Here is a 288,358-nt window from a genome sequence, read left to right as displayed (position 1 = left end):
GAAACCATAGAAAGTAATAATCACACTGACTCCACTAGTGATGATGGAATAGTGTGCATAGAAGATGAATGCGACACGGAGAATGTGGTTTTAAATGTAAATGTTAAATCAAAAAAGAAACCTGTGTGTGACAAAACGATTAGGGGTGTACTTTTACAAATCGTACCCTATTCGGGTTCTCCCTATACCATCATTCAACGTACTGTGTGGGATGATATGTTTGCTAACACATTACGAAAAAAGTTAGAACCACCTGATATACAACCTGTGACATTCACAGGAGAAAAAATTCCCATGGTTGGATTTATTGAAGAGACCTTCCAATTTAAGGATAGAAAAGCACCAGGCAAGTTATATGTAGTTGAAAAAGGACCATCAGTTTTGGGTTGGATCGACCAGGGAGCCCTAGGCATTATACTAATCCCAAAACTGAAGAGCAAGTAAGGCTTTTAGATTAAAATAACAAGCAATTGTTGACAACATTGTCAAGCAATTTCCCACAGTTTTTTCAGAAGTTGGGAAACGTAAAGGGTTCACACACGAAACAATATTAAAGGACAATGCAGTTCCTGTAAGTCACAAACCTAGAAACATTCCTATTAGCGTCAGAGAAGGTGTTATGGAAAATCTTGATGCATTAGAAAAGAAGGGGATAATCGAACCAGCCCAGTAGAGAGTGCGGAGTGGTTAGCTCCATTGGTCGTAGCATGCAAACCGGATGGCCGTTTGCGTCTATGTATTGATTTGAGGGACTTGAATAAGAACATTCTGGTAGATAAATTTCCCTTACCTAGAATTGATTAACTTTTAGCACAATCTAAAGGCGTCAAATGGTTTTCTACAATAGATCTAACCTCTGCATACCATCAAATACAACTACATGATTCTAGTAAAAATCTTACTGCATTCATACGCCCTTTGGATGCTACTGCTTTATTAGAATGCCGTTTGGATTAGCCTCGGCAGCTGCAGTTTTTCAAAGGCTAATGCATAAACTTTTCAAAAATCAAAAGGGGGTTACAGATTTTCAAGACGATATTTCAATTATGGGACGTGACAAGAAAGAACATGATGATCGACTTACCATGGTGTTAAGTATTTTAGCTGAGAAGGGACTTACTGATGAGTTAAAAAAAATTAAGTTTGGATTGAATTCAGTTACTTGTTTAGGGCACGAAGTAGGTGGTGATGGAAGTTCTCCAAAGAAAAAATTGATCTCTGCTTTCAGTAATGCCCCTGTTCCAAAAACAAAAGACGATATAAGATCTTTTCTTGGGTTAGCGGAATTTTACTCAGAATATGTACAAAAGTTTGCAACCAAGACATATAACCTTAGACAATTACTCAAAGTAAGACAAGAATTTAATTGGAATGCTGAACTTCAAAAAGATTTTGATATGATTAGAAAAGAATTAGTCTCCGCTTTCCCGTTACAAGCGTTTAATAATCTTGCCCACAGTATCATTACTACAGATGCTAGTGGAAAAGGACTCAGAGCAGTCTTGTCTCAAGTTAATGAAGTAGGGGCGGAAGAAGCAATTGCTTTTGCATCTTGTTCGCTATCTAGTGCAGAGGAGAAATTCTCAGTTATTGAGAAGGAGATGTTGGCCACAGTCTGGGCTATGGAGAAATTTAGATATTTTGTTTGGGGGACAAAATTCACACTGCGCACTGATCACAAACCTTTACTAAAAATATTAACACCTGACTGCATACTCAAAGCTACCCCCAGACTAGCAAGGATGAGCTTAAAGTTGTTAGAATTTAATTATGAGGTCGAATATGCACCAGGAAAAAGAAACCAAGTGTCTTATTATCTCAGCAGATCCCCGTTACCTGAACAAAATTCTGTGCGTTCTGATTGGCACGACTTTAATGTGGCCATTGTGTATGATTCTGCCAACCCTATTTAAAAAAAAGAATGGGACGCGGAATATGAACATGACAATATTTTAAAAGATGCTGCTTGTTATGTAATCAGTGGTTGGCCTAACAGAAGTGGTTTACAAGGTGAGCTTAAAGCAATGTGGGAAATTAAAAAAAAATTGTCTATTGATAATAATAACTACCAATGTAGAGGTGAAAGAATTGCTGCACCTTTGAATTTACGCTCAAAGATTTTGGAAATCAATCACGAAGGCCATCTATGGATTACTGGTGGCCTGGGATTGATAAAGACTCTGAGAATTATGTGAAACAATGTTCCATTTGCAAAACCTCTGACAAGAGCCAGCATGTATTCAAACCTAGTATGGGCAGCAGACACATTCCTGATCATCCTTGGGAAGATTTAAGTATTGGTTGGTTGGTTCCTATCGTGGATGATCAGGGTATTAACAAACATATCCTTGTTGTTATAGACAACTACTCAAAATGGCTTGAAATTGAAATTACTGAGAAATATGATTCAAATGAAGTTAAACATTTTTGGGAAAAATTGTTTATACGTAAAGGCATACCAAAAACCATATAATGGTCCACAATTTATGTCAGAATTTTTTTTACATTTTTGAAAAGGAATGGCATCAGTGAGAGAAAGACCCCTGTCTACCATCCAGCTAGTAATGGTATAGTTGAGCGCTTCAACAGAGTGATTATGGGTAGTATACAAGCTTCCCTAAGCGCTGGAAATTGTTTAGTACGATTTGGGCATATAGGATTACTCCTACTTGTACAAGTTACAGTACATTTACGATTTTAAGAGGCAGAGAACCATTTACGAAAGACAATGTGGCTTGGAATTGTAAGAGTGTGTGTGGAAAACGGTCATCTGCTGTTGTCCGCTCAAACTTATGCAAAATACATTAATCCTATTGAAGTAATTTTGAGAAGAAACATTGCACAAAGGAGGCTGATCTGAAAGTTGGGAGATTTGGTTAAAATAAAGCTTGGTACTAAAGTGAAAAAGGGTGAAAGTAGATATTCTGCACCCCTGAAAGTCTTAAACACTTATTTGAAATCAGTCAAATTAAGTGATAATAAAATATGGCATCACAGCAAATTGGCGAAATACGACAATGATCACATCTTTCCAGTTTCTAGTAATGTAAACAAATCATCATCCATGAATTGAATGTGGGATGATGTTACTGAAATGAGGAAGGTTGATTGCATTCCTATACATTCTGTTTCTCAAGGAAGAAATACCAATGTAGATGTTTCACAACACTCTTGTAGTGGTATTTCAAGAACAGATGTGGGAAGAGCAGTGAGTTTACCTGTTAAGTATAGAAGTTATATTATGTAACACTGAACAGTGTATAAGAGGGGGGTAGGGTGATGTTAATAATGTGATATTATTTATACTAACACACATAATTTATCTGTCCAAGTTTGCATAGTGTTTACTTTCCTTACTGTATTGATTTTATTATATAATTTAATTCAAATCCTTTAGTTCTTCAATTCATTGTAAAGAGAGAAGATGTTATGTCCTTGCTATGATGTTTCCAGTGGCATGGTAACTGGAAGCATACTACATAGCTGGTTTCTAGATTAGGAGCAGGGAGACAGTCAGTTGGTGTTGGACTGTCGTTGTGGTGACATGTACCTGCTTGTTCCTGAATAAAGATTTTACTAATGAACATCTTGATTGGTACCATCTTTACACATGGCTCACTGCTACCACAGTAGCTGAGCCTAGTTTGACCCTTCCTCAGAGTTATAATATTGAGACACTCAATAGAGGGGCCCGGGGCGGCGGCGTTGGAATTATTTTTAAAACTGGCTATACCTACGGTCTGATTAGAGAGGTTCCTGAGGGGTGCAAATGTGCACGTTTCAAAATCTCTCTCAAAGCCAACTTCACACTGTCAGGGCCCCTGATCTACCCCCCCCCCCCCTCACCAGGGCCCTCCAAAGATTTTAGGGGAACCCTTATTGCGGTGTCGGGCATATTAGCCACTAGTCGGCTAATTTCAACATCATAGGAGATCTCAACCTGCATTTAGAAGCAAGCCAAGACAGTGAGATCGGCAATTTTTAGCAGCCCTCGCTGCCCTCCAACTCACGCAGCGTGTCCCTAGCAGTACACCCTCAGCTGGGCATCTGTTGGACCCTATTTCTTCTAATCTTTCCCCTCTTACAGTCAATTCACCTCTCCCTATGAGCTGGTTCAACCACTAACTGGTATCCATATCATTACATGGGGTAGGGCCCTTTCATGACGTTCCTCGGAAATCGGTTCTAAAGCACCCCTGGCATAAACTGTATGCTGGCCACTGCCGCAACCTCCTCCTTTGCCATACCCCCAATCACCCAGAGAACCTTGACAGGGCAGACAGCATCCTGTCGAACTGGCTTACGCTCTGCCTTGATACCCTTATCCCCGCCAGGTGGTCCCAGAGTCGTAGAACCCAGTCGAGCATGTGGTACAATGACAATCTGGCCCTGGCCCGGAATGCCTGTAAAGCTCTAGTATGAGTGTAGAGACAACATTATGATCCTGCTATGAAAGTACAATATCGAGAAGCCATTAAGAACTATCTTAAGTCCTTCCAGAAGGAAACAGCGGCCTATTTTGCATATAAAATTAGAAACAGCAGTAACCCTGCAAATTGTATTTTTGCCTTGCTTAACGATTTTAAATCCTCCTGGCAACTGAACCCCTTGCATGCTCATGACGAGCTCAGCTCGTCATGAGCTACAGTGCTCCGGTGCTCATGACGAGCTGAGCACCGGGGCGCTGTGCGCGCCCCCCCCTCCCCCGCCCCCCCCACGAGCAGCCAAGGGGTTAAACCATCTCCTATCTCCTCCAATCAGCAATGCGAGGAACTCGCTGTATTTTTTTCATCAAGAAGGTGGAGCATATTTACAGAACCTTTCCCCATACTGCGAGCAAAACAGGCTCCTCTCTTTTGCCTAGCGGTGCCCCCACATTCTCTGCTTTTCTGGCACTCTCCCAAGAAGTGATGCGCACCATCTGCAGTAACCTCAAATCAGAATCCCCAGCAGACCCCCTTAAATCTGTGCAAATTCAAATATTTCTACCTATGCTTCTCTCTCCGTTCTGTGATCTCATTAATCGGTCTATGGCCTCTGCTATAGTCCCCTTGGCCTGGAAACATGCCAAGGTGGTTCCTTTACTTAAAAAACCTACCCTGGATGATTCTGACATGAGTCTGAAAGCGCCCTCCGAAAGTCCCGTGAGCTGCCACTGTCTCCTGAAATCTTACAGCCATCAGTGATAGGATGCCCTGAAGAACGAGGGGGTGACACTCTCCTTGAGGTCCTGTCACCAATTCTTTGAAAGTAGGAATGAGAATTGGAAAATCCACACTCATTTCTAGCAGGATGGGGAACCACACCTGAGATCTCCAGAGGGGAGTTATTACCACTACGGATTCCCTGTTCAGCCGAACTTGAACAAGGAGGCGTGGAAGCATGGCAAAAGGTGGGAATGCATAAGGTCTCAGACTAAGCCAGTTCTGAAAGAAAGCGTCTGTCCCCAAAGCCAGAGGGTCCAGCCTCCAGCTGAAAAACGTGGGCAGCTGTGTGTTGAAACAGTCCGCAAAGATGTCTATTCCAAGGGACCCCATAGAGATTGGATTGCAAGAAAATTTTTCTTGTCTAGCCTCCAGTTGCTTGAATCTACAAAATTCCTGGAGAACCAGTCTGCCACCCCATTGTTCAAACCGGGAATGTGTTCGGCAACAACCGAGATGCCCTTGTTGAGGCAGTATGCCCAGAAGTTCTTGGCTAGGTCTGAAAGGCCCTTTGAATGAGGACCTCCCATTTTGTTCACGTATCTCACAGCGGATACGTTGTCCATGCGAAGCATGACCAAACATTTCATCAAATCCTTGGTAAAGCTCTGGATTGCAAACGATCCTGCCAGTAGTTCTAGGCAGTTAATATGTAGATCCTTCTCCTGCGGGGTCCAAAGTCCCCCCATTGAAGAATTGCCGCACATGGCGCCCCAACCCTCTATGCTCGCATCCGAGTGTATGACTAAGTCCGGTTCCTCCCCGAAGATCGCTCTCCCGTTCCAGGCTTCTGCATTCCTCAACCACCATAGTTTTTCCTTCCTGGAGTCTGTGTCCAGGGACACCATTCGACAATAGGATGGATTTATCCTAAGGGCTTTGGCTTTGAGCCTCTGAAGCGCCCGATAGTACAGGGGACCCGGATATATCGATTGGAAAATTGAGGACAGCAGACCCAGAATCCTCGCCAAAGTCTTTAGAGGAAAATAAAAAATCTTTAGCATTTTCCTTAACTCCTTCCTGAGTTTCCTGACTTTGTCCCCTGGTAGTTTCAATTCCGCTTGGATTGTATCTACTGAAAAACCTAAGAATTGAGTGACCTGGTCTGGAGTCATAGAGGACTTATTTCTATTTATAACAAAACCTAGGTATTCCAAGATATTTATTGCAAGGGTAGTGTGTTGGGAAGCGACTTTCCTGGACTGGGCCATTATTAAGATATCGTCGAGATAGAGAATTAATCTCACCCCCTTGTTCCTCAGCCACCCTGCTATTGGGCGAAGAACTTTGGTGAAACACCAAGGGGGCGTTGAAAGACCAAAGGGAAGGCTGCAAAACTGCCACAGCTTGCTGTCCCAAAAGAACAAAAGAATTGGAGAAATGTTTGATGAGGGGGCCAAATGGGAATGGTCAAATAAGCATCTTTGAGATCTAGACGTCTCTGAACAGGTGTATTACCTCCATTTTTTATATGGCGGTAAACCACCCACTGGTTCAGGTCTTTTAGATTTATGACGGGCCTCATCTTTTTGTCTTTCTTCTCTACCAGAAAGACATTGCTGACAAAGCCAATTTCTTCTCCCTCCCGGATTGCACCTTTGGCAAATAGGTCTCTTACCTCCTGGGACACTAAAGCAGAATCCTTTTCTGAGAAGAGGATTTCCCGTGGGAATCTCTCCTGAACAGGGAAGTCTCCGAATTCTATTTTGTAACCCTTGACGGTATCTAGTATCCAGGGGTCCCGACTCACCATGGTCCTGTTCCCAGAGAAAAGGGTTAATCTCCCGCCCACCTTTATAGGGGTATCTGAAAGGTCTTTGGGTGCTCTTACCTGTTATAAAGTCTCTCGCCTTCCTTTCGTCTCTGAATCCCCTTCCTCAGAACCTTTGTCTTTGGGGAAAGAAGGATGACTGAAAACCATATCCGGATTGAGGGGATCTTCCCCCTCATCCTGCAAAGGGTCTTGTTGAAAAATTACCGTGGCCGGGGAATCAACCCCACATCCTCCCGGCCCGGGAAAAAACTCTATTGTTAAACACCTTCTTAATATCCTTCTGTGATTTCTGAATGGAGTTAAAAACTCCCACGTATTTGGCCATTTCTCTGATGAATTCCTCTCCGAAGAGAAGACCTTGTGAGGATGCACCCTCTTCTTTGGTAGCCAGTTTAGCCAGTTTGTGGTTGATCTTTAAGAGCACGCTCTTACGCCTTTCGTTGGAAAGTGCAGTGTTTGTGTTGCCTAAAAGGCAGATTGCCCTTTGTGCCCACTGGCGTAGTTCTTTTGGGTCAAGGGGAGTATCAGTAATGTATGCCCCTTCCGCCAATTCGAACATTTTGGTCAGTGGACCCGTGATGTCCAACAGCCTGTCCTCGCAGGACTTGAGACCCTTATTGAGTCCCCTCCTAGGGTCCTTCCCGGTCTTGGCAATAAATGCCACTACCTTGCATCCAACTCAGGGGTCATAGCTATTTTGTCGGGAAGGGAGGGGCGGGGGCATTCAGATCTGAGACGAGCTCTGATCTCCTTTGGCATTTCCTTGCGGAGCCAAAAGGAGAGGTATTCTCCAATGTGTTGGGACAAGTCCCATTCTGGTGAAAGGGGGTGTTTGATGAGAAGTGGGTCAAACATGTGTTCCCCAAAGGGGTCAAGGATTCCCATTCTAGACCCTGAGGCCCCTGATGCCTCACCTGAAATATCTCTGATTTTGCTTTCCTCTTCATCAGAATTGAAATCCGAAGATCTACTATCCGAGTGAATTTTCACCCTATTTCTCTTCTTCCTCTGGTTTTTCGTCTGCAGTAATACCTCTGGTATTTACTTGCTAGCCACATTCGATGCCCATATTTAATCAAGGCTGCATTTCTCCGCATCCCTTTCCGGGTCTGTAACCAGCCTCTATCTACAGTCACACGGATTAGGCTGATGTCAATGCACAGTAGTAGAATAATAAGCCTCCAATTTCTCTTGCGTCTCTTCCCCTTCCAGTGACGTCATCACACCAACCTTTGGCCTCATATCATATTTTAAGCACTAGAACTTCTTTCCCACAAAGAGCAGTGATCAGGAGGCCACAATGTGTGCGTGACAGCAGCCATTTCCTTCATGGTAAGGCCGCGCCTCCGGCACATGATATTTTAGTGCAGGCTATTCCTGGATAAAACAAGATGAAGTGTGTTTGTCTTGAGCACAGCGGTCGCACATAATCCTTCTTTGTTATCCCTCCGCCTTGATAATTCTCATCCTCCACTGACAATTGTACTATTGTGGCGATGAGGCTTCCTAACATTATCGAGTTACTAGCTCCTTGAATGACGCCTTCGAGGCACGGTGAAGAATGTCATGGTCCACTGTGAGGCTCTCAAGATAAGGCGATTGAATTGCGGTTGGCGTAGCTCAGGCGGTGGCAAGACTCTGCTTCCTTCATTGTGTTGGAAGTGAATAATGTGCCATGAGAGTTTTACAAACTTTTCCCTTGCCCTCTTACTGCCCCTGCTCACCAAACCTGGCATTGAATGAGTGCCCTGAAGCTCTTCTGTTGTGCTTTGTCAGGATTCTAAGAAAACTTAAGTGCCCTATAACAAGAAACCCTTTATTTTGAAGACTAAGCTCTACCCTTCTGTTTCTTACTAATCACTTCTTCCGAACGCCAAACCAGCGAGTGCCAGTCATTAGTACCAAAGTGCTAAAGTGTGGCCAGGCATGAATACATATCATGGCCTGCCTGATGGAAAGGATTCTACCCTTCACTTAGTATTGTTTTAATGTGACGCCCAAACAAAGACGTTTTGAGGCACGGGTCCCACCTTCCAAGGCCTCCCCCCCTGGAAAAGTAAACTTATGTCTCTGGTTTTTTCTGTATGTCAAACACAAGGAGATGGTGAAAGGAGCACTGAAACTTTTCAGACACTCACCCCCAGTCACAGATCTGGGTTGAATCCATCATCGTTCTTTAGCTCACTTTTCCACCCCAGTTCAGACCCAGCTAAATGGAAATCAGTCTTGACCCTGTGCCTCATGGAAACAGTCCAGCCCGAACTGGCAAGCCAGGTCTTCCTTGGACCGGAAACAAGCTTCCTGGGACCCGTTTCGGGGTAACACCCCTCATAAGCCAGGCTAGCTTGAATCCAGTGGCAAAGTGAGCAAGGGACCCACGTCTGGGCATAACCTGCCAACTTAGGGCAAACAAAGCAAACATAAGGAGATGATGGACGGAGCTCACCCCCAGTCATGGATCTGGGTTTAATCCATCATCATTCTTTAGCTCCCTTCACCACCCCAGTTCAGACCCATCTTTATGCCAATCAGTCTTGACCATGTGCCTCATGGGAACAGTCCAGCACGAACTGGCAAGCCAGGTCTTCCCTCGACTGGTAACAAGCATCCTAGGACCGGTTTCGGGGTTACACCCCTCATCAGCCAGGCTCCTTGAATCTAGTGGTGGCCCACGTCTGGGCATGCCCTGACAACTTAGGGCAAACAAAGCAAACACAAGGAGATGATGGACGGAGCACTGAAACTTTTCAGACACTCACCCCAAATCACAGATCTTGGTTTAATCCATCATTGTGCTTTAGCTCACTTCGTCACCCCAGTTCAGACTCAGCTATATGCAAATCAGTCTTGACCCTGTGCCTCATGAGAACAGTCCAGCCCGAACTGCCAAGCCAGGTCGTCTTTCTGTATGTCTTCATTTCTCTCCTCAGTCTGCTTCTACCTCTGTTTCTCTTTTCCCAATGTCATCTTAATGATTTTTGGACCCTGGAAAGGCATGTTTCAAATATTTTGATTGACCCCCCTCCCCCATTTCAGAAAGTTTTTTTGGCATCATGGAGGTTTGAACTAACAGAAACTAGGTAATCAAATTAGAGTTGCTCCGTACAGGTGCACCCAAAATGTGTTAAGAAAGCACAGCGCTCTAAATGGAAAAGGTTGCCCAGATGTGGGTCCTGTGCTCTGTTCTGTACCTCATTAATGAGCCACATCAACATGGTTAGTTTGGGATCACAATTGGGCCTGGGCACACCCATAAAAAGTGGCCCACATTCCTAAATAGGTAATTTTCTTTTCTAGTTTAATTTAGCGTAAACTTGGTCCAAAGTCATTGGAGCTAATACCACGAGCACTAGCTACATTGCACAGGATCAAAATTATTTTAATTTTAGGTAGGGAGATTGTGATTTACTCAGAATCACAGGATGTTGAGCTGATGCCATAACTTGAACATTCCAAGGTGTTCCAACATCAGCAGCTCTGAGACCATAACACTACAGCCTATGTTGCTTTACCCCTGGAGAAGGTGACTTCACAGCGAACCCTAAGCAAACACTCCCCCACCCCTCCCCTAGGGCCTAAAATACACTGGGGCCAAGGTGACAACACCTGGCCCCTAACAAGGCCATTTCTCTTACTAAATTATGAATGAGGATTCTTAGTTTCTTGGAATCACAGCAGGACCGTCAACTCCTGCATAATAACTATGTATAAAGTTCATTCCCAACGTCATCCTAAGTCCGACACTGGCACAGCGAGGTAGAACTCATGGGGATACCTTAGGGTATATAAACATGACATCTTACTGAGATAGCAAGAGGAGATCAGGACTTCCCAGCTGACACACTGACGCAAGACGTTGAGGTTCCTGCATGCAGATACTCCAGCTCACAGTGGTCTGACATCCCTTGCGGGGTGTTCAGCTCGAGACCAGAATGGGGTCCCGCAGTCTCACATCAGGTACTGGGGTTGGTTTTATCCTAGAGGGATTCTTTGCTTTACACCTACCCACATGCTAGGTACACTTAGGTACATCTAGTTAGGGTTGCATTGTAGGAGTACGCATTTTACTGCCATGTATTTTATGTTCTTGCCTGTGGTTATGATTTTAACAAAATAGTGGAGACCTACCATATGTTTAGTTTCTTAGTGCTGCTACTCATTTATCTATGCTACTGTCTACTGGTGATTTCAGTACACTTATTTTACACTAGAATAGTGATTGTTCAATAAATGGTTATTGAAAATGTCCCAACCGTTTATTCTGTGTATCTCTCAGAGAAAGTGAGCACGAGTGACTGAGCTAAACGTGAGTTACTGTTTCCACTGCCCTGAGGGATCAGGGTTGTCATGTTCGATGGTTGCCAAGAGCTATTCTCTCCTCGGTAAGAGGAGGCAATAGTGGCATTGAGAGCTAGCTGGTCCAAAGTCCAACATACCCGGTGGGGGTGTCTGGAATCAGTCTGGACACCAGTCCCACAGTGTATGTTGTTTGAACGTCCAGATCCTATATAGGTCTTATAGGAACTACACGACATGGCGCCGCCAATGTTGGTATTGGCACTCATTTAACAGTCCGAACTGAGTAGTTCAGTCGTGCTATTCTCAGAGACCCCTACTCACATTGCCCTAGAGACGTCTGGAGTGGGAGGGAACAGAAATCCGCTGCAGCTGAGTAGGAAAATTCCTGTGTATTGGCTGTTGGTATAATCAAGCTTGAAGGATACAGCGCTCCTATTGTGCATAACGGCTAATCTCAGTACCCTTGAAACGCTCCCGGTCTAAAAATAATGACTGAGCAGGGAGATATAGATGAAGGAAATCAACTAAACTTTACACCAGAAGAAGAAGATGATGCAGATTGAGGCACACAAACTGTATAGAACAGAAGTATTCTATTCATGGATTAGATTCCTGCAGGCAAATGCACGAACTAAAACTTTTCACTACTATGTAGAAGAAGTAATACCAAATGAATATAGTCCATATGAAGACATTGAAATTCCACTCACTTATGACAAACATTTTTACTGGTTCAAACGCGCTCTCCCCCATACAAGAAATAGAGTAAGACTAGGTCCGCTCGGAAGAGCCAGAGCAACATGTGCTAACAGTATACGCACTACATCCTGACATTGACACAATGCCGGGAGGAGACCTACTCAGAAAGCATAAAGAATTAATAAGACTTTACAGAAACATGACACAATTTCTGATGAGAACACTCACACTTCAGCCAACACCGGCTACACAACCAGGACCAGTCTAAACTCCTACAACAAAAATTACACCATAAACACGGCATGCAGTGATGGGTAAAATGCCCACTAAACGTGAACAAATGCCCTTCTGGATAGCACAAAAAATAACACAGCTGGAGACAGTGTTTACACACTGTGGGCCCGCTTCACAGAATGAACTTAAGACTCAATCCTAAACTTACCACTGTTTTGGTATTCACAGATTGCACTTACTACTTTTGGTATTCACAGAATGAACTTACTACTTTTGGCATTTACAGAATGCACTTGCTACTTTTGGTATTCACAGAATGAACTTACTCATTTCGGTATTCACAGAAGTTAGGACTCCTAACTTTAGGACTCTTAAATGCCTTCTGTGAATACGGAAAGTCTTAAAATTAGGATTTTTCTCAATTTAGTAGTAGTAAAGTTAGGACTCCTAACTTTAGGAATCCTAAATGCCTTCTGTGAATACCAAAAGTCCTAAAATTACGATTTTTCTCAATTTAGTAGTAGTAAAGTTAGGACTACTAACTTTAGGACTCCTAAATGCCTTCTGTGAATACCGAAAGTCTTAAAAATAGGATTTTTCTCAATTTAGTAGTAGTAAAGTTAGGACTCCTAACTTTAGGAGTCCTAAATGCCTTCTGTGAATACCGAAAGTCCTAAAATTACGATTTTTCTCAATTTAGTAGTAGTAAAGTTAGGACTACTAACTTTAGGACTCCTAAATGCCTTCTGTGAATACCGAAAGTCTTAAAAATAGGATTTTTCTCAATTTAGTAGTAGTAAAGGTAGGACTCCTAACTTTAGGAGTCCTAAATGCCTTCTGTGAATACCGAAAGTCCTAAAATTACGATTTTTCTCAATTTAGTAGTAGTAAAGTTAGGACTACTAACTTTAGGACACCTAAATGCCTTCTGTGAATACCGAAAGTCTTAAAATTAGGATTTTTCTCAATTTAGTAGTAGTAAAGTTAAGACTCCTAACTTTACTACTACTAAATTGAGAAAAATCCTAATTTTAAGACGTTTGGTATTCACAGAAGGCATTTAGGCGTCCTAAAGTTAGTAGTCCTAACTTTACTACTACTAAATTGAGAAAATCCTAATTTTAAGAATTTCGGTATTCACAGAAGGCATTTAGGAGTCCTCAAGTTAGGAGTCCTAACTTCTGTGAATACCGAAATGAGTAAGTTCATTCTGTGAATACCAAAAGTAGTAAGTGCATTCTGTCAATGCCAAAAGTAGTAAGTTCATTCTATGAATACCAAAAGTAGTAAGTGCAATCTGTGAATACCAAAATAGTAGTAAGTTTAGGATTGAGTCTTAAGTTCATTCTGTGAATCGGGCCCACTGGTCCTAAGGAAAAGCATAGAATATTGATAATTTGCTTGCCAATGAGGATAGCTCCCTCTATAGAGGATTGTACTTCTTGGGGTACAGTTTTCGCTGCAATATATACCAGGACTCATGGTATCCCATTTAACACCTTGGCTGCTAGGGGGTTTTCCCACTGTGTGCTGACATTTAATGAATCCCTTTATTCATGACAAGGTCAACTCGTCATAAGCACAGGGCAGGTAAAACCCATGACGAGTTGACCTTGTCATGAGCATGGAAGGGGTTAAGCGGTAATTCCTGATGTATTAAGACAAATACAGAATGAGTATGGAGCAGAGCCGGCTCTAAACTTAGGGATGAAGTTGTTAAACAACTTTGCCCAGGTATCTGCGATAAAATTAGCAAATATTAAAGGGGAAGCAGCACCAGTGGCAATATGCCAAAATCTGAGAGAATACACTGCATGACAACAGGAGATGAACTACCTAAAATAATTGAAACTGCATATGCAGAATTAACTAGAGACAGTCTGGGAGCTAGACCTGTTAAACCTCAACTAGTGGAGGGTACAGAAAAAGAACAGGAAAAGCAAACACACTGGTTTCTTCGAAGAAGAAATGGGACAATAACAATAACAAACAGCAAAAGAACAGATCTCACTCAAGGGGAAGGTCTCCTCAACAGAAGATCCCCGAAAAGGAGATATATTCTTAGAAGTAGAGATAACACTAAAAAACCTGACAGGTATCAGGACACTGATACACTTTCCTCTTGTTCCTTTCAGGGTTCATCAAAAAACTCCGAGAGGGAACCACAGTCAGAACAGAGACAGGAAGAGCATACAAGCCCCAGAGACAGGCATTGCACTTCGGACTATGCTTCAAGGAAAGAAAAAAGAAACAAAGCAAAACCTCAATTGAAAAAGAAGAAGGTAGCAGGTCTCAAAGTTAGACATACCCAGAATTCTGAGGACTCAACTACTGAACGGGAAATGGGCTCTGACGATGCTAGACGGTGCAGAGGAAGTAACAATAGCTCGCCGGAACCTGATGGAATTTTTGGTGACAGCGGAGTTGAGTGAGCATATCACGGTGTAAACACCTGATACTAGGGTGAGTGGCACACACAAGTTACATTAAATTACAATCCGAATGGAGGGGGACAAGCCCAGACAAGTGAAAGGTCTCTTTTGGGAGAACCTGACTTCTGGCTACGATATCCTATTAGCAGAAAGAGATTGGCCGCCTACTGTTGTTATGGAATGCCGAAAGGGAGAAACTGTGATTTGACCAGCTTTTTCTGACCTAGTCCCCACACACCTAAGACATACATATGCACAGGAGTGGGTGGTAGCCCTTGCTCCAGCATTATACCCCAACCACGTTAGATGGGATGAAGAGTCACCTCACCACGTAATTCCAATGAAAATAAACCCAACTCCACAAAGACAGTATCCTAGAAAGCAGGAAGGTAAAAAAACAGGTTAGGGAGATCTTTGATCAACTTGAATGCCAAGGTGTAATTGAACCATGCACCTCATCGGTGAATCCCCTGTTTCCCTGTAATGAAACCCGACAATTCATATTGTCTAATTTAGATTACAGACACTAAAACTCATGCACGAAAACATTTGCAGTACAGAATGCACACAGTGGCGCACTAATGTATAGCATTGTGCAGAAAAAATACAAAACAACACTGGATATCTCAAATAGATATTTCTGCCAAAACATAGCGCCCGAAAGGAGATATTTGATAGCCTTCTCAGCGCTAGGGTCCCAGCATCAATTTTGTCGACTCACCCAAGGGTAAAAGATCAGCCCGGGGTTATTCTCAAGAAGGGTAACAGAGTTACTACAGAATTTGCATGAAGAAGCATTATCCTATGTAGATGATATTTATCCAAAGTATGATGTTTTAGAGGAACACTTGACCAGGGTGAGCACCATAATTTTGGGTTTCGCCTCTTAGGGCTACAAATGTAACTTTAAAAAATCACAAATAGCCCACCTCAATGTCCTATTTCTGGGATATGAACTTTCAAGTGAAGGCAAGAGCCTGGCAGTGGCAGCCCACTTTTTAGAAAATTGCGCATTGCTCCAACCTCCAAAATCATTAAAAAATGTACAGTCCATACTGGGATTTTTTAATTTTGGCAGAACATATATTTTGGATTACGCAGAGAGAGTAAAACCTTTTTACGACCAGACATTTCAGTTAGGCAAGGAACATACAAATATACTCCGTTCCCTGCAAGCTGTTATGATATCATCAAAACACTTACAGACATGGGTAAACGTGTGCAACCTAGTGATCCGCGTAGTTGCAGGTCTGTCAAGGTAAACTTACTTAACCTTCAATGAAGGCGAAACAGTACCAATTGCATATAAATCGCATTTGTACACTAACGCTGAAATGCGTTTTGCACCTACAGGAAAAATTCTGACAGCAGTACAGACTGCTCTAGTGAGAGAAATAACACTTGCTCAAGGGAAACAAATAATTGTTGTATCCCCAGTACCCGCCTTGGAGGCTGCCACAAAGGCAAGCATCCTAAATGCATAAGCGTTACATCCAAGATGGATAAATGGGCTAATTCTCTCACTGTAACACAGGCATTCCTGCAATACGAACAAGAATATCCTCTATCAAATGAAATAATGCCTCTAGATCGGTATGAATACATTATTTACACAGACGGATCTGCTCAACCGGCCATAGGGAGTAAGCAACAATACTGTGCAGCATGAGCTATTGTAAAAGGTAGGAAGCAGGACGACAAGTTCTGTCCAAACTCTACAAAAACGCAGTCTCTCGGAGGCTGCACAGCTCCGTTGGCAGAATTTAAAGCACTGTTACTGGCCCTTATAAATGCGGATCCAAAATTCCCCACACTAATAGTGTGTGATTCCTTTTACTGTGTCCAGTCATATAACGTGTCCCTTCACTATTGGGGACAAAATGGGTTCAGAGATGGAAAAGCTGGCACAATTAAACACAGAAAACTATGGGAACAGGTAGCAGAGTTGAAGAACGAACTACCAAGAGCTCATGTGATACACACGCTGAGTCATCAACGTGATGGCGTTCAAGTTGAAGGAAATCCATTGGCTGTTGAAGCCACAAAGGGGGCAGTATGCACTGCGTCCGTAGCTGCAATCACCCATTCAAAAATGAGGGTAGATGGTATCACAATGGTAGCTGTAATAGCTTCACGCAATAACAGCAAATCACTACATAATCGTTTTCCACTCAAATACTACTACAAGTTAAATGCACAGTAACATTCCTTTTGCTCAGAGTCCTGGAGTGGGGGATAGAGTAATACTAAACATGGATCACAGATTAGGTTTAATCTTCACTGCACATGAGGGTCTGGGTTCTGCGCACACAGGAGTTAAGGCAATGGTTCTTGAACTGAAACAACGATATTGGTGGCCAGGATTAACAAAGCAGACCAATGACTGCGTCTTAAAGTGCGATATCTGTCAACAGATAAAATGGTCCACCATAGCACGTCCAGCGCAGACACCATTATTGATATCAGACAGACCGCTCATATGCATTTACATGGACCATTGCGCCCTTTACAATCTGATGGAGCTTACAAGTATATAATGGTTGCAGTGGTTTCCTGTTCAAGATTATTATGGGTATAGCCTCAGCGGCTGAGGCTCGGACTGATATAAAAGATTTGCAAGTCTTCATGGGGACATTCGCAGTTGGCACATTACATTCTGACCATGGCCCGCGTTCAGCTCAAGGGCATACAACGAAGCCATGGGATATTTGGGTATAGCATTGCGGTACTACTCACTGTACCATCCCAAGGGAAATTTGTTTGTGGAGGGAAAACCCGGGACTTAAAGCAATCTTTAACAGCTAGGGTATTAGGCTCAGGTGGCAGTTGGATCAGTCACCTGTAAGGAGTCCAGCACGCCCTCAATACCCAGCCAAGGAGCTCTCTAGGAGGTGCCACTTCATACAAGGTCCTCTTTGGGACAAGAATGTGGGTAACTGATCTCAATTGTGAAGGCAAAGTGGCAGATGAAAACTTTTGAAATTAAAAAAAAAATGTTTTACCACCCTCCCCACGCCTGCCATGACCTGAAAGTGATGGCCCAGCTGGGGAATGATATTGCTTCTGGGCCAGGCCGGCAACACAAGGCAGAGGGCCAAGATGAAAATGCCCTAAGGGCCAAAACAACACCTGGCCCCCAAGCTCAGTTTGACAGCATAGCAGGGGAGTGCCAGTGATACTGGTGACACTTTACAGTGGTCTGGTGGGGGCAGTAGAAGAGAGTCAGGCCCTGATTATGACTCAGGAGGTCTGAGGACTTACAGACTTGCAGAGGCAAGGGGGTGGTGGTCCAGCCACCGCCACACCAACGAGCCTACCATCCCATTACGAGTAGGGTGGTCGGACCATCATAGCAGAACTTGAGCAAGTGGGGAATAGTCGTTTGTGGTCATTAATTTATTCTTGCATTACACACATAAGGTAGACTGCTACAAACCATGCAAATAGTTTTAGGATATAATGGAGCTTCCAAAATGTAGATCTTAGTAAAACTAGAACATATTTAATGCATTTTTTTTGCATAACTGTCCCTTTAACACGTCCTCAGAGATTCTAAGTGATTAAAAGCATGCACTTCACAGCCCAGTTGTTAACTCTTCTTACTACCTTAAAAATAAAAATACAAATCTTTGCCATCACAAAGCAATTAAAGCCAGCACTGCTCCCTAGCACCATTTACATTTGCAGGTTAACTCAAAGAGCACATTTGCATTTCATTCAGGCAAGCAGGCAGCCTGGCACAAAGGATTGCTTCACCTGTCTGCCCAGCCTCTTTCTTTCACAGCACAGGACACTCAATTACCTTCAGCTGAAGCATTTTAAGGACCGGAATGAAGCGTCCAGGTTTTCAAAAGAAAGAGCACATGTTTTGTATTCCAGGCAGAAGTGAGGCCTGAAATTGCGCCACCCCCTTCTCAGGACTCCATGTCCCCCCTGGGGGTCGCGCCCCACATATTGAAGACCTCTGGACTAGAGGAAAGCGGTGCGAAGGGGAGAACGGGAGAGATGATGCACTCGGGAGACCTCTACCCTTTCCACAGACCTGAGTCATGTTTAATTTAGCTATCATTTCCAGATTTGAAAACTTTTCTTTTCTAACTATTCTAAAGAAACACTTTTGCTTCAAATTTTCTGATACTGCTAACAAGCAAGGGCAAAGTCCATAGGTCTGTCTTGTTTTAGGTGTATGCTCATTGTGTGTGAAATGTCTGGATGCAATAACAGAAAACTCACAGAGAGGTACTAACTACAGGTCAGGTGGCATGCTGTGTAAAGGAGAGGCAGGGATTTTGTTCACATGTTTTAAGCCAAGCTCTTAAGGACATGAGCAGTGCCTCTTGGAAAGTAGTCCTAGTTACATTTCTTTGGCCACACCTCTTTTAGAGACTTTGTTCATCCCACTAAAAGCACTGAGGACAGGTCACCACACATCTCAATAATGTAGAAGAGAGGCCAGTGCCTTAAAATATGGAGTCTCTCTCTCAAGCAGGACCGGACTGGGAACCAAAACCGGCCCTGGTAAAGTGCTCAGCCAGCCCCCCTGGGGGTTGAGGGTGCGGCCAAGCCGATTTTGTTACAGTGATTGCAGCTATGCTGCTAAAGGGCCCTGTAATAAAATCGGCCCCCAGGTGCCCAAAACCAGCCCCCAACCCTGGCGGCCCACCAGGGAAATGCCCGGTGCCCGCTACGGCCAGTCCGGCCCTGCTCTCAAGCAGCCAGTCCAATGCCCTGTAAAGGAACACAGGCCATCTCCAAAGCAGTCAGAATGCAGTCCTGCGCCTTGAAACGGAGGACACGCCCCCTCACAAGCACCCACCTGACAGGCCAGCGCCTTACAGGTCCTCTCAGAGGTTTCCTACAGTTTCCCAGCCAGGCTGCTTTGTATTCCCTGAATTGGCTCCTTCCTCACTCTCATTGTCAGCCTGCCTGCAGCAGGAGAATGATATGCTGAGTCCAAACAGGGGATGAAATGCGAGACTGTCGCACACGCTAGGATCTGGGCCATCTTTGATCTTGTGTATTTTCATGTTTCTCGAAGGAAACTGTAGGTTCCCAGCTTTCAGCGGTGCGATTTTGCCCGCTCATATATCTCGCGCCATGACCTTCCATTGTGCACACCGCCCTGCCATGTTTTTAAACCAGCATCCCTCGGGCTGGTTCCAGATGTACTTGTCGCAAGTGCACGTGACTCATGTGCATGCAAAGGCTTTGCTGCAGATGCAGCAAGGGCGTCTAAGTAGCAGCACTGCACAGTGCACTGGAACCAATGAGAAGTCTGCACTCACCGACTTCATGCCTCACATTTCCCCCAGACACCCTAAAGCCTAACATGCTCTATGAAGGGATTACATTTAGAGTATGAATAGTAAGTGTGATGCCCTCAAAGTCCAATAGATTCCACGCTGTGTTTAGGTTTGGAGTGGGAATAGTAAATCTGAGTGCTCCCACTCAATGACCAGCACTTTTCTTGGTATGCCCTTACTTTGGAGTAGAAATCTTAAATCTGAACCCCAAAAAGTGTTATCATTTGGTAATATGTTTAATTTTGTAGTTTACGTATTTATGATAATGTGAAATACATTGAATTGCATTTTATTGTATGTTTAATTTATTTATGAATAATATAATTATTATTTACCTGGTTTAATTTGGTCTGGTTGTAGATAATGTGCCCCCTCCTCACTCAAACCAACATTTCCCCCAATGTAGTTAGATTTGTAGGAATAGTAACTCAAACCCCTTCCCCCAAAAGTCCTACACATATCCCAATGTAGTTAGGTTTGGTGTGGATATAGTAACAGGAATGCTGTGATTGGCTGGCCGCTAGCTGGGAGAGGAAAGTCGCGGCACTTAATTTGTTCATGCAATTTTAAAGTCATAGAAGTGGTCATAGTGATTTTAGTACTTGATAAGCTTGATACCTTTACAGTGAGCTCTCTGCTGTATGTCTCTCATCTGTTCTCCTTTACTTACTTGGAAAAAATGTTAATTGTATTTTATGAAGTATATTGAAGTTTACTTTGATGGATGATATCATCAATGATGTCACTGACCATTTCACGAGTTCTGTAATATGTAAGGTCAGAAGCAGTGCATTGCGGGGTGCCTAAGTTATAGGGGGCTCAGGTAAATATAACTGCTGAATTTCTATGGTTTTGTGTGTGCAAAATCTGAACCTAACTATAACGTCCCTGTAACCTTTGTTTTTTTCAGTGAAAATATATTTTTTTCCACATACATACACTGTAACATTTTTGGCATGTTTTGTGTTTTTGTGCTTTGATGGCTACTTTAAGCTGAATAAAGATGACAGACATGTTTTTATTAATTTACATACATGAATATAAAAATATACATTTTTAACTTCAATAGTTTCCTATGTAAGACTTTTTTTACGTCTACTTTTCTGCCATATTTGTTTTTACAATTTCTTTGATTTTATAGATGTCTTTGTCATTTTAGGCTGTTTGTGCACTTTGCAGTTACGGTTTCCGTTTCCTGTTCCCTATCTCCTGTTCAGGTCAATATAATTTATAGTTACTTTTTAAGTGTTTAATATTTATGGGTTGGTACTAATTGTTAGATGGGCTGGCATTATTTTAGTATGTTGTTTCTTAGTGTAATATGTATTAGAGATTTTAGTTAGTGCATTAGGCATTATTGTAATTTGTCATTTTGTACGTATTTGGTATAATGTTTTTATAAATGTATGATTGTTTCTAATGGTTTTCTTGTTAATATTGCTAAAATCGATGCCAATGTTTATACTGATACACTCGCATACATGAGCAAAATCGCATCACTATTAACAAACTTGCCCGTCATGAACTCTGTCAACCTCGATTCAGAAATGCGTGGTCAGTCAGGCTCTACAACATAGGCCTGAGGTTACTGATTGACACATCACAGGTGGAGTGGCACGTAGCCGGCAGACAAAGGCATTAACAGCAAACCCCGGTCCATCCCTAGATAAGCACAGCTACACCACAAAGATCCAGGGAAATTGGCCCCAATAACACACATGGCCGAAGCGGTGCGCACATCATAAAGTCAGATGCCACACAAAGTTAGGAACACATAGCTAATCAGGACACAGCACACACAGTGATCAAGCACCCCTCATGCCGGACATCGCACATGTTACCCACTGGTCCATATTGTGTCCACGCATGTTTGAGGCCCACATGTATTTGTTATCAGGGGCTTTCTTTACAACTCCACAGACAAGGCCCAAATTCTTTTACCTAACAAGGATTGCCTGAAGTATTTTTATGATAACCAAAACCTCTATTAAGACTTGTTCATATTGATTGTACTTTGAAACAGTCCTCAGATTTGCTTCTGTCACTGTGCTCCCGCCCAAAGTGTTTAATTAAACCAACCTTTCCTGTTTCGCCAAACGCCTCTTGTCTTTTGTTGTTTCAAGATAAATTCATATTTGAGCAACATTATACTGTGTGATGTTTTCTATGTGGATTGTAAATGTTGATCTGTGGGTTTAATTTTTTGTGCTTCACATGTTCATATTTTGGAAATCAGAGATTATTTTTCATACGGATGTTTTTTTTCAAGGAAAAATGGGCATGTATTTTTAAAAAAATGTATTTCTTCTTTTTCCTTGATTTTTTAGTTTTCTTTGAGCGTTTATTAATTTTTTTACATATTTTTTCAGGTTTTGGGTGGATTTACTGGAATAATGAAGTCCTAATGGGTATTTTTGTGTGGTCTATTTTTGCAACTTTTGGTATCTTTTCTATGGACACTTTTTTGGAATTGTTTTTTGAGTGGTGATTTCATTTGCAAAGACATCAGCAATGAACATGTAATTTTAATGCATATATTTATTTTATTAGGTGTGCAATGTTAATTTGTTGATGTTATGTATGTTGAGTTTTGTATTTACATGCTAGTATGTTATGATATGTATAGGCAATACAAACAGTTTGGTTACTTGAATTAACATGTCATTGGTTTTTATATATATTTATTTAGAAATATTTATAATTGCAATTTTCAATTATCAATCTGATGCATTATGTACTCCACATTTATTTTATTTTCCAGATTGATATATACAATTAGCTTTAATATTAATTATAAACAATATTAAAAAAACATTTATTTTCAGTTATTTGGAAGGTTTAAATTGAGGCACTGTTTAGTGTAGGGGTTTTAAAGTAGTGTTCTTTAGTTTGTATAGACATTTGTGGTTTGAGTTGGGTCAAATATTGCTTCATTCTTAGTTCCTGGTAGTTTTCTTTCTTTTTACAGTATTTCTAAAAATTGGTATAGTGTAGGTTGCTTCTTCCGAGTGTTTTCTTGCAAGGAAGTATGCCTCTTTTCCACTAAGGGGCTGATTGTGATGTCAGTCAGATGAGCGTCCAACGGCATTGTGTCGGAAACGGCAAGGACTCGGTGGTCCAGCCTAACAAATTATGATGCAACTGCCTTCACGATGGTTGAAAGGTGTATGTTTCCTATTGCATCTTGTGCTGTGGGCCTCATACAACAATTATATATACAGTAGTTTTAAAAGCTCTTAAATTAATTTACCTTTAAAATTCCTTACAATTAGCTATAAAATTCAGTATTGAAGATGGGCTGGATTTACACTATGGTACAAAAGAGGGTGGTGATGGGAGCATCTGAACCAGGGGTCTCCAACCAGTAGATCGGGAGCTACTGGTAGCTCACCTGCACCCTCAAAGTAGCTCTCAGAGGTGAAGCCAAACCAAGCCAATCTCAGAGATTCTGTGTATATTAAAGAAGGCAGCACTGCTCATTTCACTACCCTTAAGATTTAGAGACAGCCAAACCAATGGCAGGGACTGTTGATAGCACTCAAAGACACACTGTGGAGGCCTATCAATCAATCAGGGATTTATAGAGTGCACTCACCTAGGAGGGTCTCAAGGCACTGGGGGAGTGTGGAGGGGGAATTTGGGCAGCTCAGGTAATTCGAAAAGCCAGGTCTTGAGGCTCTTCCTGAATGCTTTCAGTGTGGGGCTTCATCTTACGCTGAGGTGGAGTTTGTTCCAGGTCTTGGCCATGTTGTAGGAGAAGGGTGTGCCTCCTGTCCTGGTTCTGTGGATGCAGGGGATTTCGGCCAAGGCCTGGTCAGCGGGGCGGAGGTTTCTTTTAGGGGTGTAGAAGGAGATTCTTTCATTGAGGTATTGGGGTCCGGGGTTGTGGAGGGCTTTATAAGTGTGTGTGAGCAGCTTGAAGGTCACTCTTTTTTTTGATGGGGAGCCAGTGGAGTGCTCATATATGCTGGGTAATGTGGTTGTGTCGTGGGATGCTGAGGATGAGTCTGGCTGCGGCATTCTGGACAGTCTGAAGTTTGCGGAGTAGAGATTTGTTGATTCTGGCATAGAGAGCGTTCCAGTAGTCCAGCCTGCTGGTGATGAGTGCATGGGTGATGGTCTTCCTGTATTTGTGGGGTGGGTCCATTTGAAGGTCTTGCCGAGTATGCGGAGGGTGTTGCAGCATGTGGAAGCTACAGCGTTGGTCTATGGGTCTGCCACATGAACCATCTTTATCAACTTTAAATCTACCTAAGAAGGAGATTGGCCATATTATCTGCCCTGCTCGATCAGTCGCACTGTGTGTGACATCAAAGAATAGTAGCAGCAGTAACCAGGGCTGACCCACCAAAGCGTGTGACTGCAAGAACTAGAGTGAAAATGTGTTCGTTGGGAGCATGATCAACCAAAGAGCTGAGGAGAAGAGAGTATGCATCCAGGACAGAGAAAATTGAAAGCATTACATTCATTTTTGTATGGGTGTGTGACATTGTTTCCTTCCCAAATAAACAGTATTGATTCCTTAAAGCTACTCCTAGTGTCATATTCATAATATTTTTGTCCTTGACTATTTTGGGCATACAAGTCTAGTAATTACATACTTGCTGCCATCACTGACATATTAAGAGCAAGACTTGCCTGCTTTTAGCCATTCCTGACAGAGTGGCAACTGCTTTTCCCATAACAATGGCCATAACTGATATTTGTTGGGCATCCAGCTGTGGCACAGTGGTAGCCCTGGTTTAATGGTGGGCATTATTGGCATACCAGAGGCATTCTTAGTGTTATTGTGAGGAAGCATGGCCTATGATTCCAATACCTGGAAGCATAATTGGTCAATGAGAGGCATTTTTACATGGTGGTACTCAATGAAAACAAAAAGCTGATGTTTAGGGACTGTGGGCCCGATTCACAGAACTAACTTAAGACCAAATCCTAAACTTACTACCATTTTCATGAGAAAAATCCTAATTTAAGGCTTTCGGTATTCACAGAAGGCATTTAGGAGTCCAAAAGTTAAGACTCCTAACTTCTGTGAATACCGAAATGAGTAAGTGCCTTCTGTGAATACCAAAATGAGTAAGTGCCTTCTGTGAATACCAAAATGGTAGTAAGTTTAGGATTTTGTCTTAAGTTAGTTCTGTGAATCGGACCCTGTGTATTTTCTAACGATGAAAACTGATTTGATATTTAAAGGAAAAAAGTATGCTTTTTCAGAAAAGGTTTCTCTTCTGGAAAATTAAGTTTGATTGCTCAAAGTGGAAAGGGATTTTGATAGAAAAATATTTGTATTTTCAAAAACGAGTATGCTAATGATGACAAAATATTGCAATTCTAAAACACATTTAAAGTTGTTAGTTGAAAGATAATTCAATTTGAGTTGGAGAGATTTACTGCTGTGGTAAAACCTTTTATGGCACACAGTATGTGATGATTTGAGTCTTACTTTATTACAAGCATTTAATATTGATAAACCTTTTCCTAGCATTCTGCTGATAACTTCACCTGGAATATTTGGGTGGTTACTACTGATAATTGTGCTTAGGGTGGTCATAGTGTAATGTTAATACATATCATCAGCATTTTAAAGTGATAAAATATGCTAGTAGCTCAGCAGGACTTTCCTTGAGCAGAATTAGCTCTCACTACAGAAAAGGTTGGAGACCCCTGTTCTAAAGACATACGTGGTAAAGGTATGCGTGGTAAAGATGTGCCATGGTTATGACCGCATTATTAAAGCATGCGAAGTAATCACATGCGTTGTTCCATCATACAACCTTTCTTGAAATGTTGTACCCTGTTAGACAGGATGGAGTTTCGCTTAAAGGAGGCGCTAAACAGGATCCCCAGACAGTTAAACTCTTACGCGTTCTCTAGTGTTGAATTCCCCATTAAAAAAATCTTGAATTTTGTCTTTCGAGGCCCACATATCATGATGGAAGATTTCGAGTCACGGTCCAAAATATTCCATAAAGGAGAAAACATTTACCAAGTAGTGTTTAGACCATTTGCCATGCATGCTATTACCACTGAGTGGCCCGCATCAAACTGCAACACGTGCAACCTTGAATCCTCAACAACGTTGAAGTGTGTGATGGTTTTTAATTGTGTACCGACCAGTCATCAATTCATACGGTGAAATAGAAGTTGTCACTGAGCACATACCCAGCCTATTGAAAGTAATCACTGCCACTGGTTACTAAAAGGGTTTAGACAGAAGTGTTTATTCAGTGCCTAAAACGGAGAAAAGTTTCGATTTCCGTGGGGAAGATGGTGGGTGTGGCAAGAAGAAAGTAACACCATGTTTTTGCTAATGGTGCCTTAATTTTAGTGCGCTATCGCCATCACGTGGACAAAATGAGTGCAGCAGATGCTGAGGATTTGTTAAAATTAATAGACGAAGGCAATCCGTGCAAGCGGGGTGGAAGAACTAAGTGGAGCAGCAAAAACTTCTACCAGCATGAGATTTGGGTCTAAATCTAGACAAGTAAAGTAACCACGTCCGTGGTTATTAACCAATATGTCAGTGTGAAACTGAAGATGAGTCGTCCTTTTTGTTTTTAGTCCATTGTCTTTTTTGTTTTAGGCGGAGATTGCGCTCCTTCGATTTTAAATGAAAAAAGCCATAAAACTTTGAAATGTAGAGGGCTTGTGCAGTTTACAAGGTATTTATAATGTTGCTATCTTTGCTGGATATATAATTTGGGGATGTGGTTAGTACTGTGGAACATGGAGGCCCAGGTTCAAATCCTGACTATGGCACAACATCGTGTGATTCTGTGCATATTACCTAATCTCCCTGCGCTGTAAAATGTATTTGTGCATTCCTCACCTACTGTTAATAGTTCTCTGCTGCTTTCTGGATAGGTGTGTGCATTATAGTATGTACCATCAAATGTTATCAACCACTGGTTTTCACATTAGACAAGCAAAGATTTCCCTTTCTTCTACTGTTGGTTCACACCTCGATCAAATTATTTGACTTTCACATTGAGGATGCGTCGAGATACAAATAAAGCGACTCGATTTTCCATGTGCCATGCACTTTAGAAATAATAATACAAATAGCAACAAAACAATACTAATAATAAAAATAATATAACATTCCAAGAGTTAGGTTTCCACAGGAGAAACTGTGGCGCTGCCTTTTTCATGTGCAGCAGTCTGCTACAGGCGTTTGACAATGTTACTGTGCATAACAGGTCTTGTGGATTAACATAGTAAAGGCCTGTGCATTGAATAATGTATTATGTACACTCACCTAGGGCTGAAAAGCAGGCCTTGAGGTAAACATGGATTTTCTTGCTTTATTTTGTGCAAGTTGATTGACTATTTTGTGTCTGCAAGATTGCCACATGTTCTGTTCTACATAGCTTAAGCCAACGAGGAATGTTTAATTTCCATGTTGAAAGTTAGCTGTGGTTATGAGACAAAGCTTTCTCTGCATGGTGACGTGTAACTGGCTTTGATTCCTGTCAGGGATGTATGACGGTACAACGCGTGCTTTTACAACGCGTACCGTTACGACGCAGGTTTTACAACGCAAGTCGTTACAACGACTTGCGTTGGGGGGCGCTGGATAGTGAATAGTTTAATTTACTATTCCAACTCCAGTCCCCGTGGATAGTAGGGAAGGTGTTGGATAGTAAATTAAACTATTCCCTACCCTAGAGCGCCCTCCAGCGAAAGTCGTTGTAACGACTTTCGTTGTAAAACCTGCGTGGTAATGGTATTGTGGTAAAGGATGTTCCCCCCTGTCAGTATGCACTAACCTTATAATCCATTCCAAAGGAACACATCACCTGTTGTGCACTCAACAATATGTTTGTTAGAAGACCCTTAGAAAGAGGGCTGGCATATTATTGAGCATCAGAGACTCTGTATTTTGTCACTCTACCTGCCCACACAGCTGGAGGTGATCTTCTTTGAAGAAGTGATCATATCTAAAGACAAGAGAACACTCTCAGTGATTTTATCATTCTGGAACTAACCGCTATTTCATAATATTTTGTGAGATATACCTTTTAGAAATCTCAGAATTTCCAATACTCTCAGATCTGTGATATTGTGTGTCTTTCTAGAGCTCTAACAAAATTATAATAAATGTAACATATACAAAGAGTATTCAGAACTATTATACGGTTCTTACTGTATACAGTTACCTTCAATGTTTTATGCATACGCTCTGTGATTTGAATCACATTTAGAGTGAGCAGAATCAGACAAAATGAAGCAATAATTGATCTAGTACAGGTGGTGTCCGTGAGAACCTTAAAGTTGTAGAATTATGAGACTTTCCAAATGTATTTTTTTGCAAATCAATCAGCATTTGTAAAGTGCGGCAAATCACCTGTGAGGGTCTTGAGGCACTGGGGATGCCAGACGCTTCGTGTTGTTTCACACTAGTTCATTCTGATTGGGTTATTCTGTGGGAACCATATACAACTATATTGAATGCATGAAAGGCTTTGTTCAGAACCCTATAAAACTATGCCCTTTCAGGATGTATGAAGGCCCTCTTTCTTACGGACTATAGGAGGCACAATCATGCCAGATTGCTCTCCCGCTATATACTCCTTACTTTGATGGCCTGAACTCTACCAAGTTCTTTGATTGATTCTGTATTCTCATTGTGCTTTGCACTCTAACATATTGATTAATTAGTTCTGGCCATTTTATTTCATGTCTATATGACTTACAATCTGAAAATAAACATTTTAAGTTTAAAACTTCACTGTCGATCATTCTTGTAAGATCAAATGGGTTCTACATGGCTGAATTGAATCTGTCATTGATAGTGCTTTTAAGAGAAGCAGTTCCAGCAAGGAGCACCCAATCTGTTAAGGGGTTTAATACCATTCTCGGTACAGCAGTTGTGGAAGAGAACGAGGTGGAGCCCGAAGTCACTACTCATTTTATGCAAAGTTAACCTCCTATGGATTCATCTTAGTCGGCCTACTGCTTTTGTGGAGAATGTGGATTTAATACGTTAACAGGTGAATTCTAGCCTTTGGGGGGGGGGGGGGGGGGGGAATCACAAGTAGGGCTCAAAAGGCTCGTTTTATAAAACAATATTTACACTCTGTTAAGGCTGGCCATAATGAGCTCTCGTGTGAATTATTGATCACATCGGGGTCAGAAGCTATGTGATCATGTTCTCTTATCTGGGCACCATTTCCACATAATGTGATTTTGTTAGCAGATATGTACACCATAGCTGACCGGTCCATATGTGACTGATTAGGCCAGATCGGCTTTTTTCTTAGAATTCTGGCACCTACAGACTTATGTAAAACCAGGACTACAAGTACCAGAATTCCAAGGGAGAAAAATGGGAATGGTGTAACTAAGCCGACGGCTACGGTAAAATTCTGTTGGCTATAAGTCAGAACAGTCTAAATGTACTGATATAGAATCGTGTGCATTCGTCATCTATATTCCCTGCTGAAACGCACAACGCTCCTTCGAGCCTCTTTTTGCGCCAAATCGAAAACATGGCAATTGAGTAGTTTCAAATGCAGACAGCGGTGAGGCTCAAACGTAAATGCAAACAAAGCTCAGAAAGTGCTTGTATATTTTGAGCAGGGAGGGACTTGTTTCAACCTTTGCCGCTTTCCCTTGGGCATAAGCAGACTAAGAAACTGACGACAGACGGAAGCAAAGCTTCCTTCTCGACTTTTGCAAAAATGTCCGCCATTTTATACTGTCAGCGCAGTCACTCGAGCACCTACAGGTCCAGCCAAGATAGACATACAAATAATATTTTTTAACGGTATTCTAGTATTATGCTCGGGTTTAAACTTAAAACTTATACATATTGATGAGGTCATTTATTTAGTACGCGTGTATGCAAGCGAGTTTTTTTCTGCAAAAAATCACTGATATGTCCCCGAAACTATTTCAGTTATTTTGTACAAGGCAGAATTTTAAATATTTTGTGACAAAACTTGGATGACCAGTAGTTTTATGTAAAGCGCTAGCTTCTACACGTTAGGACTGCAGTAACGTTTTGGAATTTCCCGGGCGAGCGCCTGCATTCAGACAGAAAGGTTGCGTAGACGTTGATTTTAAAACGTGCGCTTTTATTGCCAGCGTACGTCGTTAGTATGGGCGGCAACTTTTGGGTTTCTTCTCTCAGGCGGTTGAGCTTGTTCCCTCGGTGCAGTGTGCTGCTGTTACACAAGGTGCTTGAACGGCCCATTACATAAGGAGCAGAGGCTGGTGGTGCATGCTGCGGGGAGCAGGGTGAGTTTATCATGAATAATGCAGAGCGAGAACGTCTTTGTCCAATGCATGCCAAGCGATGGTGCGCCCCTCTGCAAAGCTTCCATTGCATCTGTTCGTGCACGAGCAGCTTTCCTTTCCCCCAGTTCAACAAAACAGAGGTGTGTTCATCCTGTTGTAGGGTTCTGCTGCATTCCTGGTCCCAGCATAAATTTAGTCATGGCATGAAGCGGGTGTGTTCGGTGAAAGGGGTGTGACATAAGAAGTGTAACTTGGAATCTTCCAAGAGACGAGGCTTACACATGTAAACTTATTACCCATCGCATGCTATTTTGATGCCTCTGTGAACGCCTCCAGGTACTTGATGCACAAACTAACACACCCCTACAACAAGCCAGGACTAGTCGGTTTGCAAGCAGTTGGAATCTGTTTAAGATAAATGTGTTCCAATTATTTTTAGGTGTAAATAATATTGAAGTTGCAATTCTGAACACATGAGACTGTTACATTTCACTGAGGTCTGTGCAAGGGGTATTGTTGTTCAGTGTGTCTCAACCACTTACGTTCTTCTCTTCACATCACTTTCCTTTGCAGTCTGTGTTAGATACTTATGCCCTTTTTCTAGCAAGATCTTTCTGAAATCCTCCATCTGTATATCTCACACCTCATCTCTTTCCTCTTCCGCAACCACTTTTCATCCTCTCACGCACTTACTTCCTGGCATGTCCTGTAGTTTACCACTCATCTGTAAGCGCTGCATTTTGTTATACTTTTGCCTTGCCAATATTTTACCAACTCTGTGACTCCTTCATAGACCTTTCATAGAATCAAAATTGCAACTGGCACTTGTACCAATGCTGTACAGGGAGGTAGAGGACTGGATAAGCATGCGTTCCGAACACATTTAATGCAGGGCTTCCTTTTAGCACAGGCAAGATTGGTTCAAAAAGTTCACAGTTGCAATATTTAGAAGCTGAAATGTTATCCTATGGGAGGAAAAGTCAATGCAGCATTCAGGTAAAGTACAGCAGCTAACGGGACCAATCTCCAGGAGGTAAGCTTCCTCTCCTGTGAGGGGAGCCAAACTCTCATTTCAGAGGCTGTAGCTTCTTTGAAGCTCCCATGCCTTGGAATGCTACTCACTAGTACAACCCGTGGGAAGGGGTGTAAACACCCTTTTCCCGAACTAGCTTTGTTTCTCACCTCCTGAGAGCAAAGGCTCTCACCCTTGGGAGCCAGACACTTGTCTCGGGTGGCAGGCTGCAGAAACCAGTCCGTGAGCACACCAGTGGCTGGTAGGTTTTCAGACGGGGACACCTCTAAGGTGCCCTCTGGGTGAATGCATTAATAAATGCATAACTGAAATCAGTGTGGATTTATCAATATGAGATGTTTTATACCAAACATCCTTGTCTTCAGTAAAGCCATCATGTAGCTGGGGATCTCGTTTTCACCAGTGTGCAGCACATGTTTTAAAATGGCTTCCCTGGTCACTTGAACTGGCAGTAATGGAACTTACCGGCACAGGGCATATCTGCTCACACAGGTATGCCCGCACATGTAATATTAAGCACCCTGCCTTAGGGCTGTCAGGCCTGATGTAGGGATGACTTACAATTATTTAATGCAGTGTTAGGAGACATGGCAAACAGATGTGTGTGTGCCATTTCATGTTTTCACTTTTTTGTGCACCAAAACACACAGCCTGCAATGGCAGTCTTGCTTGTATTTGGTTAGGGTTCCCTTAGGGGGGGGGGCACAATTCGTGCTGCGACCCTCTTTAGTACCTCAGGCCCTATGTACCTGGGGTACAACTTACTAGGGGCTTACAGAGAGTGCTGAAAAGTTTACCAATTGAGGGAAACAATTGTACAGTTATGGGAAAGAGATCTGAACTAGGGTCTTGGTTAGTAGGGACCCAGTGACCTTCCACTCAAAATTGCATCAAATACCAGACAAAAAGTGGGATTAACCATTTCAAAATGAGTCTTTTTCCTACACTTGCGAATTAAATGTCTTCTTCTGGCAGCCAAGTAACCTGTTTAAAAGCATAAACCAGTTTAATTTTGAACTATCGAACTTGGCAATTCTGACTATTTTATCAATTGTGTCTGCTTCATATTTTTATTAATAATCATAATAATAAAATGGTGCTTATTTGTATATATAATAGTGACTCCCAAGGATCTGCTCATAAATCAAAGTGGGGGGGGGGGGGCGGGAGCTCCGAAACATAAAGGGACTGATTTCATAGGTGGCCCTAAAGAATGACTGCTGAGTAAATCTCCATGTACTGAGAACTGTCAAGTGGCAGATTTCACCCAAACCACAGAAGCAGAGGATTCAAGTAACGCAATTAGTTCGCCACCATTAACTTCTTAAAGAAAACCTTAGAAGAACTCTACTCCACCGCTTCCAAGGTGAGGTGTGAAATCACACCTAAGACTTGCAATGGACAGTGTTCCTCTCAAGGCTTTTATTCTCAGTTTGCTGCTCGCCTTTTACAATAGGTTCCTACATGCTTTCTGTATGGTGTGGGGAAGTCTGTAGACCTCCTATTTCCTAAATTTACCTCTTAAACCATTTGCTCAGATTTCCAACAACTTCAGATTACAACACCTTCATTTATTATGCAAGTGTTGACGGTGAAACGAGCATATTTGGGGTCTAATCCTGGGATATACTCCCCTTCTCCTCCATTCTTTCATTCACTAATCTGTGTAATCTGGAAACTCAATATCTCCATATGCTTCCATTCCTTTAGCTTCTAAAAACAGGCCAACGTCCAATGCCGTATGTTGTTCACACTTAGAACATTTGCCTCCATAGTTATCCAGCATCAATTAGAGGATAAACAATGGAAAGTGACCACTAATCCCATGGTTTTAGAGTACATGGGAAGCTAATCATGACTTTCCTATAGTGATAAAATGTTGTTGCATGTGTTTGTTCACCTAAGTTACTACCTTTTTTGTGTATTTCATTTAATTTGTTTATATGTATGTTTAACTATTTCTCATTCTGTGTGGTTTTCTAGCAGCACGTTAAGTCCCTGGATTCCAATCTTGAACCGTTCCAGGATACTTCATTGCCACAGAAGTAGCAGTGGATTATTTTCAGAAAGCATCCTAACTCTTATACGCTGCCTACACACCAAGCAAGGCTCAAACATGTCTCAAAAGGAAAAGAAACCTAAGTCTGACGGGAATGAGGCGCCGAGCGAAAAGTCCTCAAAGCCTCAGAAAAGTATATCAAAACCAAAGTCCACAAGCGCATCCTCTCAGATCAAGGCGGGCAAGCATAAAGTGGGGGGGAAAGACACTGGGAAGACATCTAAGACGGACAGTGGGGAGCCGTCTGATATTGACGCCAAAAAGCAGAAACTAGAAGAGAAAAGTGTGGCTGAAAATGGAGACCTGTTGGAGTCTGTAAAGAACTCTAGGTTGAAAGCTGCATCTTCAGTGGCGGAGTTCAAATTCAACAAGAAGAGAGTTCGCCTGATCTCCAGTGAAAATAACTCTCTCAAAGAGGACTCTTGCGGGATTGTCTACTGGATGTCCCGCGACCAGCGGGTGGAAGGTGGGAGCACTGCATGCTTGACCATTTCTCGTATAGAATGCATAACACTATTTCACGAGGACTTGTGTGGGGTTTGTCTGCTTTATTAGCTTCAGGCACCCTGAGATCACAGCTGCTCCTGTGCCTCTAGCAGACTAGGCCTGGTAGTAAATCTTTACCTCAAATTCCACCATTCATGGTTAATTTTTACAGTGAATGATGCTTAATTCTGCAAAGAGGTGTAATAACTTTGTGAAGTTTGCATAACACAAATATTATGCCAGCAACATGTAAGTTTCGCAATGGCCTACTTTTTTTATAGATCAATGTTTTGTACCTATCTTTTCGCCCCCAGCACACCCATTTTTCCATTATTGTACCCACTAATTATTTCACACACCAGCTCATGAAGGTTTCACACTCCTTTCTCCATCCTACTGTATGAGATGAGGTGGTGACCTTGGAGCCTTTACTGCTTGTGGAGCAACAAATGAATGCCCCTTAGCCCTTTCGATAACTTTAATTCAGTGAAGTACATAACTAGGTGACCCGTGGCCTTGTGCCGGCTACATTACTGGTCATTAACATAACATGCCTCAACCACTAGTGTGGTCTTGCAGTACTTTGTCATTTCACTGATGGTTGCAGGTTGCAGCGTTCATGGCTTTCACTAACCGGTGCAAGTCAGAGCTTCTCTTCTTTGTTGAGTCACTTGTGACCCATGACCCTGCATATGTTTGGCAGAGCGAATGGTCAAATGTAGCCTAGAAGGGATTGAGTATGATGCTGATGGACCTCCGAAGGATGCTCGGATGAGAGTGGATGGACTCTGCACTTGGTTATCCTCGTGTGAGAACAGGGTATAGGATGATTTACATTCAGATGTACCCTAAGTAAATATGTACCATCATACACAGCCTGTGCAGTATTTTTCAGTACTGTCCACTGTGTTTAACATATCAAGTGTTGTTATAGCCCTTCTTATTTTAGAGACCTAGTAGTTTGTAGCAAGTACGAAAGCCCGGCGCCTTCAATCAGCTTGTTTCCTAGCCTGCTCTTTTCAAGCTAGTTCAAGTTACCAGCTTGAAGAATCCAAAATTGTACAAATGCTCTAATGTCTAATTTCTACCTAGTTAGAATCTATTCATTATCTTTGTCTTGGCTCTGCTGATTTCTCGCTTTCTTTCTACCCATTTAAAAAAATATATATATATTTCAGATAATTGGGCTTTTCTGTATGCCCAGCGCCTGGCTCTCAAAGAGAAGCTCCCTCTCCACGTCTGCTTCTGTCTTGTCCCCAAGTTCCTGGAAGCCACCATTCGACACTTTGGTTTTATGCTGAAGGGACTACAGGAAGTTGCTGAGGTGAGTGCTGCCAGTCTGAGCCCAGGAGGGAATGAGAGTTTAAGGGGAGTAATACTGTTTCCTGGAAACGCAGATGTTTAAATCTTAACTATGTGAGATGCACACAACACTAGAAAGCTCATTTTCAATTCGACGTTGGAAGCCAATGTGGCTCCAGAGTCACCCACTGGAAGTTGACATTCTCGCTGTTTGTGTGGCGAAGCTGGACTTCAATGCCATAGGCACCAGAGGCTTGGCTACTTTCTTTGTACATAGATTACAGTGGAATGCTCTCTATTTTGTGACATTCACCAGTGTATACTCTAGACGCAGACAGCGGATGAAGGTTGCTCTATGTGACGGTGGGGATCAGTGTTGTGCCTTCTATATCCCTGATTATTATCCAGGACTACCTCACATATCTATCCATACATGATTTATTAATTACACTATTCGGTAGATTTAGTTGCAATAGTTGGGATCATCTAATGTACTCTTTCTTGTTGGTTAAAACATTTTATTTCTTTAATGTTTTTATTGGGCTTTTGGAACAGCAGCACCAACCAGGCGAGAGCCTCGGGAATAAAACTTTATTTAACCACATGGCTGCTGCGGGGATTTTTGCCCTGTGCTGCAAATAGCCATTTTGCTGTTTCCATGACGAGCTCAGCTCGTCATCAGCACACGACACCCGTGGGTGATGACGAGCTGAGCTCGTCATCAGCAGCGAAAGGGTTAAAGGAATACATATTGAATATTCTCATGTTGGTTACTCTCATACACGTTTTATCTATACTTTCTTAACTATGTGTAATTTGAATAATTACATGAGTGTAAACATGCAATTGAATTTATTCAGTACAGTTATAAAATTAGGAGTAATATTTTACTTTATTTCTAAAATCGACTGCTGTACATTTCAAAATATCATTCTTTACTGCTCAGCATAGGATTCTTATTCAGAGAGCCCTTCCAAAGCCCTCAGCTGTGTAGGCGAGAGTTATTGATTACATTTTAGTGGGCTTACAACCCGCCCTAAGCATACCATTAGTTGTTTTCTGTGTCACTCTAATTTGCAATCTTTCGATTGCTTAACTTCCTTTCTCGTCTTGGCTCTTCCCTGGAGCATTGGTCAAGTACATGTGTTCTTCCTTGTCTTAGTTCTTCCTCGTCTTTTTGCACTGCACTATTTTTTATAAGTCTCTTGGTATTATTGCTGAACGCACAATGCACTTTCCAAGTTTTAACACAGGCATACAGCTTCCTATTTATGTTGCATTTTTACCTTTTCTGCCATCTCTATTGACGCATGAGTTACAACCGCAACTGTATTATTGTATGCCGCTCCACTCTACGTCACTCCACTCCCCCCACTCCACATCACTCCACTCCCCCCACTCCACAGCACTCAACACCACTTAATTCGATTCTATGTCACTCATCTCTATTTTATGCCACTCTAGTCCCTCTATGCCACCCCCTATATGCCACTCCACTCTACTGTAACACCATGCCATTCTCCTTTGTGCCACTCTCCTCTACAACAATAACATTTAGCCATGCTGAACAGCAGCCACGCTGGTGTAGAAATGGCTAAAAGACATTGGCAAAGGCATTAGCTCTTATATAGGTCAGACCTATTGCGTTTGATGATGCTTGTTTAGAAATGTTGGTGTTCCTACTATAAAAGCAAGCCATCAATAGCTAAAAAAAATGGGTGCAGACTCCTGCTGTGCTTAAAACTGGACTGAATGCAATGTCTCATAACTAATCTACTGATTTAAATGAACAGGAGTCCTATAGTTATGTGCACAAAGCTTGTGATTTAGGTTCGCAAAGGCGCTTCTTGTCAGTACAGCTTTGTATGATTATTGAGGCCTGCCTGATAGAAGAGCAGATAGGACAGGGCTACTCAACTGAAGAGGAACACAAGACAGTGATGAGCACATCGACAATAGTACAGCTTTGGCAGTGTCCACCTGTATGAATCCGAATCCGATCCTGAACCACTCTGTGTTGACTTAGGCATGTTTGGTTCTGCATGTACAATTTGAGGCAAGTTCCCATGACACAAATACTGAAGAAGAGGTGTGTGACAGATTAAAGAATCAGGGTGGCCTACAACTAGGCAGCGTCTGCCGAAGGGCCTTGATTGGGGCCGCACGTCGCTGGCCTTTTGTACTGAAAGAGTGGGAAAGAAGTTTGGGGGAACTGCAACTGGTCACATCTAATTTTTCTGTAAAATTTGTATTTTTAGGTAATTAAAGGAGGGAACCTTGGAGGTATCAGTCTCTTTTGTGATCATTCTTTCTCTGGGGTATATGGTCCTCTGGAGGTCTCATTGTGTCACACCGACCCCAGTATGGGGCTCATAATCCGGGACCACTACCCTAGGAGTGGCATATACTTGTTTGAGAGGAAAAGGTCTGCTTTTTGTTGCCATGTACTAAGTGTGAAAGTACAGAATATGTGACTGCTCTGGGTAGAAGACAACATTTCAAAAGGCCAGGTAATCAGGGCAGTGACATCTCAGGGATGGTAAGAGAGTAAATATTTAGTCTGAGTAACAATGGAGGTCTGGACACTAGGACATGGGAGCACCCCTAGAGAGGACATGTGGGTGGGAATGTATGTGAAGAAGATGTAGTGCCTAGGATTGAAGGAATTCTTTAGGGTGTACAATTGTGCAAACATGAGTGTGCAGGGGTCTGTACGAGAAAACAAGGTTAGCAGTGTGAGGAATTCTTTAGGGTGTACAATTGTGAAAACATGAGTGTGCATGGGTCTGTACGAGAAAACAAGGTTAGCAGTGTGACAACAAGCAGTTAAAGTTACATTGTTTTATTTTTTGGGAATGAGCTAATTGGTGAATGTTTACATAACAGCAGTTTTTCATGGTCATTGTTTGAGAAACAACTTATTTCTGCATCATGTTGAGGTTAAATTGCTCTATTTGCTATGGGCTTCCGTTAACTGAATACTTCCTCCTGACTTTGTCTTTTTGCGCCATCGTCACTCTTTTGACTGATACTATACTTGCTTCTCTTGTTAGGAATGCAATAAATTGAAGATCTCTTTCCACCTTCTGATCGGCTTTGCCAAGGATGTGCTCCCAGAATTTGTAAAGAAGCACAGCATTGGGGGGGTGGTGACCGACTTCGCCCCGCTGCGCGTGCCGATGCAATGGGTGGAGGATGTGAAAGAACGCTTGCCAGAGGATGTACCTTTCGTGCAGGTAAAATCTTGCGATATGGACTTTATGTAGTAACATAAAGTGTTCTTTTCCAATACTTTCGCAAACCTGAAAGAAACTCTTTGCAAAATGTGTGTTCTGTACAAGTACAATTTCCAGTCTACTGTGTCATCAGCAAGCACCATGCCAGGCATTGGAGTCTTTAAAAGGGCGCTGGTCCACTGTTGTTCACGCTTCTGTTATGTGGTCCTTGCTAAGTGAGTAAGCCCTCCTTTGTGCTAGTAATCTGTTTAGAAATCCCTTTATTGTAGATTGTCATAAAAGGGCTACAAATAGACCATTGAGCAGGATTATAAATAAGCACAGTTAAAGGAGCACTGGCAATATTAATGGGTTTCACCCACTGTAGTTTATTGTTTAGTTCCTAGTATTAATGACCATAACATTAATGGTTTCTCCAGTGCCCACTGGTTCAGTCATTTTCACGTGTATCTGTTACTGGGCTGCACTTATTTGTACCAGCTTAGCATAAATATAATTTACTCAACACTATTTCCCCTTGGTATTATGGTTTGGATGCTAGCAATTCTTGGCTTGCTTTCTGTATGTCCAACTAATAACACCTGCTGTTTCAGAGGTAGATGCAGTTGGCATCAGCATGGTGGAGTTAAAACTACATGTGACTTTCTCGTTGCTGCCATCTCACCCAGTCCCATGCTACATTTATTTTGTTTGTTTCCAGGTTGATGCCCACAACGTTGTTCCATGCTGGTTTGCGTCAATCAAGCAAGAGTATGGTGCTCGAACGATCAGGAATAAGATCCATGATAAAGTCCCAGATTTTCTGACCGAGTTTCCCCCGGTGATGGTTCATCCCTACGAAAGCAAGTTTCAAGCAGAGGTAATGAGTGAGCGGGTCATCTGAGCTTGTGGCTCATGTGGCATATGATATTCACCTAGCTTCAGAGTAGACATAAGGTTTCCTCTAGTCTCCTGTCGACAATTGAAGCAGCCAGATCAAGATTAATCTGAAACATTTTAGTTTATAGGTAAACATCCTGGAGCCTGGATTCATTTCAAGGCTATTGAGTCCTTTTTATGGGTTTTTAATGTGCTGATGTGATTCAATGGCGCATTTGTTAGAATAATAAGGCCATTTACCTGGGGTAAATGTCCTTACAAATGGGGTTAAATGGTGTGCTGCTAAGTTCCTGAGGCAAAGAAAACCAGCCTGGACCTGTTAATGTCATCCCTTGTGACTAGTATTTGTCTGCCTCCAGTGGCAAATATTTTTTCTCCTCCATGTACACGTGCCAAGCTTTGCTGGCAGCTAGTACGGCTTTACCCTGATGTACCTTCTTCGTGTGACCCTCTTGTATCAACAGTACTCCAGCGCTGCCTTACTATTCAACTTTTGCCCCATCCCTTGTGCCGGCTTCAAAGAAGTAAATAAACTTCTAGTGCACGTTGAGCTGCTTACACTGTATCTTTTTTTGATAAACAGATTTTATTGATTTTATGCCAAACTAATATAAAACTGTATGACACATTTGGCTTATCCATGTAAATTGCATTTTGCAATTGCAAGGCATTGGCGTACAGTTGATACAACGCACCATTACAGTGCTGCAGCGACATTGATACAATGCATCTTAACACTTCAGTTTGGTCTTTTGATACCAGTAGAAAAGGGGCTTAGGACTGTTCTTCTGTGAATTAGTAATGCCAATGACAGTCTTTTTTTTTATTTTTGTTTTACGTCGATGGATCCAATCAGCCAATCGACTGGGACGCCTGCAGAGCCAGCCTTCAAGTGGACAGGACTGTGGGGGAAGTAGAGTGGGCCAAGCCAGGCACAAAGGCGGGTATGGCCGTGCTCCAGTCCTTCATAGCCGAGCGTCTGAAATTCTTCGGCACTGACCGGAATAATCCAAACAAAAACGCGCTGAGCAACCTGTCCCCATGGTTTCACTTTGGTGAGTGTGCAGATATTTACTGTTTCATTTGTTATAAGGTAGCACGATATTCTAATTGTTGATGTAAGTGTCATGGCATTTAGTGTGCAGAGCTTCCAGAACCTGTATTCCTTGGAAGGGGGATGGCCAACGCTTGCAGCTTCGGAGTTCTTTCTGTACCACCATAATCTTCCCATAGATTCCCTCACCCTATGACTCTCGCTCGGGTCAGGCCCAGTGCCCTTCCAGCTGTGATGAGGGCATTACTAACCATAGTAGCCGCCTCTCTGCCCTGGGATATATTCGCTATAGGTCTATGAGGAACACTAAATTGATGCAAATATCTGGTACAAAATTAATGCATATCGGGGGCACTAACAACTAATTGTGTTCTTGCTCTGGACATCTCTAAGTGAAGACTTACATTGTGCTAACAACATGTTTGTCCACCAGTATGATGGATGTGTCTCCACCTCACTGGATCAGACATCTTGAATTATCTGCTATGATGTCAGATGGTTCTCCATCAAGTGGCTGTCTGCTACAGGAGATGCATTTTTGGTAGAAGGCCTCTGGCAGAAATTCAGCCAATGCTATGTTGATGGAATTTCCTTAACCACCATGGGTATTGGAGATGTACCCACGCAGTTGTGAGTCACTTCCTAAATAACTTGTCACGCTACATGCAGTAGTACTTGTAGTAGTTCTATCAACTTAACTATGCTTGAAATTCACTGAATGCTCAAGCATCACTGTGAAAATCTTAAACCCTTTCCTCACTTTACATAAATGTGGCTGATACTTTCCTTTTACCACCAGCTCCCCTTGCAGAGAAAACAATTGATACTTCTCTACACTGCACAGATCCCGCCACGTGTGACAAATTATTTCCATCCCTGTTAAGCACCTATAGGAAAAATGGGAAGAAAATTGGAGGCGGAAGGATATCATTTGGTGTGCCTTAAACCAGTGGTTCTTAACCTTTTGACTTCGGTGGACTCTCCCTTCGACATTATTGGAACCCGGAGACACTAACTTAATGATTATTGGAATCCAGGGACCCACACGGAGTCATTACTAGAAGCCAGGGATCCCGCCTAAGCATTTAAAAAAAAAAATCAAAATTTTAATTCCCAGACCCCAAAGGGTCCCTAGAAAACAGGTTAAGAACCTCTGCCTCAAGCCACCAGTACAGTGAGGCTCAAGAATTGAATGCATTGAGACGAATGGAAGTGGCTCAGTGGATTTTAAAGACTCAGTCCCATTTCTAAAAGGAAAGCATACTGTACAAGAAGTTCCTTTTTTACAGGCAGACAAATAGTCCTGGAAATAGAAACTGCCTTACTTAATCAGCCGAAATATTAGGAAATCTTTGTTCACAAAAATCATAGGTAATATATGAAGCCTCCTCCCAGCATGTTGTTGTGGCACACAAATAGTAAATTAATTGGGTATGTCCTGGGGTTGAAAAAGGAAACCATATTAAATGAGGTTGAAGCTGGAGCTTGTGTAGTGACTGGGTAAAGAACAATAATCTATTGCGCTAATTTTGGTGTCTGTCAGCTTTCTGTCCAGAGAACCTTTTTCAGTGCATTTGTTGGGATAAGGTCTGTTTTCTAAAGAAATAGTTTTCCAAATTTTTATTTCCTTTCTTTTAACAAATATTTCTTTCCCAGGCCAGGTTTCGGTGCAGCGCGCCATCTTAGAAGTCCGTAAGTACCGCAGCAAATACAAGGAGTCCGTGGAAGGTTTTATTGAGGAGTCCATGGTGAGAAGGGAACTGGCAGACAACTTCTGTTTCTACCAGAAGAACTACGACAAGTTGGAAGGTAATCGGGCACTTAGAAAATGGCAGGTCTGACAGTGAGTCAGACACTCCAATGAGTTTATTACTGTTTTTTTGGTAATGTTAGCATTAGGTCTCGGTGCAGTCAGTAAAGCTATATCCTCTCACTAAAGTGGTGTAGTCTCAGTGCCTTCATGTGTGCACCTAGAGACAGAATTCCAAGCACCAGTCCTTACTGGGTACTGTAGTCTTAATGCCTTCATGTGTGCACCTAGAGACAGAATTCCTAACACCAGTCCCTGCTGGACTCACTTGTCTGTGTTCGGGAAATGTTGGTACAAGTGGAAAAGGTTTGAGTAACATATTTATTTCTTTGCGCTGTATGCTATACCAGTTATTTTTAGTCTCCTGCTCTGCCCAGATTCACGCATTTTTTAAATTATTTTATTGTATTTTTCATATACTATAATTGCTAAACCTATATCGTTTTATTAGCTTTTATGTTCATGACAACAGAAGCTTCAAAAATAACAAAAAAATAGAGAGGGTTTAAGTAATTTTCATTGTTGCATAATATATTTTAACTGATGGTAAAATAAAATCCAGGTAGAAAATAGATAGAATAAAATTAATACATGTCTTAAAGTGCCTAGTTTGACAGCTGTGTTTCTAGTCGACGGAATGTCACAGGATCTCCCATACACTTTAAAAGCAGTGGCGAACACGCTTTCCTAAGATAGTTCATCAACCCAGTCATTGAAGTCTAATGGGTAAATATTTTTTGCATTTCAATGTTCATTGCTTGTATAAAATGTGCTGCACAGAGTTAGGTGTATGCCCTTAGAGGTAGTTTTTTCATTTTTTTTTTTTTGAATCCATTTATTTATTTTTAACCCCTTCGAGGCTGATGACGAGCTGGGCTCGTCATGGTGTAGCCTCCTCAAACACTGATGACGAGCCCAGCTCGTCATGAACAATGGGTTTTTTAAAAAGTCAGCATATGGGCAGAATCAGAGGAGCGTGCATGTGGTTAAGGACCAGAAAGTAGGTATACGCCTTTTTAAAATCAAAAATCTCCATCAATTTGAAGACCAATTTATTAACATTCTGCATGGCCTCTAGCCAGATTCTTGCAGAGGATTAATTTACTCTGTTGACTTCAAGGTGCTTATGACTGGGCCAGAAACACCCTAAAGGACCATGCAAAGGACAAGAGGACCCACATCTACACACTGGAACAGTTTGAGGCGGGGAAGACACACGACCCTCTCTGGAACGCCGCTCAGGTACTGCACTATGTTGTCACACCGCACCCCATCTCTTCAACCTAACGTCTGTCATGTGTACCTATATTACATTAGGACATTATTGTCTTGTTGGTTTCATGGTTTTTGTTGTTGTTTCTTTTAACCTTGACCATATTGCACGGTCTCTCAGATTCACAAGAGTTCTTGTGTAGGGTGCACTTCCAGAACCATTTTCTCCACCATCCTAGTTCTAGATTCCGTGTTGCGATTGTGCAAATTTGAGCTGCACTTGGATTTTATGTACTTTTGGAGGCGCACTGGAAAGCCCACACTCTGTTCCTCTGTACAGCTTTGCTCATCTTTCGCCTTCACCTCTGTCTTGACATTATGGTAAGTCGTACTATATATATCAGTACGCACCTCCTACTCAAGATGGCGAACTCTTTAAATTGGAAGACACTTGGTTTATAAACCAAGCAAATATCATTTCCTGAAAAAAAAAATTGTATTGGATAAAAGTGCCCTCTACAGCAGATATTAACAGGGAAAGAGTATATAGATTTTTTCAAGCATTATATTCTCTGTGCACTCTGTCTATGTGCAGCGCATAAGAAGATGATTGAACATACACAAGTCCAACATAGGATAGAAAAATGTAATGGCGGTGCAGTCCTAACCCAGGTGTTTGTGTGTCAAGGGATGTTTCAGGCTCAACTAGCGTAGTTCCTCGAGACCATCTGCACACAATACTCGAAGCCAGTTTTTCTTAACATGTCCACAACACCCACTCACGGGGTCCCCAGTTGTTAAAAAAATGTAATGATATTAGAAAACTAATCAATGACATGTATATAAAAAAGTGAAATTGACATTTTAAAACATTCTGTAAATGTGAACGAATTTGAAATTGGAACCTAAATATTAAGTTGGTATTCACAGCTTGATTTGTGCGTGCAGCTCAAGTACAGCGAATAGTGGAGTGGACAATCGAGGACCTCAATGACCTCACTTATAACGACTGACAAAAAGCATACATTAGGAGCAAGGAAGACCAAGCATCATGCTAGAGTCTCTTATTGCTTTTTCTTTTTAGAAATACATCAAAATTTTGAAACATCCCCAACCTTAACATTAAAATTTCAATTTTTGTACATCTTTTCTTTGTGTATTAAACAAAATATTGTGTGGATTTGTTAAATGTGTACTCGTTTCTATAGTTGTTGTTTTTTGTACTTTTTTTGTTAGAGGCTCAGATCATAAAACTAGCTTAAGTGGAGGTTCCTGGTGTCCAGTAAGCATTCATGGGGAGTTCAGAGAAATCACAAGGTTAAGAACCACTGCTGTAAACAAACATTTGAAACATACATGTGCAGTGTTCTAATCCCAGTACAAGATGGCGTGGCAGATTACACACAACATGTAATGCTGAAACAGAAACCAGCCATCAGCCACGGCTGTTGCAGAAGTATTGCATGTAACCTCTGCATTTGTTCATTTATTTAGGATTTTTTGCGGCACAGGGGAACATATATTGTTCCTCTTCTGGTATAAAACTGTCCTTTCAAAATAGGATATAAATATAATCCGATTAAATAAATGATTTAACCATGACTTCATTTTATTTCACGTATTAACCCTTTGTGTAGAAATTCGAACTTATATAAACAACCCACGTATAATAATGAGTCTGTCGAAAAACCTCACTTGGTAGATCGCTTTTGCCCCTAAACCTGAAGGTCCTCTCTAAACTAATAACAAAAGTTTTGCTAAAACTTTGAACTCAAGATGAAGAAGCATCTTGTTCACAGCCCATTGCACTTGAAACCTGCCCAGATGCTGCATTCCTTGATAGAAGAGAGCACCTGCTTCAATACTTGGATGTAGTAGAGGGACAATCTGTTGTTTCCGTATCTCCGGAGATCCTCCTAAAGCGCCGGTATACCCAGACTCTAGTCCAAGCCTCTTCTTTGATATGGCACTACTCAATCTCATCTGGTTGCACTTAAACAGTTGCAGTCCTTTCCTGCTATTACCTTTTGCTCCCCAACTATGTTTATGTTCAGGATTTGCTTCAGTCACCCAACCTTGTCAGTGTCTACAAATATATTCCACTTGCAGAAACCAAAAAGGCGCGAGAGTAACTAAGCTGCAATAGACTTCCTGCCATTGGAATGACCTGAGCAAAGTCCAATTTAACTAAATCAGCCCATCAGCACCAACTATAGATAGGTTTGCAAGTCAATGTGAAATTGTTTTCTTTACAGTCTGTTTCCTCTGTTTTGCCTGCATCTCACCCTGCAGCACCAGCACCCTATTCCAACTGCACTGAGCTTCTCAGACCTTTAGGGCTAGGAACTTAACAGCCCCATTTAAAATGATGTTTAAGAATAGGTTCCAAGGCCCCTATATCTGTGAGCTACAAGTCCAAGAAGTTAGCATAGCTTTGTTACCTGGCTGGTATCACAGATGTATCTCTTTCCAAAAAGGGCGCTGCAGCTTGGGGATTGAAGGTCACGGACTCGAGTATGGTGTATACCTGCACCACCGATCAAAGTCAATGAAGGAAATGCATGCAACTTTTAGAATACTCTTCGTATTGCCTCGCTACCTTCACCTCGAGCGAATGATGTCTGAGTTAGTTCCCAGATATCATTCTCCTGAGGGGTGTAGCGTGCTGAATAATTATAAATTGATACATTTCAACACAAGAATTAGGTATATGCTGTCCATCTATTTATTTTGTAGTTTATGAATATATAAGTTTATGAACATACAAGCAAATGAATGGGAAATACAATCTATTGTTTTTACCTCAAACGTGCATGTAGCTGCATGATTCTTCATAGGGTTTAACAGGAGCCCAAGTCCCCATTTGCTTAAACTCTATACTTATGTCTCTTGTATCTTAAACATGTCTGACACACTTCCTGCTAGTTAGGCAGACATGCAGTGCATTTCCCACTTCAGAATAAGACCTGGGTGGAACGCTGTTAAAGCACCTTTCACTACAGATTTCCTGAAGCGATCTTGTATCTCACAGGATTTCCACTCAACAACGTAAAGTTGTGAATATGTGTCATGTTCCGAAGAACAAACATATCAGTAGTGCTACTAGGATCTGAATGTGCTTCAGACATTCACAAGACGTTCGGGGCGGGCCATGCCGTCTGCAAGCACACACAGCCTGTGGCAGTAGATGAGCCATAACATGATCAGAGGTGCTTGAACCTGTCTAGCAGGCATCCGCTCCACTCAACTTTGCTTTAATTTACATTCAGTCTCGTGGAGAGTATTGCATAAGCTGGAAAACTTATTTATTTTAATTAATAACCTGCGGTGCCATTAAAGCTGAGGCTTAACTTCTTACCCAGAGTTATCTGAACCCCCTTCAGCATCAGGCAGAAGTGACAAGGCTGTGATATCAGATAACCCTCCTTTTGTGATTATTTTTATGTTCAATGATAGAGTGAGAATAAAATTCCATAACTGGGCCAGTCCCAGACTCATTATGGCATATTGGTCTACTGACAGTCTTCGTTGCTTGTTAATGATACATGTTTACGTCGGAACCTAAACAATATCTGGGAGCTCGCGCCCAGATAAATATGTATGTAACTGCCTGTCACCTAGCTTCTGATTTTACAAGGATGCTACATCCTTCAAAGATGATTTAGAAAAGGAGCACAGGGGGCAAACTCCTCATGGTTTGAGGAAAGGGCTCCCAGGAGGAATCACACAAGGGGAGACTGCCTGGTGGGAATATTTTCATCCCGCCAACCTGAAGATTACCTGGTCTAGATGGCTCTGCGTCCTCTCAGGACTTCAGCTGTTATCCAACCGGTGCTTCGTCTGATGTGAAAATCAGCGTTGACTCACGTTCTAAATGGTGCTGCCTGGCTTCTGATAATCAACCAAACATAAGGAACAATGAAACAGCAGTCCCCTACATACAGAAAACTCCCTTATTACCTCTTGGGACATGCTATGCACTTGTGCTGCAGGAGTGTTTGGCCAGTGTGGATACTGAATGCCATAACATGAATTACAGAAGAAAAACAGGGACCACTCCTCATTCTCTGCGAGTTCTCTTCGGAAAAAATGGAAATGTGCTCAGCATCACTTGCCAGTTGTTACCACCCATTTGTCATCTGTGAGAAATGGGGCCACAAAGGAGCTTTATGACCCACAGGCATAGGAATTGATCCCACTGTCCCAAATCTCAAGAAGAGGGAGCCTTCCTCAAGTCAACATGTGAGCCTCTTGGTAGAACCGCAAATGCAGGCGCTATAAATGCTTGGGAGACCATCGGTCAAGGCCAACGAGTAGTGAAACTTTTCTAAAGCCTTGTCGGCATCCATTTTGGAAGCGAGGGGCATTTCATCTATCTTTCCATACAGAACTTTAAAGTGTCCATCCAGGGTAGAGAGAGAAACACTTTTTTTTAATCTGCTCCTGCATCGCGAACAATCAGGAGTAGGCGTTCTAGATGTTTGTATTGTTTGATGATGTCAGCTTAGGTTTTGAAATACATTGTTGCATCATTCCCCAGATGACCCCCTTTAAGGCCTGGTGCTGGAAAAGTGTCTATTATGAGAATTTATTTTGTTTATGTCAAAGGATTTAAGGCAGCAACAAAGTCTACCAGGTTCCAGTACAGATGGGCATAGCTCAGGCAGGTCCTGCTGCTGTTTCAATGCAATAGGTAACTGGTCTTGGTTGCACCACTGAAACTCTATGTTGAATCCAGGTATGAGTGTCGTTGGACATCTATCTAATGACCTCTACTCTAACATTTTCTTTTACCCACTCAGATTCTCATTACTTACAGACTTTGAAATACCCCCAGAGTTAGTGAAATATTTAAACCATTATGTGAATATTATTGACACTCCGGGACCACTGTCACTTAAATGAGAGATTATGGATGAGGCAAACACACATGAGTAACTTGGCCTCTCCCAGACCACTGACGAGAGGTCTCCTATTTATGTAGAAGCATCCTTTGAAGTAAGAAAACATTTGCTACTGAATGCTTGCCACCTATGATGGATCCCACATCAAATGTGTCTCATGAGTTTCTTTTTGCTTGTCGTCAATGCAGCTCCAGTTGGTGCATGAGGGGAAGATGCACGGATTCCTGAGAATGTACTGGGCCAAGAAGATCCTAGAATGGACCAAGTCTCCTGAGGAAGCGCTCCAGTTCTCCATCTACCTCAATGACCGGTTTGAGCTTGACGGGCGGGACCCCAATGGATATGTAGGTCAGTGAAATTCTCCCTGGATGTTGATTTTTTTTTTCTTCCTTTTTTTAATGCTAACAATAGAAAAAGAGCTACCTACACAATGGAAATATCCATCTCTTTTGGAAATATTATTTGCTCTGTATATCTTAGTCCTGTCTTTATTTTATTGAACTCTTTGTTGAAAAGATAACTGTACACATTATTCGGCGGTGGGTAAAAAAACATCTGGTTCTTGTTTTTTGGGAGGGTCCCACGGCCTGATAAGGTTCATATTAAGAATGTTATTTTAAAGTGACGTAATCAACACATTTTTAATTAGCCGTGGGCTGTCACGCATATTGTATACTCGATTTGTTATGCATTTTTTAATTTTACTGGTTAAAACATTATACAGAATTCCAGTAGGGTGTCAATTCTTGCTTCATACAAAGTTTGCATGTATTGAATGAAATTGTGTCTGAAAAATAGTTTTTTTCTGCCTGATGCTTGCATTTGTGAGTCATATAATTGTGACTTGAATTCATGCCGCCTTCGTAGCCAAGCTTAAGCCTGGAACGTAATCCAGCATAATCACTTGCTTGCTTCTGTTTTTTCACAACAGGGTGCATGTGGTCGATTTGTGGAATCCATGACCAAGGTTGGGCGGAACGTGAAGTTTTTGGCAAAATCCGTTTCATGAACTACAATGGCTGTAAGCGGAAGTTTGATGTGGCACAGTTTGAGCGCAAGTACCACCCCAAGAAATTTGCAAAATAGTCTGCGTGTTGATTCCCTCATACCGCCCCTACTGCGCCAGGAAGTGTGGATGAGGAGTTGTTCGGATGTTGCTCTTGTGCTCAATTCTTCAAACAATGTCCTCTCTTAAAAATTGATAGAAGGCAGCTGGGGAGCAGTGCAGAGAATCCGCTACTTTTCTGTAACCTGCAAGGTGGACTCCATATACAATTCATTTTTTATCGGTTATATACAAACTTATTTTTATATTGTGTGGGGGGTTTGTACCTTTTTATACGTCTGTAGAATTACAGGGGATGCGTCAATCTACTTTAAACAACTGTTTAGTCCTAAATGTATTCATGTTGCCTGAACACGTGTTGTTGAGATTTCTGAACTTTAAAAACTGAAACGGGGTTTATCAGAGACCCTTACCAGCGTTTATAAAGTTATTTGCTCCAGTTAGCAGGGATTGCAGCTGTTTTGTAGATTAACATTGATAATCACAAGTTACTGCCACCCCATCAGATAAGCGGGTTTCCAGATGTTTCTCCCTATACATTGCAAATACCTACAGTAGAAAAATAGGAAGTTCTGCTTAGCAAAAATTCACTGCTGCCCTAGCAATCTATCCTGATCCACCACTAGCGTTTGCATAGGCATGAATTTTCATATGCTAGGTAAGCACCGGTTTCATAAGTAACTACGGCATGAAATTTAAAGGATTTTTACAAAAAAAAGCTGGACCGGTTTACATCAGGAATGAGATGTCTGGTTATTTTTTAGGAACTCTTTACGTATTATCCGCAATTCGGACTCTTGCTTAATGAGGTTTTCTGATTTTTAATGTTGAATAAGAAGTTGCTGATATTTTATTTAGACCAGCACATCAGTAGATAATTGAATTTCATACCATTCGCTTTAGTCATGTCAGATACGCCAACTTTGCTTTCCGCTCATTTAATGCAAGCCGTAAAAGGAATTGGCTCCCTTGGACTCCAGAGTGCAAATGCATGAACGATAGCCAACAAGTACCTCAAGCACACCTCCCTGCCTATAATGCGCTGAAATTAAATTTACCAATTCCTCAGATTTGGGAATGCCCCTTTTCCCCCATTGACTATGTTCTTTTCATTCACAATGCAAATGCAATGTGTTTAAGAATTTAACAACCCTGCATATGAACACCACTACTATGTGGGGGAGACGGGGTTTGCACATATATCTGCAACATCAAAGGCTTTTTGCCTGTTTATTCTTCCAAGTATTTGCAATGGGAATTTAACTCTTTTGGTAAATGTATTCATTTGTTCCTAGTTAATGACCAGCCAGAAGACACTAATTGAAGAGAAAGAATCAGTATGCAGCATAAATTATTTCTAAATTGTCTGAAACCATATTGTGGTTTTTCATACCACATATACTTTTTTTTTTAAAGCTGGGGGGGGGGGGGGGAGGCATAGGCATTCTCCATGAGGTGTCCTGTCGTCCTTCGTCTGTGCACATGTGGAGGGATATTTTGGGTTTGATTACTTTCGCTTTACACCATCGCGTTACTCCTCACGAGAACACGCTTCCATCCACCCTTGGTGTGAATTCTTGTTGAACAATTGCAAATGATATGTTGCTACAGATCGGTTGTGAGATAGTGAACCACAGGCGTCCAGCAGAAACAAACAAGGGGATTTCTAATGGTTGGATAAAAATACCAACTGAATTTATTCAGCAGAAACCAGTCCCAAGATGCGACTGCAGCCAATTGAGTACTTCTTCAAGAGTTTAGATATGCCAGACACGAGACGTGCAAAACATTTGAAATGATAACTGGAATGTTTATTGGGACCCTGAAAGCAGTCAAGTGATGTAATCAAACTCCTAGGATATTATATGGTGCAAGGGTGCCTGCGTTGGTGCTAGGCTGCCCACTGTGTGCCGGATCTGGGAAAAGGACAGGAATGTGATGTATTGGGATACATATTATGCATTCCTGGTATTTTCCTGTGATGCAGCACAGCAACGTGACTTGCAACGCTGCGTCACTTTGCTATAAATGTGGTCCTGTGTGTCGTTGCACAGTTTTTATAGACAGTGTAACTTGTGCATAGCACTCTTTGCTGTTAAGAGACTGGACACTTTGCATGTTTTCATTCACCAAGCTTTACCCGTCCAAGGCTGTGCGAGTTAAAAAAAAAATGTTTTTAAGGCAAACAGAATGTCATTAACTTGAATATCTTTCTGCGAACAAGAAGGTCTCTTCATGCCAGCTGCAACAACAATTGGAGTTTCACACCGGAAAAAAATGTATAGTTCAATACAGGTCCTGAGCAGAGATCTAATATTAATAGCACTGATCCCCGAGATTATTTCGTCCCTACTAGTAGGAAAATCTCTTTGTCATGTATTTATTTTTAAGTTGATGTGGTAAATAGTTAATGTGTGTGGTTCCCTCTGTATAGTCCAGTGTTGTCCATCTCTGATACAGGTGTGTCCCCTCTTCCTTTAGACTCGAGCGATGTCCCTAGACACATCGTAAGTCACCAAACAGAGCTTCCACTCCAAGCAGTAAGCTCGTGAGCACCGTGTTTAGTGCGGTTTCTGCCTTGGCGTGCCCTTTATTTTTTACAACACAGACCTGATCTTCTCTGTTAAATGATGAGCTGGTCTTATCCACCTAGATTTTCTGCTCACATCTTAATGGTTTTTGTATTGTCATCCTGGACTACAAATGTCCTTGATCACTGGATTCATACCATGCTATACTTCTCACGGTCTCTTTTCCAAAGCGGACCTGCATTTTCTGCCTCATGGCTGAACACCCCTGGACTCCGTAAGCTTCATTGACTGGAAATTTTTAAGTCTGCTTCACCCATGGCCTTAACCGTTTGCATTTGTAGCTTCAAGTCTGAAAAGACCTCCCCCCCCCCCGGGGGGGATTTTTACTTTGATATTCACAGAAGTAGCTTTTTACTTTTACTGCAAAGGATCTACTCTCACTCGGAAAGGGTGTATTGGGCAAGTGTTTCTAGTAAGAGTAGTATTGCACGGGGTAGCTTTGGGTGCGTCACATGCCTAATGCCACAGTGCCCTCTGAGGAGCTCCTACTGCCTAAACTCAATAGTCCAGATGCCAACGCACCCTTGTGGCGTAAGTGTTCCCGGAAAAATGGCTCATAGGGTGATCGTGTGCTGAATCCACATGTTTAACTATTCTTTCTAGTAGAGTTTCAGGTGGTGCATCAGCAGGACCAGGCGTCAAGGTAGACAAAAACAGAGGTTGACAGACATGGACTGCACAATTCTCTTTTTCCCTTAGTTCTCTGCATCCTTTTGTCGATTGGTATGTGGTGGTTATAAATCTAGATGTCGGCTGAGTCAGAAAGGCCCTCCTTTATCTTAGCAGTGCTGGACACCCGTGTTGGGTTGGCCTGTGCCCAGTTCCACTTTAAATCTGCATTTATCTCATGGCGATTCTATGTTGCTAGGTGCCTCTGTGCTTCCTCTGACCTGTTAGTGGATGTGATGGATATAGATGTGCCCCACTGCCTTTGATTCAATCTCACAAGCGGTCCTGTTCTATGGGGCTCAGGGGGGGCCAACATTCCAGTACGTTTCCCAGTTGACTCAAAAAATGTCACACACTACTTGTTCATTGGAAAGCCATAGGTCCTCCTCAGTAAATGTTTTTTGGTACCAAGGTGACTCCCTCTCAGTATCATCATGGCACATTTGAAGGTGGTTTTCCTGCCCTTCCATCTTAGCAAATCATAATAGTTCTTCCAGGACAATACCTCAAACAAAAGAAGCACCCTAAAATGTTATGACTATTAAAGGCTACTTACCAGGATTACAACACAGAATCAAACATGTTTTATCCTACGAAGATACTGTAAAAAGAGTACAATTAAGTCGACCTAACATTGATGATCTGTATAGTTCGACTCCATTGATATTTGTTTCTGGATATCTGTTACACACTTTTTCAATATTATTTTTTTTACCAATATGTTTACATGCAATATATTCTGGAAGGCTGTTTTGTTACGGGTTTGAAATAAAATATTTTCGTTTTTGTGTGAAAATGGGATTGTTGCCACTTTATTTATAATCCTGCATAAATGTCCAAATAACATGAAGGATAGAATGCAATCAAAAGGGATTGGAGGCCAGGCTTTAAGAAGCAAAAGCACCATTTTCTAATTCAGGAGTTTAACAAAATCTCATCCCAGAAAAATTCAGAAGGCTCCAGCGAGAATTGCTGAATAATTTATTTAAGCTTGCAAAAGCGGATTTCTGTATAATAGTAATTCTGCAAATTTGTATTTATTGAAAAGTGCCACCCGCCGACTGGGAGTTTGGAACATCTGTTAGACCAGGGAGTGTCGAACCTATTTCGTGGAGGATTGGATCAATACCAGAATTTCTGTATATCTAGATATGAAATAGTTACATACATATAATGGAAAATATTTGGTTATTGGTTTTCTTATGAATTTGGCATGGAATCCGCTTTCTTGGGCTTATTTTGGAGACACCGATGGACTATGCAGTAATGGCACCAATGGTCACAACATATGATAACTGTAGAGCGAAAACTGCACCACCATCTCCTGCGCCTTTATCTCGGATTTCAGATGCATTTGTTGAATTGACCATAAGTCTGGCTTTACAGCGGGTGGTGTTGGCCAGTAACATCAGAGGTGCCTCACAGACCCATGGGGTGGTGCATGTAAACAAGTATAATTTGTCTTATTGCTTTGTTTAGCTAATGTAATTATAGGAACAACAAATTAGACTTGTTAGATCTGACTAAAGATAGCTTTAGCTGTCTGCCTGATATTAAATTACTTCAGAGGGGCTTTGTCTCAGCCCACTTCAAGCCTTTGCTTTACCAGTTTTTCATCATGTTACGCTGTATGCCCATGACATTTTGCAGATGTCTACATGTTTACGAACATCAACCAAACAGAGGGTTATAGGGTCAGCACAAATCCTCCCATATGTACACAATATAAGCAAAGCGTGCAGTTCCCAGAAGTTCACCTCATCCAAAGTACATCCTTATTGCAAGAATAATGTCTCACTGTGGTCATCAGAGGCACCTACAAGCCTTAGTGACACAAGGTTCCCTATGTGTCCACTCCTAGAGTGCCTATCGGCACAATGGTCACAAGAGTTGGGTCACTGGGAAGATGTAGTGTTGATAGGAGCCCGCACTCATCACCGTCTGCAGAGGTGGAACAGCAACAATTTGTTGCGGGCAGCCCTTCGCAGCCCCAGTTTCGCAAGTAACCATCATCATGGACGTATCACTTGCTGAATGGGGGGGGGCAATCTCAACATGACAGTCCAAGGTCTGTGGCCACTTCATCAATGGGGCCTCCACATCAACTATCTAGAACTTTTACCCATACACCTAGCCTGCAAAGCTTTACTCCAAGGGGCAAGGTAGTCCTGGTGCAGACAAACATGACTGCCATGTTTTTCCTGCAAAAGCAAGGCGGCACACACACTCTTCAACTGTCAGCACTAGCTCAATGAATTTAACTTTGGGTGATTCACCCCCAGGTACATCTCCCAGTGGAGTACCTCCCAGGGGTGGACAGTGACTTTGCAGACCTGCGCATCAGGATGCAGCAACAAGTGCATGAGTGGGAATTCCACCCACAAGTCTTAATTCCATCATTGGGGGTCCCAAACATAGACCTTTTTTTGTCACTTGTGAAAATGCAAAATGCTGAAACTATGCCTACGAGTTCGCACCCCCCCAGTCCTTGGGCAATGCCCTGTGGATGAACTGGTAGAGGATCTGTGAATTTTTCCACCTATCCAACCTCTACTGTACATTATGCGAAACCTGCTGCAAACTAGCTCCCAGGTGGTCCAGACAACCATGCTTCTCAACCTTTCTTTCAAACCACTACACTATTGCTCTTTACAGTACCTCTCCTGGAAGGTCACCTTCCTAGTAGTGTACGTCCCTTACGTGTATTAGTGAGCTACAGATCCTCACACTCACTACAAGAGCCTTTTTTTCTCAGGGTCCACAATTTAGAACCAACCCCAAATTTCTACCTAAGGAGGTCTCCTTTTATCTTAAACAGACAATTGAGCTCCCACTCTTCTTCCCTCAGCCAAACTGTAGCAGAAAGAGCATTACACGCTCTTGACATCAAGCGTGCTGTTATGCATTACATAGATAGGACTAGGTTAGTTAAGTTTATTGATTGAAAACCATTACAATCATCCAATCATTATACATTAAAAAAAACTAAATTATATAAACAGGGACTATACCTACCTCTATAATTATGTAAACATTACACAACACACGCTAAACGTTCTATTGGTCATCAATTAATAAAAACGAACCTTCCAAATATATAAAGTTTAAAGTGACAAGTATATACTAAATCAAATATAAGAGCAATTATATAAATATATATATGAGCAGCAATTATTTATGAGCAATAAAGTGCTCTTATAAGGTTTTAGCAACAACAGTAATCAGAGCTAAGTAAACATCTATTCCTCACTGAATCGGTGGGATGCAAAACACGACCCCCAGCATTATATACAATACAGTGCTTTCATTTTAGCAGCAGAAAACCTTGTGTTTAACAAAGCTGAGTAGCAATCGGACAATAAATCAATGAGGTAAAGTTAAATAGGACCAAGGAAAATATATTACCAACTCGAAGAGATAAAAACTAACTAAGGTATATACAAAAAGTGCCCTAATATGACGGCATTCGGCAATGTATCTTCCTAAGCAGTTCATCAATACCGCACTAGAGCGAATGAAATTCAAAAGATTTAATGTCATCGCACGTTTATCAGCAAGCTAGGGGACAGCCCAATACAGGAGTGTCTTCTGTTGAGTTCTTGAGTGCAAGGACTACCATCTCCAGGAATTTTGTTTGCCTGGCCAAGAGTTGTAGGTCAGTACCCTGCAACTACCCTGTGTGGAGTGGTGTGGCTCACTGGGTAGAGGCGGCAGACCCGTAAGCAGAGGACGGCCCAGGACCAGGGTTCGATTCCCGACGCGGCAGGGTCGTGGACCATGGTCAGCGGGCTCGATAATTCTCGCCTCGGTGCCTACTCCAGTCAGGGACCACACTCGGCAACTCTGGGCATTAGCTTGCCTCATCTTCACAACGGCCCCCCCAGACCGCCGGGGATGCTTGGTCGCACCTTAGGGATACCCATTAGGGACCATCTCTCAGGGTGAGCCAGGACGGGTTCCCCAGCGGTCGAAGCGTGGAGATACTCCTCCGGGAGTCGATTCCTAGCGCTATATAAACCCACAATTAAACAGGCTGGCCCTTCTGTCTCCAGAGTCCTTATTCTAAGATGGATGAAACATCAGTGTAGGATTCATCTTCTAAGAGTAATTACAAATGGACATATACAAATAATATGGGAAAGAGACTCCAAATCCTGTCCACACCCGCTACGACGCATGCAAGAGTTTGAGGATGTCCATGATAGGGATGTTTTTAATGCTAAAAGTAGGAAATGAAAAGTTCGTATTTTGTTTGCAATGTTTGATTCCTATGCAGATCGGTATAAGGCTGTGGATAAAATGGTCTCTGGAATGACAATAAGAGCAGTTTGCTCTGGCCATCTTTTTTTAAACATTCCATGTCCTTCTAGGAGTACGCTCTAAACGCTTGTTTTACTTGTAGTTTAAACTGCCCATACTCTATCTTGATGTCCCAAAATTCATTTAGCTACAGTTCACCTAGCAAAGTTTTCAAAATTTAAGATTCCATTATCCGTGTAGATTTATTTTTAAATTCTCTTTTTGCCCTTTCCAGATGCCTGCTTTAAAGAACCTTCGGTGCATTTCTAACTTGCCCGCAATAATGAACAAACTGAGCATCAGCAGACAGTAGATTGACATTGCCAAACTCCAGCCGACATTGGTTTACAGGTGTGCTCTTTGGTAGGCAAAAGGGTGTACGATTGAAACTGATCCAAATTAGGATGCAACTTGGTGCCCCAAGTGGGTGCTTCATAATTGATGGCTGGAACCAGCTTGCCTCTAAATAAACACAGCACACTTGTCCCTAAGGGGTCATGGTACCAGTTAGATATTGACCTCAACTGTCACAGCAGATACTGGGCTTGAGTTTCGCCAAATTTCAGTTTTTTTTTAACCCCTTTCATGCTGATGACGGCCGGGAGCCGTCATGGCACACTGTGCAAGTGTGCTGATGACTGCTCCCGGCCGTCATGACCGCACCCGCGATCGGCATGTGCCGCACAGGCGCAGAATCGCTGCCGCGCCCAAGAGGTTAAACGTGAGTTTAGAATCAATCCAGATTCCAAAACACGGATATGCTGAGGTAGTCAAAATATTTTGGTCTCTCAGGCACTAGACAACATTGGGATTTCACAGAACCCCATTTCATTATCTTCGTTACATTTCATTTCAAATCTTTGCCGCATTATAATCATGAAGACTGTTTAGGGCTCTTGTAGCCCGTTTCCTTTGCACCTAATACTTACTGTTATGCTCTGCTTTTGAACAAATCCTTTCTCTGTGCAGTTATATTGTTTGTGCACATGTAATGTGCTTTGATACTCCTGGTTCTAGCCAGCGCTATATAAAACCTTTTAAATAAATAAATCATCAGCGTAATGAAGCAATGGTAGATGTTGAGTTCCCAGTTTTGGGGGAAAGACTCTTTGACTTTGTAGCACTTGCAGAAAGTCGACCGTATACAGATTAAAAAGAACAGGCGCCAGGACACAGCCTTGTTTCAGGCCCTTTCAGTGCTTATGTTCTTGGACAGAGCAGGCCCGTTTCCCAGTTTTATTCTGACCCAAGTTTCCGTGTACAAAAGTCGAATGGCAGTGGACAAGCTATCTGGAATTTTCCAGTCATTCAACTTCCACCAAAGGGTTCTCCAATTAAGTTTAGCCAAGGCCATACCATGGACCAGAAAACGGATGTTTAATCATGACTTTTGGGCAATAGCTTTTTAGCAAAAATTAAAATACTTCTTATATTATCCAGGGGTTTATTGCCTCTTCTAAACCCATCTATCAAAATGTATAACACTTTCAGTGAATTAATCCAGCTCTGTAAGTCTTCCAACAGTAGTTTAGTAAGCAATTTGGCTTCAGAGTCTAGCAGGGCTATAGTTCTATAATTTTCTGGTTTATCAAGGGAACCTTTTTAGGTCGAAGGCCTAAAAGGCTGCGCTTGCGCAGTCTTAGGCCGGAGATTTAATGAGTTTGAGTAGCGGCGAAGGTCCCGCCTCCGTGCCCCCTCTCTCCTTCATTGGCTGGCTTCCTAAACGGAGGCCAGCCATTGGAGGAGAGATGCGTCACTCCAAAGAAGCCCCGTCTTTTTCGGATTTGGGGGCGTCATTTTTGCTGTTCTTTAGACAGTGACGTCGCCCGTCACTCAGAACAGCAAAATACGCCCCCAATTCCGAAAAAAAATCTGAAGCTTGTGGCCGCCATTTTAAGTCTTCTTGTGATGAGGTAGGCTGCTGTCCTCGTTTCCCGCTGTCTTTTTCCCGCCCCCCCTCCCGCTGTCCGTCTCTGTTTCCGCCCTCCTCCCGCTGAATCGGTCGGCCGTTGTTTTCTTTCCCTGCCTGGTCTTTTTCCCGCCCCCCTCCCACTGTCCGTGTTTGTTCCCGCCCTCCTCCCGCTGATTAGGTCGGCCGCTGTGCTGTTGTATTCTTTTTCCCACCCCCCTCCCGCTGTCTGTCTTTCTTCCCGCCCCCCTCCCGCTAAATAAATCATTCAGTGGTAGCCGTCTTTTTTGCCGCCCCCTCCCGCTGTCTGGTTCCCGCCGTCTTTTTTCCCGCCCCCTCCCGCTGGTCCTGTCCCGCCCGCACAGGATCTCATCGCAACTGGTATCTTGAACGCCCACCATAATTGCAGGACGCTGAGGTGTGCGTGCTCAGGACTCGGGAGACGGAGGGAACAGACCGGAGCACTCCTGAGGAACGAGGACGAGCCAAATGAGGAACAAGGACGTGAAGCAGATGAGCTCATCGAGGAGCGAGGACGAGAAGCAGACGAGGCACCCCAATGACGTGCGGAGAGAGCCGGTGTTGAGCAGGAGGAGTGGACGGAAGAGTGGTGGTCACTCCCGGAGGACGTTGTAACGCCGCCGAAGCTCAGGAGAATTGCGGCCCCCGTGGTATGTCGTCCTGCTCTGCCCCCCCCTTCCCTCCCCCCGCAGCTCCGTCGTCCTGCTCTGCCCCCCCCCTTCCCTCCCCCCGCAGCTCCGTCGTCCTGCTCTGCCCCCCTTCCCTCCGCCCGCAGCTCCGTCGTCCTGCTCTGCCCCCCCCCCCGCAGCTCCGTCGTCCTGCTCTGCCCCCCGTCGTCCTGCTCTGCATCGAGGGTAGTGGTGGCCCATCTGTAATTGGACCCATCATGTCAATCAAGCCATGTGAATTTCACCTTGTACTGATGCGCACCGCCTCATTTACCCATTTGTGCTGATGCTCACAGTCTTGCTTCATAATTCCCTTGGTGCACAGAGTTTTGCTCTCAGTGATTTACCCTGCGCTGATGTGCACAGCCTTGCCCACGAAGCTCACATTGTGCACTGATGCCCACAGCCTCGTTGGGCATTTGTTTGTTCAGCGCTGACGCATACAACTTTACCTGCTAATTGTCTCTGTACAACTTTGCCTGCGAATTAATTACGTGCGCCGAGGCGTACAGCCTTGCCTGCCTTCTCTGTATTTTGTGCTCAGCTAGGTATCAGTCATTTGCCGGTGTAGTTTCGGGGCTGTTGCACACAGCTTCATCTGTCAATTGTTTCTATTGCGTTGATGCGCACTGCCTTTTCTGTGTGTTTCACGTTGAGCGCTGATGTACCCAGCATCACCGGTCATCTGGGTATTTTACTGTTTTTTTTTACTGTTGCCCCACTTCTGTGCTCAGAATTTTGTTCTGTTGATTTTACTGTTAAATTATTTCTGTGCTTAGCATATTGTGGTTACGTCTGTTTTACATAAGTAAGCTCGTGGGTCCCCTATAGTCCTAACAATGCAAAATGTACTTGCTCCCCTTTTCGTCCTAGGGCATATTTTAAAACTGCTCCTCTTGCACTCTAGCTAGCACCCACCCCAGCATATGATGGTGATGCAGTCCTTTTGGGACGCGTCCCAACCACTGGGCATGGACGTGTGGAGTGTCTCCTCGAATGTGATGCTGGCACAAATAGCAGGCTCACCTCTACTATGAGCGTTGCAGCATAATTCAGGGGTTGAGAATCTTTTTTTCAATCTAGCAATAATCTGAATGCTATGTAATAACACATTTATTGCGCTATCAAGTACAACTTTCGGGATGGACTGGTTGCCATGCTACTCTTTTCTACAGTATGGTACAATGTGCCATTGTTATTTTTTTATTTTAAAATGCTACGCTTTGCGTATCGATAAATCGTTATAGTTTTTACTTGTGTTGGCTTGGATGCTCTTTATATTTTTTTACTTCGTCCCACCTCAACAAGTATGTCCTTTTATTTTTTTTTTTAAACACTGGCTTTATTAAATTGATTCAAATACACCTTCTAGTACAAGTTGTACCGACTGAGTTAAGTAATGTGTATGTAAGCTTAGAAGTAGTGTTCTGCTGTGTGACATATTTAGTTTGCTTGACGTCATACAGGTGACGTGCCGCTGTCTGCAGTGAGCGTTTCACCCACTGAGCTACTTCACCACACCTGGCACGTGTCACCTGCAGGTCACAAGACGACCCCTGCAGCAGGCACATCAACACTCTGAGCTGCTTCACGTTGTTTCAATCGTGGTACCAGAGCAAGTCCATTAACGCTGGACATACCTCCCCAGTACAGTGCCCGGAAGCTTACTGCAGCTAGACTAGATCTGTGCAACAGGCGTCTTAACCCTGTCATCTATCTACAAAGCAGTCTGTTGGTGACGAACACGAATGCGTTACTATAAGTTCCCCTTTGTTTTCAGATTATTTCTGCAGAGTTTATATAAAGTCAGACAATCAGGCGGCAATACTGTGGCTCATATAGGAATGCATTACAACCACTGCATTACAACCAGGGCTGCTTTATCCCTCCCTCTTTTTGGCTCACAACTACCTCACAACTTTACTCTCTATCTCACTCTCTCTCTATCTCACTAGCTCACTCTATTTCTATCTCAATCTCACTCTCACTACCTCAGTATATCACAACTCACTCCCTCAAAAATTCACTACATCACTCCCTCACTAACTCACTCTATCTCACTACCTCACAACTTCACTCTCTCTCTATCTCACTACCTCACTCTCTCTTTCTATCTCACTAAGTCACTTTCACTCTCTTTCACTACCTCACTCTCTCTCTATCTCACTACCTCACAAACTCACTCCCTGTTTCTATCTCACTACCTCAGAACATCCCTCTACCTCACTCTTTCACTACCTCAGTCTCTGTCTCTCACTACCTCACTCTATCTACCTCTCTCTCATTACATAACTCTCTCTACCTCACTACACCACTCTATCTCACTACCTCACTACTTCTCTCTCTCAAAACATCACTACCTCACTCTCTTACTACCTCACTCTCTTACTACCTCACCCTCTAGCTCACAACTTCACTCTCTCTCTCTAACTCACTACCTCAATCACTCTCTATCTCACTACCTCACTCTTTTTATCTCACTAACTCGCCATGAAACCCCTGGGTGTTGTGCGCTTAAAAAGTTTAGAATAACATAACTCACTTTCACTCTCTTTCACTACCTCTCTCTCTCTCACTACATCACTCTATGCTTATATCATTACCTCACAACATCCCTCTCCCTCCCTCACTCTTTCACTACCTCACTCTCTATCTACCTCACTCTCTCTCACTACCTCACTCTCTCTCTATTTCAATACCTCACTCTCTCTCTTTCACTACCTCACTCTCTCTCTGCTAATGCAATAGGTATCACATATGCAAAAAAAGCTAATGCCGATAGAAATGACAATGCCATTTATTTAGGGATACAAAAAAGATAAAAAAAATAATGAGCAATACCAATAGCTCTACCTATAATATTGCCGAGACCATTGCATTGTAAATGCTTGTTTGTTTATGGTATGTAGCATTGATCCCTGCCAGTTCCATGGAATTGGTTTCAAGCTTAAAACACCATTGTAAAATTTCAAAAGGGCATTTACCCAAGTTTAAGCTTAATATTTTAACACGAACAAAGGGACTTTATTGGGACCTGGTGCAACATTGCTTTTCATGGCAGTCCTAATTAAAACAGATTTTTTTCCCCCGTGCCAATGTTTGCCCGCTCCTCAATCGATCCTTCTCCTGGCCCCATAACCCCTAGTTCTTCTTGCCATGTTACCCTTTGAGGTGTCTTTGTTAGTTTGCATATCCACACCACAGACCAATGGCATGCAGGTATTTTTCTCAGCATAGTACACTTTCAATAGATCTGTTTCCCATGTCCCTTCATTAATGCCCTTAATTCCTGCAGAAGGGCCATCCAATGGACGGATAAGCGCCCATAAATGCAATGCTGGCCCATTTACCAATGTTATACCATCTTTTACTCACAATATCTGTTTTTGCTATCCAGCATTTTACTCTATATTCACATTACAGTTTGGTGATCAGATCTTTTTACTAATCACCTGGCCCTGATTCTTATACTTTTTTTGTAATTTTAATGTATCTTTCTTTAATGATCTTAATTCATTTGTGTACCGTAACAAGTCCTTTTGGCAAGTTTGTTTATTGGCCCGGGGTGAAATAGACAAACGACTTTGAGTGCGCCATGGTTGGTAGTACTCTACTAAAGATGTAACGATATTCACCTGTACACTAATTACAAACTTTTCCTCTACTGACTTCATCATTTCCTATCAGTAGGTTATTTCCCAAGCAACACTTCCACTGGTCATATCCTGCTTGCACAGGAGTATTCGATTTTACTCTGTAAAATTTGTAATCATCATCGGCAGAAGCAATGGCCTTAGACTGCTCTAGGTAAACTCCAAGTTGAAAGAAAAAACCTGGAAATGGTGATCGCTTTTAGCCAGGGGTAAAATTTGTAAATAGATGGTCATTTCTAAAAGGAGATTGTAAACAAATGTATAGTCCAACATCTTTGACACGTTGCCAGCCTTATGCGCAGTCTGCGCTGGTGTAGCTGGTCAGAATTGTCCATTAAGATTGGTCAACCCGTGGGCAAACAAGAGATACCAAAAATGATCATTACCTCTACGTGCCTTAAGGGGGGTGGGGGAGGTGGACAGAGAGAGACATAATTTCCGGAAATGTGACAATATCCCTGCAGTTCCACTAGTGCTGGCTCTTGCAAGGCTGTAAAAAAAAAAGCCTTGTTTAAATTCCCCCCCTAAAAGTATTTCATGGTCAGGGAGCGTCATGTTGCTCCAGTAGTCCTACTTGCATCATTCTGTCTCTTACTGAATCCGGTGTAACTTAAACATCATATAAAACAGCAATAAGGTAGATTCTGTGCAAGAGTGCTTTAAGGATGGCCGGGCCACTGTCAGGTCCCTGTGTCTCTCCATGATCCCACGTCAACTCTATTCTGCCTTTTGTCCCTTCTGTGGATACGTAGGGGCTACCAGCCGTCTATTACTGCCCAGCCTCCAAGGCCCACAGATTCCCTTGTTCTTTCGTGGCCACAGACATGGCTCCCATAAGCCTTGTGGGACACACAGCCAGAGGTCTACCCAGTCCACCAATCCCCTGGCAGCCACAACCTCAAAAACCATTTTGTTGGTCCTCTTACCATCACTGGCACCCAGTAGGTGGCAGGGTCAGACATCACCTGCCCTGCTGGAAGTCAGTGGGGTAAGTCCATTCCCTTTTTCAGAAACCTCACCACCAATGCCATCATCCCAAACCAGCTGAGGTCCACCTCTCCCTGCTCCATCAGGAAGTGCAGGTTCTTCTGGCCAAAGGAGCCAGCAAGAGGGTGCCCACATCAGAAGTAAGTTGTGGTTGCAATTCCAACTCCTTTATGGTGCCTTATAAGGACTTCTCCCTATGTTAGACCTGTGCCCTCAACTTCTTAAAGAAGCAGAACTTTGAGATGATTACTTTAGCTCAGGTTTTGTCTGCCTAGGAGACTGGATGGTAGAGCTGGACTTGCAGGACACCTACTTTCACATCCCCGTCCTCCCTACCCACAGGCATTGCCTGTGGTTCATGGTGGGCCATGGGCATTATTAGTTCACTCTGCTCTCTTTTGGCCCTAGTGCCCCTCATATGTTCATGGTGATGACTGGTTGCAGACCATCTGCAGAGGTCAAGGGTTCCAGTCTTCCCTTACTTCAATGACAGGCTGTTGAAGACTGGCTCATCCTAGGCAGACCTCTCCCATGTCCAGACTATGCCGGACCTCCTGCATTCACTGAGATTAACGTGCTGAAGTCACACCTGACTCCCTACGAGATGCACCCTTTCAGCTGCGCTAATTTGGAAACTAAGGGGCATATTACCAACAACTAGCGATATTTATCGCTAAATGGGCTTAGCGAGTATTTTTTTTAACGCCAAGCATCGCCGGATATTATCGCAGAGATAACGTACTATTAGCAACGTTTATATCTAAAGCGATATAATATCCGGCGAAATCCGTGAATATCCATGGTAATCCAGCGATATTAACGCATTATCGCTAATGAGGACTTAGCCATAATATCCAACTCCCATTGGATATAATGGCTAAGAACTGGTCTGAGCAGGCTAAGCGCGAATATTTCCATCACTATGCCTGCCTTGCTAATAGGCGATAGCGACGTTAGCAGCTGCTTTCAGTCGCTAACAGGTTGGGAACACCCACTTTGCATGTCATTAGAGATAAATATCGCTGACATGCAAAGCGGGCTCCAAACCGCTCGCTGTCGCTAACTGCTGTTAGCGACAGCTTCCTAATAGGGCGATAGAATTATCGCCGCTTAGCGGCCGAAAACGGTTTCTAAAGCGGCGATAATCACATAACGCCCACCTTGGTAATATGCCCCTAAATTGTTTGACCTATCCTATGGAGCAATGAGTCTAGTATATTCAGGCTATGATTATGATGTTTCAACCTCCATCCTGGATTTCAATGAGACTGATTCGGAAGCTGCTGGGCCTCATGGCCTCATGGCCTCCTGCATCCTGCTGGTAACACATGCCCACTGGCATGTGCGGGCTCTGCAGTGGGACCTGAAGTCCTAGTGGGCCCAGCATCAGGGGAATCTTTCCGACCTGATCTAGATATCGGAGGGAACTTCAAAAAATCTGCTGAGGTGGTGGCTGATGAACCCTGATTGGGTCAGCAGCAGACCTCTCATTCTTCCCCACCTAGATCTGACTTTAGTGACAGATGCGTCGCTCCTGAGTAGAGAGGGCCATCTGGGAGAAGTGGAGATCAGTGGACTCTGGTTTCCGGGTGAGTCTCAGCTCCACATTAATCTGTTCACGGAACACAACTTTGCCATAAGGTATTGCAACAAACAGGGTGGTGTGGGGTCGAAGACCCAACGTCAAGAGGCCTTGGGTCTCTGGACATGGCTGGAATATCAGGACATATTCCTGGTGGTTAAACAGCTGGTAGGCCTCTCTGAACGCCAGGGAAAACAAACTCAGCAGTCGATGCTTAGCTGATCATGAATGGCGTCTCCATGGTGCAAGGTCTCTTCAGCGATTGGGGAGAACCTTGATTAGAACTATTCAACACTACAGAGAATGCACAATGTCAACACTTTTGCACACTGGAATTTCATAGGCAACTCTCACCCAGACGCTATTGCCTCGAGTGGAGTTCAGGCCTCCTGTACCCCTTTCTGCTGAAAGCACTCCTGCCCAGTAAAATCAGGAACGGCCTGGCCCAAGCCATTCATGTGGCTTCGAACAGACCAATCACAATATGGTTTTCCAAACTCATGAGCATCGGTCCTCCGATTAGGCTGCCCCTTATGGAGGATCTAGGGTCACAACTGCTGGGCAGATTCCTGCACATAAACCTGGGCACACTCAACCTTTATTCATGGAGATCGAGTGCCAAGAGTTGACAGTTTTTGACCTCCTTGCAGAAGTCTGATGTCATTCTGGCAGCCAGATGTCCTTCATCCAAGGCAGTATACGCCTGCCATTGGGACAAATGTGTGGCTTGATGTGCTTCAAAAAATGTTGATCCTCTTTCTGCACCTTTGTCTGATGTTTTGTTGTTTGTTCTCTCACTAGGCCGTCAAGGTTTTGCTTAGGCACAATTAAAGGGTATCTTTCGGTCACATAGACGTTCTTACTGGTGCAGGATCAGCCTTTCCAATTTATGTCACCCATTGTGCCTCGTTTCCTAAAAGAACTAGAACATGTGTTCCCTCAAAAAAAAACCTTCATCATGCCCCAATGTGTCTTGAACCTAGCTTTGACTCTTCTGATGGGCTCACCTTTTGAGCTCATGCACAATTGCCCCCTAAGCCCTTTGACTATTAAAACAGCTTTTCTTGTGGCCAGTGCATCAGACATGAGAGTTAGTATTCTCGGTGCACCCTCCTTGCATTACTTTTTTTCTCCAGACAAACTTGCTTTGAGAACGCATGCCTCTTTAGTACCTAAAGTGGTGACATCCTTTCACGCAGGCCAGACCATCACTGCATACCTTCCTTGGTCTGCCCCACCCTTTTAAAGAGGAGGAACAACTCCACTGCCTTGACCCAAAAAGCGATTTATCATTTTACATCGATCATACTAAAGAGTTCCGGGTGGACAATCAATTCTTTATTGGGTTCATCAGGGCAAAGAATGGAAAGGCCGTGCAGAAATGGACCATCTCCAGATGTTTTGGTGAAGGGTGTGAACTGTTTTCGGAGTGAGGACGCTCCGCCTTATTTATCATGAGTCTTTCAATGCGACCAACTCTAAATCTTTTGTGATCCCAAAACAGACAGCTGGCAGAATCTCTGCACCATGAAGGAGTAGACGTCCCAATTGCCTTTCTTTGTAGGAGATTGTTTGCTTCAGTCTTCGACAAAGTTCAAGTCACCTTGGCAAAAGCTGTTGGCGGTTCCACAACCTGGAATGTTCGTAGTCGAGAAAATGACCTGGCTGGACTCGTTCAGTTAGTCATTGGATTCTAAAATGTGCAGAGCGTGGACCATCTCTGCCTTTCTAATGTTACACATTTCGATATCTGTGCCAAAGCCCAAACTCTCCAATATAAAATGCCCAGCATTTTTTCTTACGGTTCTTGAAGGTTTGCTGTTATATCACAAAGACATTTTGGGGTCTAAAAAACCTGTAAATTATCCTCAAGTCTCAAGTCTACTCAAAGGTACCAACAATGGCAACACAAGCATAATTGACATGGTGTTCTGTCCATACTGCCCCAAAAAAAAACAAGAATAGAAAATGCCATCATCTCTCAGTATGACCACAAAATTTTGTGGGAGAACATCACGCAAACTGAGAATGGGACACATATTGACACCATTTGCAGAAAGGTTTATTAAAGCCATAGTTTTGGCAAAGTTCAGAAAGAAAAGTTACTTGTGGTACTAATCTTATAGGATGATGCTTTTTAAAAATTCCTGTGCTTAGCTTACATGTAAAGGTAGTATATGTAAGTCAAAGGCTAATGTTCTGATAAAAATAACAAATTGGTGAGTACTGGAGGCAGCGTCAAATAATTTTACCACTCACTTGTGATGTAGAACAGACTCTAGACTATCATCTCTTTCGTCACTATCTTTATTTTGGGCCATATTGCGTTCAGTTCAGGAATCGAACAAGCAGCTTTGAGAGACTAGTGTTTACAGGTTTTATTGGTACTCAAAATCTGTAAATGGACCGATTACAAAATATTGCAACATCAACACACAAAGACAATTGTTTTAATTAACTTGGTTTATTGGACGGATAAATCTGGTTAATCTCTGTAATAATTCCACAGACAGATAATATACAACGGAGCATAAACATATTTGTTTTAGTATTTACACTGGCTTTTACACAACAATAATATACATGTAGCGGACCTACAATACACAACAAGTAGACTAGTGCCTCAAATCAGACTTGGAAAACAGCTTCATGAGTGAAAAGCTGAACATGTTACCCCGCCCGCTAGGGAAGCGAATGAGGGGTATTACCTACAGCTGCACACATTTAGAAAGCGCCCTGTGCGAGAGGGTGAATAAACGTAGTGAGGCGGAGTCAGACAGTTGAAAGGGTGAGGGACGGATTGTGGCTTGAGAATACTTCCACACGGTTAGGTTTGCCTACTTTATCTTATTTTCCAAATACTCTATCATGTGCAGACATTGTGATCACTACACCACACCACAGTTCATTTGTCTTTCTCTACTGCATCTTTAAGGTTTCCCCACACAATTAGAGTTGTTTCGGTACTAGATGCACTTGGGAAAATGTAGCCGCCCTCTGGAAATACACAAATTAACTTTGCTGAAAATTAAGTTAACTGATGAAGGACAATTGTGCCTTTAGAGTGATTTGTTTTGAAAGAGTTATACTGGGGGAAATTTCAGTGGGTTCATTAATTGGACTGTCACGGTTTGCCAACTTATGCAACCCTCTTTTTGAGGGCTTAGACAGTAACACTCTAAAAATAATAAAACTGGGACTGCACTACTAATTTTCTTTCTTTCGGGTTATACAAGTCATCGATGGAGGTGACGTGTGGACCTCCTGATGGATGATAATACAATTTTACGGATTGAGCATGCGCATGATGGACAAATCCAGAGGAAGATGATCAGCAATGGATGAAACACTGATGCAGCTAAGGCAAAATGAGAAGGGGTGAGCAGGAGTGATGCCAGAGGGTGGTAACAGCGATGGAAGAGTGGACTGGAGATCTGACAGAAAGGAAAAATCATATGGTGACCCACCATACCTTCTCCCAACAGTAGTGCACATCTGAATGCGCACGTCCAGTCAGCTAGCATTGCTGCTAGGTTGTAAACTGAGGTTGTGAGCATGCAATTATCCACCAGGCAAATATGAGAGGAGGGCTTTGAAGATAAAGTGTCTCTCTGCTGCAAAAAACGTTCACATGCCTTTTAGGCAGGGGAAAGATGACAGAAGGTAGCAGAAACCTTAGTTTTGAAGTGTACTCGAGCTAGTAACATGTCAATGTTACAATGTGGTGGAATTACATCGAGACAGTAAGAGCCCGACAATGGTCAGTTTAGGCCAGTGGCACCCCAAAGTTGACAAAAGATACAAATGGAGGTCCCCTGGTATCAATGTAAATCCTCCCACCTTACATGGCATGATGATGTTAAATGTTACTGTCCAGTGCAGAGTCTCACATCTATTACACACAAGCCTCAGGCTCCTCTCAAATGCAGGAAAGCATGAGTTTCAAGAGATTAGGCAGATGGCTGGTCAAGTTACCAGTTTAGTTTGAAGTGGAGCTTAATCATGTACGCTTGAGCAAAGGCTCCACGTAAGACCCCAGAACGCCTTTGCTATTCTACGAACACATGCTGTCAAAGGGTTCACTGACTTTAAGCAAAGACAACTGCAAGTAATTGCACCATGCCTTTTGGTGAGGCTGTGGAATGAGCTGAGTTTATTAGGGCAGGCTCAAGTGTATCTTTTGTTTATCTTTAGCTTTTAAATTTCTAAACCTTCTAAATGTGCGGCTGTTGCTCCCTCAAGTGCAGGAATCTACCTTACCCAGCACTGACACCATCCACGGTTTCCAAGATCTTTTTGAGATAACTAAGCCTGGAGTAAAACAAAATAAAAGTATACAAGCAAAAAACAGAGCAATGGCCCAGTGCAATAGAACACTATGCTACTCTTCAAAACAAACAGCGTCAGCAAGCAACCGGCTCCAAGATGTTTTCCAATAGTTGAGCTGAAGTAATTATTATAATACATCCGTCATCAGTATTAAAAATACCCAATAAAACTGGAAATCTCTCCCTCGGTTGCACCTCACATTCTGCCCACCCCATGATGTATTTTTTTAGGGCGCATTGGTGCTGCTCAGTCTCTTGCTACAGGGTGGTGTTACCTTGCTTTTCATATACGAAGAAAACAAATGTTTATTTTGTTAACCTAAAACAATTGCCTTTCATTTCAAAGAAGGAACCAAGCAAGACAGCAGAAAGCTAATTGACTGTCTACCTGCATGCAGTCTGGTCTCCGAACAAGCATTTATACAAAACGAATAGAACTGAGAACTTTTACTGCGGTGCATGACAGGCGATTGACCTCTCGCATAGAGCGAGGCACTCTGTATGTATGTTCAGCATATGTCAGTACATCACAGCTACTATTGTACGCCTGCAAGAATGACCAGGTCTTCCCAGGATGATGTTGGAGTCCCTTACTGTAGCTCATACCCCTTGGGTCATAAATGCATTTCCACTTCCAACCTCGTGCACTAGTCTGCTTTCTCCCATAACTAACCACCGCTTTCTTTACATGACCTGAGACTAGGCATGCAAGGTGACTGATGACAAAGGGGAACATAAGAGCATCTAACAAGGGCTTCCATCATCGCCAAGTTTCCAAGTCAGGGATTGATGAAAAGTCAGTCAAGCATCAGGCCCTCAATTTCAATACTGTGCTTGGGAATGTTGGAAAATACCCATTGGGAGCTGATGTTAGTGCTCTCCTGAAGGACCTGCAGCTATTGGAAGATCATTTTGGTAAATTACCTTGAGAAAATCTGAAAGGAAAAGTGAAATGGTAAAGCTGCCCAGTTTGCTATCTTTGTTCAAATTCGCTCAATGTTAAAACAAATCTTTTTTCCAAATCAGATTTTCCTGCATAAAAACAAAAAAGGTCAATAAACGACATAAACCTCTTTATGGTCGTGAAGCCTACTATACTTCATTGGGGTCCTATTCTACGGCTTATTGCTGCATAGGGAAGCAGTCTTCGGATAGCCAGGTTCGTAAGTCCAAAGGCTACATGACTGTCCTCTGTGAGATCATCGATTTAAGGGGGTGTAAGAGTGTTGATTGATTTTTAAAAACTAAAAATTGACATTTTCTAGAACCAGCTTAATATAATTTCCAAAGACGCCATAAACCATCATCTCATGAGGGTCTCAGGATCGCCTACATGTCTGCGAAGTATACTGTAAAGGCACTAATACCCCAAGGCAAATGTGCTGAACAAGATACTGTGTTCATATATCGGACGGAGCAGTGATCCATGAACGCTGGATGCTTGTTTGAGGGGTTGCATATAGGCACGATAAGAGGTGAATTCAGCGTGGAGACTGCTATGGTGGGATTGGCGCTCAGGGTGCAGGGAAGACTGCGATAATCAAGTAACATGCAGCTTCCCTCTGACATCACTGTGTTCTGCCACTGCCTAGTAAGGTCAGACACCTTTGAATCCTACAACTTTAAAGGAGGGATCAAGCACTGAAAAACTTTGAAATTTGTGTATTCAACATCAAATATTCAACAAAAGCCAATTACTGTACACAGTTATGCTGCGATGTCACTCTAGAAAGCATGATCAGCGTGGGTTTTTCCAACTTGACTTCACAGTTGAGGAGTTTGTAATTACACGTAAGCTAAGCAAAACTGGATTGGGCTAACAAGTTCTTTAGGTCAGTGATATGGTAAGTTCTCGCCCCCATCTTCAAGAGAAATAAAAGTGGACATACTTGGATGATCAACCAAACAAACGCCATGTATCTTCAATACATTACAGTACTACGTTTATCTCAATGTCAGTACTAGGTTCAACTCAATGGAGTGATTGTAACTGGAAAAAATGCAACATCTTCCAAAAGCAGCCCTTTAATACTAATAGGAGTTTAAGGGTGACACGTCAAACATGGTACACTCCATGTCGAAAGATTACCCCTGCAATCAAGCTGTGTATACCCAACAGCGGGAATTACCACTGCGACTGTGTACTTCTAATTCTTTGGTCATTTAACAGCAGACATTTCCATATATTCCACCTCCAGGATTTGTCAGTAACCTTTATCAATGTTTAGACTAAATCAAATACCCTCTATCTTAGAGTGGCCATAAATTTTTAAGTTTGAGAAACAGCAGTGCAAAGTTAGTTTAAAGAAGAACTGGCCCTTACTCAACAGAGTATACGGTAAAATTAAAAAAATAAACATGAGCAAAATAAATGTGAGAAAGCATCATGGAAGGAGACCGTACGAGCAGTAGGTGGTACCAAACATCCAGGTAACACAGGATTCAGTTTCGACTTGACAACATCAGATGGTCTATTTTTACTCCAAGGTTTCCATTATTTACAGACCCCCTTCACCCAGACCTGACAGTACAAACACACTATAATGACACGATGAGTTGGCACTTGGCATAGGGTCTTTTGGCAACCCGCCACAATCGTGCCACTACCCTACGACACATTCGCTCCCAGAGTTCACCTTCCGGTCCAATGGATGCCTTTTATAGGCTAATACTGGTCAGCTATACCAGCTGCCAAACTTGCTCTCCTTCCCATAATCTCTTCCTGTGGTGACTTTGGCCCCAGCCTGCCAAAGCAGATACAACACAGTGTTGTCATATGGTACCAAGCACGTAACTTCCTGCTTAACTCACACGAAACGCAAAGTGCAAAGCAATAAAAGTAATTCCAGTTTGAAATAAATTAATGTATAAAAATAAATATTTTAGCAGCAAAGAGAGGAATTAATTATAGACAGCGGTTTGTTACATTCATAAGTAAAAAAAAAAAAAAGAAAAACAGACATTTTTTCACCTAACGTGCCAACGTAAGGCTTACTTCCTTTTACATAACTGCCTTTAGTCAGCACACTCAAGTGCAGTGTTCATTCAATCATCAAACATTGCTGGACAATCCAAGCAACCAATCATCACTACAGAAGGTGGCACAACCACCACCATACTTCAAGGAAAGCCTGGTGGAACCAAACTAAGATGATCTGCCATCCTTATAGACTGGAAAGGGCTTTCTCTTATGTCAGTTTGGCACGAGGAGCCCTGACATCAGCTTACAAATTCAACATGTAGGCTGTCACAACAGACGTGAATCCACCTAGCGCATGTAAATTACACCCGCATCCCGGCATCATGTCCACTTAAATTGCCAAGCCTGAAACACTGCCACATTAGTATATGTTGGCACATTAGAGTCCAAAGCAGTATTTGCCTCAGGCATTTTGTAATCTGGCCATAAGTCACCAATCCTTGTGTGTCAAACGAAGGGCAGAGAGTTGAATGCTGATGACGTCATTACAAAGTTGAGCATAACCACTGTCTTTATGCTTTTCTCACAAGAGGGGCACAAATTCAGTGCTTTAAAATAGGGCCGGAGGAGCACCAAACCAGTCACTGCACACCACTCCGTAGAAAGCAGTCGGACCAAGAGCGGCTCTGCAGGACATTCTTACGGCACAGATCAGAAGATTGCACCCGCGTGTCCCTGCTCCTTCTCGACTTCACTCCAGGTCTATGTGGAACTCTGCAACGTTGAGGATACTAAAACAATCCGGATGAATGCAAGCAATGCCGTAGCTGATACACTTCAATAAGCACCTTCAAAGATCCAAATGGGTGCCCTTAGCAGTAGCTCTGGAAAGGGAGGAACCTCAGGTCTACATCCAAGATGGTAGGAGTTACAAAATGTGATCTCTAAGCATCAGACGGGACATGATCGTTCCCACCCTTAAGTGCTTCCATCACTTGCTGCAAAGCCTCGGACGTGAACATGGAAGTCTGAAACGGCAGAAAAACTTGACTCCAATATAAAAGGTTTTTTACAACCTTGCATGTCCATACGTAGTCCAAGCTCCCTTCGCTCAGCATGATGCCCGATCACAGCACCTGAGGTCTCGGACCCCATTTGTTGGTCCTCCTTTTGCTATAATAATATCTTCTAAAATGCCACGTGTAGTAAGTTCGCTCGTAACTGTGGCTGTAGTCTTGCTAACAGTGCGTGTTCGGCTTCTATATCTATTCCTCCTCAGGCTCCGAGGTATAGGCTTCCAGGTTCCTCTTGGCAAGCATCTCTCTCCGCGCCTGTAGCCGGACGCATCTTGGGCAGGATTCAGACTTGAAGCACCATTTGTGATAGCAGGCCTTGCACTCTGGAAGAAGGGACAGGAAAAAGAGAGGCATGCACATTAGATAGAGCAAGTATTTGGGATGGGGATCTCACATTAGAACATGTAATATAGAACACTAGATATAATGCAATCTGTGAATAGTAAGGCATAGGTAACCCATCACAGGAAAAGCTGACCATCAACATTACCACATGACGGCCATGGACAAATGAGAGGTTAAGCACAGGAGGACAATAACGGGCATTGGTCCAGAACCATGTGATGACCTCAAATGCACACAAAAGGTGAGCATGGCGCAGTGGCCAGAAATAGAAAATTTCACTGGAAACAGGATTCTCCCAAGGAAGGAGCATCAGTAAGAACATATTAAATCTGGTCAAGGACTTTGGGATTGGGGATGGAGCCATGAGGCTGGGAGATGAGGGAAGAGGTAAGGATTCATAACCTAAAGGAAGTCAAAACATTGACTATACCCCTATGAACACTTTCTACCAAGGAGCGTCCTCTGTATAGCATTGTACAAAGTAAAGATATCAAACATTGGCAAATACATTATGTCTCGTCTTTCGGACCTATTGGCTTTCCAAATGTTAATTTCAATCCTGTGCTGCACTGGCAAAAAATACTGTTTAGGCAAAGCAGTGGATACACAATAGCTCAGCACCTACCCAAAAATCAATATATAACAACTAAAGTAATGCAATGCAACACCTGAAATACTAATTCAAGATGGAAAAATCTCTCAAATAAATGAATCAAGTCTTCAAGTTCTTGTGAGGGATGGTTTTCCTTTTTGCATTCCTTTTCGTGATATTTCTTCATCAAAACTTTTCTTCATAAAAAACACAATACAATGCTCCTAGTCATAGCCTAGGCAAAGCAGTGCAGCACTTGACAAAAGAAAAAGAAAAAAGGTGCAATGACACAGCCAGCATGACGGTGGGCCAGTTAATAATAATAAATTTAAAAAATGCAGCTTCCACAAAGGTGATTTTTTCTTTTTGTTAAGACAGAGGGTCTGGCAGAAATGTACTGCCTGGCCCTGCAAAACATAAAATACACACCACACACACAGGAGTGGTTTGGTAATAAATTAAAATAAATCCATTAGAGAGAGAAAAAAAATGCAGGCAGGCAGTGGAAGAAGTACTCGAGGGAGAAGCAACCCAGAACATGGAGGACAGGGTTGCTTTTCGCAGGGGAGATTCACATATGAACGAGACCTAGAAAACTTGTGCACTGTCATGGAGTGCTTAACCCAGAAAAAGAGTGGTTCCCTAAAGTGACTGGTGGAAGGAAACAGGTCAGCCAATCTAAAGGATGGTAAACAAGGTTATGCTCCAGGGAAGGAGCACACACAGGAAGAGGAAGAACAGTCAAAGAATAAGAAGCAAGCAAATGAGTGACCATAAAGCCAACGGGACGGCTGTAAGCCCACTATAGGTTCTTGGTGAATCCACACTAGGTATTTCGCAACCAGACAGTTTATGCGGTCTTGTAGGCGAGACCTAAAAACTGTGTCAAGAGTCTGGAGTCTTCCTGCATAAGAGGGTGCACACTGCTGAGTATGCAGTGACAGGATCTAGTCAACAATGACGTGTGTCTGGAGGTTTCAGGACTCCGGGTGAAGATAATTACAGGGGACAAGTAATGTCTAACACTGCAATTAAAAAGAGGGACAGCAGCATAAGATGAAACCAGGAGAAATGAAATGCTGTTGGCCTTGAAATGTGAAAGGACATGTATTAGATAGATGAAAAAAGGTACATGCTAGTAGTATGAAGGCGTGGCATTTGGTTGCAATGCAAAACGTGGACACCGTCACATGTAAGGCCTGCATGGTGCAATAGTTTACTGCATACAAGAAAACAGTGGGTGCCCCAATAAGGATGGGAATCTCGCTTCTCCAAGGTGCTCTTTTTCTGCCGGTGCGTAGGGTTATCTGTGCTAGGCGTTACTTCTGGAACTGTTTTTTCCCAACCTTAGAGGTGACAACAAATACTTTACTGAGTCTTTGCATTGTTCAATACTAAACTTAGTGATGCGTTTGAGCATTTAAGCATCATCAAGGACTGAACGGACATCTCAGTTTTGGACAGCAGCTCTACTAAAAACTCCTCCCCTTTTTTTGACTACTTTAAGCTGCATCTTATGATGGCTAGCAACCTTCTGGTTAACAACACCATAGTGTCATCTGTTATGTTACGTCACTGCCATTTGTATAGTGCAGCAGCTGCCCCAGCAAAGGGGCGTCCCAGCGCGGTCAGCAAAGCAACTAACACGGAGGGAAGGCAGAGACTACACAGTGGGAAATAGGTATGTTTTTATGGCCTTCCTGAAAGCCAAATAGTTAGTACGGCTTTGAGTGGGCAGTGAATTTCAAAGGAAGACTGCCCTGCTGCGGAAGCTACGGCCTCCAGCCCGCACTCTCTGGAACATTGGGACCCTCACCAGGTGCTGGCCAAGTGAACGGAGCTGGTGTGTGTGAACGTAGGGAATAACTAGGTTGGCCAGACTACTAGGAGTGTTGATTTCAGGGCTTTAAAAGTGATGCAAAGGGCCTTAAAATCAATTCTCCTGGCCACCGGCAGCCAATGCAGCCGGTGGATTGTGGCTGACACCGGGCCACGCATATTGAACAGTGGAAACCGATGTTAGTCCTGTTTTTGTGATTAAGAAAGGTATGTCATTTTTGAAGTGTCCTATAGGGTATTAAATTCCAGTTTGGATATAGGTGTGTCAATTCAAAGATATTGGGTTAATATCCAGTGTCACTCATACATAGCACTGGGTAATACAATCTATGAGACATTTGTATTTTTCGTATTTTCTGCTCAAGGTGAGGTTCTTGAAATAACAGAGTTAATTAATGATTTAATGATCTAACTAAGATGTAACTGCCCGTCAGTTGGGCATAGGGCGAGATCTTGTGGTTTTATTTGTGTATTTAAAAGAGAGTGTCACCGACATGTTTAAAGAATAACAGTATGAATTGTTTTTTACCATTTAGAAAACTGTCCTAAAGAAGGTGAACATCTGTGTAAAATCACCGAAACGCAGCATCGACCTTGTTTTCTTGAATTATGTACTGTAGAAATGATTGCTAATGAAATGTTTTAATGTATCATGTAATTTAAAAAAAAAAATCTTGTTTAATAAATTGTCCATAATTATTTTGATAAACTATATTTTCTTGTATTTCTTTGAATTTACTGTTTGAGTGACCCTTCAATTTTCCATCTTTGCATATGTATAATGTAATTTTAAGTATATAGATTGTTTTGCTTTTTGCTTGCCCAGCACCTACGCACATTTGCTATTAGCTACTAGGGACGCTTTTTTGTGTTTGACACCGGGCAGGACCTGCGCAAGCCAATCAGCGATCTGTCTTGCGCCAGATCGCCATTATGGTGGTGAAATGAGAGTGGCGTACTATTCCTTTTAACCCAACAGTAATTTTTCAGATATATGCACCTCAAAGTGTACTCTCTCTTTCTCCCTAGTGTGGCTGTAAAGTGTTAGGATATTCCAGCGAGGGAGGCCTAGTTTGAATTTTCCCTGTGGAAGGGAGTATGTATATTTTATATTGCCTGACTTCAGTCCCCTTCGGAGGCTGATGGTACTGGGTGTTCACTCAAATCTGATCTTGGCACAGAGACCTTTTTTGGAGCTTGCTGGAGAGTCTGAGCCAAGATGGCATTACCACGTGCAGAAGCTAGGAGCACTGGCCAAAAGCTTATCAGAAGTCGAGGAGGTCACTCGGGATCAGGAAGTCTTGGAGCTGTGAGCCGAACCTGAAGGTCAATGCCTTTTGCAGCTCCTCTCAGGGCTCAATGTCCGACTCGCTCAGAAGCGTGCTCAGACTCTTGCTGAGACAACGTTTGAGGTCAATCCAGAGTCGATCCTCCGATATGGGTTGAGGAATAGGGGATCGGAGTATGGTTTTGGTACTGGGCCCTTGGACTGGCTGTGGGATTACAGCCTTTTTGTCAACACTGGGGCTCTCGGGCATTTAAACTTAAAGGCTTTGAACCTCTAAGGCTGCTGGAATGCCCGACTGGCCCCTCCTTCCTCTGAAGCTTTGTCGATGTCTGGAATGTTGACAGGGTCTCCATGCTGTGATATGCTCCCCCGAAACCAGTCCCATGATGTTTGTTTCTGGTCCATTGAGGACCTGGCTTGGCAGTCCAGGCTGGACTGTTCCAAAGAGGATCAGGGTCAAGACAGATTTGCATTTGGCTGGGTCCAAACTGGGGTGGCGAAGTGAGGAAAAGAACGATGGATTTAACCCAGATCTCAACTGGTGGTGAATGTTTGATTACTTCAGCATTTCGTCCATCATTTGTTGCCACAATTATGTGCTCATCGGCGCTCTTGCCAGTATGTTATTATTTTATTTTTTTAAACGCCTTACAAGCAGAGCAGGGCGAGAGTTTAAAGAACCAGTGGAGATCAGATCATGGGTATTTGGTATTAAACCCTGGGCAAAAAAGGAAGGGCACTCTCTCCATACCACCGGTCCCCCGACAGTTATTCTCAGTATGACCCAAGTCATAGCCAAGAACCGCTCCGGTGCAGGTCAGCACCAAAAGAGACGCAGTTACTGGAGTTTAAATTGTTTTTTCTTCCGACGATGGCTTCAGATGGAGCCTAAAGAAGCGAAGAAGGGGTCACTGACGGCCTGGAGCTCATGCAGAATGTGTGAACCCAATGATGGAAAAAACAATGAGGTGGAGCCTTTGTTCTGGTGCAGTGTGAGCTAAGAAAGGAGTCACAAGATATCTTGAGATCGAATACTTCATCAAAGAAAAACAACTTGCAAAAACCAGTGTCCAACACTAGATAGAAGAAGTATGCACTGCATGTTTATCAACAGCAATACATGCTATACACATCAATTTCTCCATCAGTTACATTAAGAATGGAGCAGCATGAATGCGTGGTATCATTGGGATGGGCTTCTGCGGCATCCTGTTCAACAAGGAGCAGTCCATGCCTTGCTGGTATAGGCTGTGAACAACTCCAGAGAACCATGCCTCAGGATACTGAACCCATGAGAGCACGGGGCTACTCACATCACAAGCCTGCACATTTACTGCCTATGCTCTGCTGAACTACATCTGCAATCTAACAGGAATAATACAACTCACAAACATGGAAAATCTCATGCCTGACTAAGCTACCCCTTCCCATGACACCTGGATGAATAAACTGACCACCAATACAGGACCTATGGATTAGCCCATTGTGCATTGGTACCAAGGAACGTGTGTTGGGAGGTTTCTGGCCTCTACTGCTGAGGCAGAGTTTCCGGTCATTCCTGGCACGGTCAGGCCTTCTACTGCTGAGGCACAGTTTCCGGTCATCCCAATTTCCTCCACAAAATTGATCATACCTAAACCTTAGCAATGACATTTCAGGGAACAGATCCATCTTATAAAATAACTCACCTTCACACCTCTTGCACTTATTCAACTCGAAAGGGAAAATGACATCATCCTCGTTTTGACAGAACTCACAGATGAAACCCTTGGCCTGGCAAAGCTGCAAAAATAATGGTGAAAGCAAATGTGAACAGAGAGCGCTATGAAGGGGAGGACTACTTCAGAACCTTCAAGCAGCATTAGCACAAGTTCACAGACAGCCCTGTGCTTCCAGGCATTTAACAATCTTCAGTGCACCTGTTCTCTGGTGTTTTCTGCCAATATGTACATTGGAACTGCAACACGTCAGAGGTTTTGTTAATCAAAGCATAACAGTGATTGCACTTATCAACGTCCACTAAAGATATACAAAAAATATTGCATTATTATTAATTAAATATTAGTATATTACTCTCCAAAAATGTAAAGATTTTTTTTTACATAATCTTTAATGGAATTTTGCATTAATGCACAGCAGGGAATATTATGACTACTTGTTTGCAGAGAAGGACCAAATAACTCACCAGGCATTTCTGAACATGGAGGGCTCCTGCTCTTATAAGTTCTACGCAACGGGGTACAAGTTCACCCCGTTTGATGGCCGTGAGGTCACTCAATGAGTAGAGATGGAGATCCTCCGTCAGATGACCTGGTAAAGCGTCGAAAGAATCCAACAGGCTATAGGGAGGGAAAGAAATGTATCTGAGGATGGTTAATTGCACCCTAGTGATCATCTGACATCCATTCTAATGCAAATTTCAAAACGTCAGATCTTTCTCCGCCCCAAGCAGCTCCCATGGAGCATAACTGAGGTTTAATGATCTGCTACGTGCTTCTGACAAGTATTCGGCTTCTGAATGGAACTTGGCAGTAGTTACGACAGTGTGAAAATGCATCCTGACCAAATCGCATTTACTCCCAACTTAAAGTCTGATTATAAAAGAGAGATCTCTGCTTAACTGCAGAAGCTGCTTGCCAATTAACAAGGAACTTTCCTTTGGTAACACTCTTCCTGATGGATACTTTATATAACTGCATTTTCTTCACCTTCTGAATTCCACCAGGTGTTTAACTCAATCTAGAAACTTTTTTCCAGCAACTGCTCTTGAGTGCCAGTAGGTAGCACCATTGGACTCAGCAGCAACTTGCCCCGTCGCGTAAATGGACGGCACTGAGCCATACATAGGTGGCACTTCTGGGCACAGCTTTTAGCATACAACCAAGCATTCAGCGCACTCAGAAATGGAGCTTCAGCAACAGATTTCAAACTGTGATAATGTGCAAAATAAAACTACAAGACTACTGCACAGTACTAGGTGGAGAGGGGGTCAGTGAGGGATCTGCAGTTAAACAGAGTATGCACCAGAAAGTGTATTAGGAGAGAGATAGGTAGCTTGTTCTTCTCATGGATAATTCTAACCAGATATTCCTCAACTTTTGAATACCTACCTAAGCAGACCATCTCAAAAGGCAGAGTGTCAGCGCAGTGGGTAGACTTCACGTAGGAAGTCCTGCAGGACCAAGCGGGCAAAATGGCCAACATTTTGGACAAGAGTGTTTTGGCAGCAATGTCTGGTGAAGGTGTGACGGATACCCTTGTAGCTACCTAGCATAGCATAGGTCCAGCAGCGGAACAACAGTTTCCAAGGCCGTAGTGGTGGCCTTAGCTCTGGTATAGGGAGTCTGAAGACCCTTGGCCGTCATCTTTTTGGCCACGCAACACACTTTTTTATGCAAAAAAAATCCATATTGCTACTGTCTATTTTTGGAAAGCAATGGACTGGCCAATATGGAAAGGCAACACAAGTTTTGGCAGTAATGAAGCCATAGCTCAAACCATCAGCTTGTGCGGAGAGAAATTGGTATATGGTGGGTTACACAGACAGTGCTTGCAGTTTACGAACGCAGCGCTCAGAAGTAATTGCAATGATAAAGGCAGTTTTAAGAATCCGTATTCCCAAAGAACAGCTGTGCATAAGCTTTAAAGTTGTGCACATTAAGAAGATAAAAATCAAATAAATGTCCTATTACAGCATAACAAACAGCACAAGACGAAACATAAGTGTAAGCCCTATCAAAAGAAAAATGACAACTGGCAATTTAAATAAAGAGTGCTGATCTGGCCTAAAGTCCTAAAGGGATAACGAAAACCTCTACTTGTGCCAAGGCCATGCCTAGTCAAACGCTGGACAAATATAAGGACCTCAGGCAGTTTATAATACAGGGGATCGATCTGATAGTCCGAACACCAAGCCACACCCTTTGTCCATCGTCCAGAACAGATCAACTTCATGGACAGATGGCAAGCAGCCAAGATGGCATTCAATAGTTCACTGGGCAGATTGAAACCACTCAGTTGGTTCAGCTTCAATTTCCTACACTGAGATATACGTTGTGGAAGACTAGGTGTAGAACCCGGTCTTGGTTGATGAGGGAGTAGACCCGAACACACCCCAACAAATTACCACTCCCACAGTGCAACCTACAGGGTGTGGTGTCCAGCCTGGCATGAAAAATGTACTTGGCCGCATCTTGCCCATCATGAACTGTTGGACTGAAACTCTTCAGGGAAGGAGGGCAAGGCTTAGCTCGTCACATCCAAGGGAAGATGAGTGCATCTGCCTAAAAGGAGGATCCAACAAGCCAATCACAATCAGCTATCATAATGCCAAACTGGGGGAGGAGAACACTCTCTTGCAAAGTGCTGTAGGAAATGACCATCTTTTGTGTGGTTTCCCCAAAATGTTTGCCCTGTTTTGCTGGCTGTAGTAATCTGTGCACTTTACCCCTGCTAATCAGTAATAGCTGGTTGATGGAAATGCGGGGTGGCCATCCTAAACTGTTGAGGAGATCCATCTCCCTACAGGCTATTAACTTCACCGGGGAACACCATCCTGGGACTGACCAGGACAACGCTGATGGTCTTTCCAGGTTGTTCAGCCTGAGCGATAAGAACTCCCACATGGGTGAGTAGTAGTCACCGCCTTCTGAAGTGGGTACTCATGTAGGAAATGACCATCTTTTGCAAGATGTACCCCAAGATTTTATCCTCATCCGGGACACCTACTCTTTAGAGAGTCTGCACGTCTTAAACATGTTCTTCATGTGCGTCAGTTGAACCCTCATCATCTGTAATAATAAAAAAAAACACTGATTAGCTCATTTGTTCATCCTTATAGAACAAAAAACATCAACAAATGTGACCAACCAATACATTTCCTTACAGCTTGAGCAACTGTGCCTACTTTTCATTCCGCCACCCCATTCTATCCATACCCCACTAACTGCATCACAAACAGTGGACAATCCATTAACCCTAGACACCTCCAGCCTCGTTGAATCACTTCAGGAACACCAAACAACACTGCAGGTAATCATCCCATGGCCCCATCACATGGAGTAATGCAAAAGCCACCGCAATAAATGCTGCCTATCTACTCAATCCATTTGACCCATTCTAGAAATGTAAATGTGCATGTACATGTACATTTCCACCCATTCAGTGATCCCCCCCGCCCTTTGATATATAAGCTAAATAAATGAAATGTCTGTTAGTGGGGTGAATTTGGCCATCCAAGTCAGTTGTACATGTGAAGCAGAATATCGCCATGCCAGCTGAAATTCCAAGTCCTCCTTCTCCCACTCATGCAGATAAAGGACAGACCATGTTAGACAGCCTTATAAAGAAGAATGGAGGGAGAGAATGAGTGAGGAAGAGCAAGGGTGGAAGAAAAAGCCGAGGTAGCGAGAGTAATTAGGAAAGCAGAGTTCGGAGACAAACAGAAGTTGCAGAGTTTTTGGAATGGGGAGAAGACAGAAAAGCAAGGAAGAGATGTAATAAAGGCAAGAAAAGAGTGAAACTAGAAAAATATATCGGAACAAATACATGGTAAACATTTAAGATTTGAGAGAACAGGGGACTTTAAAAAGAGATACAGTAGATAGGAAAGAAAAAAAAGAGGGCATTTATCCTGAGGGGGAAGAAGCAAAGTAATGCAGTCTGAAAAAGCAGACTATATGGAGTGGAGACAGGTCAAGGAATTAAATATCTAGCAAACACTAGAAGAGGTAAATGGGAGAGTATATATTTGAAATGAAGATGATATGGAGTAGAAGGGTGGAAGCTGAGAAGCTGAATCTTTAGGCAGGGCAAGTAGTGGCAAAGTAGGATATGTTCTTGCTGAAACAGAATTCTGGGTGGGTTCTCATTGGATTCTAAACAGGACGCTTTGAGGCAGAACCTAGAAAGTCATGTGTTCTTACCCGCACTTGATCGAGAGCCTTCACCTTCCGATACAGGTTGCTGTTAATGTCTTGCATGTTAAAAAGTGGATCGTTCCAGATCTTTGTGAGCAAGTCCTTGGAAAAGTTGCTGACATAGTACTTGCTGAAGTCCCACTTGCACAGGATGCGGCTGGGAATGGGCATTAGGGCATTCTCATGGCAGCACTGGCAGAAGTACTTGCCCAAGTATTCACAATAGCGAAGCCTTCTGATGTAATCTATGTGGAAGGAGAGGGTGGAGGTCAAATGAATTAGTCTAGGACCAACTTCTTACAAATGAAAATTTAAAAGACATTGTGAAGCATCAACATTTATCACTGTGAAAAGGCAAAGTGTGAATACGATGATGGGCCAGCGCTGAATCCTCTACAGAATGAATCCAGGGAAAACAGTAGACAATGAACTTCTACACCAACATAGCCAGTAACAGTGGTTAAAAGTTACATTCAAATTATGTCCTGTGGGGACTCATGACGGGTCACGTAACAAAAAGTTATGTATTTTTAGGTTAATGGAAATGCACTCTTCTTTGGCCTCTCTTCCTGAATGGCGAAGCCTGCCAAATGACTTAAGATGGACTTAGATAAAACTGAAATCCTAGTGATCAGAAATTAACTGTCACCCTGGTACTCTACCCCCAGGGCTTGGGGCCTCGTAACCACGAGCGTCTGTAAAGAGTTTAGGGTTCAAATTCAATCCCAATTTTCAACTTAATCACCAAATGTCATCCGTAGCCCTCTCCTGCTCCTTGACCTTCAGTAAGCTTAAACCTATTCTCTTCTAGAACACTCGTAAGAGCATTATGCCAGGCACCATTGACTACTGCAATTCCTTGTACTGTGCTGCTTCTGCGCAGCAACAACATAGGCTGCAAGTATTCCAAAATAAAGCTGCTCGAGCAATCGCTCAAACCCTCCCTCTACTCTTCAGCCAAACCCACTCTCCTTAAACGGCACTGGTTACCTATCCTTAAAAATATTATTTTCAAGTTATTTTAGATTTTCCATAAATGTCTGTATGGATACGATGCTCAAGTCTTAAAAATCAAGTGTAATGGGTATAATCTAGAGGGCACTCAGTTCATCTAATGCCAATCTGCTTCAGGATCCTCACTTCCATAAATCTCTTGTTGATGGAAAATTAGTTTCTTACTTCATGATGTTATGGTAACAGAATTTATATAGCGCTCGTACACCAAAAGGTTCCTAGGCTCTGCAGAGGTACCTGTTAACCAAATCAAGCCAGCAGTCTGTATTATAATGGATTAGGTGGAGAGAGACCAATCCCTTGTTGAAAAACCAAGGTTTTAACACTTTTCAACATCGTCATTGGTCGGTCGGACTCACCGAACGAGAGTCAGAAGGAACTGAATCCATTCATCGTAATGAGGCCCTAAGTATTAGGACGGTCAAAATCATAAATTGTTTACTCCAATATAGTTGAAAACAGTGTACTATCACAGGCATCACCTTAGCAAGTCTCCCCTTAGACACTGTGAGGGACACATGCGTGTGATTCTTACAGACCAGCACTGGCAATTCACTTTTTTTCTTGTAGGGCATCAATTTTTATTAACTACCCTGGTGTGAATTTGACCTTGGTCTTTCCATGGAAAATGAAAACGTGTTCTCTTTCTCTGTTTCAGGTTCAGGTTCATGACAATTAGCTTGCAGTATAGCGTGGTGAATGGGATGCTTAACGATGACTGACACGGACAAGTTTGGAAAGTTTGAATTTCAGCAACGCAAACTCGGCTTCTACCATTCTAAGGTCGATAAACTGGTAATACCAACACCTGTTATTTACAGAACTTAGAAATGCAGAAGCACATTACAAAGTGGCAAGTAAAAACAATGTTATTAGTGTGATTAGTAGATACAAGAGTCAATATGGAACAAGAGAAATTTTTTGTTTCTCATATAAATAAGTTGTGAAAAATAATATTTGTTTTCAGTTAAGAGGTTGGCAAACACACATATATGGGTATAAATAGGTGTATATATATATATATATATATATATATATATATATATATATATATATACACACACATATACATATATATATACATATACATATACACACACACACACACACATATGCATATATATATTGTTTTATTAGGTTTTAATTTATGTTTTACGTTTTCATGTCTCTAATATGTCCCTGATGCACAAGTTCTAGTAAGAATTTTCCATTCAATTCCAGAGTGGCACTTGTTTAGCTATCATCTTTGTCAAAGTTGGCTAGGCTTAAAAAGGCTGAAACCGTTTAGCGGTTGCTTGTGTTCTGTTCTGAAGTGTGTCTCATCAGGTAGTTCAGAATGAACTGTGCCCATGAAGAGCATAAATTGCATAAAATGGGCATGTGTCTAGAGTGGCGCAGTGGGCGAAAAACCATGAGTTGGAATGCTACCCCAGGCGATTGCCAGTGGCTGGCCTATCTGCAAGCATTCCTCCCATCATGTTTGGGTGTATCGAAGGATAAGAAGGCATTACTTTCAGTGAGGACAGCAGGTTAAAAGCCATATATTGTCATGTCCTATGAGGTCATTTGATTCCAAAGGGCACATGATGACAGTTAAGCTACCCCTGGGGTTTTGGTCAATTAATGTCCATGATCTGTCAAATCTATGACCATCACTAATTAGCAGTGTCCTGCATGGAAAATTGTAAAAAAAAATATATATATCTGAATGTGCAGGAAGGATTATCCAGTAAGGCTGCTCAGTGACACAGCTTGCACCTCAACCTCAGTGCAATGGCTGGCACTTCCCTATGGACGTTTACCCTTCATACAAAATTTCAGAGAACACACATTGCCTTTCTTGATATGAGAAAACATCAGCACGCATGTCGATTTGGAAACTTGTATCGCAAAGAATGATTAAAAGCAAGACGATTAGTTTGATAACATTTGATTACAAGTCTTAAGTCAATATTCACAAGAAAGGGTAAAGGGTTATTCCTGATAAATCAGTTTACTTTGTCTTGATACAAAAACTTATATTGCAGTGAAAGGAGGGGGTCATTTTTTGGCAGATGTAAATGTAATCCTAATTGGTTCTTTTTTTGTCCTCGACACTTATCTTGCGGGAAGCATACCGTAAGTCTCAGACTGGATCCCCCTGTACTATTAGACACTGTTAATGCGTTAGAGGGTGCTTGAATGGGATGTAAGAAGTATTTTGACAGGAGTTCATTTGGGTTTGTGTACTCATCGTAAGAAGGTGCCTCTGCAGGAGCAACAGTAACCGAGCCGCCCGACCCTGGTGTTCGCTATGATGGGAATGGACGATTCGGTCAGAAGAAAGATTTCCAAGTTAATTCAAAGTACGTTAGTTAGTACGTCTGAGGAAAAAAGGACTTTACAAATAGGAGTTGGTTGTTTGATAGATAAAAATTAATCAACTTTAATGTGCTGCTACAGTAAATGAGTGACTTTGTGATTTTTTTTAACTCATTTTTTGAACAGTTGCTCATTACACATTGCAGAACAGAGTGAATACAATCAGCAATTATACATTGCTCGGCATTGAATCAAATACACAGTAGGAGCATCATGCCAGAGATATAGATTACCCTGGGCACTTTTATGGCCATATTATAACTGAGTAAGACTCACAACAGTCCAAACAGTCATACAGCCTAACACACCGTCAAGCATGCGATCACTATATCAATGCCCCGGCATTCTCGCCAGGATCCCCACAACTTTTCTTATTCTTTGGGGCACCTTTTGCTTTTATAGATTACTTCTTTCGCTCTCTGACACCAGTCAAGGTCTGCCTCATATTCTTCAACATTTGAGAAGAGACTGGCCCCCTTCCCCCACTTACTTGCAAAATTGCATTTTGCCACTACTGCTGGCAACTTCAGCCTAATCCCTGTTTAGCGAGGCCAATTCTCTTCCCCCAGTATTGCCAGTAGATCTCCTTGATGTTTGAGATATTTGGTGATCTTTATCTGAGTAGACACATTTGCTGCTCAACCTGTTTTGCAGATCCCTTGGACTAATTCAAGTTGTGGCTCTAGACTTGAACCAAAGTCTGTAGATAGTTCAACTCTCTGCTTTTGTTCAAGACGTTCACTGGTTTTGGTGCTACATTCTCCATTTAGAACATCCTTGAGTAAATGCAACCACTGAAGTTAAGGTCAGCTTGAGGTTTGTGAGATTGGAGACTGGACTGAAAGAGGTGGTGTTTGGTTTTATGAGGTATACCAGCAGGCGTTAAGTGGAAGCTGAAGCCTGCAGGAGAATAATGGTGGTCTGTGGGTTTGCTGATGTGGGATATACTGGGGCACTGGCTGTCAGAATATCCAAGGTGTCACAAGTCAGATTCATAATGTCATGGGCTAGAGGTAGGTTTCCCTGAAAAGTGGCAGACTGAGGGAGGTAGGAACTAGAGTTTAAAAAGGGTGATGGCCCTTGAGAAGGAGAACGTGCTGCAGGGAACCAAGTGATGGATAGGTTGGACTTTGTGTGCCTGCCTGTCATGGACCACTGACTCCTAGCTTTACCTGTCCCCCAGAAACAGGGCACCAATGACAGGCAGTCATGGCCGTTAAGGAACATATTGTTGGGGCTGTGCAAAAACAGATCAATGAGTCTTCCTGAGATGCGGCCATTTAGGATCAACACAGATTCCCGAATTTTTCAGAATTCCTTATGTATCTGGAACATTGGTTTTGCAAGTGGATGAATTTCGGTCGGTGTGTTAAGAGGTGCCTGAAGGAGTACTCTATAGAAGTTGAGGACTATTGGGTATGACGGGGTACTTTTAAAATCGTTCAAATCTATGTGAGTTCTAGCCAATCTACTGGGACCACTAACCTGGGTGACCTAACCAACAATCCTAGATAATAATATTGACACGCACCATTTTGCCAGCCTGAACTTACCATGCACAAGATCAGGTATACTGGCGCACAGACACCTGCTTAAATCTGAGCTTATTATTCCAAAATCTGGATCCTTCTATTGACAGAAGTAAAGTGGCTGCAGCACTTAACAATACCGTCAACGTAACACGCAAGGTTTTGACATTCTGATGTGGCTCAAGTACACTGACACAATGTACAAGGCATAAAGCACTATGTAAAAATAAAACACAATTTTGATATTTTTCACAAAGGTTTTACATAGGAGCTTTCCAGTCTCCTAGAGGTTACTTTTGAATGGCGGTAAAGACCCAGAAATATTAGTACCAAGTGATCCGTGAGCCACTGTGTTCAGGCGAGTGCACAGATGGAGTTTTGAGGTGAAAATGTAACATACAAGAAGAAGACAATCCACCTTAGAAAAGAGTACCATTTAAACGGCACACTCACCAGGCTCTGTTCGGATGCCGCAGCCTGCACACCGATAGTTCTGCTTTGCCACTGCCACCTTCCTCCTGGAAGAAAAGTAAATCATGGTTGGTGGAGCTTTAAGATGTTTTTTTGGGGAATAAAGAGAAACTCACTCGGTCCAACACTTGCATAATAGCCATAAGAGCTGAATTTGTAAAAAAAAAATCACTTATGATGGTCATTTGTAGCTAATACTATCCAAAGGAAGGTGTAAAAAAACATTAAAAACTAGTAGTAATACCAAGATAAACGTCCTAGCTGGCTGGGATGGTGGAATGTTTTGAGGATATCTACATAATTATTTATAAGCAGCACATGTAAAAGAGAGCAATTTACATAGTCAGCTGCTATCTTAAAAAGGAAACGTTAACCACACAGTAAACTTCTGTTAATAGCATGTAGTGCTGTAGAATCACCAGGATTCAAAGTATTACCCGCCTCCTTGAGCTCTGGAAACAACATATACTTTAGGGTAAGAACTACAAGTGTCCTTGGGCATGAGAGGAATTTTCCTAGTTGTGTTATATATGCTTTGTTTGTTAGGCACTAGACTCCACCCACCAATTATGAACTGCAGACTAATCATTCATTTAATAAGCTACAGGGTGGGACATGCGTACTAATGCTCCAAAAAGTCACCAAAGTAGGTAAATTGTACAAAGCTCATTCGCATATCAGTATATGACCTTGATACCTCAGCTGGAGTTGTGATAAGAGAATTCCTTAAATATTGCAACCCTGGAGTACTGCTCTTTATCTATACAAACATTTTTCATTGTATGGTTCTTGATATTCACAAAGTGTACTAGCAATACGAAAGTTAGCAAGCTTGAGAAAGCTTTTATTTTACTGCATAGCAGGTGCTGTTAAGTATAATACTTCTGCATGTACAGGTATTTCTATTGCAGAAACTCAGAGAGAGCATCGGTTGCAAAGAAATCACATTGACCAAAGCCCTAACCATTCCACATATTCTTTATTTTGTACTAAGTTTTGTGTGGCAGCCCTGTGTTACCACTAAACTGAAATAAAGATATTACAAAGTCAAACTAACGGACTCTAGGGAAATGCTGTAACACTAGTCATGGTGTTCCCTTTTAGGAGTTAGCAACGTAACTGGGTTTGATCCAAAAAGGCCCATTAGTGGGGAGGGATCAATTTCAAAACACAATAACACTCAGAGCCCCAACTTGGCCAGTAATCAACATTTAGTCCGAAAGAAAGCACAACAATACACATCAATCTGGTGTGCTTAGGAATTTATCTCAAATATTCTTCATACTTATTTGTCATTTTCTTAAGATCAATCAAGTCCATCTGGTACAATCAAAACATAGAAATACAAACAACAAACACTTAATCAATACAGGTCACAACACAAAATGACATAAAACCGTGGGAATTCAAAGAAGACTCTTTCCCTGAACCTTAGTGAGTTGTTGCCAATAAGTCCAAACTAACTCACTCAAATGAATTGTCCTACCCCTTAAATAGAAATGGGGCTGCATATCTAATTGTGTGTTCCTACACTCAACGCCGTCCAAAAAGTGAAACTTTTTTTGATTCCTTTTAAAATTGAAAGATTCTTTTCAGAATCTTAGTCAGTAATTATATGGTTGAGGTGGTACTTCCGATAGATCCCCATTAGAACTTGCCAACGCGTTTCGACATCATGTAGTGTAGGGGTGTGAAACAACTCTTTTTAGGAGGTCATCACCAGGGCTAAAGAAAAACTCTTTCTTTCTGAGCTAAATGGGATAGGTCTATTCTTCGAGAAGCCGGTCCTCTCATAGCCATATCGATATACACATTAGACTGAGGAAAGTGTTTATTTGCCATCTTTAGTGCGTAGGAAGTGTACCCAAACCTCCTTTCATTAAAGGTACTCCGTAGCTCGCTAAAGGAGCTTTTTGGAGTTGGCCGTCATATCACTGTCGGAGGAAGATCATTCGGGGGCCTTATATACTGCACTAGTAGTTCATTAATGAGCACTACAGCCATGCGCTACTTTACGTTTTTTTTAACATCCTGGCACGACCTCAATCAACTCACGAGGATCAGTGCTTTCAGTGCTTTTCCACCGGACTACATGTATACACGTCTGTTCTTTTAAAAATGGCGGGGGGGGGGATATTTCCAGCACTCTTGAACACTCAGATTAACACTTTTTCAAATTAAGGAATATTTCTAGTTATGAAGGGGTGCATAATTTACAGAGTTTACGATGTGCGACTTACGTAGGAGCTGTGTGGATGTTGAAGATGATCTGAGGTCTAGGTGGTGCCCATTCCAAATTTCCTCTCACCCGGATACGCAGTTTAAAAATATCAGCATGCTCTCCATCGTCTGGAGAAATCGGCAGAGAGTCTGGGATTGGCAAGAGCTGTAAAGGATGAGAAGAAAAGCTTTCTATTAGAGGCAACCATAATTCAGGTTAATACAGGCAACAAGTAGAAATTATTACTCAGGAGCCCTCTGCCTCAAAAAAAAAAACCTCATCAAACTTCTATTGACCATCTAAATTGGACTTGTTCATAATAGGATCAACTTACACGTAATAACACTTCTTTTCCAGGAAAGGGTTACAAGTGGAGCATTACTTTTTGGGCACAAGAGGTTACTGAACTTTATGAGTGTCTCACCAAAGCTTGCTTACATAGGTTTCCACTCTCTACTCTTCCTCTTTTCAGACCAGAAACTTTAAATATAGGTTCTTTCCTCACACCAAATGAGTAGTAGGGGCTTTCCTCACATCAAATAAATAGACTTCTCATTTCTTTTAACTTTGTGTATTTAGTACTATTATTCAGGAGCTTGTTCGAGGCCTGGTATGAATATTCCAGTTCATTTAGGCACTCTTTCTCTTACTGAATTACACTATCTTTCACACATCGAATGGTGTGATCGCACTCTTGCAACACTCTATTTCCTAGTTGGAACGGGGCATGACCTGTACTTACCGTAAAGATGGATAACTACAATGCAATACATCCGCCTACTACTATAGCGAATTTACCTGCTACAATAAAAGCTATGCTATTCTTACTGAACTACAGACCACTGAAGCTGCATGTGGGGTAACGTACGCTAAAGAATCGAACAAAAAAAAGTATAAAGTGCTTTAAAGGGCAAAGGTCTTATCAGGAGCACACAAAGTCAGTGAAAATGTGTGAATTTCGTGCAGCAGTAAATAAACTAAGAAACTGATAATACTCTATATCAGGCAAGAACTCCAATAATGACCAGTTTAAAACATAATATACATTGATAACAAACGGTTTAGCATTCAAGCACTACGATTAGACAGGACAGGAGCAACGCAAACTATCTGAGATCTAGTCCATGCTCTAAAAAGCAGTACCAAGAGTTCAAGACCACTCAGAAATCAGAGCTGAGAGCAAGTTATGCATTATCTGCGTTCCTGAATTGCAAGAAAAAGCCATCTGCGAGCTAGTCTGGCTCACCCAGCAACAGCCAACTGGGAGGTTTTGGAATATAAAGGGACATTAACATCTTCCTTTATGTTTGCAGTCAGAGGTAAGAAACCTTTAAATTATGGTTTTAGACCAGGGATTTGTTAAACCTACATTTAGTTTTTAAACTCTGTAAACTATTGTCAAAACCCTTAGCGACCATATCAGAAAAGAGGACAACCCAGAAGGTTCCTAGCAATTATGATCTAAACTGAAAAGTAAGACTGACTCGGCATTCATTCTGGTGCAGGATGTGGCGGTGCACTACTTCCATCAACCTGCTGCCATACTTTCGCTCAGAAAGACCCAAGTTCACACATGTAGAGGATTCCAAGACGACCGCTGAAGTGGCTCAAGGCTGAAGAATTCAGCATCACAGTAGTGCAAGTGGGAAAAAGGGGATCGAACGAGACTGAAAACATTTTCACACCCACTGAGCAAATGAAATGGAACAGGTGAAAAGGGCCTGTGGTACACCAACTTGGATCAAGACAGAAGTAAGTTGGAGTCTACACCATTTAAAAGGGGAGCTCGTGAAACATACATATTTGCTTGAGGGATGCGGACACTGCAGTTTGGTGTCTGCACAGTGATGGGCTACAATACAGATTTATTTGAAAAGCTAAAGATGGAGGACTTATCAACCTGTACAATGTAACGTTCTTCTGTGTGACACTGATCGGTTGCCCTTTTTCATCCTTATCTGCTTTTCTTAATTTGTAAAATAATAAAAGTCATGGTCCAAATTTTTTTAATGTGTAGAGGTTGCTGAATATCAAGCCTCTCTAGTTTTTATTTCACCTCATGTCTCTTTTGTTACTAATATACTCTCCCTACCCCCATATATCACCCTTGTATGCTCCTTTTTGTCCCTACTGTCTCCATTTGCCACTGTTTTTCATGTTGGTCTCCCTTATTTCACCCTTTGCTGCTTTTCACTCTCTTACTCTGGGTCAAAAGCTGCTGAATATAAATAAGTTCTGGTCTACAAAAAAGGGTGCTGGTGAGCCCCACCTGCAAACACCGGGGCAACTTAAGCACTGCCTGTTTGCTGCCAAGATGGGGACAACTCAGTGCATGTGAGTATGTGAGAAGCGTGACAAAAAGTTCTTCAGAAGAAGAAATTCACTCCGCCCTTTTGCTTCATGAAGCGCAGGACATCTTCAAGTCATTCTTTAAAAGCCCTATAAAACAAGGAGATTACACATAAGGAAGCCGAGGTTCAGAAGAAAACACATATGTACCTCCTATATGAGATGAAACCAACTTTTTTATAAGGCTGTCCGTCCTGCTGACATCTCGGTTTCAGAAAAAATCTGTCTGATATACAGAATTTCACAATATGTGCGCTTTTGACTGAGAATCACATTTTGCAAATGTTAATGTAGAAATGGAAAGCAGAATATCTAGGTAGAAAGACATTTACAAATGGGTGATCATAAGAGTTGAGTTTAAGAATTGGAGCAAGTCAGGCGGTAAAGCAGAGGTTTACGCAAGTTTAACTTCAGAGTCACAACCCTTTGAAGGACATGCTTTTGAATTTTACAAAGGCCCACATTCAGCCAGAGGCTTCACCAAGGACGGATGCAATGGTGTTCCTAGATTGCATCCTACCTCATTTACAATTAATTTCCAGCAGCAGCTCAAGTTATAGCTCTGTCAGAGATTACCTATTGTGCACTCCACAAGGTTACGCTAGTCTCGGGTACAAAGAGGAGTAATCAATGTTTTTATGTACAAAAAAATTTAATTATTTGGGAGAGTCCTGTTGGACATGATCATTGTAGAACAGTGTTGGAGGAATGACTGGATAATCACAAATGTACATTCTGCTGATAGAAACTATCTCAAGGACTGTAATGATAAGGGGTGAAAACTAAAGATTGGTGACTGAAGATCTAGAAAGAAGCGAGCAGCTCCCTACTGTCCAAGTGAACAAAGAAACATTGAAAATGTATATTTTAAAAAGTAGGCTATAATGCACAGCAAATGAAACAAGAATAAGTTTATGCTTCAACATGTTTACTGTTATACCACCTCAGACCACAAACTCAGAATACACAATTGATCCAAACAATAAATGTTTTACTTGAAACCAAAGAGATTAATATTGTTAATCTGTAACTTGATCAGAGCATGCTTGATGGCACAATGCAGAGAACTGTGAATGAAATCACTTCCTTAACTGAAAGGGATTAAGCTTATTTAACGTTAGAGGGATAAAGTTACAATGATTTTCCCAAAACACACATGCGCCAGAAGAGAAGTCCCTACACTGGTTCATTTTTCTCTGCAGATGTCATGTGCATTTTGGGAGAGACAAAGTGCATAGAGTAACATAAATAAAGCCTCCAGTAAATCAAGGCTCAACAATTTCAAGTCCAGTCAGAGTTGGTATGGGGGAGATCATACAGAAGTTGAAATGAGGCTTAAAGATAATCCCACCCAGGCATTCAAGCACTTTTTTAAACAAAATAATTTAGCTTGACACAAGTATAAGAGACTATATGTAGTGTGAAGGAGGAATGTGTGCCACTCCAAAGATTCTCTGTGCAAAAAATTGTATCTTTTTACAATCAACAGCAGCAGATCTTGTTATTTAGACAGCCATTTTCTTAAAGTAGTACTGAGTAAAACACAACATGGAACAACATACTGCAGAACACAGTTATATAAAAAAAGCCATGCTGCTCCCACAGTTGAAAAAGCCGCCAGCAATACCCTCCAGGACTGAAAGGGGATTTTAGTACACATTAGTCATGATTTTTTAGTTAAGAAACAATATACAAGACTTTTCTGGCTAACATCTACGTTTGTTGGATTATTTAATAATTTCGGAGGTTCTAAAAATGTTTTTTTTCTCCATGGTTTGCATTGCTAGCTTCAAAATAGTAACAATGGTAAAAAGAAGTTTAACATTTTAATAAAAAGCAACAAAAGATTTTAAGGCACTACTGAAAAGTTAAAATTCTAAGATGCAACTTGTTTGAACGAGTGTGCATATTTGTTGAATGTTTTTAAATAACTCAATGTCTCAAATTCTAAACAACCATCAGAGCTGTTTCAATAAAAGAAGTTTAGCTCTGAAATACAATATTACAAGCAACCTTTTACCACAAATAACTCCATCTTCCAAGACAAATCCAAAAACATTTTGGCCAGTACTTTTATATCATTTGAACTACTATGCACAACTGTTTACAATTTCCTAAACATTTAACTGAATTCTGACATGTAAAGAATTTTTTTTCTAACTCTATGAAACTAAAATGTCTAAACCAGAAGTAGCCCATAACAGGGGTCTTAGTGTGTTCATCTTTGGGCTTGGAGATGTCTGTGGATATTTAAGGAAATAAATACACAATTGGTGGGCTCACCGTGAAAGGATTAAGTATTGGATATGGGGCATTCGGTGTCTTGCTGATTTCAGATTAGGAATTTACTGGTCTGTGTTTTGAGGTAAACATGTGGGAGACACCGTATAAAATTGTTTTGAAAATGTTCAATTAAGAATGCTGAATCAAAGAATGAGCAATAATATTTCTACAACATTTAAGAGAGTAAGGAAGTATTCTAAATCAGTAACGGTTTATTTGTTGGTGCAAGAATAAACATTTCCGTAGTGTTCTAGACATAAAATTGAGTAAAGTGAATTATTTGCACACTTTGAAATCTACTACACTAATAAAATTTCCATCATACGGTTTCTTGTTTGAAGTCATCCCTTGCGGAATTTAGACCTCATCCTTATGCTGTATAACCGCATTAATGAGGTAAAGGATAACAGACAGGGGAAGAAATTTGCTATAATTTCATACTGCAGAACACAATGTATGTTTATGGTTCTCAGATGCTACTGAAGTTGTGTATAGTGGTAATCTGAAAGAGAGTGAAGGGGTTTAGGGGTTCAAGACCGCAATAAACCAGATTTTCAGCAATCTGCTAATTTGATAATATAAAAAATTAAGATCCTACAAAAAAAGTAAAAACAATCTTATCAAAGCACTAACACTAAATATAGCCCATATAATTATTATGTATATGTAAATGTAAATGTCAAGGTATTTGTAGAGCGCAATGTCACCAAACGGTTTCCTGGTGCGATTACTCATACCGCTGTGGAACCCTTCCTGGCTTTCCCTGTGAAGTGTCCACTCCTGGGCACCCCCAGGGGGAAGCCAGGCATCCTAGCGCTGTTGGGGCCAGTGTGGAGGTTAAGCAAGCTATTGCCCAGAGTTGCAGCATGGGGCCCATGATTAGAATAGGCACTGAGGCGAGAATTGTCAGGTCCGAGGAAATTGAGCCCAAGACCCACCGAGGCGGGAATTGTACCCTGGCCCCGGGCCAGAACTCTGCATCAGGGTCTGCCGCTCTAACCATTGAGCCACACTCCTCCACATTATGGGCACTATACAATCACCCAAATTAAGAAGGAATCAATAATTAGATTAAGAAAGAAAAGAAGTACCATCTTTTCATTTTTGTAAGTTCACAAGACACAAATTCTACAAACGAAATTGACAGAAGGAGTGCACTTGAATACACTGTTAAAACACCACAAATCTTTGGTGTGGTCATAGAAGGAATACATTTGAAACTTATTTAAAACCTCATGATGTGCATACTGTAGTTAATAAAGGCGGTTGACCAACCTTAGGCCTTTATTAACAACAATTGTAAGAATACATGAGCTTGCAGGCCAAGAAGTACGGCTAACAGAACTGAAAGCAAGCGCCTACATTTTTGCAATGATATTATTTCAATCATTCAGGTGCGCACTCAGGTTTTTAAGAACAATATGTAAATGTTCAGATAAAAGGTGAAGGTAAATATGGGTATTATGATGTGTAATGGGGCGAAGTACTGATGGCCACTGCACCACTATATACTGTCGATCTGTCAATGGGTCTGGATTTCGGAAGCAGTAAATTCCCGGGCTAGACACTATTTTCCATAGATGACTTGCGAAACTGAGAGCGCCTTTCCATCAGAGACACAAGTAAGCAAGCACATGCACCTGACACATTACTGGACTTTATAATTTCCAAAACACTGACCTTTTATGAAGGTGACAATCTAGCAAACCGAAAAATGCATTCTTTGAAATTGGACGGAATTTCCGCAGTGTGTGCGACTATACAAATTTGGGGAATTGGTCTGTATTCACGTGGATAAATCACCTGGAAGTGAATTTCAGGTAGACCTCTGCAGTGATGGTTTTGAAAAATTTAAAAATATGGTGGCTATTTAAAGTTCCCTTTACTTCAGGCCAAGGGAACGTGGATGCATATTTGCATAATGGAGTCAATGGTGAAACAGGTCACTTCCTCCAAAAGTCTTTGGAATCGAGATTAAAGTGCCAAAATCTATATCTCCTTCAGTTCAAATACTTAGCTATACCTGGTCATCAACTGATTGAAGCACTAGCTATGTTACTTTCCGCTTTTGTTTTGCAGGCATGTACGTGTGGAAAAATGAGTGCTCTTCATCTTGCAGGAGGACATATGCATAGTCTGAAGAAAGATTTGAGCGTTCAATGAATATCCTCGCTACAAATATGATTTATGTACTAATGTGCATAGTGCCAAAGTTAAACCAGCTAATAAGAGGACCTCTAATGCCAAAGTATACATTAGTATCATGATTTTGAAAAATGTAGTTAAAATGAGGTTCAAGCTAACACCAATTTTGTTTGTCGCACATATGGAATTAATCACTGCACTTATCTAGGTAGTACACAAATAAGGGAAAAGATGCACAAAATAATAGGGAAATTGAAATAATAACTTTCAATCATTTAAATCAAGGCATGTTGTAGAACTCAAGATGATAGGCTTTTGGCATTCTTCTGAACTTGCATAGGGAAGATGCACAGCTGATTCACACTGGAAACTCATTTAAAAGATTTGGTGCTAATAGAACGAAAGAGCAAAAGAGATAAGTACATGGATGTGTTGGAACAATTGAAAGAGATATAGTAACAGAGTGGAGGGTCCAAGAGGAAGCCTATAATGAAACTAATGAGTACAGATAAGGTACAGCCTTGCAAGAAATCGCATTAGAACTCAAGACACAAAGTGGAAGCTAAGCTGAAGACACTGGTCTTGCCAGTGATGTTTAGCAACACTGGGACAGACATTTCTTATTACATGGAACAGAGAATAAAAGTTGGATGCTAGAGTTTTGAGTGATCGGGAAAGGAATAGTACTATATTCTCGAATACCGAGATAAAATGAGTAGCAATAATTAAAACTGAAAAAAATGCTAAGAGCAAAGATTTCATAGAAAAGGAACAAAGAAGTGATGAAAAGTTCTCAAACTGACATAATAAAAAAAATAGATTTCAGAGACAGGAGATTTGGTGAAGAAAATCGAGTAACTAATCATACTCTAATTCTAAATCAAAAACAGAAGTAGAGAAAAGGCAGCTGAGATGAAAACACTAAAAAATAAGGAAGATGAGAAATATATGATGAAGTGGAGATAAAGCATTCCTAATATTTTCGGAAAGAGAGGTCATTCAGGTCTGGACCACAGAAGTATGCAGAAACGTAAACTGGAAGCGCAGTAGAAAAAGAAGAAAAGTAGATGCTGTGACTTCCACATAAAACTAAGACTCAAACTCTAGGGTAGCTAAAAGGGAATTTAAAAGAATAGAACAAGAAGTACAAAATCAGGGTTTTAGACAGCGCCCAGAAAAACAACAAAGAAAACAGGAGAGTGCAACTAAAAGAATAAAACTATTTCCAAACGGAGCCTGTGAAATCTATTTTTTGTAAAAAAAGAGGAAGAGGTCCATCTGATCAAAAGAAAGCTCTAATTAGATGAAGACTAAGGAAAACATATTGTGAGATATCAGGTGAAGAAGTCACAGACCTAAAGTAGAGCAGTTTCTGCAACGTAGTAAAAAGGTGAAGAACATAAATTAGTGGAGAAAAAGCAATACGTTCAAGCATTTTCAAAAACAAACATGAAAGGACAGAGGAGAAATTAGAAAGATCAGTACCGTCAATTGAAGGTTTTTTTAGGAATGGGAGGACAGCAACCAACGTATAGGCAGCCAGAAAGACAAATAATGAGAAACATATCTATTAATAGTACGACATAAGAGAGAAAATGGGAAAAGGCAGAGCTTCCTTACAGGATAGCAGTCTGGTAAGCCACAGGTTAAGCACAACCAGAAACGGTATTTTCATCAGAGACTGGGCAACGAGTCAAAGCATGTTAAAAAGCAACGGAATGGATTTTAAAGTGAGAGCAGAGCGAAGCAGGCACAGTTGATGAAGCTGCAGGTGTACAAAGAAAGAAGTTTAGAGCTCAAGTAGATGGCAAAGTCATCAATGTAAAAGGTAGAGGAAAGAAATATCAGGTGAGTGAGAATAAAGTAAGCAATTTAAGGATGAGAACTGACAACTTGGATTATCAAACTGATTAATTATTAGGCATAAGGCAATGAAAATTAAATTATTTGGCTAGATTAAGTTTAAAGATAAAGACACAATGGTTTGACAGAAAATGAGAGATAATCAGATGTTTTAGTATGCAGCATCAGCATTCAGTATAAATAGGAAGTTATAATAATGTAACGGTGGGGTTGTTTAAAGCATATATTATAGGAACAATTCAGCTGAACCAATCGGAAAGCTTGTCAGATAAGAAAATATGTGCTTCTTTAGGACAAACAGTTGAGAAATCAGCCACCAAGGGCAATTTAAAGTTGGTATCTTACATAAGGTAACACATAATAATGTAACGTCTTTGTGTTTCCCCAGTACTTGCTGAATTACCTTACCCCAAGAGGTAGGATTGTTTTTCTTAAATTTAGTTTATAGTATCCATCTTTATGTACAATTGAGAGAGCTAGGTCCAACAAGTATTTCTAGTGTTTGCTGGAGTGAGTAAATAATTTAAGATGCAATGTTTTGTTAATGAGAAATTTTTATAAGAGCATATGCACCCCATTTTATTGTACAATTTCAGTAAGCCCAAAGTAGGCACATTCAATGTTGCAAAAGGGCAACTTTAGCGGAAAATGTACTTGATTCAGTAGATCTGTATGACTGAATTCTTTAGTTAGATTTGGGTGTGGTTGTGATGAAGTACAAGTCCCTTGTGTTTTTTCATTTTGCATTGGAATGCATCAACGTAAGGACAGGTGTAGCATACAAAATAAGAAATGTAAAAAAGCTATTCAGTATAACCTAAAGATAAGAAAGTGTATGCACTTAAAATCCATACAATCTTACTTCAAACCATGTTAACCTGGAGTAATACATTTTCTTTAAATCAACAACTAAAACTTGGAATCAAAATGTTGAATTACAATGAAGATTTAGTGCAGTGCTTTCTAATTGATAGCTTAAAACAATCAGAAGAGTTCATAACAGAATTCAGATGCCAATGGTTAATTAAATTTGTAAAGCAGGCACCCACTCCAAATACATCTGCGTTGCTAGCAAATGGTTTTACAAGAGAAGAAACTATTTTGTTTAATGGAGCATGGAAAATCCTAACCATGTGATGCTTATTAGGTCAGCTCTTGATATGACCTCCTTTTCACTAGCTTCATTAAATGTTTACAATAAGCACAAGGAGGACTAGAACAGAAGCACTTGAATTGGCGTATTTACTTTTACTCTCAATCTGTGTTTTGAACTATAATTTTAATAAACTTTCTTTAGATATATAATGAATTTTCTATTATACTTTAAAATCATGGAAAGTAATCAACATTTTATATGCTTTCTGTAACAATGGTAATGAAAACTATAAATAATATGAACTTGAAATTCAGACAAGAGCAGCAAAAGAATGTTCTTAATGTTAAAAAGAAAAACAAAATGTTTTATGTTGCTTTAATTATGTATTCAAACAATTTTAACAGTGTATTGGTTTACATTTTATTGTTATGTGATATCTAATTGTTTTGAGACATTTTGTGTAAAACCGCGAAAGCGACAAAATCGAACGTTTTCACATTTTGTAAATAAAAATCTTAACAGTCTTTAAATTCTCAAGTCAATCCTATCTTAAAGTGAGTAAATATTTAAAAAATATACAAACTTCAAATGAAAGCACCATCAATGCCATCAGCTTAAAAATGTATGATAACACTTAAAATGCCTAATTCCTATCATAACGGCTATATTTCAAAGATATTTTTTAAAAGATGTCAGGAAATGTAGTTGTTTTTATAAGTTTTTATAACCTCCAAGAAACTTACAAATATCCCTACATTTTATTACAAAAGTTCCAACTGTAAAAACATCTTCAATATATTTTAGAGCTTTGGAATAAAAAATTCAAACGTTCGTCTACCAATGCTGTAATTTCATAAGAAGAGCATGTTGGGCTGGTATAGAGCAAAGTTTCCAATAGCGGCACTCAAGTACTAAAACAAAAATAAGGCATTATCTTTTGGTCAGTGGAGCTGCATACTAGGCCAAATATTAATGTTAGAACACAAACCACTCGTAAGATAGCAACCTTGCACAAAACCATGCATGGTCTGGGAGAAGAGACCCATCACATGCCTGTCACCTACCAGCTTGAGCTTTTTGCATAGACGCTTTCTTTTTAATCGTCGTGTAAAAGTGGAGAACTTTTTAAATGAAATACGAGACCTCTGGAAACGAATATTAAATTATAAATCACAGTGATTTGTCCCATGTGTTAATCCGCAAAAACACTTGAAAGATAATTGACTTTTGCCATATATGCCACTAAAAAGCTTGAATTATTAGGGATCAAATGTATACACAGACCAAACAAATATACAGACATGTGTGTCCTATAGTGTACATATGCACACAGATATATAAATATATATGCATACAGAAAGAGAAATAAGCAGCTCAGGCATTGACACAGACATCGCTTGTTAAAAATTCCTGCTCTCGCACGTTTAACACTGTGGCTTTCTACACAGCTGCCAAACTGAAGAATTATGAAAACAACCTACCAGGCACTCACACTGCTATGGAATGAAAGAAAATGGGACTCAAAGTCCCTGGCACATTCTTAATGCTGGATTGTATATACTTTTGTGACTGTTTTGTCTACATAAATGGTGTACTGTTCTATACTCTTTAGTTGACTGTTTTGGACCGAGATGAATCCACGCATGTAGTTCAAGTAATCTTATTCACATAACATGTAAAGGGCTCCGATACCCTCAAGTATAGCTAGTGCTGTATAAAACTCAAAATAAATAAATAAATGTCATCTTAGGCAGCAAATGATGACACACCGATACTTTAGTGTGCACCAGTGGTTTCTTGCATTTTTTCCATTCACACTCCTAAATGTTTTTCTTATTTGTTGCCTTTTGCACTTTATTCCATTATATTTCCCTGTGTTTTTGTTCTACATCCTTTTTAGGTACACAAATGCCCACTTGAGTAAGAAAATGTGTTTCTATAAAACAGTATTACTATGTTCGCTTATGAGAGAGATGCTGTTCGCTGTTAAACTCCTAGACTTGGGGATAATTTGTATATAAATACAGCAGAACTCACTGCTAACAGTGCGAGCTGGGATATGCTGTCACAGGTAAGTAATGGTGATAGGGAATATTGCAGATGGCTGAAGTGAGTAGCGGCTATAAATAAGCAATTGATCATGGTCAGGAGTGGCCCAAAGGGTGACATGATCCGAAACAAATGAACAGTTGGTCATGACACTAGAAACAATGGAATGACTATACGCATGCTGCCCTCTCCCCAGAACCCTGGAGACATGAGAAGCTGTGTCAAACATGGCAACCTTTCCCTCTCTATTTTTCATCTCTAGCATCGATAAAGTAATTTATGGATAGAAAATGAGAAGATTTGATGGTGCACAGGATCACTAAAGCCTAAACGAACTTCACATACACAATAGCACATTGGAACTAAACAAAGGACAGCCATGTCCTCTAGAGACTGAGGAATATATATTTATGTATGCCTGTTGAAACTCATGGGAATGCAAGGGTCACTTAACGTCAGAGACTAAAAGAGATGAAACTAACAGGAGAGGTCAATGGACGGTTGAAATGAACTGCCAAAGCTTACTATCACTAATAATGGCTATTATTTTCTTCATTGCATTTATTTTGAGGCTAAATGTGTCCATGCCACAGTCAATGGAAAATGTGCAATATAAAGGTTGACACTGGATTAGTAAAATGTAGTCACCACAAGATCCAACATTCTTAACAATCTATTTACAATCCTTAAGAATCTATTTACAATACTATTTAATTATGACATCAATCATCCCCATAAAAAAACTTTCAGGGATACATCTTGTTGCCAAACCTACATTCAAACCAGCAGGAACTGTGTGAAATCGAACTTCATTCAATTTACTTCGCTAATTTGCTTACAAAAAGCATTACTTGGCAGCAATTTAACCCCTTCCAGGCTCATGACGAGCTGGGCTCGTCATGAAGTAGCCTCCTACCAGGCTGATGGCGAGCCCAGCTCGTCATACTCAATGGACTTTTGAAAATTCCAGCACAGGAGGAAAATATCACTAGCAGCGATGGTGTTAACAAAAATCATATTTGGGGGAACCCAAAACACCCTCAAAAAACTAACCTTGAAACATACTTATTTTTGATCCATAGACATGGGGAAATAAGCTGCTGTATAAAGTAAGATACTCTTGGGTGAAAACCCCTGCAAACCCACTTTACTTGAACTTCACAATGTATGTACATACATATTATCAATCAATATATATGTAGGCAATATATACATATTTCTTCCAGCACAACACGCACCTTTACGTGTGAACAGGGACTGTGTAATAATGGCTATGGTATTTACGAGGAAATGCACACAGAAATAGGTCAAGAGTGAGGTCCTTCCCATAATGGCCTGAGGTATTCAAGGAGGTTGTGGGATCTAGTAAGAGCTCCCTTTTCTTTACATACATAGGATGACTGTACCTTCTGTGGAGCATCTTGTTCTGGGACCAGCCAGTCCAACTCTGAGGCCGCTGGAAGTTGCATCCCCTCGAACTGCCTCAAGAGTCCCATGGCGACTGCCTCTGCCGAGTTAGAGTGCAGGAATGAATGACAGCTGAACATTAAATAAAAATAAAAAAATAAGAGAAAAGGCACATGAGAAAAATCTGGTTTCTGAACCATTCAATAGTGCTAGACAGGCAAGTCATAACTAGCAATAAAGTTTTGAAGCCATTATAATGATAATTTTACACTAATTCTGGCCCCTCTACTGTGTCCTGGTGACTTTTTGGGGAAAAAAAAGAAATTAGCCCTATTCCTAGGGCAAAACACCACCATTTCTTCCCAGATGTAACTCTGGGGGATTTTCATCAGATGATTTTCAATGTATAAAGTTATATAGAGTATAGACGATGAGTGGCAATCTGAGAGTACATTTTGAAAGAGATCGATTTACCATAAGAGTCTATCACAAACCCTACTACATGCCCAGATCTCCAGTTAGTTCCTCCTGGTCTAGCCTCACGAGAGGATTAATAGGGTCTAACCTTCCATTCTTACGGTTTAGGGTAATGGTCTTCACCACACTTTTTGCCATGCACAAGAACAGTGGGTTATGACATCACACACATATTTTAGGGGTCTGGTACTCCCATTATCTGTGCACTGGCTGTCTTGTACCCTATCTCACTCATGCCCGTCTACATGGTTTGTTCAACTCATTCCCCTACAGTATGCAGCAATACTTGAACCTTTTTACATAATCTGACCATTACTTCCTGCATCACTTCCACTAGACAATCACTTCCACCAAAGCAAGAATTGCACAAGAGGGTTAGAATAAAACTACTTATTTTTCATTAAATAATTTAACTGAATTCACTTTTATGTAATTTAGGGTTCTAGTTAGTACTACTTTAAATTAACTTAGGGCTCGGGCTAGCTTTAAATTAATCCGATTTGGGTTATGAATAGTATTAATTTGATGTAATGTAATTGAAATTAATGTAGAGTTGAAAGAGGTCAACATGACAACAACATTAGATGACCGATCTCTTTATTGCCCACTCCCGGTCGACATTGCCTCTTTCCACTCACATGAATACCAATTTGCACCCTTGTGGCAGCTCTTAGTCTCACTCACTTCCCCAACCAACTACGATTCTTTAGTGTTATTCCGGTTAGAAAAGAGACTCAGACTCTTATGCCACCACCCATCAGTGTTTTCTGCACACACCACTTCCTATTGGCCATCTCACCCCTTTCTACCAACATGGAGAGGTTTGCGCTCCAAGCTGAGTCAGCAGCACAAAAAAAAATTGATGCGTTCACTGCCAAGATCCCTTGACCAGGGAGCACCTGTCATCCATTTCTTGCCTACATATGCCATGGCTATACTATACATAATTTCAATTCACTGTTGCATAGACCATTAGAGGGAAATGGCAGAAAAATGTAAAAGTTGAGTCATGGTGTCTAGTCACTTCTCTACACCGGGTTCTGGTATGTAGGTTCTAGTTCTGCACGCCAGGTCATGGGATCTCATCATGCACATGTTATTGAATTCTGGCATTGCACACAATACCCGGAACTCTGGTTCTGTATATTAGGAATGGGGCTTGGCATTACATAGCGGGTCATGTGTGCTAGTCATGCACATAAGGGAAAGGGGTCTGGACAGTCGCACTAGTTTTAGTCTCAGGCTTAACACAAACTCAGGGTGTTTAACTTGACAAATGGGATAGGGTAAATCTTGCATGCAGGAGTTTAGGTTCTGGCATTGTGCACATTATCATGCAATATTTAGTTTTAGTCTTCTTGTATGGCAAGAGCTTTTGCATAAAACCTGAAGTGCAGAAGGACGCGTAGCGATGTCACTAACCAGCCAATCACGAACAACTTTTTATCTTTCTCAGCAGTCATTCACCAGATATACTTACATGGAATCCATGGTGGGTATAGTTTTGCTGCTTGATGTCACGCCTCTCTTAACATCCGCCTCTGTAGACAAAAAGAAAATTGGAGGTGCCCAAGGCAGACGAGGAAACGAGAAGGGAGAAAACATCTCATAATTGGTACAAGTGGAAAATGATTGTGAATTAAAGTTTTAGATCTTTCAACCACCATTCAAGTGCCCCATGCCCGATTAGATCTCAGAACTAAAGCGATTATAGATCTCAGAACTACAGAGATTCCTAAAAGCCAGGAACACCCAGAAAAGAAACTCCAGAATGGTTTCACAGGCCCACCACCACCAATCACCTGTATGTAGCAATCTAGGTTTTGGGATTCAGAATGTTTCGTTATAGTTTAAAACAAAACTGCTAATGATGCCAATGTTGTCTGACATTGTGGGGGTAAATGGCGATCCTTATAGTAATTTCTTCTCCAAAACAATATGATGCGGCCCTGTTTGATGAGGTTTGCTGCCTCTGAGTATTATGATGGAGGTAGCAGAACAGTGGCGCTCAATAAAATCAGCAACCAAGACTCCAAAGTTAAAAGCACTAAGGTAAGGAAATGGTTTATGAAGAACTTTGATACTAGTTAATTTGCACTGCTGAAAATAGACCCCTCACTAAAGCAGCAGGCGTGTGCGGCTGCGAGCTGGGTCCATGTCACAAAGACAACACTTCTTCATTTCTGGATTTTCAACCAACTGCACTAAGCATATGCTGAGACTTTTTGCGATCACCGATGACGGAAAACGTTACATTACAAGTCCCAGCTTGTTTTTTGTCACCTAAAATATGAGACTGAAAAAGCCACCTAGACGACAAGGCGTCAAACTGACATTTTATGACAGTCACATCCTCTTGAAAAGACAAGGTTTCGACAGTTAATATTAGGAATTACTGAGCAAGCATTTAAGACTGCTTACTGAGCAAAGCTCCTCCTAAACTAACTGTTAGGAGGCGCGGCACTGAGACGGGTTAGTGTGATAGCCTTCCGCATTTAATCAGGCTTCCATTATTCATATGACAATACAATGACAGCCATTGGTAATTAATCTACTTTTAAGGGTCAAAGAATAACGTGGTATGCGCTTTTATGAGTACACTTTGTAGTATTTGGGACAAAGTCATCGCTACCACATATTAAAAGGATAATCCAGGTTACTCAGGAGTTTGTTTACAAGAGAAGAAAGAGGCTGAAAGCCAAGCTCCTCCTTAAAAGTCAAATAATGTTGATAAATGATATTTTGAAGCCTATAGAAAAGGTGTAATTACTCCATGTCTCTGGGATATATATACATTTCTCAGCCACTGAAGTATGAAAGGCTCGGGTGGTCCTTCAGGGATTACAATTGGTGTAGGGAGTTGGACGTCCAGCATTCCAGCTCTATCCTTCATCTTTCGCAGGTGGGCAACAAGAGAACCATTTTTGAGGCAATAAGAACATCAGCGCCGTGATATCCTACCTAGGATGATTGTTAGCGCTTTATAAATAAATTAAATACAAAATACAAATACAAATCCCTTATTTAGACGATTTAACAAAAATATCTGTGACCACATCTAAAGCTAAAACTTCATTTTTGAAACACTGTATTTTCCTCGACTAAAATTTAAAAATCCACAAAGCCAAACAAGATAACATTCATAGAATTATGTTTATCAATAGGTTTCAGTGTAGGCACTCCAGTGCTCACAAACCAACCTGGTAGGAACACTTTTCAGTGCATTTCGGTTAGGTTAAAAATTAGCAAGAGGAATTTCCCTATATGGCGGAGTGATGACCTAAATGCTAGAGCATGACAAATAGTGAATTTACATATAGTCCCCGTTGTACTGTACATAGGTTATTACAGACATCACTTAAGACAACATTACACATGACAATGTCAGTTGGATAACTGTGTGACACAGTTCATATCACAAGAGTATACAAGTTCAGGTATGCAATCCTAGCCATCAGTTACGGTGACCTCCCTCCCTCCTATACAGCCCTCCATTTCATCAAAACAGGAGTAGGTGTAGGTCAGCAACTCATGTGAGAGAGGACCAAAGAGGTCAGAAACCAAGGAGGCGTGAATGCAAGCCAAGGTGAGCTAATGGTAAATAAAGCCAAGGTGGAGGGTTCGTGAATACACGGTGAAGGGATCATGAAGCCAAGGTGGAGGAAATCTAAAGCAAAAGTGAAATGATTGTGGGGAAAGCACACTGTGGTTGGCTGCAAAAATGATTTTAACGTTTTAATGTAAGATCAAATCTTGTTGGGCAGTCAAGATACTTGCAGTTCATTCTTGGAAAAAAGATTGCCAGGGATCTGACATCACTTTCAAATTGAGTGATCTAGATATGAAAATCTAACTGATATTTACAGGATGGTTTCATCTGCCTGCAGACTTGCTAAATCCTACAAGTTCAGTTCAACAGGAGCCTCTTAGCAAAATATGCACAAAAGAGAAACTCTGTGGAGCAGAAGACATAAACAGGATGCAAACTTCGTAGATCCTGTTGCAGAAAAGTGATTATAGGAATGATCGTATATTACAACGATATCAAAACCTGCAAACAGTGCAATAGGACAGGAGGCAGAAGTAAACAAGTAGGTAGCCTAATGGAGACTTGGCAGCCCTATCTGATGAGCAATCTTTTCAGGTTTCTTGCACCACCTTTTTCAAATCCAAGCCTCAGAATGTGCCCCCATGTCTACATTGAAGTGTGTGTAGGCAATAGACAAATTTGAACTGCCTTGTTAACAATGGCCTTTGTAAAAAGAAGCACCACGAATCTAGGCTGAACAAATCAGCCTGTTTCTCATAAAACTGAGCATCTTTTCAAAGCGCTAAGAACTTATATGAAGGGAAGTCAATCAATAGACTAAATGCAAGTCAACAAACCATCCAGACACCTCCTTGGACATATCCCATGCAAAAGCAGAACCGTCCGGGCCTTCTCTTACATCACTACCAAAGTGTTGATTGACCTGCCACTGTACGTCAGAACCTCTTTCTCACATCCAGAGTTCCAAAAGAAGCAGACAGCCTGTCTCATTTAATAACCAATCTTGCCCGAGGCAAGGCTCATCTGCACAGCGCCAGGATACCCTGCGGGTCAGTCATAGTGTGATTTACAAATACTCATAACAAGTCTATCTTGAGCTAAGCAATAGCATAAGGCAACTGGTTCAAGTAAAATTGAGGTTCTCGTGGTAAGGAGATGGTTTAACTGGGTCAGAAATACAGAAATAAATTGCCCATAAGAAGCACCAAGGATTTAGGTGATGGGGTAACCTGGACTAGAGGTTAAAATTAGGGTTAACAGCACAATATACATCAAACAATAGCGCACTCTCTGTGCTTCCGATGCTACAACTACCTTATCTTTTGCTATATGAATTAGGTGGGAGTGCATGTACAAAACGTACCGTGCACCAAATCACTTGAAGGGGTTCACTCAGCAAGCTGTGGGTCGATGACAATCATATAGCAAGGGAATGCCGTTAAGTCTAAAATAGGTAGGTTTTTAAGAGCTGATAAAATGCTGATGGGTCACTAAATGAGTAGAGGGATGACCCAGGATGTTTCAGACTTATGCATGCTGGACTTCAAACTTGCAGTCAGCTGTAGAAAAACATTAGAATGCTGTCATAAGAGAGGCCCACACCATACTACTGGGTAGAGTCGGAAACAATGGCTTTGGAGGTGGAGGGTGTGAGAATAAATGCATGGATAGTGAACCCAAGCATAGGTTAGATAGAGCTGTGGATAAATAGATGCCATAACTCACATAAAACAAATTACACTCGTAAATGGTCATATTCAGACATCCAAGTAGACGTAGTTTCCAAAATATTCAATTAAATCATTGGGTTGCCAAACCTATTTCTAAGAAAGAACTAAAGTGTAAACACACTTTTTGGGTGAGTCTGATCTTGCTTACCCCTTTATCTTCCCTTCTGCACAGAAAGTACCTGGTGGCACCCCAGAATGCAGTGGTGTAAATAAGTCCTCTTCAGATACAGTGATGGAAGAGAGTAATCGTAAAATAAGATATTCTTTTGCCACTGTTGGGAAAAAGAGCGCAACACTTTTCCTGGCAAAGGGAGATGGGTGAACAAGTACTTCAGAATCACAAGCAAGATGCAGTTTAGGTCTTATTGTTCCGATTACAAATCCAATCCTAAAACCTGGTGACACCGCAGAAATAGAGTCTTCCAAAACAAGATTATGTGGTTACTACAGTATGTTCTCACTCTAAGGGCATGTCCTGTAATCACCAAGAGAACTAGCAAAAAGTTTTGGAAAGTGGAAGGCAGGGAGATTCTAACAGCAAACTTCATGGGACACAGACTTTCCTCTAAATCATTGCAATGCATACCTGGTGCATACAATGTCAAACACGTTCTACAGGCAGAGGAGATTCGGAAATCTCTCCATCCCCAAACTTACAAGGATTGGCCAGTCTTACTCTATAATGATCAAATTGCATCATGGATTCATCAAAGGGAATAATTTGCACTTCACCGTCTCTTATTTCAGGCCAGTAACGTCCTCAGTAAACAAAGTGAGTCCAGACACAAAGGGAGCCATCCCCAGCTTCTCCATCTACGCTACTCTGATGTGTTAAGATAAAGTTTGACACAAGTGATGTGCCAGATGGAAACGACCTGCTTAGTAACCTTGGTTTACCTTTACTTAACAAGATCATATAAAGTTTGATTACAACAAAACGCTGATATTATTATAAAATTAGTATATACTGAACTTGCTAAAATATATTTCCATTGAGAAACCTCATCTCCTATAAAACAATTCTAGTTCCAAATGTGAGGGACCAATTCTAGGATTTAAATTTGATTCTTGCTTGTGTACCCTTGCTGATAGGGAGAGGGGCGGCAGATACGAGAGAGATACACTCTTGTTGCAGCCCGACTTGTCGTCAAACACAAAGTGGAGTCTGCCTTTGGATTGATCTTTAATGCGCACATAAACCGAGAGCTCAAAAGTGCCATGCAGACAATAGTGGTCATTCAGGCAGACACATTGAGGTGCTCGCCAACTCAGCACATTTAAGGGGTAGTCCTACCCTTTTTCTTAGCAGCGATCTGCAAATGTACACAGATGTTTTAGATTTACATTCTGCCTAAGAAAATATAATTACTTTTGAACTCTAAGCAAACACTGAATGGTTCTTCTTTATTTCAAGCATGAACATCTCCACCCAAGAACATGAAAAAGTGTGGAGGAAGTGAGAGAAAGAAGTCACCCCTTTACTCCTTCCACAGTCCTTCAGGCAAGGAAAGTAAGGGAGAGAACGTTTACGCAAACTGTGAAGCACGGGTAGCTGACAGCAGGCAACTACTCAGTATATTGTTATTGTTTTTTGTTAAGTGCACACATCACCCAGTTGTGTCTCATGGCACTGTTGCGCAATCATCTGAGGATGTTGTCGGCAGATTTAGAGGGGTTTAGAACAGCCAGGTTTTCTGCTCTTTTTTTGAATAGCCTGTGGTCCGTGATGGCTCAGAGGTGTGTCGGGAGCTGGTTCCACAGTATTGGGGCTAAGTAGGAAAAGGATCTGCCACCATTTCTAAAAGTTCGGGCCCTAAAGGGGATCAATAGATGTTGTCCTCCTGACCTGAGATTTTTGTATTGGCCCATTCCAATTGAGTTCTCGTTCAGAACCGCAGAAAGCTACAGGTTTTAGGCAGAAAAGAAAACTAAATAGTACTGAAAAAGGATGTTAGACTGCACCTTTGATTTGCAGGTCTTACTGTAGTGTTCGAACACTTAGTCCTTTTACTATTTTTACTGCAGGCTTATGGCAGTTAGCCTGTGAAGTTATGTAATGTGTTTACGCTTGGTATGGGTCCATGGTTCTGTGTTCCTTCTCCCTGGGTTCCAGCTCAAATTACTTCCGCTGGAGTCGGGAACTGCTGGAGGAAGGAACTAAAAGATGTGGGCTCCTTTGCTTGACTAAAGAAGAATCAACATTTTATAATACTACTCTGTACTCAACTCATCATTTCATCGGCACCACTTCATTTACTTCTCTGCCTAAGAAACATTGTGCAGGGCCCAAAAATTTGAGTCGGGCACGGTCTAATGAGCATCAAAGAAAGAAGGATTGATTTTTTATTTTTTTCCCCAAAAAAATTATTCAACACATCTCTGTAGAGGAGTCCAGGCCAGGAAACCATCTGGGGTGTTTGTCAACCTCTACAAAATGTTCACCATTGGTGATTTTTCCAACATTTGAATCTTTCCTGAAACTGCAGAGGACAAAATCTTTTTCCACTATGATCTCCAACATGCGATGGGCAAGTTCGCCTTTGCATGAGTCAATAGGAGATGATTCCGAAAGCAAAGTGTAGGCTATGGGAGCTGGATCTGGCCTATTCCACACTGCTGGTCATAGCGGACGTTTTCTAAAATGAATATCTTGCTGGGTGTCCAAGAAAACACTGGCTTGGCTTCCGAAAGCAGTTTGTCCTCTAGCAGTATGGTAGCGATACTTTTCAACTGGATTAGCTACAAGGGGCTCAAAATTTGTATTTAGAACAATCAGCATTGGAATTACCTGTGGTTCACAGATCAGAGACATAAATGGAATGATTAGGGAAGACCATTTAGGAGCGAGAGATGGAAATTGAAAGAGCATGGACGCACAAAATCAAATCTAAAAATCAATGAAGACAGGTCTGCTCTCTGATCACACCAAAAAGTGCCCTGCCTGAGCATGGGCCGTCAGAAAAATGAAAAGAAAGGCAAGCACTCAGAGTAGGTATACAGCACTGTCCAAGGATCACAGGAAGGCAGGGGAACTACACTGAGAACAATTGTTAAACGTTTATTATGTAGTGTACACAGGGCTTTGTGTTACATGATGAAAACAGTAAATCAAGTCATGAATCCAATTTCCATTTGTGATCTCATAAATGGTTTATACAGTCGGAGGGCCTCAAGGTGTACCTTGGTTGCACAATTTACAGCGAGTGCATTACACCAAATAATATGAACTACACGTCTTGATAGCGCTGTTTACATAAGGACTCAACCCACTTTCTACTATAATGGCAGGACAGTTATGAAGATGGGGCAGTTGCTGCACAGAAAAAGCGACAAACTGCGCTGTGCAAAGTGCAAGTTCTTGCCATTATCAGGAGGGTGAAGTGCAGATGTGATCACATGAGAGCCTCAGCCAACAGAAACCTGTACTGGGATGGTAAAGTGAATAATTAACACTCCATCGTACAAAAAAGGAATATTACTAAACCATCCATCGTTGGCCGGGCACCTAGACTCAATCGATTTTCAAAGATTTTCCTGAGAGTCGGTGTGGCTTACTACTGATTTATTCTTAAATTCCCAGAAATAAGTCACACCTACTCTTGGGAGAAAGCTTTGTAAATGAGACCCAATGTGGCAATTAAACAAATATGTGTATTTTGGTCATTGGCAGAGAGATAGTTTGAAACAGCATACCGGAGGATCTTGATGTACATATGGAAAGCTCAGGCCTGGAAAGATGGTGTTCTACCGACATGGGCAGAGGTGGAATAGCTACCTAGACATGAGTAATGCTGCAAAGGACTGATTGCTTCAAAGACTAATGTCTAAAGCGGACGAAAAATTTTACATGTCCCTTCACTTCCTGTACCCTTTCTAGGATAGCCCGTTCCAAAAATCAGGGCACCAGGTGCAGTAAGGCGCTTTTTTCACACCAGAATCCTATTCAGAGGAAGTGGCAATTTTAAAAGTTTTGCCAGCGAATGTAAAACATCTTAGAGAGGTTTCAAAATCATATACATGTTCGTTTGCATTTGGGACTAGGTAGAATGTAGCCGACAGGCTTCGATCAATGCTGCACCAAAGAACGCAATAGCACTTTCAATAAAAGCGAAAAAACTGGAGTACAGGGAGAAACCAACATCCCCAAAAATATTCAAGCAATTTTATTTGCACCTCTTTTTCAGAAGATCCCACCCTCAGAAAGTGTAGTTGTGCAATTTTCACTAAACTATCCCCATTTTCTGCTGAAATTCTAATTAGAAGCTCCCGCTCAAAGTCTGCATTAGTATAAACACAGCTTTGCCTGTCAAGGACTCCTGTCTCGCAAAGTTTTTTAATTATTGCTTCATTTGTGTTTTGACCTCACTTTTATTTGCCAGAACAAGAAATATGAGTGGACTTGTCTGCACTCACTATGGGATGACGACTACAGACTAAATATCATTGGCAATTTAAATGTACTACTTAAGAGACAAAGAGATATTTAAGGTGTCAATGTTTTAAGGCTTCAGTTCTTCTTCATATAAATACAGTGCCTTTTAGACAACACCCTCAAAGGATGTTTATAGTCTGAACCTAAGCAGCCTGTGATCCTGGGGCTATGTGAGCAGTGCACACAAACACACACGCATGCAGAAAGTGTGTGCGCTGAGAGCACACCCTCGTGAAGCACTCTTAGGTGTGTACTACCTGAAAACAACGATGCCATGGACACGGACAGTCCGTTCTTAGACATTTGAATCAGGCTAGAGCCATCATTACCATCTGTGTGATACAGTGATGACAACAACACATTTACTTCCGTGGCTGGATGAGAAGCTCAGACAGCAGACTAAGTTTACACAACTGGCATTTTAACAGCACAGGTTAGAACAGTAGAACTGAAACAGACTGGTCAAAACGATTGCCCCACAGACTTTACAATCATCAACTCAGGCCCCTTCACACCAACAGGCACTTCAGTCTCTTAACAGATGCATGCGGTGGTCAAGAGGCTCAAGGCCTCGTGTGAATTAACCCTTTGTTGCAGAAACCTCCAAGCATGGCAGAATTTGCATGAACTGTCAAAGAAAATCCCACCCCACGCATGACTAGCTAATAGCTGCCAAACTGCAGAGGTACATGAATGTGGAAAAGCATTGCAGAACAACCACATACAAACTATGCAGCATTGCACAAATGTGATACAGAGGGCCACCAACATTCTGAAAAAAAGAAAGATGACTTGGTAGAAAAGAAGTTTATCTGAGTGAGAATCTGCCAAATGGGATGAGTAGTTGCGAGGCAAGTGCAGGCCGGCTTTGGAGCTGATGGGAATTCTGGACAGATTGATCCACCTTGAGGCATGCGGTGGCTGCATGTGGAAAGGAATGGATTTGACAGATGGTTTTTACAGAGTAAGAACGGATTTAGGGTCTTGTCATGAAGCTAACATGATTATGAAATGAAACAGAGAGGAGGTGTTGGCTTGATGAATCAATCATAGTGTATGAAGTTGCTCCATAACAGCAGACAGACCACTAGGCTGTTTAACTTCTCTTCGCTTATTTTGTCAGCCAGGGCTCCCTCTCTGTCCATTTCCCATTGGCTCAGTAGAATCCACCAGCAGGGGTACTGTGTCCATATCACTCCATCTCATGGGGTCTGCATCATGTGCTCCCTTCAGAGACAAAAGCAGCGTGTGCACCCTCACCAATCTCAGAGTAGGGTACAGCCGTTGATAGTATAGTGTTGGATAATGTGGTGTGGGATTAACAAGGCTGCCCAAACAGTGTTATGTTCCAAGAGTTCTGCACATTGTGCATGTGGGTCTACATCATCTTTTAAGGGCCCCTCCCCACTTCAAAGGTCCTCACTGAAGGGCTAAAAGCTGAGGGCTCAGGTATATATCAAGAGCAATAGACACAAGCGCTCTCTTTATCGTATAGTCTTCCCCTACTGAAAGAAAAGATAGTCAAATTGTCCCAGCATTTCAAAGGTACATGTTTGGGATGTTGAGTAGCGAAGTCTTTGGATGGACTAAGGATATTGGGAAGACACAGGTATTTCAAGGGCAGCTGTAGAACATTTCTCTTTATCTCAAACTCTCAGCACAAAACGTAAAAACGTACCATCTACTTACAAAGAACACCCAGCTATTTTGCATTAATTCTCCGAATAGACTGGTGCTTTTACTTGGAGTTCAATTTCCTTCAAGAACTAAATTCGAAATATCCAAAAGTATAGGACGACAATATAAAGAACTGAAAAAGGCCTTTACCTTTGATCTCGTATTCATCCACATCATCTGCTGATCCAGAATCCGACAACCGCATTGAGTCACGGGAACTGAACTGAGAGCCACTGTCTGTAGCCATGCAGTCTACAAAAAAATTCAACACACAAAATAACTATCAATACATCCGGGATGCACACTATTACGATTTAAGGTATCGGGAGCTGTGAGGAGTAAGGTGGCATTTCATATTACCCTCCTACCTCTGTACTAGCCCTATGTGAAGGTAGACAAGGTGCTCGTATCACAGCGTGCCTCAATGGCTGCATGCTTAGCCTGAATGTGTGAAAGGAGACGGACATCGGCAAACATGAGATATGGAAGGAACGTAGGAGTGTGAATGCTCACAGTGGATTTCTCAATGGCAGTACACTGCATTGGTGATCCACGGAGAGAATCCTGTGTATTTACACGTGAAGCCTATTCCTGTGGATTTGAGGTAATCAGTGGTTAGTATCAGTTATCTGCGACGGGTACATATGTTTAACACTTGTGCTCTAAGATAACCACTACAGATGTACGCTAACTGGATAATGAAGTTTGCTCCCTTTGAGCACTTGACTCTTCAGGAACAGTTGGCCAAAGACATCATTTGATGAAAGTGGAATAAACATTTAATTGTAGGTAGATGAAGAGTTGTTAAAACTAAGACTTGTACAAAACAAGCATTTGCAATGCAATAGGTCTCGCATTATTTAAGTTTGAGCTATTAGCATTGTAAATGGCAATGTTTTCATTTATGCGTTATTGTTTTTTTCTTTGCATAAAAAGGTACATATAAAATATCTCTTTCTTACACACACACTGCTGTCTCTCTCGCACACCATGCTCTCTGTAGAACACACACACTGCTGTCTCTCACACTGCTGTCTCTCAAATTATGCAAATTAGTTTACACCCCACCACTGTCAAATGTCACCAGCCGCCCCTAGTATTACCCCAGATGCAACCTGTCATAAAGTGGTGTGAGCTGTTGAATGTGACTTTAGTGTGTTCAGCAAAATGTGGGAATATAGACTGGGCATTTTTCATTTTTCCAAATGTGTGCTTTCACAACCAGTATTCATTGCTTCGTTATTAGCTGCATAAAACAGAATAAGCTCAATGGAAAAACATTGCATATCCTGAAAATCTGAAGATACAAGCTGACAAGCCCTCTCTATACTCGGCATTGCTGTTATGTGTATTAAGGTGAACAGCCTCCCTCTGCGTGGCCTGTCCTTGCACTGCTGCCTGCTAGCCTACTTCCAGAGAAGCTTCTGAAACGCCCCATTTCTCCTGTTCGCGCTTTTAATTATTAAAGGCTAATTTATACATAATTTATGAATGTGACTGCCTGAGGCGGAGACGCGGGGCTCTAATTAAGAGAGACCAGGGTTCAGCGAGCAGTCGCGTTTAAAAAGGTCACTTTACATCGCATCTCGTTTCTTTGTAACACAAGATTTCTTTCTTTGCCTCAAAGTGAAGCTTTGCTTTTCGTGCCAGTGCTTTCAGACGACCCCCAGAGAGCAAACCCAGTCTCGGCCTTTCACGTTTTTACCTGACTGGAGGCCCAGCCCCAGCGCAGATTGGGTGACATCCTGGAAGAAAACCAATGATTTAACCGTCTTTGCAGGATGTTCCTGCCAACCTGCAGGAGGATACAAATTATAAAACGAGGCCTGGTGCCGCGAGAAGAGTTTTGAGGATAGTGCCAGGAAAGAACGCTTGCACTGTGACAAGCACGTCAAAGTAACCTTTACTAAGGGGAAGCAGATGTGGGTGTGCTCTGGTTAGTATTGTTTCCCAGTTGAGCGTTTAGTCTCATTTTTTCCATGCACCCACTCTACCCGCAGTCGTCCTTCAGCCAGGGGATAGAAGCATTGAGGAATTCTGCAGGAGTTTCCGCGCTGGTGTTTGTTTCATCTGCATGCCTTCTGGTTTCTGCCGGCTGTGGTTGGTACTTAAGAGGCCCAGTGACCTGTGTATTCAAAACCCGGAAGCTGTGCGTGTACTACCTTAGGGGCGAGGCAGCTGTGACGCGAGATTGTTAAGTTTTTTTTCTCTGTCATTGAAATGTTCACTTTATGACTGAAAGGTACTGTGAAAGTAAACCCACGAGGGCTCCATTCACAATGCCGTTTACGTGTGAACGGCCAATTTTTATGCGCAGGTAGCATTTTACGAGTGGAAAACTACTTAGTTTGACCATTGAAAAAGCGTTTCACTCTTGTACAGTATACAACGATTAATTAACAAATTATTTTTTTCTGTGTAGCATACTCTCCACCGGAGTCAAGCGGTGCATAACTGCACTGCCCTGAAAGTTTGAGCGCATCCGAGAAGCATACAGGCCAACATTTTACAATTGAAAGTGGAAGATTGGGGGGAAAATCGGGAAATGCATTTTCTCCATTGACATACATTACGTCGGAAAGTAATTTCGGGATTTAAAAAATTGGAAGACGCCGGCCTCCATCGGGTAGGTTGGCGTTTATAGATAAAGTCCTTGTTTTACAGAAATTTGAAAGTTTTGTACACGGTTTCTAACCATGGAAACCGTTGCCTATACGTTTACTTCTGACCGACGCAGTCATAATCCTCCGTTTTCAACATAGCAATGGGAAAGGAAGTCTTACAAAACTGGTGGACGTGCATGGCAACGGTTTATACACAAGGAAAAACACTTTTTCGCCAGTATGTACACATGTGCAAACCTTTGTGAGTCCAGATAAAAACAAGATTTCAGATTGCTTTGTGTAATTATGAGTGATATTTCAACCGACCTTCCATTATAAACAAGTCCCGCGGCGACCCGGAAGCTCTTGGCCGGCCGACCAATCCGGTCGCGGCCGACCGTAAGTCCCGCCTCCCGAGGTCCGCGAGCTGCCGGCGCATGGAGCGCCTTGCCGGTCCGAATCAGCCCGGGTCCCCAGAAGGGGGCCAGGGAGAAGGAGGAGTTTGGCGCCTGTTGCGGGGCTCCTCGGACCTGAGGGAGCCCCGATCGTGAAGAGGAGATGAGACGCGACGCGCCGCGCCGTGAGGAGCGGAGCGCGAGAGGAGCCCGCCGGAGGAGCGCAGTCGGTGAGTGGGGCCCAGGGCTGAAGTGAAGTGCGTGCGTGCCTGTGTGTATGCCTGGGAGGGGTGGGGGAGGGGGAGTGTGTGCGCGCGTGTGTGCGCGAAGGAATGTGTGTGCGCATGCGTGACTGTGTGATTGAGAGAGAATGCGAGGTAGGGGATAGTGTGCCTGTATGTGTGCCTGTATGTGTGTCGTATGCCTGCGTGTGCATGCGCGCGCCTGTCTGTGTATGTGTGCGTGCATGCAGAGGGGTGGGGGCTGCCTGTGTGTGTGCAAGGGATTTGATTCGCGCATGCGCAGCTACCAGACGCTCGCTCCCGAGGTGAAATCTGACCTCGTCAAAGCGCGCGTCTGGTAGCTGTCCACATTCCTAAATACGGGCCACAAAAGGTCTGAAGCAGACACTCTCAATGCTCACGCATTGAGAGTAAGGTCTGCTCGACCTAAATAATTTGGTCTCGGATTTATTCTTTGAGTGTGTGTCTCATTTATTGCCTTATGAGTACAACAAATGCCATGCACTACCCTATGAGAAGCTTAATTGCTTGCCCATACTACCACAAAAGAGAGCGTTAGTATTATCTACTTTTGCCTCTGTAAACCAATTGGGGACTCACTGGACTCTCTGCATAGTGTTCTTCATTTTAATACGCTATTTAGAAAGACCGCTTCCTACATGCTTCCTCTTCTCCTTTAGACTGTAGTTAGTTGTTCTAAAATTAAGTAGTTACCCAGAACTTTTCAGAAGCATAATGCATTCTACCTTTTCAAATTGCACAACCTCAAATGTAAGCCCCAACTTCCCAAAAACAACTATAGTTCAAAAACTGGAATACTGTTCCTACTCCTATCATTCCAGCCAACAGACATGTATAACCAAGTGTAGGCAATGCCAGTTTAAGATACATTTTATCAATGACTACTGGACTGCTCCTGGCGAACTCTCTCTACTGGGTTTTAACGGGCTCTTTTGATCTATAAAATGGCAAGGAGTGCCTAACTGCGAGAGGAACTGAAAGAAATTACTAAACAAAGATTTTGAAACACAGCCCATTCAATCTGACAGCGATTCCAGTTATCAGCTGACATGATCACATTTTCTACCAAGTCACTAAAATTCACTCTTCTGTCGCTATTTGAGTATTGCAGGTGATGATCATTTTGCAAAAGTCTGAGCGCAAACACCGAGATGACGAAAGGTATACTAATCACATACAATTGCACTGCCATCCATCTGGGCTATGTTGCTATCACACATTAATTACATTTTGGATGGTCACAAGGGCATTTAATTTTCGATAGCTTGCTCTCAGATTTTAATCATGCTCGCCCTAATGGTTAGATTGTGTTGCAAATACAGGCAGGTAAGTTTCCATAACAACTCATACAAAAAGAGGAACCAGAGCTGAAAGTGACCATCAGGATTACAGCCAGCATTGAGGTCCTGGAGAAGACTATCACCACTCTGTATAAGAAGGTGAACTGAGGCAAGGCATACACCACTTAATCTAAGAGAACCGCAACAGAGCTGCTTGGAGCTTTCCCAAGAAACCACTTAAATCACCCAATGGTGAAGTATAATTTCCTGCTGCTGGTGTTTGTAAAGACATTCCTGGGAAGGCCAAGTCTAGCAATTCTGTACATCTTTTTTCAGACTAAAATACACTAAAATAAATTAAAATAAATATTGCTAGGTTCACCAAGACGATCAACTTTATCTGCACTGTATGGAACCAAGGTTGCTTTTTTCCTCCATGATTGTTTTTCAGGAAGAGGTGACTTTAAAGGTGACTGTACCTCCGGGTGTATGCTGGCAACAAAGCTAATAGCTGTGCCAGCTTCAAGGATCAACGCTTTCCCCGAGCAAGGGGTGACGATTTTAGGAATCAACTTGTCTCAGTCAGGAATCTGTTAGTGGGACTTCTGTTGAAGATTTTTCTCAACTGAAGAAGCCTTCCCAGACCTAATGGCTAAAGTATTGTTGCTAACCTCCCTCCTTCAAAGGGGAGGGCCGAGAAATACCTTTGCTCTCTTGGACATCGCTTTTGGGTTTTATGGTTTGCCTTCACAGCCCAGCTGACGCCAGACAATTATGTGAGAACACCAACATGTGGGAGCCATATCTGTATCTACATGTCGAGGGGCACTATGAAAACTGTCTCTACATCCTTCTTGTTTTCCTGCTGCAAAGGGCTTAGTAGAGACCTGAAGATGCCATTTTCTGATATAACTTTGAGAGAGAGCGAGACCTACATCTACTCTGGATGGTCTGCTTTACCTGATGAAGAACTTGCTTGTGGCAGCTGCTTGCATGAGTACAGTCTCGTGTTTACAGGGAGCTGCTATCCACTGGACGATTCCCAGGTGTCTGGAAATACCTAACTCCTTGGGTGGACTCGAACAAATTGTGAGGGAAGAGTTGGTCTGTTATGTACTTATAAATGCACGATCTATGTGCAAGAACGCTCAACATATATACGACCTCATTACTGAAATGGATCTCGACTGCCTAATGGTAACTGAGACGTGGCTCAAAGACTGGACCAATCCCGATATAGTTAATGCCCTCCCCTCGGGCTTTCTAATTCAGAGACTGGACCGACCTCAGCAACGTGGAGGAGGATTAGCCCTAATTTATCGTGACTCCTTTAAATGCACCACTGTGGAAATATCTGAGATAAAGGAAGCTGAATGCCTCAGTTTCAGTCTGCAAGCCCATGACTCTTTCACTTTTTCCGGTTTATTAATATATCGACCCCCCGGACAAGCTACCCGCTTCTTGGACAGCTTTGGGGAAGCTCTCGCTAACCTAATCCTACGCTCGGCCAATTTCACTCTACTAGGAGATATAAATATACATTTGGATAACCCCAATGACCCCAACACTGTCTATTTTAAAGACATATTGACCATACTAGGCTTGACGATTTTAACTCAGGAGCCTACTCATAATGCCGGGCATATATTAGATTGCATATGCTCGAATATCAATACATTAACTGTCGATCTTCCTCTGACCCAAACATGGTCAGACCATAAACTTATGAGTTTTAATCTAAAAATAGACAACAATAAAGAAATTAAGTCCATTCCCACCACCACAAATCCCACCCCCTGCTGGAAAAAAATCATCGAGCACCCGGAACTAATGAACTGGGTACAGACAGCAAAACCAACACCTGTGGGAAATGTGTGCACTGATTACGCAAACTATAACAACTGGGTGAAAGCCATTGGGGAAAAACTGACAACAGGAGGAGCCAAATCTAACAAAATACAAAGGAAAAAGTCCGCTCCCTGGTACACTAAATCCCTAAAAGCCACGTTAAGAGAAGTGAAACTCCTGGAAAGAAAATGGCGACGCCATAATAAAAAGGAAGATAGGGAAAACTATAAAAATGTTAGGAAGAATTACCATACCTCGATCAAGTTGGCGAAAACTAACTATTACACCAACTTGATAGAATCGACCAACAACAATCAAAAACAAATATTCCAAATAGTCAATGGCTTCAGAAAACCCAAAATACTATCACAGGAAATTCCACCATCCCAAGCCCTCTGCGACAAAATAGCGGAATATTTCGAACAGAAAATTACAAACTTTACAAAAGAGTTTCCACAGATCAGTCAACCAGCATTAAACACAGATGACCCTACCATCCTAACAGACTCACCTTGTACTACCACATGGGATAATTTTACTTTGATTAATTCAACCGAGTCTGCTCAAGCTATCTCTAAATTGAACTCAGGCTCCCCTCTTAATCCCTGCCCACCCCTACTGCTCAAGGCTATAAAAGATGAGGTCAACCCAATTATAAACTCAATCCTGAACTCCTCCCTACAAACAGGAGACATCCCCGCATGCTGGAAGGTCGCGGTAGTCAAACCCCTTCAGAAAAAAACTATTCAGGACCCTACGACACTCTCAAACCTCCGACCCATATCACTTCTTCCAGCACTATGCAAACTCACAGAGACATGTGTAAACAAACAACTCACTGCGTATCTAGAGAACAACAATTTGCTACATCCCAATCAAGCAGGTTTTCGCTCTCACCATTCAACTGAATCCGCCCTAATTTTCTCAACGGAAACTATCAGGGCCGCTCTGGATCAGGGCAAAAGAGCCGTCCTGATCCTACTGGATCTGTCTGCGGCATTCGACACGGTGTCCCATGATATTCTACTTCATCGCCTGAGTAGCGCAGGCATAGGGGGCACCGTGTTGAAATGGTTCACCAACTTCCTCAGACAAAGAAAACAGACTGTTCTCCTAGGTCCACATTACTCTGAGGCAAGAGAAGTTCAATCTGGGGTACCTCAGGGCTCTAGCTTAAGCCCCATATTGTTTAACCTATATATGGTCCCCCTAATGAAACTTATCTCCTCTTTTGCTATCAGCTCAATAGCCTATGCCGATGATACTCAACTAGTTGTAATCCTAGATGAGGACGCGGCAATTGCTGAACGTTCCCTCAGAGACTGTCTGAAGGCCACTTTCGAGTGGATGAACACAAACCACCTGAGATGCAACACTGCAAAGACGGAAATTCTACCCTTTGGGAAAAATAATCTGTTTTCTCCCCAAACCTGCTGGCCACCTAATGCTGAAGCCCCGCCGAGTACCATAAAGAGTGCCCGAAATTTAGGAATTAAAATTGACGAGGCACTATCCTTCAAGCAACAGACCAGTGAAGTGGCTGGCTCCTGTTTTAATATCATCAAAAGCCTTCGGAAATTCTTTGACTTCCTCCCCCTACCAGCAAGGAAAACGGTAGCAGTGGCATTGATTACATCTAGGTTGGACTATTGTAACGGACTGTATGTGGGTGCCAATAAGGCCCTCCTACATAAGCTGCAGATGGTGCAAAATACTGCAGCAAGGCTGGTGCTAAAAATGCCAAGAAAATCCTCAGCATCCGCAGCACTTGATACCCTCCACTGGCTCCCTATCCAAAAGAGAATCCTATTCAAACTATTGACCATCTCTTTCAGAGCATTCCATAAAAGAGGCCCTACCTACCTGACTAACAAATTTAATCGCTACCACCCCGGACGTCAACTAAGATCTGCTACGGCCAACCTAATGACTATTCCAAAGTTTCGATTGGCCACTAGAGGGGGAAAGTCCCTGGCGGTCAAAGGCTCGAGAGCCTGGAACACACTTCCACCTCAAATTCGTGAAATCTCCTGTGAGAGCAAATTCAGGAAAGCCATTAAAACCTGGATTTATAACCTAACTGCCACCACCTGCAAAACCCTGGTCTAATATCTACTTTAAGGGCTATTACATCTCCCTTCTGCCTACGATCCACACAAATTGAACCAAGCGCCAAGATGCTCCTCGGAGCGATAGAGCGCTATATAAAACCCCCTCAAACATAAACATAAACATACTGCTGGGCGGGAGTGCTTTTCTGCAACTGAGTGAAGGTAATGGGAGAGTGTTGTTAACTAAGACCAGGAGAGGCTAAAGTACTATGACCTCTCGTAAAGGTCACTTGAAGAAAACTAATTTACATTTGCAGAACTTCCCTCCTGTTCTGTTGCACTGAAGCTACCTACTTGTTTAATCTGGGGTAAAGCAGACGAGCAAAGGTTGCACCTTGCCAGATATCCACCCATCTGTGTCCTGCATATGAAATTTTGTTGATGGAAGTCGTATTCAAGCTGATGACATTCAGTCCTTGACAAACACAGCTTTCAGGTGGGTCCTACGGAAGGTTTTGAGGGCACAAATATGTTTCTGAAAGCAAACATAGAAGATCTAACTGATAAGAAGCAACATCTCCGAGTTGGCTGATGCACTTGCAGTTCTGCCTTAATTCTGACTAAGCAAGTGTTTCAGCTGTTTTCAGATGGAATTTTACTGCCGATATATTTCCTTTTTGTTGAACATTTTAACCCATTATCCAGTTCTCTCATTTTGTATGTTTAAATGTACATAGTTAAACTTTGTGTGGTCATTGCTAAATCTTAATATCCTATTATATAGATGCATGGATGGTTGTCATAGACACGATCTACACACGATATCTAGAAGGCTTGCGTTGTCACTGTGATCAGCTACCGAAGGTGAGCCAGAAATCATTCAATGAAACAGGCTTAACTCTTCCTGTCCATATGTTTGGTACTGTGAGACGTCAGTCAAAGCTCAAGATTCCCCTAGCGCCCACATCTTGAGAGGGGGGTCTTCTACAATCATCAACAGTTCTTATTAAGGAATTAAAGGACACTGGTCTGTCTCTAGAGGACTCAGCAGTCCAGGTGAAGAAAGTAATGTAATGAAACTCAGCAAGTCCCATGAGTATCGTTATAGTTGCCATGATTTTGACAAGTATCTGTGAGGTCAATTCGAAATGCCGTTTACCAGAATTAGTAATGTGATCCCCCAATCAGAAATGCAAGACACTTTCTATAGACTTTTGTTCGGCAAACAGTGCGCTCCCAGAAGTAACATTAACTCTCAACAATAAGCAGTGTGGTGGCATTCAGCCTGTCAGCGGGAAACTACAGTGGAACTGAGTGGAGTGGTCCTGCAGCCCCAAAAAGATGATCAATGATTTAGTTCTGAATATTCACTGATGAGCTAGAGAACCATCAGCCAGGCTTGCCCCCTCTGGCACAATTTAGCATAAATTACTCTGGCCGAAAGCCTGCATGCTCCATGATGATTTAAAGGCAAGCCATATTGAGAAGCCTTTTAGTTGAATGACTTGCAAATGGAGCCACTTCTTTGCTATTTAAATATGCCTGATGCCACACCCACATATATATATATATATATATATATATATATATATATATATATATATATATATATATATATATATTTGACAAGGATACAAAACTTAAAAAGATCTGAAATTAACTGCCATCCGAACCGAATGAAATAAATGGCAAAGTGCTTGGGAACAAACCGCTGTAAACATATTGCTCCAAACTCATCCACTAAAGTATCCTTCCAGCCACTACCCTATGCAGTCACCGTAAATCAGGAAAAACAATCTACTCAGCTTGATTGAACTCTAAACAATATTGCTGAACTCTAAACAATATTGCTGAACTCTAAACAATATTGCTGAACTCTAAACAATATTGCTGAACTCTAAACAATATTGCTGAACTCTAAACAATTTGAAGTACAACCAAAATCAACGGCAACATTGATTCATTGGCAAAGCAGAATCCAAGAACTCTAAGGGCTGCCGAGCTTCAGAAAGTGGTAGAGGACCATGTAAATGGTAGTAAAGCTTACAGAAAAGCAGGAAGCAGAACGAGTAGCATAAAAAGAAAAAATACCCATCTAGAGGATAAACTGCACAATGAGAAATATGAAAATCTGTGATAGATCTCAGCTGCCCTGCTTGAAAATGTTGTGATGCTATGCAACTATTTTATCTCACTGAGCCACCTGTTTCTCCATTATCACATAATGGAGCACCTTCAAATACATTAAATCATGACGTGTACCAAACAAAATATGCTTGTCTTTGATTTATTAGAGTATAATGTTGCTCCGTGCATAATGCGAATGTAGGCTATATATAGTTAATATGTGACGCTGACTTCCCTCTTAGTCAACTAATGGCATTGACTTCAGGGCCAGGGGCAGGAATGCTTCTAGGTATATGCTTAAAAATGATCATTTATAAAAAATATCTCTAAAGGTGGAGATAAAAATGATACATATTTAGGTGAAAGGCTTCTATGGGTTAAACAAATACACTGCATTGAATGTTGAAGACAATGTGTCATATTTTTCAAAAGAGAGCGAATTCCCCATCCCCAGCCTCAAGCGAGCCGTGACCCGGTGTTACAAAACTCACAAGCCGAGCTTTCCGCAGAACAGTTTAATGGTTCTTCCTCAAGGCCAGGCTGAGGCAGGCACTCGATGCATGGCATCGCCGAGCTCTCCCTCAACTGTCAGAGTGCCTTTGAAAACACTCCTTTTGAACACGCGGGAAACGGAACCGAGAGGAAACAAATGCCTGGACTCGACATAGAGAGAGGCAAGTATGCGAGCAGAATAGACCTCTCTTTCAAGCGCAGAAGCTGTCTCGTGAACAATGCCAGCATTAAAAAATGGACCTATATTTTATTTAAGATTCCGTGCCTTTGTTTTGCTTGTAACACCTGTATGTGTGGGTATATGTGCGTCCATGCCATTTATATTTGAGTGCACCGATTAATCGGGCCGCAGGGAGGTTACACAGCTGTTAAAACTATATTTAAAATTAACTGTACTTCAAAATCACGTAACTGTACTTCCAGCAAACTGCATGTTAAACAAAGGCAGCATCCTGCGAGAGGTCTGTGCGTCCGCCACAGTGGAACACAAGCCGTGAGCGTGCACTCTCCCGAACTTCCGGTCTCGGGATGTGCACGCTCACGGCAGTCGTGGGGCGGGACTTCCGTCTTTTGGAGAAGCCCGCGCCCACTCTCACAAAGTGGATGGTAGCAGAAGTCAGGAGAGGCGGCTCAGGCGGTAAGTGGGGCTTGGGGGGCTTGGCACCTGTGTGTCAGCGTGTGTGTATGCAGTGTGTGTGTGTGCGCGTGCGTGTATGCAGTGTGTGTGTGCGCGTGTGACTGGAGAGGCATGGCTGACCCTGGCAATCGACTTCTGGTGATGTGCACGGCTCGGGGGGGCGGGGCATGCGCGTCCACGCTGTGAAATCGCCGCGCGTGCCCCTGCCAACGTCCCTTGAGAGCAGACTTAATCACAATAGGTCTCGAGCGAGACCTAAAAATGGAAGTTGCAAAAATATTCTGTGAGCACTAAGGACAAAGTTAACCTATAGGAAGTTTTCAAGAATTCTCTAAAAACTTTTGCAGGTTTACTACAGACTGTTCATATTTTGGCCGTCAATGGAGCAGAGGTTCCAGACAGAGAGGAAAATATATTGAGATGAGTTATCTGATCGCTGCACTGCTGCCTCTACAATTCTACTTGCAAAACTGGAAAACTTAAAAGGGTTGCTGCCCTTGCACATGGGGTACCTACCAGGCAGACCCAAAAGTCAGTAAGCCCCAACACCCACGCCCTGGCAAAGTCTTACAGTGCTCAGTTACAAAAAGGCAAGCTCAAAAAGAGTGAAGTCTGGCTTAGAGGTAAACCGTGTTTTGGCAGCCCATATCCTCGGGGGCACAGTTCTGGGCTGAGACACCTCACAAGTCTTCATTTTCACACAGGTTGGCTGCAGTCAAGGTTTTTGTTTAGTGAAGGCACTCATTGGTCCCTGTGAGTGCACGAGTTACTGAAAAGTGGAGTTCAGGGAAGTCACCAGCTCAAACTTTAAATGGAAGTGTCTCTCTAGAACCAGAAGGGTTAGAAATATTGATCCCAACAGGTCAGCACGGCACGGAGCATATGCCACAATATGACTATTCTGGCCAAATCCCTATTGTTATATTCCTCAGCTTGTAAATAAATGACAATGGGTTTAAATTAAAAAAAAAACATTAATACAGGGCACAGTGCAGTACGGTCTTAAATGCAGGTTTCTATTTTTTTAGACATCAAATCACGCACACCTTCATGCTCTGGCCGCAATGGCCTGGAATTCATTTCTGCACCTATTGTTAGAAACTACTGAACTGCCTTTCTGTGCAGTTTTTAAAGGTGTGCCTGTAGTGGTCTATCAAACACTTAAAACTGTAAGTCAAGATGTCTCTGGTTACCACTGCCAAAGACTCCCTGTAGATGGTGAGGAGAGGGAATCACGTGAACAGCGCCCGGTGAGGTCTTTTGGTGACCACACATTCCACCTTACATGTTGTAGAAAAACAGACTCAATCTGAATATAAGGTTCCTATGTTACAGGAAGCAGTTCATCTGTTCTTTCTGTGTTTGACAGCTACCATTTCAAAACCCTCAAAAAACAGGGTAGATGTTCTGCTGTCATTTGCCAAAGCCAGAGTGGTCTCAAAATCAAATACCTTAACCCATCTATGTGTTTTTTGTCAAATGAAAAGATCAGTATTTCAGATCATACAGAATTCCTTTTTAGGCAGAAACTGCAGTGCAGCTTTAATAGATATCCCTTGGAATTGAAGGTACCTTTCAAGCTTATTCTGTCTGGCATTGCTCTGGAAGCATTCATCTGAAGGGAAGTTTTATCTGAATGGACACTAATGTTTACAGTGTACTTAAGATTCACAAAGGCCAGACCATCCAGTCTAACAACTATGTGTTGCTAAGAGAACGTCCTGGTTCACAGGCAGTACAGGCATAGAAAAATAAGGGCAGCTTTTCACGATAACAACCCGTGTTGGCATGGTAAACATACTCACATCGGGAAGAGCTGCAGCTCTTCTGTCCAATTTGGAAATAAGTCAGAGTTCTTAATTCACAGTTTCAATTAATAACAAAACATTGTGATCGATTTTTCCCTACCTCCCCCAGTCTTCCCGTAAAACAGTGGTCCAGGGACTCATCACGTCACACCTTGACTATGCCAACAGCCTCTATGCCGGTGCCCCCCAATATCTCATTGATCAACTTCAGATTATACAAAACGCGGCTGCAAGGCTGATTGGCAACATCCCTCCTCGCAACTCGGTCAGAGCCTACCGAGAGGAGCTTCATTGGCTTCCAATTGCCCGTCGCATTGACTTTAAGGTTCTGACCCTTGCCTTTAGGGCAATTAATGGCATTGGCCCCTGCTATCTGAGCAAAAGGCTTAAAATAGCTTCTTCAGTAAGGCATCTGAGATCTAATAGTCTACGCCTGATGACGGTCCCTCGCTTCAGACTCACGCGTACTGGTGGCAGAACCTTTACCGTTGTGTCCGCTAAGCTTTGGAACAGTCTACCCTTGGATCTCAGGTTTTCTGAATCAGAACAAGTCTTCCGTCATAAACTGTAAACATGGCTGTTTTCTAAGCACTAGCCTGCAAAGCTTCTGCAGACCTGTAGATTTTTCATGAACTCAGCAACCCCCTCTGTGATAAACAAGTAGTCTTAGCGCCGGGACACCCCCTCTGGAGGTAGCCGTGCGCTCTACAAAATTCTTAATAAATAAATAAAATAAATCGGGAGTTAAAAATAGCACATGTATTTTTGTTGCATCTGGGTGGGTCAACATTTAACTATAGTGACTTGGACTGAGGTCCCAAGAAAGGTGATTAATACTATCAAAAGTTTCCTGTAGGTCTGGATGTATGTTACATGTCCTAACTGTACTTTTAATCTCTTGCATTAGTATGCACTGGCTCTCTTCACTGGGAAGAGGGGAGAGTCATGTGAACCTAGAAGTGTTTCAAACTGCAAAAATATTGTTACTAATTTGTAACTACCAGTGTTTGTGCAACATGAACCTATTGTGGATGCAAAAGTAGAGCATCAGTTACACAGCACGATCTTTCCTTTAGAGTGGAAGAAGTGAAGGTTGATGGTAGTCAAGTGCCAGGGTTTCAGCAAGCTGGGGGGAAGCTTTTACTGTTGCATAACTGACTTGTTGACAAGTTAGCACCCCACAGAGACATGAAGGATGGAGAGGGGGCTGTGGTATGTGGTGGTTGTAATCCAGTTCAGCATGCCCAACAGACTTCGACATCAGGAAAAATATTGGGCGCACAGTCTCACTTGAGGAAAGCGCCCCTCTGCTTTTGTCGGGTAGGGAGCTGCCTAATTGACCTGCAGTTAAAGTTCAATTTCATTCACTCACTAGACTCAGGGGAGTAAAGTCAGAATTTTCCATTTCTCCCTTTCATTCAAATGTAAATCAATAATGGGAGGGTCAAGTGGCCTCCAAAAGGGGTGGGGCCTTTTCCCTACTCTCACTTTCACCACCAATGCTTTCGCAATTTGGTTTTGTTCTTCACAAAGGTGCTGAAGAACATTTTCTATTCCCTGACACTGCTGGCATGCAAGCTTATTAAAAGTACTTTTGAATTTGAAGTGCACAGCAAACTTCTCTAGCTTAATCCCCAACCCAATCGGATGTTTACTCTTTTTACCTAGACAGGGGCTGTGGTCAAAATTAGATCTGCCTGATGATACTCTGACAGAAACAGGTTTTACATTGGTCTAAATAATTAGATGGTCCGGGTGGAACTATAGGTTTCTTTTCAATTCTTTGAGTTCCTGATCTTTAAAAAACCCTTCTCCCTGCTGGGATGCAGAAGCAGGAACTGGTTATCCTTAGTACTAGGTTTAATGTCTCATGGGAACAAAGAATCCTCCTTCTTGTTCCTTTTCGTGCTGAACGCAAGCTGCCCTTCATGTACCCAAGGTAAGTGGACAGATCAACATGTGGTGTAGGCCTACTTGGGTAATTATCATTATCTGGTTGTGAGGAATCTGCTTCTATATTCTCCTCATCCTCACTATGCTTGTGCACATTATGTACTGCAGGATCTACATCATGTAATTCATCATTTCTTCATGGGTATTATGTATGGTTGGTTTGTTTGTATCTTTAATCATTTCTTTTTTAGTCTCCCCTCTCTCTTTTCTTTAGATTTGTATGAGGTTAATGCTTTATGAAATCATTTCTGTTTATAAAGTAGTACCTGCGTTTTAACGCAGAGGTGCTGCTTCTGTTTATCAAAGTTAATTGTTTCTTCTGGTCTTAGGGATGTCAACTGTTCTTTAAAACAGTTCTGGACTATTTATTTTGCCTTATCCATGCATTATTATTTCAAACTGGTAGGCACTTATTGTTTTGTGAAAATGTACATCCCCACTTTATTTCTTACATCAAACTTTGTGACATCAATGAAACTAAAGATGAAACTTTACCATAGGGGTTCAAACTTTTTAGCTCAGAAGGTAGTTCAGTCAGTCATTCTTGGGTGAGGTCTTTTCAGTGTTGATACAAGTATCCTTCAGTAAAGATTTGGGGTAATTTCTGTTTAGTTACATTTTCATTTCTCCAACATCTGAGTTGGGAAATTGCCTCATATATCTCTTCTTCACTTTCGAAATGATCAGAACCGTACTCCTCTTGAAACAAAACCAATGTCTTGTGTAGCTGACAGCGTTGGACTAGCCAGGATGTTGTTCAACTTCTGCTTTGTATGGTGCTCCCTACATTGATTTTCTCTAGTTTTCAGAATTTAGTTTCAGCAGAGATTGCACCCTTCCTGCTTTATGATCAAAACAAAAGCATCAATCGCAAAATTTGTGCTCACCTCGAATTGCTAATTTTTTATGTAGGTTGAGGAACAACTTAAGCAATGTTATCAACATAATTGAAAACACTGGAAAGGAGTAGAAAGGCACGGAGGAAAAAACAGAATAATATACAGCCATTTCCAACCTAGGCCTCCCATGGCTGAAAATCGTGAAAAAGCCGGTCTTGACATCAACTCGCTAAAAAAGCCTCTTTGCTACTGTTCATATTAAGACTGAACCTTCTGTCTTCCTCTGAAACTCTGTCAATCAACCCCTATAATATTTTGCTGAAGTCAGAAAACACCCACAGCTCCAATTCTGCTCCCAAACGCACCAGCAGAAAAGACATTGACCTGGAGTACTATGGGCTTACATTTGACATCGTAGAGATTAATATACCCATGGTAAATGCCCAAAAGATAAACTATTAGTTTTCTGACAAAACTTACATACCAAACCACTTGATTGCAGAAACATGCACAGCGTAAGACAGTAGAATAGGTCCAGGCTGCAAAAATGATCCATCTGTTACCAACTATTTTAATGCACACTAATCTAGAGATCCTCACCATCAGATGCCATGTCTCCGCGATCAGGCTGGGCACGCTTGGTCCGGATCTGCTGCCGTCGCATGCGGATCTTCTGCTTCAGCTCTTGGATTTCTTTGTCACTGTCCTCTTCTTCCTCTTGTATCTGCCGGTTCATCATATTACACTTCATCAACTCAATAGCTGCAATCAAGGACTCCGAGATGCTAAAGTGCGCATTTTCCTGGAAGAAATATTGCAATTTAAGTCATCAGTAAACATTTTGAGGTAGACCGTTCCCAACCAAAACTGTCAGATTACTATGAGCAAATATATTTTGAACTGCTTGTGAATTCCACTGTCTATATCAGAATATGAGTCAAAAATTCAAGGGGGTGTGAAGAGTTACTCACAACCCTGCAGCGGTAATCCATAAATATATATTTTTTTTAATTAAACAGTCATTGTGTCGGCCCTTTGGAACCTGGTCAATGGTGCTTTTTTATTACAAGCATGTGCCACAATAAGGGAACAAAAAGCTGCTGGGTGAAAGCGATAGCCTTATGCTTCCACTAACTAAACAAAAATAAAAAATTAACCATTGCATAGACATTTGACAGATCTATGCGGGTGCTTGCTAGCAGGCAGCTGCCTTTACCACTGATACCCTACTTAGTTTTCATGCACATCTCAGGAAATTAGGATTCCTTTTAGCACAAAGAAAAAGTCCTACTGGCCTTGAAATACTGTAAGCTGAAGACATAGCTCAAGGATGACTGTTTTACAATAAGGATTAAAAAATAATTGGCCAAGTAAAGTATTGTCCTTTGAGCCCTAGCACTGAACTACACTTCTGTTTAGGCAGATGCACACGTGTGATCAGACTAAATGCTGTCACTTATAGTGCACGGAGAGAATGACTGGAGTGGGTGGACTGACATCCCAAGTGCTGTAGTGGATGGAGGCAAAATGTGAATGACAAATGGACGGACTAGTAGATGAAGAGGGCTAACCCAAAGGCCCTATTTGTATGTATTTATTATTTATGCTTTTGTTTATTACACAAAGCTGGTGAAACATGTACAGCTGTCTCTAGGTCAGAACTAATTACATTAAAAGGTTTTTATGTAAAGCTGGTGCCTACTGCTCAGCAGCAGCCTGTTAAGTCCTCCAGCCTTGACCTGTTTGAATTTTTAATATTTAGACGGCAGGGTAAAATGGAGATTGTGGCACACAAACTGGCTCTTTATCTGGTAAGTGTTTTTGCAGACACTGCTGTCCCCATGTCTAGACGCCTATGGGGGTCACATTAGCAGCACTGAACTGTACACGCTGTTCGGCTGCAAGCCAGCAAAACTGATCAGCAGCCCAGTTGGCTCTGGGGTTGAGCAGAAGAATGCGTCCACTGACTCAGTCAGGGCCCATGGGACCAGCTGCAAGGCAAACGTACAACCAATTAATCAATTATGGGATAATAGGATGGCCCTTAAAAGGGAGGTCTGATAAGGGGTCACAAGATAAGGACCCTGCTCATATTTATTGCCCCTTTAAAGTCCGCCAGCCTGAAATCGCACTGAAGAAGTAGATAAAGATTATCATTCATATTGAAAGCAATTTTTTAATGGAGAAATCTACTATAAACTGAACGGCCTACCCCGGAGGTAAATGGTTGGGATGAGTGGCTTTGAAGGTTGCCATGGTGAACAGCGTGGCAGAGACACAGCCGGATCTTACTAGAGAGAAGGATCAACCAACAAATTTAAAAATGTAATGATGACACTTGTAAAGCGCACTGTTACCCCATCTCGGGGTGTTCTGGCGCTGAAGACCGCTGGGGAACCCGTCCTGGCTTTCCCTGTGAGATGGTCCCTTCTGGGTATCTCCAAGGTGAAACCAGGCATCCCCGGCGTCTGTAGGGGGCCGTTGTAGAGATGAGGCAAGCTTAATGCCCAGAGTTGCCGAGTGTGATCCCTGGTTAGAGTAGGCACCGAGGCGAGAATTATCGAGTCCGTTGACCCTGGTCCACAACCCTGCCGCGTCGAGAATTGAACCCTGGTCCCGGGCCGTTCTCTGCTTTCGGGTCTGCCGCCTCTAACCAGTGAGCCACACCACTCCACAAGGTATTTTAAGTTGCTCTCTACGTTCTACGGTGTTGCACCAGGGAGGAGAATAAACAGTTTAGAAGGGCATGGTTGTCTTAACATAAATAGTTATGTATCTGTTTAGATTAAAGCACACAGGACCTGGGTAGCACAGGACCTGGGACATTGTAGCAATCGAATGCGTATTATGTGATGTGATAATGCAACAGATGTCAATCAACCCAAGGTACCTGGAAGATGCATTTTTATAGATCAAAAGAGATGCATCTGGGGGGAGGAGCCTAACCAGCGACCATGATGGCCGCCTGATCTCTCGGCTCCGCCGACCCTCTCGCTTTTCTCCCGTTTTCCACCTCATCCTGGTATCTATCCTGCTATTGCGTGGAATCGACGGAAACGGGAAGAGACCCCGGATCTGCTGGTGTGCTTCCTTGCTGGGTCCCGGCGGTGCGCCTATCGAAACATCTTCACCCCCGCCTCGCGCTGCGCGGCTACGGCTGGGTCTTTGTTCTCGGACTGGGGCCGGCCTCGCCCGCTACAACAGCCGCCACGGCGGCTCAAGCCTCGTCCTGCTCCCGGTGGCGTGCTTTCTTGTTATAGGGTCTCACGCATCGTCGCTACGGGGAACACATTGTATCGTGTTTTTCACCCGGATACAACTCTACTGGATACTTTGTCTCCCTACGAGCCGGGCTGGGCGCCATCTTACAGGCTAGTCTCCCTTCCTGAAACAGCGGACCCTGGGCTGCTACCGAAGATACAGCTGTCCGCCCACGCCACGCTAATACCCTGCGCCAATGCAGTGTGCCTCCCCTATGCCTCGAGACTGGTTGTGTCACTACTCAGATTTACGCGGTGCTCGGCTGGCCATGGATGGTAACGATAGATGGCTCGACGGGCAGTGCTGCCCTTGTTCGCCATGTGTACAGAGGACTGCTGAATCCTCTCAGCCCGGAGCACCAGTGCTGCTCAGTGATGTGATGTGCGCCCTAGCTGCTCTGCGAGCCGCTCTACACTCTGCTGTTCGTGTATTGGGGGACCGGCTGGCTCGGATTTCCCCTGTGGCATCATTGCTTGAACATGGACGCGCCCGGGAGCAGGACATTGTGTCTCATTTCGATACTGCCCTTTGTTATTCCGCCTCTCCGACTATCACTGGCACACTCCAGATGCGAGACCCAATTGCAGCCAAGATGCCGGCTATACTATCCTTGGGGCAGGCTACAGTCTCGGGATGTGTGGTGTGGCTGGAGCAGCGTAGCTGGACGCCAAGTCTAGTTTCTCCTCCTGAAGTCCCTGGCGTATCTCGACTCCTCATCCTGATGCGACTCCTATTTGCTGGGCTCGCCAATCCCGGAGGAACTCTATTGTGCATTATCCTTTCTTATGCCACGGACTCCTGCATGGCTGTGTATCGGATGGACCTTATGGATCGTCCCTCCACTCGGATCTGGATTTTTGGGTCGCTTGCCTCCTCCAAGATGTCTACCGTGAGGCCGGACTCCGTCGCTGCCTCATATCGCAGGGGGCAGGGTTGAGTGTACCCCCCCATTATGTCGGGACTGCTTCACTTGTACTGCTGGGACACTGATTGACTGCCGGGGATATCGACTATGGGTATTGTATTGGTCGCGGGGTCTGGGTTCGGGCGGCCAGAATGAAACGTTATGGTACTTTGGGGATATTTGCTGGCCCTCCTCCGATCTTCTGTGAATTACGTTTTTTCTTTCTCTTCTCTTTTTCTCTTTCTGTTCTAAATGTCAGGTTTGGTTCGTGGGCGACAGGCACGCAGCTTGGGGGGGGTAGGCCGTAGCCTCCGCATACGTGCAGGGTGGGGGATGGGGGGGTAGGGATTTTGTTTAGGTTTCAGTTTCTATGGGCCTTATTTTTCTCGTTTCTTTTTCTCCTTTTTCTTTTTCTTTCCTCTCTTTGGGTTGTCAGGTGCTTCGGGGTAGTATTACCTATTCTCTCCGCTGTCGATGTTGTCATTTTTGTGGATTTGGGTGTTCAGAGTCCGTGGGGCAGGCGATGGCCAGCGTGTACTGTTCTATTGTGCTATTATCCGTAAGGTTATTATCCTTTGTTGCTTTTAATTTTATTCCTCGTTCTGCTCATGATTCGCTGGTTCGTTGCCTGCCATTGCTTTCGGTGGATTGAATGCACCTGATCCTTCTTCTCTACAAAACTTTTAAAATTAACCTCATTCCTCCTGTGCCCGGTGGTCCCGCTTCGATCTAGCCACGTTTTAGACAATTATCCTTTACACATCCACTGGGACTGCTGAGTTTAACTATCCGTACTTTATGTGCTATTGATTGCTCTCGAGGCCGGCCTGTATGGTTGTAGGCCCGTATTTGTACGCTTGCTATGCACAATAAAGGTTTTCAAAAATGTTTTTAAAAAAAAGAGATGCATCTGTTTTTGTTAAGTTGCTGGTCCCAGAGACATGGGATCAACTACTGCAGGAATCTAGCAAGTTTTTAAATTTGTAAAGTCTCTTTCAACCAATGTCAAACAGCGGCTCTGCTAACATATTACCCATAAACATTGCAGGTTTCAAAGGGGATCCATCTTTAATGTCCTTGTAGCCCACCACATTTAAATTCAGCACTGTGTAGGTGTAAAAGGACCTCATTACATTCCTAACATCTGCTTTCCACTCGCCTTTTTTTCTGACCATTCTGTGTCATTGCTCTGCCCTCCTGCAGCTATTCCACATAGACTGTTTTATGGACAACAGATAGAAATATATGTCTGGCAGAAGCTGCAGTTACAGGTTCCAGAGCCAAACGTTTGCAGGCTCTTCAACTACTCCTTACCTTTTCAAGGTCTGCACAGCTTCCAAAGTCCTGTTCAGAGAGGTAACTGATTAATGACTGCCCCTCGGACGGCCTCCGGAACATACCCTCCCCGGAGCTGAGGTATTGGGAGCCTTCTGCAAAGGAGTGAAGATGGACATGTCACAATCACTAACTGAGCTCTCCTACAACCCAACAGATGCCAGGTGAATTAGGTCACACATTGAGGAGTGAAAACACAGATTTTTACAAAACAAAGTGATCCTATTTAAGCCACTCAGAGTTGGGGAGAAAGTGAATAATGGATATATATCTATCCAATTGCTTAAATGAACAATGTATATATGTTATGTTTTGTTACAGGGTATTACAATAGCCCAGCATTCACCAATGACTTGTTCTCTTGGCACATTTTAGATTATTGTCTGTTGCTGCGAATCATTCATTGGGAGTTTCTTTCTGGAAGGGAGAGATTATTCCTGAATCACCTTTTATGTAGGGCTGTGTGTTTTCTTTGTTAATTTTTTAAGATTAGTTCCTCTCTGCTTATTTCACATATTGACCAGCAAGTGATCCTATAACAACTGTCTGCTAATCTATTAACTGCAATGTGAACTTTCAAAATGGTAATATGTATGATGTCTAGAGCCTTTTTGCCTGCCAGGGTTTGATTATGCAATTATTTGTTATGACTATTATTTTACTTGTTTATATGGATCAGAAGCATAATAAACTTAAATAAAAAAACATATTAGTCTATGCGTTCCGGCAAGATTGAAGATAACAGTCAAGAACGGTCAACTAGACTGACACTTCTCAGATAAAAACTATGCATGACGTGGCTGGGCAATGAGACTTCCCAAAAAAAAAAACAATATTATGGTGAATTGTTATGACCAATGAGGATGTAGCAATCCCTCAAGACTTCAAATGGAAAGGAGAAACGAAGTGGCATAACCTTCTCTGGAAACCATGAAACTGTTGAAAGTCCTTCTTTGGAAAAGACCAGGTCACATGCCTAGAATGTTTTTGGATTACAGCAGAGCTATCTTTGCAAAGTAAACCAAAATAATTGGCAATCCTGGCCTTCTCCACTGAGCCTATGTTGCATGACCAGCTCTCCTCTGGCAGGACTGCTCTAGCGACGCAGCTCTACAGGAAAGGACAGTTTAGCTCCTGTGCCACCTGAACCTAACGCCACTGACAGGCCTATTCTCCAGAATCATAGGCAGCCAAGATTTTATTGGGCATTAACCATCATGGCTATCGTTGTATACCACTGGTCCCCCTCAACCTAGATTAACGCTGAGCTGCAACTGGGCTGGCCGAGTATTACTGTCAAACTTTTGAATTTGTAACACAAGTTAGGTCACGCTTACAAGGATTACTCAAGCATGCGTTATCCATTTGAAAGAACAAAATATAAAAATTAAAAAAACATGATCGCACACAGTGAATCTCAGTCCAGCCAGAAGAGAACTAAACTGTATACAACGAATAGCTGTTTATTGACATATAATAACCTGCCAGTTACAAATGATGATATACAAAGAAAACCAATGGTTGTCGCACCTTCTGTGGGGAGATATGAATCAGAATAGTTAATAACATCCGGAGGTAAAGAAGCAAAAACCGTTTAATACTGCAGTATTTAGTCAATGTGATCAGATGACCGGTACTTCGGAAGCAACAGGAGATCTTGGAGAGGTATAAAAAAAATGCTGTTCCTTAAAGAGGAACCATAGCTATGAATTAAAGAGCTACACAGGACCTTCAAAACATATATTTTCACCTATCTTACCTCTCCTAAGCTCCCACAGAAGGCCAGAGGGTTGCAATGATCTTGCTGCGATATTTTTCGTACATCACAAAGCAAAAATCCACCCCCCCCAAATAAGGAAACAACTCAAAAAGAGTGCTCTGGCGGGTCCAGTAAGCTGTGAAATGATTAAAAGGGGGTTATCAAGCAAACAGAAAATGTTTAATTGCTGGCTGGCAGGATCACCTTCTTTAGGAAGGTCCACTCGTGATAAATTGGTCAAAGGCACTTTGCACAGTACCAGCCGTTCACGGAAATGGAGCACAACACTGGATCCATTAAAGGAAGATTGAAAAAAATTCAGGAACCTGCATCTTTAAATTAACTGGCTCGGGACAGAGTGATACTAACGGTCGACAAGTTAACTCTGGCCCCGTGGATTATTGAATGGTACTTCAAGTCGTCAAACAATCAGTGTCACCCATATGATGGAAGGCACCACAGAGATCTTGGACCCAAGTGGAACACATCAGGCTCTTCTACGGCTCTGAATTGAGGGATAGAGGTTCTACAAGTAGTCGAAGGGGGAGTTAAGGAACCTCCTCAGGATACTCACTTGCCCAACACTGACTCAGACACAGGGATACTACTTGGAAGTAAATCAATAGTTCTGGGGACAGAGGGAGAGGTGAGAACTTGGTTCTCTTATGATGAGCTGGTATACACCTGTTACAACGCACTACCGTTACAACGCGACTTTTACAACGCATACCATTACAACGCATTGCACTGGGGGGCGCTCTAGGATAGGGAATAAGTATAATTTACTATCCAACACCTTCCCTAGGGTCCACGGGGAATGGAGTTAGAATAGTAAATTATACTTACCACTATCCAGCACCTCAAAGCGCTATGCGTTGTAATGGTAGGCGTTGTAATGGTCGCGTTGTAACCGTAGGTAGTTGTAATAGTATGCGGAGTAACATGGTACATCCGATGAGCTATGCTTGGCGGTTTTGGTTCAAGTCGGCTGGCCTGTGGATCCTGTGTGTTCGAGGCCAAGCTAGCTAGTCAAGTTGGTCCTACATTTAGGCATTAGTTAGTTGGTCCATGGTTTTACCTACTCTCTGATAACACCCTTCCTCTCTTTTCAGGGTAGCTCAAGTCTTCCAAACATAAAGCATCAGCTTTGACATGGACTTGTCCTTTAGACCTCAGCTTAGTTCCAGGACAGCTACACCAGAAGCAGCTACAGAATTCTACTCCTATAACAATATATTTTCTCAGCAGATGTGCAAGCACTTTTTTTTCTAGAGTCGATACAAGCACAAAATAATCGTTCCATGGGGTGGAAACTAAAACTGGCAACAATGGAGAGGCCCGGTCAAAAAACGTGCCCTTTTCAAATCCACGATATGTAGCTAAACAGTCCACAAAGCATCTTTGCAACCATTTTCCCACCATGCACATTGCAGCAGAGCTAGTTAAAGGGTCAGTTGGATGCACTGGGGATATCAAAGCCAGGCAGAATAAAGCTTGTCACGTCATACGAAAGAGGTCTAAGTAGGTACAGTTACATGCAGATCTTGAGCTCAAAATACAGACCAGCTACAAAAAAAGGCATTAGTGGAATCTTTATGAAATTTCCTGGATGGGGTCTTCCCCAACAAAATGGAAAATAAACTTGCTTTAGCCCCAGCATAAGCACAAGCATACCATCTTGTACTCCATTTGTTTTGCCCTTGCAGGGTGTTCCATTCACGCAGCACATGGTAATCCATATATACCACGTGTAACATCTACAGAAATGACATTCTTGAGATGATGGCTAGTGGGTGGGGTGTCAGGGCCTCCAGCTGTAAGGAGGGAGTTGAATAAAGCTGTTAGGCTGCTTTTTTCAGTCGAAGAGGTAAAAGGGTCTGTACCACAACCATAAATTCAAATGCCAGTGTCCAGCAGCCTGCTGGGGAAGGTACACTCTTATACTAAAGGTTAACCGCATGCGCGCTAGCGCAATTCCGCTCCTGTGCTGAGTTTTTTAAACCCGCACTTTACGTGACGAGCTAGGCTCGTCATCAGCGTGCGAGGAGGCTACGCCATGACGAGCCCAGCTCGTCATGAGCGTGGAAGGGGTTAAGGCACAGTTTGGCGTGCTAAATACTTCCCTAAACCCCTCTGCTTTCTAGGCCATCAGAGTAGAATACTCAAGTGAGAAAGAAACAAAAATGTGAAGCTAGTCTTCCCGTGATCTCAAGCATGCAACACCGGAGCAAAAAATGCAAAGGAATCCAGAATTGTGAGAAATAGAATTGAATATGACTTGTGATTGTCTTGTGGAGAAAACATTTGGAAAAGAAGTTATCCCATACTTTTAAATAGTAGGGCATCCATGGGCAGGTGTTTTAGCTCACAAGTTGTGGTGCTTAGTGTTTAAAAGAGGAATATGTAAGAATGTAATGTTTGCATATCGTACAGAGACTAGCCCCTCAAAAGCTATTTTCATTAGTAGGGCTAAAATAAAGTTAATATGCTAATTCTGTCATCTTTAGTTTGAGATATAATACAGGTTTGGTTGAACCACTGCTTAGAATATTTTGTTAAAAATCCAACTAAAATGGGGAAGTTGAATTTCAATAAATATATGGGAAACTTACTTTTTTTAAAGTATACTTTCCTGACTGAAGCCTGTGTGGCTGATGAGCATGTCAGTGTCACTTTGATGAGATGTGAAATACTCCTCTCAAGCCTGAGACAATGGATTTGGCCTAGCAGGGTGCTCAGGGAGGAATGTGACCCAGCTTAACCAAAGCTTAGCAGATTAGGGTGTCCAGGAACTTCAACTTAAAATGGTACTTGGGAGACCCGTATTTTTAAAGTTTAGTGATAAGGGATGCCCAGAGATTAAGGTTTTTTTATCTCAAAATATACTTCAGTCTTCTAGCTATAGACTCGGTGGATAACGGGGCTGGCATCAGAACCAGTTTGGAGTTGTTGAGTGGGAGAAGAATGGTCATTATTTTAAAATACAGCTATAGGTGTGCCCTAAGCTCCCTCCAGGAGCTCAAATATTTTGTCATGATTTGTTTTATGAGAATGGTGTACTGTGTGACAGTTTGCACTGAAGCAAAGGGAATATACTGCAAAAGTGGGCTGGTTTTGCCCTTTGGAACTTCTTGCCCATAGATAAGTGTCCAAGGGTCATCCTCACCCAGTGGCTGGTGCATTGAACAAAAGTAGCAACCCACCCCCAGCTCCCAAGCACACTTTCTGGATCTGTGAAAAGACAGAAGACTTGTGCTGCTGTCGGTAAACTGTGTGGTGACTTCAAGAGCTAGACCTGCTCTCACTTCTACCCAGGACTCAGAAATAGAGCCCAAGTGTCAGCTGGCTGACCACCTGTGTGGCTAAAGGGACCTAAAAATATGCAAGAGGCCTTTTTTCTGGAGTGACCAGATACAACTGAAAATGGGACTTACCAAGTTTCATTTTGATAGCAAGAGTGTAAGAGGTTCCAAACAGAAAGCACCCCAAACTGGAGAGTGGGGTCCTGAGCATAAGCCCCAAGATGGGGGGGGCTCAACTAGAGTCCCAACCTCAGCACGCCAGACATAAGGAGTAGCTGCCTTTAACCCACTTAAACCCCAGGATCTTTTGCAAGACAAGGGGCCAAAGACCCGCCATTAATGCAGAGATGGGAGACCCAGTGAGGGCGCAATATGGCACTGGCAGAGAAGAGATCCCAGCACTGCTAACAACCAATGCGCACAAGCGACACCTGCAGGAGACCAATCAAGCACGACCCTGGGGCCGGAAGACCATGCTTCCAAGCAGGATGAACCCGCCCCCGCCTCGATAGAAGGTGGCCCCTCTGACCAACACCTCTGAGTTTATGACAACCCGCTGCTGCCTGCACCCAAAGCACAGAAGTCTGAACTGACAGCAAAGGGGAGTGTAGAGACAACGTATGCATCCTTTTCACCCGACTCTAACCCCGTTCTCCGACAAACATTTTCGAGGCAAATAAGTAGCTTTAGTAAGAAAGAAAAAAATCTCTTTCGAGGCATAGATGTAGCTTTAGAAAAGAAAAAAAAATCACAGGTATACGAATGGAAACATTTCACCTTCAGTAAGGGCAGGCGCCCTATTAACACAACAAACGGAGATTGTTTAAAGGTGAAAAAAATAATAACATTGTGAAACCTGTGAGGTTAAATCCGGAGGACTAAATAAACTAAACACAAGAAAAAACCACGGGCACTAGACTGGGTTTTACTGTCACATATTCTGAGCGGCGTGACAAAAAGCGCCTGAACAACATTGGGGAGCCCCAAAGCCCTCTATTCAGTGGCGGTGCGTCCATTGGGGGCGTTGGGGCGTTGCCCCACTAGCCATGGACGACCGCACTGCAGCGCCAACATGCATTAAAAAATGTGTTTTTTTTTAAATAGCGGCGCGCACTGACTCAAGCGCACTACCGGCCCGATAGAATCGGGCATCTTTAAGGAAGTGGGCCGGGGCAAGGGGAGGGCGGGGCTGCGACGCACAGGCAGCCAGAATATCGTATGACACTCACACACACTGCGCAAGTGAAATCCAGGAGAAGGCAATATTCATACTTGCCTGCGCATGCGTACACTGGTACACCTTCCCCCCACCCCCCTCCATGTCACCCAGAGACACAGGCAGGGACCCGGGGTCCCGGGCACAATATGGGCAGATAGTAGGCTGCTCGTTAGCCAATCCTGGCGCAGTGGCGCTGTTAACGCTGCGCCTGGATTGGCTGCTGCAGCAGGATGGTGACGTGCTGCACAACAAGAGCGAAATTGAAAGCAGAAGAAAGTAGTGATCAGTCGTCGTCGTTGTTATTGTGTGCCTGCCTGCCTGCTGCCTACATCTACTATGGACGGTCCGGACCGCCTGGTGCTTTGTGTGAGTCCTCCTGTCTCCTGTCTACTGCTGCTGCGTCGGTCGGAACGGAAGACAGACATCGAGGACTCGGAGCAGATCACCAGAGACGAGAGAGAAGTCTCGACGTCACGGTCACCACCACCACCGCGACCCACGTAAGTTTTTTACTGTGCCATTTCCGCAACAAGAAACTCTATATTAGCATTAGCAACTCATCTAGCTTTGGAGATACCTGTCACTCTGGCTCTTACTCTTTGCCAGGCGAACCGGCAGCAACTGGCAGGGCATGGCCGCAATGACTGATGTGTGAGTACATCTTTTAATGATTTATTGTTCACGGTCTATATTTTAAATTACAAACATATAACTACAAGTCCGCAAACATGAACAAGAAGACTGGAGCTCTAAGCACTGCACTGTTTAGCTTAGAAAGCTCCACACAAATTGTACTTCACAAAATGTACGTATTTTACCACTCGTCCCAACATTTTGAATAAATTTTTTTTTAAAACGGTTTTGCATATCTTTAATTAGCGAAGCCTTTGCAAAAAAAATAATTGATCACTGGTCAGTTGCTGAACTTAAGTGTTAAATTGGTACTAATCCGTTAACATTCTTCCTTAATCAGTATTAGAGTGTTAACATTTCCAAATAATACTATTGGCAGAGAAAGAGCTGCATTATGTTGCATAATTTGTCTTGTCACATAATTTATTGAGCATTTCTGCATAATTCAGGCAGCACAGTTTATGATCTCACATGACAGCCCACGTGATGCATGTGCCATCCATAAAAAAAAATAATTTCTCTTTAATGCTGTTACTGAGCAGCTTTCGTTTTGCTGAAGAACAAATTACTGAATGACCTGAGCGCCCACAATAGTGACCAAGGACACTGTAGTACTGAACGCTCGAAGTTGCCATGAGGTATTAAAATCACACGTGCACAGCTAAAAAATAAATTCCACCCACATTTCACAGGCATCCGGAGGTGGAGTGGTTCATAAGGAAATTTGCAGATTTCACTGGATGCATGTATCCCTGAAAAACAGGTAGGGCTGGGGATGACTCACTCACACGTCAGTCTTTTCTAACGAGTAACAGACTGTCCCTTAACTCGCTAAGCCTATTAGAGACACAGCCTAGACTAAATTCTCTTTGTGCTGCTTTTAGGCTGTATATCTGGATGCATCATTTTTAAAGGCTGGAGTAGTTTACCACCAAGGTCGGTTGGTAGAAACTCCGCGTCCTCTCGAAGGGCCCCTCACTGGCACATGCCATTCACTTTTTACATTTCAGTGAGAGTGTACCTGAGTTTCCCAGCCAGCCAGTTCCTCTCAGCAATTAAATTTGCGGCGGCGGCTGGGAGTCACATTTACAGCAGTTGTTCAGCTCCTCACACAGATAGCGGAGGCACACGGTGACAAAGGCAGTCCTGCCAAGTATCACACTGGCATCAGGGGGGTGGGAGCGATGGAGCATTCGCTGCCTGTGCTGGGGAAGCATTTGGAGTTCTCCCTGCGATTACGAATAAATTCAAGGCAAAACTCACTTACCGATCGCTCTGGCTGCAGCTTCTAGGCCTTTATTCAGCACAACACGAGGGCCCCATGTTTGCACATTTCCTGCCCTGCGTGTTGTCGGAGCGGCGGCTGGCGGCGGGTGAGAGCAGGCAGCGCTGCCGGCCCCGCGACCATGATGATTTTCAGCAAGTACTCCTTAGTTCCATCGCGCTTCCCAAAACAAACTGCCCGCCTTAAACAACAGGAGGTGATGTCACCCGGCGGCGCCATGTGATATTCGTAACTTTTGCGCAGCCGCACTTAACTACCTTGCGAGAGCTGAGAGCCGCGCAGCGGACATTTATGATACATTGTAGCAGCCAGTGAGCTGCCTAACAGCAGCCTTAGCTCAGCTACAGCACCCCGAAGCCGGCAGGCTCTGGGTGCTGTAGCTCACTCGTAATTTTACCGTTTCAGGCAGTGCTTAGCTGGTGCACAGACACTATGCAAATGCGTGACAATGCATTTCAGTGCGGTGATGCGGATCACCACACTGAAATGCGTTAGAGTCACGTCTGATGCGTGATACTTGCCTGGACTGCCAGTGCCAGTGCCATCCCTAAGTTAACCAGTCACAGTCAGTGCTAATCTAGGCTAGCTTAGCTTCCTCATCGTTCCTCGTCAGTCAGACAGTGCTGACACCTTTGGGTCAATACTTGCTATGGCCAGCATCTTTCAGCATTGCTTCTCAGCAGCACCCGTATATGTTTGTTCTCGCTGAGGGTCGCTCTTTAAGGCTCAATGAGTGGAGTATCTCTCTGGACTCCGGCTCTAAATGAAACACCTGGCCTTCCAGGGGTATCCAATGGAAAGGTTTTGGCAAGATTTTGCAGAGGTGTATCGATTGTTCCACTTCAGTTAGTTTGCAGTGCTTCCTGGTTTTGGAAAGTAAGAAAATCTACATATTAATTAGAAACAAATAGACATAGTGTAACTTCGCAAGCGGCCTGATAAAGCCATCAAATGAAAAAATGCCTGAAGCAGCACAGGGTTGACACGTTTATCTGTGCGTATTGAACTTAAAAAAAAAACATGCGCCTTCATAATTTCTGTGTATTGGAGAAACGTGACTTTTGCAATGGCCTCAAATCCTCCAGTGGCCAGTTGGCGCTATATCAAAGAAAGTCCGGAAAACAATAATGAACCTTCTCAATATGTTTTCATAGCCTAATGCTCAAACACATCTCTGATGGGTTTTATTTATGCTGCATTTATTGTTCTGCTTTATATGTTTTCAAGCCAAAGGTATGTGTTTAAAGGGGCGATGAGGCCTTTGGATATGAATTCATTCATAGCAGTCAGAGTTGCAGGCAGTACGTCTGCCAGTGCACTTAGCAAAGTCAGAGATGACACCAGCTGCTGGTTATTAAACAGGTGGCTCATTACCAGGCAGGGCCAGAATCGAAGGTCATCACACTGGTCAAATATTAGATCACAAATCTTCAATTACTGCTGAATCGAAGGTCACTAAATGTTAATGATGTCACGAGTTTCACGCGCCGAGGTCCGTTCACTGGCACAATTTGTATTGACTGCACAAAAGCTTTTATATTCAATCAGCAACCTCTTACTTCTGTAAAACCTGCCAGTTTCTCGGCCCTCACATGCACCGGCTAACTGGTTTAAAACCTGCCTCAGCAGTAAAGCGTTGGCGACGAAGCCGCCAGGGACATTCACTGAATACTGAGAAGGATTTGATGCAGTGTTCCAGGGTCAGGTCAGGTGTGAAACCCCTTCAAAGGAGATCGTTTGTTCATCAGAAACGGCCGTGAATCTATAGTGCACCCAACACTTCAAGGACGTGCATTTTTAAATTAACATTAGTTTACCTCCTCTATAAGTTTATGCTCTATTTATTTATTTGTTCAGATTAGGCTTATGCATGGGCGCATAAGAAAACAGCAGATTGAAAGCAAGACAGACGTGCCATTTAGGAACGTTAAAGTTTTAGGGTTATTGGTTTTGCCTAAAGGCATTTTAGAGTTGCGTCTGATAGTACCAGTTCAGAGAGCTAATGGTGTAAATACGGCGTGGCTTCACAGTGTACAATCAGAGCAGTGAACGGCACCTTGGAATAATACGAAATGGTATGAGTTGTCAGAGAGAATAAAATATTTTGCTGCCCATTCATAAATACATAGTATATGCATTAACGCATGCAATGTACGCAGCCCAGGCTTCACTGACATGTTTTTGTCTTATTTGTGGGTGAGGGAAAAGCTCCAGACACACATCCAAAGAAGAACCTACTGAGCAGTGGCGGTGCGTCCACTCTGTATTCCAATATATATTTTTCTTTGTAATGTTATTGTTTACTGTAGCTACAGTTTGCATTATAGGACAATTATCTGGCAATTGTGTGCTGATTTTTTTCCAAACCTAGTTGTCCGTGCTTCTATTCACTATCATATGGGAATGTGTAGTGTGCACAATAAATTCTGTTGTATTGCTCTAATTCTCTCTCCGGAGCGGAGGGCTCCACATTCCAGAATGTATGTTTAAATCATGGAATATGGGCTCAGCTGAAGGAGGCTTTGTCAAATCGGTCCCTTAAAATGGTTTTACCTATTATTGTTGCTAGACCAGTTATTTACTAGAGCGGTGCGGGCGCTGGTGTGTCACTGTCCAGTTTTGCGCTGCATCTGCAGGATTTTAGAAGGGTAAGTTAGTTTATTGGTGCAATGCTTTGTGCTGCTTGCGACACTCTACGGTACGCGAGCACCCATGCGGAGCCTTAATAAAGTTTCTTTCCTTCAGTCTTACTTGATGTGTGTTTACTTTCTCGCTCCTTTTCTCTTATGTACTTTAAATCTTTCTTATGAGGCTGTGTGTGGAGTAGTCTTTGGAAACCATCCGATGTTTTGTGCCTTTGGTAAACCGAGATCCCCATGGGGAGGAGCTTGTTCTGTTAAGGGGCCCTGTGCATCCATCCATTCATGAACAACAGGCCCGTGTATTATTAATATCACACAAGTGCAGCCTCTTGATTACTCTGCTAACCCCATGGCTTTTCTTCCTGCTTTCCTGATGCCTTACAGGAGAGTTGGTCCATGCAGAACAGCCAGTACAAATGAATGCCCTCTACAACCCAAGGCATCCGGCCATCTGACGCATCACCCTTAATTGCAGCCTTTGCCCTTTGCCTCATCCAGCCTTTGCTGGAAGTGGGGTGTTTATAGGGCGCAGCGGCCTTTGTGACCTGTAAATGTGGTATTCGGCCCCGACAAGGGCCCTTAAGAGTATTGGGACCCCGGAGCTGGTGATTGGTGAATCGCTCCCTATGCCAGGGACAGAGCCCTCTTGTCTGCCCCAGGCCGCAGCGCCCCGGGTCTCTGTCCTGGGGCAGTGTAGGGGTATAAGTGCAGAGTGAGTGTGTGTGTGTGTCTGTCCCTGGGTGCACTTGGCAGAGAATGTATGTTGTATACTTGTAAAGCGCACAGCTGCCCCAGCAAAGGGACGTCCCGGCGCTGTATACCGCTGGGGAACCCAGTGTGTGTGCCTGTCCCTGGGGTGTCCTGCGCGCCTCTAATGTGTGTGTGTGTACTTGGCAGTGTGCGTCTGTCCCCGGTGTGTGCTGCGCCTCTGATGTCTGTACTTGGCAGAGAGAAGAGTGTGTGTCTGTCCCTGGTGTGTGCTACTGCTACGTCTCTGATGTGTGTGCTTGGCAGAGTACTAGGTGTGTGTGTCTGGGCCTGATGTGTGCTTGGCAGAGAGTGTGTGTGTGTCTGTCCCTGGTGTGTACTGCACCTGTGTGTATGCTTGGCAGTGTGCGTGTGCTGCATGTCTGATGTGTGTACTTGGCAGAGAGTTTGTAACTGTCCCTGGTGTGTGCTACTCCTCTGATGTGTGTGCTTTGCAGTGTGTATGTGTGTCAGTGTCTGTCTGTCCCCGGTGTGTACTTGGCAGAGAGCGTGTCTGTCCCTGCTGTGTGCTGTGCCTGTGTTTGTGCTTGGCAGTGTGTGTCCCAGGTGTGAGCTGCACCTCTGGTGTGTGTACTTGCCATAGAGTATGTGTCTGTCTCTGGTGTGTGGTGTGCTCCGTCTCCAACACTCTCTCTGTCTTGCTCGTGTCTCTTTTCTCATATATCCTGCCCTCCGCTTCACTAGGTTTCCTACTTCTGTTCCACTTCATTTTTCATTGACCACAATTGTCTTCTGTGCCACAAAATTCATATTCCCCCCACCGTTTCCCACTGCTCCTTAACTGTTAGTCCATATGATCACCAATCTGCAACAAGCAGTAAAGCCTACATGCTCCCATCAGGCCCCTGCAGTGAGTAAGGAGGAGTATAGAAGCAGGCCACCAGTCACAAAAGCAAGTCCAACGCCGACCTGCCTGCTGGACCCATAGATTACCTTTATTAACCTTCCTGCTTCCTCAAATTTGCTTGAAAATGCACAATTTTTCCACTATTTTTTCAACATTTTCTCGGGGGGAATTCCCCCCGAACCCTCCTTGGGGGGGTTCGGGCTCGCTCGCTACGCTCGCTCGCGTGCAGTAGGAGTACCATTTTACGCCTCACCACTTTGAAATGTCACCAGCCGCCACTGCCTCTATTGCACCTCACTGCGCATGTCTGCCAGGTCTATTCAGAATTTTAACAAGATGGGCCAGGAAAGACACAAAACCACTGAATTTTGGAAAGTGCTGTGCAACGCGGAGGTGAGAATAAATAGTTGAAATTCCCAATTGTTGTTGAAAAGTCCACTGTTGTCATAAAAGCTGCACAAAATGTCGCAGGATGTATTTCACACGGACATGCTTTACTGCGTGTGGAAACATTATGGAAAAATCAGTCCTCGTGTACTTTATGCTATATATTTATATCGCAAATCTTAGTATGTCGGGTCGGTGAGCTTTCATAACTAAACGCACCACGAGTTTCGAGAAAAAAAAAAAATATACACACCCACATATACTATATTAAATATATATACACAAATATATAATGAAGATGATAAATGTGCATAAAATGTACACAGCCGCTAGATAGCAGGGATCTTGGATGCACGGCAAGGTTAGAGAGAGTGCACCCTGGGAAGGGCCTTACCTCTGGGGCCCCGGTCCCCTGGGGGCCCCCGCCCCGTGGCGTCGCGGAGGAGCTTCCGATAGATGTGGTCCCGGACACTCCCCAGCTCCAGAGCCAGCATGGCTCCAGGAGCGAGGACAGGTAGGTATGAGCCGCGCCCCCGGGGTCGGTGCGACCCTCCCGGCACCCCCGCCCCTCGTTACTGCCAAACAATGCTGGCTGTGGACTCTCTGCGCCCGCCCCTGGAGTGGGGGAGCGGCGAGGGGGCGTCGGGGAGAAGCGGCCAACTCCAAGGTGGGAAAGAGCAGTCAATGAACACACGCCAACACAGTGCGAGTGAACAACCATTCTAGTAAGACCCATTTTCAGAACGCAAGAATACCGACCCCCATCACCCATAAGAGCTCGTTCACTTCAGCGAATTCACCACCTTGACCAGGTATATTAAGTTTTAAAAACAAAGTTTCCACTTCTCATCCATACCTCGTAAGCGGTGGCGTAACGCAAAGAAATGATGCCCCCTCCGCAGAATGTGACAAGGGACCACTACTCCCCCCCCCCCCCTCCCACCACCCATAGGGGCCTGCGTTACACCCCTGCCCATAAATACATCCTTGCTTTAAAGAGAAAGGTCAATGATGTAGCAGCCGTTTTCTGTCCTGCTCCTCATTTCATCATCTGACAGAGCTCGCATTTTTCCCGTCTTGAGTCGTCCTCCCTGCATCATCCTTGGAAGTCAAGCGGTGCGTGTGGTTTTGGATTCACGCACATTAAATGAAGCTAAACGATCCCTCGGCGTCTCCTGCCTGGACCAGACGAGTTTACACAGGTGAGTCTGTGGCTGGAACAAAACACGCGTACAAAGGAGGCACTTCCGGTGCCCAGGCCTGGCCCGAGGCGAGCCTCCCGCTGGATGGAGGGTCTCTGGGTCTGGTGCCCAAACCGGTGGGCGCAGACACCCCCCCCCCCCCCCCATACGAGGCAACCGGGGTAACTGTGCAGCTCCAGGGATATAAACAACCGGAAACCACCCACAAGAAGATGCACAGACCTGATCACTTCACAGGTCCAAGTGCAATTGTGAGTTTTACTCTCTCTTTGGTCTGGGCCCAAGTGCCACCATTTCTGTATGACTGACAGCTTAGCTGTTTCCCTCGAGGGGGAAGGGCAGAAGAAAGGTCTCATGGCAGCTATGAGGGTAATTTATTCAGCACAGAACTTTGAAGGAAGGGGGGGTGCAGTATGACCGTGTCATTGGCAGTATTATAGCCATTTTGTATCACTCTTGTTAGGGCGAAATTCCCAAAATCGTTCTATTACGCCCAGGGCTTGAAATGGAAAAATGATTACGCCACTCTTGAGAAGTGCCGGTACTCTCCCTTTCAAAATAAAGTGCTGGTACTCCGTAACGGACAGTACCGGCCCATTTAAAGCACTACGTGAATTCAAAACCACACGCAACACTATTTTACGCCACATTGCATATTTTACGCCACAATGCGCATTTCCCTGCCATTGGTGGTAAACATGGACAGGAAACGCACAGAAATAGTGTGAGTGACCAAGCTCAAGCGGATGTTGTTCACTGTTTTTTATATCATTGCACTTTTTTGTGCATGAAACGCGTCCTTGCGCCAAGTGTAGATAAATTCGAATTTTACCCTAAAATACAGCACTAAATGAACTTTTTGCATATTTACTCATAATTTCGGTAATTTATCGCATAATTACGCGAAAGCTAACTATACACATTTCGCACACCCCTACCTAGGACTAGAGCCTCAGCTGCAGCATGCACTGCTGTGAAGAGTTGTTTGTGAAGCCTGGACTACTTTGAGGACATCTCTTGTCACTGCCTGAGCTGGCCAAGGATCAAAGGCATTGCAAGCGAAGCTCTCGACGGCTCCGCGGGAGTGGACTCAGCCAGTCTTGTCCGCGCCATCTCAGGAGAGCGAGAGAAAAATAAAGAAGCCTTCGGGATGTACCACTGCTGAAACTCAGACTTGTTCCTGCTCCCCTGCAGCTGGTTATGGTGTACTCCAGGGGGCACAGCTCACCTACTTCTTTGTCCCCATGGCGTCAGACACTGCAGGCCTCTTCTTCCATTGTCTCCCCTTCGTCAGTGACCGTCAGTCTATTGCCTTTCAGCAGCGCAAAAAAGGAAAAATAAAATTAGAACACCACGCCTGGGTGGAGAACATGCACAGGCTCCCACACCCTGTCTGAGCACCGAACCACAACGCTCAGGCCAATCACAACGCTGCTGCCAAGCCGGTGACAGCAGAGTCGTGATTGGCTTAGGGGAGCCTGTGTGCTTTCGGCTTCCATTCCGGGACTCATCTGGAAGAGAAGTGGAGGAGAGACGCGTCTGTAAAGAGGAAAGTGTATTTTTTTCGTCACCCTGCCACCCCTGATCCGTGCAAGCCGCCACGGTTTATCACACCACCCACCGCAAGATGTTATGTTCATTGATCCTCTCCATCTTGTAACTGTGGCCACGCACTGCACCCGAAACAGCGGGCAAGATCTGATTGAGCTGCAATGGAGCCATGCAGCCTCCAGTCAGACTGCAATGCACCAGGGTGTACAAATTATATGAGTACAATTCATGATAAAACTGTGCTTTCACAAACTAGACACCATGCCTAGACCTCTTAACTTAAAATGTGCCTGTTTGTAACCGTGCTTGTGGGCATCAGCGATTCCTTGCATAAAAAATCTTTAAGATTGTGTCCCACAATTTTGCCAAGATCAAAGTGACCCAGGCACTCAGTTCTTTTTCGGTCACAGGTTGACGCGGTTCAGGCACACACATCGGCACACTGTTTCAGGTAGTTGATCTGAGGGAATTAAGGTTGGTCTTGAAGGTAAGGGCTGTAGCAGAGGGCGGGCTGAGAAAGAAACCGTTTGCAGAGGGGGTGGGTGAGTGCCTAGGGATGTTCACAGGTTAGCAGAAAATTGTCCCGGAGGGTTCTTGAACTAGTACTTGCTCAAATGGTGATTAAGCAATACCAATGCTTTATTCGCATTTCTGAGAAACGCGAAAAGGATACGGAGCGTTTCACTCGCTCAACTATAGGTAGGGCTCCCGATTTTATGGTATTTTTTTTACATTTCCAACTGTATTTATCCATATGTATATGTTGTCCATCATATATTTATCCATATTTATTTTGAGTTTTGTGAAAAAGTTAAGTTATAACTTGTATATTTCCATGTTTATGTAACTGATAAATATGCAAGCATAGTTCACCACCTTTCCGGTTGTAGCACAATAACAAGACAAATATAATAAAACAAAACAGGCAAATGAAAATATCAGAGTTGTAACACAAGCAAATGTTGAGATATGGAGATATTCAAGGAAATCTCAATGTAGTAAAGGAAACCTCTCCCTATTTTTCAGTCTCACTATGCTGTCCATCTGCACAGCTATTGGCCTGGAGTTCATGAAATAGCTTAGAGAATTGCTCAAAAGAAGAACAATTATCTGTATTTTTCCGCCTTTATAAATAAATACAGGCAGGAAACACTATTTTCGGTCTGTATTTATATGTAAAAATCAGTAAAAACGGAAAACTGGGAGCCTTAATTATAATCTTAGGCATCAGCAACATGTCTCAGAGTTTAACAATTCTTTTCCGGCTCAAGTCCTCATGGTAACACTTGAAGTAGCAGAGTACTTCTGGAATAAAGGAAATACTCAGTTCATCAGGCTTTGTTCCATGTCTCTGGGTCTCAGCAACAGCAGGTCTTTCAGCAGTCAAGCAGCATGTCCCTTCCTCCAAGGAAGGCAGCCAAGCTTCCTGCATCTGGTTCAGTCCTTTCCTTTGTGCTTGTGCACAAGCTACTTGAAACCGATAGATGTACTTCTTGACCTGGTTCAGAGGCCAGCTTATGTACAGAACCAGTGGGAGGCAGTGACAAGTCAGCCTGACAATATTTTTAAGGAAGACACTTGACATTCGAGGATTGTCATGGATGAACGGTCTAGTTCCCCTAAAACCAGTGTTGCTAAACGTGCAGTCACTCTGGTTGCCTTAGTGGTAACGTAGGCATCCTATAATGATTGGCTGCAAAAGTGTCTGGATGAGACGCACACAATCAGTGACTTTTCTGTGCGCTGCACTTTTGTCGGAGCTGGATCAAGAGCACAGGGGTGGGGTAGGCACCGCCATCCCCTTTAAGGTATTTTCAGTGGCCATGCCGTCTGCCACAGTCCCTTGCAGACATGTTCCAGTTCTCAGGCCACATTCTGCCCGGCAAAAAAAATAGCGCAGTCAATGAAAGGAAGTGACCATAAAAGAATTGTTCCTGTGCTCTTGAGGTGGATGCAAATAAACAACTAGGCACGCAACACCTGGCTTATGATGGCTTGCAGCCTTAGTGGCCAAGGATATGCCCAGACCTGGGCCATTGCTCATTGTGCCATAGGATCCAAGCTATAAATTCACTGATGAGGTGTAACAAGGCCGGAACGAGTCTGTTGTTACCTATGTTCCCGCCTGGAGAGGGCCCCATCAGCCAGTTTGGGACTGATTAGTTCCCGTGAGGAATAGGATCAGTACTGATAAGGAGGGTCTTTGTCAAGCAATGGGTGTAAAACGATTGTTCGGAATGCTATCCTGAGTTACAGGTAGCTTTTTAGACTTTTTACAAGCATTCCTCACATCACCTTTTGTGTGATGGTTGTAATGGCTGATGCAAGGAGGATGGTAACAAGGTAGTCATAACAAGGTATACACACTTCATCACAGAGAGCTACTTGGCAATTCTCCAGCTTGGGGCGAAGGTAAGAAGGACTACAACTCGGCTGCCACCAAGTGCTAGCTAGGTCTTGGCCTGGCCATGGGACGGGTAGTCAACAATATTACATGAAGTTACGCTTCAGGTGCACCACTACAGTTCAGCGGCGCAAAACCCTGCTGCGTAGAAACACCTGGGTCAACTGTGCAGGAAAACATACCAAGGCTGTCAAAGAAATGGAATGAGGAGCAGAGCAGCATTTAACTACTGTGAAAGGGACACTCAACCTACTCTGACCACCAGTCCCAAAGAAATCCACATGCACCTAGCGTGGCTAACTCTACACCTGCCACACTTGTGCAAACCAAAGTCCTCAGTGAAAAACCAACAGACGCCCCTTGATTCAAGTCTCCCTCTAACAAACACAACAACATGGGAGGAACCCTCAGCACTTGATGTGCAGAAAGCTGGGAGCCACAGACACCAGCTCCATCATGAACGACAACTGTTCATGCCTCTGGTCTTTTAGGCACGAAGGATCCAACTTCAGACAACACGCTTGTTCTTGAGAATGAGGAATATGCCACAGGGCAAATGGACAATGTGAAAGGAAGCAGACTTTTAATCCCTGCGGATTCACTACTCACCGCGTTGAGTGCACTGCGAGTTTTGGCTGCTGGCTTCACTGCTCTGAGCACTGTAGGACAGGCCGGTTTTCCTCTTCGATAATTCCCCATTGGATTCTGCAAAAAAAAAAAAAAAACCAAAAAACAAAAAGTGTTAGTCTTTCGTCGTGGAAATTGGTAGGGATTGACGGTCAGAGTCAGAAGCATGATAACATTATTGGGCAGGATGACTGATGCTCACAACCGTGTTTGCCACACATATATGAGAACCATGCGTGGTGCTGGTTCGGACCCCCATTATCAGCACCGGTGATCGAAAAGGGTCATAGCATGCTAGTGATAAAGAGGGAGAGTAGGGGGGGGGGGACTATCACATGCAGATGATCTACTTATAGCCTTGCATGTAGGGACTCTAACCTGCACCGTTCAGCACACACTCACATTTCACTTGGTAAAATTGAATGCAGGTAGTGCTTGAAAGGTATGTGCAGATCCCATACAAATTAAAGTTCCAAGCAGAAATTGTAGACTGACCACTCGCCCCTATAAAGAACATGGAACATTTCCAAGGGAGGAAACATGCAGATATGTCCCGTGATGCTCAGAAACATAGCCAGTCTGCTCTAACTTCCCTTCAAATGGTTTCACCAGCATGCAGGTGAGCACAACTTCACGGCGTAGCAAAAACTGCTTTTTTAATACCAGAACAATGTCACAATCAGTAATGGGTCACAATAAACAGTCTTTTGACGACTCCAAAAGCTGAGTTTGTTTAACGTGAGAATTCCATCATGGCCAGCCGTCTCAAAGCATTTACACTACAACATAATGGCACGTTTCAAATACAATACACACACGTAACACGCATACAAACGCAACATGTCTTGAAAACCAGCAGTGTCAATTAAAGCCTCTGCAAATTATTGCAGACCTTTTATGGTCAACAGCTGATGGTAAGACTGACTTCCGTAAATCTGTTATTTTCTGGGTGACTAGGACATGTGCTCCAGGCACCACTATACATACAATGAGAAATACTGGGGCAAAAAAAAATCAAATCAAGAGAGGCTTTCATCAGGGGAATAGGCAAAACTGACTCTCGGGGCTTGTGTCTTGTATAAATGTTCTCAATAAAAGTTGGGGCTCAGGGATTAAATGTGCAAGATGTAGTTTAACAAATGCGGGCACATATTGGGCTAGTTCTTTTTTTTTCATCATCTTCTACACCAATTACATGGTTTAGTGTTGTGGATTGGATGAAAGGGTCATTGGGCAGGCAGGGTGATTTTTGCAACATGAATTCCCGTTTAAGCTGCTACTTATTGTCCTTCTAGTACAGATCACATGGAGAGCAACAAGATATGCTTAAGGTGAGAAATGGAACATCTGTGTGTTCTCCACACATCATTTACTACTATTTCAAAAGGAATAAGACATTAACTCATTCAAACATGATCAGGAACCTCTGCAGGTCCTATATAGCTCGATTACCTCGAACCACCTGATTTGCACTCCCCATCATGTGTGTACCAAAAGCGCCTCGCACACACCGTCCAAGTTTGGAGGGGTGAAAGATGTTGTTCACATAGAGTATTATATAATGAGGCTGACGTAAACATTTTCCACAAGATATGTTCAAAGTGCAGACATATGATGGTGCACAAAGAAAATAAGTGGACATGAGAGGTTCCAATTAGACTGACGTGATATTGGTGCTTGTTTTACTCTTGTAAGAAAAGAACTCCATGCTAGGAGGAAGGCAGTGGACTCTTGGATTGATGGGGTGGGCTTCAGAGCCAATAGACCCGAAGAGTTGGGGTATTTCACAAGCTGCTCCTCTGGCCAGGTGGCTGCACTTGCTGTTTGTCAGGGCTTTCTTTTGCCCCCTTGTTGGCGAGTTTCTAGACAGATACCTATATAAAGAGCTCCTTTATTCACTCAATTATGTAAAATGTTTTTGATTTGAATTCACTTTAACAGAAATATTTTAGGGCCTATTAAGGTGCATCCCAGTTTTGAAATAAAGATAATTAAGTTCTGAAACTACGGAGAGGTGTAGCAGGTGTTAAGGTATGCTTTTACTTTATAGTTCTGAAGAATACAAGAATGGGAGGACACATGTTTCCTAAAGATGGCCTCAATGATGGACTAACTTGTTGAAGTTCAAGCCTCTTTACCTATAGACTTATTTATTTATTCTTTTTTTATAAAGCGCTCTGTCACCAACTGGTACCCTGGTGCTGGCCAACCCGGTTAGAGATAAAGTATGTACAAAAAGAAGGGATCATAAGACAGAACAAGCTTCAGTTTTACAGGGAAGAGATGGCTCTGTACAGTTACTTGGGAAGCAGCCAGGACTTGAGCACTTTCCCAAACTTTAACAAGTCAGACAAAGCCCATATTAAGGAAGGAAAAGAATTACAGCGCTTAGTAGCATGGGCCATAAACGTCCTGCCACTTTCTCTGCATTTCCTAAACTTGGGCTCACAGAGCAAGTGAGGGAATGGAGAACGAGGAGATCTGTTAGGAACATATCTACTCAACCTCTTTTGCAAAGGTCCAGGACCTAGCCCAAGAAGGGCTTTGAAGGCCAGGCACAGAGATTTAAACTGGATTCTCTGCTTAAGTGGCAGCCAGTGAAGCTCCTTAGGGGCCAAAGATGCAGAGGCTCTCCGAGACGTGTTCAACGCAAATTTAGCGGCTGCAATCTGCACTCTTGAGAGACGACGCAAGAGACAATAAGGTGCATCCAAAAGAAAAGCATTGCAATAGTCCAAGCCACTAAGTACAACACTACAGACGACTAAGGCCCCAAAAGAGGATGGAAGCAATGGTAGGATCTTCCAAAGAGTTTTCAGAAGCATAAAGACTTTGCAGTTGTTTTATTTATATGGCTTTCCACGCTAAGTTTATTATCAAAAGTGACTCCCAGGTGAAGAAATGTGCTGACAGGGTCAACAGGCCCCCTTGAACAATCCAGGCCAGAAATGGGGGGGGGGGGGGGGGGGGTATAGCCGCCTGACGTGTGCGGGCAGCACAACAGAGTATCTCTGTCTTATCCCCATTAAACATCAGTGAATTGAGCCTGAGACACTGTGTGATGTCAGCCATGCAGTCCTGAAAAAGACTGCTTGGTTTAATGAACGTATTCATAAATGATCGAAGTCTTATGTAATTGTGAATAGACTACATTGGTGACATAATTTCTTTGCACTTGGTGCATTTATCTAAAATTGTATACTTTGTGTTCAGTTGTTAGATGCAAATCTTTCCTTCTTTGATATTTGTATAAATATTTATGGAATAAATGTTGTATTTCTTCCTTTGTATTTCATTTCTTTAAATTCAATTTGTTTGACATTCATACTAAATGTGATTCCCCTTTGTAGTTATTGTAAATTTGTAGAACCAGTATGCTCGCTAATTTTGACTGTATACAAGGTCAACATTAAAGTACTAATTTATAGGGTTATGTTACTCTTTGGGCCTCAACCATGGTCAAATAACTCCTCTGGGAACCATTGCTTGTTGGACGTCACCAAAGCACCTGCTCTGGTGGACAACTTCCTTTGCCCGGGTATTAGCGTGGTGATGGTCATTTGCGTCACTGTTCATCTGGAAGGAAACACATGCTACGGGACGAGAAGTGAAGTTGCCAAAGAAATGCCGATGCTAATTGTACATTGGAGAAAAGAGGCAAAGCGTGCCAGGAGATATGATGGTAACGAAAAAATGAAAAAAAAACTTAACACCTGCTATAACAGTGAAGCTATTTGAAGGTGTTTCCTTAGATAGGGTGAGAGCTGTTGCTTTGTGCACTGTTAGTCTGAACAATTGTTTGTAGGGAGGCACATTTGCTACTGAAGGCATCTTTAAGAGGCCTAGTAAGGGGATAGTGCTGCAAATGATGCTGAAAATAAAAATTACCAGTGTCCAGTGGAAGGCTCTCTAAAAGACCTGCAGCCTAACCATCCAGCGATAGGCGTGCTACAGCATTTGCAGCCCATGAACCCAGTGCAAGACATCCACTCTATCTGCATTAGAGAGTCCAGTGCTTGGCCTCCCTACCATCTGGACCAGTGCCAGCCACTATGCACCGTCTGCATCACAGGGCGAACTGTATGCACGTCTACTCCTCTGCATTACAGAATCCTAGTGCAACACTTGCATCTCTAACTCTAGAACAAGACTTTCTACATCTCTTATCACAAGATGCAGTGCACAACCTTCTAAAGTTCTCACACATTCTAAAATCCATCCGCATCTCAGGTTCCCTGCAAGGCCTCTACAAACATTTGCACCACCAGGTCACATGGAGCAATGGGACTGCACAGATGAGCAGGAAGCGAGTTAGTTAGTTCATGAGGTTTAGGGAAGACGAATTACTAGAATCTCAAAGGGGGGCCTGAGTTTTGGAGAGGGGCTAGGAGGTTTTGATTGGTCAAGTTTAGGGTAAGGGGAGGACCAAGCAAGAGACGATTACTATGAGAAAAGTTTGAAACCTTTAATTTATAAGTTTGTCAACCAGGATTAAATAATTTATTTAGAGTTGATGGCGAACCAGCATGGTGGTGACAGGGCGAGATAGATCTAGTAGGGTGTACAGAAACCATCAAATTAGCTGTTAAAACAGGTGAGTTTTCTGTGGAATACTGTGTTGATCAAGCCTCGGCTCTATGGAAGGGGTCATTTGGACGGCTCTTGCAAATATTTACAACTTTATATGGCTGCTGTGGTTGCATCACATATACATCATCCATTAATGTAGCTAGATGTGAAAGTATGAAGAGGTTCCTAGATGATGTGGGTGTCAAGAGTTTCTGGAGGGAAAGAGATAGAGTTTGGTAAAGAGATAGTTGCTAGAGTAGTAAGACAATAGATGGTCTTTCTATTAAGCTTGTCCTACAAGACGGAGCTAAGAGCCACCCAACGGCAGATTAGTAGGAAGCAATCAAAGATCTGAAACTAGACGTGGTAGTGTGGGGGCTAAAGTTGGAAATAAGGAATAGATTTAGGCACCATCAGCATGAGGCTGCTTGGATAATCCAAACAAGATAATTTAATCAAAGAAAGAATTGTCTTGGGAGAAAATGAGAGGGCACAGGTATAGGCTTGGAGGACCCCAAATGGTGTAGACCCTGAATAGGAGGGTACAGAAGCGCATGAGATCTAGAATGAGCGTCCACGGTAGTAAGAGGTGTTTTCACCTCCTCCTACCTTCTGCATTAGCTAGAGTGACTGCCAATATCAAATTTAGCAGGCCAAGGAATATGGAGAGAACTGAGAGGTAATGATATTAGTGAAAAGAGAGCAGGCAGGTTCGATTAAGAGTCTGACTAAATGTGACTGAACAGTTTCTGCGTAGTGAACGATAGGCGAGCAGTTGTGGAGTCAAGTTAGACTTTGGATGCTAAATAAATGCATATTTTAGCACCTCTACACTGGGAAGCAGAGACTCTAATTATTCCCCTCTTCACCAAAGAAGCATAAACTAAGAGGGAGACAAAATGGAAGGTCCCAGGGTTTCAAAGCTCAGCGTAAACTCGCTTAAAGCTATAATCCATGACAGTTGTTGCTATCCTCATGTTATTTATAGAGATGACAACAGAAACACATTCATTGTATTGGCTCAAAACTTCGAAAGCAACACTTTTACACAACTCTTCTAAATTACCAGCTCTAAACATAAATGCTGTGGAAAAGAAAAGGTCCCAAACCGTTTGTTGCCATAATAAGTTAAGACAATGTGAATGGGGGTAAACAGTCATATTTGTGGGCTTAATTGAAGGGGGATAGTGTTAAACTGGACATCCTTGGCATAGTTTTTGCTCCAACATTTTGCCTTCTATCTTCCTGTTTTTACGGACATTGTTTTTGCTGGCTGTAGGACTCTGCACACTGTACAACTGCAAACCAGTGTTAAGTGCTTTTGCTCTTTCCGTTAAACACCATAACATTGGCTTACACCGAATTGGCCCATTTTATTTACTTGCAAATCCCTTGTAAAGTGCTACTAAATGCACCCAGGGTCTGTAAATTAAATGCTACTAGAGGGTCTGGAGTAATGACTGCCCCACCCACTTAAGTAGCCTTTTTAAATGGGTCATTGCAGCCTGTGGGTGCAGTTTTAAACTGACATTTCGACCTAGCAAATTAAACCTCTTCGCCATGCCCAAACCTTTGTTTTTAATAACATAAGTCACACCTAGGGTAGACCCTAAACAGCCCACAGGGCAGGGTGCAATGTGCTTGAAATGTTGGACATGTACTTACAAGTTTTACATGTCCTGATAGTTTGTTTTTCAGTACAGCAAGGCGTACCTCTCCCGTAGGATATCATTGGGCTACCTTATTACATTTAATAAGTGATAACTTTCAATTGGGATCAGGTAGAATGTCGAGTTTGGTGCCTAAAGAAGTGTAATATAAAACTATCTATAATTTAAACGTTGGAGTTTAAATCACAATTCTGAAAATTCTACTTTTAGAAAGTCAGCATTTTCTTGTCCTAGTTGGTACCTGCAGCCTGTATGCTGGGTCACATGACTAGGTGTAGCTGGCAGCTGCTTTTTGTGTATTGCTCCCAGACCGTAAGAAGGGGTTCATAGGTGTAGGCAGGATGGGCCATCTCTGGCTTGATGATAGGGCGGAGCTGTCCCTACCACACTTGCACATCACAAAGGCTCTGCCTGACGACACTCACGAAGTGCTTGACACCAGTCTTCTGTGACCCCAGACAAACTGGGGGCAGGGGAGGGAGGTCCGAAATTACAACCACCTACTCAGCTCGGCTTCTCATCGCAGCCCCGCTTCGGAACTGCTGCAGTGCGATGCATCCCCGACCCAGGCATTTGAATCACATGCCCCTCCTTGACGAAGACGCATGACTTCACACTACAGCCCCGCCCTTTCCTCGGAACCGCTGCTGTGCAATGCATCCTCAATGCAGGACCTCTCGACACTTTGCAACCAGGATTTAAGGTATTTTGTTCGAAGGGCGCAACTTGGTCCCTGTACTCGGCCTGCGCTCCATCGAGGTTTGCCTGAACTTGTGACTTTGTCGCGGTCCGGCTCGACCAGAAGACTAAAGTTGGCGCTTTGTGCTTCTAGGCATTATTTTTACTTAAAACTTTAAAAGTGCACATCTCTGGTTCTACTCTTTAGATTGGTGTTTTAGTCTCAAATATTTTTTTTATTTTACACTATTTTTCTAAATTGGTGTGGGATTTTTCTTGCATGAGGTTCTCACTTTATAACTGTTTGGAGTGCTGCATACATACTTTACACATTGCCTCGAAGTTAAGCCTGATTGCTTTTGAGCCAAGCTACCAGAGGGTTGAGCACAGGCTAATTTGGGGTTTGCTTGTGTCTCACCCTGGCAAAGATTGCGATTGTGATTAATGTTGTTTTAACTAAATATGCTGCTATTAACACCTTAGCTGCGTGTAAACATTTCTCCCCAGTGCTGCGCTGTCCATTAGAACTAGTGCTGAATGGACGTTCAATGGTCGTGCGCAGCACTGGGGAGGTAGCGCTGCTGACGACCATTGGCCGTCAGCAGCACTTAAGGGGTTAATGAGACTTTTAAATAACCCTCTGTATTACGTGATCTTTTTCTCTTTTTATTGTACAGATTCTATTTTATTGTATAAATGCTATTCGATGCTTTTATGACACATGCTGTCGCATAAAGCTATTTTGAATTGAATTGATTGCGATTGCTGCTTGAGTAGGTTTCACCCACCTCAACCTGTAGCTACATTTCCTACAGAAAAGGGATTCAATGTTAAAGGTATAATGTTTAGGATCGAAGGTTCTGGTGTATATGGTTAAAGACTGGAGGCAGAGTGATTATGTATTAAGGTGTTAAAGGGTAGAGGTTACGAAAATGGGTTAGGTTTAAGGATAAAAGGTTAAAAGTAAAGGTTGACGAGTTTGAGGTACGGAAGTAAGATATTGGGGCATATGCGATAAAGGCACAGGGGTTAAGGGAACAGAATAGAGACTAGAGGTTCAGGATTTGGGGAATAGGGTTCAAGGTTTGTGGAATAGTGTTTGTGGTTGATCTTTAAGGGTTTGGAGTATGAGGTATGGGTTTAGGAAATAAGGTTCAAAGGTTTAGGCTTAATACAACAGGAGTTAAAAGTCAGGGATAGTGGTATAGGCTGAAGTATATAGGCTGAAGAGTTAAGTGAAGGCAACATGGTTAATAATATAGGGTTAACGGTCTGTGGTGTAAGGTTAAGTGTGTGGAGAACGTTGCAATTTGAAATGAGTCTCCTTCAAACTGTCGTTGAGTGTTATTTGTAGTTCACTTAAGGAAAAAAAAAACAAGGAGTGGCTTTTCTCAATAACAAGGCAATTCGTGTCAATGAAGCATACTTCAAACAAATTCAAGGTTATTTTATTAGCACCGTACAAAACAAACTGATGCCTTTTCTCATTAAATATTTACAAATAAACAAACAACCATATTCATTTTATCCTTTTGTAATAAATTAGCAAGGGCTCTAATGTCAAGCTGTGTGGGTTTACTCAGTGTTTTGAACATCTAAATTAAATAAGAATGGTTGTCATGCTTAAGTTGTGACAGCAGCTCTTTACACTGAAAGAAGTGAATGAAAGGAAGGGGAAAGGAGTTGGTGAGTTATAGCCAAACCTGCTACAGGGTCTTCTAATATGACGTTGATATTCCTGCCCCAACCTATGTGCAGCAGTGAAGGAGGAAAGAGTTGGGAAAACAGAGAGTTAGTGAGAGTTAGAGGAAGATATTAGACAAGAAAAATCACAAGAGAACTTCCATTCTTCTGTTAGAGAAGAAAGACGGAAACAAAAGGGAAAGGTATGCCAATAGCAGAAAAAAACAAGCATGCAGCATCACCTTAATCTTTCACAAAAGATCACTCTACGAATCGCTGGGCACAGAGGAAGTGTTTGTGGTTCTTACTGTGGGCTGTCTGGTACATTCATAATTGCATGGTGTGAACCAGATCACAAATACAACACTATACAGTATCTCATATTCGAGACCGCCCTTCTGCGGATAAAACATTCTCTGCAAAGTGCTCTGCCACCGCTTAGGGCTAGGTTCACACGATATCATATACCTAAACCAGAACTGATTTTTTTCATGCAAACCAAAAAAAATCTGTAATACAAGGCAAATATTTTAGCAAAATTGTGCAAAGATGTCCAGCCCTACAAACACACTCAGTTGGGTTAGTGTTTTTGAGGAGAATCCCTGGACATGGCTTCCCAAAGGACCTTCAGAGATACAAAACATGCCAGAATTACCTTGGGCCCTCCCGGATGTCACATTGGTGTCTGAGTGTGAGCGAATGTGGCCTTTCTTGACAACACTTTGGCTCCCTGAAGATTGTCCTTCAGAAAAGCTGGACCGGCGCAGAAGGCTAAGCAGGGAGGAGCCTTTGCTGCCAGAGTTGCTCAGCCCAAGGGAGTCTGGCTTCTGCGAGCTGCCAGAAGAGAAGAGGTTTGAGACACTGCTTTTCCCGCTGCTGCTGTTGCTGCTCTGGCTGGAGGTTCGCCTCCGCCGGCACAGATTCCCAATCGCCAAATACTCAGGTCCATCGTCTGCCTCACTCTGTGCATCTTCCTGGCTGCCTGTCCAGGGATCGTCACTGTGGCTGGTCAGGGTGCTCACACTCATGTCGCTCACTGGGGACAGAAGGTCCTTCTGTGATGGTGGGACGAATGGTGGGGCCGATGCAGAACCGTCGGGAGGCAGTCTATCTTCAGGCAGAGAAACGCAGACCTTATAGAGTGTGTTTCCATTGCAATGGCTGTTGCTGGTGGCCGTGCTGTCAGGATTTCCATTCTTCAAGTCTGAAAAGAAGAGACAAAGCAGCTCACTGAATAGGAACATGCGGCACAGACTTGTAAAACATGGGCCATGAAAACTTTGGGTATTTTAAGTTTTTAGATTGATTCCGTACTTCTCTTCATACAGTGCATTTTTAAAAAATATTCCTGTTGATAAGTGCCCTTCTGCCAAGGTCCCCATTCTTAGAAGACATACACTTCTCTAACTGTACATGTTCTACAGTAAACAAGAGAGAAACTATCATGTGCAGTAAAAAGGACCACCGAGTAAATAGTAACTCAACATGGTTTGAGTCGTGTTGAATGGAACAATTCATGAGAAGACTTTGTTTCAGGCAATTGTACTCAATTTTAAGAGAGCTTTAGGGTTTTGGAAAAATGGCAGTATTTCTGTTGCTTCATCTTTCAGTGAGGGAACCGATGTAAAAAGATATTGTCCAAGCCCACTTACACCCTACTCTGCACCCCCTGTGTGTGTTGTGTTCTGCATAAAATTCACTAGTCCTTAGTGAAGGGGCACCAGGGTACAGGTATTTCAGCACCACCACTAGTACTCCTCCCCACTACTCGAGAAATACCGTCCTGTCGTATCCACTGTCGTCAAGCTGTGCTACATGTTTTCACACACGATGGAAAGGACTTCATCAGCAAGCAGGTGTGAAGTGATCATTTTCAATACCCCTCTCAACTTATAATACCTGCACACGCTTCCTTAGTGCCAGCTCTATGCCGACAACTCTCTATGCAATTACTCTGGTCCTATATTTGCAGGCAACATCCTTAGGTGCACTTGCAAGGGCTTCATTAACCCTGTGACATACAGTACACTATTAGGTACTTCAGTGCGTTCATTCTGGTCTCTGGCATCATCTCTCCAAGTGAAAATGGAGAATAACTTAGAGCTATAAAAACAAGTCTACACTTGATATTTTCTGCCACGAATACACGCATTGTTTGCCAACATTGTGCTATGCAGCACGGTTGACGTCGTTTTAGGTAATTTATCAGGCCAGAGGCCCACAGCTTGATCCCCTTTCAATCAGGCAAGTTGCGTCTAAGTACATCACTGGCTATCATCTCTCATGATGAAAGCGTCACGCCCAGACACAAAATGTGAGGATGTCTCTAGTGCTTGAGCGGACTACATTTCAGCTTAAAACCAAGAAAGAACACTTTGCAGTTCAGAAAACTATTTCTAGGCATCTAAACAGCAGTGCAGGACAACTGAAAACATCTGTTCTGGCTCAAGTGTCACCCCCTGCAACCTACCGCCTTGCCGTGCTCCCCCCTGGACAGTTTATGGACTTGCTGACATACTGGAGAACATGGAAAGGCCCCTTGTACCTTCATAACTCGGCTTTAGTAGTTTGAACAACTTCTGTGACCCGCCGAGATATGGCTTGAAATGAGAAGTAGGTGTACCACATAACTTCACCAGGTTCCGGGAAAGAATTGAAAAAGCACCTGATTTTACAGCACAAATCTTTGGGAAGTTATGTGAGCCATAAAAACAAATGTAACTAGGCCAGTTTCCACATAATTAAAACGTGGGGAGAAAGAATGTCAGTCACTCCTCTTACCTGTGCTGATGATGGAGGGTGTAGGGTGCAGGCTGCTGTAGGAGCCAGAGAACCTGATCTGCGAATACTCAATGGAAGAACCGTAGAGAGATCCAGGCAATGCTGTCAAACTCCGACTTTTCATCACAGGCAGGAGGGACTCACTTTTTATTGCAAACTGAAAGATCGCCAAAGGCCAGCATGAGAGATAGGAAATGGAAAATACAGCAGCAACAGGATAGCTCTTAATTCTCAAGGGAATAAATCTCGCCCTAACCCACGAGTTCCAACGTTTATATTCCCAGTAACGTTTTGATCATGTCCTAACAGGCAACCCCCAGGAAAGCTCAGACCCACAGGGCAAAGAGGCTCAGTCAAACCCTGGCAATGCCTCTTGAGGGAAAGACTTCCACAGCATAGGTACCCCTTTAATTAGGACAGTGAAGTTGAACAAGTTCCATTCATGAAACACAATCATGTGTTACAGCAAACAAGGACAGCATGCTTCTTGCACAAGGCCCATCATGTGACACAGAAACTACAAATCTGCTTACTTTATGTTTATTATGTGACATATTGTCATACAGTGATGTACAGATGATTGCAATCTGCTCTCAGATCAGTTTTGCGGGGCAGTAAATGGAGAAATAAGTAGAGATTTGGGAAAAGTTTTTATAATGCACTCAAATTGGCTAAACAAAGTGGCACCTTCCTATCAAGGGCAAAAGGCATGTGTTGGTGCACAGGAAATAGCATAAGCATAAACTGACTAACCTATTCACCACTCAGATTACTTTCATATCTCACTATACTAATTCAACACTAATCCTTCTTGAGTTCCGGAGTAGCGTGCTATTTGCCGAAAAAAGCGCTTTGACGCCTTGTCAGGGGTAGTAAGCGCTATATAAATGCAATTACAATTCAATACGCAGTAAAGGTATGCTGCATCATTAGCTAGGCCTCATCTAGACATTTGGGGTGACTTTTAGTTGCCACCATTTAGGATTACGAAAACAGTGGTGAAGGACCACAAATCCTGCACAGGGTCTCCAGCCACTCAACACATACACACATTGCCAATGGAGGGAAGATGCTAAATGTTTGAATTCCTGAAATGAATTTACAACACACTTAGTGTATTCTTGGAAAACCTGAAACATGCTATTTTAAGAGTGTGGTCTCAGCATGAGGCTGGTAGAAGAGAGTCAAGGTTCAGGGGTGTTGTGTGATCATTTTGAAAAACAAGTAAGTGATGGAGGGAATACTTGAATTAATCTCAGCCACTGGTACTCAAATAGACAATATTCCAGTCATCAAAAGAGACAACATTCCAGTCCATTTGTTTTTGTCCACCGTGCAACCACAGGCAAAGACCAGCGATACATAAATCAACCTTGGTTCTACTCCAATACTAACAGCCCAGCCCAAACTGACAGGTCAATGCCCTCCATCAGGAAAACAAGCAGCCCCACAATAGTCTCAGCATATTGGGCCTCATCAGAGAGGGGATTCCATAGCCCAATGGCACAGCTAACACATAACCATATCATATTATGATAGAGGACAATGAATGATACTGCCCTATAAACAGGGAGACAAGAAATGTAACTAGATTAGACAGAATCTCGCGGTAGATTCAGCATATGTAACTGAGGCAAGAGACAAAATGGATGGATAAACAAGTTCTTTGCCTTTGCAAAGCTCCTTCTTGTGGCTACTCTACCCGCAGATTTCTCACCTTTACAATTTCCACACGATTTACAAATCCAGTCTTCGGGGTTTCAGGTCAACAACTGGCAAGGTTCAAATTAGTACCAAGACTGCACCACCAGCGGCACAGGTACATACGGATGAAGAGGCCAAATTTGAGGTCAGGCGCCCAAGGGTAACCAATGGATACTGGGGGTGATTGAGGTTACGCTGCTCACAGGTAAGTAAAGCGGTATGAGGGGTCCATCTCCAGGGGATAAGGCAAGCACAGGAGGGGCATAAGCAGCACCAAACGTAAACCCTCAGCTGCACGGGCGGCTGGGTGCAGAGTGCCAACACTGCGTCGGGCACCCAATGTTAACTAATGGAGGAGATCGGTTTTGGAGAAAGGCTGCAGGCTCAGGCCAGGAGGCTGGATGAAGAAAACCCCCAACTGCCCAGGTAAGTTCTGATGCTAGGGGAGGTAGGGACACCATTGGTCAAGCTCCTCAGGCCCAGAGGCTTCGGGAGCAGGGTTGTCATGTGGTGTCGGGTACAGCTTACAGTTTGGCTCTTGGCTCATCAGGAATCTGATTTCAGGGTCTGAGGTTGGCACCCAAATACTAGATTTAGGTGCGTTACAGGGGGAGAGACAGGTAGTGACCAAGGAGTTCCTTAGCTATGGTGTCTACACCCTCTATTATGTCACCCTCCTGTGGGAGGGGGCACAGCCCCAGCCCTGATTGGGTCTTCAAGATGGTGGGTACTCAAAAATTAGCTTCACTTTGCCGCAGTGGCAGTTTGCAAAGCCTTGGTGAGAGTAATCTGGGGTGGCACAACCAGTGCTGCAGCCCCAGAGGACCCTCTTCAGGACCTAGGCCCTAGGTACCAGGGGTACCATTTACTAGGGACTTATAGGGGTAATCAGTAGTTGTGCCAATTGTGGTATAGATTTAGGGAAGGAACACGGGTACTGGGAACCTGAACAGCAGAACCTCAGTACAACTCAGTCAAAATTGCATCAAAAGCCAGGAACAAAGTGTGGGGCAGGTACGGCAACAAACACCCAGTTTCCTACACTCTGCACACCAACAGTTGGCGTAGAGGGCCTCCACCCAGATGTGCTGCAGTCAAGATCTTTCTGGGGCAGGGCAGGGTGTGGGCGTGTGTGTTGGCTCAGACCTAAAAGTCCTGCAGGACTCAATGGCCAAAACGCCTTTCGCATCAGAACTGGCTGCCAAGGCAGTAGTGATTTGTGAACATGTTCACTGAAGCCCACGCCACAACCCGACATCCAGGACAAACACTCCTGTGTCCAAGCAGCGGTAGACGCCTTGGCCTTGGGGGAATAGGCCCACAATCCTTCTGGAGGCTGGTTCTTCATCATCGGGTAGCAGATCTTGAAGCAGATGAGTATCCACCTGGATAAAGTCTTCCTTTGCCCTGCCTTGCCTCTCTTTGCACCACAGAACCTCACGAAGAGCTGATTCATGGAGCGCGATTGCTGTAAAAGGTCAGCGCTCTTTTGCTGTACACACAATGGAGTGTAGGAAACTTGGTTTTTGTTGCAGTGCCCACCCACACACTTTTTGTCAGGTATTAGATGCAACTTTGACTGAAGTGTACTGGGTTCCTGCTAACTGGGTCCCCTGTACCAGTGTTCCTTCCCTAAAAATGTACAATTGTTCCCAAATTGGCAAAACCTTTAGCACCCTCTGTAAGTCCCTAGTAAATGGTACCCTGGTTCCCATAGCACTTCCTAAGCAGTCTTTCGGCCCAAGTGGATGATGAATTTGGTTGAATCCAAACCACCTTAAATGGCTTGGGTTAGTGAAGGGCTTAGGTTTTCTGGGACCAGAGGTACAGCCTCACCCACCATGTCCCGAAGTGCAATGGTATAACATCACCGTCAGGAGCGCCCACAAACAGACTGAGGGCAAGACGGAGTACAACATATGCTCGCCAAAAGTATCCATTCGCTTAGACTCCCTACGACGGGAAGTAGTTGGCAAATGGTTAGGGTTTACATTACTGGTGGACATTTGTGCCTCTAGGCTCTAAAGTTTGGGATATTGGGTGTAAGAATCTGGATTGTCTGAACAGTGTGTCAGTAAGGGCTTCATTGAAGGGTAAGAGGCGTGGTTGGTGTCTGGCCAAGCTGTAGGACCACTGTGAGGATATTAGTTTTAACCTCCATAATAGAGAGGTGAAGGTCCAAGTGGTCCAGAAGGTGCTGAGGGTGAATGAGCCAGTGGTAACCAGTCACAGGGGTCCTGCAGGTCTTTCAGGCCCTTAGGCACACCAGAGGGAACTAGAAGTGTGTGAAAAACCTTCAGCACAGCCTCACAAAAAGAATAAACTTGCCGCAAGGTCGCCAATGGGCCTCAGAACTCTGGGTACATCCGGACCAGAGATGGGATTGGCTCCTCAGTGGACAAGTAGTGAGACTGTGGAGCAATGTGATGCCTTTGCGCCTTCTCCAAAAAGTGGTGGGGAGGGGCAGAGTACCGCTTGGACTTCAGGTGTTTCTTTTTCAATTTAAGTGAAGACTTTCACAGCAAGGAAGATCGGTGTCAGGAACAACTTGAGAAGCAGGTCAGCACTCTGGACTTTGACGTGGCGCAGTACCTGCACAAAGCCTTCCGGTGCTTCACCATATAGAGCTTTGCCATCTCTGAAGGCTATTGGGTTCCTCTGAGCGCAGTTGTTGCAGGCCTTAGAGTTGTGAGACAAACCCAAGCACCAAGAGCGCACCTTGTTGGAAATGTGTCCCAGATATCGGTTTGCAACAATCCCTACAATCCTTAAAACCCAAGGGTGATATTACTTTGCTCTCTGGTGAATTTGTTGAAGGACAAAATTCTCTTCACAAGTGAAGAAAAAAAAGATTAGACCTCTGGATCCACGTTTGTTGGCGTGGAAATAAACGAACTGACATTAGAACGCGTGGCACCTATATGCAGCTTTGTCACTTGAGCAGCACAATGGCATTGACGTGCAGTTGCAGGGTACCACTAGCTGGCATGCAGAAGCACTGTTCTGAATTTTCTGGATCCAGTCTGGTGCCTGGGAAAATTCCCATGGTGAGGAATCTGCGGGTAAAACTATCCACCTGAAACACGTTTGAAGTCATCTCGATCAGGGTACTCCTACCCGACAGGAGTCTTGTGCTCAGGGTAAAAGTATCTCATAACACTGTATGGTAGAGGCAGTTTCCTCCCTGGCTACCTCTGCTATGGGAGCAAGTATAGTCAATACACAGTATGTTTAAACAAATAAACAGTGTTGTCATGTGCACTGAGGTGACTATAATAGGAAATGTCTGATGGCCCAGCAAGGACATTCTCGGATTAGCAGCATGCCACTGTGCAGGAGACATCTGATCATCTGCCTGCTGCAGGTACCGTACCCAATGAAGGGAGCTCTGATAGAGACATTAAAACAGTTTCCACCTTCTGGGTCACTGTCGCAGCTTTACTGTGATGTATTGCTAAGAGAAACAGAAAAAGGTTGTTCATTTCTTCCTACTGAAAGAAAGCTTCTATTCTGGGTAAGGCCAGGAGCCTCCTTCCAATTGAATTTGTGCTCTGTCGGGTGTGAGAGAATGCATACATTGAACTTTTGAAATTTTCTGTAACTTATTTAACGACAGCCCTTAGCATTTCCATAAGGAAAGGAAGGTGCACTTTAAGTGGAATCAACGAGGAGACAGGCGTTTATCCAAAAATCTTCTCTTTATTTATGTAGTTTGGGTAAAACCAGCACACAGCCAACGCGTTTCGTTCCATTGTGCCACGGGAACTTCATCAGGCTTATAAGCATTTGAGTAAACTAGTGAGACCGCTTTGCTCTGATTAAGAGTTTCATTGAAACACCACCATGATGCACAGATCTGTGCCTAAGTGCATGGTTCAGTGATGTTTCACCTGCTTGGAAGGTCTCACAAGTTATTAATCTAAACTCCTATGTGTAGTCTAGGTGGCTGTAGATCCAGAGAGCACCTCTGAAAATGTGTTGGGACATTTGTGTAGTCTTGTGTGTACTCCTTGTTGTTGGTGGCCCAGTCCAGCGGTGGAATAGTGCCCTTTGTAAGTAAGAACAATAGAGAGAATCCTCAGCATGCAGTGGGGTAAAGTGTATGGAACCCGATGCACTGTTGTGCGCATTTTTGGAGCACTCTTTCAGGGGCCTAAAATAATTATAACTTTCACCTTACTAATGCAACTTGCAATTTTAGAACCAGGAAGTCCTGTAGAATATGTTTTCCAAACATTGTTTTGTCATTGCTGATAGCGTTGTTATCCAAAGCTCTGTTGCTGCAGTTTTGAAGCCAAAGTATGTGCTTGGGCAATAAATAGTTTTGGATCCATACTTCCTGCGGCTGGTGGTTGATATATGTTATCTTTGTTTCTAAATTTTATTTCCAATTGTTTCTTAATCGCTCCCATTAGAGCGTACAGGATGCAAAATAAGGTACACTAAGCATTTTAAGATCAAACAGTCACAAACATTCTGAACCCCCTCAATCTATTGTGAGTACTCCATCACCTCACCACATCCTCCAAACACTCCTCTGGACCACTTAGGATAGCATGGTCGGTGTCCTTTATTTTTAAAAATCATTCATTTTAACCAAAGGCATTTATAGGCTTGACACTTGGTTTCATCATGATCTCTGGGTAAGCAGTGGTTGCGGACCACATGCTGGTGTCTTTAAGGAAAGATATTTTTGCACATTGAAGAAAATGTAAAGAAAGTATTTTCTCAAAGTGTTTTGTGACTGAAATACAAATGTGGATAGAGTGAGTATCATACAACTTTTTGCTGAAGGCTGTAAAATCTGTGGTATCGCATACAGTGATCGAGCCTACTCTACCGCCATGATGTCTAACTCTGTATTACACTTGCGGGATTAGAGAGTCACTCTGGCACGTTTACAGACAACATGTACAATTAAGTTTGAGAAAAGCATGTAGTTCAAGACCTCAAGAACTAAAAAAAAATACTAAATATAAATATAAAGTACTGAATCTAGCTCTGGTGGACGGATATAAAATATTGTGGTCCATTTTGGTGGCCGCTACTGGAGCTTTGGATCTAATTCTGGAAGTCACCGCTGTAATATTGTGTTTGGGAGCCACAGTTATGAGGACTGTGTCCTGTTTTGGGGCCAGTGTGTGCAGATCTGAATGTTACATCTACAATATGGTGACCAGGGAATGAAACACAATCTGTGCACCATTCACAGCACACACCTTACCACTAGGAACTCGAAGATTTGAACTTTACATCCTGTATGAAATGAAGAATGCCTAGGTCATTAACAGAACATACGTATGCGGTTCAGAGATCTAAAGGCTGTTACGATACAAGTCCTCTGCATGGCTTTCAAAAGCTATGCTGCTCGGCCCTGTGCATTTTTAGGGTGAGCCTGGGCAGCGCATGTGCTGCTCTACGAGGCATGCTGTATTCAGGTAGGGACTTGAAGCTCTGCCCATATTTTCCATTAGCTTGTGTCATTGTCCTCTGTAAACTCTGGCTGTTCATTGTTCAGTAGGCTTAGTAGTCCCTCCTTAGTACTGCCTTGTCTCATTTTGTAACCTCCCATGGAGACACCCCTGTTACGTGTGTTGTTACTCGGTAGGCTTTAATTACAGCTTCTGAGCACTATTTTCTCAAACAGGTTTGTCCTGCCTGCTGTTGCAGACAGGACACGCTCTCTCCTAACGCTTTGTTTTTAAATTTTTATAGCACAAACGCATTTGCAATGCAATAGGTCTCGTATTTGCGAGTGTTAAGCTATTGCCATTGTAAATGACAATGCCTTTTATTTATCTATTTTTTTTTTAAAAACACAGAATAAAAGGCATTGTCATTTACAATGCCAATAGCTGAAACTCTTGTAAACGCGAGACCTATTGCATTGCAAATGCTTGCATAAGATAGCCCTGTGTTTTCCCCCTGTGACCTTGAAAAATGGTGAAACCATGGAGCCGTTTCATTGAGCCCATGGAGCCGCTGGCATTGCCGGATCAACTCCGTCACCTCCACCAGCTTCAAACCTTCAAATGGATACCCCCCGAATGCAGACAGACTGTCACCCACGCACTCCTAACCAGGAGACTGGGCTACGGTAACGCCCTCTATGCTGGAATCAACAGAACTCTTATACACAAGCTCCAAACCATCCAGAACGCCACAGCCAGACTCGTCTTCGGGACACCACAACACAAACACATGAACCAACACCTACGAGAACTGCACTGGTTCCCTGTTGAGAAAAAGAGTGACTTTCAAACTTCTCACCCATGCCTACAAATCCCCCCACAACAACAAGTGACCCAAATACCTCAACGAGGGAGTCTCCTTCCACGTTCCCAAAAGGAACCACCGCTCCGCTGACCTCGCCCTGGCAGAGACCCGCTGGATCAGAGCTGGAGGATGAGCCTTCTCCTACATTGCAGCCAAGAACTGGAATGGGCTCCCAGCAAACATCAGTCGCTCCCCGAATCTGCACACCTTCAGGAAGAACCTCAAGACCTGGCTCTTCAACTGAACCGGAGCTGTGCCCCAGCACCCAACAACCCCCCCCCCGTGCCTTGAGACCCTCACGAGTGAGTAGCGCGCTTTATAAACTCCCTGATTGATTGATAGATGTGGAGGGGTTTTTGCTAGACACAAAGTGGCCCCTTATTGTGAATGAGTGGTCCCTGGCCTCTGAAACTAGGGTAAGACGTGGAAGCCGCGGATTCTGCTCTGGAGCCGCAGGTCATTTTACCTAGACCCCTCTCTGCAGGGAGACTGACCAGTGGTTCCCCCCAGGAAAGATCTCTTCGGTCTCCATGACTTGGGTCTTTTACTTCCACCATGTTTTTGACCTGGATGTAGGATGCTTATTGTGTGCATGTGCCACGGGTGATTAACAGATAAGAATGTTAAGTTTCGGGGTCCATGAGGATTACACGTCACATCTTCACCAATCTAAACTGCTCCAATAGGACCCTCTGGACACAGACTACATGACCCCCAGCACGACAGGGGCACAACTTTTTTTTTCTAGGTCCTGACGAAGTGTTGCCCGATTATGGGGCTTTCAAGGCACAAACATGTTGGCCCCACCAAATCAATCAATCAATCAATCATCAAAATTTGTATAGCGCGCTACTCACCCGTAAGGGTCTCAAGGCGCTGAGGGGAGGGGGGACGCTACTGCTCGAACAGCCAGGTCTTGAGTTGTTTCCTGAAGGAGAGATGGTCCTGGGTCAGCCGAAGGTGAGTAGGGAGGGAGTTCCATGCCCTGGCTGCCAGGTAGGAGAAGGATCTTCCTCCGATGGTGGATGTCCGAACTCGTGGGAAGGAGGCGAGTGCGAGGCTGGCGGATCGGAGTTGGCGGGTGGGTGTGTAGAGTGTGAGGCGGCTGTTGAGGTACTTCGGGCCCGTGTCGTGGAGAGCCTTGTGTGCGTGGGTGAGGAGTCTGAACGTGATCCTCTTGTTTACGGGGAGCCAGTGAAGGTCTTTCAGGTGGGCAGAGATGTGGCTGCGGCGAGGGATGTCCAGGATGAGTCGTGCTGAGGCGTTCTGGATGCGCTGGAGTCTTTTCTGGAGTTTGGCTGTGGTTCCAGCGTAGAGGGTGTTCCCTAAGTCCAGACGGCTGGTGACGAGGGCCTGGGTGACCGTTTTCATGGTTTCGGTGGGGATCCATCGGAAGATCTTTCGGAGCATGCGCAGGGTGTTGAAACAGGATGATGAGACGGCGTTCACTTGTTTGGTTATAGTGAGGGAAGAGTCCAGGATGAAGCCCAGGTTGCGTGCGTGGTCCGTTGGTTTGGGTGCGCTGCCCAGGGCAGGGGGCCACCAGGAGTTGTCCCAGGCAGAGGGAGAAGGTCCGAGGATGAGGACTTCCGTTTTGTCCGAGTTCAGTTTCAGACGGCTGATCTTCATCCATTCTGCGACGTCGCTCATTCCTTCCTGGAGGTTGGCTTTGGCGGTGGCGGGGTCGTTGGTGAGGGAGAGGATCAGCTGGGTGTCGTCGGCGTAGGAGATGATGTTGAGGTTGTGTTGGAGGGCGATGGCTGCGAGAGGGCCCATGTAGATGTTGAAGAGGGTGGGGCTGAGTGAGGATCCTTGCGGGACGCCGCAGATGACTTCGGTGGCCGCGGATCGGAACGGGGGAAGCCGGACTCTCTGGGTTCTTCCGGCGAGGAACGAGATGATCCACTCCAGGGCCGCTACTTAGATTCCGGTGTTGCTGAGGCGTTGTATTAGGATGCGGTGGCATACGGTGTCGAAGGCTGATGAGAGGTCCAGGAGGATGAGGGCAGCCGTTTCCCCGTTGTCGAGCAGGGACCTGATGTCGTCGGTCGCTGCGATGAGGGCGGTCTCGGTGCTGTGGTTTGCTCGGAAGCCGGACTGTGAGGGGTCGAGGGAGCCGTTGGTCTCGAGGAAGGCGGAGAGTTGTCTGTTGACGGTCTTCTCGATCACTTTGGCTGGAAAGGGGAGGAGTGAGATGGGGCGGAAGTTCTTGAGGTCCGTGGGGTCCGCGGTGGGTTTCTTCAGGAGGGCGCTCAGCTCGGCATGTTTCCAGCTCTCAGGGAAGGTGGCGGATGCGAAGGAGTTGTTGATGATGTTCCGGAGTTGGGGTGCGATGACGGCGTCGGCTTTGTTGAAGATGTGGTGTGGGCAGGGGTCCGTAGGGGAGCCGGAGTGGATGGTGTTCATCATGCGGGTGGTGTCTTCGGTGCCGACAGGGGTCCAGGTGCGGAGGGTGGTAGTGGGGGGCGCTGGTTCAGTGGTGGGGTGCGTAGTCGGCGCGCCGAAGCTGTTGTGTATGTCGTGATCTTGCAGTGGAAGAACGAGGCGAGAGAGTCGCAGAGGTCTTGCGGGGGGTGATGTCGGTGTTGCAGGCGCTGGGGTTGGAGAGCTCTTTGATGATGCTGAAAAGCTCCTTGCTGTTGTGGGTGTTGTTGTCCAGTCGTTCTTTGAATGCTGTCTTCTTGGTGGTGCGAATCAGCTGGTGGTGTATGCGGGTGGCGTTCTTGAGGGCGGTCATGCGTTCTGCTGTCTGGTCGTGGCGCCAGGCTTTCTCGAGGGTGCGGCAGGTTTTCTTGGAGTTTTTGAGGTCATTGGTAAACCACGAGGCTTTCTTGCTGCCGGGTCTGTTGGGAGGGTTCTTCAGTGGTGCAAGTTAGTCAGCGCATTCGATGAACCACTGTGTGAGGTTGCGGGCTGCTTCGTCGGGGTCCGTTGTGTTGGTGGGTGGGTTCTGTATGAGGGAGGTGGTGAGCTGTCGGGCGGTGATCTTCCTCCAGCTTCTGCGGGGAATGTGTTGCGGGTGGTGGTGGGTCGTGGTTCTCCTGAAGGTGAAGTGGACGCAGCTGTGGTCTGTCCAGTGTAGTCCGGTGGAGTGGCTGAAGGAGATGTGCTTGCTGGAGGAGAAGACGGAGTCAAGCGTGTGGCTGGCGTAGTGGGTGGGGGTGTTTACCAGTTGCTTGAGTCCGAGGTTGGCGAGGTTGTCCAGCTGGGCGGCGGTGTTGCAGTCCTTGTTGTTCTCCAGGTTGGAACTACTGACCACCTCAAAATAGTAGCTATCTTGGCACCTGAAGACCACACGATAGCACCACTGTTTTTACTTTCTCCTGGTACCCTTCCCCATTAAATATTTTGTCCTAGGTTACCAGTACCTATTTCAGTCACCACGCACCCACGAAACTCATTCATTCACTCAGTTGCATTCATCTATACGGCATCTCCAGATCAAAAGATCTCCAATAAAGAAGCCCTCAGGCCCGTCAGACATTGCAGCGCCGGCCAGACGAGGAGGGCCCAATGATGAAGCATGAAACCCTAACAGGTGTGAGGGCACCAAGATCTGATTTTCAATTCTTCCAGCAACACATACCATAGCCATCTGGTACAACTGTGTGTACCCACTTGGCTTAGGAGGAACTACCCTTGTTCGGATAATCACAGACTACATAAATCATGCACAGCCATAGAGACAGGACAAAGTGTTAATGTGACCGGCCTGTAAGGAGTTCCTTCCGCAGTAAGACTTGACTTCTAAACCAAGCTACCCGGTGTATGCAAAGTGCCTACAGGGACCCACTTGGCTGTACACTTGGCGTGCACCCATTCTACCTTCCTGGCAAACCAGTGGTAAGCAATATAATCCACACAAGATACTGCCCAGCAGCCCCTAGATTGCTACAAATACAAAGAAAAGAGGTTTGTGTTATATGGGCATGGTCTGAATTAGAAGCACAGTTTCATATCTAAGGGGCAACATCTTTGTTATGTTTGGCATCAAGATCGCAAAGAAAGTGACTGATGCAAAATGGAAGGGATTTCGTCACCAACAATGGATGAAGAGTTGTAATATACTGTCTCATTCATATAGCTCTACAAAGCTCTTCAATTTGCATCAAGCTTTTCTACGCCTTTTCGGAGTGCATGGCTGAAAGGGGTGTTGGAGGTAGTTTGGCCTTTTGTCAAGGTGTGAAGTGTGGCAAAGGTGCTGTGCCTAAGAACCAAGGATTGCAGAGTGTAAGAACTGCTACGCAAACAAATGATGGACGGAATGCTGAATAAATCATACATTCACCCCGAGTTAAGAGATCTGGGTTAAATCCATTGTTCTTTTGCTCACCATGCCACCCCAGTTTAGACCTGGCTATATGCAAATCAGTCTTGACCCCGTTCCACATGGGAGCATTGCAGCCCGAACTGCCAAGCCAGGTCCTCCCTGGACCGGAAACAAGCATCCTGGGACTGGGTTCTGGGCATTACCCGTCATCAGCCAGGCTAGCTTGATTACAGTGTATGAACGGACACTGTCGCACATGCAGACACACAGCATCTTTTAGAAGTGGTCTGCATCAAAGTAGAAACTGCCATCGATGGAACCCTGTGATACACCAGCAACTCCTCCTTAGACTCTACACAGGGGCACCCAGCCCAAACCCAGGGGCGCTGTGAGGCGGCCAGTGAAGATAGAGTATATGGAGTTACTCAGAAGCCACTCGACCCAATCCTTGAGTTGCGGCTATTGAGCCACTAGACCATATACGAGCGCACTACATTTGCTTTAAGACCATCCGGCAGCCATGATGGTGCAGCCTACTGAGAATAACCGGCCCCTCAGAGCAGGGGTCTATAGTGCACTCTGGTAGGGGCAGAAAGGTAGAGAAATGTGCGTTACAGGACATTTGAACCGAAACATGAGAAAATTATGCTTGCCTGTAATGAACTCTGAGGGAATTTGGATATTAGTTAATTTGTCGTATGTCCTTAATGTATATATGTAAGGTTTTTAAGCCCAATCACGTATGCCGATTCCTTGTATCACTTTTGTTGATGGCTTCCACATTCCTCCTCCTTTCTGTGCTGAAATTTACATCCTAAAGGTAATTTTGTGTGAAAATGTGATTATTTACAATTGGCAAAAAAAGAAATGGAGAGTAAGCAGTATAACCCGAGGTGTGGTGGAGGAGGAGGACACAGACACTAGAGGTGTCCTGGTGGCACCGACCTGCCATTACACTCGAGGTTTCTTGATCAACACAGACAACTTCATGACAAATTCATGATCCTGAAAGGTCATTTTGGGAGCCTTTTTGAAGGCAAAGTTTGACTGAACCACAAGTAACTCTCCAGGTCTTCCTAATTTAAAACACAAAATGTTATTTTTTTATCATCACAGTCAGATGTTTAAGGAGGCATGTCTGTCTCACCACCGAGGTGTCGATCTGCGCCAGGAGTCTGGGGTTGTTCTGCTCCACGGCTTCCAGGCACTGAAACATGGCGGTGACGTGAGCATCGCTGAGCAGGAAGGCGGAATCTGGGGATGAGAACAAAGCAACCATCAGTCTGCTGGCATTAAAACCCCCACTACCACCTCTAAGTCAACAACTAACATCTGCTGTGAATGCTGGACTGGCATGAGCCCCGAATGATGACAGGTGGCAGAGCTGAATTCAAGCCCGGCACCTAGCACCTTGTTTTTGCTTTTCCAAAAGGATATATTTAGGGCTTTAAGTGGGATGAAAGAACTGGAGGGTCTATCACAGGGGCGTGGTCGATGTAATTAGGGCGTGGCTTAAAAAGTCAGGTACAAATCTGCACTTAACAGAGTGCCGCCCGACTTGTAATTTACTTCTTCTGTCATTGCATATAGAAATATAATAGAGTCGTTACAATTACACCTACAACAAGCCAGGAATGTTGGTGTTGCCAATGGTTATTAGTTGGCTTAGATAAATAAGCAACAACTATACCTTTGTTGTATATAATATTGGAAATTCTTCAGTTCTGAAATGATGGGACTTCAAAAGACCTATACAATTCTCTTTCAAGTTACATCAAATGCAGTGCGGGGGGGGGGGGGGGGGGGGGGGGGCTCTGCTGCAATTAGGGATTCATTTTTTTCACCCCGGGAGCAAAAATGGAGAGCCCGATAGGGACCCGTCTCAGCACCTGCTTTACAGAACTGCTGGTGCTGAGCACCGGCAGGACCCGACCCACTTAAAGCCCTGTGTATATCCCTTGCAGCGGTGTAATTGAGTTCAGAGCCTGGTGGGCTGTCATGCCCGAGCCCTGAGGTGTCTCAGAGTGTCTGTCTGTCTGTGGCGTCAGGCTGCCCTGCACCCTTGTGCGAGGACGGATGCTCGGTGTTCCCTCCTTCCCTGGGGCGCCTGTGGCAGGTCCTGGCCGGGAAGGCTTTGAGAAGCGACGGAGGCCGAGAGGAGTCTTTTACCTGAGTAAAACTTGCGGGCGTAGGAGCGGTTTCCGAGCAGTGGCCGGAGCTGTGCGGACAGACAGTGGGACTGCAGGCTGTGCTGCAGCCACAGCTCGGCCGTGCTTCGGCTGCTCACGCCGGTGCCGTTCCGGAGGCTCTTCTCGTACAGGTTCAGGAACTGGAAAAGAGAAGAAAGGCAGTCAACAAACACAAGCTGCTGTAACCACCGCCGCGGGCAAGCACTTCTAGACGCTGGCACGCCCACCCCCTCCCCCGGGACAGACTGCCATGCATGCACTTACAGCAGCCTTTACCACTATGCAAACAATTGTAGGCCACTTCCTCGCTCGTCCGCTCCGAGGCCTACAGGCGCAGCCTATGGGTTCTGAATCTGGGCGCCTGTAGCCCCCGCCCAGACACTGCACAGGGGGCACCAGGGCTGCCCAAGAGGCCACAGTGGACGACAAAGTGGCAAAAACAGAAACCACTGTCGTGAAAACACGCCCTGCCACACCTGCTCACTCTATGTTAGGGCACTAAAAATAGCAAATATTCAAACCTAACACGAGGAGAAGTCACCTGTGGGAGGAGAGGCCGTCGGGGCTGGGGCTGCCACCCTCCCAGGTCAGCAGCAGCCTCCACCTGGGTTACTGAAGATGTCTGCTCACGACGTGAGCCGGAAGTGAGATGAAGGCCAGCCTGTGTCTGTCTGTCTGCGGATGCTAGCTTGTCACTTTATCGACTCACAGCCCCAGTCCTCGTCTCTTGTAACCCGGGTTGGGTCTGTGTTAAACAGTAACCCAGGGGCCGCTGTAATGTTTGTGGCTGACAGGTGGCGTTTCCTTCCTGGCACCCTTACTACGCTGCGGGTAGGGAGGGAGGGAGGGAGGTCATGCAAATAAAGGCTGCTCTTCGAAGCCGGGGAGGCCCCTGTAGTCTGGCTGATTCACCTACTTAAAGCACACAAACTAGAAACAGTGCGATAGCTCAGTGGGCCAATGCACCCGCCACGGTGGCAGTGTATGCTCAGACGTGAGTCCCTTGCTCACTTTGCCACTGGATTCAAGCTAGCCTGGCTGATGACGTCTGAAATGCCAGAAACCGGTCCCGGGATGCTAGTTTCCGGTCCAGGGAAGACATGGCTTGGCAGTTCGGGCTGGACTGTTCCCATGAGGCACAGGGTCAGACTGATTTGCATATGGCCATGTCTGAACTGGGGTGGCAGAGTGAGCTAAAGAATGGTGATGGATTAAACCCAGATCAGTTGACTGGGGGTGAGTGTTTGATTTGCTCAAGCGCTCCATCCATCCTCCCCTTTTGCATCACGGTGCGCTATGAAGCATTGACTTGAATCAATGCAGTCACCCGGGAGCCCTGCACGGACGCACCTTTCGAGGGTGGACAGAGAACAGCTATTATTAAACCGCCTAGAAACAGGCCAGCTTCTGGTGTGAGCTGTAAAGTAGTCAATATTCGTAATAATGATACGTGCTCCTAATCAGCTCCTTGAGTATCGCAAGGGTATAAAGCGCTCCATTGGCGGCCACGCTAGTTAATTATTGGTCATTCTTCAGTGTCCTCACAAACTGAATCGTCTTCTGGCGATTTTAAAAGTAGGAGCTGTTGCCTCGCCAGTGGTACTCTTACAATGGTCTTGGGAGGATGAAAGGGTCGGTCAGTTTAGCCTCTATTCGACCCTGAGACCTGCAGGTTAGAAGACTAATGCATAGATGCATCAAGCTAAAATCCGCTCGCAAAGGGGCAGATTCTCAGAATCTGCCCCTTTGCGACCGGTATTTATGCATTTGGGATGCATCATCCCAAATGCAAAAATCGCAATTTAAGAAATTGCAAAATTGCGATTACTTGCATTTAAGGAATCTCAAATTTGATATTCCTTATGCAATGCATTAAAGTAAAAAAAATAGCGAATTACCATGAAGTTGAACTTCATGGTAATTTGCACTAAAGTGCATTTTTCAAAGTTCCATTTTACACACAAACATGCCCTTAGGGCATCTGTGTGTGCAAGATGTAGCCATATGCAGATTTCAGGGGTTCAACAGGGTGTCCTTTTGACAGCCTGGCACCCTTGAAATTGCAATCTCAATTTGCGATTCTCTAATTGAGAATCGAAAATTAAGAATGTCTTCCCATTCATCCTATGAGTCGCTAGGCCCATAGGAATGAATGGGGAGGTATTCCTTAATTGCGAGTCGCAATTAACACTATGAGTGCTGCAGCATTTCCCGCTGTGCGCTGAAAATTAAAAAAAAACCCTCTTTACATGACAACGCCAGCTCGTCATAAGCACAGCGCAGGTAATGCCCATGACGAGCTGGCTTTGTCATGAGCACTAAAGGGGTTAAGGAATTTTAAGAAATCGCTATTTTTAAGCGAGTTCTTCTTGCATAGCATTTTGCTATTCCTTATTAGCAAATCGTTATTTTTTGCTAATAAGGAATCGCAAAATGGATGCTTGATGCATCTGGGGGTAACTCTGTAACAGGCGCTCAAACCCACTGAACTACCTTACCAAATTTTGGATATGGAAGCCTGCATTCAGGCCAGCATTGACGGACTTGAGTGTCCTGTCCATACTATGTGGGCCAACCTGGCCACAAAATCAACAGAGATGGCGACCTCGCAGGAAAGGGACGTAATCACTCGGCAGTGTAAAGAACATGTTATATTTATTAGCCAGGACCCTATAAAAGCAGCCTCCAGCCTTAAATAGACTTATCTGAGGAGGGAACCAGAGCATAGGTAGCACAAGGACCCGCCCCACTGTGAGATCAAGTCTCATTTAACTACTCGGTGCATTGTGGGAGCTGGAGTCCTGGTTCACTCGACGGAGCTGCCGCTCTGGGAAATAATTTATGAAAGGGAAAACAAAAAATAGAAATGGGGTGTGTTGTGCATTTTATCCATCCCCAGATCTCGCCTGAGCAGAGTCCACACGTCCTGGTAGTTGGGCCTTTGGTCATCTGCGCTCCAGCAAACAGTGCAATAGCCCGCTTTCCAAAAGCACCCTCAACCTGACATCCATGTGCTCTTCCACCTACCCCTATCGCCCCCAAACATGCAGACATCTTTGAACGTCCTGCCTGGCCACACCCTAACCCCTGGCACCACTTGTAAGGCACTCCCTTCTTGCACAGCTGTGCCGCCATAGCCGTCGAGTCTCCCAAACGCCGGGGATTGGGGAATTTAGATAACGCATCCTTTAACAATCATGGTTTATAGAACACTATATGCCATGTAGTGCTGCAGACATCAATTCCTCGGCTTCTAAGCGATTCGAATAACAAGAGTTACTAGGACCCCATGTAAACGTTCTCAGTTTCCCCACTCGGAGCCCCGGCTGCTCCCACCTCACGGTGCACCGCACACAGTCGCACTCACTCCCTCCCTCAGTCAGTCAGTCACTCACCTTGTCCAGGTGTCCGGAGGCGCCGGGGCTCACCCAGCGGAGGTCCTTCACGAACTGCCAGTAGTCCCGCTCCGAGTTGTAGGCCTGTGCGGGAGAGAGGCAGAGTTAGGCACAGCAATGGGCTGGGTGTGAGGGGAGACAGGCAGACAAGGACAGACGCACAGACTGCATTCTGGAAAGCACCACGTGCCGGCCGCGGCACGGAAACACAATCCGTGACATTTCGAGGAATGTAAACAAGGAGGACAAACAACCCCTTCTCCCCCGCGCCTGTGGCCCGTGACAACGGCGGGAGTGCACAGCGCCGACGAGGTGTGTGCTCCTGGACAGAAGGACACGTTCACCCTCGCATCCTGGGCCTGGCTCGGCTAATAACGCCCCCACCCCGCCTCATTAACACAGACAGGCCCACACTGACAGCTGAGTAGGCGGACCCACCCCCCTCGAACAGCCAGGCCCCCAGTGCTGTAAATATTGTCTCATGGTACTAGTGCGAGAAAGGAAATGTCCCCTCCGGCCAATTGGAGCAATCATCTAGGCACGGTAGCTCACTCAGGCCTCTGGGCCCCGGCGCCACTGCACCTGCTGCACCAATGGAACCGACGCCCCCGATTGCACCGAGGCAGGGGCCAGAAACCCTCAAGGGCATATGGGGAGGGTTCTCTATTTAAACACTCGTTGAAAAAAAGAACACCGGAATAATAAATTCAACAGCACATGTTCACGTAAAGTATCAAAAAGATACAAGTTCAAAAAATAACAATACATCGATGGTGTGCCTAGCAAGCCTGACCCCCCCTGCAGTGAACGTGGTGATTAACCCCACCCTTTCATAAGGTAACATAAGGTGACTGATATCAGCACAATTCACTTTTGAGCATTGGCATTTAAAATAATCTGCGCCTCTGCATGCCACTTCCCTTTACTTCTCCACTCGACCCCTTTGCAAGTAGATCTTCAGCCAATTGTTGTGAAAGAGAATACAAGCTACATGAAAGAGGCAGGGTTCAAAAATCAGAAGCCAGAGCAACAGCACAATCCGAGGACCTAGCTACCAAAAAGATAGAGTTTAGTGACTCGGAGCTGGACTGCCACAGAGGTTACAGAAGAGCTCACAGGCTGAGGCGCACCAATCTCATAGCTCCTATATGACATTAAAAACATAATGGGGGAAGTGGGTTAGCACCCTCTTCCCGAACCTTTACAACCCTGGTGAACCATCCCCCAAGGGTTTTTTCTAATGAATGAAAGGTGGGTGCTCTCCTTCTCTGAACCACTTCAGGTCTCGGGTACCCCATCCCCCGGTCTTATGTGGGCACCCCAGTGCCCACCAAGGGCACCCACAGCACACATTGTTGGGGACCATGAGAGGAGCGCAAAAATAACAGGTGATGGACAGAATGCAGAACAATGTCTTACAGTCACTCCAGTACAGAGATCTGGACCTAAATCCATCGCTTTTTTGCTCACCATGCCTTTCCAGTTTGAACCCAGCCATATGGAAATCAGTCTTGACCCTGTGCCTCATGGGAACAGTCCAGTCCGAACTGCCAAGCCAGGTGCTCCCTGGACTGGAAACAAGCATCCAAGGACCGGTTTCGGGCTTCCAGCCCTCATCAGCCTGAATAGCTTGATTCCAGTGGCATGGAGAGCACGGGACTCACGTCTGAGCATACCCGTCCCACTCGGGGTGACAAATGCAAAAAGGCATGGCTTGGCAGTTCGGGCTGGACTGGTCCCATGAGGCACAGGGTCAGACTGATTTGCATATGGCAATGTCTGAACTGGGGTGGTGTGGAGTGCAAAAAAACAATGGATTTAGGCCCAGATCTCTGTACGGGGGTGAATGTATGACATTGTTCTGCATTCTGTCCATCAACTGTGGGTTTTGACCATGAGAGGAGCCCCAATGCCTGGATGCTTTGGGAGCAGGTATTTTTCACTAATCCAGCCGGTCGGGAGCAACCGTCAATGCCATTACTAGCTCAGTTGTCATAACTGATATAAACTCTGTGGTTTCTACCACTTTTAGATACTCTGTTTTTAATCTTTTATCCAGCCCCTTTTGAAGTGTTGAGACCTTTCACGCTGCACTTTACATGAAATATGTTACGCTGCCTATCCACGCCTTTGTCATCTGTGAATGGCTTGGCGCCAATAAATTCCCTTGTTGGACCTTTAACTTGAGAACGTTGTTTTTCGGAATCTGCACACCAGCACTTTATCAATAATGATTCTGTGAGCTGCTATACAGCACATGCCACTATCACCTAAGATGCTATAACTGTTATGAACTCTGTGGCTTCTGTTTGATATGGACATTCAAAATGGGAAGCCACCAGGTGGGATAATATCCGAGCGGCATTGGGAACCCGTGATTTTAGGTCATTCTGGATTCTTGAGCGAGTTGGGTCGGCCGAGGGGAAGTCTGCCATCATTCCTAATCTTAGTGAAGACGCTTGGCTCGATCACTTTAGGCCCCTGTATTCATCTGGCCATAGTGATCACCATGAGGAGGCCGTAATGCAAACCTGCCCCCCAGAATTGGCTTTCCCGGAAGTCCAGGCCCCGGTCTGCCCACCTTGTTTTGTCCATGAAGTCCGGCTGGCCCTTGGAAGTCTGAAATTAGGGAAAGCCCCGGGCTTGGATAGGATCCCTGGAGACCTCTACTGTAGCGAACAAAAGGTCTGGGCCCCCTATATCTGTGTTTACTTCAATGCCATCTTTCAGGGTTTGGAGATCCTTGAAACCTGGTTGGGAGCCGAAATAAACCCCATTCACAAGAAAGCTTCCCCCCTCGACCCGGGCAACTACCGCCCCATAAGTTTGATCGATGTCCTCCAGAAATTTTTGCCTGCCTTTTGTTATCAAGGTTGCAGAGTTGGATAGATGACCAACACATCCTAACCTCCCTTCAGAAGGGCTTTCGTGCAAAGGTTTCCACCATAAACCAACTGTTTTGACTACAGTTGGTCTACTGGAAGACTGTCACTATTGGAGCGGGCAGTTTGTTTTTGATTTTTGTGGACCTTCGGTCCGCGTTTGACCTGGTCCATAGGGATAAGCTGTGGGCCCTTCTCCTGGGGATGGGTGCGCCACCCTATCTGTGCCACCTACTTAAACGATTGCACCAGGGCACATACGCTAGGGTGAGGTATGGGAGGAGTGGGGATTTGTCAGCCCCTTTTCCGGTCGAGAGGGGAGTAAGACAGGGGTGAGTCTTGGCTCCTACCCTCTTCTCCCTTTTTCTTAATGGGCTAATAGACCATCTCTCGGGAGCGAAAGATCTGGACTCTCAGAGTTTAGCGGGGAGACGGATACCTGCCCTAATGTTCCCCGACGATACTCTCCTGGTGTCAAAATCGTCAGGGGGTATACAGCGCACATTAGAGGCATTTTGCTCCTTCTGTCATTTGAGAAATCTGGAGATTAACATCTCCAAAACAAAGTTCATGGTCTACAATAACAAATTGGCCAATTGCCCACGACCGCATATGAACGGAACGGTGCTGGACAGAGTGTCCACCGTTGAGTACCTGGGGGTTACACTCAATGACCAGGTGGATTGGGGGTCCCACAAGGCTAGGGCCAACCTACAGTTGGCACAATCATCGGGCGGGATCTTAAAGGTTTTTAATGACACCTCATTGAAACTTCTTAGCCCGCCTCTCGAGATCTATAAGGCCCAGGCAAGAGGGGGTGCGCTTTATGGCATAGAGCTTTGGGGCCATACATCAGCCGCCCCTCTGATGCTATTAGGCGCCTCCTCGGTTTGCCTATGAGCTCGCCCTTGATTCTGATGCGGTTGGATCTGGGCTTGGCACCTATCCAGGAGATCGTAGCAAATCACCCTCTCCTGTATTGGAGGTGTCTTTGGGCGACCCCTGAGCTTTCGAGCGATAGGGAGGACCTGAGAGACATCCTGCGGAGAGGGACTGCGGGGAAAATTCCCTGGTTGGATTGTATCTAGTACCTCTGTCATGCATTAGGTAGAGGAGATTTGTGGTCGTCTCCCCAAGACTCCTGCCCATTGCTTTTCAAATAATTACTGAATCTCGCTCTAAGGAGGTACCGTCTGGAGTCTACAACAAGTAATCCCTCGATGGGCAGGTTAACGGATACTTTTTTGAATATCAGGGCTTATCCCCTCTTTGAAGTCCTTCTGGATGATATCCAGCCATCCTTGGCTAAGAAACTCTTTATCCAGTTCAGACACAGTTCATTGCCACTGAGGGCGGTAATGCACAAATGGCGGAACGCCCCCTCAACGGCGAGTACTTGCCCGGGGTGTTCGAGCGGCAGAGAGACAGATCTGCACGTTCTTCTCTTCTGCTCCACCTACGCCAGGGCAAGGGAGAAATGGATTTTGCAGCTATGTAGGGCTAGGGGCTTTAGGGATTACAGGGAGGTTTTTAGGATTCTCAAATACGACACTACCCCCCTGATAGTGTTTGCCACAGCAAGATTCCTCCAATCTATGTGGTACACGAGATGTGCAATACTAAAGCTGGAAGCCCATACCTCGCTCTAAGGGGTACCTTTTTTTTTTTTTTTAGGAGGTGCTACACTTTTTATACAATTTTTACACAATTTTAGATACTTTTATAAACTGACATTTTGGTGTTTTAACCAATGTTTTTAATATCTGCAGGAACTATTTACATGAGACTTTAACATAGTATTACCAGTTTCATTGTGTTATCTTGCTGTGCTTATTTGTGTATGGAAGGCCTTTTTATGGTATGTTACCGAAATAAAGTACTTTGACTGACATTCAAAACACAATACAAGCGATCGATCAATGCTTTATTGTTTAAGTTAATAAAAACCATAACAATATCCTTACAAAAAATAAAATTAAAAAAATGTTCTATTCTTGTTGTTGTTTTTATGGATGTGTCTAATCTGAAATAAACATAATTTGACTGACTGAAAATCTTTATGTGCGGTGGTCAATATGGAGTGTTTGAATTATGCTGCCCTTCCTTGTGAGCGCTGCAACACTACGAAACCAAAACAGTCAAAAGATGCTTGCACCAGCTTCACTGGACAGAAAGAGATAGACATCAGAACCACTGCAAGTAGTACCTTATCGTGAGAAAGTCCATGGTGGAGGATGTTGTTCATGTCCCTGCAAAGCCGCTCCAGCCCGCCATATTTTACCCAGATGTTGGGGTTGTTGGTGGAGACCAGCCCTTCCACTGTGGTCTTCAGACTGCCCAGCAGCTTCCAGTGCTCTGCCCTGTGATGAAGGAGGACATGGGTCATTATTTAACAACAGATCTCATTTCTATGTTCTGTGCAGAATTCTTCTGAGATATTGAAGTGCTCATCTATGCGCAACCAAGTTTCACTTCATGACCGGGCAGCAGATAATCAGGAGGCAAAGGAGAGCTGAGGCCGAGGTCTGAAAGAGGAAGCCAGGTGGAAAGGTTTGAGAAATTCTCCAGTTTGTGTGTTCAACAAACATTTATCTTACGAGGAATCCGCTCTTTACTGACCATCATCTGACTCCACCTTCAGGGCCAATGATTACATTCATTCACAATAATGATTAACTGGGAACAGAATGCCCTGTGCAGCTAAGACAAACCACTAGGCACCCAGCCTCCATCAAATAACCAAGTCTTGCTGAAATCACTCACACAAACACCCATCAACAGCACAATACCACTGCAATAACTATCAATCAAGAGATTCAAAGAGTAAATGCCAACCCTCTTTCTCCACCACATAGTCAATTTATTCTCTGGTCACCAGGGAAATGCGTCAATTATAGGTATAGCAGGCCAAGCAAAGGTTACGTCATAGGGATAGATGGCTAACATTTCATAAACACCAAAGTTAACACTTTTTTGCATCAATACCTATTGATGATGGTACTGTGCTGAAAGACAAACACTCACAAGATGACTTTCTTTCCACTGACACATTGACCAGAGCAGGAGAGGGGTGTTAAGTTTCCTAGCTATGAAATGAGCTGCATAAATTAACCTATGTATTAGAAATGACTTATCCAACAGAACTATCATAAAATCAATGGATAATATACCACTTAATAAGCAGTCAAAAGCACATCGAAAAAAAACCGGAACTTTCCATAATACCAGGCAGGCTGAAGAGCATAAAGAGAGCATAACAACAGCAGAGAAGTCCTACCACACTCAAGGATTTAAGCCTATCCTTTCCTGACCAATATGAAAGAAGAATGTTCCAGACCGGTCAACAGCTTGTAAATAATGTCTTATTTAATGAGAATGGAGATATATCCAATACGGTCTAAATAAACCATGAAAGTGTCTGAGCTCACCGGGATGGCACTCAGATGGATAGAGTCCTTTCTCACCGGACGCACGTTCCAGGTCTGGGACGGCGAATTCCACTCGTCCACACTTCCACTCACCAGCGGGGTTCCTCAGGGCTCCTCCCTGAGCCCCACACTTTTTAATGTGTACATGGCCCCCCTGGAAGATGTGGTAACACCATTCGGGATAAAAATCGTGAGTTACGCTGACGACACACAATTGGTCGTCTCCCTCTCCCAACTTGACGACCACCCAGACAAATTACCAAACTGTCTCACCGAAATCCACGGGTGGATGTGTGAATCGTCATTGAAACTCAACGGTTCCAAAACCGAGGTGATGCTCATGGGCAAACAATGGGCTACCATCCCCCCGGCAATATGGCCAGACGTGTTCGGGGAAATCCCCACCCCGAAACACGAAATCAAGACCCTCGGAGTCTGGCTAGAACCCGACCTCTCAATGAAGACCCAAGCGGCCAAAACCGCCGGAAACTGTCTTGGGCTTCTGCGAACTATTCGCAAAATTCTCCCCCTCCTACTGCCCGTGTCCAGGAAACTACTAGTACAGGGCCTCATATTGTCACGGCTAGACTACAGCAATTTGGTCTACCTAGGTGCGCCGGAAGCCACCTTAGCAAGACTGCAAAGAACCCAGAACGCTGCAGCCCGCCTAATCATGAGTGTACCTCCTAGAGTATCCGCCAAACCCGCCATTAAGGCGCTGCACTGGCTGCCAGTCCGCCAAAGGGTAGAGTTTAAGGCCATGTGCACGGCCCATAAACTAATCAATGGATCGGGACCTGCGATTCTCAGCGGTCTGGTCACCCCCTACATTGCACCAAGGGCCCTACGGTCTGAGAACGAGCACCTGGCCAACATCCCTAAATTCAAGAGAACACGTACTGGAGGCCGACGTTTCTCTGTCAAAGCGTCCGCTGGTTGGAACTCTCTCCCACGCTCCCTCAGACTGGAGCCCAACCACCTGACATTCAGGAAAAAACTCAAAACCCTTTTGTTCCCTAAATAAACCCTCCACCTCTCTCCCCCTCAGTAGGACTCAATGTTAACAGCGCGGGGATGCCCTCGGGTCACCAGGCGCTATACAAATTGCTAAATAAATAAATAAATAATAAATCTACCTCTCGATGCCCAAGTCAATTGATCACTCCTTAGCGAAGATCACGATCCAATGGAGGATATGACGAATAAGAAGGCAGCAGAAAGGTTTCCAGTGATAATCCATGTCCCTTGTCGTCATAACTGGAGTGCCCATACTTAGATGATCTGAATAACTCTATGGCCGATACCCAACGCAGGGTAAATCTGCATATGTTAAAGCAAGGGCATTCATTGAATTCCATATTCCATCCCAGTTTCTTAGAATGATTTGCAACCACTGCTTACTCTAAAAATATTAACTCATATATTAAACATCCCACTAATTTCCAGATGTCAAGGAGTGATTTATTAATGAGTAATGGTAGGTTAAGTGCCAGAAACACAGGGGGGGGGCGGGGGGGAGTGAAACCTAGCTTTATTTCTCAACAACGTTGTATATTATACCAACAAAACATTCAAAGACTAACAAATGGTAGGGTATTCTATATTGAACCGTAGACAAGGTTCAAGGAAAAAGAAAAGTAAATATGATCAAGTCAAATATGGATATACATTCCAACTCTGCATTTTAAAATGAGAAATAGTAAATTAAATTGCCCATCATTTGATAGGTCAATTGAACAGCAAGAGGATCCTTGCACATCAAGGAGTCCTAGCTGCTCAACCACAGATAAAGCCAAGCTTCAGATTTTATTGCCACCCTTATTAGGTTTTCAGATCCTAGGAGATAAAAAAACGCAATGGTCAATGTGAATCTTTTGAAGATTCATCAGTTAAACAAGTAAATTGGTTTAGGCAGGCTATTCACCTTAATATTTGTCCACCCTAAAATCATAACTGGAATATAATTCAGTTTTAAGAGATTAGCGCAAACACTCTATACTTTAGCTAATTAGCAAAGCGGCTCTGTAGTGCACAGTCGAACAATACATGTGGCCCCAAATACCATATTCTTAACCACCACAAAACTGTTCCCTTCAGGCGTTGCCCTTTCCTGGTACCACTAGTTTTCTTAATTTTCGAAGAAGTAGACAGATCCAGATGAGTTTTCATGAAATGAGTTGCCCGACAGTGCTACCAAGACCACAATAATATCACTGCTTCATAAAAGTTATTTACATGTGTCAGCTTCAGTGTAATTTTTTCTGGAGCTACATTATCTTTTGAGGACTTACTTCTAAAGAGAATTAGAACCTGATGCTGGAATGAGATGAACTTTATGCCGAAAGCTAGAAATACATAAATACCTGTACAGCACGTGCTGATAATGCTACCAAAGGAAAGTCCAAATCTCATTGTAAGATGCACGTACAGCTATGCCAGTCACTATCAAAATTCTAATAATCTAGATAAATTTTCGGGCTGCACCCTCATTCGTGAATGTCTTTCTAGAATACATGATCGTACTGTAGTGATCAGGCATTATCCCAAATTCCGATCTATTTTTTCCTACATCTCTTCCCTCCAAAAATCAGTTTTTAAGTGTTAACTCCCAGACTTTTCTCTCTCAAGTGTTCCACCTTCGTGCTAGATGTTGTCTGGCCAGATCAGGATAAAAGCGTAGGGAGTGTCAAGAACTTCTCATAAATTTATAACGCAGACCTTCAGCTGATATCCATAAAACTTAAAATAATTTAATCTGCAATTTTTTTGTGGATGTTCAACTTCTTCAAGAATTAGTTTTACTTCCCTTATTGGCGAGTCTGGTTCCTTTGTAGCGCGAGTATGGCTGAGCTCAAAAGCAATTAGGATCTGAAAGTATTTGATTGTGCTAAACTAGTCTGACGGCACAAGTTTCACTAATAAAGTAATATGTAGAAAGTGAACATTAGGTGCAAAGAAAGAGTTTGCGCTGGGTTTTGACTTCGATTTTGTGTCCAACTTAGTTGTATTGCTACTTAGTATGTAATGGGAAACATCTGCCAGACCCTACCGCATGGTGTATACCCTAATAGGGTTGAATAGCACTTTCGGAAAATGAAGAGAATCAACTTTGACTGGGTCTTCCAGTGAACAGTATTGAAATGCCACTGTAGATTCCGTCGGTGGAGACATTTATTTGCCTGTTCAAATTTAGGATGGTTCGATCATTTGTTGTCACATGGACATAATTCAGGTTACTGCTGGCTAATTTCCTATGATGTATAAAAAGTGTCATTTATTTTAATTGAGTTTTGCCACATAGAGTGTTGAGAAATCAGCCCATGAACGGTGAAATGTGTTTTGGATGGAACTTTGGATTTCCCAAAAAATGTTATGCAATTTGTGTCAATGGTGCAAGTTATTAATCTCTTTAAGAATTGGTCAAATGTGGTATTATCCATCAATCTATGGTTTAATATTGTATACGACCATTGACCTTGGATATTAAATGACAAACAATAACTATATTTTTGTAAATCAATGTATAAATAATTACATAAAAAATCGGTTTTGTTATTGGCAGTCAGTCAGTCAAAAATAACTTTATTTGGTTTTCACAAACCATAAAGCATATAAAACACATTTCATTTAAAAAACTTTTTCAGTTCTTAAAATTCCACATACTTCCTTTGTGGCACCAAGCCTTCAGTCTTTGCCCACATTTATAAGTAAGTTTTTTACCGCTATCATAAATTTTACCCCCCTGCATATTAAAATGTTTGATGCGGCACCCAGCCAACTTGTCGCCGCCTGTCTGCAGGTGCGGATATTTAAATCATTAAAAACTGTTCTCAGCAGCTTTCTTCTTTCTGATTTCACAGTTTCACAGACACACAGCAAGTGGCTCAGAGTTTCAGTGTGATAGCCACATAAACGACATGCCATTGTTTGATGCTTGTTTTTCCAGGAGGCGCCAAGTCTAATGAACAAAGATCTCCAAATATGTATGCCATGAATCTCCTTTTTAAAGACAATCGGAAATGAGCTGCTAGATAGGGTTGTGGTCTTAGCCGTGTGTAAGAATTTATTATGACCCATGCGTGGCGGCGTCTTAGTAATCCCCTTTTATCCTCCACGAAAGATAATGCTTTTTCTTTGTTATTGCAAGCTTTTTTTGTTATTGGGTTCCTCAAATTTCAGTTTAAAAAAAACAACATAAAAACGTATATAAAGTCACAGGACTATGGGTTGCCATAAGCAGAGCTGGGTTCCCTTTCTTCACTGCAGAGGAATCCGGGTTGACTCTGTTTTCATTCTTTGAGAGCACCTTGTTCCTTAAGATGGCCGACTCAAACCGGTCTATCCGTGCTCTGTCAGAGCCCCAAGCAGACGCCTTGTGTCGTCTTTAGTTTCTAAGTCATACCTCGGTCCCAAAAAGAAGAGTACGTCACTGAAAGGATGGTGAAGATGCAGGTTGTCACACTGAGTGAAGGAGACCACCCTGTACAGCTCTGTAGGTAAAGGGAATACCTAACACCGAACATGTGACACACACGAGAGATGCCACTGGCACAATCTAGAGTGATTGGCAGTGCCAGAATTTATTTTCCATACCAAAGACTACAACGACCTAACTCAGTAATGGCCATGGTTTGTCTAGTCTCAGGGCCCAGGCACTGGCACAGTTCAAGCAGGCAAAAAAACTAAATTATAAAAGGATTGCCGAACTGACAAAAATACACTGATAAAGCCAACAGGCCACCTTGTGATGGTCTTTTTCTTAAGCCTTATGAAGAAACAATAAAAGATGGTCACCAAGTGCTTGGCAGCCGCCGTGTAATGATTTTGTAGAGGTTTATGAACACTATTACAAGATGGCTACCATGCACGCACATGCTGAGCAGCCATACGGATATGTTTTTTTCAGTGTAGATTGCTGGGTGACACTTTGTCAATGCTTATGATGCACTTCAAAAAGCATTGGGAAAGTCAAATCCAGAAGCAGATGGTGGCAGGGACTACAACCTGCGTAGGGGAGTGGAGTGTGGTCAAAAAGACAATGAGGAAATGAAGGGGGAATTGGGGAGAGGTTACCACGGGGGACTACTTAAAATCCCTGGCAATGCAAGCAAATTTCACAATGTGACATGTCTTCAAGGACAGCCAATCCATGGCAACACTTAAACAAGCATTTGCAATGCAATAGGTCTCGCATTTATGAAATATTGGCATTGTAAATTACTATGATTTTTGTGTTGTTTTTGAAACAGATAAAAGGCACAGTCATTTACAATGCCAATAGATTAAACTCTCGCAAATGCAAGACCTATTGCATTGCAAATATGTGCTATAAAATAAAAATAGTCTTAGGAAAGAGCGGGTCAACAAAAGTGTTTGAGAAAATAGTGCGCGGAGCCTGTATTTAAAGCCTACCCAGCAACAACAGACTCACCAGTGGGTGTCACCATGGAAAGTTACGAATTGAGACAAGGAGGGTACTAACTAGGATGCTTGTTTACGGTCCAGGGAGAACCTGTCTTGGCAGTTCGGGTTGGACTGTTCCCATGAGGCACAGAATCAAGACTGATTTCCATATGGCTGGGTCCAAACTGGGGTGGCATGGTGAGCAAAAGAATGATGGATTTAACCAAGAACTCTTGACTGGGGTGAATGTTTTTATTTGTTCTGCATTCCGTCCACCAATTGTGTGTCTTCTGACGGCTAAGATAACTGCCTTTCCTCTAAAGTTTGCTCCCAGAAGCGGCCTTTTACCTGAAATAGGGACAGTCCTTGGTGGCTGATAATAACTTTGAAATAAGAGCCGATCAATTATTTATTTAGTGGCTCTAGTTAGGTTATTCCTGAGAAACTGCACTTGTAGAGGCCTATAGGGCCTTTCTATGCACTCATTGCATTAGTCAATCCATTTTGAAGTGTTTCAAGACACACAAACTAGGAGCAGAGACCGGAAGGTATAGATGTTAAGCGTTGGTACTTTTTAGGTCTGCCTTTTTCACTACACTTGCTTTGAGAGGTGGGTAACGCGAGTACACATGAGCACACTACCACAGTCTAGTTCTGACTTGCTTATGTGTAGAAAAATACAAACGGTCACATATCTCTGTGATAATACATTTGATGCAGGGATTCTGCTGAGGAACAGAACTATGATTGGGACCATAGAACATCAGCTTATAGGGACTGAGTCACCATACCTATATCTCAGTATCCACGAGACAGAGTCCGAATAGCTATAGCGTCTCTCTTTCTCTCCTAACCTTTCCAGAGAAACAAGTGACTTGGCACCCCAGAACACAACACTGTCTACCCTCTCATGGATCACGGTCACAGGACAAACCCTATCATTCTCTCACTCGTACTTGTCCACAATAAGATAAACAAGTAGCACAAAGGAAGTGTATAATATTTAAACTATTGTGCTCCAATATTCACTATTTGTGCCACAATTAGAAAGCAAACTTATATCAAATATCATTAGCATGGATAAACCATAGACCATAAAAAGCCCAGTCTTATAAAACAGCTTAGCCTAAACCCCCACCACCCCCCTTTACTACTGAGTCTAAATGATTATATATTTTAGAACTCTGGGATTAGTGGCGGGCCCCGCACCTTACCGTAGCTCTCTGAACATCCACCTATGTATGCTGACACAGCACTTTTGCTTCAGGGCCTTTGCTCAGTGTATGTTTTTTCAAAACCCTTGTCCTCTGCTATATGACAAGAAGTGTGTGTTTGTAAACAGCGGCTGCACTTTGTTATGTCTAGGTGCTAGTGTCTGACCAGAGAGAATAACAAGGGGCATTGTTGTTTGACCTTGTCTGGTGTGCTCAGACTAAATCTCAAGAAATTAATAAAATATGAAAACATGTGCAGGTTCTGTTTGAAAATACAATGTGGCACAAAACAAGTGTGTTATGTAGTAACATGTGCAAAAAGGAAAGTGGCCTACAGTGCGCACTGTTAGGCTAAAATAGGGAACACTGCAATGGACTACCTAAGAAATACATGAAAAATTGAGCCTTTCTACACCTAGGTGATGCACCTAGTGAAGCTGCATTAAATGGGCATGTGGTTATAAAGTAGCTGCACAAATGGCCCCTGATGACTGAACACATCCAAAAGGTGTTCGTTTTTATTTTTAACCCATCTGAACATTACTGCAGAAGACTCTGTACCGGGTGTTAGCAAACGAAAGGAGTGAGGAAATAATTGGCTTTCTGTAGGTTCACCCTGAATTTTTGCCCCATTTTGACTTCTAAGCACTGTGATAAATTCTTTGTTTGATTATTTAAAATCTTACAATATTTCCAGTACAAAGACATATTCAATAAATACAATACAATAAAAGCAATTATATCCTAAAAGATTTCTTTAAAATTATTCATAAAAGCATTTTTTCTAATTTATTCTCCCAGTTTTGTAGATGCTATTTTTAAGAATTTTACAAAGGCAGCATTCATGACTATATCATCCGAATGAAGACAGACTTTCAATGCCTGTCTTCATGTCCTTGTTCCACGCATATTAAAGTGAGGTTTATGTATTGCGCATCTTTCATTACGGAGTCCGGGACAGATACATACGAGGTGGACAATAGTCTCTTCTCCACCTTTGCAAAGTCTACACAATGTGCTGCTGTTGATTTTTTTCCACGGCGGGGCGTGACTAAGGCCTGGTAGAATTCCAAATCTTGCTCTCAAAAGACATTGTTTACTTTTTTCAGATCAAGGTATCTCCAAGTATTCCTGTACTTTCTTTTTAGGTCTCGCCTGTCGATGCGCATGCGCATCGAGCAAGCGAGACTATGGGGGCTTATCCACTCTTTATCCACTGCAAGGAATCGTGGCGATTCCTTGCAGTGCCCGTGACTTTTAAGCTCAATGCGCATGCGCATTGAGCTTAAAAGCGCGTGCACGTCCGTCTTGTTTTACCCGCTCCGCCCCCTCCCCTTCCCGCCGTGTCGCATTTCTCATCCCCCCTCCCCTCTCCTCCGTCCGTCCGTCTTGTTTGTTTAATTTAACCCGCTCCGCCCCCTCCCCTTGCCGCCGTGTCGCATTTCTCCTCCCCCCTCCCCTCTCTTCCCTCCGTCTCGTTTGTTTATTTTACCCGCTCCGCCCCCTCCCCTGCCCGCTGTGTCGCATTTTTTTTTAAATCCCCACTTCCCCCCTACCCCCCATCAATGCCAACACTGACGCCGTGCTAAAGCCCGCTCTCCCTCCATTTACTGGCCTTTAGCAGCCTGTGGCAGCAGAGGATATGTAAAAGCAAGGGCAAGTATAATAAGCTAGTATTGTAATGTTGTCCGTGTGATCTCTTACCCTGCATTCCAGTCACTACATCTAGCTTACCTTTTACTGCCACTAGTTCTTCTGCATGGATTGTATAGTCATACGGCGTATTGAGCTGGCAAACAGAGAAACCATGCCATGACATAGTATCATCTGATACAAAGAGCGCGTTAGGAGGTGGAATTTTGATGACAAAATACCATCACAGCTTTACTTCGGTCTCTCCCCTCGGCCAATGTCACCATACTTGGGAAATGTATACTCTGAAATATCGTGTACTATAATGTTACGGTCTCACCCATCCCTCAACAAATAATAATTTTACCGTCGTCAGATGTACACAACACATTAAAGAACAGGGCGGGGTCAAGGTGTTATCAGAAATAGAGCGCCCTAGGGCAGAAAAGAACACCCTTTCAACCCAATGTCCGTAACCCTGCTCCAAATAGCATAGAGTATCCCTCCCGCCGATTGGTTCAGTCACCCGCCCGTCAAGTTTAGCTCTCCTCACCCGAAAGCCCCGCGGCCCACTACCCGGATCCGCTCGTACTTCTCCATTTCTAGGAACAAACTTCCATCGTCTCCTTGGTAACGCTTCCGGGCTAGAGATTGCCGTCATAGACACAAAAGACAGACTCACATGAACCATGGAGCGAGGTGCCGTGGTCAGAGAAGAGAGACTTTCTTTAGAGTAGCGATCGAATGGCGTTTTTATTTATTTATTTAATGCGACTTTTATAGCGCGAACATTACCCTCAACCCCTCACCCTCAACCCCTCACTCACCCACACTCTCACTCATCCTCACTCACCCTCAACCCCTCACCCTCACTCACCCTCACCCTCACTCACCCTCAAACCCTCACCCTCAACCCCTCACTCACCCTCACTCACCCTCACTCAGCCTCAACTACTCCCCCTCACCCTCACTCACCCAAAACCCCTCACCCTCACTCACCCTCACCCTCAACACCTCACTCACCCTCACTCACCCTCACCCTCACTCACCCTCAACACCTCACTCACCCTCACTCACCCTCACCCTCACCCTCAACACCTCACCCTCAACCCCTCACCCTCACTCACCCTCACTCACCCTCACTCACCCTCACTCACCCTCGCTCACCCTCACCCTCAACCCCTCACCCTCACTCACCCTCACCCACACTCACCCTCACCCTCACACAGTGCAATAGTTCTCAGACCATTTCAGTTAGAGCTTTTAGAAATGTTTATGGCTTTTTTTTATTTGTAATACTTTAGCATTGGCTACAGGAAACAAAAATGCTAAACATTTACAAAAAAACCCCATAAACAATTCTAAAAGCACTAACTCTAATGGTGCGAGACCTATTGCATTTCCAATGCTTGTTTTCATATCCATTTATTACGGACCACAAATGTTTTCTTTTAGCCCGAGTATCTTTGTCGTTTACAAGTGATAAGTGGTTTGTTGTTCGGTTTACTATTTTTTTAAAGGATCCATTGTTTATCGTATTATTCCAGATTGGCGTTAGTGCAAACTCTTCTAATGCATCATTGAGATATTTACATGCAACTGATCTCGTGTTCTTATTTATTTATTGCCAAAGTAGCTGAGATATATGAATATCATGGTCATTTTTGAGCCTATACCATGTTTTGATAAATGGCCTTTTCTTGCAAAAACTTGATTGTTTAACCCGAACTCCAGTCTAATTTGTGCTGGGGAAGCATTATTTGGGAGATAGAAGATAGTTTTATATGTTTTGGAAAGGACCTTGTTTATCACTTCTGCATCGGTCCCCATTAATGCCTCACTGCCATATGTTATTGTTGAGAGCAATTTAGCCCCTATAATTTTCAGAAGTGGCCGATAGGTCAGATTTCCGAGTGATTTCTGTGCTATCTTGAATGCTGCAGTTAGTGAGTTAGCTTTTCTTTGTATGTCTAGTTTTTGTAGTTGATAGTTTCCTTTCTGGTCAAATAGTACACCCAAATACTTGTACACTTCAATTTGTTCCAGTTGGGTATTTTCCATATACCATTTATTTTTTTGTCTCAGTTTTATGTTCCTGGTGACAACCATAATTTTTGTTTTGGTTTCATTTATTACCATTCCATTTTCCTGAGCATACAAAACCGTTCTGGTAATTAGGCACCGAAGACCGATTTTAGTATGGCTTAGAAGGATGGCGTCATCTGCGTACATTAGGTTAGATATCAATTTATCCCCTAACTTCGGAGGATGTGCATTAAGTTCATCAAGGTTCCCCGATATATCTCCTAGGAATAGGTTAAAAAGGAGGGGGGCCAACACACATCCCTGCTTTGCTGGAATCTCCTTTGTTAATGATCGGCAGTCCCCCATCCTTACTCTGACCCAGGTTTTACTGTGTACCAATTGAATCAGTCTTAACAGTTCAATTGGAATGTCTTTTTCAATAAGTTTTTTCCACAATAAATTCCTTTGCACGCAGTCAAAAGCAGATTTAAAATCTACAAAGCACAGATACAAGGGCTGTTTTACTCTGAGCGATTTTTCAATTATTAGTGATAACGCCATGATGTTTGCCATTGTTCCAAGCCCCTTAATAAAACCAGTTTGAATTAATGGCAAGATCTTGTTATCTGTTACCCATTCATTTAATTTAATTAGTAGTACTCCTGCAAACAGCTTAGCATCTGTATCTTGTAGAGTGATGAGTCTGTAGTTCTCTGCAAGTGCCCAATTGCCTTTCTTGAATATGGGGTAAATTAGAGATCCTCGCCAGGACTCTGGAATGTTGCCTGTCTCTATAACTTTTTTGAATACCTTTTCCAAATAGCTCGACCAAAAGTCTGGGTTTTCTTTAAAGAGGGCAAATGGTATCCCATTGGGGCCGGGTGCACCATCTTTCTGCTTCTTTATTAGGTTTTACTAATTGTTCTTTTGAGATTACGAATTGTTCTTGCATCTCATCACTTTTTGTAGAGCTCTCTTGTATCTTCGCAACGATTTTTGTAGCTCCCTTACTGTTTAGATGCTTTTCAAGAAAAGTAGCCCATTCTTGCTCCGTTCAAGTTGATGAAACTACCAATTTGTTCGGCCGTATTAATTTATTTATAATTTTCAAAATTCTCTTGCATTTGCTTGTTTGCTTGCATGAAATAATTTGGACCACATTCCCTGTTTAGCTTGGTATTTCTCATTCCATATTAGCTTCTTCAGGGATTGATTTAATGCTTTTAAATTGTTCAAGATATCATCATTAGTTGCTGTGGTTTTTATTGGTCTTCTTATTCTGTTTCGGTCTCTTTTTAACTTCGCTATTGTATACGGAAGATTCATATAGGAGTCCTTTCCTTCTTCTTTCCATTTTACATTCCTTTTGTTGGGGTTAACCTGGGTTTGGGGTTTCACTATTTTCTTAGTGAATTCCACCCACTGTTCAACTGCTGTTTGTCGTATTTTCAGTAAAGCAGCTCTTTATAATGTTCTCAACTTTTTCATTCATACTATCCTTATTCAGATTAGTCCAAATTAGTTTTTTATAGTTTATTGTTCCAGTATACCCAGGCACAGTATGGTACTCTTGGTTAATATTGTGTCTAATGTTGGTTGTTATTGACTGCTGGCAATGATCACTATCTCCAACTTTAACTAATCTGTAAGAGTTTATGTTTTGAAATATGTTGAGTGAAACCATTGTATAAATCGATCCTAGTGCTTGCATCATGTGCGATATACGTGTATGCGGGGGGTGTATCCTCCTTAAATCGGCCGTTAAGGACTCGCAATCCCAATGCTTCTATATCCTTAATGAATGTTATACCAATTTGATTTCGTGCCTGGTTAGTCGTGACTCCTTGATAGTCCTGTTGCGGAATTGACCATTGAAGGTCTTGTGATTGTGAGATATCATCCCTTATGAACGGTATTAGTAAATTAAGGTTAAAATCCCCAGTCATCACATAATCCACTAATGGGTTTTCTAGGATTTGTTCCCATAATATAGTGTTACGGGTTGCACATATGGTTGCTCTACTTGTTTTTGTTGGATTGAGATATACGTTGATCATAATTAATGACGTTTCCTTTTGGTCTGCATTTTTATATTTCAGTCTGACTATAAGTATGTTTTTACTGTGTGTTACAAGTTGCTCATGTTCAGCTTGTATGCTACTGGAAATAAAAGTTGCTAACCCCCCCCACTCGGGCGTCCATACCTATGAATTTTACTTGCGTTTTCATAGTATCCTACATAACCCTCCAATACAAAAGGGTGTGCTTCCCAGGTTTCCTGGACGAATAAGATGTGACAGGGTAGAGGAATAGACCTTATTTGTGCATTGGAGAGCTTTGTCCCTACTCAGTTTATGTTCCATGAACACATTCTCAGCTCAGTTACTTTTGTTTGGGGGACTGCAATGTTATTCCTTCATTGTTCTATATTACTATGCAGAGCCTGTACAATCCATTTTTCATTTATTCGTGAAGTTGTTTCTGTTGTGGAAGGTGGTGATGCCACTCTTGATGTACTAATGGATCTTCCCCGGGCATTCCTTAACACTGTTCCTTTTTTTTTGGTGTTTTTTTCTTTCTGGACCAGATTGGTCTCATTAATAAATGGAGTAGGATAGACTTTCGGCTCCTGTTTTGTTATAAATATTCCCCAGGCCTTAAATGTTGAAAACTCTTAGTATTTGCTCTGCTATTGACATAGATTTTAATGTGACCAGTGTCACTTCTTGGGTACTATTCTTGTCGGAAATTAATTCAATAGAATTAATATCATCGTTCTTGATGTTGTCTAAAGCTGGAATTGATTTAAATAATCTAAGGATGTTCCCTCTATTCAATGTGTCATATCTACCTCTGGATTCATATTTAAATATGAGCTGTATTTTCTCAACTGTCAGTTGGTTTTCTTTGTGCGAGGCTTCCGTTATGTGATTTGTTCTGTATCTAATTAATTTTTCTCCTTCCCGTTTTTCAATTACCAGATGGTCCCTGTACGCAGATTTGATTTTAGGCTCTACTGTTCTTTCTATACTCAATCTTCCTACATCATTCTTATTGACTTCCAAACCTGATTCTGTGTTCACATTGTGGTGCTGATATTGTTGCTCACTTGATTTTATTGTTATTTTTAATGGCATACTGTTAATCATTCCATTCATCTGATCGTATTTTAAATTATCCTCCTGGATTTCATCTTCTTCCTGTATTTTTTCTGTAATCAGTGGTAAATTAGTTGTAGTTATTTGGTTTTGTTTTATCGCTTCTTGTCCTTTTTTGGCCTCTTTTTTAGTTGCTTGTTCCAATAATGGTTGTTGTACGAATATTGGGAATACTTTTTTAGGCTCATTTTTAGTTGTTAGAGAAGTTTTTTCTTCAGTTGATTTTTCTCCTTTCAATCCATCATTTTTTATTGTACTATCAATTTTTGTTGACTCCTCATACTTATAATAGTTAGGCTTTTGATTTTTCCTTGCTTTGCGTAGTTTTTTACTTTGTCTTTTTGACATAATATAACCGTTTGAGTCTTGTTCTTTACAATCATAATTTACCCTTGTTGCTATACTAGTTGTTTCCTCTTGTGTTTCATCCCTTTGTTGGGTTTCTATTGACAAGTCTTTCATCCTGTACATTTTCTTTTTTCTGGGACATCCTCAATGTTATTTCTTCCTTATCCACTATTGACGTGGAATTCTTTTCTTCCTTTTTTGCTATTTCCGTCTCTTCCCATTTATATTTCATTATGTTCACTTCCTGGCCATTTTCTTTTTTTATAGCTTTTTTGTGTCTTCTATTATGGTATGCAAAACATTGGGTATTGCTACAAGCTTATCCATAAGTGGGATGCAAATACATTCAATGTCTGTTTTTTGTTTATCATTTTGGACTCTGATTATCAGATTGTTTAACTGTGCAAGTTTGTCATCTATCCCTGTAACTGCATTTGCCATCATTGTAAGTAGGTCTATCTGAATGTCCATCTTATTCGATTGGTATTTTAACGCCTCTAGAGTTAGTGTCGATGTTTGATAGAATGTCCCAATTTATTCCAACATCCAGCTTTTTTGTTTCTTTTAGATCACTTTCAGTTGACCTTCCGATTATTTGTTCCGTTAGTGGGGCACAATCTGATATAAGGAAGGTGTTTGGTTTTGTGAACACATCCTCAATTATTTTATTATTGAGCCAAATGTACCGCATTTCATTTTCTTCTTTTTTATCATACCCAGTATTATGACTTAGTGTACTAGTTGATTTGGTCTTGGTTTCATCAATTGTTGACTGAGGTTTTTTCATAATTTCCACATTTACTTCTATAGGAATTACTGCTAGCTTTGTTTCCATTGTGCCACTTTCAATAGGTATGTCTTGTGTATCCCGTATATCCGTTATTTGTAAATCATCTAGATCAATTGGTTTTTCATTTTTTGTATCATGATTGATGGTTACTTTTAGGATATCCTGGTCTGTAATTTGGAATTCCTGCTCCTTCCTTTGTAGGTTGCAATCTCTGTTTTGGGGTGTACTTTAGATGACTTGCCTACTGTATTTTTCTGTACTTATCGGCTTTATTGGAGTTTGAAGATTATCGCTTTCCCTATCCTTATGCATAGTGATAAGAGCACCAGCTGGATCTTTCATTAATTCAAACTTATCCGGGATTTTTCCTGATTTTGCGAACATTCTGGCTATTGGGGAAATTAAAGTTTGATTTGCTCCCGCAATATTTGCTTTCAACTTTGGCTGTTGTATTTTCTTTATACGTCTGACAGTTGTTCCCGTTGTTCTCACTTTGCCAGAGCGCATATTTCCTTATATTCTTCCTATAAGATCCACACTTTACCCCCGTTCCCCGGTTTTGGCGAGGGCGGCAATAACAATTCAGTTAGATTTTCAAGCTACTGCTAACAGTCTATTGCAGGATAAAAAGTTCTTATCTGGCAAACACACTATTGTTCCAGACTTAAGGTCTGTGAGTTACAGCAGCGTTGTTCTCACAGCGCTATTTTTATTCTTCTCAGCTCTCACTATTGCATTCAACCCACTTACAGCCTTACACCACCTGTAGGCTGTTGTATCCCGGGGGATCTTCAGTTTGCAGTTTTATTCCCAGCGCGTATCTTCGCACTCACGCCTACATACAACCTGCGTCCCACATACGTTCCACCGGTGGAAGCCCTCGACCCCCTGTTTTCTTATTCTATCAGCTTTTTAATTAGAATGTGGGCAGGCTTCTCCAATATTCAGGTTTGTCGTAGAGCAAGAAACTGGATGGTATATATACCCTCCTCTGATGACCGCTAAAATTTGCTACACGTCACTGCCCCCCCCGTTCACCCCTGGGCGCTCACCCTACCAGGCCCGTCTGCCCTATGGATGGAAAGCTGCCGTCAGAGGGGGGGGGGGGGGGAGGGGGGGGGGGGGAGCAAGGGCGGGAAAGAAAGAGCTGTGCACTGTAGTAATATAGCAAATATAGCAAGGGTCCACAGTGAGATAATGGTGATAATGGTGACCCTTTATGTTATCACCCTGACCAGGACCAGGTTATCCAAGCTATCCAGGTTTAACGAAAGAACCTTCCGTGACTTTCCGAGACCTTTCTCCCCCCTGCAGCTCCCACGGTGCGCAATACACAGTTCACAGATCGCAGATTCACAGCAGTTCTCAGTTCACAGTTCACAGTCACTCCCAATTGTACTCACTGAGTTGTGACTGTTGAAGAGGAGAGCACCAGGCATAGGGATGTAGGCTCACTGGTTCACTGGCTCTGTCGTCACATAACCAATTCCTTTTACTTGTTGATTTTCCGTTTTTTGCCGTTTGTCCAGCAAGTATGAAAAGATAAGCAAAAGCAAGCAAGCAAAGAAAGAAAATAAGCCTTGCTGGGGGTCCTTCAGCTATGCAAAATGGCTAAATGGTGATCCTCCAAAATAGCGAGTCTCATTTGCTCATTAGCTCATTAGCACTTCTTGCTCCTCCTTAGGAGCCACTGCAGCATCCAGATCGTGTTTTTAATCCTTTTCAGCGTCCTTTCTAGTTTGTGGTGTCATAGACCTGCTACCAGGTCACAGCTCACCGCTCCAAGTCCCCCGGTTTCTTTAGCTTTATTCCTGGCACCCCCGCCGCACACTCGTCAGCTCACCAGCTCGGTTCAGCCGTGATGCCGAAGGGCCGCAGAACCTGCGCCCGCCAAATGCGTGGGGCAAGGCACGGCAACGCCAACTCCAGCCGTCTGAGCGGATGCCGCGATACAGGGGGTTGTGGCAGCCCCCGGGCCCCAAGTCCCCAGGCCCCAAGCCAAGCCGATGCCAGGCCAACGCAGCAGCCTCCACAAACAGACAGCCCGCCGACCTGGTCCGAATGGCGTCCTCGCGTTCACGCTGCTCGCTGCTCACTGGCTCCCTCTGCTGCCTCGAAACGACCTCCTCTCTCCAAACTCCACAGTGGTCACTACAATCGTTGGGTCAGAATAACAGGATGTTTGTGCTTCCTCAAGCACTGGTGTAACACTCAGAAAATGCCCTGAACCCTGCAAACCAGGACTCAGTGCATGTGTTCTGACCCTTTAACCGCATCGCTGCGGCGGCTTTTCCCGCTGTGTGCAGCTATTTTCAAAAAGCCGCGTTACAGGCGAGCTCAGCTCGTGATCAGCATACGAGCGCCGTAGCTGATGACGAGCTCAGCTCGTCATCAGCAGCGAAGCGGTTAAAGGTGTATCATTAATTGGAATACACTAACTTACTGTAAGTCCCTGTTATATGGTATCAGGGGAATCGAGGGCCTGTAAGTTAAGGTGCCTTTTGTGGACAGTAGCAAAAGTTGTGACACCACAAGTGCGACAAAGCGAAAGCCCGACTCCCACCCTGCCAATGCTGGCTGTCAGGGCACCTTTAAACTGCCAACTCGACTTTGCCATTTCAAGCAATGGCAAAGCCCAAGCCTTCCTCTTCAATATGTGCAAGTCACCCCTACAACAGGCCCGCTGAACCCTAAAGGGAGGGTGCATTATATTCAAATGTTAGACATGTACTTTTATTTTTTAAAGGTCCTAACACTGAAAAAACAACATTGCTGTTTTACTGCTGAAAGGCTAGTATCCCCACTGGTGAGTACCGAGTTACAGGGTGACATCTCAGCCTTGCTAAATTCTGAATGGGAGTACTGATGTTGGTACTTCAAGATGTCAAAAGAATCAGTGCATGAAAGTAGATTTAATTGCTAAATCAAATTTAATTTCACTAGTGGGCAAAGTACATCTTAGCAAGTTGCCACTTTGTTGCCCAAGATTATCCAGTGCCCGTTTACAGTTGCACACAAAGAACGGTCCTCAGGACAGCCTCACGGTCTCCTGGGGAGAAGTAGGAATGACTCCCAGGAAAGCCTAAAAGGTCCTACCAGTGGAGGAGAGGTTATCTCCGCCTGACAGGAAAGACCACACAGTGTGCTAGCCCAAAAGGCGGGCTTCACAGGAGAAGCGACCTTTGATGGGCAAATGGCAAGCAAGCACCCACAAAGAGGGCACCAGTAAGGGTGAGGAGAGAAAATTGGTCTGACCATTTTTCCTGTGGGTGTATAGCAAAAGAGGTAGCCACACCTCTGGGATTGGCTACTAAGCTCCTCAAGCCGAGACAGGGGTTCTGCTATCTTCAGAGGGGGCAGAGCATGGCATTCTGGGATAGCCAGATGTCCCACTTCACAGGAAATTGTCATTAGGTGGGAGGGACCCAAGAAGCACCATTAGCTAATGACCACCGCTTTCCCTGAAAGCACTTTTCGTGCATAAGAATGGCATCCTTGGCCCCCCGGCCTTAGATCATGTCTGTACTGGAGAGAGGACCGAAGGAGGACTGCCATGCTGACCTTCGAGCCAGCAAAGAGAGGTTGCACCAAAGATTGGACTGCACCTGCTGATCCGTTAAGTGGCGAAGAGAGGGTTGTGGTGCCTGGCTCGAGGAAAAGTCATCCCCAAGCCCTAGACAGATGAGATGACTGCAAGAGTCAGATGAGGTGACTCGAAGAGTCATCTGGCTGACTTCCTGATGTAGCACCAGGGCCTCAAAAGCGGAGGAATCCAGCCTTGGTGAGTTGGTTGCCAGGATCACCAGATTATCACTCCTCGCAAAAGTGCAGCTGGGGAGACCAAGTCCCACCACTCAGAAGTTGCACCAGAGTCTGCTGGACCAAAGACAGTCTTCGGAGTGCAGTTTAGTCACCCAGAGGACAGGCTATCGCAAGAAGAAGAGATCTGCTGGATTCATAGTAGCCGGAGACCAGTGGCAACTGGTTAAGTGCTGGACTGCATATGGACTTCAACCACAGTGGCCAAAGTCGCCCTCCCGTGTTCGTGGATGGAGGGCTGGCTCCAGAGAGACCCCTGTCAACTGCAGTATTGACAACAGCATCATGCGCATCTTCAGCATCCTGTATCCCTTGCCATCAGGACCACTCCATTGGAATCAAGTTGCCATTGATGCTGGAACTGGACTGGGTCTTTCTTTATGAGGTTACCTGTCCTGTTGGGCTGACCTGGTCCCTGCCGGACTTGGTCAGCCAAAGTGACTGTAAGGGGCCTCAGACTATGTATTAGAAAACAGCGGTAGAGGATGGCTATCGCAGGGGTCAGCACGATTGAAGCCTGTGAGCAAGGCAGAGAGCAGGATTAGTGATGGAAACAGCATGTTGAGCGGACGTGTTTTCTATATCTCTCCTCTTCCAGAGAGGAAGGAGCTAGAAAATACATGCCTTCCCCCATGGAGAGCTGGAAGCAAAAGAACTAAAAAGTAGCTCCCAGATGGAACGCTGTGAAGGGATACAACTCATCCAACTAAAAGCATGATAAAGAGATTATGCTCCAGGGGAGAAACAGGAAGGAAAGCTGCAGAATATGAAGCAATGCGACTGACAAGGAAACCAACCAGTGGTAACAATGGGCTGACCCATAACCCACGATAAGTATTGGTATTGTCCGGGCCAGGTAATATACCCATCACAGCGCTAACCATATGAACCAACTTCACCTGAGACAAAGTGTCACAGATCAATAAGGAAACAAAACGGTGACTTAAAATTCAAAATGAATATGGAATAATGCGGCTAGAGCCTCGGTATCCAAAAGACGCCCCTGTCAGAAGGAATCTGACAACAAGAGAAGATAAAAAGGTTATCGAGAGGAAAAAAACAAACACTGTTAAAAGCTGTAAGCAAAACCAAAGAAATCAGACCTGCTATAGATTGATGCATTATAGTAGGCTGCTACGGGTAGCTCTCAAGCTAACTGTAGGTAGCTCTCAAGCTAACTGTAGGTAGCTCTCAAGCTAACTGTAAGTAGCTCTCCCATGTGCATCCTGGACTACTAAATTAGAAACGTTTGTTTGGTCGAATTAATTTATGTATAAAAAATTGAGTGTGTATATTTGAGACAAAAAATTGCTTTTTTCAGAACTCAAACGCTGGTATTTGGAGAAAAATAGCTGAATTTCCAAAATGTACTTACATTGGATATTTGAGTGAACAATTATGTGGCACTGGTGAGACTTTTTACAAATGTTATTACCTTGGTACCGGAGGCATTGGAGCTAAGACTGCTCTGTATTACCTATGCAGAGCCATCAAATATTGACAACGCTTTATTACTACATTACGGTCAGCAACGATGCCTGATGAACTGAGTTGATCGCTGGTAGTAATCTTGAAATGGGGCCACTAATGTGATATTGTTTGTGGTCAATATTACAAAACTACTAAGATTAGTAGCTTCCAATGAGTTTCATTGAACAGAAGTAGCTCTTATTACAGAAAGGTTGGAGACTATTATAGAAAGAAATGTAACACTGGCGCCCTCTTGTGGCAACGTGAAGTAAAGAAACACAACCCACGTCTTTCTCTGGCTCGCACTTTGCTACTGGCGGAAAAAAATTACCCATGAGTGAGTCACGTCCAAAATATGCATACACAACCACGAGCCTCCACATCAACACACCCAGTGTGAAGAGGTGACAAGGAGCAACCGGGAACAGATTTAAACCCCACATCACCCACGCTGCACGGCGAGTAAACCCGGCTCACGTACACAGCGACAAAGCAACAACTAACGCCAAGGAGACTGCTGAACTCACTTCGAAAGGATAAACGGAACCAGGGCGTGGTTGGGGAGCCACAGAAGGCGCGTCAGTGGCCACTCTGGGGAAACAAAGTCAGCAAAATGGGAGAGGTGACGCATGAGGCTAGAATGACAGCCGAGGAGGACCCACCGGCAAAAACCTGAGACCAGTACATCTGAGGTGAATAATACCGCCACCTGTAAACTAGGTATTGGACCAGGGAAGGACGTTATGCCCGCCTCTGTAAAAACACACCGATGTAAAGTGAGAAGGAGGACTTAGAGGACTAAACCCCTCACTGTATCCATCCGCGACTTATGGCCAAAAAGCGGTGTTTATGATGTTCGGACCATGTATCAAGAGCTATTCTGAGAATGCACACTACAAGCAGTAAAAAACACATGCTATTTACCATGTCAGAAAGTTCTCCACCACCCTTGGAAGTAGGGAGCAAGGGTCAATGTATGTCAAAAGTATTGCCCGTTGCCTCTTCCACCCCAGGAAACAGGCACTGCTACAAGCTCACTTAATTTTCATGTAATTGCCTTTTAGGGCTCGATTTATGGGGGTCGCGAGGTCGAGCTTTCATAGGTTGCTCTTGGAAGGAGATATATACTCAGGTTAGCAGATCCAGGAAACATTTAAACTACACTCAATAGCTATTTATAGAGCACAAGGTCCCCCACAGGCAGCCTGGCATAGCCTAGAGGAAAGACCAGAACCGAAACACAGAGAGGCCTGCAGAACAGGAATGCTTTCAAGGTCCTGCAGAACTGGTCTAATCAGATTTCTATTTTTAAAAAAATGAGAACACGGCTTTCCTTTTGGTTCAGTAGTTAAGCAATTATGCATCATTAAAAATGGAACTATCCCGGAAAGGAAGGAACAGTCTTCTCTTAACAGTTGCATTTCAGTCGCAGCGTGTGTGCAGGGGAAGGCGCAAACACCCCCTGCGTGGCCCTAGCCAGAAGGTTCTGCATGGCCTCGGTTCTGCCTTACTTGTTCTTGGCACCCAGGGCCGGTCCTAGAACTTCTGGGGCCCAGGGCGAAAGGGAAGATGTGAGGCCCCTCTAATTTGCATGTAAAATCCAGTCGCGGCCAGCATGACTCGCGGGTGGGAGGTCTTGCGGGGGTTCGCCTCCGGCAGGAACAGGAAGCAGGCAGCCTCCCTCCCCTAAGCCATTTTGATTGGTTGGGAGGCCGACCAGCCAGGCGCCTATGGGGATGCCATTTTCTCCATGTAGGGTGCATTGGTGCCTACATGGAGAAAGGCCAGAGTGTGCATGAGTGGTTTGGTCAGCCCCGGAGGGCCGACCAAACAGTTGGGGCCCTTAGCAGTGGGCAAGGTACTCTTCCGCCCACCCCCAACCAAACATTTCTGCTTTCTCGCAGTGAGAGTAGCAGAAACATAAAATGGTAGTTTTAAAGCATTTTGTGTTTTTGCTTCTCGCACTGCAGAAAGCAGTGGGGAAACGCTCCTCCGCCCTAGTGGATGAGCCGCCCTTGGTAACATCACAAGAAGTGACATCACAGAAAGTGACATCGCAGGACTATTGATCTTATTTGGCATCCCTGAAGAGACCTAACATAGATATCAGTAACATGGACAAAAAGATAAATATACAAATGAAATAAGTCCATATATTTTAAAACTGTATTAATTGGATTACATTTGTCACATTGGATGGAAAAGCTAGGTGCAGGTCCACATAGATGCATATTATTTACTCCTCGTTAACTGATTGTTTCCAGAAGAGTGCATGATACAATTTCCAGTTCTGCCTCATAAAGGGGGGAGATCCTGTGAGGTAATGAGGGGTGGGATCATTCAAAATAAAAAATTACACAAGAGAAAACCTCTCACACCATGGATATAATTGCAAATTTCAAAAGGCTCCCTTGTCTTTCTGTGCCATTATTGTGCTACCTTAGGATGACATTAATACTTCGTAATTTGTTTTAACATAAATCCTCTCACCAGTATGCCACAGGCACATGCTAAGAGACGTAGGACAATCTTTTTTGTGTGTAGGCTCTTTACTCGCCAGAACTATGTTAAGTGTAAAGCACAACACATATAGTAAAAAACATAAGGCCCAAGGGAGAGAATGACATTTGGACATCACAGAACAGGATCGTGGATGCAAGGTGTATGAGAGCAGGCCAGCCGTCGTGCAAGCAAGACAAATTGTGACTCCCACTACCCTCTGGTCACTGTATGTCACCTAAAATGCAGTACAGTGGAAAATATATAGGCTTTGCTCCAAGTAGGAGTGGACTGCAGTCCTGGCTCTACTGATTTAACAAACTGTTTGATTCTGGGTAAATAATTTTCTCCCTGTGTCCCCTCCACTGATTTGACAGCAGGGCAGCGCTTTGAAACAGCTTTCATGTAAGAAATAGACATTAAAAGATGACTCCCTTGAGAGGTAGAGGTGGGGGGAAAATTTGGTGTTCCTTTAGAGCTGCTGCCTTTGGAACGGAGGAAACAGGCTCGAGTTTTAACCTTGTTTTATCCTGTGATTCTCGCAAATCACTTAATCACACTGTGCCTAAAAAAGGAATATATGTCCATGTTTAACGTAACTGGTGCTCACGTAAAGCACTCCAGTACTTTTCGGTCAAGTTTGCGCTATATAAAAAGTGCAGAAGAAAACTGGTTTCATTTACACATCGAAAGCTATTTGCATCTAAATTATGGAAGGTGCTCCTGACCCTCTGTGGTGCATGCCCCCCTCGTGTGCCTCAACGCCTCCCTGCCTGCCACTGACAAGCTTCTCTTTCACAGCTCATCAGCATCTGAAAGAGTGAGCGTTGCTTGTCTTTATAGATCGTTAAAACTATCAGGCCCCAAAATGCGTGCCAATTGGCACTGGAGTGGGAAGTGGGTGGCATCCCCAATCACAAGTCGAACCTGCAAATGCAGACGGGCCTCGCGTGACATGTGGGGCTGCAAGGCGAAAGGGGCCCCCTCCCGGGGGTTAACGGCCATGATTGCCCATTGCTGCGAGGTACACGGGATGGGGCCTCTTCCGCTATTCCTACACATGCCTGCGAAGCCCAGGGGGGAGGCAGCACTTCCCTGAGCCATGCAGTGCTCACCACAGGCGCGAGGCTTAAGATGTGGTGGGTTCGGGGAAACACTTTTTTGAGGCCCCCTGTTGATGAGCTGAGCGCGGGGCCCTGTGCGGCCGCCCATGCTGCCCATGGCTAGCGCGGGCCCTGTTGGCACCCACAACGTAGGGCTACACACATACAAGAGGAGAGCCAGTATGGAGTACCCCAACTTCTACTCACAAACACTCCAAACTCCCACGTCTCACCCCAAGGAGGGGGTGAGGGGGTCCCCGTGAATGCAGACTACTGAAACTATACATTGGAAGGCCAGAAGAAGCCCCCACAAGCATGGACTAGCACAGCCTGTACGCCACAACTATCAGCTGCCACAACCAGAGAGTTTTGACATCACCTTCACATGGGGGCTACAGCCACTTATGACAAAAGGAGCCCCACTTTAGTTGGACCCTGTTTCCAGGACACTTAAATTGGTTGGGGGGGCTTCATTTTTGAAAAGACCCAGTTAAAGCATACCCGATTGACTGTGGGGCAAGTGTTGAGTCGTCCAGAAATGGTGAAAAAAGTTGGAAGGAACGCGGTCATGGCACCAGGGCTTTCAACTCTAAATGGCTAATCTTTAAACTGCCCATATTTCCCTGTTCGTGCCTCAATGGCTATCTTTCCCCGATTATATACATTTAGTGGTCTCTGGTCTGTACAAGTGGCTTCCTGGTCTCATCTCTCTTAAAATGCTTCCCTGACACCCATTCTCTTAAGCGCCTAACTCTTCGCTGCTGCTCCCTCACCCGTCTGCCTAACAACGTTTTTCTCCTTTATATTGCTGTAGATGTTATTGTAGCTGTTTATATGATGAATGCCCAAACGCTTTGGTAAAAGATTAAGAAAATTAAATGAAATTCTACTGATTGACTTGTAAGAAGTTGATGGGGGATGCAAGTTAAGAGGAAATGTTCTCACCAGAGGAACGAATATAAAAGTAGCAGCGTTACATTTTCAACTCAAATCAGGATAAGAGAAGTAGACACGAGCTTGCAATAACGAAACATGGATATGAATCCCACTCTAAGAATGGGGAACAACCTCTCGCCCGCTGATCAAGACGGACTGATACAGACCTTTAAACAGAGGCCCTCTTCAGCAGAGCAGGCTGTGCTGCTGATCAATGCTGGTAGCAAGCCTGGTCCAAACAGAGGACACACAAACTGAGCCCTGTCGTTTCCAGCCCTTTCTGCAGAGAACGCCCGTGTCATGTGTGCTGGTCATGGATTAAGTGAAAGTGAATGCTAGTACAAATGGAACGAACACCACCACAATTTAACTCACACATGACAATAATACACTGCCCGCAGGCTTCATATTCTGATCAACGACACTCCGGGGTAGTCCAAGGGCTCAGCCGCTGCTCGACTTAAAACTCCTGCAGTAGCTCAGAATCATCTCAGTTTTTAAATCTGAGCCAAAAAACAAAGGATTATTCCACACGAGCTTCTGGCTGCGATAAGTGTTGATGATCAGTGGCTGGGCATAGCTTTCGAAGATCTTTTTTTATTATTTTTGGAATTTTGTTAAGCCCGGCTTGAAACACTGGCGCACATTCGAATGAGAACGGTCTCTTCAACACCAGCACCTAGCATAGACAGCATTAGGACTCCTTAATTTGTGGCTAGCCAGCGAGACTCAATAAGACAAGCACACAATGGCATCAACAGGTCATGGAGTCGAGCGTCCTCTGCGACTGCTTGGTCTTTTCCTGGCTGTTGGCGACCACTGCGGGTGACACAACCTAAACTTGGCCGCTGCCGACAAGCACGCTGCACCAGTTTAGAAAGTAAACAATGTTCACACCAGACTCCAAGAGCGAAGTCAATCAATCGTCTTGGGCAGCCTTGCCTTACTTTATTGATCCTCACCGTGTTCTTTTGCCAAAACAATTGGCCAAACTTTAGAGAGGGCACTGCTGCATGCGGCGGCAGCAGCAGCGAAGATTCACTGGTTCCATGGCAACAGTTGTTAAACCCGCTGACTTACCAGCGACACTTGACGAGCGAGCGACAAGGGCGTCTGCTGTGGATTGGACTTAGCCTTTCTCAGTGGGTATTGGTGGACCTCGGTGTTTGCCTTGATATAGATGGCGTTTTATAGGACCAGAAACGATAAGGGGTTACCATTCCACAACCCCACAACTTATGGTATCCTGTTACTTAGGTACTGGTAGCCAGGATACCACAGTTATCAAAACTGGCAAATAGCATCACACCAGGGAAGTTCGACTGTTCACAAGAGATGCTGAAGTGGCAGAGGTCAAAGGTAAATCAAGTGTTCAAACAAACACCTCAGCGGTCCAAAGATGCAGGGTGGGGCCACAGCTCGAGAGCTGGAAAAGGGTGGGCAGGAGTGAGGTAAAAGGTAGTACAGGTATAATTAGAGTGATGTTGAGAAAACCAGTATACGTCATCAACAGGCAACATGTCGACGAGAGTTAACTCAGCAAACGACAAAGAGGTCTCACACGTAGGGACAAGACTTCCCCACCTAAACACCCCGCATGTTACTGGCTGCAGTCGTGCGCCGTGCGTCACCCAGAGATTGTATAAACACGGAGGCCTGACAGCCAGGGAGTGGAGCGCGGGGTGACGGCGGCCCGCGGAATGTGACTGCTCAGCGCGGAGGAACTTCACAGCTCCATGCAGAAGCCATCTTACCATCAGCACATTTCTCCCTCGGTGGAAAAACCATGATATTTCTTTCTGTAGATTCCAGGCTTAGCAAAGTGGGCAGCAGAGAAGACAAGGGAGAAATGCATCCATCAACAGGCTCTGTCTACACTCACTCGTCACACTCGGTGTGTCTGATGTCTCACACCTGCCAAGCAGCTTAGAGCATTAGCCGCTAATTATACAACAGTGCACAGATCGACTCGTGAACCACTGCCAGAAACGGCATAATGAAACAGTTTCCCTCGTTTTAGGTCTCGCCTACAAAAAGCTTTAGCCGCCTGGCGACGGCTCACGTCCACACAAAGCACACAAGATACAACATGGACATACACACAGACACAAAGGGGCTTGTGCACAGAACATGTGAGCCATGGGCCACTGGTTAAAGTGACTTCAGGGTTGGACCATCACCGCTGGTGGAAAGCAAAGGAAACTCATGGATAAATCGGCTCGAGTACACATTATCTTTGACGCCTTTCACAATGCGTTTTTGCAATTTTTAATGCTGAAGTCCCAACGTCCTGTTATAAAGGTGGTGGGGGGGCTCAATGAATCAACAGGGAGTGGCAAGCCGGACCAACAATCTGGCTTGGCTTTAAGAGGCCATGAGCGAGCCGAGCCCTTAAAATGGTTGGCATATCAATCATGCAACAAACATGTAAAAATATCAACACATCCCTTCAAAATTCACAAGTGTATTAATATGCAGAGGCATCTTACCTTAGTACATGAGATTAGATGACTGCATCGGTAAGTAACCATTTATATATGCAAACTTTGAAACCATTATGTCCCCCCACGCGGATAGCAATGTCATAGTGAGCGATGAGGCAGGCCAGTGGTCATCGGTACCGTATACAAGGTCTAAGGGTTTTATTATACATGGAGCAACGTTCTATATTATTAACACGAGAGTTGTTTGTACATTGCACATCCTGAACTACATATTTGTATGTGCTCGCTTGTGTGATAATGAAGAAAAAGGTGGCTCATGGAAAGAAAATACTTGCCTGGGGTCACACAACTTCATGAACCAGAGAAGCAAGAGGACCTTGAGCAGAGGCAGAGCCCGGCCTCTGACTTGAGCCTTCCATGGCTCGCCCATCTTTACCCTGTTCACACTTTGCATATCTCATCATGAGTCAGGCATAAAATCTTTATTCGGCTATAACCAGCCATAAAAGAATGCATCATTTCATAATAAAAATACAATACAAGGATCCAATGTAAATGCCGTAAACAAGGAAACAACGAAAGCCTAACACGCATCAGCAACACAATTCATGATTGACTTTCAACAATAATCACTGTGGGAAAAAGAAATAAGATAGGTCATTTTCCAACAATATTTCGTATCCGAACTTAGGCAAGTGAATTTGTCATTTAAAAGCTGAGGAGGACACAGGGCGGCCCGACATTTTCTAATATCTAGGAATTTTAACAATAGTTTTAAAAAGACTCGTATTTCATTAGTATACAGTTTACAAAGAACATAAAGTGCAATGTGCTCGGAGCCGATTCTGAGTCGCAGGGGCATAAATCTAATTTGGCATTAGAATATACATTTTGAAGAAAAAATAAATAAAATATATATACATTTTGAGGATATGAAACCAACAGATGCATTATCATTATGAGTGAGCTAAAATGTCCCTTTTCAGCTTTGCCCTTGATATTTTGGCAATATTCCCGGGAGTCTCAAAACAATCCAACAATCCCAGAGTCTCCACTTGTGCCTTAACATTAAAGATCCATGGGATTTTGCTCACCAATTTTAATTTTATACAGTCTGCAATAATAGCGCAATTTAAAACTGCAGCTTCCGTCACCCAAATGTTATGCCACAATAACAAAGGAGCCAAATGTATACGAAAGGGCAGAGGAATCACCCCAAGCTCACTATGACAAATAGTAGCAGCGGTGGATTTAGGAACACTCAGCAAGCGTTTCAAAAACATATTCTTAGCTCTCTACAGACGTTCAGCATTGCAAAAACCCCAAACCCCTGCACAATACAGGGTGACGGCACAGGAACATGCTTTATAGATTTCAGTCATTACCTTAATGGGTCGGGAGCCTAGTGTTTTTTGAAAACCTGAAAATTGCCTCCAAGCTTTGATTAAAACCCCTGATCCTTGCCTCTAACAGACGAAACTTGGTATTTTTTTATTCGAAAAGAATTCCCAGATAAGAGAAGGTAGGCACATAAAGCAATTTCTCATTATTTATTAAACATGTCTTTAGCGTTGTAGGGGATTTGCCCACCACCATGATGTGAGATTTAACTACATTTGTCTTCAGGCCAAGGTCATCCATAAAATTATTAAAACTGATTAAAAGCCTGTGCAACTCCACTCCAGTTCTAGACATTAGGACACAATCATTTGCATATAATAAGGCTGGTAACATTTAAAGTACTGCTGCTTGCATGATAAAATGGGCAAGTAAAATGTGTTTCTATATTACTAAAACACATTACTGGTAAAAGTATGTAATACTTGTGGCTGAACATACTGTATTCAATGAATGCTTATGTCATGAAAGGGATTGAAATGGTGAACCCGCGGTGGCTTTGTTATGATTATTCATTTCGCTTTCATTCCGCATGTTGATCACAAGAGCTCAGTTGTCATGTTTCACCTTAGATTTATCAACACCGCCAATGCGGCTGACAAACCATTCATCTCCACAGCTCTACGTCCTTAGTGCGGTGGAATTGAACGACTAGTCCCGATCATCTACTGAGGGAGGTGCAGGGGAACCTCTGGTGCTTACGCTAGAGGCTTCCCCTACCTGAAGTCTTTACAGAGGCTCATGCACAATTGCTTCTGCGTCAGTCGTTGCCGCTTCCATCGATGCCAGAGAGCTGGATACATAAGCCCACCCAACAGAATGCATCACGGAGCAAGTAAGGCAGCTGTGCAGGAGTCTGGTGGGATTTCTTCCCATTGTAGGCTTTTATTTTTCTTTTAGAGAGACTTTAAAGAAAGAGGAGATGCGCCCCTTTCCTGCGACACTAAGCATGGGCGAATTTTACAAATTCGCAATTCGCTAATTTGCGAATTGGCAATCCGGAAAATTCGCAAATTCGCGCGACTTTGCGGATTTTTTGTGTTCGCGGGTGTTTGCGAGGCGCTTTGCAATTTCACGATTTTTTTTTTCCTGCTTCATCACTGCCATCCTCTCGTTTTTTATGCCCATCTGCCCTCTGTACCACTCGTTTCTGTGCCCTTCTGCCCCCTGTCCCACTTTTGTGCCCTTCTGCCCTCAGCCCCACTTAGAATGGCGCCGGCAAGCTGCCAGCGCCATTCTAAAATAGCTAGAAATAGCTTCAACAGGAAGCACTAATAGATAAAGTAAAGCAGGTGCTCCAGTTGAAGGTCAAATTAAGTTACACAATCGTTAATCACCCCAAGTTTGGGGTGATTAATGATTGTGTAACTGAATTTGAGCAGCACCTGCTTTACTTTATCTATTAGAGTTTCCTGTTGAAGCTGACTTTTGTAACTATTTTAGAATGGATCTGGCAGCTTGCCGGCGCCATTCTAAAAAGAGTTACAAAAGTTAGCTTGAACTTTTGACCCAATCCGTTCGCGGATTTTGCGGGAAATTTGCGAATCTCGCGGATTGCGAATTTACCGGAAATCCGCAAAATCCTCGAGCGGAACGGATTTTCCGCCCATGCTTATGCGACACCCCTCACTCCGACCCCTGAAATTAAAAGATGGCGGCAATTTTGTTTCTCATCACAGCTGCTTTCGGTGCCCAGCTGGGCAGCAATCTTGATATGAGGGGCACCAACAGAAAGGGAAGGGTCTCTCATTTTCAATGGTGCCTCCGTGTTAAGGGTTCTTGCTCTGGGATCACAAGCAGGGATCCAATTAGGCCATCAAGATTTTTTTTGAGCAGAGCGGATAAGTCCCGCCTTGCAACGGAGCTGGGAGGTGACCTTCGAGGTGGCATAATTAAATGTTGGCAACGGAGCAAACAGTCACACCTCTTCAGACACTGGTCTGTTGCACAGTAATTCATATTCTGCTTCCCCCCGCCACAGCCTACATCACGGGGCAATGGATCAGCTCACTTCAGCCATTGGCTATCTTAACAGGGAGGGCATTTTGCCCTTTTATGAGAAACACATTCTTGCACATAGAATATCCTTTAAGTGTTAGGAACTACTATGGCAATATGAATTATTTTTTGGGGATCAGAATCTGCAAGGCATTTTTCAGTTGGTGAAGTTCTGCTCGATGATGAACAGTCTTCAAGCGATTCTGAAGAACATGGCCATAGCAGTTGGGACGTCTCTTCACAAGCACAATCTGTGCAGCTGAGAGAAATGCAGGGTCTTATCGCACGGAGCACGGATAGAGTGCTCATCTGGCGGACTCCTAGTAAGTTTCAGACAGAAATTCCCCCATTTACTGCAGATGTTGGTTGTAAAGTCAATACTGCAAAGTGTTTACCTATTGACTACTTGCACCGATTGACTACTTTTATCTGATGAGGTGTTCCTTGTGGGAATTGTGTAGCAAACAAATGTGCGTACCAAACACTCTCCGAGAGCGCATGGAGGCAGTCTCGGGCCTCATTCCAGGGCACACCAGTGGGTTCCTACCTACTTCACTTAGGAAGTTGAAAACATTTCTAGCGCATAGACATCTAATGGGAACAGAGGACAAATCAACTGAACAGTCTTTTTGGCTGAATTATACAGTTTGGACAACAACAAGCATCGTCGTACAGTTTACGACCAGAACACGTTTTAAGACTCTGCAGCATACGTTGCATTTCAATGATAATTCAGCAGCAGTGCCCCAGGCCGGTCATGGAACATTTATCTGCCAATTTTCCAGAGGTTTATACTTCGGGGAAGAATATACCAGTCAAGTTGACATTGAGAAGGGCAGCTCAGTTCAAGCATTCCAAGCAAAAGAGCTTGCTACAGCATCAAGCGATACATGTTGTGCAAGAGCTCCATTGGTTATGTATTCAGCCTGAAAGTTTATACTGGGAAGAACGCCCGAATACATTTTACTGGTTGACTTTACACGTTAGGAATTAGTCAGAGGATTTTAATGGAGCTTGAGCAATTAATCCTTCATAAAGGCTTTAAACTTTATGTCGAAAAATCTTATACAGGAGTAAAGCTGTTCAGCGAGCTCTACGAAGATGGTGCTGTGGTTTATTATACTATTCAAAGTAAGCGCAAAGGAATCCCTCAGGAGCTTGTTTGTAAGAAGCCCCAAAAAGGCGAGCATTGCAGCAAAAGGTCAGCTATCAATTTCTCAGAGAGGTGGCAAGTATATGTGTTCACTACAAATTACTTATACGTCAGGTTTTCTTGTCAGTTGGCTGAAGTATACACTACCAACGTCGAACTAAATTACAACAGGGGAGAGGATGTAGCCTTACGGCTAGAGCGGGTGACATCGAAGCTGGCGAACCGGGTTCGTGTCTCGGCAACGACGCTCAACATCCTGTGATTCTGGGCAACTCACTTAATCTCCCCGTGCCTAACAAAAAATGAATGTGTCTTCATGTAACGAAACTGCTGCAATGAATGAATGAATGAATGAATGAATGAGGGTTTATAGAGCGCGTAGTAACCCGGAAGCATCCCAGCACTAAAACCAAGACAGCAGCTATGACCCTAGACTCCCCCCAGGGGTGTCTAGGGTGGTGTGGCCCTCATGGATACCCTTATGTTTTCCTGCTGAGAACGCACTGCAAACTTCAAACGCTGGGTAAAATCATGCATTTTGCACACTTAACCATAAAAAAAGTAACAACTTTTGTGAGATTACGATAAAAATCAATTGCCTCGTTAACTTATATCAGAGCAGAGGCATTTAATGAGGACAAAAATGAATGCAGAAGTATCCGAACAGAATAAAACAATATACACACAACAAAATGCTCCAAAGCACGAACCAGTGCACATTTATAGTTTACCGAAGGAAACAGGTGTGGACTTCAATTCATTAAAAAACAGGCCTTTTTGTTAACACACTATAATATTACTGCACACATCGTTGCACACTGGTTATTATTTCAAGAAATGATGGTGCAATTATATTTGCCAAAAAATCAAATACGTCGCAACAAAACCTACAATTGAATGTTGTTGAGACTGCATTCAGCAGAGTTCTTCAGCAACCATTATGTTAGATGTGAAAACAATGAATATATTACAGGATAAAATACATGTCTATTTGCATAATCAAGATATCAAAGTAAAGTAAACAACCATGCACCATGTTTTATAGGGGGGGGGTGAGGAACGATACAAATTTTGGATTAGAAGAGATCTGAACATAACACACATCAGAGCTCCAATTATGAAGCACACACAGCAATCCTTGTGTTGCTTATGGTCCATATAATCAATTAAAATAAAAAGTTATCCAAGGTAGTTTCAGTTGACTTTCAGAGGGAATGAAACCTAGCAGTTCGGTTCCATCTAAGAACATGAATTGGCCCCCAGACTGTTCAATGCAACTAAAAGCAATGAAGGTGTTAAGCAGGGACATCCCCAAAAAAGACAAAAAAAAGAGATTGAAAAGTATGATGGCGCTTATGTTAGTGTACTAATAAAAAGGCGTCAAACAAAACCACACACTTCTAATAATTGAATTTAAACACGTTATAGCATACTGCCATTCCATCCCTTCTATGCTGTACGCATCGCCAACGCAACACCACATCTGGACACTGCAGAAGCCTTTAAACACAAGCTCACTGTCTGGGAAACAGACTTTCAAGAAGTAAGTCTCTCCTCCTCCTGTTTTCATATTGAAAGTTCAACGACCTGATTTGATTTGTTCCGCATACTTGCAAGACTCGCAGACTTATGGATACAAAGTCAGCTCTGTGGTCAGTTCGTTTCTAGAGATTTTCTCTCTTCCCCATGTGCGGCTTCTCTTCTCACATCCCCTCTCCCCGGCTCTCTGTGTTGCTGTTTCCCCTTCTCTCTTTTTCCCACAGCTTTTTTTCTCATTTTTAGGTCTCGCCTGTCGATGCGCATGCGCATCGAGCAAGCGAGACTATAGGGGCTCATCGACTCTTTATCTAACTGCAAGGAATCGTGGCGATTCCTTGCAGTGCCCGTGACTTTTAAGGTCAATGCGCATGCGCATTAAGCTTATGCGCATGCGCATTGACCTTAAAAGTCACGGGCGCGTGCACGTCCGTGTTTGTTTACCCTTGCCTACTCTCTCTCTCCCCTCTCCGCCCCCGTTCCGCCCCCTCCCCTCCCGCCGTGTCGCATTTCTCCTCCCCCCTCCCCTCTCTTCCCTCCGGCTTCTTTTTTTTTTGGTTTATTTTACTCGCACCTCTCCCCTCTCCGCCCCCGTTCCGCCCCCTCCCCTTCCCGCCGTGTCGCATTTCTCCTCCCCCCTCCCCTCTCTTCCCTCCGGCTTATGGCGAGTGCTCGAACACTGGAACAGCACAGTTGGTACCACTGCCACGAACTAATTGAAGCTGCTTTGAGAGAGGATAGCTTATGAATGTTTTTTCAACTACCCCTCACGCTTTTCAACTACTGCTTGTGCTATACAACTACCGCTCGCGCTTTTCACATAACCCTTGCGCTTTACAACTAACCCTCAGCTTTACAATTACCCCTCGTGCTTTTCAACTACCCCTCGTGCTCCTTTACTCTTCAACAACGCACCCCTCGTGCTCTCACCACTTCTTGCCTACTTTGCAGGGTGACACAGTGCCCCGCCTCGGTGGCCGCCTCTTCTGAGACGTCAGGGCAGCAGGTCCTGATAACAGATAAGGCGTCCTAAGAAGGCGCACCTCCCCCAGTGCAGGCTTCAAAGGCCCGGAAGCACCATGCGCCACACGCTCCAGGTAGAAGATTGGCCTCTCATTACCAGAATGGGCAGCGCTCTCTGAGTGCTCGAACACTGGAACAGTCAGCGTGTTTTCAACATGCCTTCATCTCCAACTTTCTGTTTTAAATAATGATAGTTTTCGCAGGGTTAATGCCCATTTTTAACCTAATCTCGATAAGAGACATTTTTGCCAGACACTTCTTTCATAAATTATCCCGGTGACAGACACTACTCTTGCCTACGAGGCAGGAGATGCCACCACACCTCCTTGCAATTTCCGGTTTGAGAAATCACAAGATGTCAGACCTTACTGGCACACCACTTACTGAGCAATGTACAGGCTTAGAGAGTTTACTCACACTCCATCCCCCACAGGCCCTCGGGGAAAAATAGTGCTCAATTTGTATACAACAGGAAGAGGCTGCGTAGAGAGCAGCGGAAAGAAATTACCAATTTTCCCATGCAAGGAATTTTTTAAAGAACTCTTGTGGAACTGCCAAGAATATTTGTGAAAAAATTGTAAACTCTTTCTCTTTTACAGACACCTCACATGACTGCTTTATTTATTGACTGCAGCCAAAATGGGTGATGCTGCAAAGAATTCGAAGCCTCTGTTTCTTTTTCCAATTCGCTCAAGATTTTGTTTTTGTTTGGTGAACTGGACACCCTGAGCTGTGTTCTTTAAATATGGTGGCCCCACTTTGCTTTGTTCACACTGCCACTGATAGCGAGTGGAATGCCCTTAATTGGGAGGCCAGCAGTGTCCTGCCTGTGTCCGCTGCCCATGCTTTTCGGGTCATTATGAGAGGGGTAACAAGTTGCGTTCAAAGCACCATTTCGCTATCTGTCATCAAACTCAACTCATTTAGCAAACAGCGCAGTCCACCGTTGCTTCTAATCCTACTGTGCATCTCCCTGGCACGCACTTTATCTTTACCTTTATATATTGCACGGCGGCTACAGCTGCCCCTCACCCCTCTCTGACCCTTCCTCTTATTCCCTCTCTTTAAGTCCCCTTCTCACTTACTGAAAACAAACACTTTAGCTTCTCCTGCTCTGTCGCTATCAGCGCTCCCTCCCCCTCCCCCGCTCCTTGATACTCCTATTCCCTCTCCTGCCTCTGTCTCGGTCCTCCTCTGTGGTCTTAAAGTACATAGATTGGTTCAAGATCAGGTAATAAACTGCACCATTGCCGGAGGTACTATATTATAAGTGGTGCAGCCTCGGAACAGACACAAAAAAGGGTGAAAATACCAAAGGCTGCCATATTAATTGTATTCACAACCACATTCATTCGGGCCGCTTTACAGGTTTTTCCTGTGGAGCGCTACTTTCGTTTTATCGTGTTTGTTTAAACAACAATGTTCACTTCCGCTTCCCGCTAGCAGCTGCCTCCTCACCCTCTCTCTCTTTCTTCCAGTTATTCCTCTCCTATTTTGGTGACTCACAACCACACACATTAGCGCCACTTTACAGAGGTACACACACAACCCCCCACACACACAACCCCCCACACACACAACTACACACACACACACAACTACACACACACACAACTACACACACACACAACTACACACACACACAACCACACACGCACACGACCACACGCACACGCACACGACCACACGCACACGACCACACGCACACGACCACACGCCCACGACCACACGCACACACACAAGCACACACACCACACGCACACAAACCACACGCACACAACCGCAAGCACACAACCACACTCAACCACACACAACCCCAAACACAACACACAACCACACACACAACCCCAAACACAACACACACAACCCCACACACAACCCCGCACACACACAACCCCGCACACACACAACCCGGCACACACACAACCCCACACACACCCACAACCCCCCACACGCACACAACCACACATACAACCACACAACCACAACCACACACAACCACACACACAACCACCTATCGCACTCACTCTATCTATCTATCTATCTATCTATCTGTCTATCTATCTATCTATCGCACTCACTGTATCTATTGCCCTTACTCTATCTATCTCTCTATCTATATATCTATCTATCGCCCTCTCAATCTATATATCGCTCTATCTATCTATCTATCTATCTATCTATCTATCCTCACCCTCACCCTCACCCTCACCCTCACCCTCACTCACCCTCAACACCTCACTCACCCTCAACACCTCACTCACCCTCAACACCTCACTCACCCTCAACACCTCATTCTCACTCACCCACACTCACCCTCATCCTTACTCACCCTCAACTTCTCACCCTCACTCACCCTCAATCTTTAAGCCTAACCTACTATCACTCACCCTCAACCCCTCACCCTCACTCACCCTCACTCACCCTCAACCCCTCACTCACCCTCACTCTCACTCATCATCACTCACCCTCAACTCCTCACCCTCACCCTCACCCACCCTCAACCCCTCACCCTAACTCACCCTCACTCACCCTCACTCTCACTCACTCTCACTCTCACTCACCCTCAACCCCTCACTCACCCTCAACACCTCACTCACCCTCAACCCCTCACTCACCCTCAACCCCTCACTCACCCTCAACCCCTCACTCACCCTCAACCCCTCACTCACCCTCAACTCCTCACTCACCCTCACTCACCCTCAACCCCTCACCCTCACACAGTACAATAGGTCTCGGAGGAATTTTAGTTAGAGCTTTTACTATTGTTTATGGCTTTTTTGATTTGTAATTCTTTAGCATTGCCTACAGGAAACAAAAATGGTAAAGATTTACAACAAAAAACCATAAACAATTCTAAAAGCACTAACTCTAATGCTGCGAGACCTATTGCATTTCCAATGCTTGTTTATTTTGAGCATTCAAGACCTGTTGTAACTTCTCATGTGGGCTTAAATTCACCCCCTGTTTTCCATTTGTTTGTTTCAGTGTCCTTTAAAAATCCTTGCTTACTAGTGGTCAGTCCTGCCTCTTTGTTCCTTCACACAGATTAGGGGCTAAGTACTGTTTAATTACGTTTTCCTTCTTTAGCTGTTCTTTGGGGGAGGGGGCTATTTTTTCCTGTGTTTTCAGCTCCTGTTACTGTTTGCCTGTGTTCAGCTTCGCCTTGTAGCGGTTTGCATTTTTAATGCAGTATCTGTCCCTCCCACCTCCTCTCATGTCTGCATGCCCTTCCCCACCTACCCCGCGTATGCGGTTTGCTTTTACATTTTCTTTGCAATGCTAAGATTACAATAGCTGTTCTGGTTTCTGTGGAGTGCAATGATTTGCGACTATTTACGGCGTGGACCCGAGCCGCAGTTCCTCCTTACCATGGCCGAAGCGCACTGCCTCTGCACCTTCTTCCGCCAGAGGATCGTCGTGTCCATCCTGGATGGAAAGTCTGTATCCGAGGTACAACAGCAGCGGCTGTAGCGCACAGGCACCCGTTCATCAGGCGTTCTGGTGCGCTACCGAGGGCATGGAGGGAGGTTCAAATAAAAAAAAGTTTACAAATGGCATTTTGCCACTGAAGTTGCAAAAACTGCAAAATCAAAAAACTTAAAACAAGGTTTATCTTGAGGACGACAAAATACTCAGAAAAGAAGCTTGCCTCTGTAAGCCCCTATTCCGGTCAAGGCTGCCCGCAGTTGCAATATCGCTATCTAACTGGGAGAGGTATTTGTCTAAACACGTCTCTTATTTGCTAAAATCTAAAACATAGCCTGGAATGAAAACTAAAAATTGCCACCTGCTTGCGGGTGCCTTTGTCTTTCCAGATAAACATACATTAATTGAGCAGGGCGTCCCTCGCTGGACAGCACATGTATCTGCAAGCCACCGTTTTGAACCTTTCACAGTTACAAGGTGGTATATTAGATTCAGAGCAGCGCACTGCCTCTTGTCACCTTTAAGGAAATACCAAATATCGCGTTAGTGGAGGAGCAGCTGGTAGGCTAGCAGGTATTAGCATCATTCAGTGGCCACTAGAACATGTAAATTGAGAACTTCTACCCTTGAGAATGCTACACCATGAGCAAAGGAGGGTGAGTTATGTAATAGCTTGCACGGTTTCCACAAAGATGGCGGGCAGTTGCCAAGGTGAAGTGTATCCTGCTGAAAAGTTTTTTGTTTTTTTTAATTTTTTGTTACAGAGGAGGAGCCCAAAGCCCTGACACAGTTTGTATCACAACACACCAGATTGGCCTTTTTCCTGCACAAATGGGTGATGTCTTTCCATTTGTACGGGAAAAACTCTCCTGCCGTTGAGCCAAATTTGAGATGTAATGAGCACTGAGTGCGTGAAATTTTTTCTATTCAGCGCTTCCCGCATCCCACTTGGTCTTGGATTGCTCCTATTATTTCTCATCCATGGTTTAAATTCCCCGCCCCACTACGGTGGTGACTCCATCACACTGCGCCTATCTGTAGAGGTCGGATACGATGAATGGTCTGTTGCCACACAGCGTGCCACTCTCTCCTTTTTGCATCTACTAATCCCTTAGTCGCAGGCATGGAGGCGCTGGCTCTCCGACTCTTTGAGATCAAGGTGGTTACGTTCTGCAGCATCAAGCTTAAGAGTGGCCTCCTCACCCTAGCCTACTTTGGCCTGTGCTGTATAGTATCTAATTTCAACCTCCCTCCCCACACCACAGCGGGCTCACAGTTGGAAGACAGAGCAAGGGAGAATGAGCCGCTGGAAGAGAGTGGAACCTAGAGTTGCTGCAGCATGGCAGCAATTCTGCGGCAACAGCAACTTCAAGAGGAGGGGAGATCTGCAAGGACAGGTAGGCAACCACAGCGCCTCACTAGACACATGCCTCGCTTGCGGCACCATGGCCACTGTGGGGGCGTAGAAGGCACAAAGCGCAGAGCAACTTACTATAACAGGACCAGTTTGTGCCACATATATTGTATCTTTAGAATCAGACCATAGGGGAGGCCAGAGGCACATGTAACATTTTATCAGTATCCTGTTTTGGGTCGAGTAGTTAGCTGTGCCACATATAGCTATTGTAACATCATCAATCCAAGCTGTCACCATGTGGTTCATATAACACCCCACTTTGCAGTCCTCGAACGACAACGCAAAGCGTTTTATACAACTTCCACATCAATAAATCATCATGGCCAGAATCACCCTGTGCGTGCCTAGCAAGTCTTGTTCATCAGGTTCAGTTGAATCATCATGCAAAGGTCCTGCTTTTGCAATGTATAGGATATTCCTGTGTTATGGGATAGCCTGTGCCACATATAGCATTTAATCATCATTTTAAGCTTCCTGCAGTGGCAGCTGATACACGGAGCTTCCTTTCCAACAGCGCTACGTGACTTGCTAAGTAATAAGCATGCTGCCCAAAGTTCTACAGAAAAATACACACAATGGAGTTCTTTGTTTCATATCCTTACCAAGTGCACTAATGTTTGGCTGTTTACATAATTATTTTATGTAAATTTGAAAGTATTTATAGGCGTTTGTGCCATGGAACCATCACCACATCATTAAACTTCACTACATATCACTCCACAAGACAAAATACCACGCCACATAATTACACTGCAAAACACACAATCCCACTCCACATAATTCCAGTACACTCAATCCATACAATTACGATCCACATAATCCCACAGTACACTATGCTACATAATTCAAATACACAAATCCACTCCACACAATTACACAACTAATCCAGCCCACAATATTCCACAACACACCACATACATACACTCCATAACACAAGTATAAAACGTTGCCATTTCCAATAACTAACAAATACATGACTGGTTGCATAAGTAAACAAGCATTGGAAATGCAATAGGTCTCGCAGCATTAGAGTTAGTGCTTTTAGAATTGTTTATGGTTTTTTGTTGTAAATCTTTACCATTTTTGTTTCCTGTAGGCAATGCTAAAGAATTACAAATCAAAAAAGCCATAAACAATAGTAAAAGCTCTAACTAAAATTCCTCCGAGACCTATTGTACTGTGTGAGGGTGAGGGGTTGAGGGTGAGTGAGGGTGAGGGTGAGTGAGGGTGAGTGAGGAGTTGAGGGTGAGTGAGGGGTTGAGGGTGAGTGAGGGGTTGAGGGTGAGTGAGGGGTTGAGGGTGAGTGAGGTGTTGAGGGTGAGTGAGGTGTTGAGGGTGAGTGAGGGGTTGAGGGTGAGTGAGAGTGAGAGTGAGTGAGAGTGAGGGTGAGTGAGGGTGAGTTAGGGTGAGGGGTTGAGGGTGGGTGAGGGTGAGGGTGAGGAGTTGAGGGTGAGTGATGATGAGTGAGAGTGAGGGTGAGTGAGGGGTTGAGGGTGAGTGAGGGTGAGTGAGGGTGAGGGGTTGAGGGTGAGTGATAGTAGGTTAGGCTTAAAGATTGAGGGTGAGTGAGGGTGAGAAGTTGAGGGTGAGTAAGGATGAGGGTGAGTGTGGGTGAGTGAGAATGAGGTGTTGAGGGTGAGTGAGGTGTTGAGGGTGAGTGAGGTGTTGAGGGTGAGTGAGGTGTTGAGGGTGAGTGAGGGTGAGGGTGAGGGTGAGGGTGAGGATAGATAGATAGATAGATAGATAGATAGATAGATAGAGCGATATATAGATTGAGAGGGCGATAGATAGATATATAGATAGAGAGATAGATAGAGTAAGGGCAATAGATACAGTGAGTGCGATAGATAGATAGATAGACAGATAGATAGATAGATAGATAGATAGAGTGAGTGCGATAGGTGGTTGTGTGTGTGGTTGTGTGTGGTTGTGGTTGTGTGGTTGTATGTGTGGTTGTGTGCGTGTGGGGGGTTGTGGGTGTGTGTGGGGTTGTGTGTGTGCCGGGTTGTGTGTGTGCGGGGTTGTGTGTGTGCGGGGTTGTGTGTGGGGTTGTGTGTGTTGTGTTTGGGGTTGTGTGTGTGGTTGTGTGTTGTGTTTGGGGTTGTGTGTGGTTGAGTGTGGTTGTGTGCTTGCGGTTGTGTGCGTGTGGTTTGTGTGCGTGTGGTGTGTGTGCTTGTGTGTGTGCGTGTGGTCGTGGGCGTGTGGTCGTGTGCGTGTGGTCGTGTGCATGTGGTCGTGTGCGTGTGCGTGTGGTCGTGTGCGTGTGTGGTTGTGTGTGTGTGTGGTTGTGTGTGTGTGTAGTTGTGTGTGTGTGTAGTTGTGTGTGTGTGTAGTTGTGTGTGTGTGTAGTTGTGTGTGTGTGTAGTTGTGTGTGTGGGGGGTTGTGTGTGTGGGGGTTGTGTGTGTACCTCTGTAAAGTGGCGCTAATGTGTGTGGTTGTGAGTCACCAAAATAGGAGAGGAATAACTGGAAGAAAGAGAGAGAGGGTGAGGAGGCAGCTGCTAGCGGGAAGCGGAAGTGAACATTGTTGTTTAAACAAACACGATAAAACGAAAGTAGCGCTCCACAGGAAAAACCTGTAAAGCGGCCCGAATGAATGTGGTTGTGAATACAATTAATATGGCAGCCTTTGGTATTTTCACCCTTTTTTGTGTCTGTTCCGAGGCTGCACCACTTATAATATAGTACCTCCGGCAATGGTGCAGTTTATTACCTGATCTTGAACCAATCTATGTACTTTAAGACCACAGAGGAGGACCGAGACAGAGGCAGGAGAGGGAATAGGAGTATCAAGGAGCGGGGGAGGGGGAGGGAGCGCTGATAGCGACAGAGCAGGAGAAGCTAAAGTGTTTGTTTTCAGTAAGTGAGAAGGGGACTTAAAGAGAGGGAATAAGAGGAAGGGTCAGAGAGGGGTGAGGGGCAGCTGTAGCCGCCGTGCAATATATAAAGGTAAAGATAAAGTGCGTGCCAGGGAGATGCACAGTAGGATTAGAAGCAACGGTGGACTGCGCTGTTTGCTAAATGAGTTGAGTTTGATGACAGATAGCGAAATGGTGCTTTGAACGCAACTTGTTACCCCTCTCATAATGACCCGAAAAGCATGGGCAGCGGACACAGGCAGGACACTGCTGGCCTCCCAATTAAGGGCATTCCACTCGCTATCAGTGGCAGTGTGAACAAAGCAAAGTGGGGCCACCATATTTAAAGAACACAGCTCAGGGTGTCCAGTTCACCAAACAAAAACAAAATCTTGAGCGAATTGGAAAAAGAAACAGAGGCTTCGAATTCTTTGCAGCATCACCCATTTTGGCTGCAGTCAATAAATAAAGCAGTCATGTGAGGTGTCTGTAAAAGAGAAAGAGTTTACAATTTTTTCACAAATATTCTTGGCAGTTCCACAAGAGTTCTTTAAAAAATTCCTTGCATGGGAAAATTGGTAATTTCTTTCCGCTGCTCTCTACGCAGCCTCTTCCTGTTGTATACAAATTGAGCACTATTTTTCCCCGAGGGCCTGTGGGGGATGGAGTGTGAGTAAACTCTCTAAGCCTGTACATTGCTCAGTAAGTGGTGTGCCAGTAAGGTCTGACATCTTGTGATTTCTCAAACCGGAAATTGCAAGGAGGTGTGGTGGCATCTCCTGCCTCGTAGGCAAGAGTAGTGTCTGTCACCGGGATAATTTATGAAAGAAGTGTCTGGCAAAAATGTCTCTTATCGAGATTAGGTTAAAAATGGGCATTAACCCTGCGAAAACTATCATTATTTAAAACAGAAAGTTGGAGATGAAGGCATGTTGAAAACACGCTGACTGTTCCAGTGTTCGAGCACTCAGAGAGCGCTGCCCATTCTGGTAATGAGAGGCCAATCTTCTACCTGGAGCGTGTGGCGCATGGTGCTTCCGGGCCTTTGAAGCCTGCACTGGGGGAGGTGCGCCTTCTTAGGACGCCTTATCTGTTATCAGGACCTGCTGCCCTGACGTCTCAGAAGAGGCGGCCACCGAGGCGGGGCACTGTGTCACCCTGCAAAGTAGGCAAGAAGTGGTGCAGAAAAGATAGCAAATAAATGAATACACCTCAAATAGCCACACCAATGGGGGACACTTTTTACCTGTTCATCACAGATTAAAGACATATATAGAAGCTGTGATTGTTTGCAATTTTGTAAACTTGCTTAAACGCTCCCTAAAGCTTGTGGAAGATATGCCCTAAGCCTAACACATACTCGTCGTCACTTTAAAAGTGGCTTTGGCGTCCAACTCTCAGAGGTGTTTCAACAATCACAGACAGGTTTGGTTTTTTTGGTGTTCGAGAGCGCGGGGTGCTCGGTGTTGTTGAAGAGTGAAGGAGCATGAGGGGTAGTTGAAAAGCACGAGGGGTGCGTTGTTGAAGAGTAAAGGAGCACGAGGGGTAGTTGAAAAGCACGAGGGGTAATTGTAAAGCTGAGGGTTAGTTGTAAAGCGCAAGGGTTATGTGAAAAGCGCGAGCGGTAGTTGTATAGCACAAGCAGTAGTTGAAAAGCGTGAGGGGTAGTTGAAAAAACATTCATAAGCTATCCTCTCTCAAAGCAGCTTCAATTAGTTCGTGGCAGTGGTACCAACTGTGCTGTTCCAGTGTTCGAGCACTCGCCATAAGCCGGAGGGAAGAGAGGGGAGGGGGGAGGAGAAATGCGACACGGCGGGAAGGGGAGGGGGCGGAACGGGGGCGGAGAGGGGAGAGGTGCGAGTAAAATAAACCAAAAAAAAGAAGCCGGAGGGAAGAGAGGGGAGGGGGGAGGAGAAATGCGACACGGCGGGAGGGGAGGGGGCGGAACGGGGGCGGAGAGGGGAGAGAGAGAGTAGGCAAGGCGAAAACTATCATTATTTAAAACAGAAAGTTGGAGATGAAGGCATGTTGAAAACACGCTGACTGTTCCAGTGTTCGAGCACTCAGAGAGCGCTACCCATTCTGGTAATGAGAGGCCAATCTTCTACCTGGAGCGTGTGGCGCATGGTGCTTCCGGGCCTTTGAAGCCTGCACTGGGGGAGGTGCGCCTTCTTAGGACGCCTTATCTGTTATCAGGACCTGCTGCCCTGACGTCTCAGAAGAGGCGGCCACCGAGGCGGGGCACTGTGTCACCCTGCAAAGTAGGCAAGAAGTGGTGAGAGCATGAGGGGTAGTTGAAAAGCACGAGGGGTGCGTTGTTGAAGAGTAAAGGAGCACGAGGGGTAGTTGAAAAGCACGAGGGGTAATTGTAAAGCTGAGGGTTAGTTGTAAAGCGCAAGGGTTATGTGAAAAGCGCGAGCGGTAGTTGTATAGCACAAGCAGTAGTTGAAAAGCGTGAGGGGTAGTTGAAAAAACATTCATAAGCTATCCTCTCTCAAAGCAGCTTCAATTAGTTCGTGGCAGTGGTACCAACTGTGCTGTTCCAGTGTTCGAGCACTCGCCATAAGCCGGAGGGAAGAGAGGGGAGGGGGGAGGAGAAATGCGACACGGCGGGAAGGGGAGGGGGCGGAACGGGGGCGGAGAGGGGAGAGGTGCGAGTAAAATAAACCAAAAAAAAAAAGAAGCCGGAGGGAAGAGAGGGGAGGGGGGAGGAGAAATGCGACACGGCGGGAGGGGAGGGGGCGGAACGGGGGCGGAGAGGGGAGAGAGAGAGTAGGCAAGGGTAAACAAACACGGACGTGCACGCGCCCGTGACTTTTAAGGTCAATGCGCATGCGCATAAGCTTAATGCGCATGCGCATTGACCTTAAAAGTCACGGGCACTGCAAGGAATCGCCACGATTCCTTGCAGTTAGATAAAGAGTCGATGAGCCCCTATAGTCTCGCTTGCTCGATGCGCATGCGCATCGACAGGCGAGACCTAAAAACATTGCTATTACAGTGTCAATAGCACCAACAAATTTGATGCCTATTGCATTTCTAATGCTTGTTATTTCTGCACCGCCCTTTACTTCGCTGCTCACTCACTGCTCTCTGCTCAGCATTGTTAGATTCCCCCGATTTACGGCAGTCAGCGGCTCACCTTCCTCATACACGCTGTTTTAACTGCTTCTGAGGTTCTGCCAGTTGCAATTGGGCTGCTTCTGTCTTTAACATGCACTTCTGTGAACCTTTTCTTTAAAAGAAATATTTTACAGCTCCAGGATGGGAGTCTGCCACGTTGGAGCAGTAAAGCATGCGTGCATATATCGCAATGAGGTTGGGCCAGTCATTTTGGCTTTTTATACCGTTGCTATGAATAGAAAGGGCAAAAAAAGCCAGGGAAAACATCAAAAGAAATTACATCAGTGGGGTACAGGAGATCCAAAAAGGGTCCTTCTTTAGACCGAATAAGAAAGAGTGAAGCAAGTCTGCCTTAATACGGACATTCTGGACATGAAAAGTCCTTGGCTGAAGCCTAAATAAGGCCTGCAGGATGCCAAAGAAAGATTTTCCCAGTGTGTCGGTGGGAGTCCACATCTGGATCGACCATGCACAATTCCAAAAAGACTGCAGGAGCATGCACTTTACAGGACGTCTGTTTTGGAACCAACAGTAAAACATGAGGCAAGACCTTAGGCAGCAAAACAGAGAGTGGAAAAATCTGAACAGCGTCAAAAGTAGCAGCAGAGATGACAGAGACCACTGGTGGAGGCATGGTCAAAGGTTCACCAGAGGGAGCTGGAGGATAACCGACCATAGTCAACAAAGCCCATCCTCCAGTTGAGAACGAAGTTCCATCCTTACCCACTCGATCGACTCCAAGTCCTTGTCGAAGGCAAGAAGCCACAACCTCAAGGGTCGTGGAGGAGTGTGCAGGATCTGAACCGTAAGGGTAGACATCATGAAGGCCCAAAGATCAAACTCGAAAGGGACAGTGACACTGCCCTAAAAGGAAGGGACCAGGACACAGCAAAAACATCTGAGTGAGCAGAAGCAAACAATGCCAGATGGTGACTGTTCAGTTGATTCAACTGTAGAACCTTCTGTGCTGCTGGACACCAATTTACTAACAAAATCGTTTGTGAACAAAAGTCTGAATGCAGACGTCCCTGACTAAACTTGAATATTTGTGAGGGACTTTTGCATTTGCTTCTCTGGTGGTGCACAGGATACCAACACAGATATCAACCACAAAATATTATATATGCCACCTACACATATCTCATACAAATCTAAATAAATCATAAAATAAAAGAGTTCTCCCAAAGAATAGAAGAGCAATACAAGCGTGAGAAAAGAGTACTTGGTTGGTGTCCTTTTGAGCAAAACGGAAGCGACATATCGCTGCCTCAACCAGTTAGCAGGCACCAAATAAGAGCGACACTGACTCACTGACTAGACTGAACTAGTCGAGAGGTGGAGGCAGGAGCAAAGTTGCCAACAGGGCAACAAAAGGCCTGGCTCTGATCCTGCACTGAGCCTCAGAAATATGACAATACTTAACGACCCTTAACATGTTCATGTATGGATTTTCCCGAGTGGATTTTCTTTTCTCTCTGGGTATGTTTGACCTTATGGCTCTCATCTCTCAGATTTAAAACCAGCTTAGATACATCAATCCGCTCTTTTGATATAAAAAGTGCTGACATGATACATACGGTCAGTGCAACTATATCCAAGTGTTATCAACTTCAGGAACTTTAGACAGGGAGTTATTCTATTACATTTTCTTGTATGGGTGATTAACCCGGCTGCAGAGTGGAGGATGGACTTGTGATGGTTTAGGTGGGACATGGGTTGTCCGGTTCGCAGAGAATTCCCAGTTTCAATGGAAGATCTAACCAATACCTGTACATCGATTTTGAAATGGTGCGTGGGTGATGTAAAGGAGCAGCATCAACTGAAATACAGCACACTTAGTGATACATAGGTCAAGATTGGAAAATAATACCACGCAACACCTTGGAATTTAGTTGATTAAACAAACTTGTGAAAAAGGTTTAGGGCACACAGCTTAACAATCAAGTTAGAAAGGATTACAAGATTACGTTGAAGCTATCAAGTGATACTAGGAATAATAATTCAGTCTTTTAAGGGTTAAGTTTGTTTTACCCAGGAGCTGGTGTTAGGCTAGAGTGTCTATCATCTGTGCGAACAATCTGTTGGTACAGATGAATATCATAAAGCCCTATTCAGCCTGCATGGTTTGGTTCTCAAACTCTGTAACTACTGGGGCCACACCTCATATTGGCTCACCAAGAAAAAATTTAATTTAACCAATGCTGTGTTACAGGTCCGGACATGCCTTAAAATATGAAAGTAGAAGTGCACAGATTCGCCCACATAAAGAAAATATGTGAGAAGGCAAGGAAAGTACCTCACGGACGTAACACCCGAGGGGGTTCCCGGTTTGTTAATCACCATTTTTTAATGGTGGAGTTTAGCAGCACCAGAATAAAATCGCCTCAGCCAGCCAAACCTCACATTTTATATTTGTTGTGTTGGGTGTAGGTACTTGTTATTCTTTTCCAAGCACTTTTTTCTATCTTACCAGGTAGTGTATTTGTACACTCCTTGTCTGTCTCTCTCTCTATTCTTTCTTGTGCATATCTTTTCTGCACTTGTTTCATCCTCCTAGCAAGGAAAGTAACCGATGATGAGAAGTGGGTATACCGGTGATTAACAAACCGGGAACCCCATCGGGTGTTACGTCCGTGAGGTACTTTCCTTGCCTTCTCACATATTTTATTTATGTGGGCGAATCTGTGCACTTCTACTTTCATATTTTAAGGCATGTCTGGACCTGTAACACAGCATTGGTTAAATTTAATTTTTTCTTGGTGAGTCAATATGAAGCGTGACCCCAGTAGTTACAGAGTTTGAGAACCAAACCATGCAGGCTGAATAGGGCTTTTTGTTTCATATTTGCTGAGTGGGGGGCTGCCCTATATAGCCTTTCTCCCCCTTACATCCCTTTTTTGAATGACAGATGAATATCATACCTGTGCTGGTAGAAACCAACACAGCATTGGAGAATATTCCTCCCAAAGGGCTGGGATTGATTTTTGTCGTACTCCAAAACGAACTGCTAAGCATTGTGTTCTGGTAAGCATGCCTGGGACGTGGGACAAGTTCAACACTGTGCCTGTAATGCTCATCTTATTGCATAAAACAGATTGCAGAATATTATGGTTGCTGCTACTGAAATCTGCGGACAGGTCAAGCAGTGCTTGCATGCAATGTTAGCCTTCAAAGATCCAAGAGGCATTTTTGACATTGAACTTGAAGGTTTCTGTGTTGTGACCAGATCTAACAAGCATTTGCAATGCAATAGGTCTCGCATTAGGAAAGTTTGAGGTATTGGTATTGTAAATGACAAATTTTTTATTTATGTGTTGGTTTTGAAAATAGCGAAATTAATAGCTTTGTCATTTACAATGCCAATAGTTTTAACTTTTGCAAATGTGACACCTATAGCATTTGTAATGCATTATGTGTTGTATTTACATGACTTGGATGTATTAATATTACAAATAAGAATGGCTTTTATTTTTTTTCATAATTAATACTTAAATAAAAGTTATTGTAATTCATACTGGCAATAGCTTAAACTTGTGTAAATAACTTGGGAAGATTATGTTCAGTGTATTTTATTGTGATGAAATTCCAAGAGCAGAAGTGAAATATTAACATCTTTTTGTGACATTTGTAATATAGCTTGAAACATTGAGAGAACATATTTGAACCAGTTGTTGTTGAATGGTTGCACACAGTGATGCTGTGGCCTTCAGTGGTGCTGAGTGATGCTGTGGCCTTCAGTGGTGCTGAGTGATGCTGTGGCCTTCAGGGGTGCTGAGTGATGCTGTGGCATTCAGGGGTGCTGAGTGATGCTGTGGCATTCAGTGGTGCTGAGGGATGCTGTGGCGTTGAGGGATGCTGTGGCGTTGAGGGATGCTGTGGCGTTGAGGGATGCTGTGGCGTTGAGGGATGCTGTGGCGTTGAGGGATGCTGTGGCGTTGAGGGATGCTGTGGCGTTGAGGGATGCTGTGGCGTTGAGGGATGCTGTGGCGTTGAGGGATGCTGTGGCGTTGAGGGATGCTGTGGCGTTGAGGGATGCTGTGGCGCGGAGGGATGCTGTGGCGCGGAGGGATGCTGTGGCGCGGAGGGATGCTGTGGCGCGGAGGGATGCTGTGGCGCGGAGGGATGCTGTGGCGCGGAGGGATGCTGTGGCGCGGAGGGATGCTGTGGCGCGGAGGGATGCTGTGGCGCGGAGGGATGCTGTGGCGCGAAGTGATGCTGTGGCGCGGGTGATGCTGTGGCGCGGAGTGATGCTGTGGCGCGGAGTGATGTTGTGGCGCGGAGTGATGTTGTGGCGCGGAGTGATGTTGTGGCGCGGAGTGATGTTGTGGCGCGGAGTGATGTTGTGGCGCGGAGTGATGTTGTGGCGCGGAGTGATGTTGTGGCGCGGAGTGATGTTGTGGCGCGGAGTGAGGTTGTGGCGCGGAGTGAGGTTGTGGCGCGGAGTGATGTTGTGGCGCGGAGTGATGTTGTGGCGCGGAGTGATGTTGTGGCGCTGAGTGATGTTGTGGCATTGAGTGGTGCTGTGGCATTGAGTGGTGCTGTGACATTGAGTGGTGCTGTGGCATTGAGTGGTGCTGTGGCATTGAGTGGTGCTGTGGCATTGAGTGGTGCTGAGTGATGCTGTGGGATTCAGTGGTGCTGAGTGATGCTGTGGCGTTAAGGGATGCTGTGGCGTTGAGGGATGCTGTGGCGTTGAGGGATGCTGTGGCGTTGAGGGATGCTGTGGCGTTGAGGGATGCTGTGGCGTTGAGGGATGCTGTGGCGTTGAGGGATGCTGTGGCGTTGAGGGATGCTGTGGCGTTGAGGGATGCTGTGGCGTTGTTTAACTGACAACAGTATCTCCAGAAGTCCTAGTCGGCAATTAGCTCCATATCCTAATGGTTAATTTGAAAGACTCCTGTTTTCAGCGCTTCCATATAGCTTTTAGGTCTCGCCTATGGATAGCTTCAGCTGTCTGTTGTCAAAATACATTTTGTGTGCAACGCCAACAATTACAGCAGATTTTGGGGAAACGTATAGTTTATCATTGTATGGATTTTTTTGCCAATGCCATTTGCTTGCTAAGAATTCAATGGCTTGCTTTATTTACTCTTTTTGCGTTTGACACTACATTCGAGTATTGCTTCTTTACAACACTTGAGTGGATAACTTGTACCTTTCATTGCTTACATTAAGGGAACTACTTTTTAGATCTGGCATTAGCCAAGACCATCCACCTATTTCATTTATAGGCCATAATTCTCTTTCAGCCACCACATACACATCCACCGCATCCACCACCACCACATCCACCACACCCACCACCACCACATCCACCACACCCACCACCACCACATCCACCACACCCACCACCACCACATCCACCACACCCACCACCACTACATCCACCACCCCATCCACCACCACCACCACTGCATCCACCACCACCACTGCATCTACCACCACCACATCCACCACCCCATCCACCACCATCCACCACCAACACCCCATCCACCACCACCACTGCATCCACCACCACCACCTCATCCACCACATCCACTGCATCCACCACCACCACATCCACTGCATCCACCACCACCACATCCACCACCACCATCACCTCCACATCCACCATGACATCCACCACATCCACATCCACCGCATCCACCACCACCACCACATCCACCACCACCACCACCACATCCACCACCACCGCATCCACCAACACCACATCCACCACCACCACCACAGCCACCACCGCATCCACCACCACCACATATACCACCACACCCACCACCACCACATCCACCACACCCACCACCACCACATCCACCACACCCACCACCACTACATCCACCACCCCATCCACCACCACCACCCCATCCACCACCACCAACACCCCATCCACCACCACCACTGCATCCACCACCACCAACACCCCATCCACCACCACCACCACCACCACCACATCCACCACCCCATCCACCACCACCACCCCATCCACCACCACCACCCCATCCACCACCACCACCCCATCCACCACCAACACCCCATCCACCACCAACACCCCATCCACCACCACCACCACTGCATCCACCACCGCATCCACCACCAACACCACCACTGAATCCACCACCGCATCCACCAGCACCACATCCACTGCATCCACCAGCACCACATCCACCACACCCACCACCACTACATCCACCACCCCATCCACCACCACTGCATCCACCACCACCAACACCCCATCCACCACCACCACTGCATCCACCACCACCACCGCATCCACCACCACCGCATCCACCACCACCGCATCCACCACCACCACATCCACTACATCCACCACCACATCCACCACCACATCCACCATCACCTCCACATCCACCACATCCACATCCACCACATCCACATCCACCACATCCACATCCACATCCACCACATCCACCGCATCCACATCCACCGCATCCACCACCACCGCATCCACCACCACCGCATCCACCACCACCGCATCCACCACCACACCCACCACCACCACATCCACCACCACCAAATCCACCACCCCATCCACCAACACCACCACCCCATCCACCAACACCACCACCGCATCCACCACCACCACATCCACCGCATCCACCACCACATCCACCATCACCACCACATCCACCACCACATACACCATCACCTCCACATCCATCATGACATCCACCATCACCACCACATCCACCATCACATCCACCAAGCTATTAATTTTGCTATTTTCAAAACCAACACATAAATAAAAAAAGTGTTGTTTACTATACCAATCGCTCAAACTTTCCTAATGCGAGACCTATTGTATTTCCAATGCTTGTTTGTAAATATGCCCCTCAGTTCTGTTTACTCCTTGGACCGCTTGAGAGACTGGAACTGTTCCAAATGTTGCGATAAATTATCTGCCAGGTAAACGTTAGTAAAAATAAAGAATAACATTCAGAAATTCTGCTCGAAACAGCAAGGTACTGGAAACTGCAGGTTCAACTCCAGGAATAGAAAGATCTGTACCATTTTCGTTTCTAAGGAGTTGCCAGAAACAGATTCATCCTAGGTAACATGTGTTAAGTAAGGGCCCTGCCTGTGTACGTGTTATGAATCTGAAGGAGCAGGATGTGTGCAAGTGAGCTGTGTATGCTCCGGTGTTACACATAAAGGTGGAGCTTACAATGGTGCAGCAGGTGCAGTGAAGGCGGTGTCCCCAGTTATGGCTGTGCTTTTTTCCTACCAACCCAATGGAGGGGCACCAGTTTTCCTTGTTTGCACGAGGACCCATGGCACACAGATTTATTTATATACAGGTGTAACCTATTGTATGTATGTGTAATGTATGGTCAGAGTTATGCGTGCATAAAGGACATTTCTGTAAATATGTAGGTCATGTGCATGTGTTGGGCAAGTTCTTTGCCTATGTATAGAAGTGATGTGTATACTGTTTTTGATTAAGTACTGGTTCCATATACTTAGAATAACGTGCATGTTCAGCAGCATGGGTGAGATAGAAGTATGTTTGACATTTTGCAAAGATGATATTCATGGTCCACTTGCTTATAAAAATGGCACGTGTCTGTGCAAAGTTAGTTTCCCCGGCACCCTTCAGATGTTTCTCTGTATTAATCTGCAACCACTTTTAGCGACCTCCTACTGCAATGTCCTCTGCAGAGAATACATCCCCGCCACTCTGGGTGGTCATAGTGCAGTCTTGGTGAATGTCGCCAGGTAGTGCCGCAGAGGGCCAGAGCACGCACAACACACACGTGCACGCACGCGCACACTTGCTATGGTCAGACTCAAAGATTTTTGTCGTTAGGTCCAAAATTCGAGATGCACCATAGTTTTACTGTGGACTGTCCAGTAGGGCAACGGAAGACGTTAAGTGAAGCATCAGAGAAGGGGGTCCAGGGCGCCCTGCTTTGCCCTCGGGCTGTCGCCGCCTCCTCCTCCTCGTCACGCACGGCCGGCTGGCTCTCGAGAATGTAATACACGCACCACCCGACACCTGCGTGGAGCGTACCCACGCCCCCGCCCCCACTCACCATCGACTCCAGGCCGGGAATCTTCAGAGGTGGGCGGAGCGCACGAGCTCAGTGCCCGGGCACCGGTGAGCAAGGCACTGAATGAACTCAGTGAGGCCCGCCTGCAGCACGGCGGTTGGGCACTCCAATGGGCGAGGAGGCACCTCTTTCACTCCTTCTGTACATAGGAGCGCAGATGCGCTGGAGAGAGGTGAATGCCCGGTGAACCTAAAAGGGGGCAGTTTATGTTAACTTGGCACTCCCCTTGGGTATGCAGAACCGCTGACGGTGTGATGAGCCGACTGTTCCGGTGTAGGTGGCAGCCAGAATCGGTCAATAATGCGAGGTTTAGGCCAAGTTGGCGAGTAACAGGGCTATAGTAGACAATCATGCTGATGGGCTCAGGATGCAGACATGTCCTTACATTTCTAGACCTGCGAACTGCTTGGTGGGTTGAAGTGACGTGGGACCAGTCATCAGGGAGCGCTCATTCCCCACACCGCCATCTGCCCAGACGGCATCCGTGGTTGTCATAGTTATAGAATCCGGGGACAAACCACGCCAGCGTGTGTTAACGATGTCACTGCCCTGTCCCCTCACTCACTCGTCCACGAAGTTCAAGGCTTCCAAACAAAGGGCCGCCATCTCCCCAAATCTGACGGGTGAAGGGACGTCCCCTTCTCCCGCAGTGACCAGTCACCCCTGGAAAAACGTCCGCGCCGGGTGCAGACACCAAGCGCCGCATACTTGGGGGTTTACTGTCACCATCCAGGCAACCTTACATGGGGAGACAGTTAAAAGAAAAGACGAGCGCGCGCGGCCGTCTCCGATCCGATTTCTGAGCGTGCGCGTGCCTGTCTCCTGGGAAGCAGCCGATTCCTGAGCGTGCGCGTGCCAGCTGCTGTCTCCTGGGAAGCAGACTCGGCAACTATAGTATCGCGCCTGCGCGATTGCATATGGCTTCGCCATATGCATCGCAGGTGCGAGACCTAAAAATGTCAGACAGAAGGGGCCCCTGGGCTGGTACCTAGGCAGGGGTGCAGGGGAAAACGTCTACAAACAAACAAATCAAACCCAACTACCTGAAAATTATTTCTTAAATACAGCGTCACGTCTTAATTGGAAGTACGTCTTAATTTGGTTTGTTTGTGACCAGATCTAAAAGCGGACAGATACAGTCCCAGGAGCTAGTTTTCTGATGTTTAAATCTGCAACTGAGTGGCTACAAATTTCTGTATGAATTTAGCGAGGAAGGGTAGCCATGTAAGGAGTCTGACATTTTCCAGTGTTCGATTTTTAAAAAAAATAGATGGCATACATGATCTTTTTTTTCTTTTAGTACCTCCGGAAAAGTGGTTTCCATACGACAGAAGCTTGCGATTTCCAGCCATATAGACAGGAAGATAGAATCAGTATGTTCTTTGGCACAGAAAGGTGCAGCGGGTCAGTTGATTAGTGTTAAGACTCAGTATTTGCAATAGCTTTTTTCAGGTCAAAATCTGACATGGGAATAAAAGATGAATAAAATGCAGGTGAAGCTTCTTTGGTGAAAGGATTTTTTTAATGGTTCTGTTTGGGATGAGAAGTCGTCAATGTAATATGAGCTTTGGAGTTTGTTTGTGAAAAAATTGCAAATCATTGCAGTTAACTTTAGGTGGGAGAGTTGTATCAATAGGAATGTGGTCATGTAGGATTACAAAATGCTCTTTAGATCCATTTTGAGCATTCTGAGGCTTGAGGCTGAAAGCCAGGGGCTTTTATTTATAAATCGAGCTTTCTGTACATTGTTATTTCTGTACATAGGAATACGATTGTTAGAGAAGAAGTGAATTTTCTCTCTACTCTCAAGGGAACGTAAGATTTGTTTTCCGACTTTTAACCTTATTATTGGCCATTCTTTTTTGAATATTTGCATTTCTTCGTGGCTGGAACAAGGTTATTAAATATAGTGAAAATGAAAATTTCATCATTGTGTTACTTAATTAGTTCAGTGAGGTGAAAAGAGGGAGGTTTTCCCAGTATGGGAGCACAACTCTTATAGTCTAATTGTGATTACTGCCCTTTACCTTTGCCTCTGTTGTCACTTCTAATTCTGTCTCAGCAAGGGAGAGAGAAACCAGGAAGGCTCAATGAGTAGAAGGAGCAGTTGCCAGATATGGGGTTAAGCTAAGGATACTGATAAAGCCAGGTTTGGGTATCACTAGGTCGAGAACAGCACCATTGTGTGGGCAAGAAAGAGTGGACACTGTTTTAGGTCATCTTCTTGCAGGCAAGGAAAACAGACAGACGCCCACAAAGAGACATTTTCACACAAAGACACACCCACTCACCAACACATTTCCACCGACTCCAGCCAGAGAGCAAACAATCCCGCAGGTCTCAAACAAGTGTGACGCCCCCCCCCCCCCTGCCATTTCGTCCTGGCAAAATAAACTTTTTGTCAGGCCCAAAAATTCCCTCATAATACATATAAGCCACCCTAAAGTAGGCACTAAACAGCCCAGAGCACAAGGTGCATTGCATTTAAAAAGTAGGACATTTGCTTTTAAGTTTTACATGTCCTGGTAGGAAAACAAACCCAAATCATTTTGCTTTTTTTTTTTTTTTTTTACAGTGTTTTATATAGCACAAACTTGACCTGTAGTTTTCGGGTATCGGAGCGCTTTACACAAGCACCAGTTGCATTACATGAGGACACATTAATTTTTGTTAGGCACTAGGAGATTAAGTAATTTGCCCAAAATCACAGGATTTTGCATGTCCCTCCAGAGACTCGAACCTGCTTCCCCATCTCCGAAGTCGACCGCCCTAGCCATTAGGCCAACTCTTCTCCCCATTTATGAAAGTTAGAGCACTTGGCGGTGAAAATTACAATTTTTTTTACTTTTGTTTAATATTTTGCAGTGGAGTGATCATATTTGCATATCGCTATTGCCATTCGTATGACATTGCCGCGCTGGAGACCCAGAAAATGGGAAATAGGTTATAAGGGACGAAAGAGAAGAGTAATATGCTGCCTGGAAAAAAAAAAAAAGCTACAACATCCTGGAAAAAGTTGACACACATAGAGAATGCAAAGTAAGCATGTGAAATATAAGTAGGAACAAAATGTTTACCATTACGCTTTTATATTTATTATTCAGAAATCCATCAGTGTTTTTGCTTGAAAAGTTAACAACATGACTACAGAGTCCAGGAGGGACCAGTTTCAAAGTCCATTGCTTATATCCTTACAAAACGTACAGCAGTATGGTTTAAAAAGACCACATCCCTGAACACAGAACCGCTGTATATATTTTATAAACTAAAACAAGTAAAACAGCTGATAAGGATCCCATTGAACGTTTTCCACTGTACGCATCAACCAGGTATTGCAGTAGCTCTAGAAATATTGCACTTCCCTACCCGGGGGAAAAAAATGGTGTTCAAAGAAAGACGAGAAAACGAAAGGAGCGCTTCAATAACAAACTCTGTAAAATGGCGCTAATGTGTGCGGGTATGAGTAAAACCAATCTGGTCACTTTGCGACAACTCGGTCTTACTTTAGTTCTCATATTTTTAACCTTTTATTAAACATTTCAGAAAAAAAAGACATTTTTTTTGGGAGGGAGGAGGGAGGAGGGAGGAAATATATATGGTTCATCATTTTCAGAAGGGGCCCCTACACCATGGTGAGGTCGATAAATTCATGTGATCGGTTTGATTTATTACGAGTGAACCAAAGACGTGCCTTGTGACCAAACATTGACAAAACATTGACAAATAAAACATGCTTGCTTTTCCAAAACAAGAAGCACGACGTCCGTGAAGCAGTCGCAGTGCCGATGCACGAGCCGAGGAAAAGCAAATAAAAGTAATAAAATTAAAACAAGAGTGTGCATGAAAGAACATACATTAAAAAAGGTACACCAACGGAGCCAATAGAAAAAATGGGAGGTGCTTGAAGCACATAGTCTGGATAAGGCATGCCTCACAGAGCAGCGCATGCACTACCTAGGCTCGACCAAAAAAATAGGACCCTCAGACTCACTCTTCAGTACACTCATTGACCTGCGGGAGACTTCAGAGGACTGCCCTGCTGCTTGAGGCCTGCCTTGTTGCCTGAAGCAGGCCTTGTTCTTCAGAAGACTGCCCTGCTGCTAGAGGTCTGTCTTACTGATTGAAGGAGAAAGGACCAAATCTGTGAACACAGGACTAACAGAACGAGTTCATGGGTCAACTGGCTGACCTGTGCTAACCTACAGGAACACAACAAGCTCCATAAGCCTTCCTGCAGCAGCCCAGCTGACCTGCTGCAACTGGACCTGCCGGAGTGAGTTCCTGATCCCAAAGATGTCTCCCCAAGTTCTGGATCCTTTGCTGGCATCAGTTGAGCCCCTCGTGTGAAACCCTAAAGGTTTGAACTCTGCATACCAGACTTTGAGAAGGTAACTTTTCAGCTTGACTAACCTGGTCGCTGCATCCTGCCCGCACTCCATCGTGTTCGGCCTGCATTTGTGACTTTGCCCCAGACTAGCGCAACAAGATACCCCCAGTTAGTGCTTTCTGACTTTTGTGGTTCACCCGGACCAGGTTTGTGGTTGTTGCTTGAGAAGGGTTTGCACCCACCACAATCAAAAAAACAATTCCTTAAACACACAAAAAACAAGCACTGGCAAAGTGATTGGGTCTGGTGTTGGCTGCCAGCCTTTTGGGTTTGTCAGTGCTAACTTTTTTCGTGTGTTATGGAAAAAATAATATTGATGAGGAAGCTGCCAAGCCCTCACGAATGTAACCAAAATAATGGTCTAAAACCAAACATGTGTTTGTCTCAAAAAGCGCACATAGTATTCCATGGAATTGAAGGGAACTACTTTGCGAGGATGTGGTTGTGAAGGGATTAATGCGTTCACTAAACTGGAGTAGTATGGTGAGCAAATGAACGATGGGTTTAACCCAGATCTCGACTAGTGGTGAATGTATGATTTATTCAGCATTCCGTCCATCGTTTGTTTGCGTAGCACTTTTCACCCTAAGTGGGATGGGTATGCCCAGACGTGGGTTCCTTGCTCACTGTGGCACTGGATTCAAGCTACCCTGGCTGTTGATGGGTAATACCCAGAAACCGGTCCCAGGATGCTGGTTTCCGGTCCAGGGAGGACCTGGCATGGCAGTTCGGTCTGGACTGTTCGCGTGAGGGAAAAGGGTCAAGAATGATTTGCATATGACTGGGTCTAAACTGGGGTGGCGTGGTGAGCAAAAGAACGATGGATTTAACCCAGATCACTTGACTGGGGTTGAATGCAAGATTTATTTGGCATTCCGTCCATTCGTTTACGTAGCTCTTTTCACCCTAAGTGGGATGGGTATGCCGAGACGTGGGTCCCTTGCTCACTGTGCCACTGGAATCAAGCTAGTCTGGCTGATGAAGGGTAATACCCAAAAATCGGTCCCAGGATCCTAGTTTCCGGTCCAGTGAGGACCTGGCTTGGGTCAAGACGGATCTGCATATGGTTGGGTCCAAACTGGGGTGGCATGGTGAGCAAAAGAACAATGGATTTAACCCAGATCTCTTGACTGGGGGTGAAAGTATGATTTATTCAGGATTCCTTCCATCAATTGTTTGTGTGTCACTCAAAGTGAAGTCAGTCAATGGCTGAAGTGGAATGACCCACTGCTCCATGCAGTAGAAGAAAATCATGCTGACGACTCTACAACAGACCAATGGATGAGGAGGGCTAGTTGAAAGCACCTTAAAGTAAACATTATGTATATAATTTTAGTAAAATTTAAAGGTGTTGGTCGATGTGAAACCTAAAAATCTTAAAAAATAGATATATTTTGGAGTACGTTCAGTTAGACGTGCCTCTTTAAAGTGTTTGATCCTCTTCACATTAGTATGTACTAATACCTCAGTTCCTTTCCCTAATTTGAGAGCAGTTAAAGTCTAACCCTTCATACACTGTTTTCATTCATGCATCTTCCCTTGACTGAAAGAGCGACATAAAATAACATATTACAAGAATAAGAAATGTGGTTATTCGAGGCATTCTCCACTCTGGAGTGTACCTGGACATTACCAAGCCTGAATCAGGAACACTGCCACCCACCAGAATAGGTATTCAGTTTATAGGGCTGAGAAAGACAAAAAGACTGGTCCCTCTGCCAGAATTAAAGGTCACACACACATCTTTGCATACAATATATGCAGTTGTTCAGCTGTCTTACAAGCTTCATAGCTTGTGTGCCTGTTTCCTACCTTCAGACGAGGCTTTAGGATTGTGTGACTTTATGGAAGAACCCCGGCGTCTTTTCTGGCACATTTTTTTTTATTATTGTTGGATTTTAAATCAATAATTGTGACGCTGTTGGTACACCAATGCCACATTCAGTGCCCTCTTGTGGGTCAGAGCAATAAATATTGTGAAGTTAGATCTTCTTGCCAATTGCTTAATTTGTGCCAGTACTTGCAGGAGGCGGGCACCAGCACTCATGACTGAGGACCGCTGCTTATTTATCGCCCGTCTCTGAGCAAGAGAGAGAAAGGCAGACAAGTTAACCCCTCCCCTGCTGGTGACGAAACCACACCGTCATCAGCTGCGGTCGCGCTGTGCTGACGGCGGAGAGGTTCTGTCACGGCCGACTCGGCACGCCTGCCCGGCGCGGATTCCCCGCCTGCGCTGAGCGTTCCATTGAGCGGGCGGGGCCGGGACGGAACCACTCCGTCATCAGAGAAGTGTGGCTCACTGGTTAGAGCAGGCAGACCCTGAAGCAGAGGTCAGACCCGGGACCAGGGTTCAATTCCAGACGCGGCAGGGTCTTGAGCTCAAATGTCCATGGACTCGATAATTCTCGCTTCGGTGCCTGACCTAATCATGGGTTCACACTCTGCAACTCTGGGCATTAAGCTTGCTTAATCTCCACAACGGCCCCCCCGCGGCGGGACGCCTGGCTTTCACCTTGGGGATGCCCTGTAGGGGCTATCTCACAGGGAAAAGCCAGGACGGGTTCCCAAGGCAAGCGCGGAGATACCCCTTCGGGGGTCGATTCAGGCGCTATATAACATAATAATAATAATAATAATAATAAGCACAGCACAACCGCGGATGGTGACGGAGCGGTTCCGTCACCAGCATGCGCCCGCCGCGCAGCTGCCCCACCCCCTTAGCACTGCGGCGGAATAGCCGCCGCAGTGAAGGGGTTAAGAGAAAGATAGGAAAACAGAGACAAAAAGAAAACAGTGATGAAAATAACCTTCAAGAGTGTGATATAGACAGGAGCAGTATGGAGGGTGCAGAACAGTCTTTGAGGTGTAATAGAAAGTAGGATCCATGCTATCCGGCATTCCTGGCACTCTGCAGCACCAGGGCAGAATCTTAAACTTCCGGCCCCAAATTTTCTTCAAATGCAGTACTGTTCTCACTCAAACTTTTCTTAAGACAACGAGGGAGCGCGAGAACCCCCAATGCTGTTCATAATGGCGAAGGAGGAAAAGAAGGATTCATTTATTTATTTATTTGTGGCATTTAAATATGACTAGTCAAAGTTAAATATCAGTTTTAAATGTCAGCCATGGCTAAGAAATACAGACATGGTCACTCTTCCCAGCATCCTCCTCGCTGCTACAACTCAGACCAGAGCTCTCAGTCCGCGCCCCGCCCTGCCAGGGCCTGCTCCCAGCTCCCAACAGCCTTTACTCATCGCTTTGTTAAACTATCAGTTCATAGGCCGTACTTCCTCAACTACAAAACATTTTAAGTTGAAATCAACAGTTCTAGGACTTCAGGAAACACAAAGTAAAAAAAAAACAAATTGTCGTGCAGCTCTTTAGATAAAGGGACCGCAGCTGAGGTCAGCGGTGAATCTCCTGTCCAAACAAGGCCTGCGTAGAAGAAAGTGCTGAGTGTGCATAAGGCGGTCAGTGAGTCAGGCCGAGAGCACACCGTCAGCAACCCTGGGGCCGTGCAAGCCGCAGAGACCCCCAGCATGCCATGGCGTCAGGGCTGGAGCTGTGGACTGGACACCCAGCTCTTTCGCATAGCTTCTTCTTCATCAGCACGTGTTCAGGAGGTGCATTCACCCCCTCGGCTGCCTCATTCGTACTGAGACTCTGACCTCTGTGGCAGGCGCTCAGCCCCCCCCCCCTCAGGGCGAGCCTAGTGTGGTTTAACTCGGGGCCTGCGGTGTGCACGGTTCACCGCACACAGGTGTTCATCTACTGAGGTGTTTCATGTGTCACTGGGGCTCTCAGGGATGGGGTCACATTGAAGGTGAGAGGAGAGTTGTTCCACAGTATAAACAATGGCTTTAAAAACGTTCTACCCAAGTCTAAAACACTGGGCAATTCAGGGATACATGTATGTTTGCACAATCCAGTAATATATATATATATATATATATATATATATATATATATATATATATATATATATATATATATATATATATATATATATATATATATATATATATATATATATATATATATATATATATATATATATATATATATATATATATATATATATATATATATATATATATATATATATATATATATATATATATATATTTAGTACTACACATACAATAGCAATTACATCTTGAATTAGCTTTAACCCTCAAGCAAAAATCTGGTACTGCAAACGGGGTTACATCCTTTGTGGAATTTTAATAACTGTGTTTCCTAAATGGAAGTCACATAGTCAATCATTACAAGAAAAGAGATGTTCATGTACCAAGGATACAAGCATTGGAGTAATAGACATTTCTAAATTAGATATCCAATGTCTTCTTTGATAGACATATTTAAAGTGGATCTATTTAGAGTTACTTTCACGGAAATGGGCGTGATGTATCCATTTCATCAAAGCGGGTATGTTGCTCTCTTGATTTATCCGATTTAATGAGGTTTTTGCCCAAATCCTTACATTATTGAAGCCTCGTTCCAATACAGAAATTAAATTACTTGTGTTTTTTGTCTTGGTCAGTTTATTTAATAAGCTCAAAATACGAACATGTTTCATTGCGGACCAAGAAGACATCTTTAGTTCACATCTTACTGCCCTTATCACAGTTCCAGAGAACAAGTTTAACACCGTCTTCAACCCGTTACTCTATTTCGGCTCCCAGAAGATACTTGGATCTGCACACAATTGTCCTGATCCATTAGGAGCCAAAGAGGATACCTTAGCCTTACAGGCATTATGCAGCGGAATCAAAGCGTACCCCGATACTCCTAGTTAAATCTAAGACCTCCAATGTGATCATGCATCCAACTTTCACATAATCAAGTAATTTGTCCACACTAAATTCAGCAACAGTTATAACCGCTGGTACTTGTAAACATTTGCTCCGTCCACATTTTTATCCTTCCAGATGTCACATAGAATTTAACGTCCTTTTCCTAAAGACTAATATTTAGAGGTGTTTCCACATTCTGTGTGAATTATTAGATAGTACAATAGGAGAAAGGGTCTCATGCTTGCCTTGTAATCCCATGCAGAATAATCAAGTAGTACTATGCTACCCAAGTACAACAGACAGGTATTATGTACTTCTCCCCTCCACATCGCTCGGAAGAATTAATTTGCCTTAAGACTGTCGGAAGATCTGCCAAGTATAAGCTAAAGAGACAGTGAGCCAACACATACCCTTGGCGGGGACCATATATAATATAAATTGGTCTAGATTCTCTAGAAAGTCCTCCAGTAAAATCTTGCTTCACTTGGTCCCCAATTGACAGTAAACATGATGGATATTCAAACAACTTAATTTCTTCCAAATGGACCCAGAGTCTACCCAATCGAATGCTGCTCGCAAGTCAACGAAACAACAACATAATCTTTCATTTTGTTCCATTGACTTCGGTGTTAAGAACCAGACAGTAAAAACAATGATCAACTGTTGCGTGGTTTTCCCGTAACCCATCTCACTCGAGTGGAAGAAAGTCTTTATTCGCTCTTATAAACAGCTTTTAATTAATTTTCCTAACACTTTTCAGATTACATCCATCAGACTAATACATCTATATTAGGTTAAGCTTCTGTCACCTTTCTTATCGACTGGCTTCACTACGGTGACACCTTGGAGTGGTGCCTGCAAGCAGAAAAGTCCGTGGAGGCAGCAAGCTTGCTTAAAGGGCTCTGGCAGGTGTTTCAGACTTGTGTTAGACCTTCGATGGATAGCTCAGAATTACCCATTGTGAAAGCAAAGATGTGTTCAAGGTCAGTGTGCAGAGCTCCAGTAAATACAACCACTCCTTGGCAGCTGGGAGCAACCCACTGTAAATTACGAGCCAGTGCATCTCTGTATTTTTCCAAGCAACCTATCTGTTGCAGTGTCGCTCTTAAAATATTTTAGGAATGGTAGCACTTGTCTCTAAGAATGTATTGTGGTGTGCAGTGCTCACGTGCCACTAGAGACGTACAACCACTACAGGCTAGGCCTGAGTGGCCTGGAAGATTTTCCTTCCTTTAAAAAAGCTTTAAAAACCCACCTGTTCCCCAGAACAATGTAAATGGATTGGATGCTGGAAACATCATGTAGTGTGTCATAACAGTCTAAGCGCCAGGATGCCAGTTGGGTGACAGTTACAGCGCTATACAAGAACGCCTATACATAGATACATACAGGCTAACTCTGAGAGGAAAAATGTATTTACCTCAGACAGTGAAATCATGAAATAAGTAGGGGTGGGTTAGGAAAGGGACTGTCTTTTCGTTCTGGACAGAGCCAACGTGCTACTACTGTTTTAACAAAAAAAGATGCATAAACCCCCTTTGGTAACCGTAACAAAAGGTGCAAAGGAGGAGGTCCCAAACTGCCAAAGTCAATCTCGTTCATTGGCGGCCTACTTTCATTTCGCAAACTTTTAAAAACCTTTTTTTTTAAGAAATCTGACTAACTCCCGCTGTTAGCAGTCTCACCAGAAAGCACCTTTCTTTCCAGCGCTAGGACGCCCCAGGGCAGCTACCGCGCTCTATAAATTTTCTTTTCATTTTATTTCATTCATGCCTATCATATTTGTCAATGCTTGGTTTTAATCCCTTGGCTGCGGGGCCGTTTCCCACGCTGAGCTGGGGGACGGAGGGCGCACACAGCGCCCCGGTGCTCATGACTAGGTCAGCTCGTCATGAGCCACGGTGCTCGTGACAAGCTGAGCTCGTCATGACCACACCTGTTTTTCATAGAACGCTCGCACAGCAGGGAAATTAGCCCAGCGTGCGAGCGTTCCAACGGTCATGAGGAGCTCAGCTTGTCATGAGCACACGAGCACCGTGGCTCATGACGAGCTGACCTTGTCATGAGCATAGGAGGGGTTGAGAAGGATCCAGCACAGACAGGTACAGGCTGAGACTGCACTTGCCTCTGAGTGGGATGTCTGGGGGTTCCTGGAACCCCTGTGCCCTCACTCATAAGGCAACCTTCGGGAGCGCATTGACTGTGCGGCACACATTCAGAACGCCTTGTAACAGTTGATTAGTCCCTGCACCCGAGTATGTAATAAAGACCATGAGTAAAGGCAAAGACAGGCATTCATCAACTGCACGGATCCGTAGCTCAAGCAAACAAAGGAATACCTCTGTGGGATCAGGCACTCACATTTTGCACGAAGGCGATCTACATTACAGAGCGGGTCACACAAGAATCAGTAGCCTCTTCTGTAGAACTAGTGTGCCCTAGGGACTAAAAAACAGGACAAGCACCCAAGCTGCCACTGGGCACCTCGTACAATACGGCCTGATCCGGAGACTATTTCATCAGCATATAAAAACTTCAATGCTGACAAACAAAAGTTCACAACAGACTCCAATGTCTTCAGGTATTTTTCCTTATGCCCATGACGCATATCAGCCCTCATCACAATAGGATAAAGACTGGAATAAAACCACGCCTGGTTATATGGAAAAACTTGGACTGCAGTCCGCTTGTAAATAGATCAGTCAAGGGTGCCAGCCACTATGCCTTGTCCTAAGACATGCATCAGAATGAAAATGCTAAAATGACGGTCACACTCCTAAGCTTCTATCGATAAGACAGCAGAGGTAGCCCACCAGTTCATTTAATCTTTTGTAATATGCCATCAATAAACCTTTGCGTTTTGATAAATGTATTCACAGCTAATACCCCTCATTCTGCTGATCATTTCTTACATAATAGGGCGCTGAATAGCTTGCCACACGGGCAGTATGCTACTTTGATTAAGGTGTGCGGTTGCAAGGGTGCCATATTTGTTTTCAACCTAGGACAGAAGTGTTGCTGTGTCATGCTTGATGACAAACAAAGTGTGTTAATTGTGTTATGGTCTTCAGTGATACTGGTGTGATTGATGAGGAAGTATGAAGGGAAACAACCTTCACAACAAAGCCAGAACTGCGAAATGCCTTTACTACAAAGACTTACTACGTATTTTTGCTGATTAGGAGTTACAGAGTTTGGTAACTTGGACCAAGAAGACGAATCCTATTGATTACTTATTTTAAGATGGTTATGTTAGTGCGATTTATTTAGCGTACCGTTCACCCCAAGAATTCTTGACACTTATTTATGAAGCAAGACCGAAGTCGGAAGGATCAGTTGAAAGCATATATGAATAAAAGTCTTCGCTGCATAGTAATCTACGGTGCAAGTCCAAAACATAAGGTCCGGTTTTGTCTGTATTGCTTACCAGGGGTGTGGAATTTAATGAAATATCTACTTGTCCATAGGGCAGGTTGCCTCATAAATCTACTTGTCCTGTAACAAAATGTACTAGTCCCTTTGGTGCCACATAGTGCGGCGACAAATTAGAGAAGCAATCTCATTATATAAGAGCTCCGATATAGAATCTCTGATTAGGTCAGGGTTCATACCATAGTAGTGTTTGAATAGTAGCAACCCCTTATGTTGCCATGTTTCTGAAGACCTACATACTGGAACTGAAGTTAGTTGTAATAGTTCCAGGGCTAGAGTGCCCCTTTGTGTCTGCGCAAACCTGCTAAATTGCATGTCTTAAGGGTTATCAACAACTCTTCTCTTATCTTTTCCCATACTGAGAAATGTTGGAAATTTACTCCCGACAATGGCAGACGTAAACCTTGTGCCAGAGTTGGGAAAAAAAAGTGGTTGGAGGGAAAGTGAACTTGCAAACACTCAGATTTTTGCATGAGCAAATCTAAACATGCATATTTGCTCATGGTAAAATGCAGTTTACAAATATTTTCTACGAGTACTATTTCTTGTCCTACTTCTGTAAACTCTTGGGATTCACGAAAGCTGTATAGCTGCTCTTAATGCAAGGGCATATACCATAGGTGCACTTTTGAGACTTTCTTTTTAATAATTGGGCCCCTAATTTGGTCTGGCGTAGACCATGACTTTTTGCGTTTTTTTAAATTCTGTCTCTCTGTCGGTATCGGCTGGCTTTACTGGGAGTGACAGTATTCTGCTCTTTCACATGGAGCATATCGGCACACAAAGTAGTTTTGTTCAGTGCCAGTAACTACTGTGGCAGTGTGTGCTTTTTGAGTCCAAAAACTATTTTTGCTTTTGCCAATGTTTGTTATAATGGCGAGGGCCCGGCAGCACCAAAACCAATAAGGTTTTACAAACATTGTGCCAAAACAATTCACATGTTGACAAAAGTAAAAAGCTGACCAGCAATTTCAGACCTACTGGCTTTCACAAGGCTTGTTTATTGTTATTTCCCATAATCTTATTGAAACTGGTTACACTGATTTTCCATCATGAATATTTTTGGGGATTACTAGCATGCATCAACACGTTACTAAATGATGCCGCAAAGAAATGGTACCTGAAGTTTTACAGTAGTTTAGCAAAAAAAAAAAAATTCTTGCGTCATGTTTTTAATGAACATTTTATTTTGAAAGCAAAGAATCATTAGTCTTGCTTTCAAGCTTCTGCAAATATTTGCTTCAAATCATACAGCATTCTAGGAGCATTTCACATGGCTTTATATTGCTAAACATGTGTACACATTTTTATACTGGAACCACTGTCAGTAGTGCAGTCGGAGCTTACAACATTTAGTTGGAGCGCTCACCGTAATAATAAAGGGTTTTAATAAATGAACCATGAATACAACTTTGAACAGCATTAACGTATGGACAAAAATATTACCTTAACTGCAGACAGTGCCCTTCCCTGATCCATAATGTGGTACTGCAAACTGGCAGCCTAGGGTTTGAGCTGTAGGGGGTTGGACCTACTTGTCACAAGGACAAAATACACACAAAAACTTGTCGCCCTTACACCCAAACAATATATCCTGGGCTATAGGAATTCCACATCCCTGCTTACATTTTATTTTATGGACGAGTGCCTTGTAGTCTAGGTCGCTGTAGCCAGTAAAGTGCTTACAGGCCTGACATCACATGAAGTGAAATTGAAGAGAAGTCATACCACAGCGTTCTGGATGTATGTAGCAGTGTAAAGATGAAAGAGAGCACACACTGATGTATAGTCTATTGCATGGCTTCAAAAACTTTTTAGCACCACAACCCAATTTAATAAAGACAAGCTTTTGCAACCCACCCAGCTTTAATGGACATGAAGCAGGCAACTAATGTAATGTAACTAGAGCACACAAATGATAATAGGTGGTAATCAGGTTTCAGTGAATATTTATCATTTGTGCATCACCAAGTAGTGTTTTTGATTGGTTTTGGTCCTAGTACTAAACAAATCTGCTTCATTTTTGCTTTCCTAACTGCGAATGTGCACAGTTCATTTACAGATATGTACATTCTGTTTTACAACAATGGAAATCTACAGCCTTTCCTTTCAGCTCCCAGTAAGATTGTCACATAATTCACTTTACTTTCTCCGACTGCAAAGTGGAAGGAGTTTGTAAACACCATGTTTACAAAATAAGCAGCAATTTGTCAGTAGACATAGCCTGAAGTTTGACCTCTGTCTTAGAAGCACAGTAAATGTATCCAGATAAAATAACTGATCTATCTACTGGCATAAGCAAGCTCGGAGATCACAAGTTCAATTACAGCTTGTAGTTTCTGTTGGCAACAAAGATTTTGGAAGATGCTGTGGGTCCTTTTAATAGTCAAACGTGCTTTGTGCTTCTAGATCCTATGGGGCTCTGCCTCTTTGGCGCCTCTGATTGCAACACACTCAAAGGAGAGCAGTACTTGGCATGTCTCTCCCATACAAACATACCTTTCTACTTCGAATCAAACTGAAAAATCTTTATTTAGGTTTAGAGACATCCATAAAAGAACAGATAAAATAGATTCAAATTTGGTTTACGTGTAATGCCCCCACACTATAAAAAAATATATATGCTAAACAGTGCAATTTAAAATCCAATATAACAAACAGTATGATCCCAGGTCAGACTGATCAAAGTTATACAATTTGGGTAATAAAAAGGAGCAAAAATTGATTTACATGAAATGGCCAAACATTATCACGTGAAACCAAATGTTCTAAGCAGTGTGTTATGAAATCGGCTACACAAACAATATACCTTTCTATTTAATGTTCTTTTAAAAAGATACATTCTATTGAACAATCTACACAACATATTACCCTTTATCAAGAGATTTCACTGCAGCTCGAAGCGGAGGCAAGCAATGTAGATATACATTTTGAAGGGGCAAGAACCTTGGAATGCTCAGAATATGGTCATATTCTGTACGCGGGATTACATTCCATGACTGTGAAAGATCGAGCCCGGCAGTGGAATGTTGTAGACTCACTTTCGGAGTAAAGAAACTTAGGGTTACCTTGTCACTTGTACTTCATGAAATGGCAAATTTAAAACAAAGCCAAATTCAATATTAGGTAGAGGCAAATGCACTTTTCACTCAATTATTTTTTACTCAGCAAGTCATGTCTACAAACCTGACATTTACTAAAAGTTTCAAAAGGCGATCTATGTATGCAACATAGAATGAAACAGCCCTCAAACATTTAAAGAACAGTCAAATGCATGCTTTCTGTACTAAGGACAGCCCATGGAATACTACAATTCCTGAATCGTCTATAAAAACATCTCTTGTCACGTGTACAAGACAGACTCGGAAACCTAAAAATAATTTAAGCGAATTGTGTTGCCGCTCCAGGGAAATGTTGGTGGCCAAGACACAGTTCTTGAAGCCAGACCACTGAGACAGCCATCCTCTACTTTGGCTATGTTGGACTCTGGTCTTGCGCAATGAGGTATGAACGCTGAGAAGGCATTTCGCCCAGCGAGAGAATATGCAAGCTGTACTTCCTTAAACCGATAAAACTGGTCTTCCTACTCTGACATTTGACTTCGGAGCACTTGGTGCCAAAGTTATTTCCTTATACCTTCCCCTGCGCTGCTTACTCTATGGTAAACAATTGGATCACTCCACAGAAGTCGTTTTACACATAGAGGCTCTAGAAATGCCTGCACATCTGGTTGGACTTTAGCCCCTTTTCTACAAAATAAATGTAACGGGTAAAGCACACTACAGAGAGAAGCCCATGTTCAATTTTATGGTTATTATAGGGGTCATAAAGGAGAAAATAGATGAATAAAGAATCTGCAGTATGGGTCTGGAATATCGATGGGTTGCGACCAGAAGATCGAGAACCAAACTATCGACAGGTAAGTATGCAGAGATTTTCCACACCTATCTCCACATATATGCACCTCGCTGATACATTATTTTCAAGGTTCATAGATGTGGAATTATATATAGCAAATTTGTAGCTCCCTCTGTGCGATTACCTCCTCAATATTTTGGTTTTCGATATTTTAGTTACGATATTGTGGAAAATCGATTTTCCTTCTGTGATATTCCAGACTGAACCCAGCATTTGTTTCGAAGTCTGGCATATCATTACTAATGTTCAAATTACCCTTGCAGCTGGGTTTGCTCTTCAGTAATAAATACATCAATGATTACACATGTGTCATCCGAATTGCTCACTTGACAAAAACTTGTCATTATTAAATGACCCTATGTGTTACAAGAAGAGACTGAGATGAGCTTGATACATACATAAATCCTCCCTAACTGTTACAATCTATACACACTAGGTCCGCAGGTATGTTTGGGGGACAAGGATTCCATTGTCACCTATGGTATCGCAGATGTCATAAGAGATTGGATGTGGACATCTCACCCACTACAGATCATGCCACGGTTAATTATTAGTGGATACCACTTGGGTGGACTCTGCCGCGCTCAGCAGTTTAGAGATATTCCAAACTGGATAGAAACAGGGATCCAGATCAGTTAAAAATGCCTACGGGCATACCTAGAAAGACTTCGCTTTATTTCGCGAGTCACCCCGATATGGCTAAAACATTGACCATGGGTGTCTACTCAAAGTAAGTTTCAAGCATCCATATTATCTTTCTTACATGTTTCGGCTTCTAAATAACCATAGGAGTCAACGACTTTCTTCATGGCTACAGGATCTACAACACGTCTGCGCTCACTAGCACAAAACATATATGTGGAGGCTACAAGGTCTCCTACATGGTGCTTCAGTCGGTTCAAGTCCACATACGAAACAAATTAAAAACAGCTCGATTTTCAGCACATGTATGAAAGACCAATGGATACATTTCACATTAGCGATTAGTATAATTCGACACCCTCAAATGAACACAGCAAATCCACATGTACTCAACCAAGATATAGTGAGTGAGCACAGCACTGCACACAAACTTTGTATATTGCATGCAAATCACTCACTCAATTTGTCAATCTACGTACCCAATTTCAGGACTTATCTAAACAATGCTGGGCAGAGAAAATCACTTGCCTGTAGTCACTTTATAAATGCATAAGCAAATGTATATGCTTTGCATGTTCGATCCTCTTCTAGTAAGCATTCTTGTTACGCTGTCATCTATTTTAACTACCCCTGCCTAGGAATCGTACCCATATACTAGTTTAGTCACCTCAAGGTAAATTTGATCAGGGTATTCACTGTATAACAGGGAGATTTTGGCGATGCAGACCATACAGGACAATGAGAATTGCATATCAAGACAGAAGTAAAGGAGCTCCCTCTCTGGGCTACGCACTGCTAATCAGGTGGTGGTAGAGAGTTTACATTTCAGGCACTCTGGCAATGTTGTCTTAACTCTGAGATTGGTGTAGCAGTGAAGCCAGGCAGCAGCATAGGTCTCTGCAACCTTATCTTTTAATCATCCACTAGGTAAGGAAAGCGTGCTTCAGAGGATGAGAGCTTGCTACTCATTGGTCAGCCTTAGAAATGCTCTCCAGCCCTCATTTTCTTCTCCCACCGAGTATGTCCTTCCCTTTGCACTGGGGCTAGAGAGATCTTCTCCAAAAGAACGCTGTGGCTGAAACAAAGACAAATGGTACGCAGCATTTTTGTCAATCCCAGATATCCTAACATCTTGATTTTACACTTTGACCTCGGGTTAGTATGAAGAGCTAGCAGCAGTAGCAACCTTTCCTAGAAAAATAACTTCCATCATGTATTTAACTGTAAGCCCTGCTGATGTGATGATCCAACAGCACCAACAGAAAAAGAAAATGCCGAAATCATAACTAAATTAGCCCAAAAAAACCCATAGGAACCTTCATTTTTGTATATTATTCAACAATGCCAAAAGGTCTGCAGGTGTAACCTAGCCTAGCATGTTTCGGATTTTTTCCTTTCCTAATACCAGACAACCAGCACCTGGAATCTAATACATTCCCAACAGGAAGAACTACACATAGCAACATCAAACCCGACTGCTAGAGATCTGTAAATATTGATGGAAATGTATCCTAACCTAAAGTGGCTACCACAGACAGTGTTCGCTATATTGCATTCGCACTTGCAATACAACAGATGGGCATAACAGCGTATGGCACCATTGTGTAAGGAAAAACAGAGTAAAAGTACTTATAACTGTAGAAAAGACTAGCAGACGTGAAAACAGCGACCAAATACAGACACTAAAAAGTAAATAATCCCATAGATAAAATGGCACAACAATTAGAATTTTAAACCAAGAAAGGAAGAGTTTGTTTTCTAACCACCTCGCATTTAAACTTCACAGGTACGGCTTATCAGCACAAAGGTAGTTTCCTTGTTCCTTGTCAATAAGTAGCCAAGACCTCTGGGGCTGGTAGTTAACCTTCTGTGATCAGTAAAAGCTGCTCTTTGGTTTACAGGCGGGTTTTTTTCATTACCCAGTTAGACACAAGGCATGAAGGACACTGAACACTGTTCTGCTTCAACAACTCTTAGCAAAGGCAGATTTCCAACTGAGAAAGTGCAGTTGAAGGCAGCAGCTGGTAGAGTTGTAAAGTGAGTGAACCGTTCTTAACTTCCCCCTTGATCTTGTACAAGGTTCTCCAAAGTCAATCCCGGAGGGCCGGATCCATGTCAGATTTTTAAGATAAATACATTTATCTAAATGGGGATATGCTGAAAATCTGGCATTGAGCCATCCCTTCAGGACAGACTTTGGAGAACCTGATCTAGTAGACAATAGCTGCAAGTCCCATTAACCTGCACATTGTTCCTGCTACAACACCCGATGCTCTAGTTCAGCAATGTCTATGTAGGTCTAGATCTATTCCAGATTTTCTGGAGGCCCACCGAAAACAAATTTACATGCAATTAATCTAAATGGACCTTAATGACATAAAGGCTATTCTAATAATATGGCATGGACTGCACCCTCTAGGACCAATGTTGTACACCCCTGCTCTAGTATTGTCCATCACTATAAGATCTATACTTCCCTAGCATGTGGGCACTGTTCCTGAACATGCCCCCCATAGATCCTGCTAAAATGGTAGCTGATATGGTCCACTGCTAGAGCCTTGCGGAAGCCTTTCTGGACACTCGCCAAAGCTAGCATATGCCCACTTCCTCTACTCTATAGGCAGTCCCTCTGGGGAATTTATAGGTTGATCTTACATATTGCATCCCCTTCTAGAAGGTAATTCGCTGTATCCCTCTTCTTACGGTTACTGCTGAACAACTTTCAGTTTTAAGTGCTGCAGCTAAAGCTCAATCTGCATCTTTCTGGAGATACGACGTCCAGAACACCCTTAAGGGCCGAGTTAAAGAAAGAAGTAGGAAGCTGCACTGTTCGAAACTTTCAGATCATATTTGCTTTGTCAGCAAATGGCACCTTACAGATGTGGCGGGGTAAGGAGAGATTGGTCTCTGCACTTTGTGATGCACAAATGTAGATTGGTACATTATATAACGACAGGGAGGCTATGGGGACACACCCTGTAAAATGATTATTATGTATAGTACGATTGCATGTGCACACCCTTTGTTATTATTATGGTGAAACTACACTGCACACCCTTTATTATAATGTATCAATAGACATGCGCACGACCTATATTATGTATGCTGATACTATATATGTATCTTAAAAATAATAGGTCAAATTGCACACAAGAAATGCACCACTGCTTATTTTTCGAGCAGAGGAGGCAAAATCATGATTAGATGCGAAGACGCTTGAAACACACATGGAACTTGCTTGGAGTAAACAAACCACGTCATCTTGCTACAGAAACATAACTGAGGTTTTGGAAAGAGGCTGCAGGACGGAGAGGATATTCTGGCCACAAGACAGGATTACACACAAGTGTCCCATATGACTGCAGCAGTGCAGCTGCTCCACTGAAGACCACTCCCAGCAATGACCCCGCGCGCCCATGAGACACAGAGCGGCGCCACTCCCACAATGACAGTCTCTGCCTCTCCTCACCTGCTGTCACCCTCCAGCGGCGGCTCCTGCAGGCGACCACTGCACACCTCCATCGCCCCGGCCGGTCACCGCTGCACCAGCCGCTCCCCTTCACTCCCCATCCATACCAGCTGCCTAGCTGGCCCCGCCTCGTAGGCGTCCCGCCCCCACTTCCGGCTTCCGGGAACGAACAAACTACAGCTCCCGGCGTACCTTGGGTCTAGTACTTCCGGTGCACACTGCGAGTGCTGCCTGCGGGCTCATCAGGCCCCGCCCACTGCCTATAAATCGTGGGAATGTAGGCGAATAAGGCAGTCCGAGAGCTGTAGGCATTGGCAATGTAAATGTTTTTGCGTGCGACTCTGGGGCTGTTTTTATTGATATACATAAATACATTAACTTTGCCAACAAGTAATGGTGTCTGTGGTCATTAGTAGCAGGATGCTACACCTATAGCTCTCAAATTGCCGAGACCTATTGGCTTTACCAATGCTTGTTAGCACTTGGGTTTACATAGTCAAGTGCAGAACAAAAAAGTCATGCATTTTTAGATACTCGGAAAGGTAAAGTCAGGTGGTTCAGCATGCCCGTAATAACAAAGTCAGTACCCTATGATGTTGGTACACTGAAGTTGGTAACTACTGTGTACAAGAACAGATTAATTTACAATGGTATGTACGGCCTATTTATTGACTTTGGATTGTAATGTAATTGCGTTTATATAGCGCTTACTACCCCTGACGAGGGGTGGAAGCGCTTTCTTGGCGAGTAGCACGCTTCTCCGGAACCCATAAAGGATTAGTAGTGAATTAGTATAGTGAAAATATGAAAGTAATTTGAGTGGTGGATATGTTAGTTATTTGGATTGAGAAGGATAGTGGAGGGATAGAAGAGGGGAAAAAGGTTTGCATTTATATAGCACTTGCTACCCGTGATGGGGTGTTGAAGCGCTTTTTCGGCGAGTAGCACACTACTTCTGAACCCAGAAAGGATTAGTGGTGAATTAACATAGTGAAAATAGGAAAGTAATTTGAGTGGTGGATATGTTAGTCAGTTATTTGGATTGAGAAGAATGGTGGAGGGATAGAGAAGGGAAAAGGGTTTGCATTTTATAGCACTTGCTACCCGTGATGAGGGTTGAAGTGCTTTTTTTCGGCGAGTAGCATGCTACTCTGGAACCCATACAGTGTTAGTGGTGAATTAGTATAGTGAAATATGAAAGTAATTTGAGTGTTGGATATGTTAGTTAGTTATTTAGATTGAGAAGGATAGCGAAAGGGTAGAAGAGGTAAAAAGGTACTGTAGGACTATTCTTGCCACATTACCATTTTCATTTATCATGCCATGTATCATCTTGCAGAACTGATTACTGTACTAGTAATGTGTTTTCATTGCAATATTGTATAATATTGTATTCATGTATTTACGCATTGGTAGTATCAGCCGCTGCTGGCGTCTAAAAAGTAAGTATTGAAAAGTATAATAAACTGGCAAACAAACTAGGAAAATAGCCCGGAAGGGCAAATCACCTGCCTTTCAATTCACAAAACTACTAACTGAAGCACATCTAGGCACTCTGGTATTTGGGGTGCCTACAGACTCTTCATTTGCAGGTAGCACTAAAGTCAAGCACCTTGAAAAAAAGAAAGCCAAAAGCAGCAAGGCACTTTGAATAGCAAAGATAAAGGTATCTAGTAGTGCAAAAGTCAAGCGCTCCTGGGATTGGCAGAGTCATTCACCTAAAGGCAAGCAATAACCAATCAGGGAATTTTGAAGTGTGCTACTCACCCATGAGGGTCTCAAGGCACTGGGGTGCAGCTCTGGGTCAGCCGAAGAGCCAGGTCTTGAGGCTCTTCCTGAAGGTGTGCAGAGTGGGGGAGCGTCTGATGTTGATCGGGAGCTTGTTCAAGGTCTTAGCCACGAGGTCAGAGAGGGCTCTTCCACCCGCTCTGGTTCTGCAGATGCACAGGGTTTCTGTGAGGGCGAGGTTGGTGGAGCGGAGGTTTCTCCTGGGTACGTGGAAGGAGACTCTTTCGTTGAGGTACTGGGGTCCAGTGTTGTGGAGGGATTTGCAGGCGTGGGTGATAGCTTGAAAGTTACTCTCTTCTTGACTGGGATCCAGTGGAGATCTCACAGGTGTTGGATGATGTGTTCAGTTCGTGGGATGACAGGGATGTGTAAGGCTGCGGTGTTCTGGATGGTCTGGAGTGTGCATAGCAGGGATTTGTTGATCCCAGCGTAGAGGGCGTTTCCATAGTCCAGTCTGCTGGTTATGAGTGTGTGGGTGACGGTCTTTCTGTATTCGGGGGGTATCCATGTGAAGGTCTTGCGAAGGAGGCAGAGGGTGTTGAAGCAGGTGGAGGGGACGGCGTTGATTTGGCACGTCATGCTGAGGGAGGAGTTGAGTATGATGCAGAGGTTCCGGGAGTGGCCTGTGGGGGTTGGAGGGTTGCCGAGGGCGGTGGGCCACCAGGTGTTGTCCCAAGCTGAGGGGGTGGGTCAGAGGACTTCTGTCTTCTCCCAGTTGAGCTTCAGACAACTACTGCTCATCCAGGATGCAACATCTTTCATTCCTTCCTGGAAGCTGAGTCTGGTGGTGTTGGGTTCCTTCGTGAGGGAGCGGATGAGCTTGGTGTCGTCGGCATAGGACACTACGCTGAGTCTATGCTGTCTGAAGATAGTGCTGAGTGGGACCATGTAGATGATGAAGTGTGTGGGACTGAGCGATGATCCTTGGGGTACTCTGCAGTGGATCCCTGTGGGTTCGGAGAGGAAAGGTGGGAGCCTGATCCTTTGGGTTCTGCTGGCAAGGAAGGAGCAGAGCCAGTTGAGGGCGGTTCCCTGGATGCCGGCATCGTGAAGTCTGGCTGTGAGGGTGCAGTGGGAGATGGTGTTGAAGGCTGCGGAGAGGTCTAGTAGGATGAGGGCCGCTGTGTGGCCTTGGTCAAGGAGCGTGCATATGTCATCTGTGGAGGCGAGGAGGTTGGTCTTGGTGCTGTGGTTTCTGCGTATTCCGGATTGGGAAGGGTCGAGGATTGCGTTCTCCTCCATGAAGTTTGTCAGCTGGGCGTTAACAATCTTATCAGTGACTTTGGCCGTGAAGGGAAGGAGAGAGATGGGTCGTAGTTTTTCATGTCCGTTGGGTCTCCAAATGGTTTCTTGCGGAAGGGCTTGACTTCTGCGCATTTACATTCATCAGGGAAAGTGCCGGATTTGAAGGTGGCGTAGATGGTGCATCGTAGCTCCGGCGCTATGGCGGCGGCGTCTCTGTGGAAGATGTGCGGTGGGTAGGGGTCCATGGGGGCTCCTGAGTGATTGCTCATCATGGTCATGCCGGTATTCTCGGTGGTGACCGGGATCCAGGCGGCGATTGTAGGCCGGCTGTCATTGCTGTGGGAAGGGGTGGTTTCTGGAGTCTTTTCGCTGAAGTTGTCATAGAGGGCCTTGATTTTCAGATGGAAGTAGGAGCTGAGCTTGTTGCAGAGGTCCTGGGATTGTGTGACGTCCGTGGCTTTGCTGGGGTGTTTGGTGAATTCCTGGATGATGCTGAAGAGTTGCTGGAGTTGGTGAGGATTTTGTTTCAGATGAAGGTCCTTTGGTGGATCTGATGAGTTTGTGGTATTCTGTCATGGCGTTCTTGTAGGTGGTCCGGTCTTCATTGGTTACGCTGTTCCACCACTGCTTCTCAAGACGTCTGCAGGCGCGTCTGGATTCTTGGAGGTCGGTGGTGAACCAGGTGGCCTTCATGGGGTGGGGCGCGATGAGGTAGGCAATGGTAGTGGTGAACGAAGTTCGAGGTCCGGGGGTCTGTAGGCGAGGGTGCAGCGTAGGGTCATTCTTGGGCTGGTCTGGATCTGTAAATGGAGGTGTTCAGTGGTGGCAGGGGAGTCGCTCGTGCTGGTGTAGGAGAGTTGGAGGGAGCTCTTGTGTGCAATAGGAAGTCCTCCTCCTGGGCGGTTGGGGCGGTCCTTCTTCTGGACTTTGTATCCATCGGGATGGATGTGGCAATGTCAGGGGCGGAGAAGGCTTTGGTCCAGCTTTCCGTAAAGAAGGCGACGTCTGGAGAAAGGGTGTCAAGGAGGTACCAGATCTCTATAGCATGTCTGTGCAGGTAGCGCATGTTGAGGAGGATGTAACTCAGGGCTCGGGGGTGCTGGCGTCCGGCGTGAGTGTGGCAGCCGTGGGGTTGCAGAGGGCGGTAAAGGATTGTTGGCAGTATCGACAGGAGAACTGGTTCTGGGTGGTGTTCGGTGTAGACAGATGGCAGTTGTTGTTTCTTCCTGGGTTGAGTGTGTGGAGGGCAGCTGAGTCGTAGAGATGGGTGGTCGGAGAACCCGGGTCCTTGGCGCTGGTCGCGGTCGGGACGCTGACAGGCTTTTTAATTGTTACCGTATGAGATTAAAGAGTGGGTGACTGGCGTAATCCACTTTTTTATACAGTTTTACATAGAGCAAACCTTGTCTAAGGAAATAAAAGCACTTCAAAACAGACACAGACTACGTTAGACATTTTTTTCATCACAGGGATGGATTCAGAGGATCGTAACTGCCAATTGACCCAATGCAGGCAGGAGGCTCACGATTTTTGAAGCCAAACTTGGCAACATTTTAGCTGGCTCCTGCCTGAATTGCCTCTGTTTCAATAGAATCAATCGGGATAATCAATGCCCCTATTTTTTTCCAAAATCTCCCACTTTCCTGTTATAAAATGTTGCCATGTATGCACGATGCTGAGCCAAAGTCAGATTCTAACCTAGTTCACCGTGTTAAATGGTTGGTATCTGTAGTCACAAAAGCATATCACCTCTCATGCCAGCTTGGCTCATTTTGGACTTGGGTTTCCAAGAGTACCAGGAGTCGTGCCAGGCATCTTGTTTAAGCCTGGTTCAAGCTTTTAGGGACTCACTCTCCTATTTAATATTTTATTGGTGCATGGGTGTGCAGGTTGCTTAACAGATAATTCAAAGTCTTCTTTAAGGATAAACTTAAGTGGCGATGAAAGCCGGATCCAGCTGTGAGCACACCAGTTGTTAACCGCACTGCCAGCAAAGCCCCTATATATCCCACCTATCCACATCCAACCACTCAGATGCACGCCTGCCTTCTCCCGGCCTGGCATGCACATGCAGACCAACACCACCACTGCAGGTACAGCATCAATGCCTATACAATGCAGGTGTTAATCTCTGATTTCAAGAGTCTCTTCAAGGTTGTTCAGGAAGTAGTTGATTGTTCTGCACTGCTGGAAGCTATGAAGATGCAGGTAGAATACCTTTCAGATATCTCCTTTGATGTTGTTAGAGTTGCAGCCTTGACAAATTGCACAAAAATAGCCACTAGAAATGATCTATACATAAGGCAGTGGCATAGACCCGCCCCAAAGACTCACCACAAGAAAAATAAAACGATAATAAAGCGGAGGAGTCACTGCTGATTGTCTCAATACATAAAATACTGCTATACCATGGAAAACAAGCTGCTCCTCGCTCTTTATGTTCAATCACGTCAACACTCCACTGGTATTGTTTGTGTTAGCTTACAGGTAAGTAAGTCTACCTTCACTTTCTGTTTTGATACAGGACACCACTTTTTATTGTCTTGCCTAGAGATCGCTTTATCCTTTTTTGGCTCTCAAAGACATATTGTGAACAATAAAATACACAGAGTGGGATTTGGAAAAGTATCTTGCAAACAACCGGATGACTTGCTCATCTATTTCAGTTCCTTGCTCTTGGTTTAATGGCTTTTATCCATATTGCTATTTTTTCTTCCCACCCCTGAAACATTGATTTGATGATTTGTGTCCTCGATTGCTGAAATGATACACGATAGAACTACTTTTTAATTTCACTTTGGATTTTTTTTTCTTTTGGTCAAATGGAAACATTGAAAAAGTCAATTGTTGCCCATTGCCTTTTAAAGGTAAGACCTACAGGCATTGCCAATGTTTCTTTTAAAAGCTGGACATGTACAGCTGCATTACTGTGATTCATACATTTACATATAGATTCATCAAAGTCCCCTTTTGCGAGTCTGTATTAGCGATTATTAAGGAATCGCTATTACAGACTCGCAAAACGGGATGCATGTAGAAATCGCAATATTTTTTGCGATTTCTACTGCTTCCTTATTTGCGATTCGCAAATTGCTAATCGCAAATAAGGATGCGATTTCCCATTCATTCCTATGGGCCTAAAGGCCCATAGCAATGAATGGGGAGTCAATCCTTATTTGCGATTAGCAATTAGCGAATCGCAAATAAGGATGCGATTTCAAGGGTGCCAGGGTGTCCAAAGGACACCCTGTAGCACCCCTGAAATGCAAATGTACACAGGTGTTGCGCGCACACATGTCCAAAGGACATGTGTGTGTGTAACATACAACTTAGAAAAATGCACTAAAGTGCATTTTTCTAAGTTTTTGCTATTTACCACGAAGTTAAACTTCGCGGTAAATAGCGGCACCGGATTGCGAATTCGCAATTTTAAAATGGTTCATGCATTGCATATAAGGAATCGCAAATTGCGATTCCTTAAATGCAATCGCAATTTGAGAAATCGCAATTATTTGCGACTTTTCAAATTGCGAGTTCATGATCCATTGATGAATCTCAAATGCCATTTTTGCGGGCGCAAACGGCCGAATTTTGCGATTTGCACCGTTTGCGCTTGCAAAAATGCTTGATGAATCTACCTGATAATCTTCAGTTTGCACTCATGCCCTCTTGTGATAGCATACCTGTGCTTACTACATTTGTCATTGGTAGGCCCACAATATGAAGTTGTTGCTAAGGGAGAGAATGGCAAACAATGTGTTCATGCAAAACATTGTTATTAAAAATGTGCATTTCAATCAGGTATAATTACGAACTTTTCATGGGTATTTATATAGAGTAGCATCCCATATATGTTTGTTTTACATATTAAAAAATGTCCCTGAATGTAAACATCCATAATTTTACTTGATGTTACCTGCTTTAAAAAAGTGCAATGGGACAAATCCAATAAAACTGATGTATGCCCGAAATGTAATAAGGGGGAATATTCTGTTTACCTGTGAACGATAGGACCCTTCTAGAGAAATCCGGAGCAGTTCAATATTAAAAGGGGTGAAAACAGAGGCTCTTCAGCAAGATTTGTTTTATTTTAAATGAATTTTAGTGATAAGTTAATTGGGAAAACTCTGGTTTCCTTTACTGCAGAGATTCTGGCTTACTTGATGAAATCATTGTGACCAGAAAATTGTAATTTTATAGATTCACAGTTTGCCACGTAAGTATGGTATTTGGCAAATGGAGGCCTGCAGAAATCTGTGTGGAAACCCACATTTCTACAGGTATTCCCGGGAATGCCCGTTCAGGGGTTGGTAGGGGGACAGGGGGTGTTTGGCGTGTGACACCCCCAAATAAATGCATTTTTGGCTTGATAGTTGAGACTGGGGGCCCTGTGTTTGACCTAGTATGTCTGTGTCCATTTTTCTTGGTAAGGTAAAAAAAAACCTGTGACTTTGATGTAAAACGGCAAGAGAGAGCGATAGAGATGTACATCTAGTGGCTGAATTTCAAAATGTGAAACCAGATAACCTGGAATCAATACAAGCTTACCTGCTTGTCCAAATTGTGTGATCCTAGGAAATTTTTTTCCACCAAACCTACTTTTAATCTATTAACACATAGGTAAACACTTTAACCCCTAGCCAGCGGCCGGAATTCCGCTCCTGTGCGGCACATTCCGTTCGCGGGCGTGGTCATGACGGCCGGGAGCCGTCATCAGCACACGAGCACTGTGTGCCATGACGGCTCCCGGCCCTCATCAGCATAGAAGGGGTTAAATACCTGAGTTCAGGATGTGCTCTGTGCAAGTGCCTTTTATATGTGATTTAATAAACTATAATGTTGCTCCATCTATAATAATAATATAGGCCATATATAGGGTTTAAAGGACTACTGAGCTGCCTCTCCATTCACGTATGGCATTGTTGTTGTGGGAGCCATTAATATTTCTAAGTTCATGTTTAACAAGCATTAGCAAAGCCAATAGGGTTCGCCTAAGCGAGATCTATTGACTTTGCAAATGTCTTTTTAGACATGTTGCACAGCAGCACAGGCTGCCGTGCAACACGGCTTAAAGAAAAGAAAAAAGAGCTATAAAGTGGCCAGGGTTGATTGCGTCGTATCGCTTTTTTAGGTTTTTAAGCAATGTTGCACAGCAGCACTTCTTTGTGTAAAGAAGGACAGTAAAAATGTACCAACAGGAGCACGCGGCCAGTGGGAAGATACTGCCTGCAGACAGGAAGCAGTACTTGGTCCATGCTCCACGGCAGGGACAGGACAGAAGCCCTGGAAAGAAACACAAGCAGAAACTGTGAACAATAAGGAGCAAGGAAATGAAAGTAATATCAAAGCCAACCAATGATAAGTAATGGGTGGGCTCTAAGCCCATTTTAAGCTTTAAAACATTTTTAATAGAAGATTTCACCACCAGCGCATGTGCCGTCTCGGGTGAAACCTAAAAACTATCACTTTTAATAAATGACTGTCTACATAGTGATATAATCTGCAGTACTAAGGAGAAATGTTTCAGTCTTTTAAAGAAATAGTCTTTTTTTAACATTTGAAGAGACTGTATCATATTTTTACATTATGTTTGTTGCACAATATACAAGCCAAAGGTTTACAGTGGCTTGGATTGTATAGGGACTCTTAGGGCCAAGTCAAACCAATGGCTTTGCTTGCCCAATTAATTTGCTGGCGCACCCATCTCTATTTGCGACACAGGCTTAGTACATAAGGCCGTCAGTTAATTGATAAAACCATTTGTAAAAGGTGGGGACTGGAAATATGGAGCTCTGTCTACATGCACTGATTTCACAACTCTACCATCAACGTTTCGCATAGCAGAGACATACAAGAGTCCATAGAATGAAAATAAATTTAAAATAAGTGATCCCAGGTCAGAGACGCCAGGTCTTTGTGTTGTGCTTGAGCACAGTCGTGAGTTCCCAGGAGGAAATACCAGGCCCAAAAGGGATGGGTAGGGGCAGTGGGGTTGTTTGGGGTATAATTTGGAGTATGACACTCCACAAATGCATTCTTAGCTTGGTAGTTGGTAGTTGGGCCTGGAGGGCCTGAGTCGGGTCTTCTACGTCTCTGTCAGATTTTCTTGTGGTTGTCATTTCACTAGGATCTTTTAAGTTGATCATTTTTTGCAGCAGAAACTTAAATATATAGTGACTCGTTCACCAAAAATAAATAAATCTGCACCCATAGAAGTACTCCCTAAAAAGGTGCAAATTTACATCTTTTGGGAATTAACAAACATTACAGTAGTAGGCTGGGAAAGCTGCACCTGTCTCAGGTTTCCAGGCATAAGACTAGCAATCAAACACTCAAAAGGTGATGAGATACATTCTTGCAAATAGTCTACCCAGTGCAATGGCTCTGTGTAGCATTCCAGCCCATCATTTTTCATCCACTGTGCCACTGTAGACAGAGGCCCACCCAGTTTAAATCAGTACTGACCCTGCTCCTCATGGAAACAGTCCTTCCCAAACCTTGGTCATCTCAACCCTCCACCCTGAGATCCACCACTTTTTTTAGTTGTGAAATGTGTGAATCCTACCACCGAATCTCACTGCCTAAGCTACGCCCATTATTTTTCCCTATTAAAGTAAAAAAAACTCACAATGGGAGCATCGCTACTGGATATTAACAATTACTGAAGCCACCATTCGCAGGTGCAAGAATTCTGGGTCTATCACCAGGATAGTACCAATCCATAAGCAAATATGCGAAGTGCAATAGCGCCATCTACATGGTCATTAGTAGCATATCACTTAAACTAAAGTACAGCTTTTATTTGAAATAGGGACAGACAGCTCTGACTGAAGTCAGCTTTGTGCAAGGTGGGTGGATTTACTTGACCCACCCATGGCTTGCACTGGAGGATGCATGGCGGCCAAGTCCTCTTCTATGAAAGATGATAACCATGCAGTCTGTCCTGCTGCGTCTCCGCTCAACGAGTGCGTTACTACCCCTGAATAAGCATTTACATCTTTGCGATGAGTAGGATGGTGCACCGGGAACCAAGGAATTAGTGGTAGTCGGTTAGTATTTATCTTCTGCAAGAAAGAACAAGGTGATGAATGGAATGCTTGAATTAATCTCAGACACTGGCGGTCATGCGAGGGCCACATTCGACTCCATCTTTTTTTACGCCCACCATGGCACGCTAGACCACCTTATGCAAATCAGTACCGACCCTGCTCCTCATGAGAACATTCTGTCCCAAAGTGCCAAGAAGAGAGGCCCTATCAAGAAGGGACCTGAATTGATCCTAGACAGTTCTGCATTCCTCCCCATCATATTTTAAGTAATTAGTTGTAATCTGCGGTGTGTTAGCTGTTGGTTTATTATTCTGCTCACTAGAAAAAGAACCACTCCCCACATTTGTTTTGTGATAGGGTAGATTAATAATGAAATGAAAATACATTTTATAAAGTGTGCATATGTCCGAAGGCATCTTGGCGCCTCATAGAGTTTAAGATTTTTTTTTCTAGTACTGGGATATGAGTTGTTAGTACCAATGCTAGGAGGGTGAGGAGGACCAATTAAGGGATCTGAGATGTGATTAGGTTGGAGGGGAATGTCGAGGGAATTATGGGTGCTTAATACGGATATTAAGTGGGGATGGAAGTATAAGCGGCCTAGGTGGGTATATAGTTCATAAGATGGGAAAACGAGAAAGTGAAGCATTGGAGTAGACAGGGAGTGCATTTGTTAGTACATAGAAATGCAGGTGGGTGCTGTGAGAGTTTGTTTTATTTTTCTCTTCTCTATAGGGTGTCTTGTATATCTCCCTTTTCAATGATTGGGCACTGTGGGTTTGCTGGCTTTGAGGCTGGTGTGGGTGAGGTTGTAATGCCAATAGTGGTGGTATAAAGTGCAGTGTGAGTGTGGGCAGTGCCAGGGTGGACCATTGAGTCTAGTGGCCTGGATCTTGGATGTGAAGGTAGAAGGTGAGAGTAGGATGTTTCAGAAGCGATAGGCAGGGCTGGACCGAGGAAGCTAAAGCAGCTCTAGCAACAATGCTCAAAACAGCCCTGCTCCCTTACTCTTCCTGCTCTATATCTCTCACTCATCCTTTCTATCCCTCCCCTTTTCTCCTCTTTGTTCTCCCTCTCTTTCTCTCTTTCTCCCTAACCTCTTTCAGCTCCCTGTGCCTGCTGTAATTAATCTTAGGGAGCTGGGGAAAGTGTTAGGAGCAGCAGCCCCAGACCTTCAAAACTGGCCTGCAATGGCTGCAGCCTACCTGGGAAATACCCGGTGAAATAAAACGCCAGTCCTGCCCTGTAGCAGGATCAGCAGTATCTGCATGCGCAGTTGCTGGCTTGGAAAGTGTCAACTTTCAATTTCATGCCTGACTGTGCCTTTGGGTTGTGTCTGTGGTAGTGTCAGAGTGGCACTGCTAGTAATTTATTAGTGTGCACTATCAGGTTCTATGGGGCCTACCTTTAGTGTCAACATATATAGGGGCATATTTACAAGGGGAGTCCACCACCAGAACATCACTTTTTATGACAATTTGGTGGCGCAATGCCCTGCACCATATTTACAAAGTGGCTTTAAGCCACTTCGCGTGGCTTAACACCCCTTTGTAAATATGGCACCCTTTCACACAGTTGTCTGCATGAAAGGGGCATGCAATGGGTGTTGCTGAGGGTTTTCCACCACAACACCCATCGCTTTTTGACGGTGCCCCAGGTTTACAAGGCTCTGTAAATCTGAGGCAGCGCCACAAACTAAAAGCAGCCGTTAGATTGGCACGAGGAGAAATACTTTTATTTCTCCTCATTTTGCTTTTTCAATGTGTGCTGCATTCTGCAGTAAACATAGAAAGAGGAAAACGCCTTTAATGATTGTTTATGTGCGGGACGGTGTCTCTTCCTGCACATAAACAATAATTAAGCATTGGCGATTTGCTGCATCTATGTGTGCTGCAGAATGCAACGCACATGGAAGTAGCAAACCGCCATTATTGTTTGATTATGTGCAGAAAGGGACACTAAACAGCACGTAAACAATCATTCTCTGCCACGCAGGCACCCTTGCACTATAGCGCGAGGGTGTCTGTGTTTGGTTCTAGGTAGCTGTTTTTAGCCCCAGCGCAAGGAAAAACACAGTTGTGTACCATATTGTTGTAAATACGATGCATCACTGCGTTTTTGAAGTGACACAGTGCGGAGATGCAAAATTTGCTGCCGCCCTGTTCCTTTTCCTTGTAGATATGCCCATAGCGTCATGACATGCAGTGCCAGATTGTGCATTGTCCCAATGTGTAGAGGTACAGTGTGTAGTACCATCATTTGCAGTGTCAATGTGCCCATTGCCATAGCCTGTTAGCAGGGCTGTGTCAGTGTGAGCAGTGTTGAGGTGGGCAGTGTAAATGTGCAGTGTTAGGCTGGGCAGTACAATTTCTGAGCCAACATTAGTGCATGCAGTGTCGGGGTCTATCCAACCATTCTGCACTGTCAGGTGCTGCTTTGTCAGCAAGCGGTATCATGGCGTGCAACGCCAGGGTGAGCAGTGTCAGGGAGTGGCGTAGCAGTGTGCAGCGTGAAGGTCTGCAGTCTCAGTATGAGGCATGAAGGTTGTACAGGGTCACACAGGGCTGTGTAAAGATTGGAGTATCAAGATCAGCAGTGTCAGCAATATGGGAATATGAAGTGTCAGCATTCAGTATCAGAAACGGTGGAAGTTTAAAGTTTTATAGTGAGTTGTCTTAGCATCTGCAGTGCCCTTGCACAGAAACACAGCCTACAGTGTTAGCATCTCACTGTCAGCATGTGGTGTAAATTTCTTCCTGTCAGGGACAGTGTCATGATGTTTGAGGTAATCATGTACAGTATGATGCTTGCAGTGTTACACAGTAGTCATTGTCTGGTGTCGTTGTCTGCAGTCTCAGAGTCAAGTCTCAGCCTGTGCAGTGGCGGCTCCTCAGCTATGGCGGAGGAGCGTCGCCCTCCCCCCTTTTGCCAGCCTCAAAACGTGAAAAATAAAACAGGTTTATTATTGTTTATTTTTTCAGGTTCTGAGGGTTGGGCGAGTTTTGGGGCCGGAGTGAGTGGTTGCACTGTGATCAGTGCGCATATCGGTCTGGCCGGCCGTCTAAGGTCAGCCAAACTGTTGTGCGCTCTGAAGCTGTCTCCAACCCGAGCTGCGTTGCTGCACTGGAGACAGCAAAGCACAGACTCTCAGTCTCTCTGGGAATGCAAATTCACAGTGCTCAGGCCAATCCTGCGCTGCTTTCAAACATAAGAGCAGTGTCAGGACTGGCTGAAGAGGAGCCGGGGAGTCTGTGCTGCAGCAAGGACACGGAGAAGAGCAGCGGGCGGCAGGTAAGTTCTTTTTCTCTATTTTAAAAAAAAGTTTCCCTGTTGTCTGTTTCTCCTCCCTCCCCCTCACCAACCCGTTGTCCGTCGTCGTCATTCCGCCTCCCCTCTCTGCCTACAGAGCAGCCAATACAGAGCCTGTGCCTTGCCAGTGTCTCTTGCGTTAATGCCTGCAGTGTCTGAGGACAGGGCCAAGTTGCCTAGTGTCATTGTTTCAGATGAAGCATGTCATGTTACACTGCAGAGTGAAGTGAGCAGTGTCAGCGTGTAAGGTGACCTTGAGCAGCGTCAAAGTGCAGGAGGTGTAGTATCTAAGGGAAGTGTTGGGGTGGGTATGTACAGGTAGATGCATCAAGCATTTTTGCGAGCGCAAACGGTGCGAATCGCAAAATTCGGCCGTTTGCGCCCGCAAAAATGGCATTTGAGATGCATCAAGGGTTCATGCACTTGCAATTTAAGAATTCGCAAATAATTGCGAGTTCTCAAATTACAATTGCATTTAAGGAATCGTAATTTGCGATTCCTTAAATGCAATGCATGAACCATTCCAAGATTGTGAATTCGCAATCTGGGGTCACTATTTAGCGCAAATCCAAACTACGTGGTAAAAAGCAAAAACTTAGAAATATGCACTTTAGTGCATTTTTCTAAGATGTATATTACACACACACACATGTCCTTGGGACATGTGTGTGCGCAACACCAGTGAACATTACCATTTCAGGGGTGCAACACGGTGTCCTTTGGACACCCTGGCACCCTTGAAATTGCTGCACATTTGCGATTCGTTAATTGCAAATCGCAAATAGGGAAAGCCATTCCTTATTTGTGATTAGCAATTAGCGAATCGCAAATAAGGAATCAGTAAGAATCACAAATAACATTGCGATTCCTACTTGCATCCCGTTTTGCGAGACTTTAATAGCGATTCCTTAAAATTCGCTATAAGGACTCGCAAAGCATAACTTTGATGCATCTGGGGGTAGTGTCTAAGTGTGTATTATAAGAGTGTGGAGTCTCATGTGCACTCTCAATGTATGTAGAATGAGCATGCAGTGGCACAGAGATCAGTGAAAGAGAACATAGTGCCAGTGTGAAATGTAATCCATAGAAACTGGAGTAAATTCATGGAATAGATTATTTAACAGCACACAACCAACCACAATAACTACTGAAAAGAATCCCTAACCTTGGGTTACGGAACAGTGTGCTGCCTGGAGTAAAGCACTTCAAGGCCTCACCAGGAGTGGTAAACACCTGATAATGCCCTTACAATCCAATCGAATATGTAAACCTCGGGGCCAACATTAATACCATTGCCTTGACACTAAGTCGCCGGGCAGTTGATTGTAGTTCACACAGAGTGCATAATAATTTCCCTATACTGCATGACACTTTCCCACTCACATAAGAGAAATCTGCTATGGGTCATGTTGATCACCCATTACCATACCAATTCACAGCAATAGACCACCCATCATCAACTGAACAGGCATGGAACAAGAGAAGAGATCTGCCATTTGCTGCTAGTGCCAATGGAGGACCTTAGGTTAGTCCATCACTGCAGGTTCCAACAAGCTACATACTATGGCCGCCTCTTCACTTCTCACAATGACAAATAGATATAAGATGATATTACCAAAGTCCACCCCAGCAGATCTCTCCAATATGTCTTCTTTCAAACTATAAAAAGGAGAGACTGGGAGAAATTTAGGACCAGCACACACGCTCCCCTGTGTAGACTAATCAATATACAAAGAGTATGCACTTTCTAAAGTTTTCGCATGTAAACCAATGACAAGGCTGGCGTTGTACGGAGGAAGATACAATATGTAGAGGGTGCGGCGAAGCATCAGAAACGCTACTGCATGTGGTTTGCATTTGTCCAGCCTTTGATCTCCAACGTAGGTTTAAGCTGAGGGGGGAATGGAATCGGCTGGGTGTCCGGTCCTGCAGGCAAGCTATCATTGCGGCTTTGAGCCCTGATAACACAGATCTAAACATAAGACTGACAAACTTGATACAGCAGGCATATCGCAATTTAAACAAAAGTGGTCAGTTACAACTTTCCCCCTAACCCTTTTTTAAATTATTCAACGCTTTTAAAATAAAAAATCCCAAACCATTAGGTAATTAGAGACAAGAATAGCTAAACAGCTTTTATGATCATGGTTTGTTTTATGTAGGCAATCACAGATTAGGGGAGCAGTTTTAATAATATTTGTAACTAAGAGACCGAGGAAGATGATTATTTATATTTCTGCTGTGTATTTGACTGTCTGTATTGTTTTTAATATTTGTAAACAACATGAACCGGAAATTTCCCTTTTAAAGATATTTGTTTTATATCTAAATAAAGATTTTTATTACAAGGGTGGCTGGTGGAATGTGAGTATTCAGGAGCAAGAGCCTTCACCCACCCAAATGGGTGGCATGCTTCATCATTGGGCCTAGACTTTGTATATTGATTTTCTTTCAAACAATGCCTGCTCATGACCATAAACTTTAAACAGAAGTCTGAGACTAGACATCCAGTGCAGTAACCAGCTATGTCGACTAATTTCCTCCAGTGTCAATGTGCAATTCTATGGTCTTTTTATTTCACCGTTAAAAAGTTATGAGTTTGAAGTGGTTAAGAAATTAGTCATTGTTGAATTACCTATAGCTGTTCGGAAAATTCATTGGATGTTAAGCCTCAGATATGTACCATGGCTTGAGACTGGCTGGGAAAGCACATGCAATGTGTTCATTGGCCTTGGTGTTGAGGCATGCATGAGTCCTGGAACAAAATTTGTTTGCTGCATGTTTCCACTTTTCATCAATAGATGGCTCCATTTTCTCTGCTGTAGACAGCTAAAACAACCCAGGCGGTGACCCATGTAAATGGTATTGGTGCCAGTGCATAGATTATTGCTTGAGATAACCTTAGTCTGATTGGACTCTAACTTTGCCCCTGCAGCAGCGGCAATGGTACCATCTAGCACCAAGTACCATAGAGTTTGCACTCTATGACACTCTACACTGCAAGACTGCACTCTCTGCCACTGAACTCAACACCACTCTACTCTATGTCACTTCACTCTCATCACCATATCTTGCCATAGTCTCTGTCACTACCTTGCAAGCTAAAGTGCAGCCAGCGATGGGTGCTTGGAAGGCAGTAACAGAGTCAGCAGCCGCAGCAAGAGCTGGTGACAAGGGTAAAGACCTGGTGACGCTCTGCATACGACCAGCCCCATAAAGACTCTGCTCTAAGCAACAAAAGAAGCATTGAAGGAATTGCTTCTAGGGATGAAGGGGAGTGTGAGGCAGAGGGGGAAACTATGAGTGTGACTTGCATCAGTGTCCTTCAGCCCTGCAGTGATCCCTGATCTGACTTTTATATTATGTTTAGCCTGGCCTCATGTGACCCCTCATTCCTGCATACAAGGTCCATTTCTAATGTGATGGGGTTTACTTCTGGCAAAGTGACGATGATTCAACGGGGCATCCATGGCATGCTTGTACTTACTTCTAGCATAAAGCAGTCGCCTGAGGTAGTGGTGCTAATTCTTGGCAGAAAATGAGTACTTGTTGTATGATGGCACCTGTTTCCGACTAATGTTGGCCATGGCCTAACGGTGGTGCATCCTGGTATGCTAGGGATTGGCACCATCATGCCAAGAATCCTCACAATGCATGTGGGGACTCTTGACCTGATGGTGCCAATCTCTAGCATCCTGCTTCCCCTGGTAATATAGTGACAATTATTCAATCAATCAAACCTCATTTGTAAAGCACAACACTGTCACCCCTAGGGGTATCTGGGGGCTGTGTCTCTATTGAAGAGCCAGGTTTTGAGTCTCTTCCTGAAGTCTGCCAGCTAGGGGACTGCACGGAGTTGGAGGGAAAGGTAGTTCCAGATTTTTGCAGAGATGTAGGAGAAGGAGCAGTGACTGCTGCGATGGATGTGGGGCTTGTGTGCGAGGGCGAGTGAAGAAGAGCTCATATGTCTGGATGGTTGGTGGAAGTTCAGTCGATGGTTGAGTTGGCCGATCCTTGGTTGTGAAGGGCTTTGTAGGCATGCATTAGGATCTTGATCTGGCATCTCTTCCGGATGGGGAGCTTGTGGAGATCTCTCAGGTGGGGATAATGTGGTTTTGTTTGGGGAAGTCAAGGATGAGTCTGGCTGCCGCCTTCTGTATGGTCTGGAGTCTTCTGAGGATCTTGGTGGAGAGGTCAGCGTAGAGAGTGTTGCCATAGTTGAGGTGGCTGGAGACAAGGGTTTGAGTGACGGTCTTTCTGGTGTTGGTTGGGATCCATCTGAAGACTCTGCAGAGAATGTGGAGAGTGTGGAAGCAGGAGGAGGCAATTACGTTTACTTATAGTTTCATGGTCAGTTGGCTGTCAAGGATGATACAGAGGTTGCGTGCATGGTCAGTCAGTGTGGATGTAGGTCCAAGTTCTGCGGGCCACCAGCTGTGGTCCCAAGCAGAGGTGTTCTTCCCGCAGATCAGTACTTAAGTTTTGTCTGGGTTGAGTAGGAGGCAGATATCTCTCATCCATTTGGCTATACTGGTAATAGCATTACAGAATCTGATTTTGGCACTGGCGGGATCCTCAGTGAGCGAGAGGGTCAGTTAAGTGTCATCTGCATAGGAGATTATGTTGAGTCCCTGAGACCTGATGAAGTCTGCGAGGATCATCATGTAGATGGTGGGGCTGAGGGATGATCCTTGCGGTACGCTACAAATTATGGTTTCTGGTCCGGAGGTGAAGGGAGGCAATCGGATGCTCTGTGTGCATCCTGCAAGGAAGGAGGCGATCCACTTGAGGGCGTCTATATGTACCTTGTAGAGTCTGTTAATGAGGGTGTTGTGGGAGACTGTGTTGAATGCCGCGGAGAGGTCGCGGAGGATCAGGGCCACAGTTTCTCTACAGTCAAGGAGTCTTCTGATGTCGCCTTTGGCGACAGTCAGCACAGTCTCTGTGCTGTGGTTGGCATGGAATCCTGCTTGTGAGGCATATTGTGGGCATCAATCCACCTACACTATTACTTGCATTAAAGTGAAGCTTTTAATTTTTGATGACAGGTTGATACAGTATGTAGTACCTGTGATTAATCACTCAATCACTCATCCATTAGTTCTTCCAGCAACTGTCTCATTCACCCAATGGCCCATCCACAGAAGCCAATCTTAGCGATGAAAAAGTACTTTCATTTATTTAAAATCTAGATGGTTTGGCGTTGTCCAAGTAGTTTGTTTTTTTCAGTCGTAAAACCATTTTGTAAAGACCCTGAACACACAAGACATGGCTATACAGAAGAATAAATGACGTTTATTTAAATACAAAAGGTATTGCATGAATTTCTAGAAGGGGTTTAGGATTCACTGCAGAACACTCTTGATGCTACAAATGCAATGTTTCAGCACGCATTTTTGCGTAGGAGATTTTCTTGTTTCAAGTTATTTAAAACCATCACAATATAAAAACAACATTCTTCTTAACCCTTTGACCACAGCTGGAATTTCCCCATGGTGCGGGAAAATTCCATGCATGCGCAGATCGTACGGCAGCTGTCCGTCCGACACACACGCCCATCGCGACGTCAGATGGCCGAGGGCCGTCCGACGCATACAAGGGGTTAAAAGTGATAACTGCACAAAACATAATATAGCTTGTTCAGGTCCAGTTTGCCTAGGAGGGACAGTGGGCTTGGAGTACTAAGTAATAATGCAACGAAAAGTGAAAGGAATTTGTATTTCATTCATATTCCTGAACGTTAAATATATGCCTTTCTTCAATGATAATGTGTATGACAATAATAGTACCTATATATTCAAACCTAGAAACACTCTGTGATAAAACGAGTCATTTGTACTGCTCAGTGAAGGTTGATATTTCACAAGAGGAAAGTGTGTACTTTTTGAGAGATGTGTGTCTCGAACTCTACATGTTAGATCTATGTAGGAAGCATTTTTATTTTTATTTATTGTACCAAACATATACACATTAAAATGTTTCGAATATACCACATGGCTACTCTAACATCCAAATTCGATTTCCATGAATATATAGAGATATCAAGGCTCACATTTTTAGGGCAAGGGTTAACCAATGCATATGTCTCAATTCATTATGTACTATTATTTAAAAAAAAAAAAAATTGTAAACCAATAATCATATTCAGCAGTGCCTATCACAATAATTTTATGTTATGTAAAAAACTGCAAGTGAACCAATACTTTTGAGTGATTATAGAGAGGGACACCAGATACACAGAAGCCTCAAAATATGCAACTGTGTTGCTTTTTCTTACAATAAAACCAGAACATGAAATTCAAAATATATTGTGAGAGAGTGAGGTGAAACTTCTACCAGACTTTGGGTCGCAGGGCCTTATATCGTTCAAGACAGTTCGCCATACTTTGTTGTTCATTGCTGCATTTTCTTTTCTTATTACCATTTTTAACATTTCATACACTGCAGCGATGTTTAGTTTTTAGGTCGAAGCTTTCCAGACAGCGGAGCAGTCTGGTTTGCTAAAGACATCTTGGGCATATTCTAAAAGCTTCCCTGGGAATGCATTCCGCCCATTGCTTACCATTGGGTTTGTGGTTTGTAACTTGTCAGGCATCTGTCCTGACACGCTACCACATCTCCTGGCCCATGTCAAATCTGGCTCCCCCAGCGATCATTGCCCTCCCCCAGTCCTAAGAGAGGTCTTCTCTGCACTACCCCATACTATTCTCCCTTTTCTGAATGAGTCCCTTAGTACAGGGGAGGTACCCTCCACCTTTAAAAATGCCACGGTTATCCCATTGTTAAAAAAACCTGGGGCCGATCCCTCAAGTCCCGCCAACTACCGCCCCATTTCCCTTTTACCCTACCTAGCTAAAATCATGGAGACTCATGTGACCAGCTGCCTTTCTAATTTCATAGAACAATCCAACTACCTGGAGCCTAACCAAGCTGGTTTCTGACCCGCACATTCAACAGAATCAGTTATCCTTGCGGTTCTGGACACACTGAGAGCCAATGCGGATAAAGGCGCTGGTCCTCCTGGACCTGTCGGCGGCGTTCGACATCGTTGATCATAACATCTTAATGAACTGTGTCGAACAGGCAGGTATCCAAGGCCCTGCCTATAACTGGGTTAAGTCCTTCCTTACAGGTCGAACCCAAGCAGCACGCCTTGGCGCATTTACGGCCCCCAAAGTACCCATATCGTGTGGGGTCCCACAGGGTTCTTCCCTATCCCCTCTGCTGTTTAACCTGTACCTTAGGCCTCTGCTCCACTCACTAAAGGATAGAAAAGTCACTGTCTTCAATTATGCCGACGATCTCCAGCTGATTTTTAACTTGGATTCCCCTGACTCGGCCACGGAATTCAAAACCACGGTGCTCTTTATCCAACACTGGTTGAACCTCAACCATCTATAAACTTAACCACGGCAAGACCGAATCGGTACTGCCAGGCAAAAGTGACATCAGCTGGGGCCCACATTTCTGGCCTATGGACTTTGGACCTCCTCCGATCCCTTCGCCCTCTGTGAAGAGTCCAGGGGTCACTATAAACGCCGACCTCTCTCTCAGAGGCCAAGTGGGCTCAGTGGTATCCACTAGTCTCTTCCAATTGAGGAAAATCAGAAAGATTTCTCACCTACTGACCCACGCAGCCCTCGTGCAGGCGGTATTAGCACTGGTCCTGTCCCGCCTTGACTTCTCAAATGCTCTTTATATAGGCCTGCCACTATATCTGCTTAACCGGCTCCAAATAGTACAGAACCAAGCGGCAAGGCTTATCTATAAACAACCGAGATGGCAATCAGCCCGGCCCTGTCTGCAAAAACTCCACTGGTTGCCGGTGGAGCAACGGGCCGCTTTCAAAGCTAGCTTCCTTGCTTTCAAGGCGCTGCACTGCAAAAGCCCTAAGTTCATCAATGACATGATCATAAAGCATGTTCTCAATCTCAACCTTCGCTCCTCCCACCTACACCTACTGTCCACCCCAGCCATCAAACTTAAGAGACAGAGAGGTAGCAGGTTTTCCTACCTAGCGCCTAAAGTCTGGAACTCACTCCCATTGTCAATTAGGAGCTGCTGTGGTTCAGAAAAGCCCTGAAAACCTGGCTGTTTAAACAAGCATACTAACTACCTGCACGCCACACAATCATTCAGCATCAGCGCCATGAAACCTCTGGTGACCGTGCGCTTTACAAGCTTCTGTTAACATAACATAACATCTTGGGCATATTCTAAAAGCTTCCCTGGGAATGCATTCCGGCCCTTGCTTACCATTGGGTTTGTGGTTTGTAACTCACATTTGCTTGCTTTCTATTTGCTGGCTTTGATTGTTTTTGGCTGTCCAGCTTGTTGTCTTTCCTTTCCTTGCCCAAACCTTATCTACTGTATTCTTCCACTGGTACTCATTTTCTGTATACAGGACTTAAATCCTGTTCTTATCTTGTCACACTTGCTGTGCATTCGAAAACAGATGTCAAATGTCAGTCTCTGTCTCCCAGGGTGCTTGGTTTTTACTTTTCTTTCTCTGACTTCAAAGGGAGAGGATTTATGTGACAATCGTGCTGGTTACTCTGGGTGTGCTGTAGGATGTTATTTTTTTTTCTAGCACAAAACAATACTTAAATGTCTGTACATTCACTGTGCAGATATTTCACAATATGAAAGCACAAAGGAAGCAAATATTTTGGTAATTTTAAAGTGTGATGGAAACAAATAGTTCAATATGATCACAACAAATAAATACACTAGGTGATGACACATTTCCACACATTATCATTTGTGTGTTGTATACTTGTATCAGTAAAGCTGAATCTCTGTGCAAATGTAATAATCGCTTCAATTGAAGATGTGTTGTCTGTAATAGCAGTGCGCTACCACTTTACTCCACTCTACTTTCCACTGAGGCACCAGTCCATACTACGCCACTCCACACTGCGTCACTGCACTCTACTCTGCATC

General features: G+C 43.9%; 2 protein-coding genes across 6 annotated transcripts; one reads left to right on the top strand and one right to left on the bottom strand.

Moving 5' to 3' along the window:
• Window positions 1–30,099: 30,099 nt before the first annotated feature.
• On the top strand, window positions 30,100–53,287 carry LOC147684147 (deoxyribodipyrimidine photo-lyase-like). 2 transcript variants are annotated; one of them, XM_086944545.1, is made up of 10 exons: window positions 30,100–30,190; window positions 33,207–33,748; window positions 34,947–35,092; window positions 38,124–38,306; window positions 39,007–39,165; window positions 40,042–40,240; window positions 41,896–42,048; window positions 43,170–43,291; window positions 48,354–48,513; window positions 49,097–53,287. In XM_086944545.1, the coding sequence occupies exons 1-10, from the start codon at window positions 30,174–30,176 to the stop codon at window positions 49,249–49,251; spliced, it is 1,836 nt and encodes a 611-aa protein (XP_086800671.1). In that variant the 5' UTR covers window positions 30,100–30,173; the 3' UTR covers window positions 49,252–53,287. The 2 variants fall into 2 exon arrangements, with proteins under 2 accessions (XP_086800671.1, XP_086800670.1); XM_086944544.1 differs by having other exon boundaries at window positions 30,179–30,330.
• Window positions 53,288–68,058: 14,771 nt separating this feature from the next.
• Window positions 68,059–266,209, bottom strand: RUBCN (rubicon autophagy regulator). 4 transcript variants are annotated; one of them, XM_086944540.1, is made up of 22 exons: window positions 266,025–266,135; window positions 191,317–191,470; window positions 186,229–186,312; window positions 182,814–182,973; window positions 181,792–181,898; window positions 168,395–168,551; window positions 166,269–166,817; window positions 165,634–165,678; window positions 156,996–157,091; window positions 138,367–138,482; window positions 133,488–133,689; window positions 116,721–116,822; window positions 115,151–115,225; window positions 106,662–106,722; window positions 104,704–104,836; window positions 91,532–91,677; window positions 89,274–89,338; window positions 83,923–84,161; window positions 82,727–82,788; window positions 80,184–80,337; window positions 79,687–79,780; window positions 68,059–74,257 (listed from the first exon to the last, which is right to left on the bottom strand). In XM_086944540.1, the coding sequence occupies exons 1-22, from the start codon at window positions 266,075–266,077 to the stop codon at window positions 74,124–74,126; spliced, it is 2,988 nt and encodes a 995-aa protein (XP_086800666.1). In that variant the 5' UTR covers window positions 266,078–266,135; the 3' UTR covers window positions 68,059–74,123. The 4 variants fall into 4 exon arrangements, with proteins under 4 accessions (XP_086800666.1, XP_086800667.1, XP_086800668.1 ...); XM_086944541.1 differs by lacking the exon at window positions 165,634–165,678 and having other exon boundaries at window positions 266,025–266,150; XM_086944542.1 differs by lacking the exon at window positions 115,151–115,225.
• Window positions 266,210–288,358: the final 22,149 nt, after the last annotated feature.

Source organism: Lissotriton vulgaris, chromosome 11 (assembly GCF_964263255.1).
Source record: "Lissotriton vulgaris chromosome 11, aLisVul1.2, whole genome shotgun sequence".
NCBI classification, from domain to species: domain Eukaryota; kingdom Metazoa; phylum Chordata; class Amphibia; order Caudata; family Salamandridae; genus Lissotriton; species Lissotriton vulgaris.
Note: the sequence above shows the minus strand (reverse complement) of the source record. Positions and strands in the feature narration are given on the sequence as shown.

Excerpts from the sequence above, each read along its gene's own strand:
- LOC147684147 (XM_086944544.1), top strand. The coding sequence starts at position 30,209 with ATGCAGAGCGAGAACGTCTTTGTCCAATGCATGCCAAGCGATGGTGCG. Across the intron at positions 42,049-43,169 it reads GAACTACGACAAGTTGGAAG|GTGCTTATGACTGGGCCAGA; the intron begins GTAATCGGGCAC and ends GTTGACTTCAAG. Across the intron at positions 48,514-49,096 it reads GGACCCCAATGGATATGTAG|GGTGCATGTGGTCGATTTGT; the intron begins GTCAGTGAAATT and ends TTTTCACAACAG.
- RUBCN (XM_086944540.1), bottom strand. The coding sequence starts at position 266,077 with ATGGAGGTGTGCAGTGGTCGCCTGCAGGAGCCGCCGCTGGAGGGTGAC. Across the intron at positions 182,974-186,228 it reads CCTCCGGACACCTGGACAAG|TTCCTGAACCTGTACGAGAA; the intron begins GTGAGTGACTGA and ends TCTCTTTTCCAG. Across the intron at positions 106,723-115,150 it reads CATGGCATCGTTGTTTTCAG|AGGCGGATGTTAAGAGAGGC; the intron begins GTAGTACACACC and ends TTTTGTCTACAG.